Source organism: Monodelphis domestica, chromosome 6 (assembly GCF_027887165.1).
Source record: "Monodelphis domestica isolate mMonDom1 chromosome 6, mMonDom1.pri, whole genome shotgun sequence".
Taxonomy (NCBI): Eukaryota; Metazoa; Chordata; class Mammalia; order Didelphimorphia; family Didelphidae; genus Monodelphis; species Monodelphis domestica.
The window spans coordinates 141,208,531-141,480,078 of NC_077232.1; the positions used below are offsets into that span (position 1 = coordinate 141,208,531).

At 38.6% G+C, this 271,548-nt stretch overlaps 1 protein-coding gene and 1 long non-coding RNA gene across 3 annotated transcripts; both read left to right on the forward strand.

The window, feature by feature from the left end:
• The first annotated feature begins 105,051 nt into the window (after positions 1–105,051).
• Positions 105,052–135,544, forward strand: LOC103101966 (uncharacterized). The gene is made up of 3 exons (XR_008912873.1): positions 105,052–105,166; positions 128,696–128,793; positions 135,424–135,544. It is a non-coding gene; the product is annotated as an uncharacterized LOC103101966 (long non-coding RNA).
• A 9,517-nt stretch (positions 135,545–145,061) lies between these two features.
• Positions 145,062–240,925, forward strand: KIT (KIT proto-oncogene, receptor tyrosine kinase). Of its 2 annotated transcripts, none has more exons than XM_056802625.1 (21): positions 145,062–145,745; positions 192,578–192,847; positions 196,623–196,904; positions 198,370–198,506; positions 203,766–203,928; positions 211,936–212,125; positions 213,517–213,632; positions 223,281–223,395; positions 224,928–225,121; positions 227,640–227,746; positions 227,855–227,981; positions 228,822–228,926; positions 229,009–229,119; positions 230,167–230,317; positions 232,498–232,586; positions 233,414–233,541; positions 234,693–234,815; positions 235,822–235,933; positions 236,050–236,149; positions 236,552–236,657; positions 238,517–240,925. In XM_056802625.1, exons 1-21 carry the CDS (start codon positions 145,682–145,684, stop codon positions 238,640–238,642), a joined length of 2,916 nt encoding a protein of 971 aa, XP_056658603.1. In that variant the 5' UTR covers positions 145,062–145,681; the 3' UTR covers positions 238,643–240,925. The 2 variants fall into 2 exon arrangements, with proteins under 2 accessions (XP_056658603.1, XP_007496511.2); XM_007496449.3 differs by having other exon boundaries at positions 145,220–145,745; positions 224,928–225,109.
• Positions 240,926–271,548: the final 30,623 nt, after the last annotated feature.

Below are 271,548 nucleotides of genomic sequence, written 5' to 3' on the forward strand. Positions count from 1 at the left end.
TTATCTTTTTATTCCCAGAGCCTACCACATTGCCTGACACATAGTAGGTACTTAATAGATGATTGACACTTGACTGATGTTCATAGTGAAGAAAGTATTTGATGTTGTTACAAAATTCCATTGGTAATGGGCCACCATTGCCTTCTCCAATTTAGAGCCAATACAAAGGTAGCCGCAGTAGATTAGAGGGAAGGAGGGAATTTTTTTTAAACTAACACTATGGAGGGCAGTAAGTTGACTCAGCGGATGGAAAGTCAGGGAGATCCTGGGTTCAAATCTGAGTTCAGATACTTCCTACCTCTGTGACACTGGGCAAGTCACTTAACTCCCATTGCCTAGCCTTTACCACTCTTCTGACTTGGAACCAAGACACAGTAATTATTCTAAAATGAAAAGAGTTTTTAAAAAACCTAGCACTGTGTGCAGACTTTTTTGCTCGTAAGAGCTATTAACAGCCATGGGCCATTAGTATTTCCAACCTTCAAAAGGACAATGATTCCCTTCTTTATTTGCTTCTATTTCCAATAATAAAACCTCACATTTGTGCAATAGTCTACACTAGAGTTTCACATTCCTTTAATGGTCATAGCAACCCTACTATGGAGGCAGGACAAGAATTTAATTTTTACTTTACAACCTTTTTTTAGGAATCTACCATGGACAGACCACTTGGTTCCTCTTTAAATAAGCCTATGATACCTACACAGAGTGGAGGGATAAACCACAAATACTTAGAGCATAGGAAATGCAATAAATACAGTGATCCCTGTAAATCTTGAAATTTCTCAGACTTCTGAGTGTTAAAAATTTCCACATTGAGGAATCCTCCATTGGAACAAATTCCCTACTGGGAAACATTTCCCATTTTGATGTGAGAACTCACCAGGATCAGAAATGGGAGGACTTCTACTCCACCTGTACTTAAGCCTGCTTTAGGGGAGAAAAATCCTTGCTATGGGAGGACCTCTACTCCACCCGTACTTAAGACTGCTTTAGGGGAGAAAACTCCTTGCTAAACAATGAAAGTACTTGGACCCATGCTTATAATAAGGCAAGGAGTTCTTTGAACCATGCCTGTTTTTTAGAATTGATACAATGAGATGCTAGGTACCTAAAAGGGTTGGGCAAGTTTTCTCTTAATGAGATTAGTTGACTCAGCTGTGTTTTCACTGGTTCAGACTTACTGAGGAGATTAGTCGACACAGCAGCATTTTTTCTGGCTCAGACTTACTGAGGAGATTAGTCGACTTAGCAAGAATTCAGATGGGCAGTCCTTTGGAAGGTAGATTGTAGAAGGTTTCCTTTGGAAGGAAGATTGATTGGTAGAAGTAAGGACTTAGGGGAGGTGACATAGGAGAAAAAACCCTATATAAGAAAAAGCAGAATCTCTTGAGAAAAAAAATCCTTTTGGAGGATCTCTGATGAGGATCGCTTGGGAAGAATCTCTTGAGAGAGGCTCTGGAGAAGGGAAGCTCTTGGAGGACAATCTCTAAGGAGGTCTCGCTGGAGCTCCTCTGAGGGGACTCTGTCCCTCTGGAGGCTCTGGAGAGAGGCCCTTTGGAACAGTCTCTGGCTGGAAGGCTCTTTAAGGAGGACTCTGGCTGGAAGTCTCTCTGGTGAAGTCAGCTGAGATGGAGCTGGCCTGGTGTCACTAGAATCCTTGCTTAGACAGACCTTGTGGTGAGTGTTAAAAGACTGACTGACTGATCTCTCTCTCTTAAGACTCAGGTCTAGGTCATGTTGGCTTAAGGCCCTTCATACTTATTTCCTTTTTCTCTCTTTCTCTCTTTTCTTTAATTCCACATTTGTATTAATTAAAATCTCTATAAAACCCAGTTGACTTGGGTATTTGAATAATTGGGAATATTTCCTTGGCGACCACCTTATATTTGATTTAAAAACCAAGACACTGTAGTGAAACATATTTTCTGTGGTCAAATTTACTCACCCTCTCTTATATCTATCACAATTTATATCTTCCACCATTTTAACTCACTACAGTTTACAACATCACTCTTTTAACTATTACAGTTTAAGACATTCAACCATTTTAAATCTAACATCCCTCACCTATTGTGGAAGTTACATTCCAGAGACCTCCGTGACAGGTGAAAATCCATGAAGTACAGGCATTATATTTATTTATTTATATATATTTTAAGGCTTTATAAACCCTTCCCACTCTCCTATAAATGTTTTCCACGCTCTTATTAATCTTTCCCACACTCTTATAAACACTGAGCCAATCAGCACCCAGGATACAGAACACAGCTTCCATGGTTGGTTGCCTTTCATTCCATCAGCCAATTATGTGCCATGGCAAACTTGCACAAGCAGTAGTGGCATACTGCATTTCCACTGCATACAGTATGCTGCAAAATCCTGCTATATAGCGAAAACTCTGCGATACAGAATTGGATTTTTTTTTAACCTGTGATAGTGAAACAGCAATATAACAAGGGACAACTGTACATCAAAAAGGTCCAAAACAATATACAAGTTAAGATTGAAAGGTGGCAGAAGATTATACTCAGTTAATTTTTAAAAGCTTACTTAGAAGGGAAAAGGAAATTTTCTTTAAAATTAAGCACTGTTTTTATGTCAAAACAAAACAAACAAAAAAAGGGGGGGCTATAATACTGTGCATACTGTAAAAGAAAAATTGCAAAAGAAGGAAAATTCAAATCCAGCAAGGCAAAGGAACAACCCAAGTGGGAGAAAGGAAAGGAAGACTCAAGATTCCAGGAAGGAACAGAGGAGCTGTCAATTCACTTCTGATCAACCCTCTCCTGGAGTGGAAGATTTGAGAGGAGGACCTCTGAGATGGAGGGTCCCTCTGGACATCAACTACCTTCTAGTGAACCCCTAAATCTCCCTGATTCCAAATGAAGAAAAAAGTAGATTGGGACTTTATAGAAAGCTGTCTACTGAAGAGATTTCTCTTCCCCCTAATTGTCCTGAATTTCAACTCATGGTCAGATTAGTTTAGGAGGAAGGACAAACCCAAAAACTGACCAAAGGAGGGTCAAGCAAACAGCATGAACCTCAGAATTTGGGGGGAGGGAGTCACTTGTTAATTTATAGGGATTCCTATTTCCTACTTTCCTCAATCAAACACTCTCATCCTCCCTTCCCTGTGTGTCCCCAAGAATAAAGTGTTACCTTTCAGATCAGGTCTGCCTGCTTTCTGATATCAAAGAATGAGACTGAAGATTTGGGGGGAATCATACCATTCCCCCAAATGGAGAATAGTTCAAGACCATGACTAAGGAGTGAACTAGGTCTCAAAAAGAAAGATGGCAGTTGGAATATTTTAGAGCACTAACATACTAACATAGGGTAGGAATCAACTAACAATCTTAACATAACTTGGATCAGGGAAAGAGAATAGTCAGGACTGAAAAAAGAAGTTCAAAGCTTAGAAAGCCAGTGGGTAAGAATAGATAGAACTAGCATAATATAGGACACTTAAATATCTTGAATGTTAAAGAAATTATAATAGTTGGAAAAGTTATGAAAATGCAAGATAACATAGGGAGTTATAAAAATATTACCATAGCTATAGATCATTAAGATATTGTTACTAGATCATTAAATTAATACTGTTGCATATTGTTCGAGGACATTGTTAGTCCAAAAGCAGGTTATTTAATTGTATCAACCTTTGTAACAAAGCACACCTACCCTGAGTCTCTTCCCAGAAACCCTATTTTAGCATAGTCTTGGTTAGCCAAGTTAAGCTAAATTAAGTTAAGAGTAAGACATAGTTAAGGGTCAAGAAATTTTTTATTTTGGGAGTGGAATGTAGGATATAGAGTATAGACAGATAGAAATTTAGCACTAAGAAACTAAGGTAAGTAAATTATTCAGTCAGTGCAATTGTCAAGGTGATAAATCTGCACAAGATGAAAAGGGGGAATCTAAGAGAGAAGTTACAAAAGGAGAGAGAAAATCAGATCCAGTAATACAAAGGAACAACCCAAATGGGGGAAGGGCAAGGAACAGAGGATCTGAGAGAATTCAAAACTGCAGGCTACCTCTGGTCAGCTCCCTCCTGGAGTGGATGGTCTGAGAGGAGGACCTCTGAGGCAGAGGATTCCTCTGGACATTGATTACCTTCCAGTGAACCCCGAAATCTCTCTGGTTCAAGCTGAAGACAAAAGTAGACTGGGACTTTATAGGAAGCCATCTACTGAGAAGATATCTCTTCCTCCAAATTGTCCTGAACTTCAACTTATAGCCACATTATCTTAGGAGGAAGGACAAACCATCAACTGACCAAAAGGAGGGTCAAACTGATAGCCTGAACCCCTCAGGATTTGGTGGGGGAAATGTTAGTTACAAATCTATAGGGATTCCTGCTTCCTCCTTTCCTTACTCAATACCCTCACTCTCCCTGCCTTGTGTGTCCTCAAAAATAAAGTGTTACCTTTTAGATTAGGTCTGCCTGCTTTTTGACACCAAAGAAGGGGACTGAAGATTTGGAGAGAACCATCCCTTTCCCCAAAGAGGAGAACTAGCTCAAGGCCAGGGCTGAGGATTGAACTCAGGTCTCAAAGGAGAAAAGTAGCAGTTAGGATATTGGGAGGATCCAGAGGCAGGAATTTACCCTGCCTCTCAACAACAGCTAATATCAAGAAGGGAGGCAATGAGTCATTTCTCTAAGACCTTCTTCTCTAGTCCTTAACCTCCATCTCCCAAACCCAATCTCTGAGGAGACATATTCTGTCCCTCTGGAAGACAAATTGTGCTATCTTCCCCAAGGGGTAGAGAGGGGAGGATCAATTTTTTCCCTCTCTTCATTTCTTCACTTCTTTTACCCTCTCTGTCTAGTTCCCCAGTGTGTGTGTGACCTCCATCTGGTTATATATTAGAGATTGCCACCCCAATTAGCTGGACAAAGAATAAGATCCCATTATCAACAGTTAAACCTGGAAGTTGAAAGAGACTGGGGAGGAGGGGCAACCATCTTGAGCATAGAACCTTGAGCAAACACATACAGAGATTCAAATTGACATCTTAATTTCCTTTGAGGAGAAGATTGAACAAATATCTGAACAAGGGTTAGACATTAAAAGGAACAAAATGTATAAAAAATTAATCTGGACTACTCTAGTGTTAGCATTGTTGGCTCACTGGTACTACTCCATCTTTGGGACAATTACATGTCTACTAATTTCATAGGGACAGCAATGAATATCACAAAGTATTGGGATCAAATTAAACTAGAGATAACAAATCTGTGGCCAACTTTTCTAGCAGTATATGGATCTGTCATGATGGTTTGGCAATTTTGTACAACAAATTAGGAAAGGACATAAAATAATCTTGGCCAAGGGTGACATCAACAACTTAGATAACAGACTTGACAGAGTAGTCTCACAGATGGTGGCCATTACAGATATGTATCATGATTTCATGGCAAAGATGGAGAAACTGGGAATGGGGAAAGATGCTATGATAGAGACTAACAGTAACAATGGCAAAGACAAGAACAAGGACACTGAGACAATATCAACAATAACTCTGACTGTAGGAATTTGTACTGAAAAGATAATGGTGGACAAACAGACAAACACAGAAGCAATGCAATTTGAGGGAACTGCAGAGGCACAAAAAAATCATGCCTCTTAGAGACTTTGCTAAATTCACACAAGATTCAAGTGTTTTACATATGAAGGTGCATAAATCTTTCACAGCACAAGACTTAGAAACCCTGAAAAAAAGAATGCCCCCATTCTGCACAGAACCTTACACATGTTTGCATGAATTGAAACAGGCATTCAAACTCTTTGAGCAGAGCTTCAAAGACATAGAAATTTTGCTTAGTGAACTTTTTAGCCCCCCAGGAACAGACTCAATTCCTAAGAAAGGCAAGAGAAGATGATCATTTGACCAACTGGCCAGAATTTCATGTGGATGTGGAATTTTCCCAGCCACAGAACCTCATTTATCTAAGAAAAGCTTGCAAGGATCTCCTTGAAGGGATTAAATCCTTCTGCATTTGACTGAATGCATGGGGGAAATTTGAGAGGATTAGACAGGAACAAAAAGAGGATCCTTTCAGTCTACCTGGACAGGTTGACGGAGAATGCAGAAGCAATTTTGGAATACCCACAGGAAAGTGTGGAAGTCATTCCACATGTTAAGAGGCAGTTCCTAAAGGGATGTAATGCTACACTTAGAAACTTCTATAAGCACTTCTGTCCACAATTTGAATCACTATCACTACAGGAATTATGGGATTCAGCCACATATCTGCATGACATATACATAGAACAGCAGAAAGAGAAGGAAAACCTAAAGCAAAAACTAGAAGAGATGAAAGAGACATTGAGACAAAAGGAAATAGAGAAGGTCAAGGATTTAGCAACCATTAGGACTTTCCCACAACAAAGACCCTAATACCAACAAAGAGGGCAAGGGGACACTAGGAAATGCTTTCTGTGCCACAGGATTGGACACATAGTCAAATTTTGTCCAATGAAATCCCTATATGAACAATATAACAACAAGAGACCACAATATAACAACTAGTACAACCAAAAGAGAAATTATAACAGAGAACAAGCATATTATAATCCAGGCAAGCCAAAGTGCTGTGATCATTGTGAATTAAAAAAACCAAAATCTACCAGATCTAAAAACAATGCAAAGAATGATCAGTGAGGGGACAAAGTCCAAGTATTGAGCTGTACTGTCTAAGGGGAATTCCCAATACACCGCATGAAGCCAGAGATGAGCCACATTTAATGCAAAAAAAGTGCAGGGATAGAAAACAAGGGCTCTCACACCAGGGGGGGGGGGGGGATGATAAAAGAATTGTTGGTGGGAAAAATAGAATCTGGAGAGGGAGATAGAGAAAACAAAAACTTAAAACAGAGGGAAATAGAATAGATGGAGAGGGAGTTACAAAAAGATATAGTAGACATGAAGAACAAGATATTTGAATCATGTAGGAACACAGAAGAGAGCACTGGGAAGGATAAGGAGCAAATCAAGAAATACTTTAGAAATTTCCTGATATGCAAATATGGATTGGAAATAAAGAGCACAGCAATTTATAACAAGTCCTTCAGTCAAATACAGCATCACAAAAGAACACTAACAAAAAAGAAACCTTGCAGATTCTCTAAATCCCAAAGAGAAAGAACCAAGCAAAAATCAAAAGACAGTCCAAGAAAAGTTCAGAATTGCAGATTCTAACACACAAAAATCCATAACCCCAAACACTGAAGTCCAAGAACAAACTTCTATACAGAGGGAACCAAAAGAGAGTGGATAAAAGTCCAACTTAGATCCTAGAGCAAAAGATTTCTTTCCCAAAGCAATAGCTGATTCACAACACTCAGATAACAATATAAAATCAAACAATAATCCTAAATCATCACAAGAAATCATTGAGAGGAAGCACTGGAAAGGGGAAAGCATTGTTCAAAATCCATACCATAAGGAAATGCTGTCCCACAGATCAATACATTCCACAAACTCTAAGAAGATGAGTGAGGGAGAAAAGAGACAAGAGCAAACAGCTAGACACTCTCTGAGAAGCTCTGACACTGAACATTCTACAAGCCAAAATGCAGCTCCTGCCTCTCACTAATATTCCATTGCCTGTCACAATCTCTCTAAGACCAACTCCAAGGCTGAAACTTACACTGGGAAATACCAAATCATAAAAACTTCACAAGAAGGGGGTATTGAACCAATATTTAACAGAAGGGGAACCAGATTCACAAACAGGAGACATGGGTCTAAAGCAGATTACAGGGCAAGAGTTAGTTCAAGACTTGGGGAACATAGAATCACTGAACACAATGGTACCAGTTATACAAAGCCATCACAATCAAGAACTTTATGTATGGATAAAAGTTGGGGAACAAGACTACAAAGCTTTTGATTGATACTGGGGCAACAAGATCTGTTCTCAAGTCATTCCCACGGAACAGCACCATAGCTGCAGTTACAAGGGAAATACAAAGAGTTCCAAAACTTGAACCAAAGATGGTAAAGCTAGGTCCTTTATCAATTGATCACACCTTCCTACTAATACCTGGATGCCCCGATAATCTTTTGGGGAGGGACTTTTTATGCAAAATTGGGGCAACTATTCACTGTGAGCAATCAGGGAAATCGATTTGCATCTCCCTAAGCAATCATTGAAACACTATCCACTCCTATTCTTGGGGAAATTAGATGAAACACCTGATCAGCTACACATAGACAAACCAATGTTTGAAATCCCCAAAGACATAGCACAGGGCATATGGGTTACACATGCAAATTATATAGGTAGGATTAAATCAGCTACACCAGTGAAAATTGAGGTGAAAGAAGGAATACCACCCCAAATCCCTCAATATAAACAGAGTAAATAAGCCACAGAGGGCATTGCTCTGATCATAGAGAGTTTATTGGAACAAGGTATATTAAAACCTACAATCTCAGAATACAATAGCCCAATTCTAGTAATCAAAAAGAACAACACAACAGATGATGGAAAATCCAGCTGGAGATTCATGCAGGATTTGAGGGTGATCAATAATTTTATAAAAAGGACTCACAATCACTCCATCCCTGAGTACCATTATATCAGAGATCCCCAGTTCAGCTAAGTGGTTCACTGTGATAGACTTAGCAAATGCCTATTTTTGGGTCCCATTAGACCCCAAAAGTCAAAACATCTTAGAATTCCAATAAGGGGAACATAAGCTCTGCAGGACCTGATTGGTTCAAGGCTTTGCTGAAAGTGCATCAATATTTTGCCAATTATTGAAAAGAGATCTAGAATCAATAAAATTCAAACACAGCAAAATAGTGCACTATGTGGATGGCCTCCTGCTTGCATCTCTATCTGCTAGAACATGCCTGCAAGATTCAAAAACACTGCTAATAGAACTATACGAGAGAGGGCATAAAGTTTCACAGAAAAAAATTGCAGTGGGTCTTACCCAGAGTAGAATATCTTGGCTTCATCTTAGAGAATGGCACCAGAAAGATTTCCACCAAAAGAATAGCAGACATTCAAAAGCTAGGAATACCAAGAACAAAGAAATAGCTAAAGGTGTTTCTAGGGATTTGTGGATTTTCAAGGCAGGGGGTGATTAGGTGTTCTAACATCTCCAAGTGTCTGACTGAGTTAACTAAGAATGAAGTGGAAGAACCCCTAAATCGCACAAAAGAACACTTGAATGCTCTCTCACAACTGAAGCAAGCAATTTTGACAGCTTCAGCATTGGGAATTCCAGATTACACTAAGGAATTTCATTTGTTTGTCCATGAAGCAAAGGGGATAGCTTCTGGAGTCCAATCCCAGAACTTTGTACTGCAAATGAGACCAATTGCATATTGCTGTACCATGCTGGACCGTGTAGCTTAAGAAATGGTTCATTGCCTGGGGTGTATGGGGTGCTCAGGGAGGAGTAATATCTTTGGTATGGAGGGCTTGTGGTGCCCTCCTAGGGCAGCTCTCCAGCCTCTGACCCTCACCTGACACCCAGCTCTCATTTGTGGCTCCTAGTAGCTGCTAGCATGCGGCAGTGGCCACACCCCGGGGCAATGGCTTTGACAGGCCGGCTAAACCTTGTGAGGGTAGCCATCGGGTCATCGTGGATCCCTGGTGAACTAGGGCTTTGCTCACCCAGCATGTGAAGACTGCTTCAGCCGAACAGACGGAAGAAACCAATAAGAAGGTTCAACGGCTGAGATGGTGAGACGGCAAGGCACTGTGGAGTGCTTAGGGCGTGTTGGAGCACAAAAGACAACACGGTCATCCAATGCAGCTGAGGAAGTCTCCAGATGTAACGACTTTTCGTGCCACTGGACCCAGGCTTCCAATGCCGAGAGAATGGGACTGTCTCTGTGCATCGACTTTTCCACTTAAATCTTCATGCACAAGTGTCTTTGTGCACAAAAACACACAAAGACAATAGTCATCCTTGGTTACCGAGAGACTACTACTACTACTACTATAGCGCAGCCACTCTAATGGTGAAAAAAGTCAATAACTTCGTTCTGGGATGCAGATTGCATGTATATTCTGCTCATCAAATACAGAAAATACAAAAAGGCAAACATTTACATCTGCCAGATTATCCCAGTATAAAGTCATCTTGCTAGGCAATGAAAACCTGTCTTTATATCAATGTGCACCATTAAATCCAGCAACTCTTATCCCTAAATTGCCACTACAGGCGAGTCACTGCATGACTGTGCACAAACAATAGATCTAGTGCAGAAGTCCAGGCAGGATTTAAAAGATACTCCACTCATAATTCCTGACCTGGAGATGTTTTCTGATGGATCTTCTTACATACACCAAAATAAAAGAGTCACCAGTACATCTGTAGTCACCCAAAATGACACGCTCTGGCATGCCTCTCTGCCTAGCCATGTCAGTGCTGAGGGAGCAGAACTCAGGGAGCTCTTATCAGAGCTGTCATCTTAGGAAAAAGACAAAAGACAAAAGAATGAACATTTATTGTGACACGAATGATTCTTTCTCAGTTTTGCATGGGACAGGGTATATATGGAAGAATAGAGGGTTCATTACACCAGCTGGGAAACATGTAGCTTATGGGGAAATTATATCGCAACTCTTAGATGCAGTACTGTTGCCAAAAGAAGTAGCTGTAATACACTGCAAGGCTCATTCTTGTGGCAAAGATAAGATATCCCAAGGAAATAAAAGGGATGACATAACAGCAAAATTTGCAGCCAGATTTGGTCCCATACATGTGCTGAACTTCAAAGGAGAGATTCAGTCATGGAAACAACAATTGGGAGCAAAACTAGTGAATGGGATTTGGATAGCAGAAGGAGGGAAACCCATTTTGTCCAAGATATTGTACTACCATCTCTGCAATGTCATACATTCCAAAGGACATTATGGCACTCTGGCATTATTAGATGAAATTAAGAGATTTTGGGCAGCTCCAGGGATATCTACGTATGCCAGGCATGTGATCTCTGCAGGCGATACAACCAATCTCTTCCCTCTCTCCATTTCTTCAGTTCTTTCACCTTCTCTCTCCAGTTCCCTAGTGTGTGAGCATGTGACCTCCATCTGGTCATATATTACAATACCCTTTGATCTAGTAAGACTACTGCTAGGTCTGTACATGCCAAAGAGATCCAGAAAAGGGGGAAAGAACCTACTTATACAAAAATATTTACAGCTGCTCTTTTTTGTGGTGGCAAAGAATTGGAAATTGAGGGTTATCCATCAATTGGGTAATGGCTGACAAATTGTGACATTTGATAGTGATGGAATACTATTGAGCTAAAAGAAATGATGAACAAGATGATTTCAGAAAGAGCTGGAAAAGACTTCATGAACTGATACAGAGTGAAATAAGCAGAACCAGGAGATTGTTGTACACAGTAACAGAAACATTGTAGGAAGATCAAATGCTATAGACTTAGCTACTCTCAGCAATACTCTCTGAGCAATTATTATCTGTATTATTATTTGTATTATCTCTGAGATAATACAAATTATCTCAGGACAATTTTGAGAAATTTATGACAAAGAATAGTATCCATCTCCAGAGAAAGAACAGTTGGAGTCAGAATGCAGATCAAAGGATATAATATTTCACTTTAGTTTTTTATGGTTTTATTTTGGGGTTTTGGTTTTATATAAGTATTCTCTTAAAACAATGAACAATATAGAAATATGTTTTGAATGATAATACATGTATAACCCAAATCAAATTGCTTACTATCTCTGGGACGGGCGAGGGTAAGGAGGGAGGGAGACAATTTGGGTCTTATATTTTTAGAAACCTTTTATAGAAAAATGTTATTACATATAATTGATAAAATAAAATATCTTTAAAAATAAATTAAATTAGGCTTAGTTTTCTAGAAGAAGAAAACTGGGCACAATAAAAGTGAGCCCAAACACTAAATCAGGTTTGACTCAGGCTCATTAACTAATCAGCTGTAGAACAAAATAAGAGGTATCGATGTTGATTCTCAACCTTGCTTATAAACCCTATGCAGTTTCTCCCAATAACTTCTTCCCCAGAGAGCTCATGAGAATTTGCATATGAGAAGAAAATGGTGCCACACAGAATGAATTACAATATTTTTAAAACAAGAGAGAACAAGGACTCATTTTGGAGCTGGCTAGCTAAGTCAATTAACAGGCCCATGTTTCCCATCTGCCCTTCAGTTATCTGTAGATATAGCTCAAAATGTGTTTGAATTAAAGGGTAACAATTCTGCAGGCCTGCCAAAAAAAACCCAAAAATTCACACTTTCTTTGCTGCTTTGTTTGTTCCCCTAAAAGCCTCCATCCTATTTATTTCTGGTCAGCATCTATGTAATTTTATTGTTGTAACATTTATTTCTTCTAAATTCACACTTGGGGAATTTTTCTTTCTTGGACTTCTAGTACATTGTAAAGAGTTTGAGGTCAAGGATATTTGCTTTTTTTTTTCCAATTTGGAACCCCCAGTTCTCCATAATTAGCAGAGAACAGGGTGGTAGGTACCTAATAAATAAAATATTGAATTGTTATGTTGAAAGATTCACCACAACTGGCAGACCCAAAATGTTGAGATGTTCCAGCCTTCTTCATGCCATGCTTCTGCCTCCAATCAGGCACTTCAGTTCTGCCCTGGGCCCCCAATTGGTAAAGGTTTGCCACAACTAGCTTCACCCAGATTCACTATGTAACCCTCAGCACCCCAATCTCCAATTTTTTACTTCTTATTATTAGAAAAATAATCCAATCAACACAGTGATTCTCAGAAAGGACAAAGGACATATTAATCAATAATCTCGTTTTTTTTTTGAGATGAAGAAACTAGAGAACTGAGGGGGACTTATTCATGGGTTCAAAGCTAATCATTCTCAGGAATTCAGGAAATTTGGATTCAGGTATTCCTGACTAAAAGTCCTTCCACTATGCCAAAGGGCCCCTACCTGCTGTACCAAGGGGCTACCTTAGGTTCTGAGGATACAAAGAAAACAAAACTGTCCAGATGCAAGCCTGTAGGGAAGACTGGAAAAGGCTCAGAATTACTTAACTATGTACTTGAACCATCTTCCTTGGAGTGTATTCATAAACCTAAGAGTAATCACAGGTAGAGATCTGGATCTGGGAAGAAATCAAGGTCATAAAGTCATTTTACAGAAGAGAAAATAAAGATTAAAAAACCAATTTAAGTGTCTCATCCATCTGGGTCACAAAGCCAGGAGGCAGGATTTGAACCAGGTCCTCCTACCCCCCCCCCCAATAAAGAGTGCGAGAGTTTCTCCCTTCAATAGTCTTAGCCAACCCTGATCACATGTTCTTCCTGGCTTAGAGGGATAGGGATGTGGTCTGAGAATCAGGTCTACTGTTTCTGCATTTGGCATCTGGCCCCTAGAATTTAACTTGAGATACCACCAAATGCTCATCTGTTCCCTGGGACATCTTCCTCCAGTGGAATAGTTCCCATGGGGTATGGGGGCGTATGGAGGAGGGGAAGCATGTGATGTTTGGTCATTGGCACAGTAGTTTACCACCACTGAGAACCAGAGGAAGAAAACCTCACTCCATTCCATAATGACTTGCCGACTGATGGGACCATGAGACTTGAAATTCTCACATGACTTTGAACAAGAATAAAACTAACATGTAGAAAGGCTCTGTGGTCATCAGTGATTCTCAGACAGTCTTTGGTTACTCTGCAGGTTCTAGAGTGTGAGTCTCCCCAGCGGAGGGCTCATCCAGGGCTACTCCTGGGAGATATGGGGAGAGAGAGGCTATTTCATAGAATGGGGACTTTTTACAGATAAGGAAGGTGAATCCTACATAGGCAAAGTGAGGTTTCAAGGTCACACAGAGAATAAATTAGCAAAGTCAGGATTGGAAACCAGATTCTTTAGCTCCATTGTTTCCACTCCATGGTGCTATGTTTGCTCCTTCTCTTTGTAAGGTCAATAGCTAACTAATGACTAAGCAGGTGATTTAGAATCCAGGTCTCTCGACTCTCCCTTTTCACTATCCTACGCTGCCTTAGAGGCATACCAGGTGTGATGAGTGGAGCCTCAAAGTCAAGAATACTTTGGCTGAGTGCTCTTGGGTGAATCACCCCACCTCCGGGCTCCAGGTAATTCAAATTGCAGAGCAGGTGCACATGCCTGCCTGGGGCTAGAAAGGGGGGGATTCTCTCTGGGACAGAAATGAAATCCAACACAAACAATTCTACCTCCCGATTTGCAAATCGATTTCAAAACAAATAAACAAATTTCCGGGATCCATCGAGGTCTTTCGGTCTCTCCCTCGTCCTCTTTCTCCCTTCTGGGGAGAGAAAGTTAGAGACAGAACCAGGCGAGATCCCTTTAGGAAATTTCCATCCGGATGCAACATTTTGAAGATAATGGCATTCTTCCCGCTTTTTGTTCCCACATGCACTAAGTGTTCAGGGGCTGAGTGGCTGTGACCCGTGCGCGCGTCTGATCCAAGTAAAAAAGTGGTCAGGCACAAGCGTTTCTCATTGTGAGCAGAGATGTAAAAATATTTGGAAGAACTTCATTAAGGCCAACCTGTAGATCTCGAAAAATCAAACAGGAAAGCCCTCTGGGGCCCCAGCACCAGATAAACAGCGTCCCGCTCCCTGGCTCCTTGCTGGGAAGGCTAATCCTCAGGCGCGCACCACAGCGTCTGCCTTTGTCTAAACTCTTCATTTCGAACAACAGTTGGCAAACCTGGATTGGAAACCCGGCGCTATCTTCCCAGCGCAGTTCCTCGGCGCCAGCATCCAGCCGTTTGCAGCTTGGGTCACCTCCCCCTTTTTCCCTTCCCTCCCCGCTGTCTCTCACCTAGGTGCCCCCGGGGCCCTCCTGCCAGTTCCAGAGTAAACTCTGTTGGCAGAAAAGCAAACGCCTCATGCAAAGCAGCCAAAGGCACAAAGACTTCGGTGGTGCCCGTAAGGGCGGTTTGCGCTGGAGACCGGGAGGGTGCTCCTGGGGGAGGGGGAAACTGGAGGTGCTTGGCCCCAAAGCCTTCGCTTTCTAGATTAGAGTACAACCGTTTCTCAGAAAGAATGCCTTAACCAAAGGTGGGGCTGGTCCGGACTGGCGGCTGCCCTTCTCACCTGTTGAATCCAAGTATTTGCATAGCCTGGATTCTGAGGAAACACCCAGATCCACCTTTGGGACTCTGGGCCTGAGATCTATGCAAAACACCTTTCTTGGCCTTTGGAGGAGGGCGGCGCTGAGCGCTCTAAATGAGAAACAATTGCTGGGTGGAATCCAAGCTCCCAGAGAGGCATCCGCGGTGGAAGGAAGGATGCTTGGAAGTTCAGCAAGTTTCGTGTTTATAGAGTTGTTTTCATCTCAGCGGGGACAAACGGAGGAGAACTAAAACTGCTAGTTTTGGCCAGGAGCCCGGGATGCGGGGGGCTGGGGGTAGGGATTGGGGGTTGCCCCTCCTTGTATGACAATGGCTTAGCCTGAGGAGACTCTGGGGTGGAGGCCGGAGTCTTCCTTCTCTTCCTTTGCCTTGGAATCTCGGGCATTCTATATCCGAATACCACTCGTGCCACAGAATGCAAGCTCTTCAGGCCCTGCCTATTGCCCAGGGATACAGCTCTTCACTGCCCCCAAGCTAGGACTTGGCCTGGAGCAGAGTCTCTGACGCTAAGTGGTCCGCTGGACCAGAACCTTAGGAACCCGACCTCTCACCTGCACCCGCATGCCACCCAAGCTTTAGGCATAAGGAATCACACTCTCCACCTCCTGATTTCCCCTTCCAGAGACCCTCCCTCTGCTGCTAGCACTTCACAGCTTCCCTTTTGAGGTCCAGAATGAGTCAATGCTTAGTAAATATAGACCAATTGAGGGACCCCTTGGTGCTTTGGTCGCCCCTTCTCCGGAAATTCACGTCCTGGTATCTTCTCTTCTCTTCTCTAACCCCCTCATCATGCTTTGTGAAGATAAAATGAGATAAATATAACGATCTACATTAATACAGCTGCTCTTCTTGTTGTCATTTTTCAGTTGTGTCTGACTCTTCTTGACCCTATTTGGGGTTTTCTTGGCAAAGATACTAGAATGGTTTGCCATTTCTTTCTCCAGTTCATTACACAGGTGAGGAAATTGAGGTAAAGAGAGTTAAGTGACTTGTCCAGGGTCACATAGCTAGTAAGCATCTGAGGCCAAATTTAAACTCGGAGAGTTGAGTGTTCCTGTCTCCTAGTCCTACACTTTATCCCCTGAACTACCAGTAATAATATAGCCATTGTTATTCATTATACTTTGATAGGTCTTTAAAACTTCCAGTTTATCAGGTCTCCTGTCCTTTGTCCATTATACTCAGGAATGGGCATATCCTTAACACTGACTCTTAGCTATTCACCTGTGATCTAGAACTCTGAAAATCCTTTCTTCGATCACAGTTTCCCACCCTTCCACCTTTCCCTCAGTCTTATTTCTTCTAAGTGTATTTTTTCCTCCCTATGGTCACTCCATGCCTCCTGACTCAGACTTAATTTGCCTCTCATTGTAGTCTTGCCTCTCTAGTGAACCAATCTGGGATAATGTCTTCTCTCCTTTATGCTTTGAGGAAACAGCAGTCCTGGGCTAAGCCCATCAAGTTACCTTTTCTGTTCCTATTTCAAGGGCTACTGAGTCCCATTATGGGAAGCCACACATCTGCCCTGACTGGGTCCACTACAGGTTTGTTATCTAATTTCAATTGGGACCTCATTGCTGCTGGGCAATCCTTTAATTACCTCTTGCCTGGACTATTATAAAAGCCTTCTAATTGTTCTTCCAGTCTCTAGCCTCCCATCATCCCAATCCATCTTCCTTATTGCTGCCAAATGATTTCCTTAAAGCACAGGTCTCGTGTCAACCTTGTACTCAATAAATTCCAGGGGCTCCTTTATTTCTCATCTAAACTTCACACCCTGGCCCCTTTCTGCCTTTCCAGGTTTCTTAGGCATGACACCCCTTGACTCACACTTGAATCTAGTCATAACATTTGATTTACTATTCCTCATACCCAGTGCCACCTCCATGCCTTTGCAGTAGCCATCTCCCACTCCAAAGATCCACTCCCCTTCCTCAGCGTCACTCCTTAGAATCCTTAGTTTCCTTCAAGACTTACCACCAGGGCCATTTTCCTTACGAGGTCTTTCCTGATCCATCTAGCTGCTTGAATCTTTCCTTCCAAATTGATATTCCATTTTCTCTGTATGCATATTCCATGTACATGTATGTGTATATGTAGAGAGATTCATTATTTCCACCATTAAAATATAAGCTTCATGAAACCAGGGATTATTTTTGTTTTTGTATGTATGTTTCTAGTGCATAGTATATACAATATCTGCAATTGCTGTGGTTCAGTTGTTTCATTTGTGCCTGACTCTTTGTGACCCCATTTGGGGTTTTCTTGGCAAAGATGCTGAAGTGGTTTGCCATTTCCTTCTCTACCTTATTTTTACAGATAGGGAAACTGAGGCCACCAAGGTTAAACCACTTGCCCAGGGTCACCCAGCTAGGAAGTTTATGGGGTCTTAGGTCTTCCTGACTTTAGTCTCAACCCTCAATCTACTACTCCAATATCTGGCTTTTTAAATGTTTAATAAATGTTCTTCCCTAATCAATTCTCTACATATTCTCCATTTCCTTCCCCAAACTTTTCTGACAATCTAATAAGGAATTTGGTTCACTATTGAGAAAACAGACATCCAACAAGAACTCCCTCTTCTCCCCTTTGAGATTTAACATCCTACCTAACTAATACCCTCTCTTTAACTTCCATCTGCTCTCTCTACTATGTATTTTCCTCCATCTTAGAATCAATACTATGTATTGGTTCTATGGCAGAAGAGTGGTAAGGGCTAGGCAATTGGGGTTAAGTGACTTGCCCAAAGTCACACAGTCAAGAACTGTCTGATGTCAGATCTGGACCCAGCTCCTCCTGTCTCCATCTCCTATATATATTTTAATATGTTTCTTTAATGGTCATTTCTTTCCTTTTTTTTTCTTTTGTTTGCATCATTCTTAACCACCTCCTCTATTCTCCTCACAATTTTACCTCCCCCAAAATAAAGCCCTTCTCTTGTTAAAAAAAAAAAAACCCACCCCAAAGAGATAATAAGGAAAAAGACATGTACAAGAACATTCATAGCTGCGCTCTTTGTGGTGGCCAAAAATTGGAAAACGAGGGAATGCCCTTCAATTGGGGAATGGCTGAACAAATTGTGGTATATGTTGGTGATGGAATACTATTGTGCCCAAAGGAATAATAAAGTGGAGGAATTCCATGGAGACTGGAACAACCTCCAGGAAGTGATGCAGTGTGAGAGAAGCAGAACCAGGAAAACATTATACACAGAGACTGATACACTGTGGTGCAATCGAAGGTAATGGACTTCTCCATTAGTGTCAATGCAGTGTCCCTAAACAATCTGCAGGGATCTAAGAGAAAAAACACTATCCACAAGCAGAGGACAAACTGTGGGAGTAAAAACACAGAAGAAAAACAATTGCTTGATCACATGAGTTAATGGGGATATGATTGGGGATGTAGACTCTATATGATAAACCTAGTTCAAATAACAACATGGAAATGGGTTCTGATCAAGGACACATGTAATATCCAGTGGAATTGCGTGTAGGCTACGGGAGGGGTGGGGGGAAGGGAGGGAGGAATAGAAAATGATGTTTCTAACCAAGGAATAATGTTTGAAATTGACCAAATAAAAAAAAATAATGTTTTTAAAAAAAGAAGCAAAAAAAAAACCAAACCCTAAGTATAATTAAGCAAAATATATTCACCCTTTGGTGGCCCATTTGCCACAGTGTTTGTGGCCACATCTGCACGGCACAATCTATGTTTGCACTTCATTACCTCTCTTCCAAAAGATGGGAGGTACTTTATAATGACTCTATTAGAGTTTAAATGGATTATCACATGGATCATTGGATATGTGAATTTCCCTCCTCAGGGTAGGGGGCAGGGAAAGCATAAGCATTTATAGAGTACCCACTAGATGCCAGGGCAGCCAGCTGACACAGTTGATAGAGCTTTGGGACTGGAGTCAGGAGGACTCATCTTCCTGAGCTCAAATCCAGCCTCAGACACTTTCGAGGTGAATGATTCTGAACACTTAACACCCCTGGCCTCAGTTTCCTTATCTGTAAAGTGAGCCGGAAAAGTAAATGGCAAACCAGTCCAGCATCAAGAAAATTCCAAATGGGATCATGAAGAGTTGGACATAATTGAAAACGACTGGACAAAACTAAGACTTTCAGGCGCTGTGCCAAGTACCTTGCAAATATTTTCTCATCTGACCCTCACAAAAACTTTGTGATGTAGGCGCTCTTATTATCCCCATTTTGTAATTGAGGCAAACAGGGTTAAGTGACTTGCCAAGGATCACACAGCTACTAACTGAGGTTGGATCTTCCTGACTCCAGGACCAGCACTCTATCCACTGTGCTACCTACCTACCTCTTTTAAGTAAATTTACTATAATTTATTAAGTATTTATAACCATTCATATGTATTATATTATTGTTATGTTGCATATTATGTTATATTGTATTATATACTATTATTTTATAAAAACTAAAATAAAGGGTAACTATGTATACTTTATATATATATATACACACACACATACATACATTGTTTTAAGGGCAGTGGAGTCTCAGTAGAGTCAGACTGAAGATGAGAGGTCCTGGGTTCAAATCTGACCTCAGATATTTCTTAGCTGTGTAACCCTGGGCAAATCTGTACCCTCAATTGCCTAGCTCTTACCATTCTTCTACTTTGGAACTTATACTTAGCACTGCTTATAAAATAGAATTTGAGGATTTAAAAAAAATATATACTGTTTCCCTCACACAGGAATAACACTGGAAAAGGAGTCCCAAATACTGACCACCTTGTTCTAGAATGAGTTTCTTAACCTTGAATCCTTAGAATTCATAATTTCAGGGTCTTCATGAATTTTTATGGGGAAAAGTTGTGATTTTATTTTATAAGGGGTTTATTTAAAGGTTGGGTTGGATATATTTTAAAATAGGGTCACCAGGAATTTATATTAATTCCAAAGAGATTTATTTACAATTTATTTACAAAATATAGAGTGAAGTAAGAAAATCAGAGAGAGGTTAGGGTAAGATATCTAGCTTAAGCACTAAGTAATTTACTCCCCGCCCCTGGCACAGCCCAGGCAGGGAAAGTTAGTCCTTAGCTGGCTTTGGCAAAGCCAAAGACCTGGGGAAGTCTCTCTCAAGAGGTAGATCTCTCCTGAGGCTAGTTTTTTTTTTTTTTCCCAGAAAATCCAGCAGTTAAGAGTCAGCTTTTCACTCACCCATTCCAAAGGACTGTCAGTCCAGAGGAAGAGATTTTAGAACAGCCTCACCAGGAACAGAGTCTCGGGTCCAGTCAGTAGATTCTCCACCAGCCTCCACTCCAAAAAATGAATAACTCTCAGTAGAACTCAACTCAGAAAATTGTCACTCCCTTTTAAAGACACTTTCTTTTGAGTCACTTCCTGTGTCTTCCTCCACTTTTTACATGGACAAATCATAGTCTAAAGTCTTGCTTAGGGCTGCCCAGGAGGCAGTCAGTCAGCCAATTCTGATTTGTCACCCATTATTGCATATGTGGGTCACAGACCTCCCACTTAATCATTAAGTGGGATGTTTACACTTTTGTCGATTAGATCTAAAAATCAGATCTCCCCACCCAACTTTTTTTTTTTAAACCCTTACCTTCCATCTTGGAGTCAATACTGTGTATTGGCTCCAAGGCAGAAGAGTGGTAAGGGCTAGGCAATGGGGGTCAAGTGACTTGCCCAGGGTCACACAGCTAGGAAGTGGCTGAGGCCGGATTTGAACCTAGGACCTCCCGCCTCTAGGCCTGGTTCTCAATCCACTGAGCTACCCAGCTGCCCCCTCCCCACCCAACTTTTAAGTAGAGTGTTTACACTTTTGATGATTAAATCTAAAAATGGGCAGGGGTTACAATTTAATATTCACAGTCAGGGGAGAGTTAAATTTAATCTTCACAATTTCAATATAATTGATTTCCTTTTAATAGGTCTTGATCAATGATACATGTAAAACCCAATGGAATTGTGCATTGGCTGTAGGGTGGGAGGGTAGAGGAGGGGAGGGAAAGAATATCAATCATGTAACCATGGAAAAATATTCTAAATTAATTAATTAAATGAAAAATAATAATTATTTCCTTTGCAATACAAAATACGTATTTTATTTTATGCATTTAAAAACATTATTCTTAGAAGGAGTCAGTAGGGTCCAAGTTGGGTCCACACACAAAATGATAAATAACCATGAGTAGGAAGTCTGGGCTATTGAGCTGGGCTCGGGGTTTCTTTGCTGACATTCCTAGGTTGACCCCTTATAGTTGATGGCAAAATCAGTGGTCCTCAGATTAGGGAGAAAGAGCAAGACTTCTTCACTGCAGTGCCACGGGTGGCTTTCCCCAGGTGTCTTTGTTCCCTTTTGCTATGGGTATATCCCAGGGAAGTCTTTTGTGACAACCGGTGCTGATCAAGGTCTTATACACCAAGAACTATGGAGAGTTTTATGATCATGAATCCACATGAAAAGAACAATAGCCGTGCCGCATACCCTTCATGATGTTCATCTGGAGGAGCAGGACTTCATCAGAAGCCCCAGTGCCCTAATATACAAGAGATGGCAGATTTTTCCTGTTATGGAACACAAACAAATGGAAAATTGCCTTCTATAAAGAATCCAGTCAGGCAAGGGACCATATGGTACACTAGAAGAAGGTGGCACTCAGCAGTGAGTGTGCCCATGCAGCAGTTCTTCAGGGTAAATTCACGGTCTCCCTACCCCAGGAAGTCAACTAGGTATGCTCTGAGTACTCAAAAAGCACCCTCCCATGAATGATGGCAATGGGCCAGCCTGGAGCGCCTTCTGCGGCTGCTTCTCAGCAGTCAGTACCCACCTTCTGTGTAGTCTGTGATTTGAGAGATGCCAAAGGGCTTCTGTGACCAAAAATATCTCTCCCCCACTGGCCTCCCTGAAATTCCCAGCAACAGCTGGATTCCTTAAGCATCTTCTTAATTAATCCAGAATTGTATCTGAGTTAAAGCATTATCTTCTCTGGGAGGAATATATATTGACTAGGATTAGATTGTCTAAAAAAGTCATTACATCCATTATCAAAGAGCAGGGAAATTCCCTGAGAAATGGGACAGAGGAGGGGTAAGTTTTGATGAAAGGAAGAAACCAAGAACATGGCAGATTACCCAAGGTAGAAAGAATATGAAAATAGGAAGATCCTGGGAAATCAAGAGACGTGTGAGAACAAGGACTACCCTGAAGGAGAGATGTGTTAAAAATAGAGTAAAAAAGGAGAACAAAACTGGGGTACTGGGGTGCTGGACAGTCTAATTTGCTATTGCTTAGTGCTTATCCTGCAAAATCCTAAAGCTCAAAGGATCATAGATTTAGTGCTGGAGGCTGGCTATTCCAGTCTCCCAGAGAGGAAAATGACTTACCTTGAATTGCCCAAGTTCACACAATTAATCAGTTTTGTGGGTAAGATTTGAACTCGGGTCCTCTGATTTTTAAAGCCAAGGATCTTTCCACTTCCAAGTGGCATGGTTCAATGTATTATATTTTCTTGAGTCCCTAAAAGCATTTTCCTGTCCCTTGTGATACAGAAGTTGTTTGGAAGTGCTACTGGGGTCCATTTTTGGAATATATCTAGCCAAGCCCAGCTGTATAACTGCTATATCTAAGAACTTCATTTCTAGTGCATTATCAGAATTAATACAGCCTACAGGAGGGGGGGGGGGAAGAAGGGAGGGAAAGAACATGAATCTTGTAACCATAGAAAAATATTCTAAATTAATTAATTAAATAACACTTTTCAAATTAAAAAAAAGAATTAATGCAGCCTAATGTTAAATATTTAGATAATAATGGTGAAACTGGTTTTAAAAGGTGAAAGGGGGGGGGGGCAGCTGGGTATCTCAGTGGATCGAGAGCCAGGCCTAGAGATGGGAGGTCCTAGGTTCAAATCTGACCTCAGACACTTCCCATCTATGTGACCCTGGGCAAGTCACTTGACCCCCATTGCCTAGCTTTTATCACTCTTCTGCCTTGGAGCCAATACACAGTAAAAAAAAAAAAAAGCAAAAGTGAAGTTTTATGACAATTGAGACTCACCCAGTGGAATGGAAAGTTATGGCTTATTCATGCCTCTGAGCTTCCTTCAAGGTTCAACTCATACAGGAAGCCTTTCCTGATCCCCTGTTAATTAGCATTCTTTCCTTCCTCAAATTATCTGGTCTATTATTAGATTTCCAGGCTGTACTTACTTAGTAGAATATAATCTCCTGGAGGGCAGGCACTATTGTCTTTTCCTTTTCCCTTGTAGCTAGTAAGTGCTTTATGTTAGTGGAATTCAATTAGATTGTGTCAATGCTCTCCACACCTACAATAAACACAGGAATTTATTGCCCCCTGATTTTTACTCTCTACTTCGGCCTATCCACTCTGGTTCACTCTATCCAAGAGCTAGGGTGTTATATCTCTCCTTCCTTCCCCTCCCCCTGTCCTCAACTTGAGGTTCCCCCGGTTTCTGGAGAGGTTTTGAGTATCTCTTGTCTAATGCAATAATAGCTTTACTCCCAACCAGCTATGTTCCCCCTTCTCCCAGGATTGGGGGAAATCTTTTGAATTTAAAAAAAATTTTTTTATTAAATTTAAATTTTAAAAAAATTTTTAAATGAAAAAAATCTTTACTCTCAAGATGTAGTGAAAACAATAATACAAACAGTTGTCCCCAACACTTCAGGGGTACGCCCTCTCCTGTCCTTGGTTTCTGGGTAAAGTAAGCTTATATTTAGGTCAGTTCCTATGAGGCACTGGGTCCACCAAGTTCATGTCCAACTGAGACGTGGCTTCCAGATAATCCTTATCTCTACTATCACTTGGCTGGGTTCCAGAGGTCACTCCCTGTACCTCAGGGTTTTGAGCTTAGTTGGCTGCATATCCCAGACTCTGGAACCTCAGGATGCTGAATGCCCTCCTAACTTCCCACAAGATCAACAGCCAATCCCTTCACCTAGAAGAGAAAACCACCAAACACCCAGGCAAAGAACCAAAGTCAGTTTCTTGGGCTATATAGCCTCAGAGGAGAGAAAATCCCTATTCTTTCACCTTTGTTTTCCACCATAGTCAAACCCACCAAAGAGCAGCCCAACAGAATGAGGTTAAAAGACTGGGCTGAGGCTGATTTCAGCCTTTTTGGAGGTGCCCTCTAGGGTCTGTCTAGGCAGTCAATAAAAAAAAAAAGTGGAGGCAGGATCTTCCTAATTACCTGAATAGCAGACTGAAGAAACCAGTTACAGAAGGTCTACCCATGCTCCATCTTCTAGCTCTCCCAGGCATTTTCTTCCATTCCCCATCACCAAGCCCCTCCTAGAAGCAGACCCCCTGCCTCTCCCATATGGGACTTGGCATCAGCCAAGCACACTGCCCACTGTGCGCAGCCCAGTCCCATAATTACCTTCCTTCCAGCGTTCCAAAGGACACATTTACCTTGTTAATTTGGCCATTTCTGATTCTAAAAAATAATAATTAGGCATTAGCATAGAACTTTATCATTTACAAAATCACTTTCACATATGATGTCATCTCTTTTGATCTTTGTAATTACTCTATGAGGTGGTCAAAGAAGGTACCTTTGGCCTCATTTTACAGTTGAGGAAGCTGAGGCCTAAAGTCACATAGGTGGGAAGGAAACACTCTTGGATCGGAACATGGGCCTTCCAGGTTCTAAACCTAGAGTTTTTTCTACTCTTCCACAAGGAGTATATAAATATTGCAGTCCCAGAAAATGTGTTTGATGCCTCTGAATTTAGCATAAATTAATACTAGAATTAAAACAACAAAAACTATCAGTTGGTTTAAATTTAGACTGGGTAGATATATATAAAATATAAAATTATAAAAATAGATAAAATTCCTTGTACAAGAATTATAGGATGTCCCAAAAGTCTTAGTGAAGTTTTAAACTCTAGAAGACTTTTGGATCCCCCGGTGTTCGTGGATCGTTTGTCAGGCAATAATTTTCAATGGAATTTTCGATGCAACACCCGATCATATTTTATCATTGGCATGTGCTTCTGAAAAAAGGCCCTAAGATCAGGAAGAGAAGACCTGAGACATCATTAAATAACCAAAACCATAGGCATCTTCAGACTTTATATAGAGAAGAAAAATAAGGCAAAAAAATTTTTTTAATTTATTAAGCACCTACTATGTCCTAGGAACTGTGCCAAGTTCTTGGATGAGGAAAGGGAGAATGGGGGGTGTGAATTTTAAAAGTCTCCATCTTGGTCTAGCACCCAAAAATTGTGCACACCCACACTACACGGGCATGTGCTAGTCAATGACAAATCAGAAATAACTAACTGCCCACCTGGGCTGTCCTAAGCCAAGCTAGAGCCAACCATTGGATTTTGTGAGACACAGGAAGTGAGGTAGGGAACAGCCTCTGGAATTCGCGCACTTCCTGTGGGGAGAGGGAGACGCCAGTTGGTGTTAGGAAGAGTTGGTGTTAGGAGCTTGGAGAGGGAGGACGCCCACAGACAGCTTTCCTTCAGATTGGTCACGTGAGTTAAGGACTGACTCTTTCCACCTGGGCTTTTGGGCCTAAAACTCTCTCTGCCTTGGTCAGAGGTTGAGTAGCCCCTTTCCCTTTTTCTCTTCTCTCCTTCTCTCCCTATCCTTTTCCCTACTCCCAGTGTGATTAAACCTCCATAAACTTCATTCTGACTTGAGTGTTTCATTTTTAGGAATTTCATAAGTAAATTCCTTGGCGGCCATTGTTTAATATTACATAAATCCTGTAGCCACATTTTAGCCATTACAATATTATAAACCTCTCCCATCTCCCCTAAATTTCCACCATTACAGTTTTGGCGTAACCACTACGGGAAAAAGAACCTTATCAGTCTTCTGATCTCCTTACTATCACCTGGGAGAAATCCCACCCCGGCTACCCCCTCTGGCTCTTGGCCCTGCCTTAGTGCTTGGAAGGTTTCTAGAACCTCAATAAATTTCCTGAATTTTCTTGCCTTTTCAACCCACTTATTGCTCCGTCAGTCCTTTTACCAAATACCTTAGCTTAAAGACACAGCTGCCAGAACAGGTGAGTATAAAACACCTTTTCTCTGAGACCCATTTAAAATGGCCTGAAATTCTCCCTCTGGCCCTATTTTATCTTAGAAGCAGGCCTAGAGGAGACTTACATATCTCACCATTTGAGATGCTTTTTGGACATCCGCCTATACAGGCTAAGCCTTTCTCCCCGGCTTATACATCGCTATTAGGGGGAGATACTACTATTGCTTCCTATTTACAGGAATTACAGCACAAACTGCGTGAGCTACATGAATCCGGAGCTGCAGTACAAGCTGGACCACTAGACTTCTCACTTCACAACCTGAACCCAGGAGACAACGTGTATATTAAGAATTTCAAGCGTACTGGAGCAACTGAACCTTCATGGGAAGGACCATTCCAAATATTGTTAACTACTCCAACATCTATAAAGGTTGGAGAAAAGGACTCTTGGATTCACTGTTCTCATGTAAAGAGAGCATCTTCTGTTGAGACTGATTGACTGTATCCTATACATGCATTGGAGATAACTACCCATTGACAAGTGGAACTGTTTTAATTCTGCTTTTGACACATTGAATTTCTAAATTTAATTTTTTTTCCCTTTTTTCCTTTTTTTCTCTTTTCCTTATTTTATTATTATTATTATTTTTACATTATTTTATTTTTTTCCCTTTTTCTCATTTCTATGTACTTTAGGTACATATGATCAATATTAATTTTTATTCTACAATATTATTTTAAATATATACTTGCTGTTATTATTAATACGCACCCAAACAGCTTTAGACTATGGGAACCTGCCATTTATTGATAATTGTTGTGGGACTATGATTAGTGTTTGTGTCTGATTCTAGGAACGAGATCAAACAAGGAGCACAGAGATAACCTGGATAATGCCAAAAGAGCTCAAGGTCTAAAAATCAAAGACCAATCCAGGAAGACTTAATGCATTTCTAAGCCAATACTAAGGACTTGAACCTAGTGTGAGACTCGGGGTTGCGACACTTGACAGACGTTAAGATGTAGGCCTTCCCTGTATCCACACTCTTCGTGAAAATACCTACAGACAAGTACCTAAGGTTGGCTACCATCCTGACTCCATCCATCCCTGAGAACGAAGGTAAAATCAGACGAGGGAATAACACTTCCCTAGATATAGAATAAGAATCTGGTCCTCTTTTTTCTCTCCTATAGTATGGCAACTTCCTGTAGCCTTGGCTGCAAATGGGGAAGTAAAATATACTGCATTCTGTCCTACAGACTTGTGGGATTAGAAATTACTTAACTGGACCCTAATACAGGGGCCTGTGGAAAAAAAAAATTTTTTTATTGCTTTCTCAAAATTTGTATACATAGGTTTTTTTGCTTTTTGATACTGATTTTGAATTCTCTAATATAAATATGCATATATAAAGGGTTTATATTTTTTTCCCTTAATTTTTTCCCTTTTTCTTCTTTTGATTTTGATTTTTGATTTTATTTTCATATTGTTTTGTTTTTATTTTGAATTAACTCACACACCCCCACAACTGAAACTTGAATCCTCAGCTGGACTCAGTGTTTTTTCAACACTTTCTTCAGGGGGGATTGTATTTCATCAAATCCAAGATTTAAATTTTGTTCGAGATAAATCTTCAGAGAAGAAGCTTGCTAACTAACTGAATCCAGAGAATGAACTGTTTGCAGAAAGATATCTAAACCTTTTCACTACAGGAAGATCCAGAATGAACCTTGGGGTGTGGTTGATTGAACATTTTTTGAATGTACACTCTTATGCCAAAGGGGACTGCCCCCTAATTGGCTTTTGTCAATGCGCCCAGCAAAACATTGGTTTGCTGTCTTTCTCTCTCGTCCATTTCCCATATTTACAACTATTATAATTTTCCTCTTAGTGGAAAAAAATTTTGTATATACTTACAGTTAGAAATTTTTGGGGTACAGTATGCTTATGTTTAGTGATCAATTGGGGAGACTAGTCTCCCAATCATCATCAGGGGGGATTGTGAATTTTAAAAGTCTCCATCTTGGTCTAGCACCCAAAAATTGTGCACACCCACACTACACGGGCATGTGCTAGTCAATGACAAATCAGAAATAACTAACTGCCCACCTGGGCTGTCCTAAGCCAAGCTAGAGCCAACCATTGGATTTTGTGAGACACAGGAAGTGAGGTAGGGAACAGCCTCTGGAATTCGCGCACTTCCTGTGGGGAGAGGGAGACGCCAGTTGGTGTTAGGAAGAGTTGGTGTTAGGAGCTTGGAGAGGGAGGATGCCCGCAGACAGCTTTCCTTCAGATTGGTCACGTGAGTTAAGGACTGACTCTTTCCACCTGGGCTTTTGGGCCTAAAACTCTCTCTGCCTTGGTCAGAGGTTGAGTAGCCCCTTTCCCTTTTTCTCTTCTCTCCTTCTCTCCCTATCCTTTTCCCTACTCCCAGTGTGATTAAACCTCCATAAACTTCATTCTGACTTGAGTGTTTCATTTTTAGGAATTTCATAAGTAAATTCCTTGGCGGCCATTGTTTAATATTACATAAATCCTGTAGCCACATTTTAGCCATTACAATATTATAAACCTCTCCCATCTCCCCTAAATTTCCACCATTACAGGGGTCTAGTCTTTTTCTTGAATCTAAACCAAGGCCTTAGTGACATGAAGAAAACAAATACCACATTCTGAACTGCTTGGATTGACATCTCCTCCAGAGGCTGCCCCAGACCCAGTCTAATTTTAAACCAACTGATAGTTTTTGTTGTTTTCATTCTAGTATTAATTCGTGCTATAATTCAGAGACATCAGGCACATTTTCTGGGCTAGCAACACTCCAGAGAGGAACCTTAATCAGATTAAAATGTAATTGGAATATTTAACAAAATAAATAAAAATATAATAGAACACAGATAATGTTAACATGTGGTTTTCTAAGTCAATATACAGGCTGTAAAGATCTTTATGCAGAGTGTAGTAGCTCACTTTCTATTTGAGTTTGATACCTTTGCTATAATTAACTGGTTTGTAAGATGTGTGACGGTCATTTGTCTATTGATTCACACTCTTTGCATAGTACTAGGGCAACATTTATATTGGGGATCCGATCCTTCTTCACAAGCCCTGTCACCCATCTTGGCTGTGGGGTCATGGGTGAGAAGCAGGTTCTTGCCAGCATAAGTAATGCCAACCTGCTACACCAGTGGTGGCTGCCTGGCACAAGATGGAAGCACACCACCAGCCACAGCAACTTGGCATAAAAAAGGACAAGCCTTTGATATTTATACAAACACATGAATTTTAAAATGAATCCTCCCTCCCTGCTCCTTCTGAAAGGCATCCAAAAACTCTGTTGGAACTGAAAACACTCTATATTTATGTATCACCATTTATTCAGGGAACGCAAAGTGCTCGCCAAATATTATCTCATTAGTTCTCACAACAACCCTGAGGGAAGGAAGGAACTGGCAAGAATTCTTGGCCTCATGTAACAGGTAAAGAAACTGAGGCACAAAAAAGCTAACTCGATCATGCCAGAGTCACTCCATGAGTACTTGGGGAAAAAAGGGGTTACTTCAAGAGAAACTAAAATGTAAAAAAGTTCTTAATTTCTCTTTCTTTAAGATAGAGCCTTCTAACCATCTAACAGTATCAAGGTAAGGACTTGCAATTCTCTTCATTTTTAAAAAAATATGTATACATATATTAACATAAATTATATGTATATTATATTCTTTCATGTAATAAGTAATAGAGGAATCCTCTAGTTTTTACTTCATTTTCTTTTGCCCAGAGAAATTTAGATTGATTACTCTTTATTTTGTAAACATATGGTTAGACATTTATAAAACCAGAATATAGAATGAAAGCTTTGTGTGGTTTTCTTGATGATGTGTTCATGAACAGGTGACTTCTGCACAGTTTATTGTCTTGACTACCTCACCTAATAAACCTCAGGGGAGGGAGGGTCAGCTAGATCCGTGGAATAAGGAAAAATTTAAATCAGTCTGCATTTTTTTCATGAATTGCTAGAGAATGGACAGAAACCAAGAGGAATCCATAGAAAAAGAGGATTTTTTCAAAAATTCTTAGCATCAGAAACTATAAGTAAATTAGGTGAACACAGAATAGTATATTTGTCAGATCTATGGGAAAGAAAAGATTTTAAGACCAAGCAAGAGACAGAGAATATTACAAAATGTAAAATGAATAATTTTGATTATATTAAATTAAATAGGGTTTGTGCAAACAAAACAAATACAACAAAAATTAGAAGGGAAGCAACAAACTGGGGAAAATATTTATAATGAAAACCTCTGACAAAGGTCTAATTACTCAAAATTTATAAGGAGCTAAATCAATTGTACAAAAAAATCAAGTCATTCCCCAATTGATAAATGGGCAAGGGACATAAAAAGGCCATTTTCAGATAAAGAAATCAAAACTATTAATAAGCACATGAAAAAGTGTTCTAAATCTCTTATAATCAGAGAGATGCAAATCAAAACAACTCTGAGGTATCACCTCACACCTAGCAGATTGGCTAACATGACAGCAAAGGAAAGTAATGAATGTTGGAGGGGATGTGACAAAGTCAGGACATTAATTCTTTGCTGGTGGAGTTGTGAATTGATCCAAGCATTCTGGGAGGCAATTTGGAACTATGCTCAAAGGGCGCTAAAAGACTGTCTGCCCTTTGATCCAGCCATAGCACTGCTGGGTTTGTACCCCAAAGAGATAATAAGGAAAAAGACTTGTACAAGAATATTCATAGCTGCACACTTTGAAGTGGCAAAAAATTGGAAAATGAGGGGATGCCCTTCAATTGGGGAATGGCTGAACAAATTGTGGTATATGTTGGTGATGGAATACTATTGGTCTCAAAAGAATAATAAATTGGAGGAATTCCATGGGAACTGGAATGACCTCCAGGAAATGATGCAGAGTGAGAGGGGCAGAACCAGGAAAACATTGTACACAGTGACTGATACACTCTGGTACAATCGAATGTAATAGACTTTTCTACCAGCAGTAATGCAATGATCCAGGACAATTCTGAGGGACTTAAGAGAAAGAACAATATCCACATCCAGAGAAAGAGCTGTGGAAGTAGAAACAGAAGAAAAACAAATGCTTGATTACATGGGTGGAGGGGGATATGATTGGGGATATAGACACTAAAGGAACATCCTAGTGCAAACATCAACAGAATAAGTATAAAGGAGCAGAACCAGGAAAACCTTATACACAGAGACAGATACACTGTGACACAAACAATTGTGATGGACTTCTCTACTGGCAGCAATGCAATTATCCAAAACATTTCTGAGGGACTTATGAGAAAAAACGCCATCCACATCCAAAGAAAGAACTGTGGGAGCAGAAACGCAGAAGAAAAACAACTGCTTGATCACATGGGTCAGTGGGGCTTTGACTGGGAAAGTAGACTCTAAATGACCACCCTAGTGCAAATATTAATAATATGGAAATAGGTCTGGATCAAAGACACATGTAAAACCCAGTGGAATTGCTCCTTGGCTATGGGAGGGGTGTGGGAGGAGGAGAGGGAAAGAACATGATTCATGTAACTATGGAAAATATTCTAAATTAGTTAATTTAATTAATAATCTTTTTAAAAAATTCTTAGCACCCTTAGGTTGTTAGAAATTTATCTATAGGGGGCACCTGGGTAGCTCAGTGGATTGAGAGTCAGGCCTAGAGATGGGAGGTCCTGGGTTGAAATCTGGCCTCAGACACTTCCCAGTTATGTGATCCTGGGCAAGTCATTTAATCCCCATTGCCTAGCCCTTACCATCATTCTGCCTTGGAACCAATACACAATATTGATTCTAAGGCAGAAGGTAAAGGTTTAAAAAAAAAAAAGAATTGATCTATAACAACCAACATATTCTTTGATATCCCTGCAAGGTCAGAAGAACTAGAGAAAGGTCCATTGGAAGTTGAGTGAACCTATCATATTTTTTTACCACTTTGGATGAATAGGAAGGAGGACCTGAACAAGAATCACAGAGTGAAAAGGTATGGATGGGTGCTATAGGAGGTAGTACCCAAATAGATGAGATTAACAGCTTTATCAAAGTGTCAAGGAAAGAAATAACTCAAAGGACTTACTTTTTGTCCTTTATGACTAAAGCCCAACTAATACCATCAAAATGGAGCTTGCTAGCTGAATCCAGATGCAATTCCTTAGTGAGCTAACCTCTGGTTTAGAACTATCTCCCACATCTATTCCATTCACACTTCCTAAACCCTTCTCTATACTGAAGAGAGGAAAAAGGAGAAGCTTAGAGTAGTTTGCCTGCTCTCCAAAAATAGGGCTGATAAATATTTTGTTGACTTACTGAACAAATCTTAGGTGTAGATAAAATGTAATGTAACAGTCTAATTATTTTTGGACATGGACAAAATGAGAATTTGTTTTGCTTGACTATACATGTTTGTAGCAAGGTTTTGGTTTTCTTGCTTTCTCAATTAGAGGGTGAGGATGGGAGAAAAAGAAGACAAATCTTTATAAAAATTAAAATAAAATTTAATTTTACAAAAACCAAAAATTTATAATAAGATATACATGTTTAGTACTTATATATTTGGTTGTGTTTCATGAGTGATATGGATAGATATGACCCACCTCTGGAGAGACTTTAGATTGGAGAAGAGGAAACAAGGTCCAGAACCACTAAGGATGAGTGAGCAATCTCCTTAAGAAGTATCAACAGTGATGTGCTAGTAAATTTTTTAAAACCAGCTCTCTGAAACAACAACAAAAATGTACACGTAAAATACTTTATTTTTAATCTGCATTATTTAACAATCTCTCCATAATTTTCTTAAGTTCAGACAATCAATAAAACAATAACTCAAGCCCTGGTTTATAGGGTTTGCCCATTCCCAAAATATAAAAGTTCACACTGAAAATTTAATAATTGATTCTCAGGAGCCAATTCGAGTTGGCTCCAGCCTATACTTACCAGGCTATATATATAGTATACACCTATACTTACAAGGCTAGAGTTATATCTAATTGCCATCTCTCAATTATTTCTAGCTTAAGGGTATAGTTTAAGAGTTCTGAAGGAAAACCACTTCCCTGAAAGCTCTCTTTCTCCATGGGTTCCTCTTAAACCTCTCACCAAAGTCTCTGCAAAACAGTGAAGTAAGCCCCTTAGGCTATTGGCATCTTTATGCTTGGCATTCTCTCAGCCAATCAGGAGTCATGATTTCCTCTGTGTATACAGTACCAGACTGTCCCTCTGAAAAAAAAATGCCCTAGACTTGGTCAGAAGCAAGGCTACAATTAGTTAGCTAGGCCTTTACTCTGTAAATGTATAATTTGATCACTAAACTAGGCATTTAAAGACCCAAAGTCCTAGTTGAAGGCTCATTGGGATGTGCCATGTAGCCTTTGGAAGTTTCTCATTCTCCCTACATGTCTTATTCTTCCCATCAGAAAGGGAGACTAACTTTTTTGTTAAAATGAACCAACACAAGTGATTATAAAGTATTTTGCCTTGGAAAATATGTCATGCTGCATGAATTTTTACTAACAATTGAACTTCAGCAAATTTGTAACCTCCTTGGAGTGGATGTTGTCTCTACCAATGCAGAGTAAAACTCCTTCAAATCTTATTATATTATAGTCTCGGTGGGTCACTGCTATTCCAAAACACTGGGGGCCAACCTCCTGAAAATGAGCTTTTCCAGAGTTTATTAGATTAGCTCTCAGGTATCAGACACACAGACTCTGGGAATGCTTATAGATTGTTCTCCATGCTTGGAAATCTCTTCCTCCTCATCAACACCTCTTGGCTTTCTTGGTTTCCTTCAAATCCCAGATAAAATCCCAATGTCTTTAGAAAGCCTTTCCTAGCCCTTTTTATTTCTAGTGCCTTTTTTCTTTTAATTATCTCCTGTTTATTCTGTCTCTATCTTGTTTGTAGATAGCTGGGTTCATATTGTCTCCCCCGTTAGATAGTGAGTTCCTCTTGAAGGGCAAAGACTAGCTTCTGCCTTTCTTTCCATCCCTGGTAATTAGCAAAGTCGTTGGCACACAGTAGGTTCTTTTTTTTTTTTTTTTTTTTTTTTTTTTTTTTTAATTTTAATATTATTTTATTTGGTCGTTTTCATACATTATTCACTGGAAACAAAGATCGTTTTCTTTTCCTCCCCTCCCCCCCCCCCCCCCCCCGCCTTTCCCTCTCCCATATCCGACGCATGATTCCACTGGTTATCACATGTGTTCTTGACTCGAACCCATTTCCCTGTTGTTGGAGTTTGCATTATAGTGTTCATTTAGAGTCTCTCCTCAGTCTTATCTCCTCCAACCCTGTGGTCAAGCAGTTGCTTTTCAGCGGTGTTTTTACTCCCACAGTTTATCCTCTGCTTGTGGGTAGTATTTTTTTTTTAGATCCCTGCAGATTGTTCAGGGAAATTGCATTGATACTTATGGAGAAGTCCATCACCTTCGATTGTACCACAATGTATCAGTCTCTGTGTATAATGTTTTCCTGGTTCTGCTCCTTTCGCTCTGCATCACTTCCTGGAGGTTGTTCCAGTTCACATGGAATTCCTCCACTTTATTATTCCTTTTAGCACAATAGTATTCCATCACCAACATATACCACAATTTGTTCAGCCATTCCCCAATTGAAGGGCATCCCCTCATTTTCCAATTTTTGGCCACCACAAAGAGCGCAGCTATGAATATTTTTGTACAAGTCTTTTTGTCCATTATCTCTTTGGGGTACAAGCCCAGCAGTGCTATGGCTGGATCAAAGGGCAGACAGTCTTTTATCGCCCTTTGGGCATAGTTCCAAATTGCCCTCCAGAATGGTTGGATCAATTCACAACTCCACCAGCAATGAATTAATGTCCCCACTTTGCCACATCCCCTCCAGCATTCATTACTTTGCATAGCTGTCATGTTAGCCAATCTGCTAGGTGTGAGATGATACCTCAGAGTTGTTTTGATTTGCATCTCTCTGATTATAAGAGATGTAGAGCACTTTTTCATGTGCTTATTAATAGTTTTGATTTCTTTGGCTGAGAATTGCCTGTTCATGTCCCTTGCCCATTTGTCAATTGGAGAATGGCTTGATTTTTTGTACAATTGATTTAGTTCTTTATAAATTTTAGTAATTAAACCCTTGTCAGAGGTTTTTATGAAGATTGTTTCCCAATTTGTTGCTACCCTTCTGATTTTGGTTACATTGGTTTTGTTTGTACAAAAACTTTTTAATTTGATGTAATCCAGATTATTTATTTTGCATTTTGTAATTCTTTCTAATTCTTGCTTGGTTTTGAAGTATTTCCCTTCCCAAAGGTCTGACACACACAGTAGGTTCTTAGTAAATGTGTATGAATTGACTGGCTCCATCTCGAGACCCCAGCTTAAATATTTTCAGCTTGGTAGGTAGGACCTGCCAGGGCTTGCTTTGAGCTGGTACAGCCTCTGAGAACTCAGGGTCACCTTCATCCATGATGAGGCATCAGACTAGGACTTCTGTGGAAGAATACTAAGTGAAGGACTAATAAGTAACTAGTATTAATTGCCCACAGTGTCAGGCTTACTTAATCTCTGATTCTGATTTTACATTAGATAAGAGTATATAATACATTGTCAACACTAGGGCCTTGGGTAAAATTACCCCTCAATGTATACAACAGCTTTGGGTCTGTCTATAAAGTGAAATTTTGTTGATAAAACCCAATTTTCAGTTGATTACATCATATAATTGTCTTGGCCACTCTACCAAAATCCAGAGGTCCTGCCTAATTCTGGGAATACAAAAAGGGAAAAGAAGAGGAGGCAGATAGAGGTCTGGAGGGATTATCCAAACTCTGTTGTTCTCAGATCAGTCAATCTGCCCCAAAGAAAATTCATAAATATGAGTGACTGCCACAAATTGTACTGCCATGTAAGAGGTGCCTGTGCACAACTGAAAGATCTATGCCTTCCTCTTTCAACTCCACAAAGCACTTTCACCCAGGGGATCTCTTTGTTGTTGGATTGTATCCAACTCTTCATGACCCCATTTGGAGATCTCTTGGCAGAGATACAGGAGTGATTCGCCATTTCCTTCTTCAGTTCATTTTACAGATGAAGAAGTGAGGCAAATAGGGTTAAATGACTTTCTCAGAGTCACACAGCTAGTAAGTGTCTGAGATCAGATTTGAATTCACAAAGATGAGTCTTCCTGACTACAAACCCTGCAATGTATCCACTGAACCATCTAATTGCCCATGCAAAGCAAAAAACAAACAAGGAACTAAATGGTTCACCTCATTCATGCCCAAGTTCTCTCTGACCCCAGTTCCTTGCCTCTTCCTCCTTGATCTGACTAATTGCCACCCTAGAAAGCCCTCCATCTACATTGGTGACCCCTTCTCCTAAGAAGAATCTTCTCTATATTTCACTCCACTCATGCCTGAGCTTTTTCCCTCAGATTTCTCCTTCCCTTGCCTGCCCCATTGTCCTTCCTCTTCCCCTCTCCTTATGCTGTCTGCCCACAAGAGAATTTCCATTCCATAATGGCAGACACTGTCTCTATTGCTTGTATTTGTACCCCCAGCACTTAGTATAGGGTCTATAACAAAGTAAGCACCTAATATATGTTTTCTCTCTATATCCAACGGGGAGTCAAAGAATAGTTCCTGAGAGGTGATTTCTGCCATATTCTCCATCCACAGAGGAAGGAGCATTTTTCATTTTTTATATTCCCAGTCAGTTTTGTTGGGCCCCATTGACTTGATATACTTCTTTTGGCTATGCCATATTTGCCTATCATCTTCAGGAATTGCACACATCCACTTGGTAGAAAATAAAATAATGCTGCAACCCCCAGGCTTCTGGGCATTAACCCATGGGGAGCCTCCATGAAGGATTCAGCTCTGGGCTCTAGCCTCCCAGGCAACAGTCACAATGAACCCCCTCCTGAAAGTCCTGGGGCCAATTTCCCCTTATTTGTGAACTTGAAGCAGTTAAGATAAATAAACCAGCTTCTACTTACTGTGTCATAAACAAAAGGAACAGATGGCTGGGAGAGATTGAGTGACATCTCCAAAGTCTGTTACAAACACCCTTCACCCCTTTCGGGGGGCAGTGCCCTGTGGCACCCTGTCTAAGGGAGGATGTCAGCATTGTTTTACTCTCCATTTCCAGGAATTCCAGAAACTTCTTTTCTTCGGCTCGAGTTGCCACCGACAGGATGTGATTTGTCCAGTGAGTTCTTTCCACCATGACTCCTTTGAAGTCAGAGCAAATAAGGATCACGATCTAAGGAGCAAGTTCATGGGATCAAGGAGCAGTATCATGGGATAACTTCGCACTGCATGGGGAGGGGATGGTGTCCCTCGCCTTGAACACCAAAGCAGGTCAGGGATGGCATGTGGGACACCATCCTGTGTGGAATGAGATTCCACTAGAGTCCTCATGTGATCTCGCCAAACAGAAGGACAGAGAGAACTGAATGTCCAAGTGTGCAGCTCATTTCTTCTCATGATACTTGTCCAAAGCAGGATCCCAAATCCTCCCTTAATCTGCAGAAATGGCAGTTTGATATTTTAAAAAAAAGAAGAAACTGACATGGAAACAGGGTGTCCCCAAAGTCTTAGTGCATACCCTGTAGAGTACTTTAAGATTTGCCCTTAAGCTCTTTACATGCATTCTCATAGCTGAGCCTCACAGCAATGCTGATGTGTGCTATCTATGTTGCTGTTCAGTCATATTTAGGTGAGTCCAACTCCTTGTGACCCCACTTGGGGGTTTCTTGGCAAAACTATTAGAGTGCTTTGTTGTTTCTGACTCATTTTACAAATGAGAAACTAAGGTCAACAGGATTAAGAGGCTTTTCCAGGGTCACACAGCTAAGAGTCTGAGGCCAAATTTGAACTCAGAATCTTGAGCCTCCCTGACTCCAAGACTGGCACTCCATCCACTGTACCAACTAATTGCCTGTGATAAGTGCTATTTGTTTCCCCGTTTTACAAATGAAGAGCCTGAGGCTCAGAGGTAAAGTGCCTTGTCTCCCAGCTAATGGGGGCCATCAGAAGTGGCAGAGGAGAGACAAACACTGAATCTTGCCCTCGTGACTCTTCTAAGATGGGTTTGGATGGATCTGTAGCCTTCCAGCATCTCTAATATTGGTTTAGGGATAAAGCAGAAATATGGCTACTTAGGAGAAATATCCTTGAGACCCAAGATGCCTCCTAGCCCAGAGGAACCATCATGGGGAAGGACAGGTCAGTGCCAAGACCTCTGAGAATTCTATCCACTGGACGTAAGACATTATTCTAACCCCTGGAGGTAAGACCTTCTTTAGAGTAGCCTATAATCTCCTCAAAGCCCTAGAACCAAGCTAAACCTCTCCTAGAAACCTTTTGAAACTCTAGGACTCATCTTGGTTTGTTCTGACAGCCTCCCAGGGTGGGATGGGGTGGAGGATTCAGTTCTAGGATGACCCTCAGGATAAATGGGCAATAAAATGCTTATGGTGAGATGGCTCAGCTTTCACTTCAGGGTAGCAAGTGCCAAACAATCAAACAGCAATAAAAATAAAAATAGATTTTTTAAAAGATTTTTTTTTGCTGGCTCAGGAACCAGAAGCTAAACTCAAAGGCTAACCAACATCCTAAGGTCCCTCTCAGGTTAATGATTCTATGACTCTTATCTCTTTACCAAATTTATTTTGGAGTCACATTTTATATGACTAGCAGTCTGCATTTTAGGGAGTTCTGACTTATTATTATTGCTTTCTGTTATATGGCATTGACATAGTGCTTTATTTTTTTTAAACCCTTCCTTTCTGTCTTAGAATCATTACTATATATTGGTTCCAAGGCAGAAGAGCAGGAAAGGCTAGGCAATGGAGGTTAACTGACTTGCCCAGGGTCACATAGCTAAGAAGTATCTGAGACCACATTTGAACCCAGAACCCCTCACCTCTAGGCCTGACTTTCAATCCACTGAGTCACCCAGCTGCCCCCAACATAGTGGAAGATGGTTGCTTTGATCTATGATCAGACTCACAGTTCCCTTCTTTGGATAGCTGTGGATAGCATTTTTTGTCATGATTCCCTTATGGATATTCTGGGAACTTGCTTGGCCGATAATGGTTTAGTCCTTCACAGTTGATTATAGTATAATATTTCTGTTACTGTATACACTGTTCTCCTGGTTCTGCTCACTTCACTTTACATCAGTTCATGTAAGTCTTTCCAGCTTTTTCTGACTTCTTCCTGTTCATCATTTCTTATGGCACAAAAGGATTCCATTACAACCATATACCACAACTTGCCCAGACATTCCTCAAGAGATGGACAACCCCTCAATTTCTAGTTCTTAGCCACTACAACAATTGCTGTTAAAAGTATCTTTGTGACTTCCGGTCAAGATGGCGGCTTAGAAGCTGCGAAAGTTCAGACCTCAGAAACCCTTCCTTACAGATTGCAAACTGAGAGCTCCTAGGACACCGAAATTCAAGCTGAACAACAGGATAGACCCAGGGAACCCTCCTCCAGGACCTGGATCAAAAGGTACAGCCCCCCAAAAGCCAAAACCCTAGATCACTCAGATCTAAAGGGCAGGCAGAAGGAAGGTCCCAGGACCCATCCCCCCCAACCCAGAGTGCTGAGCCCACAGCAGCAGCGGGAACTTCAGGGTTGGCAAAAGGGCCCCAGGGCTGGCTATTTTGAAGGACTCACCTTGAAACCACCTGAGCCAGTCTCCGGGAGGCCCAACACAGACATCAGGGAAACATTGAAAGAAGGGGGAAGCCTGTAGACCCCTGGCTGTGTCCTTCCAACTGAGTCTCAAGGGAGGTCCCAGCTTTAGGGCACCAGCTGATCCTAATCCCATCAGGAGCCCTCAGAGCTTCTGAAAGAACAGAAACTGGGCCAGTGAAGGACTTACCTTGAAAGCAACCTGGTCCAGTCTCTGGGCATTCAACACTGATTGTGGAGAAGGAGGTTTTTTGCTTTAGGGCTCATTCAGTACAAACAAGCTGAACCTAATCCCATCAGGAGCCCTCAGAGCCCAGGGAGGCCATGACCCCTCCCCCCTTAGAGAGCAGAGTCTTCTGAAAGAACCAGCTGAATCTAATCCCATCAAAAGTCTCCAGAACTCAGGGAAGCCCAGGCTCCCCACCCATCCTCATTGACTGCTGGACTTTAAGCCAATCAAAAGCTTCCAGAGGACAGGGAAGCTCAAACCCCCAACAACCCTCCCCCAGAGACTACACCAAGAGATCTTCTGTTAAAGCTCCAAGAGGGGAGACTGATAGGAGTCCCCCAAAAACAAAGAAATGAGAGGAATAAGAGCAAAGACAAATACGGGGAGTAAAGAAGGGGTGAATTTGAGCAAACAACAGAAAAAGAAGAAAGAAACTACAATAGACAGCTATGGAACAGAGGGGGAGAGATCAGCAAACGATAAACCAGAAATCCCAGCGAATTGGATACAGGCTCTGGAAGAACTCAAAACACAACTAAGAGAGGCTGAAGACAATTGGGAAAAGAACTTAAAAATTAAGATAAGTCATCTGGAAACAGAGGCACTTGAACTAAAACAAGAAAATAGTGTCTTGAAAGCCAAAATCAATCAGCTGGAAAATGAGGCAAAGGAGATGAAAGACAATCTTCAAAGAAAATCAGACCAGAAGGAAAAAGACGACCAAAAAGACAGAGATGAAATCCAATCTTTAAGAACCAGAATACAACAACTAGACTCAAGTGACCTCACAAGGCAGCAGGACACTATAAAACAAAACAAAAAGAATGAAAAATTTGAGGAAAATGTAAATCATCTCATTCACAAAACAGACGATTTAGAAAATCTTTCAAGAAGAGACAATTTAAGAATAATTGGACTACCAGAAGACCACGACAAAAGAAAAAGCCTGGACATAATACTAGAGGAAATTATCCAGGAAAACTGTCCTGAGATCCTAGAACAAGAGGGGAAAGTGGAGATTGAAAGAATCCACAGATCACCCCCTGTATTTAATCCCCAACTGACAACACCAATAAATGTTATAGGCAAATTCAAAAACAATCAGATGAAAGAAAAGATATTACAAGCTGCCAAGAAGAAGCCATTCAGATACCATGGAAACACGGTGAGGTTAACACAGGATCTGGCTGCATCCACACTGAAGGACCAAAAGGCATGGAATACGATATTCCGGAAAGCAAGGGAACTAGGTCTACAACCAAAAATAAAATACCCATCAAAACTGACTATATTCTTACAGGGGAAAGTATGGTCATTCAACACAACAGAAGAGTTCCAAGCATTCATAAATAAAAGACCAGACCTGAACAGAAAATTTGATGTCTAAGCACAGAACTCAAGAGAATCATCAAAAGGTAATTAAAAAAGAGGGGGAAAAAACAAACAAAACAACAACAAAAATTTTATAAGAGACTCAATAAGTTAAATTGATATGTATCCCTATAAGAAAAGAGGTCATTGGTAACTCTTAAAAACTGTTGCTATCACCTGAGCAGCTAGAAGAATTACACTCAGAGGGAACAGTGACAAACTGTATAGGATGAAAGGACAAGACATAAATAGGTATATAGATATATGCATACATAAATACATATACATGTGTATGTATATATATATACATATATATATACATGACTAGAGCTAAAAAAGAAAAGACATTATGACTAAAAGAAATGGGAAAAGAAACAAATGGGGGTAAATTTATATGTCACAAAGAATCTCATGGTGGGAGCGGGGAGAACATCGATACACTGGAAGGGTAAAGAGGTTGGAGACAGGAAATATTCAACTCCTACGTACTTTGAAACTGACCCAAAGAGGGAAGAACAACCCAATCCATTGGGGAAGAGAATAGATCTGCGCCCTATAGGGGAGTAGAAGGGTAAAAAACGGACTGCTGGGGAGGGAGGCAGTACAAGGGAGGGAGAGGGTGTGGGGGGGGGGATTTTAAAAAGACTACAGGGGAAAATAAGAGAGGGAATAAGAAGGAAGGGGGTAGAAAGGGAAGTAAAATAAGGGAGGGAAGGGGGGGGCTGACTATAAACAAACATTGGTATAGAAGGAAATAGTAAAAGAAGAAAAGGCAGGACCAGGAGTAGATATCAAAATGCTGGGAAATACACAGCTAGTAATCACAACTCTGAATGTGAATGGAATGAACTCACCCATAAAACGCAAGCGAATAGCAGAGTGGATTAGAATCCAAAACCCTACCATATGCTGTCTGCAAGAAACACACATGAGGAAAATAGATACGCATAGGGTGAAAGTAAGAGGATGGAGCCAAACTTATTGGGCATCAAATGATAAAAAGAAGGCAGGAGTAGCAATCATGATATTGGACAAAGCCAAAGTAAAAATAAATCTAGTTAAAAGAGATAGGGAAGGTAATTACATCCTGATAAAAGGCAGTATAGACAACGAGGAAATATCTGTACCCAATATGTATGCACCAAATGGCAGAGCATCCAAATTTTTAAAGGAGAAACTAGAGGAGCTCAAGGATGAAATAGATAGAAAAACTATACTAGTGGGAGATCTGAACCTTCCCCTATCCGAACTAGATAAATCAAATCAAAAAATAAATAAGAAAGAGGTGAGAGAAGCAAATGAAATCTTAGAAAAATTAGAGTTAGTAGACATATGGAGAAAAATAAATAGGGACAAAAAGGAATACACCTTCTTTTCAGCAGTACATGGTACATTCACAAAAATTGACCATGTACTAGGGCACAAAATCATTGCAAACAACTGCAAAAGGGCAGAAATAATAAATGCAACCTTCTCAGACCACAGTACAATAAAAATAATAATTAGTAAGGGTACATTGATAGATAAATCAAAAATTAATTGGAAATTAAACAATATGATTCTCCAAAACCAGCTAGTTAAAGAACAAATCATAGAAACAATTAATAACTTCATTGAAGAAAATGACAATGGTGAGACATCCTTTCAAAACCTATGGGATGCAGCCAAAGCAGTACTCAGGGGGAAATTTATATCCTTGAGTTCATATATTAACAAATTAAGAAGGGCAGAGGTCAATGAATTGGGCATGCAAATTAAAAAACTAGAAAGTGAACAAATTAAAAATCCTCAGATGAAGACTAAATTAGAGATCCTAAAAATCAAAGGAGAAATTAATAAAATTGAAAGTCAAAGAACTATTGATTTAATAAATAAGACTAGAAGCTGGTACTTTGAAAAAATAAATGAAATTAACAAAGTACTAGTCAGTCTAATTAAAAAAAGGAAAGAAAAAACCTCACCTCTAATGAAGAGGAAATCAAGGCAATCATTAAAAACTACTATGCCCAATTATATGGCAATCTAAGTGATATGGATGAATACTTACAAAAATATAAATTGCCTAGACTAAAAGAAGAAGAAATAAATTACCTAAACAACCCCATATCAGAAAAAGAAATTGAACAAGCCATCAAAGAACTCCCTAAGAAAAAATCCCCAGGTCCAGATGGATTCACAAATGAATTCTATCAAACATTTAAAGAACAGCTAACCCCAATACTATATGAACTATTTGACAGAATAAGCCAAGAAGGGGTTCTACCAAATTCTTTTTACAACACAAACATGGTACTGATCCCAAAGCCAGGTAGGTTAAAAACAGAGAAAGAAAACTATAGGCCAATCTCCCTAATGAATATAGATGCAAAAATCTTAAATAGGATACTAGCAAAAAGACTCCAGCAAGTCATCACAAGGGTTATCCACTACGATCAGGGAGGATTCATTCCAGGAATGCAAGGATGATTCAATATTAGGAAAACCATCCACATAATTGACCATATAAACAAGCAAACTGACAAAAATCACATGATTATTTCAATAGATGCAGAAAAAGCCTTTGACAAAATACAACACCCATTCCTATTGAAAAAACTAGAAAGTATAGGAATAGAAGGGCCTTTCCTAAAAATAATAAACAGTTTATATCTAAAACCATCAGCAAACATCATCTGCAATGGGGAAAAACTCAAAGCCTTCCCAATAAGATCAGGAGTCAAACAAGGATGCCCATTATCACCTCTACTATTTGACATTGTACTAGAAACACTAGCAGTAGCAATTAGAGAAGAAAAAGAAATTGAAGGTATTAAAATTGGCAATGAGGAGACCAAGCTGTCACTCTTTGCGGATGATATGATGATTTACTTAAAGAATCCCAGGGAATCGACCAAAAAGCTAATCGAAATTATCAACAACTTTAGCAAAGTTGCAGGATACAAAATAAACCCACATAAGTCATCAGCATTTCTATATATCTCCAACCCAGTTCAGCAGCAAGAATTAGAAAGAGAAATTCCACTTAAAGTCACCTGAGACAATATAAAATATTTAGGAATCTATTTGCCGAGACAAACACAGGAACTATATAAACACAACTACAAAACACTCTCCACACAATTAAAACTAGATCTAAACAATTGGAAAAACATTGATTGCTCATGGGTGGGATGAGCTAACATAATAAAAATGACCATCCTACCCAAACTTATCTATCTATTTAGTGCCATACCCATTGAACTACCAAAAAACTATTTTACTGAATTAGAGAAAACCATAACAAAGTTCATTTGGAAGAATAAAGGATCAAGGATATCCAGGGAAATAATGAAAAAAAAAATACAAAGGAAGGGGGCCTTGGAGTCCCAGATCTCAAACTATATTACAAAGCAGCGGTCATCAAAACAATTTGGTACTGGCTAAGAGACAGAAAGGAGGATCAGAAGAATAGACTTGGGGTAAATGACCTCAGTAAGACAGTCTTTGACAAACCCAAAGATCCCAGTTTTGGGGACCAAAACCCACTATTTGATAAAAACTGCTGGGAAAATTTGACGACAGTGTGGGAGAGATTAGGTTTGTATTAACACCTAACACACTACACCAAGATAAACTCAGAATGGGTGAATGATTTGAACATAATGAAGGAAACTATAAGTAAATTAGGTGAACACAGAATAGTATACATGTCAGACCTTTGGGAAGGGAAAGATTTTAAAACCAAGCAAGACTTATAAAGAGTTACAAAATGTAAAATAAACAACTTTGATTACATCAAATTAAAAAGGTTTTGTACAAACAAAGCCAATGTAACCAAAATTAGAAGGAAAGCCACAAATTGGGAAACAATCTTCATAACAAAAACCTCTGACAAAGGCCTAATTACTCAAATTTATAAAGAGCTAAACCAGTTGTACAAAAAAAAATTAAGCCATTCTCCAATTGAAAAATGGGCAAGGGACTTGAATAAGCAATTTTCAGTTAAAGAAATCAAGACTATTAATAAGCACATGAAAAAGTGTTCTAGATTTCTTATAATCAGAGAAATGCAAATCAAAACAACTCTGAGGTATCACCTCACACCTCGCAGATTGTTCAACATGACAGCAAAGGAAAGTAATGAATGCTGGAGGGGATGTGGCAAAGTAGGGACATTAATGCATTGCTGGTGGAGTTGTGAACTGATCCAACCATTCTGGAGGGCAATTTGGAACTATGCCCAAAGGGTGATGAAAGACTGTCTGCCCTTTGATCCAGCTATAGCACTGCTGGGTTTGGACCCCAAAGAGATAATAAGGAAAAAGACTTGTACAAGAATATTCATAGCTGCGCTCTTTGTGGTAGCCAAAAATTGGAAAATGAGGGGATGCCCTTCAATTGGGGAATGGCTGAGCAAATTGTGGTATATGTTGGTGATGGAATACTATTGTGCTCAAAGGAATAATAAAGTGGAGGAATTCCATGGAGACTGGAACAACCTCCAGGAAGTGATGCAGAGTGAGAGGAGCAGAACCAGGAAAACATTGTACACAGAGACTGACAAATTGTGGTACAAGAGAATGTAATGGACTTCTCCAGTAATGGCTTTATAATGTCCCTGAACAACCTGCAGCGATCTACGAGAAAAAAAAAAAACTAAACTAAACTATCCTCAAGCAGAGGACAAACTGAGGGAGTAAAAACACCAAGGAAAAGCAACTGCTTGACTACAGAGGTTGAGGGGACATGATCTAGGAGAGACGCTAAATGAGCACCCTAATGCAAATACCAACAATAAGGAAATGGGTTCAGAGCAAGGACACATGTGATACCCAGACGAATGGCGTGTCGGCTAGGGAAGGGATGGGTGGGGTGGGGGGGAGGAAAAGAAAATGATCTGTTTCCAATGAACAATGTATGAAAATGACCAAATAAAATAATGCTTAAAAAATAAATAAATAAATAAAAAATAAAATAGTGTGCTTGTGTCTGCAAAGAACATGAGGAGTATTTCAGGAAAATTCCGTGTAAACGAGTTGTCAGTACTGTTTCCAGTTGTATTTTTCAAATAATAAAACAAAAACTTTTTACATCAAAAAAAAAAAAGTATCTTCATACACATAGGTCCTTTTCCCTTTTCTCTGATCTCTTTGGGATGCAGACCCAGTAGTGGCATCCTGAAATGACTTTTCAAGGTGGCCAAAGAAGTTATTATTCCCATTATGCAATTAAAGAAATTGGAACACATTGACAAAGTGATATTCCCAAACTCATGTGGCCTATCAATGGTAGAGCCTGAATTAGAATTCACTTCTTCTAGTTCAATGATCTTTCTACTTTCCAGAAAAAAAAAAAAAAACTTGATATTTTTCCTACCTCTACTCCTTTGCTCATGCCATATCCTCTTCAGGGAATCTCTCTCCATCTTTATCTACTGAGATTTTATTCCTTCTTCCAGGTTTAGCTCAGATGTCACCTCCTACATGATGACATTCCTTCCTCTTTTATATATTACTCATACAGCTTATACGATCTTTATCACATGCTGCATTAAACTATAGATTCTTGTTAGGTCCATATTAGAAAGGATGCTCCTTGGTGGCTGAGATGTGTATTAATTAGGCTTTACAGACATTATCTACCCAACCACATCGTTTTACAAAATAGAAAACAGACCTACCTAGAAAAAATAACTTGGGCAAATCCAATGTGAGAGCCCAGATCATTTCCAAATCTACAAGTCTTTCCCCTGCGCAAACCTGCTTCTTGTATTTCGCTGTATCCAGAATAAAGGGAACAGATTCAGGAGAACAATTTCTATAATGATGACAACATGGTTACGAAAAACACCTTTGAAAGCCTTGAGAATTCTCATCAATGCCCTACTGACCAATCATAATTCTTTTTCTTTTTTAAACCCTTACCTTCCATCTTGAAATCAATACTCTGTATTGGCTCCAAGGTATAAGAGTGGTAAGGGCTAGGCAATGGGGGTCAAGTGACTTGCCCAGGGTCACACAGCTGGGAAGTGTCTGAGGCCAGATTTACCCATCATAATTCAAAAAGATTATAGATTAAAGCTGGGAGTCTCTGAGGTCATTTGGTCCAACCTCTTCATTTTACACATGAACTTACCTGATTTGCCTAACGTCACAGAAGTGGTCATCAGAAGGGCCAAGATTCAAATTCAAGACCTCTGACTCTAGATGAAACATGCATCTGTACTACTGTACTACCAGGTTGGAAATTGTCCACAGAGATAGAAAACATACCAATGACTTCCTGATAGAGGTAGAGGCATACTTTTTGGATATAGCTAATGTGCAGGTTTATTTTGCTTGGCTACGCTTTTTGATTATAAGATAGCAAAGGGTTGCTTGCTATCCTCCCTGTATGTTCATTGTGGAAACTGGTTCTAAGTTGGAAAGAGGTCAGCCTTGAATATAGAGTTTGAGGTCCTGCTTCCCCCCCAAAAGAATGACAAAGCAATTTATGGAAATTAGAGGCAGACTGTCTTGTGGGCTACCATATTCTCAAAGCTAAGCTCTCTCCCTTCCTCTTGACCACCTTCTCAGTTCTGTGAATTTGGGGTTGTTATATAAAATAATTTAGAAATTTCCATCTCAAGACTGAGCCCAATATATTTAGATGGTTCCCTTCTGGGTACTCTGGTGCTCCAGATTGAAATCTGCTTGCTTCAAATTATTTTTTTATTACTAATTTAGTAGTTTTGATATGTCTGTAAGTATAAATATACTTCTAGCCTAGTATCCCCTCTCTCTGAAGAGAGCAGGGTAGCCTCTGGCCCCAGTTTCCTGATTCCCCTCCTGAAAGGAATGAAAGTCTCCCTTGGTGAAGGGTAGGAGAAGAAGAAGCCAGAGATGTCTCTTCTTCCTCCCTCCTGCCACAACCCCCTTGCCACATGTGGAGCCTCTCTTCACAAATGGAGCACCACTCTTCTTACCTACACCAGGGAGCCCTCTGAGGCTGTCAGGCTGGCTACTGGTGGTATTTAAAATATTTGTAGATGATGAAGAGACATTTATGAGCCTAAAAGAGTAAGAGATTTGGGATGATGCTAGAGACAAGGCCAAAAAGCATATTTTTTCCCATTTTTCCTCAGGTTTATCTGCACTCCTATGTTAGGGTATTCCTGAAAATGGTCCTAGGCTCAGAAAAGAAGCCTTATTGTTCTTGACTGAGCATTTACAACATGACAAGGGCAGGGGAAGGGAGGGAGGGAGATGACGATTTTCTTCTGCCAGACAAAATGGGGAGTATATGAAGGTGGGGGAAGGAAGGAAAGGAGAGTTGGGGGACAGCAGAGGGAGACCATCCCAACTTGGGGGAGGTAAAAAGATTCGCCATCCCAAAAAGCTTTGGGAAATAACTTCATTATTACAAAGTAGACAAAACAGGCCCAAGACTCCTCATGATTGATCAATCTATCTTAATACTCTCATTGACTTGGAAATAAATCTGATTCATTGTAATACCCACCCATAGGATTAAGAAAATATTGAGACTCAGTTCAGTTCTATTTTGTAAGATGTTTGTCATCATGGAGAATCACTAGTAATTTTAATCATCATGAAGTTTGGGCAGTTTTGAGTTAGTTACCAGTGACTGGACCCCGATAATCCATTAAGCCCCCAATAACCTGGATCAAAGCACCCAAAATGGCTTCTCTTCCACTGTGATTTAGCTATTCCTGATTTTTTTAAACTAAGTATCTTCATTGTTACAATCAGGAAATAGCTAAATCCAATCCCCCCTGGTACAGGCCAGTCAGGAGAAATCCTATATCCTCTTCTCTCTCTTCTTAAATTCCCTCCTTCTATATTAATTAAATTACCATAAATTTCCAGACTGACTTGGGTATTTTATTTGGGATTTTTCCAGGCGACCAATTAACTCTAGATTTTAAATCACAACCCTAAAATTATCTTTACACCACTTTGGTGGAAACAAACACCAACTGTGTTTTTCTGCCTTTATAGTCTGAGTTTTAATATGTCTAGCTAAGGACAGGGGATCTTTTCATTTTGTCTACCAGAGTCCCTCTGTGGCTCTTCTGAAAATTCATTTGTTCTGTGCCTGTGGGTCAGTTGCTCTGGGGCTGTGTAATCCTCTAGACCTCCAATGGCCCCTCTGAGGCTAAGCTGTAGAAAGAATGGCTGTGTTCATCTATGAAATTTAGTCATGTGTTTTAAAAAAATGCCAGGAAAAAAATGCCAGAAGGACTTCTTCCAATGAGCTGGAGGAGTAGAAGAACTTAGGAAGGCATTATTTGTGTGTGTCCCCCGGTAGATTTGGCTTCAGAGGATCTGAGTTCAGATTTCAGCAGTGCCACTCACTCTCTGAGTGGCTTTGGAACAGTCACTGTTGTTCTTGATGCTAGCTTCCTCGTTGACAGAGAGGAGGTTGGATTAGATGCCCATATTGTTCCTGTCTAGTTCTCAATCTCTGATGTGATGAGCTTTTAAACTTCACATGAAAATGGCCTAGAAGCATCCTTCACAAACTTTCATCTCTTGCAGGGCTGGAAAAAAGGACTTTTTTCAGAGGATCCATTTCCTCCTGGAAAATGAATTTGTTGCTTTTTGCCTCCCCTACTGCACACCTGAATCCCAGCAGAATGCCTTTACTACCTAGACAAAGACAGGAGAGTCCAGAAAACTCAACGGTCACCCCCTCCTTCTTCCCTCCCCTACTTGTCATCCATTAACAAACAATAACTCCATTGCCATTTGCAAACCTCCAAGCTCCCACTCTCCGCCTACAGCAATTAAATCCCTGCCAGTTAAAAGGCCAGAGAGAACAGGTGTTGCTGACCGGGTTTCTTTCATGAAAGGTGCCAGGCTGACAGTCCCACAGACCGCAGACTTCTTTGTTCACTTCTCAGCATGCCCATTTCTAGCCTGCATGGAGGAGCTCTCCCCCTCTCCACCTCCTAGCCTTCTTGATGGCATATGCATTGCCCTTCTGCTTGGCCTCCTGGGTGATCCTGGGGGCTGGGCAGCCTCATCCTCCCTGTGGATTCCTTCATTAGCCCCAAGCCTTGGAGGACAGAGCATATACCCAAGTAGGATTTCCTTAGGGTACAGTCCACCAAAGGATGTCAAGTTAATTCTTCATGTCTGGATAATGAACTCCCCTAGGCTCTGAGGCACTTTTCTACCTTCTAGGTCCCTGCATGAAGCACCCCAACCCTTTCTGAGGATTCCTGTCCATGTGTCTTGACCTTCAGAGCCCAATGTGCCATGTTGGCCCTTGGCCACCCAGGGCTTGTTACTATCAACTGATAATCATGATTACTTATACTTGTTAGTGACTTCATTTGTTTTCCCCCTTAAAACCTTTGCCTTCTGTCTTAGAATCATTACTAAATATTCATTCCAAGGCAGAAGAGTGGTAAGGGCTAGGCAATTGGGGTTAAGTGACTGGCCCAGGATCACACAGCTAGTGAGTATCTGCAGCTACCTCTCATCTCCAGTCCTGGTTCTCCATCCACTGAGCCACCTAGCTGCCCTACTCTTTTTTTTTTTAAACCCTTACCTTCTGTCTTGGAGCAGAAGAGTGGTAAGGGCTAGGCAATGGGGGTCAAGTGACTTGCCCAGGGTCACACAGGTGGGAAGTGTCTGAGGCCAGATTTGAACCTAGGACCTCCAGTCTCTAGGGCTAGCTCTCAATCCACTGAGCTACCCAGCTGCCCCCTTAGCTGCCCTACTCTTGATCTTCAAAATATCCCCTGGTCATTTCTCCCCATGCAATCTCTTCCTCTATAACTCTAGTCTATGTCAAAATGACTGGTCATGGTTCAGGATGCAAGGGAGGACCTTGTCTTCTTGGATGTCTAAGCAAATTCTAAGCACTCCTCAGGACCCCCTTCCACCATCTTCATGACCATTGGAACAAATTGTTCTCATCTTCCCTTTCTGCTGGGAAAAGTCTTCTCTGCTAATGACAAAGGACTCTGATTAGATTTTTTTAGGATGAATGAGCCATTAATAAGCATGATAGAAAGTCAAGTAATAGCTAATAATAAGAGCTTCCACCACCACCCAGGAATTTCGAATAATTCTGACCTTCAGAAACAAAAGCCCCCTCCCCCCCCCCCCCATTGTGCCTGGTAGGCACAGTGAGGATGGACCAAACACAGTGGAATTTACTCTTTGGATCAATCCAAACTTGATCCACTGTCCCTTATTTAAAGATTGGGGAGGGCAATGGGGGCTAGTGGAAAGACAGAGGGCATTTATGGTGAGCAAATTGGAGAGACATTTGATGGCAAATGAAGCCTTCTGTTGATTGAAACTACATTATGTAGGCTCTGGTCCTGGGTAGGGTTGACACAAGATAGACCTTAACCTCCATTACTTAACATTAACTTAATATCCTAGTTGGCAGAGTGGTATACAATAGAAGGAGCTTTGGCTCTGGAATTTGGAAACCTGGGTTCAATTCCTGCTTGTGATGTTAACTACATATGTAGTGAGGCACTTAATCTTCCTGGGACTCAGTTTCCTCATGTAGAAAATGAGGAAGTTGAAGTAGATTAATTCTGGAATGTACCTCTCTGGAAATGGGGTCCTATATCAGTGTGTCCATAGATGCCAAGAGTATCAAAGGCATGGAAAGAAAGGTCCTCACTGCTCATTCCAGTTTATAGTGCTTGCTCACTAAGAAGTCCCTGCCGGTGTTCATCAAAAAAGACATTTAGCCAATTCTACCTCAAGGGATTGAAATGGAGCCTCTAGAGCCTTACTTGACCAGCATTGAGCCAGGGAATGTAACTTCCTTATAGTTTCAGTCTTATTGGCCCACTCTGGCCATGTAGAATTTCTCCTAAACAAAAGGAAATGGCAAAGCTCAGAAAAAAGCTAGGAAGTAGCCCTACTAGATGGGAAAAATAAATCACCCCCAAAGGAGGAGACCAGCTTGTGAGCAGACTATCACACTGCCTGGTAGGCACAGTGAGGATGGACCAAACACAGTGGAATTTACTCATTGGATCAATCCAAACTTGATCCACTGTCCCTTATTTAAAGGTGGGGGAGGGCAATGGGGGCTAGTGGAAAGAGGGACAGATTGGAGTCAGTTCAGCAAACATACATCAAGTCCCTCCAGAATTCAAAGCTGTTGGGAGCTGGGAATACAAACAAAAAACTCAATCAGTCCCTGTCCTCAAAGGGCTTAGGCTTGACTGGCAGGAGTAAAATATGGACACAGAAAAGTAAAATTCAAAGCAGGGGCAAAGGAGAAATTCAGGTGAAGGGCTCTAGGAACATTGGAGAAGGGAGATACACTTTCATGGGGGCGGGAGTTGGGAGGGAAGACAAGGGAGGAAGTGGGCATGAAGGCTACATGATATTCCATATTCATTCATGAGATCATAGATAGGATCTCATGGATTCAGGAATTCATTCCAATGATGAAGAAAGTAATCCATCATGTCCTGAGTATTTCTTATCCTTGTTCTCCTAAAAACTCATCACAGAGGACCCCCTATGGTTGAACCTTGAAGGAAAATAGGGATTCTGAGATGCAGAAGATGAGGAAGTACATTCCAGGCATGGGAGGGCAGAGCCACAACCTGTGCAAAGACAAAGAGGTAGGAGATGGCTTGTCAAGTTAAACAGCAAGTGATCTAATTGACTAGAACATGAGTATAAAAAAGGAAATAATGGGAAATAAGGCTAGAAAGATAGATTGATTATCAAACAATTAAGGGATGTAAAAAACAGGCTAAGACATTTGTATTTTATCCCAGAGGTAAACAGGAAAGGGGTCAGAGAGGAAGTGACCAGGTCAGATCTGCGCCTTATTTCTGTAGCTATATTGTGTTCATTACAGAAGGGAGGAACTGTAATCCCACTGCAGGAGAAAAGACAGTTTGCATAGGAGTTAGTTTTGCCTAATTTTCACAAGTTAGAACTTGAAGAAAGTCAAAAAGAAATCAGTGATGATACTGACACCTCAATGAGCTAGGGATTCCAAAGTTATAAATATATATATATATGTATATATATATATATTTAATTTTATTTAGTCAATTTAGAACATTATTCCTTGGTTATAAGAATCATATTTTTTCCCTCCTTTCCCTCCCTCCACCTTTCCTGTAGCTGATGTGCAATTCCACAAAGTTATAAATATATTAATTACACTTATAAGGTGGACCAGTATAATTCTTGAACCCCCCAAAACAAATTAGGAAAATCAGAATATGCAGCCTGAAAGTTGAATATGAACTAAAATTTCCTACAGCAGCTACAAAATTTCTATTTGTGACAAAAATGAGTACAAATGGAAAGATGATTCCAATGGAATGGTGGGTGCGTGGAGTGGACCAGCATTAATCAAATGCTCACATCCTTCTACCTCTACAAGCTCTTGATGGTATTTCAAGAGTTAGCTCACTAGAGAAAGCATTTATTTTTTTAAAATCTTACTTTCTATCTCAGTATCAATTCTAAGAGAGAAGGACAAGAGCTGGACAAACAATCTAAAGAATAACTAGAAAGTATCTAAAACTAGATTTGAACCTGCATCCTCCCAACTCCAAGCACGGCATTCTCTCCATTGTGTCCACTAGCTGTCCCTAGAGAAAGCATTTAGTAAGCACTTAAGATGCTCCATTCAACTAATAAATAAATATTTATTGAGTGCCTCTTATGTATCAAGTACTGTGGTAAGTTCTGAGAATACAAAGCCCCCTATTTTCTAACTAAGGTGATACATGGGGGGCAGCTAGTGCCTCAGGGGATAGAACATTGGGCTTGGAATCAGGAAAAATCATCTTCATGAGTTCAAATCCAGCCTCAGATACTTATCTGGCTACAAGACTGTGCAAGTCATTCTACCCTGTTGGCCTCAGTTTCCTCATCTGTCAAATGAGCTGGAGAAGGAAATGGCAAACCATTCCAGTATCTTCACTAAGAAAACCTCAAATGGGGTCAGAAAGAGTCAAATATGACTGAACAACAACAACAAAATTGCTAAGTGCCAGAAATATTAAGCAAAAAGAAAGGATTCAAAAAACTTTTATCCTAATGGGGGAAGCTGCACCTTTAAAGAAAGTAGGAAAGTGGTCACAAATGAGAGTGGAAGAGAAGATGGAGAAGTCGTAAGGGGAGCTCTGGACTGAGATGGATTTGAAGTAACCATGGCTGGTACAGCAACTTCCTCAAATGGTGATTCCAGAGAGGGACTCACTCACCCATCAGGAGGAGGCTGTAAGGATAGACAAGATGCCATCATGAGGATCATTGAGTGGACGAAGAGAAGTCATTTGGGAAGTCATAGACTGGACCATGTTTGACCTAAGCTGTAGTGTTTGATGATCTTCAAAAAAAAAAAATCACAAAATTTGCATAGCCTTCAGAAAGACAAAAATAATGCAGTGATTTTTAATATATCTCAAACTTATCCCTAAATCAAGACCCTTCCTCTTGAATTAGTGTCATGATTAAACCTCAGAATTTGTAAAATTCCCATATTAAAGTAATTCTAGTTCAAAGATATGACCTGGATATTTGCAAGAATACATTTACTATATGAATACCCATTATATTTTCCAGGCACAATGGGAGGAAAAAATTAGCATCATTTTTCTGTAATGAAAGCACAATCGTTTAAGAATAAATTTGGAATAGCCTCAAATGGAATTCAGGTTTTATAACCTAACATGACAGGAAGTGTCAGGAATATATATTTTATGCAGGAAAATATATTTTAGAAAACTAATTTCTGAAGAATGAAAACTACAAATGGTGTGCTTTATCCGTCTTTCTCCGTGAAAGAGCTGCAATTTAAGTCGTTTAAAATAGCAGGTACAATGAATACTGTTGCTAATTTCCTTTAATTTTTGAAGAGGTGTGCATGACAACTGCTAGCAGTATCAAAAAAGTATATTTGGAATTGTTTTGATACCTGAATTTATCAAAAAGGAATGAGAAGGGATTCTCTTTTTGTAACCCTTACCTTTTGTCTCAGAATTGATTCCAAGTGTCAGCTCAAAGGCAGAAGAATGCAAGGATTAGGCAATTGGATTAAGTGATTTTCCCCAGGGTCACACAACTAGAATCATCTGAGGTCATATTTGAACCCAGGACCCCCCCATCTCCAGACCTGGCTCTCTATCCACCGAGCTATCTAGCTGCCCTGGGAATTTCTCTTTAAAGCATTTTCTGTGTTACATGTAACAATCATGGTGAATTATGTGCTTATATACAGGCTTTGCCTTGAGACACTGGATTTAGATAGAAATGAAAACTAAAAAAGAGATGACCGTATGGTTATATGATTCTGAATTTAAAGTTAATCTTAAAATGTAAATATGATGTGGATATCAAAAAAGATTAATGGAAAGCAGGATTACTGTAGTCCTTGAGACTATTGGGAGAGAGCCATGTCTGTGTCTGTAAGTAGGATGGTCATAGAAGTGGAGAGGAGACAAATACAAGAGATATGTTAGAGGTACAAGTTAAAGACTTAAGCAAATGATTGGTATTAGAATGAAAAAGATGAAAGGATTAAGGATGACTTGGAGATTTTTTGACCTTACTAGTTGTGTTACCCTGGACAAGTCATTGAATCCTGGTTGCCTCAGTTTCCTCATCTGTAAAATGAGCTGGAGAAGGAAATGGCATACCAATACAGGATTTTTGCCAAGAAAATCCCAAATGAGGTGATCTTGAATGTGAAGATTTGATGTCCCCAACACTAAGCTCATAGGAGGTAATAAATAAGTTTGCTGGAGGAAGGAGATTAAATTCAATTGTAGACATTTTAAGTTTGAAGCATTCCATGGAATATCTAAGGGGAGATTTCTGATATCGGGTAGGGATGCAGATAGAAGACTGGAATACAAGGGAGAAGTTAAGGCTGGCTATTTAGATCTGGGTTTCATTTGTGTAGCAGGAATGAGAAAGCCCATTGTGGTAGATGAGACAACTAAGGGAGAGAAAGGAGAAGAGGACCCAGTTCTGAGAGAGATTCTTACAGGACCGGAGGTGAATGATGAGCCAACAAAGGAGACTGAGAGAATTGCCAGCTAGGTAGAAGGAAAACCACAAGAGAACAATGGCATGGAAGCCAAGGTGTTAATGCTGAGATCCTGGAGGGAGCAGACAGCTGTTTGTGCAGCTGACTGAATTACTTAATTACTCCTCCCAGAGGGTCAATATTTCTTCCCTTTGATGTTGGTAACCCAGTATGGCTTGGCATGGCAGCAAAGGTCCGGCTCCCTGTGGGAGGGTGTGGGTGATGGAACATGGAATGGTGATTGCGTGAGTGAAGTAGGATGGGTTGTGGATCAGGAGAGTGTCTGAGGAGATGAAGTAAAATAACCAAAAGGACACTGAGAGGGTGGAAGGGGCCTAGACTGCAGACCCTCTTTTTTGATTCTACGTGAACATGAGTCTCTAGAGCTAGGGACCCACAGTGGTCTCCTGCTTATGTAGCTCTGCTGGTGCTGATCGACATGGAACTACACTAGCATCTGGGGAGCTGCGACAACTAATCCCTGGAAAATCAGAGTAGCAGACCATTTAATTGGGAATTTAGACTTGGCTTCTTAACTTTTGCACTTCCACCATGACCTTAGAAAAAGCATTCACCCTCTCAGGCTTTCAATTTCTTCATCTGTCATGTGAGGGGATAGAACTAGAGGACCCCTAAGTTCCCTTCCAGATCAAAAATAATCCTATTAATTCTTGGAGAAAGGGTATGGGAAGGGAGGGAGCTAAAGACTCCATTTTCCACCTACCTTTCAGATGTTCTCCAGAATATCCCAATAGCATCTTTTTGAAACAACTCTTACTGTCTTAATATCAATCCTGTGTATTGGTTCCAAGGCAGAAGAACAGTAAGGGGTAGGCAATGGGTGTTAAGGGTCACACTGCTAGGAAGTATCTGAGGCCAGATTGAACCCAGGTCAATCAACTGAGTCACTTAGCTGCTCCCTATGCTAAGTACTTTAGAAATATCTCATTGGGGACTTATGAGAAAGAACACTATCCACATCCAGAGAAAGAACTGTGGGAGCGGAAACACAGAAGAAAAACAACTGCTTGATCACATGGGTTGATGGGGATCTGATTGGGGATGTAGAGTCTAAAGGATCACCCTAGGGCAAATATCAATAATATGGAAATAGGTCTTGATCAATGACACATGTAAAACCCAGTGGAATTACCCATGGGGTACAGGAGGGGGGTTGGGAGGAGGGGAGGAAAAAATACGAATCATGTAACCATGGAAATTTTTCTTAATTAATCAATAAAATAAAGTGAAAAATAAATATCTCATTGATTTTTCTTTAAAATTCTGGGAGATAGATACTCTAATTATCCCCATATTGCACTTGAGGAAATTGAGGCAAAGAAAGGCTAATATGACTTGCCCAGGATCACACAGCTAGAAAGAATCTGAGACTGGATTTGAACTCAGGAAGAGGATTATATAGCAAAGGTTATGTAACAAAGTCTAGATTTGGATCCAGTCCCCCCAACTCTATGCCTCCTCAAGGCTTAAAGTCTTTTATAGCATGCAACAGGTTCTATTCATTCAGAAGACTGGGATTCAACTCCTGATTCTGCCATTTGGCTGGGTGACCTTGTTACTTCTCTTTGGGTCTCCACTTTTTTCTCTAAAAAAATGAGGGACTTGAAGGAGATCTTTGGCCACTGGCTTTTGTGCCATTACTGAGTAGTAATGTCCTGAGAAAAGGAGTGACACCCATCACCTAACACTGCGCAGCCATACTTGATAAATGACTGTCACTGTCATTGGAATAATACTAAACACCCAAGAGAAGACATCGAATGTGCCAGCTGCCTTAGGCTTCATTGTTTTGCCCTGGCCCAATATTATTTCTGTTCATCTGTGCAAACATGCATAAACTATTGGGAAAGGCATCTCTCATGCTCTTCTTGACCACCGAGACATTTATTTACATGCTCATAGACTGCAACTGACCATAAAACATTGGTGTATACCATTCCTACCTCTTCAGAAAGGAGAGAAATTAGGGAAGCAGACTATCACAACCTACATGATATTGGTTCCAAGGCAGAAGGTAAGGCAGGGATCCCCAAACCTTTTACACAGGGAGCCAGTTCACTGTCCCTCAGACCATTGGAGGGCCAGACTATAAAAACCTAACCCTAACCGGGCAGCAGTATACACAGTGCAGAATCCCCTCCCCCAGATCACTGCTCACCATGATGACATCTTCCATTGTGCAGCCACATAATCCTTTGCATGGTGCCTCCTTCTAAGGCATCATGCAAAGGATTATGTCACCGGAAGTAGTACTATATGTAAGTGATGCCACGTTTTGCAGTGCCACCACATACAGTGCTCCTCTCACTGACCACCAATGAAAGAGGTGCCCTTTCCAGAAGTGCAGTGGGGGCCAGGTACATGGCCTCAGGGGCTGCATGTGGCCTGTGGGCCATAGTTTGGGGACCCCTGATTAAGGGTTTAAAAATTAAAATTAAAATTAAAAGCAGCAATACAAGGGCAACTGGGTAGCTCAATAGATTGAGAGCCAAGCCCAGAGATGGGAAATCTTAGGTTCAAGTCTGGCTTCAGACACTTCCTATCTGTGTGATCCTGGGTAAGTCACTTAACCCCCATTGCCTGGCCCTTACCAGTGCTCTGCCTTGGAACCATCCGCAGTGTGGATTCTAAGACAGAAGATAAGAGTTAAAAATAAAATAAAAATAAATAAATAAAAAGCAGCCATAAAAACTTTGAAAGAAAAGCATGAAAGTAAAAAGCCAAGAGTGCATGGTCCTGGGATGCATAAGTAAGAGTATGCAGGAACCTGGAGATAATCCTTCCATTTTACTGAGCACACTGCTCAGACTCTTACTAGACTATTGTGTTTGAGCTCTGTAATTAAAGGGACAAGCAGAAAGCACAGGGAGGTTCAAAGGAGAGAAGAACAAGGATATGAAAGGGCTTGAGAAATAAGATTTGTGAAGAAAGGCTAAATGAACTGGGATTAGTTAGCCTGAAGGACAGGAGGTCAAGGAGCAGTTTAATAACCGCCTTCACACAGAAGCAAAACCCTCTCTCCTTCCAGGGCTGACGCCCAGCTCATCACCTAACCACCGAGTTCCAGCCTTTTACGGTACGGAGATGTCAGGTTTGGGGACAGGATTTGATCAAATTCTGGTCATGATAAACCCTTATTTGCTCTCCCAAAGCAATAACCAAAAGCTGTTTCGGATGATTCTCCCTTTTTGCTATCACATGTCCCAGGTTAAGACATTCATTCTCTCTTCATTTGTGTGTGATCAGAGGGATTGGAGGAAATCCTGCTGTGACTCTGTGGTGTCTGTCCTTTGCTGCAGCCCCCATCCTTTAGCAAGAGGGGAATGGATTCCCTGTGTCCAGCCGCGTCTCCCTTCTTCCCTAGCTTTTTGCTTTTTTTTCCTAGTCTTTTTCTTTCTCATTTTCTTTCTTCCTCCTCATTTCTTCTAACCTACTTTGGCTTAATTTGTTTGATTACTGAGCCCCTCCCTTTACCCATTTCTTTCCAAGTCAGTATAATTGTTTTGTGTTTTGTTGTTGTTGTTGTTGTTTTTCTAAAGGCACGCTTCCTTTGGTCTCCTTCCATTGGGCTCTGCCATTATTAACCTCCAACCTTTGCAACCTTCTAATAACTTAGGACATGAAAAAGGAGAAATAATCGCCCTTAAGTGTCAGGGTTAGGGCATCTGCCCTATGAGGTTATCCCAGACAATAAGTATTCACTCTGCTGACCCTATAACCAGCCTTGACCGGAATGAACAAATCTTGAGGTCATTTATGGCATACTGGAGGCTATTTCTTTGATGCCCTCAATATAGCCTGCTGTTTTCCATGCCTTTTGTAAGGATTCAGTCATAAAGAATGATGGGCTATTTTTAAGTGGCTACAACGCTGCATGTGACTACAAAACAACCATGCCAGTTAGAGTCATTCATTGCTTGAAACCATTAGTAAAAACAAATCTACTGGGAACACAATTCTTGGAGAGTTTGAGTGGAACAGCTTTAGAGTTCTTCCCACTCGTTTGGATGCCAATAATATACCCCAGTGCTTCTAAACCTTTATGGGGCTATAACATTGCTAATTTGCTTTTTATACCCCCTTCCCACCAACTCTTTATTTTCTCTCCCCTGATAGCTTTTGTTCAATTATTTGCATATTCGTTGTCTTGGGTCAAAGGATTGTTGCAAAATTTGTAAAGCAACCAAGTACCAAGGACTTTTCAGAGGATATGACAAAGTTCTGTTTCTGAGCAAATTCTGAGCAAGAATCATTGGAATGATGCATCGTTATATTCATAGAATTGAGCAATTTTAACCCCAAATTCTAAGTGAACCAGTTCAGAAAGGATAGTCTAAAAACCAAAAACAAAAACACAGTCTACAAGTAATATACATTCCTATTACAGAGAATAAGTGCATTGTCTTTTCTGGAACCCACTTTGAGGGAAGAGTAATTAATTAGCAATGATCCTAAAAATACTCCTGGAGGTGATTGGAAAACATCTGAGTATACAGGGAAAGTATCTGCTTCCAATAATGGTGGTGGGCATGGCTAGGAAATGGAGTACAAGCAAAACTTTTCTGAACTCTACAGTTGATCGGGTCAGGTTCTCTACTGTGATCACTTCTGGACACCCCGGACTACCGGGAAAAATGTGTGGAGGAAAATGTTGATCAAACATTCAATCTCAGAAATTGGTTCCCATTTGTGAAGTAATCTATTAGTAATAAAATAGTTGTGCAGACTACAGTTCCAAGGCAGAAGAGCAGTAAGGGGTAGGCAGTGGAGGATTTGAACCAGACCCCCATCTCTAGACCTGGCCATCAATGCATTGAACCCTCTCGTTGCCCCCTGACTTGATAAATTTTTGATGGATAATTCCCTGGGGACTCTGTCTAAATTGGATTATGGCCACTAACACATTGGTTCTAAGTGAGGGGAATCTGATTGATATGCTCAAATTAGAGCTAATTAAGCTGACTTGGGCATTCTAAGATTATTTAGAGTTGCTTTTAATTATCTTACACTGTTTTCTTACTCATCATTAAGTTGAATTTTAATGTGAAGACTTTATATTCATAGGATAGGTATTCTATTATCTCTCACATGTAGCAAGACAGCCCCATATATATGAGAAATAGGAAATAGGGCAGCCTGGTGGCTCAGTAAATATAGAGTCATGTCTAGAGATGGGAGGTCCTGGATTCAAATCTGGCATCAGACACCTCCTAATTGTGTGATCCTGGGCAAATCCAATTGCCTATCCCTTACCATTTCCTGCCTTGGAACCAGTATGTAGTATCTATTCTAAGACAGAAGGTAAAGGAGGAAAAGGAGAAGGAGGAAGAGACAAGGATGGCATCTTGAAATATGAGGACCAAAAAGGCTACTCCAGTAGATTTATTCCTCAGACTATTAAAAAGCAAGGCTCTATAACTAGGGTTTAGTCATCATTCATTGACTCCAGTCACTCCATAATGGAAATCCCTGCAATAGAGCTCACCTCTGAATAGTTTTTCAGACCTCAAGATTACTGGTAAACAAACAGTTAATCAGATGAATAAAATCATAGCTAAATCACAAAAAATTAGATATGTTGGAGAATACAACATTATAAGCACTTTCTAGCTTCCCATTCCAAAGCAAGCCCTATCTTTCAGGTTGGAATCAGTTTTCATTCTTTTCTGATTCCCAAGAATGGAAAAGCCAGTCCAGAAGACCAGTATCTTATCACAAACCCTTCCATCTCCCACCAGAGTGAGTACAAGATAACCACCATAGTGTCTGAGCCATAGTAGGTGCTTACTAAATAATCATTGACTGACCTACCGCAGGTTGCCACACAGAAGCTCAATTATGCTGTTTATATTTTTGGGAAATTTCTTAACTGCACGGGCAAATGGAAATCAGGATCATAATTGGAAAGGAGGATCCCTGGCTTGGGAACTCCTGGATCCTTGAAATGCCATCTGTCTGGTCATGCATCTGTCTATCCCTGAAACCCCACCATTGAAAAGGAATGTTTCTCCAATAACCCAAGGCTAATACCCCACAGAGCACCACCTGACTGTCAATCTAATACCAACAAGCAGAAGGGAAAGAAACCTGGTGATGTTCTGGTTCTAACCTTCTTTTTCAGGCTCCACATGGCACTCCTCCCTTTTCACCTACAAGTCAAATCAATCTGGGCAGAAGTCAACCAGAAAATATTCAAATATTGGCAACTCTTGTGGAAACACTCTCCATTCAATTTTTGAACTATATCCCCAAAGACATTCCCACATCAATTGGAAAGTAAGAACTTAATTTCATTTGAGACTTTAGTTACCTGTTGAGATTAATTGGAAATCTTCAGGGATGAAGCTGGGAATCATTTTCTTCTATTAAATAAAGTAATTTAGATAGATGACCTTCCAAGAGAGGGGTTCTTCACCTTTTGGGAGGTTGAGGACCCCTTTGACAATTTGGTTCTTCACCTTTTTTGGGTTGAGGATCCCTTTCACAATAGTGAATGCCTAGCAGACTTTACATATGTTGTCTTAGATTGGCTCAACATCCTAAGGAGATGGATACTATTATTATCACTCTTTACATAAGAGAAAACTGAGGCTGTGGGGGTTAAGTGATTTATCCACCTTCACAAAGTCAGCGTCAGAGGCAGGATTCAGATTTAGGGTCCCTGACTCCAAATCTAGCATTGTCTACTAATACTACCTAGTACTTCAAAGCTAACCTCCTAATCCTTTAAAAGAAAAAAAAACACAAAACACCTAAGAACATTTCCCAAAAATAGTTAAGCATAATTGACAAATTATGTACAAATCACTTTCTGCTTTTGCAGTTAACTACTTGTTATTGTTGACTATTATTATCTAATTGTTCCCTTCTCATCTTTATTGGCTCTTCCTGTAAAAAGAACAGAATAGCATATTTTAACATTGACAGTCTAGGACCCCAACATTGGATTTGGCATAGAGTGTTGTCTTTATTTATATAGTTGTAGTCATTCTGTCTGTAATTCTTTTTGGACTCTATGGTTTCATTGTCAGGACAATATTTTTCTCAGGAATTTAGGATGGTGCCTTCTTTCTCTATTTTCATCAATAGTTTATATAATATTGGTATTATTTGTTCTTTAAATATTTGATAGGATTCCCTTGCAAACTCATTTGGACTTGGATTTTTTTTCCCTTGAGAGGTGATTTATGGCTTGCTTATTTTCTTGTTCTGAGGTTGTGTTCTTAAAATTCTCTATTTCCTGTTTTGATCATTTAAGTATTTTGTGATTCTTTAAATATTTATCCATTTCATTTGTTGCCATTTGTTGTTGGCAAATAATCAGGTGTAATAATTCTATTTCCCCCCCATTATTTGCTCTCTACTTAGTGCAGCTTTTTTCTTTATTTTTTCTTTTGGAAATTTGGTTTTCCTCTCTCACTTTTTTGGGGGGTCAAATTAACTCATAGCTTTGAAAAAACAGCTCTTTACTTTATTTATAGTCTTTTGTTTTCACTTTTTTCTCTTCCTTGACTTTCAAAGTTTTTACTTGTATGATGATTTTGGAATTAATTTTCTGATTTTTTACCTTTTAATTGCATATTAAATTCTTTAATCTTCTATTTCTCCTTCTTAAAAAAGTATTCAAGGAAATCCTTGAAGGGATTTCTAACTAGCTGCATCCCATAACTTTTGGGATGTTCTCTCACAAAGATTATTCTTTTTCATATGACTATTATTTCTATGATTTATACTTTGACATATTCTTTATTTAGGATAACAATATTGAGTATCCATTTATTTCTTTTGTTCATGTTTTCTACATGAAATTCAGCTCCCCTCTAATTCCAGCTCAGACTCAGATCATTTAATCTTACTTAAAAAAAAAAATCATCTCTTCTTGACTATGACTTATTTAATTTGATCTAATCTGCTTCCTATCTCTATCCTTAGTGGTATCTACATCTGTTTTCCCTCTGTTGTTCAATCTAACTCCAAATCACTTTATTCTATTTCAAGAAATGCTGTCAATTCATTACCCTATACTCTCCTCTAAGATGCTTATTTCTGATTATCTAAATCCATAACTATATATCTTTGTGCTCTCAATGATCCACAGACAAACTGGGACTTACCAGGCACAATAATTTGTGACCTCTTTCTAGAATATAAATTCTAAGTCATAACCCAATGCTATAATGCCAATTGGACCAATTTACCTCTCTTACATTTCTTTTGCTCCCTGAATATGCCTTTCAAAATTTTTTTTCAACTCTGGTTTTATCAAAAGGAATTCTTAGAAGCCATTAGTTCAATTAAAACCATCTTTTCCCTAGTAAAAATATGCTAAGCTTTGCAAGGTACACTTTCCTCAGACCTAAGTCTTTTTCCTTTGCTTTTCAATATATCACATTCCAGTATTTTCTTTCATTTCTTAAAATCAACAAATAGTTCTACAAAATGACTATAATTTCATCTCATTTTCTGAAAATTGGCAATGATGACTGACAGAAATAGACAAACCAAGAAACAGTTAATATTTGATGTTTTATTAGAAGATTGGCTCCATTGTTGTTGGAGCTATGAATTGGTGTGACCATTCTGAGCATCAATTTATAATTGTGTGAGAAAAGTGACAGAATCTCTTTAACCTAAAGATTTTGGGTATATACCCAAGGAAACCAAAGACAGGAACAAAAGTCTAACACTTACCAAAATATTCATTAGTGAAACTCTTCCTGGTAGCAGAGAACTAGAAATAAAATGAGTATCCATCTAAGCTAGAGTGACTGAAAAAATAATAAGAATGTTGAGAAAGCAGTGTGTTATAGTAATCATATATAATGAGATCTGGCTTTGGAGCCAAGAAGTTTTGGAATCAAGTCTCACCTCTAAAATATACAGTTATAATGCAATGATCCAGGACAATTCTGAGGGACTCATGAGAAAGAACACTACCCAGATCCAGAGGAAGAACTGGAAGAACTGTGGGAGTAGAAATGAAGAAGAAAAACAAGTGCTTGATAACATGGTTTGATAGGGGACATAATTGGGGATGTAGACTCTAAATGATCACCCTAGTGCAAATATCAATAATATGGAAATAGGTCTTGATCAATGACACATGTAAAGCCCAGTGGAATTGCATTGGATGGGGGTGAGGGGAGGGGAGGGAAGGAGCATGATTCTTGTAACCAGGGGGAAATGTTCTAAATTGACTAATTAAATGAAAATTTTTAAAAATAATCTAAATTAACTAATTAAACAAAATCCCCCCCCCAAAAGATTCACTGATCATAATCATAATGTTCAATGGGGATATGATTGGGGATGTTGACTTTAAATGATCTCTCTATTACAAATATTAATAATATGGAAATAGGTTTTGAACAGTGATACATGTAAAACCCAATGGAATTGCTCATTGGCTCTGGGAGGTGGGAGGGAGGAGGGGAGGGAAAGAATACAAATCATGTAATCATGGAAAAATATTCTAAAATTAATAAAGAATTTTTTAAAGAAATAAAATATACAACTGTGTAAGTCCAACCAAATAAGTTAACCTCTGAGTGCCCTAAGCCTCTTTCTAAAACTATTAAGTTACAGAAAAAGTCCTGATCTTCATTTCTAAAAGGGAATTCTTCATTAGGCTTAACTATTCTAAAGAAACCACAAGTTCAATCCCTAAGCCTTCTTTTGTATTAATGTAGTGGAATATTATTCTGCCATAAGACAAGATGAATGATAAGGATTTCAGAAAACTGGAAAATCATATGAAAAATAAACAGAACCCAAAGAACAACATAGACAATAACTATAACAATGTAAATAAAAAGATCCCTAAAAGGAAGCCAGAATTCAGAGTACTAAAAAAATTAATGATGGTCCTGGAGGACAAAAATAAAACATACATTCCTTTTCACAGCAGAGAGGTGAGGGATGACTAGGGCAGAATGTTGTCTAATGTGATCCATGCATCATGTGTTTTAGCTGATTAGTTTTTTAGAGAGAGGTCCCATATTCCCCTAAATCTTATCTGTTCTACATGAAACCCAGTTCCTTTAATGGATCTTTACATGCTTTGCCTTTGAATCCCCTCTTCATTTTGGTTTTCCTCCTCTAGACACTGTGGCCAGTGAAAGATGAAGTGATTTCATCTTATACTTGCCTCAACACATTAATGTCTCTACTAAAATGTGGTCCCCACAACTAAACACAATAGTCCTGAGTGATGCTCTGTCCAGTGGGGCAAACCCCTTCTCTAATTTGAACACTACATTTCTTTCTATTCAGTCTAAGAGAGTGTGAGCTTTTTGGGTCATCAGATCACTTTGATGACTTAGCTGAGTTTGTAATCACCTAAAAACCACTAGGGGTTCTCCACATGGTTCAAGGTGAATTCATTTCTCTTCCTTGATGTACTGCTGTTTGATTTTTTTTTTTTTCTGATTCATCCATCTCTACTAAATTCCATCTTCTTAGCTTTAGTCTGTCATTCCTGCCCGTCAATATATTTTTGGATCATGATTTCATTATCTAATGTTGATCCAAAATCAACTCTAAGATTCGTTAATTTGATGATCACTAATAGGCCATCATGTGGGAATTTGGTACTAATAAGGCTCCAGAAATAGTTATAGGCTCCATCCAAATATAAGCAACTGGAGGCTAGAGAAATTTCTATCTGGAATTGAGAAAATGAGGTAACATTTCCAAATATCTAATGAACAAAGCATAATGGACTAGTGCTATCATTCCAGATTTTCTAATAAGAGAAAAGAAATCTAGAAAAGTTTTATTTTAAATTCAGATAAAAATAGAAGACTCAGTGGGAACAGATGAATCCTCATTCATTGCTATTTGACTGTTATCCAAATTGTTCTCAGTGAATAAATGTGGTTATTCTCAATTTTTAAAATCACTGTCCTTTTTTGAAAAGAAAAAAAATTAGATCCACTGATTTCTGGCTTTAGTAAAATACTCCCAGTTAGAAATGAGAACAATTTCTTAAGAGTTTCTGCTCTACTCTTCCCCCCAAGTCCCTTTTAAAAAAGTCATATGATTCTGACACACAGGAGGAAGCAACTCAGTCTTCCTTTGGGAAAGGACATGTTTTGCCACAGGGCTTCTAACCAGGTTTCAGAGGGTTCTGTTTCTGGGTTGCAGCTGCCACTTACATCCCTCCCGGGCCTATCAGAGCCTCACCTGCCTTCCAGAGCCAGAGCTACAGGTTATCCTTCACCTCCTGAAGGCTAGAAGGACAAGAGTGATGGAGATGACAAACCAAGGCAGTGGGAAACAGCAGGAAAGTAATGGAGCTTCCCATTCTCAGAGCTCCTGAGTGTCTGCTTTCCCTCTCTGAGTTAGGAACGTGGGACCCAATTTTCAAGGGTCCCATTTTCTAGCTGAGTCTCTGGCAAGCCTTTAGAGCCAAAAGGTAGAGGTGTCACCGCTGACTGGAATAAAAGTAAATGACACGGAGCCAAGTGCTGTCAGAGCCTGGGACAGAAGAGAGAAAGCAAATAGAAATGCCACAGGGATGATTGCCCAGATTAAAAGAGTCAGTGCATTCTTTAAATCTTTAGAGGAAAGTCATAAAGATCATTTAATGCTAATAAATAAAATAGGGTACATTTGGAAGTGACAACATACCCACCCTGAAGCAGAAAAGCACAATATAATTAATTTGTTTTAGTCCAAATTTTGAGCCAAGGGGGAGATTTTCTTTGTCTTTGTCAACCCTGAAAACATTAAGGCGAGATTAATAGCCTCAGTGCTAAATGAAACCATCAACAAATTGCTAAAACGTACCCATATCCTAGATCCACTCATAGTCACCTAAAGATGGAAAAGATTGAATTAGATAAACTCAGACTGATGATGAATAAACACAATACTCTAAATGGGACACTACTCATCAATGAAGACATTAAGAAAACTTTAACTAGCTCTTAGCATTTCCAGTCACCCCAGGCTATTAAAGACTCCCCTTCATTTCTTTCCTGATTACCGTATTTAGTTTAAAAACCAAGTGGGCAGGAGTCCTGTATCTGATCCCTGGATGGCTTGGACTGGGAAGACAGACTAGGGAATATGTGCCAGAGAATTGTGGGCACTTTTATCAAAGAGAGGGGTTCTAATTTTTTCTGAGTTATGGACTGGCAAAGTATATGCAATATTCCTTCCCAGAATAATCTATTAAGATCAAATTGAAGGTATTATTAAATTGTTAAATCCTTAAATTGAAGGAAATGTTAAATTCAGAGGTTAATACATTTAAAATAAAATGTAATTGTTTTCTCATCCAAATTCATGAACTCCCTGAAATCTGTTTTATAGATCTCTTGCAGGTCCATGGGATCCCTGGGTAAGAATGCCTAGTCTAAAAGATAAATGTCCTCTATGGTCATTTTTTACATTTAGACTATTGATGGCAAATATGAGGTATGGAGAGTGGTCTTTTAGATTTTCCCATTAAGGGCAATTAATAACTTTTGCCAAGAGAGGTAGAATTTGTGCTTAAATGAGAGAGGAGATAAATAAATAAATGAAAGGGAGAAGGAGTGAGTAAGAAAGAGAAAGAGAAGAATAAACCTATAAATCTCAACACAGACTTCAGTCTTCCTTCTCCTTACTTCTTACAATCTCTCTGATTGAAACTAGCATTCCTCAATTCCACATATACCCATAAAGCTGTTCATTTATAACTTCATTTCCCCTTCAAGGCAACCCCTAATGAAAAGAATAACAACGAGCAGAAATACAAAAACAAGGATGTCTTGCCTTCAAGGAGTTAACATTGGAGCCACTCTCTATGCCCTCCCAAAGTTATATACAGATAGTATACATATGCATATAAAATATACAAATACAAATATACAAGTTAAATACAAGATCATTTTGTGGAAGTAGGCACTGGTCCAGGGAGTAAGAAAGACCTTCTGTGGAAGATGGTGTTTGAGCTGATCTTTGAAGGAAACTTGGGGTTTTACTAGGCTAAAGTATGCAAAGAAACTTGGGGTTTTACTAAGCTAACGTGTGCAAAGAAAGGTAAGAAGGTGGAAGGTATAATGGCTTATTTGGGGAATAACAAGCAGAGCAGCTTGAGGGAAGAGAGTTAAGGGGGATGATATAGAGTATGGTGGTTGATTTGTTTTAAAGATTTTCTTTTTTTTCTGAACTAAAATGCCAAATAAAATGAACTTTCCCACATATATTGTAGAACAGAAAAAGATCATACATGAAACTGAATTTGTTACCTATAGGTCTTTTCTTCTTTTCTTCTTAAATATATAATAATTCCAACATTTAGTTTTCAATATTGTCCTGCTTGTCCATGCTTCTTTCTGGCCTTAAGAAGACTGGTTTGGTTGAACATAAGAGGGAATAAAGATGAATAATGTAGAATTATAAGAAGGCTGGAAAGCCTTGAATCCTGCTTGTTGGATGGTTCTAAATGCACAGGATCCCAGTGGCAATGGAGACCCTCTGGAATTGACTAAGAGACATGACTAAGACATGGTCAGACTTGTTCTTTTTAGGAAGATACTCTAACAGCTGCTTAGAGAGAAGAGGCTTGAGGTGGAAGATTACTGCCCTTGTCCAGGTGAGATGGAGACAGCCTAAGAACCTGAACATGGGCACAAGATGGGAGAGACATTTCTGAGGGCCGATCATGAAGATTTGGCAACTGATGGTTTTAATTCATGTTTCATTTCACCTAGAGAAAAAAAATTAGAAAAGGAGGATGGACATAGTTTAATTGGACTGACATTGTATTCTCCTGACTCATTAGAGAAATAAGCAATCAAATCTAGAATTATATGATTGTCTAATGTGAGACCTGGAAGGGACCTGTTGTAGTTCAACTTTGTGATGTTACAGATGAACAAACTGAAGACCAGAAAGGTTTAATGGGACTTGTCCCAGGTTAGATAGTAAAGAAAATAAATGGTGTAGCCATAATTCAGACCCATGGCTTTTGACTACCAAAAAAAATCCAACATTCTTTTTTTTTCTATTTTTATTTATTTATTTTTAATCCAACATTCTTGATAATTGTCTAGGCTGCCTCTTCTCCATCGCTCCTCCTGTATCTAGGAAGAATGATTGGATATTAATCATAGATGAGTATGAATTATACCTAGAATAAGAGGCCCTTCTTGGGTTTGAATTCTGTCTCTTCTCTTTATTATGCTTTTTTACAAGTCACTTAACCCCTCTAAAGCCACTTCTCATGTATAAAATAAGGATGTTGGATTAGATGTTCTCTGAAGTCTCATTTCTAAACCCTACAGAACCTACTCAATATTACTTCGTGGAGAACAGATTGACCCCAGAGAGGCTGGAGTCAGGATCCTACAATCTACTTGACAAATTTCAACAAGCCAGTAGCCTATGGTAGATGGGTTCCAGCTTTGTCATCTGCCCTACCATTGCTTCTTAAAGTCCTCGAGGCATGGCTATCTGCCTTGAAGCTGAACCTTCCTTTATATGGCATCTTCCCCAGTTAGAATATGAGTGAAAAGGGAAGGAATAGCCTGCTTTTCTATTTATATCACCTGGATTTAGCACAATGCTTGGCACATCATCAATGTTTAATAACTTCCTTTTCATTCTATTACATCGGATGTATTCCTCATACTGTGTCTCAGTTCCTACAACTGAGATATACCCTGGACCTAATCCCTAAGGGGTCAAAGGCCCTAATCCAACCCACCCCCAAATGTAGGATTTAAATTAAATAGGAATACTTAGATTTTCCTGAGTCCTTGGCAGAACTATATAACTAAACTCTTTCTGGGTTTTTACTTAATTATTCCTCCTTTTTAATTTATTGCCTAATTCCTAAGGCCAATAGCATCTGCAAATGCTTTTAGCTGAATAATTAAGGGTTAAATAAATAACTCTCAAGAACAGCACTGGATAATGACAATAAAAGTTATATACTACTTGAACAATTGGAAAAACATTAACTGCTCATGGGTAGGATGAGCCAATATAATAAAAATGACCATCCTACCCAAACTCATCTATCTATTTAGTGCCATACCCATGGAACTTCCAAAAAATTTTTTTACTGATTTAGAAAAAACCATAACAAAGTTCATTTGGAATAACAAAGGATCAAGGATATCCAGGGAAATAATAAAAAAAAATACAAAGGAAGGGGGCCTTGCAGTCCCAGATCTCAGATTATATTATAAAGCAGCAGTCATCAAAACAATCTGGTACTGGCTAAGAGACAGAAAGAAGGATCAGTGGAATAGACTCAGGGTAAGTGACCTCAGCAAGACAGTATATGACAAACCCAAAGATCTCAGCTTTTGGGACAAAAATCCACTATTTCATAAAAACTGCTGGGAAAATTGGAGGACAGTGTGGGAAAGATTAGGTTTAGATCAACACCTCACACCCTACACCAAGATAAATTCAAAATGGGTGAATGACTTGAACATAAAGAAGGAAACTATAAGAAAATTGGGCGAACACAGAATAGTATACATGTCAGACCTTTGGGAAGGGAAAGACTTTAAAACCAAGCAAGACTTAGAAAGAGTCACAAAATGCAAAATAAATAATTTGGAATACATCAAATTAAAAAGTTTTTGTACAAACAAAACCGATGTAACTAAAATCAGAAGGGAAGCAACAAATTGGGAAACAATCTTCATAAAAACCTCTGACAAAGGTTTAATTACTCAAATTTACAAAGAGCTAAATCAATTGTACAAAAAATCAAGCCATTCTCCAATTGATAAATGGGCAAGGGACATGAACAGGCAGTTCTCAGCCAAAGAAATCAAAACTATTAATAAGCACATGAAGAAGTGCTCTACATCTCTTATAATCAGAGAGTTGCAAATCAAAACAACTCTGAGGTATCACCTCACACCTAGCAGATTGGCTAACATGACAGCTATGGAAAATAATGAATGCTGGAGGGGATGTGGCAAAGTGGGGACACTAATTCATTGCTGGTGGAGTTGTGAATTGATCCAACCATTCTGGAGGGCAATTTGGAACTATGCCCAAAGGGTGATGAAAGACTGTCTGCCCTTTGATTCAGCTATAGCACTGTTGGGTTTGTACTCCAAAGAGATAATAAGGAAAAAGACTTGTACAAGAATATTCATAGCTGCACTCTTTGTGGTGGCCAAAAATTGGAAAACGAGGGGATGCCCCTCAATTGGGGAATGGCTAAGCAAATTGTGGTATATGTTGGTGATGGAATACTATTGTGCTAAAAGGAATAATAAAGTAGAGGAATTCCATGGAGACTGGAACAACCTCCAAGAAGTGATGCAGAGCGAGAGGAGCAGAACCAGGAAAACATTGTACACAGAGACTGATACATTGTGGTACAATCGAAGGTGATGGACTTCTCCATTAGTGTCAATGCAATGTCCCTGAACAATCTGCAGGGATCTAAAAAATACTATCCACAAGCAGAGGATAAACTGTGGGAGTAAAAACACAGATGAAAAGCAACTGCTTGACTACAGGGGTGGAGGTGATATGACTGAGGAGAGACTCTAAATGAACACTCTAATGCAAATACCAACAACATGGAAATGGGTTAGAAACAGGAACACATGTGATAACCAGTGGAATCGTGTGTTGGCTATGGGAGAGGGAAAGGTGGTAGGAGGGGTGGGGGAGGAAAAGAAAATGATCTTTGTTTCCAGTGAATAATGTTTGGAAATGACCAAATAAAATAATGTTTAAAAAAAAGTTATATACTACTTATTCTGTATCAGGCACTGTTAAGTACTTTATAGTTATTTATTTATTATACAATTATTTATTCCTCACAACAACCCTGGGAAGTTACAGTGCTGTTTTTTGGCCATCAACTCAGAGTTATCCTTAAAGTATAAGCTTCTTATGATGAGAGATGTTTCATTCTTTGCCATTGTATCCTGATTCCCTAATACAATGACCGGATCATGTTCTTGTTTTTGCTATTGTTCACTGTTTCAGTCCTGTCTGATTCTTCCTGACCCCATTTAGGATTTTCTTTTTTTTTTCCTAACTTTTAAGTTTATTTATTTAATTAATTAATTTAGAATATTTTTCCATGGTTACATGAATTATGTTCTTTCCCTCCATTTGGGGTTTTCTTGGCAAAGATATTGGAGTGGTTTGCTATTTTCTTCTTCAGCTCATTTTATAGATGAGGTTACTGAGGCCAACAAGGTTAATTGATTTACCCAGGAGCAGATAGCTAGTAAGAGCCAGAGGCCAGATTTGAACTCAGTAAAATGAGGCTCTGTGAGTCTAGGCTGAGTACTCTAGCTACTGAACCACCTGACTTTCTTGAATGGAGCATGGTAGGTACTTAATAAATACTTGTTGATCAACCACACAGAACTTCTCTTTTCCCAAATTTGAAACCAGCAAATGGGTCTACAAATCCCTAATGATGAACCTATTCATACACTATCAGTCTTAAAGAGCTCTCAATCTTGGATATGGGCTTGGTGTCAAATTTTCAACTTCCTCTTTCAAAATATGATACTTTTTGGTTTTCATCACAATAATTTTCATATATGCCCCTTTGTTCTCAACCTCCAACTCCAATGAATCTTCTTTTTTAAACCCTTACCTTCTATTTTCAAATAGATGTTAAGTATTGATTCCATGACAGAAGAATGGTAAAGGGCTAGACATGTGGGGTCAAGTGATTTGCCCAGTGTCACCCCATTAGCAAGTATATGAGGCCAAATTTGAACTCAGGACTCCTGTCTCCAGGCCTGGCTCCCTATCCACTGAACAACCAAGCTGCCCTGGAAAACAAAAATAAAATAAACATAACCAACCAGTCTACCATATGCAGCATTCCTCACTCATGGCTTCTTGCCTTTTCATAAAGGGGCATGGTTTATTTCTTCCTCTCTTCATTAAGTTCCCCCTCAATTTCAGTGCAGACCAACAAAGACATTAAGAACCAACTATATGCAAGGAATTTTATCTTATTAATTTGGAAGTTTTGAAGCTTCTTTGCAGATCTGATTGCTAAGCCATTTTCAAATATCTGCTGATATTTGAAAGATCATCTAAAACAGGAGAGGAACCAAAAGATAAGAAAAAGCCAAATGTTATTCCAATTCTTTTTTTTTTTTTAAGAAGAGAACAGAATCTGCAAACTAGAGGCTAGTGAGCTCTATTCTGATTCCTAAGGAAATTTTAGAACAGGTCATTAACCAGATTGGTAAGTGAGCATAAAAAAGGAAGCAGCGATTACAAAGAGCCAACATGGCTTCATCAAGAACAGGTCATGCCAGGGTAGCCTAGTTTTCTTATTTGACAGGATCAATAAATTGTTAGATAAGGAGGGGCAGCTGGGTGGTTCAGTGGGTTGATAGTCAGACCCAGAGATGGGAGGTCCTGGGTTCAAATCTTAGCCCCAGACACTTCCTAGCTGTGTGACTCTGGGCAAGGCACTTAACCCCCATTGCCTCATCCTGACTGCTCTTCTTAGAACCAATACATAGTATTCATTCTAAGAGAGAAGGTTAGGGTTAAAAAAAAAGGAAGAAGATGGCAAACCTAGTCTAGTCTCTATGACAAAAAAAATAGGTTCTTGAAGAATTTGACATGACTGAAACAACTGAACAACAGCAACAAAGCTAGAGAACATCTAGAGAAAGGTAACCAAGACAGGAAAGGACTCTGAGTCCATGTCATATGAGGATAGAGTGAAGGAACTGGGGATGATTAGCCTAGAGAAGAGAAGACTCGTCAAGGAAGCAATATCTGGGTTTAAGTATTTGAAGGACTGTCAAGTATCAGAAGAAATGGGTGGAAGTTCAAAAGAGGTAAATTTAGACTTGATGTCAGAAGAAATTTCCTAACAATTAGAGCTATCTAAAAGGAGAATTCACTATCTTAAGAAATGCTGGATATCCCCCTTTTTTTTAACCAATATTCAAGTAAAGACTAGATGACCACTTGGTGTCTATTGTATTGGGAATGCTATTTCGGACATGAGTTGGACTAGATGGCCACTGACGTTCTCTCTCATTTAAAATTTTGAGATTTGGTGAATAGTATTTTAGGCACTCAAACCACTGAAGGAGGGCAGTGAGTAATGGGAGTGGGATGGTAAGGAAGGCAAACTTTACTTTGTCATAATTTTGTCCCATAAGCCTCCAGATTGAAAGGTGCCTGGGATATGCAGGCTTCCAGGATTTGGGAACCAGATTATGAGCAGACATGTAAATTGGTGCTGTTTTAATGGCAGTAGAATGATATTCCACATAAAATCTACTCCAAATAATGAGCACTGAGCAGAATTGAAGGTTAGAGGTATTTGGGCATAGGCACAGGGACTTAGAAATCATTTTCTATATCAAATTTTCCTTCAGGGTATGCTAAAGGAGCAAGCAGCCACAATGCACTCCATGCAAGAGCCTAGGACCATCTGCAGTCCCTCTGATGAGGGATTTCCTGGGGTGACTCTTCCATCCAGTACCTATGCCACTTGGCAATTGTTCATTTGGAGACAGCTGTGATTGTTCCAGATGGGGCATAATTATCCCTCCCTTCTACCCAAGAGAGGCAGTGCTGAATAGTATAAAATACAACTTACAATCAGAAGATCTAGGTCAATGTCCTGCTTCTGATGTCACAAATTTAGGTCAATCTTTTATTTTTTTTATTTTTTAAACCCTTACCTTCCATCTTAGAATCAATCCAAGGCAGAAGAGAGATAAGGGATTAGCAGTGGGGTTAAGGAAGTGTCTGAGATCAAATTTGAACCCAGGAACTCTGGTCTCCAGGTTTCATTCTCTAATCACTAGGTCAACCCTTTTACAAAGTCCCATAAATTCTCCAGGAGGTTTAAGATCTGAGGCCACATCAATGTGGTTTTTACTGGGCATTTTAGTTACCAAATGACATTTAAATAAACATGATAGCAAGATAAACAACAAGAACAATTTCCCTCTATACATGCAGGAGTAAATTTTCAGTGGAACAGGACACATTCAATGAACTTGTGACCAGGGAACACACTTGGTAGGATAGCAGGGAAGACATGTGGCTTTGGGGCCATAGAGCTTGTGCTGGGGATATCATCAGGGGACCTGATTTAGTTATTGGGCTTCCTTCTCTACCACCCCTGACCTCCACTGCTACTGCTGCTGTATTCTGCTCTTCAGCTACTAGATAGTCTTGAGGGTGGGATCTCCCTGCTCTTTAATTTGATAGCCAAAGAAGCCATTTTTAGCTCTTTGGTGATGAAAACCTGTATGACCGGCTGTTAACATCCAGAGAGTTAGAGAAAGTCTTAGCCTGGGTCCAGCCTGCTTTCTGAACTTGCCCAGCCCAGGGTACCTCAGTCTAAACTCTCATCTGGGTTATGGGTTCAAAATACTTTTTAAATCAGAGCTTAGCCCTCAGTCACTAACAGGAGACCTCCTCAAATAACTCAAAGGATCCCACTTGACCAAATCATAAAGGCACTAGAAGGAGCTGTGATGAAGGGATTCCTTTCAATCCCCTGATTGCCTTTAGGTGCAAAGCAAATCACCTGAGAGCTTGATTGAAAAGGGGGAGTGGATGTTGTTGACTATGGTTTTGGCGCCCTTTTTGTCTTTACCAGTACTGAAATCATTGCTTTCCTGCATAAAGATTAACACTATATTAATATATTATTATATCATTTAAAAGACATACTATACTATACTATAATATAATGTAATATAAATACATTAATGCATATGAAAGTCCTTTTTGACTATAACAGGTTGAAGAAATAAAATTTCTGTTGATATTTAATAATTGAAATATTCTATCATTATTACCATAAGAACATGGTCAGGGCACATATCTCACTAACACAGGCTCACATTCCTCTTCTTGGAATCATTCTAAAATCTTGTATAAGAGATGTGGGAAAAGGTAGCCAGATGGCATGGTAGAGAGAAGGCTGGACTTAGAACCAGGAAGACCTGAGTTGGATGTGATCACAGGCAAATCACTTACCTTTTTAAGTCTCCATTTTCTCAACTGTAAATTGGGGATAATAGTAGCACCAACTTCATTTTTGTTGTGGAGATGAGAAGACATAAATATGGAAAGGGCTTTGAAGCTTTAAAATGCTATATAAATTTTAGCTATGGGGGGCAGCTGGGTAGCTCAGTGGATTAAGAGTCAGCCCTAGAGACAGGAGGTCCTAGGTTCAAATCTGGCCTCACGACAAAAGAATATCTACCCTTTGACCCAGCCATAGCACTGCTGGGTCTGTACCCCAAAGAGATAATGGACAAAAAGACTTGTACAAGAATATTCATAGCTGCGCTCTTTGTGGTGGCAAAAAATTGGAAAATGAGGGGATGCCCTTCAATTGGGGAATGGCTGAACAAATTGTTGTATATGTTGGTGATGGAATACTATTGTGCTCAAAGGAATAATAAAGTAGAGGAATTCCATGGAGACTGGAACAACCTCCAGGAAGTGATGCAGAGCGAGAGGAGCAGAACCAGAAGAACATTGTACACAGAGACTAATACACTGTGGTATAATCGAACGTAATGGACTTCTCCATTAGTGGCGGTGTAATGTCCCTGAACAACTTGCAGGGATCCAGGAGAAAAAAACACCATTCATAAGCAAAGGATAAACTATGGGAGTGGAAACACCGAGGAAAAGCAACTGCCTGAATACAGAGGTTGAGGGGACATGACAGAGGATAGACTCTAAATGAACACTCTAGTGCAAATACTATCAACAAAGCAATGGGTTCAAATCAAGAAAACATCTAATGCCCAGTGGACTTACACGTCGGCTATGGGGGGTGGGGGGGAGGAAAAGAAAATGATCTTTAACGAATAATGCTTGGAAATGATCAAATAAAATATATTTAAAAAAAAAAATCTGGCCTCAGCCACTTCCTAGCTGTGTGACCCTGGGCAAGTCACTTGACCCCCATTGCCTAGCCCTTACCACTCTTCTGCCTTGGAGCCAATACACAGTATTGATTCTAAGATGGAAGGTAAGGGTTTAAAAAAAAAAATTTTAGCTATGATTACTTTCCTTCTCTTCCCATTGATGATACTGTATATGTATTTGTAAGGATTATTCTCAATGATTATTTTTTTTGAGAGGGAGGTTGTTTTACTCTAATATATTCTTACTATTCTAGTTTAGTGAATTCTTTTGATTTGGGATAATTTTTTATTCTATTTGGCTACTGAAAGGTAAAAATAAAAAATAAAATAAAATAAAATCTTGTATAAGACTTTCTAATACCTAAAGCATCTGAGATTCCTTCTCCATGCTTGCTCCCTCCTACCACACCTTGACCCAGGACCCCTCTTTGACTTAGGTTCATAGGTTTAAAGATTTAGAGCTGGAAGGGACTTTGGAGATCATCCAGTCCCTCGTAGGCGAAGCCATGACACTCATGCACAGCCTGCATTTGGGGAGCTGCTCTGTTCCCCCTCTTCCCAGCACTGAGGACATTTTTGCAAGCCCCACCCCTCTGTCCAGTCACCCAAAGCTAACACTTTCTCCCTCAGTTCTTTCCAATAATGGGGGGGGGGCCCACAGACACCTTAAATTTGCCCTGTGGGTACTCAAACTGAGAAAAGGTTCCTCAACCATGATCTAGTCCAACCTCTAGATTTTTATTGATGAAGAACCTGAAGCCTCGAGGAATTAAGTGATTTTTCTCATTAGCCACTAGCCAGTAGAGCCAGGCTTGGAACCTAAAACTCATCTGACTGCTTCATGAATTGCTGGGGACACCAAAAAGGAAGCACCCAGAGCCAGCTGGTGATGAGTTTCTCCAGCTAATTGAGATTCGGTCCTTATCCTCCAACCAATAGTCAAAGCATTTGCAATTTAGCTGGATTTGCCAAAACTCACATTCTCCTAGCATAGCCTTTGAGAAGTCATGAAACCCCTCAACATGAGACATGGAAATAGGATTTTAGAAGAGATGACCTCTCTACTCTGTCAAAGACCTGCGATTTCCATGGCGGGCACGCTGACATACCTGAAGGCACAGGACCCTCTCTCCTATTACTTAGTAGATAAACCAGCCTTGTTGGCGAACCTTTTCCAAGGCTGAGTGCCCTGAGGGCAAATTCAAAGGGTCTGAGAGCCCCCAGATTACAGGAGAGAGTTGAGGGAGAAAGTGCTTGCTTTGGGTGGCTAGACAGAGAGATGGAGCATGCAAAAAAAATGTCCTCAGCAGCTGGGAAGAGTCCAGCTCCCCAGTACTGGCTCTGTTGGTGTGCCACTGGCTCACAAGTTGCCCTGGAGGATTGCCTAAGGCTGACAGATCGTCACCGGCTGTCCCCACTGCCTGAAATGTTCTTCCTTCTCTCATCTTGGACTTTTGGCTTCCTTTAAAGTCCTTCCTTAGTTAAAGTCTCACGTTCTGCAAGAAATTTTTCCTGATTCTTCTGAATGCTAATGCCTTCCCTCTATTGATTATCCTCCAATTTATCCTGCATATCTCATTTGTACAGAGTGGTCCTTAGAAGGTTGACTATGAGCTCCTTGAAAATGCTTATTTTTTGCCTGTCTGTGTCCCCAGAGGAGAATACTTCCTACCTCCATCAGGAACCCTTTCCTAATCCCCCTCAATGATAGCACCTTCCCTCTGCTGATTATCTCCCTTTTAGCCTGGGTATGTTTTTTTGTATATATCTACATGTTGTCTCCCTCCTAGATTGGGAACTCCTTGAGGGCAAGGTGGGGCTGTCTTTTGCCTCTTTTTGATACCCCTTCACTTAGCACAGTATCTGCAGACATGCTTATTGATCCACTGGTTGCTTAATTAATGCTTGTTGACTGACAGCTAGTAAATATTGGAGGTAGGATTTCAACCCAGATCTCCCTGACTCCATAGCCACCCTTTATGAACTACAGCAAACTGCCTTTCTTAGTGGAAACCAACTCACGTTTCTATTCTACATAATCTCATTGGATGCTCATAGCAAGATTCCCGCCATTTTACAGATAAAGAAACAAAGGTGAAGAGAGGGACTTGACCAGTATTACATCATTCTGTAAAGAGAAGGAGCTAGGATCAAGTTCTTGTCACTCTGAACCCAATGTTCTTTCCATTACCCTAGACTCCATCTGTGAAAAATTACTGTTAAAATTTAAATAGTATTTGTTAAGTGTGGGGCCCTCTCAGAAAAAATTAGTTAATTGACCCCATTGAAGTACACAGGGACCTGGTTGAGAGGGACAGTTGTGAGTCAGTGGGAGGGGAACAGAGACATCCTTTAAGTGGGAAAATTAATTTCTTCTTCTTCATAAATTTGCCTGAGGACAGTAGTGTTCAAAGTTGTTTGCGGGAAAGGGCCACTACTAATAATAGTTGGCATTTACATAGGTCTTTTGGTTTGCAGAGTGCTTTACAAACATAATCTCATTTGATTCTTGAAACCCTCAAATACTACCATCCCCATTTTATACAGAGCTAACTCAAGTGGGACCTACTCTGGTTTAAAAGGACTTGGGTTCAGTCCTGAAGGTAGTTTCACCCCAGAAAGAGGGAAATCAGGATCCCCCACTCCCTGATTCATTACACTCCCATCCCAGAGTTCTAAAAGAAAAAAAATTATTTACTTTTAATTTTTAATTTTATTGTAAAATTTTTCCATAGTTACATGATTTATATGTTATCTCCCTCCCTTCTTCCAGAGTTGACAAGCAATTCTATTGGGTTATACCTATGTTATCACTCAAAAACTATTTCCTTATTATTCATTTTTGTAATAGAGTAATCTTTTTTAAAAATTTGATTAAACAATGGTTAGGAATGGCTCATGTCTAGGATCTCCCCAAAAGGGATTAACTGGGATCCTCCTAGAAATGTATATTCATTGTACAAAGTACTAGATACATGTATAAGACAATTATTTATTTTCTCCACCACAAAAGAAATGCTTAAAACACAAAAGATTCAGAAGTATGCAGTAATAAATTCTTCAAACATGAACAGATAATCTATTACCTCTATCATACTCTTTAGAGAAATAAAGAATCCCTGGAGACTTGTGAAACTTCAGAATAAATAGTTCTCATTTTCAGATCTATACTATCTAAGCAATTTATTATGTTCTGATCCAGCCAGTCAGGCAGGGCTTTGTTTTTCTCCATAGTTCAGTTGTAGCATCCTCCTGGCAGAGGTCGTTTTCTCTAAGAGGAACATGGTTGCAAAAAGCATCTCCCATTGGGCAATTAGCCTGACTCAGAAACTCTGGGCCTTTTAAACTAGTCACTGCTGATGCTAGAAACAACCATGTCTCAGAAATACTATTTAGTGACAGGGTTAGGGAAAGAAACACAAGCAGAAGAAGCAACCAAGGAACTGACTCCAGCTGGACTGGGAAAGCATATGTTTTTGTTTCTACACTGACTTTATTTTTTTTTTCTGGATTATACATGTATTATTATGCAAAACATATTTCCATAGTGTTCATTTTTTAAGTGAATAATCTTATAAAACCAAAACCCCAAAACACAAACCCAAATAAACAAGTGAAAAATCATATGTTTTCATTTGCCTTCCAACTCTAACAATTCTTTCTCTGGAGGTGAATAGCATTCTTTGTCCTAAGTTCCTCAGAATTGTCCTGGCTCAATGTATTGCCAAAAATAGCTAAGTCTCTCCCAGCTGATCATCCCACAATATTGCTGTTATTGTGTATAATGTTCTTCTGGTTCTGCTTATTTCACTCCGCATCAATCCATGAAATCATCCTGTTCACCATTCCTTAGGCATTCCAGCACCATTCCATCACCATCACATACAACCATGTGTTCAGTCATTCCCCAGTTGATGGACATCCCTTTAGTTTAGAAAAGCATATGTTGATTGCTTTGGGGATGTACTTGCTGAAGCTCCTGGGGAAGAAGAGACAGACATCTTCTCTGTTCTCTCTCCCCCTTTTCTGGAAGTCTAGGACAGAGCTAGCCAACCAAGTCCCCAAAGAGGACCAGCTAAAGAGGAGTCAGGACTTTTCCATAGTTCTTACTGTCTCTTTAGAGGCTGCCCTTCGTGGCTCAGTCACCCATGATCTTTGACACATCCCAGGAGGCCCAGGGAGGCAGAAGGCCAATCAGGACCCAATGGGTCACACATGTCCTTTATGAAGAAGCCAGAGACAGGGACATTCCCAAACAGGTTCTGTGGAATATCCCCTTCTCCAAACAGATGAGAACTGAGAGAAGCCCTGAGGGATGACTTGACTTGTTCACCATTACCCAGCTTGTAGGGGTCTGAACTCTAGGGTCCTTTCAACTGCACCATCCTGCCTGGCTAAGAACAACTCTCCAAACTTATTTGTGTATGAAGAATTGAGTAAGAAAAGCAGTTAAGTGCCTGTTCTCCCATCTCTGAGCTCCCCAGCCTAAAGGGAAAGGGAGAGCTCCCTGTATTTAGCTCCAGAACCCCAGATCAAGTTAGGAGGAGCCTTTTCCTAAAGGGGCAGGAGGTTTTCAAGAGGGTATAATGAGAAGATGCAAATTCCTGCTCCCAAGGCAGTTTGGGCCTGCAGGCAGTTTCTGAGGCTATGCAATAGAAGTTTTCAAATAGAAAATGATCCCTTTGGATCTTCCCCAGTATAATGAGATCAAAATTCCAGGAGTCAGAAGCATATAGCAGCAGAGGGGGAAAAAATAGCACTTAGGGAGGGCTCATAAATCTCATTTGCATTGGATTTAAGAATCCCAAACAGCCCACTGCTTGCACTGTGCAAATCAAAAGAGATTTCCCCTGAGTTTTGTTTTATTTGGACGTTTAATAGTATATCATATGAGAACAACTATTGCCAGCGAATAAGAGTTAGCAATGGGCTTTTTTGTCTTATAGGTAGAAAAATAAACTTTTTTGGAAGATGTCTGGGAACTTCGCTGGATTCCTATAGGAGGAGCCTCAGGACTAACAACCCAATTCTCTCCTTTGGGTTTGGATGGGCATCAAAGGCCTTGTGGATTATAAACTCTACTCCTAGAGGGGATGACAAGGGATTATTTGTATTCTACCCATAGTGCCTAGCACAATGCTAAACATAATTTTTGTTGTTCAGGTCATTTTCTTTTCTTTTCTTTTTTTTAGTTTGTTTTTATTTTTTTTTTTCAATTACATGTGGAAATAATTTTGACTATTCATTTTCGGACATTTTATAATTCAAATTCTCTCCCTTTTTCCACCATGGTGGCAAAAAATATGATATAGGTTATATCAGTACTTTCATGCAATACCTATTTCTATATTGTTCATACCATGACAGAAGACACTTATCATACATACATAAAAAATTCACGGGACAGCTTAGGTGGTTCAATGATACAGAGTCAGGCCTAGAGATGGGAGGTCCAGTGTTCAAATCTGGCCTCAGATAATTCCTAGCTATCCCTTATCCCTAATTATCTAACCCTTCCTGTTCTTTTTGCCTTGGAACCAATACATAATATTTGAATTTTTGTGTTTCCTTTTCCATTTGACAAATTAAAGAATAATCTCTTTAAAGAATTTTCTTCATTTTTTTTGGCATCTATTTCCATTTGATCTATTCTAGTCTATAGAGGGTTGTTTTCTTAAGTGTATTTTTGTGCCTCCATGTCCTTTTGGCCTATTCTAGTTTTTAGGGTGTTTATTCAAATTTTTTGCAAGTTGTTGAGTCTGTCAAAATTCTCTTATTTTTTGATTTTTTAAAAACTTTTTCTCACATTCTTCTAGGGATTCTTTTGGGGCCTCGCCATTCTTTTGCACTTTCCATTGAGGATTCACATGTTTCCTTTTTGGCATTACTATCCTTTTCTGAGTTTGTATTTTGATCTTCCCTGTTACTAAAATAACTTTTTTTTTTTTAATTTGATTTTATTTTTAAAATATTTTTCCATGGTTGCATGGTTCATGTTCTCTCCTCTTCTCTCCCTCCTCTCAGAGCTGACAAGCAATTCCACTGGGTTATATCATCATTATCACTCAAAAGCTATTTCCACATTATTCATAAAATAACTTTCAAAGATCAGGTTTTTTCTTTGTTTTTTGCTCATTTTTCTAGTTATTTTTTCTTCCTGCTACCTTATATCTAAGTTGAGGTTCTTCTCTATTCCTGGGTAAAGGGAGGAATATTCCAAATTTGAGGTGGGCCCGCTACCTTTATTTCCTGTAGTGTGTCTATTGAGGGAATGGCCCTTTTGGCTTGCTATGGGAAGGCTTTCAGTTTTTGTTTTTGTTTTTATTTAAACTCTTACCTTCTGTCTTGTAGTCAATACTGGGTATTGGTTCCAAGGCAAAAGAGAGGTAAGGGCTAGGCAATAGGGGTCAAGTGACTTGCCCAGGGTCACACAGCTGAGAAGTGTCTGAGGCCACATTTGAACTTAGGACCTCCCATCTCTAGGCCTGGCTCTCAATCCACTGAGATACCCAGCTGCCCCCTCAGTTTTTTGGTCCAGCTAGATACCATTCCCCATGTTACAAGTTCCCTTATTGTCTGATGGTCTGGACTGGTTCTTGCCCTGTTACTTTACTACTCTTGCCAAGTGACTTGGGTTGGACCAGTCTCCTGCTCTTCTGCTTTGTTACCTTAGGCACTCCACCATTTTGCTACCTCAGACCATGTAGGAGTGCATTGGTTTTCTGCCTGTCTGCCTTCCCTACCCATGCTAAGTGGCTTAGACTGAGCCAGTCCCCAGCTTTGCTCTTTGCTACCTCATGTGGTCTGTTGCCATGTAGAAGTGCATTGTTCTTGTGTCCATTCTGCCATCTCTACCTTTTCTGATTGTCTTAGGCTGGTCCATTCCCCAACTCTGCCTCTTTATTGCCCCCGGCCATGTAGCAGCATGTTGGGTTGGTCTGTGTTCTGATATTTCTTGCAGATGCTGTGATCTCTGGGTTACTCTCTTCTTATCCGGGACATGTTCCTCCTATTTTCCTTTTTTTGAAGTGATTGATTCTGTGTGTGTGTGTGTGTGTGTGTGTGTGTGTGTGTGTGTGTGTGTATGTGTATGTGTGTAGAATTTGGGCAAGAGGAACATCCTCTATTTTGTCATCTTGTCTCCCAGCATACCTGTTTAGCTATTTTCAGTTATGTTCAAGTCTTTGTGACCCTATTTGGATTTTCTTGGCAAAGATACTAGAATGGTTTGCCATTTCCTTCACCAGCTCATTTTATAGATGAAAAAAACTAACTAAAGAAGGATTAAGTGACTTGCCTGTCATTACATAACCCATCAGTATCTGAGGCCAGATTTGAACTAGGGAAGATGAGTCTTCCTAATCCCAAACCCAGTGCTCTATCCATTTGGCCACAGAGCTAACCCTAAATGTTTAGTAGACACTCTATAAAAAATCCACTCATTGTGCCCCATCGTGCTCAGAGAGGCCAGACAGACATGCACATCATAGGTGGACTTTTTAAAATGCTTGATATTCAAGGACACCAAATAGTTAAAACTGGTAGATTCTTTTGAATGACCTCCCAGAATTTTAATCTTATCACCTTGCTGCTAACACAAACCTTGGATATATCATCTCCTTCAGCCTCCTCACCCCTCTGATTGATTGGAGAGCTGGAGAATGGAGTACCAAATTTCTTCTATGGCCTTCTTCTACAGAGGATCAAAATTGAACTTCTAGTTCACTTTACTTTGCATCTGCAGCCTTGCCTGGTTTCAACTCTAGGAAACAAGATGTCCTCCCCCTCTCCTTTCCATATTCCTTTTGTGTGTTGTTTTCCCCCATTAAATTTTAGAGTCTTTGAGGACTGTCTCTCTTTTTCTTATTTGCATCCCCATAGGTTTGCATAGTTCCCAGCACATAATAAGTATTTAATAAATGTTTTATTGTATGGTATTATTATTGTTATTTGTCCTTTGTCCTTTTTGAAGAGGACCAATGACATCATGAGTGATATTGACTCCCCCATCAATCAGATTTAAGTGAGGCAGTTGCACAAAATCATCAGCCTCACTCTTTTTTAGAGTCATCATAATCCAGAGGTAAAACAAGAATCAGGACAACTGGCAACAGCCCAGGATGCAATGGATGATCCAAGCTCTGAGTGGTCCACAGGGTTGCTATAAACCACCTTCATGCCTGTTGGAACATCTGCCCGTTCTGCCAAGTTTTCACATATTTCAGAAAGACATCCCCCCCAATTAACCAATGGGTTTGAGGCCCATGAGCTACCCTTAATCTGGTTTAGCCTGTCTGCTGAGGCAGTGTCATTGGACTTTGGCCACTGCACATGCATTAGCTTCTTGGAGCCACAGACGAGAGTTGAGTGAAAGGTAGACAGCAAAGAGGAATGAGCAACCTTGAAAAGGCTCAACAAGACCTCATACCTAATCCTCCCTGAACATCCCATATACTCCTATTATCCTCCTGGAAGCAGATTGTGTCAAAAACTATTTTACCCCATCTCTGAAGGGGCTAACGAGAGAATATGGCTGCCCTTTCTCCCACCCAGGCAAGAATTCCTGTTGCCACCTGACATCTAAAGCAGGGGGACTCAGCTAGGTCATCTTGAGCCCGGAGGCCCTGATTGCCTTTCCATTTGGGAATCTTTCCTGAGGATAGGTGACTCCACAGCAATCACCAAGATGAATATGTTCAGTCATGGTAGCAACCTTACGAGTTCAAGACATTTTGAATTCTTCTGGCACAATAGTATTCCATCACAATTGTATGCCACAAATTGGAATTCAGGCATCCTCCCTTGATCCTTGGTCAGGCTGAACTCTGGGAGGATACCCCTGCCACTATTCTGGTATTCTTGGAAAAGATGACCACTAGTCAGAGGAAGAGGCAAACTCCTGGCATGACTGGTCATAAGACATGGGAAAAAAGTAAAAAGAGATTTAGAATGTAAAATGTCTATTCAGCAGGCCCACAAATTGCTTTATGTTCTAAGATTTACGTCTAAACCTCCCAGGAGAATATAACAGTAGTTATTATCACTGCTTGTTTAAATCTCTGCCAATGCACCTTTGGGAGATTTTTTTGCGTCTAACATTTACTTGTGTAGAGGAAATAAATACCTGTTCCATGACTTATTTTCTGTGTACAGTATTTTGAATGCCTTTCTCCTCCTTGCTTTTGAGAGACTCCAGAACTGAGCCAAACCAAAGCCTTAGGTAATTTTTCCCTAAGGCACTATGTAGGGGTGTAATGAGACAAAGAGTACAAGAAAAAGAATCTAACTCTCTTAGATGATGAGGTTCACCTGGGACTGAACCTGGTTAGACTGCATGCATGAGTTCAGAGCATAGCACCCCCTTTTTGGAAAAGAAAAAGAGTACCTCAGCCCATGGCACCCAGAAACAATTTATAGACTAGGGAAAGAGACAGAAGGAACCAATGAGTTTTCTTCTGATCCTTGGAATTTCCCTAAGTGGTAGTCATGATGGCAGAAAGGCAGCAAAGAACCCAAAGTTAGGTCATTAGTGTGCCTAGGGAACAAAATTTTCAAACTATGTGATCTTGGATGATATACTTTATCTCAGTGCCTTTGTTTGGAATACAGGGTAGGGGAGTAATTAAATGAAATTATTTCTTGGGCCCTTCTAACGTTTAACCTATAATCCTATGATCAGTGATTTCTTGAAGGATAATGCTGAGGGTCTATGGGATGACCCATAATGGGAAGCTTAAACTGTATATAATGAAGCATATAAGTATATGAATTTGGATCTGGTAGGAATTTAGAGGATAAGTGAGCTTCAAGAGCTGGGGAAGTTTAGGGAGGTGATTCCATAGAATTTGACCAATACCCAAAACAGTCTTATTAAAAATTTTAAAAAAAAAAGTTAAATTATCCCCATAGATGTAGCACACAAAGGGGAGTGTTCAGTAGGAAACTGGCTATCAACCTCCAGTCCATGAGCCCCCATTTCTACTTAATACCTTCTGAGCTATTGAGAATAAAAAACAAAAAATATGTAGAGTAATGGACATTTATTTAAAACAGCATTCAAGTAAATTTATTGTTATTCAGTCTTCTTTTCAATTGTGTCTAATTTTCCATGATTCCTATATAAGTTTTTTTGACAAAGACACTAGAAGGATTTGCCATTTCCTTCTCCGGATCATTTTACAAATAGATGAGGAAACTAAGGCAAACAGGGTTAAGTGATTTGCCCAGGGTCACACAACTAGTAAACAACAAAGAATAAAATTAAACAATAAATGCTCTCATCATCTTTTCCAAAGATTATCACCTCTATCTATCAGAAGATAGTAGGGAATTACTTTGTGCCTCTTGGAAGCTCTGAATTTCTCATTACACTGTTGATGACCATGGAGACCTAGGACATAGTTATTTCTTATGATTTCCCATATGTCTGCTCTTCATCTATAAAATGAAGAGATTTGGATTTTATGGCCTCTAGGGTTCCTACTCTCTCTAATTTCCAATCCAATGATCACAGTACTCACTCCCGGACACCCATGTATCTATCTGCCCTGCTCAGCCACCAGGCTCTGGGGTCTTGCCTTACTACTTCTGTGACTCTTCTATTCTGTTTATATCCAAAAATTTACCAGCCCCCATGAATCCAGTGTCATCTGGCAGGTGTAATACAAGCCCCCAGAGACTATATTATATATATATTTATATATATATGAAGGAAAATTTTGAAGAGAAAGAGCATTAAAAGCTGGAGGGAGCTCGGTCCCTGGAGGAGGTAGAGTCTGAACTGAACTTTAAAGATAAGCAAGGATTTTCAGAGGCAAAGATGAGAAGAAAGAAAATTCTAGGTATAATGACAGACTGAACCAATGAGGACAAGACTTGAAGCAGATGTATCTATTTCCTGCCTAGTAGTAATCTTTAAAGCATGTACCAAATAAAAAATTTTTAAAAGCATGCACCAATATTCTCTGCTTCTAATCTAATTGTGGAATATAACTAGAACTATGATATGAATTCATAACCTATGTCTAGCCATAAGTGACTCAGGAAATGTACCAAGTGATGATAATGAATCTGCTGGTTTTCAGAGGAGCTAGAAGAATTGATCATTCATGAGAAGCTAATTGGAAAATGACCATAGGTACAAAAGAAATAAATTGCCTCTCCATCATCCCTTCTGTTCTTTTCCATCCTAGTAGCAAATGAGGCAAGAATTATTCTGAGTTCATGGATGAGAGAGTGGCAATGAGTTAATTCTCCTACCTGGCTACCATATGCCTATTGGCACATGGAACCACCATTTCTTTTGTGTTTGCTCTTCCTTGATCTTAGATAAACAAGGATCCAGAGACAGAATCAGCTAGTTTACAACCTTCTGAACATTAAGAGGACAGGAGAGACATCAGAGAATCTCTTGGTCAATGTACTAAGAAACAAATCTACTGGAGCATTAACGGTACCTAACAACAGAAATCCATTTGCCCATGGATACTGGTTGTTTCAAGGAGTATGACAAAGAATGCTATCCACCTCCAGAGAAAGAACTGCTGGAATCTGAATGCATATCATAGTAAACTATTTTTTTACGTTATTTGTGTGTGTTTTTATTTGGGGGTTTTGGTTTTATATGAGTATTCTCTGACAACATGATCGATACAGATGTTTTACATGATCATACATGTATAACCTTTATCTCTGGAAGAGGGAAGGGAAGGGAGGGAGACAGTTTGGATCTTATAATTTCAGAAAATGTAAGTTTAAAATGTTTATTACATATAATTTAAAAACTAAAACATAACAAACAAAACAAAACAAGATATCTACAAGGTAAATAGCCAAGAGGGAAAGCGCCAGAATTAAGTGACACCTGGAGAAACTTCCTATAGAAGGCAGGATTTTCTATTTGAAAAATGAAGCCTCATTCAAAGAAATTTGCTATAGAATTTTTTCCCAGTTGTTTCCTTTCTAATTTTAGTTGCATTGGTTTGTTTCACAAACCTTATTAAGTATAATCAAAATTATTCATTTTACATCTCATAATATGTTCATGGAAATTTAATACTAGGCTGTACCCCTTTTTTGTTACCACAAAGCAACCTTTGGATTTTGAAGCAAAAATGCTTATTTCTGAACCTCTGAACTGTATCTCTCTAAGGCAAGGAGAGAAGTCCTCCCCTACAATGCTGGGCGATGTAGTACCAGTGCTGTATGGCCATTCTAAGGATTGTAGAGTAATTTCTGGCACCCAGAAGATCTCCCTCTTATCTGGCCTAATGAGGTCAGAGCCCTCCAAATCAGAGGGGCTTGGGAAAGGGAAACATAAAATGAAAGAGGAGGAAGTAGTTCTTGCCTTGGAATTGCAGAGAAAGGAGGTGGCTAAGAGAGCCCTGGTACGTCCATGATGGTCAGTTGGCTTTGGGAGGATGGAGACATGGTTAGGAAAGTGCCAGTTCAAGTTGTCTGGCTCAGGTTTGGCTAGGGGAATACCAATATCCTTGGGCAGGGTTGGCTATGGAGCTGGTATAACCAGCTTGGAAGGAGTCTGCTAAGAGAATAGCCAGTCACACCTGGTTGATGCCTTTTCTTTCTCTGGCCTACTTTTTAAAATTATTTAATAATTCTAAATTAGGATTATCTCCAGAGAATTTTAATTATAACATTCTCTATCTCTAATTTGGGCATAAATTCTTCTTTTATCCATAGATCTGACTGGTAAGCTATTTCATGTCCTCCTAATTTGATCATGGTATCACCCTTTATGTCTCCAACATTACCCATGTTGGCCTTATCTTGGCACATGGTGTGGGATGTTGGTCTATGCCTAGTTTCTGAGATAGCTCATTTTGTATAGAGTTATTTACATAGTCTCTCCCATTCCAAGGTGTGGCCCTTTGGTGGGACCACCTTTTGTCTTTCTTTGTATACCCAACACTTAGCACAATGTCTAGAGCATAGTAGGTGCTTGATAAATATTTGTCTACTGACTGAGATGGTCTCATTCTTCCAGATAAAATAGGAAGTAACATCAAAAGTGAAGGGGTGCAGGGACAGTTGGTGTTTTAAGATAAAAAATGTTTGGGAAACCTTTTGCCAGGAATGCATTAGAAAGAAAAAGAATAGGAAGACAAATAGCATTGCCCTTTAACCATGAGATCCACTAAGGATCAGAAGGATCCAGTCCACATGACTTCATGCTCTTCCCCCAAGTCTCTGAGTTTATACTCCTAGGGTTAAAAGCTGAGGTTACCCAGAGCTGAGAATTAAAAGCGCAGGCATTGTGGAAAGTCAAGAGGCTAGAAGTCAAGGGTACAAGAAAGAGATGCCTACAAAGTCTTTACATGGGGAGGGTTATTTCAGTGAGTCCTTAATTTTTTAATATTAGTGATTAGACTAATTATAAAAATCATAAGAAATGAACTTGAAAATGCTTTATCATTTCCAAAACGTTGACAGTTTGCCTCTGTCCTCGTTTTGTGTCTTGGTCTGTCCTTCCCCCTAGGTATGAAGCAGAGCCCAGACTTTGATTACTTGTTAAGGATCAGCAGCATCTTGAGGGTAAGGGAAGGGGGAAGGGAGAAGTTAAGGAAGAGAAGCCACAAACCCTGCTCTCACCTTCTTAAATATATATAAAGAGGTTTTGGAATATTCTGCCTCTGTAACATTTGTGATCATTTATTTCACCAAGTTTTCTCCAGTGTCTGACTGCTTATGAATACAAATAACCAATTTAAAATCTTATCTCTTAAACAGTGTCCTCAAATATGCCATCTAATCTGAGTTGATGGCAAAGTAGAGCATGGTCACATTTTATTCTCATATAGCAACTTTTGCCAAAGAAATGCAAAGTATTTTTATAGTTTTGTTCATTAACATGCAATATAACATATATACATATATAAAAAATTCCCATTTGGCAGATGGGAAAACTAAGATCATAGATGATGAATTTACTTCCCTACTGTTTATAAAGAAAGCTAAGACACCCTGAATCCTACCTCTGTAATCTTTTCGTTCATTTATTAATGGAGTGACCACTTTGGACATAGAGCTAACTTTATTTGGGGAGACTAGGAAAACATAAAAAGAAATGCACCCATTCTCAGATAATTTAAGTCAAATCGAGGAAAAAGTAACATTTAAATAAGAATACAAAATGTTATAAAAACGTTAAGTAGAGATAATAAGTTTTTTAGGGGTTCAGAATAGGGAGAAATCAAGGTACACTGTAAAAGGAAGGGTTCACGGAGGAGGAAATATACTTTGAAAGAGGTATAAGCTATGGATAGATAAAAAGGAAAGGGGAAGGCATACCTAGCAAGGAAAACACAGGCAAAGACATGATGGTGGTCATGAATATACGGTCAGTTTAGAGGACAGCAGAGAGTGTGGTCTTGCTCTATTGTAGGATCTTTTTGAAGTGGGTTTAGGAGATAAACTTGAAGAGAGACTATGGGAAGGGGGAAATGAATCCCAGGATAAAGAATCTGTTATTTTTTTCCTTTAGATACCAGGGAACTATTGAAGGTTTGGGAACATGGTAATGACAGGATGAAAGTAATGTTCTAGAATGTTAGTGTGTCCAGAAAGGGTTAGGGAGAGAGAGGTGAGATGGAGATAGTCTAACAGGAGGAATGGAAGAAAAGAGAGATGCAAGCAGGGCCAGGAGCACATTGGACATCACCACCATCAGAAGATACTGACAGAAGACATTTCCTTCCCTTTCAAGACACTTACTTTCCAGGTTGTCAGAAAGACACCAAGCAATTGTTGGAAGGTTTGGTAGTGTCTGCTGCTGCTCAGACATTTTTCAGAGCAGGTTCATGCTAGTTGTCCTCAGACCTTTGCTAGAGTCATCTTATGAATGAACTAGAAGAAAGGGAGAAAAAAAGGACCCATCTAGCGTGTTCCACTGTCTCTCTATGCTCTATCTCTGGTAAGCAGGGAAGTCAATAACTATCAAGACAACCAGTGATAGTTTAAGAATCAATTAAGGTGGCGCTGGTAGGTAGCTCAGTGGTTAGAAAACCAGTTTTGGAGATAGAAAGTCCTGAATTAAAATATGACCTCAGATACTTCCTAGCTGTATGACCCTGGGCAAGTCACTTAACCTCCATACCACTGTTCTGCCTTGGAACCAATACATAATATTAACTCTAAGATGGAAGGTAAAGGTTTAAAAACAATAACCAATTCAGCTCTTTCCCATCTATTAATCATGTTAGGTCTCTTCAAGGCTCTCCCTGGGACTTCCTTTGAAGGGGAATGGGGAGTTATTTTTCATTTTCTCTCCTGCCAGTAAAAGTCCATATTCATTTAGGTGAACCTGAGCCTGCTTTCTCAAGATCCCAGCTGCCTTTTATATTTTGTTTTGCTTTCCCCATGCACGGGTGACCAAGCAATGATTGAGATGGGTAGTCCTACCCTTGGCAACAATTTTGTGAATTTGGGAAGTAGGGAGCTTTGTCTTAACACTGGACTTCTATGACTGAAAGAAAAAGTGAGGCTGAAGACTTTGTGTAACTCTGTCTTATTCAGATTCAATTTATAGATGAGTTAAGACATGTCATTAGTCCTCTTCAAAAAGAAAGAACAAGCAAAAACAATACCATACCATACCATAGTGTTATGAGGGTGTTGTATGTGTGTATATAACAAAAACACAGGCCAAAATGAAGAATGATCCAACCTTAATTTTTGTGCTTGTTCAGATTTATTTGAATGGCTCAAAGATCTGAGAAAAACAAAAAACAAAAATAAGAAAAAAGGGTGCCCAGAGAGCACTTTTTTTATTTGTTTGAAGACTGCTCCTAATATGATGTGAGAAGAATGACGCTTGGCAATTAGGAATTAACAGGAGTTTCAAGATTCTTAACCTTGAGTCAGACAAAGATTTGGAATAAAGGTTTTGCATCTGTCAGAAGGAGGAACTTAGTTTTGTTATTTTATTTAATTAATAAATTCAGAATATTTTCCCATGGTTACATGATTCATGTTCTTTCCCTCCTATGAATTTTTAAACTACTCCACCCTACTCAGGCCATACTTTAGAAGATCTGATTTAGCTTTTTCCTTATTAGTAACAATGGAGATACTTGGGTTAACAGAATCAAGTCTTGGGAACTATACAATTCTCCACCCTACTTAGTTTAACAAGATCAGGAATGCTTGCATCATTCTCAAAGATTTAATTGTCTGAGGAAATGGCCTTCAACAAACATGTGCAGAAAAAGCGGACAGACCCCTGGGCTGTCCTAAGTCAAGCTAAGCTATCATTGGTACAGATGAGATGCAGGAAAGTGATGTAAAACTATATAAGGCACGTCACTTGCTCTCTCTCCCTCTTTCCCCAGAGAGGCGACTCTGCTGGCATGGTGCTAAGCTTTACGACATCTTGCTAAGCTTTACGACATCTTGCTATGGTGGCAGCTATTTGTCTGGGTTTGGCGGCGAGTTTGCCCTTGAGTTGATTCAAGCTCAGACATCTTGACTGAGCCCTTTGAGTTCAGGCTGATTACTTCCTCCTTACTTTCTAGAGCCTCTGGTCTTCTTTCTGGCACTAACCAGACAGGAGAAATCCTACTCCCTTTTCTTCCTTCTTCCTTCTTCTAAATCTCTTTCCACTATATCAATTAAATCACCAAAAATTTCCAGCTGACTTGGGTATTTTATTATTTGGGATTTTCCCTGGCGACCAATTCAATTTAGATTTTAAATCACAACGCTAAAATGATCTTTACACTCCCCTTCTCCCTCCCCACTCCCATAGCCAATGAGCAATTCCATTGGGTTTTACATATATCATTGATCAAGACCTATTTCCATTGATATTTGCCCTAGGGTGATCTCTTAGAATCTACATCCTCAATCATGTCCCCATCCACCCATGTGATAAAACAATTGTTTTTCTTCTGTGTTTCTGCTCCCAGTTCTTTCTCTGAATGTGGATAGTGTTCTTTCTCATAAGTCCCTCAGAATTGTCCTGGATCATTGCATTGCTGCTAGTAGAGAAGTCCATTGCATTCGATTGTACCACAGTGTATCAGTCTCTGTGTATAATATTCTCCTAGTTCTACTCCCCTCACTCTGCATCAATTCCTGGAGATTGTTCCAGTCTCAATGGAATTCCTCCACTTTATTATTCCTTTGAGCACAATAGTATTCCATCACCAACATTTACCACAATTTCTTCAGCCATTCCCCAATTGAAGGGCATCCCCTCGTTTTCCAATTTTTTGCCATCATAAAGAGTGCAGCTATGAATATTCTTGTACAAGTCTTTTTCCACATTATCTCTTTGGATAATGTGGAAATGGTATGACTGGATCAAAGGGCAGGTAGTCTTTTAAAGCCCTTTGGGCATAGAGGAATTTAGTTCTAAGAAAGGCTAAATGCCTGAGGACTCTACCCTGCTGATTAGTCTATATTTCAAAAGATCTTGGCATATTGGAGGTAAGGATTTGGGATGCTGATAGATTCCTCTTTTCTAAACATAAAGATACTGAAATTTCTTTGTCATAGTCCAACAACTCGGTGTGTGCTTTTCTAAAAGATCTAAAACACAGACTCTGGGAGCTAAGGTAAAAGAGAGGAGGGCAGAGATGACTTGTCCTCTTATGGGGGAACAAATCAGCTGAGGATTCAATCTTGGCTAAGGAAAGAGGTGAAGAGTAGCCTAGGTTTGATTCCTTCTGGAATGCTGCTGTGGAGGTGTAACATCCACCATCAGTACCAGAAACAAGAAGGGCTCATCTGATTATGGGCAGGCTCACCAAAGAATAGGCTCGATGAGTTCACCAGTAGAAAATCTGTCTTAACCAGATAAACCACAGACCATCTTTATAAGAATCAATATAATTTAGAAGAAAAAGAACTAGTCTCAGAATTAGGGAGACCCAATTTCAGGTTCTACCTTTTACATATTACTATGTGACTCTGGATAAGTCACTTAAACTTTCCATTCCTCAAATTCATCTCTAATAACAATTGAAGATCTGCCTCCCTAGGGAGGAATTTTTTCCAAGAGGAGTTTCCTACATTTAGGAATGAAGGATCTAGTTCCCCCAGCTCTCCACCCTAATCTTCAGGGATAGCTTTGTTCTACTCAATATGGTAATTTTATCTATATTTATGAGAAAAGGAGTTTGCAAAGAAAATGAAGGCCTTTAGAAGCCAACATTTTCATTCAATGAATGTGCTAATTACCATTCTTATTTGTGAAAGCACTTAACAAGTTCCTTGAAGGCAAACAGCCATCTCTTCTCTTTCCAGTTCAATTCTTCAGCAACTTGAAAATAAATAACTATACTGTTTAATACTTTTTAAAAAAAAATCAAATCATTTAAAAATAATTTTATTGAATTTAATGCACTTTTAAACAATATCCACATATAAAAAATAAGGGATAACCCCCCCAAATCTATATAATCAGAACAATTTATATTTTAATATTCTGTTACTCAGACTTCTCATTAATTCCAAATGATTCCTGCACTCTGCCCCTGGGGCAAATTAGACAATTATCCATGTTTTGCTTTCTCTAAAAGGCAGCACCTGGAGAGCACAGACAGTAAACAGAGGGTAAGAGTAGGGAGGCAAGGGCAGATTCAGTCTGAGAGGAGAGAAGATGACTGGGAGAGGAAGGAAGGAAGGAAGGGAGGGAGGGAAGAAGGGAAGAAGGAAAGAAGGAAGGAAGGAAAAAGAATGAAAGAAGGAGGGAAGAGAAAGAAGGAAGGAAAAAGAGAAAAGGGAAAGAAGAAAGGAAAGAGAGGAAGGGAAGGAAACATGTAATGATTTGGGGAGTGGGGGAGGAAGAGAGAGGCAAGTTATCCAGGAAACACAAAGAGGAAAGAGAATAGAGTAGGACTATAGAAGAAAGCAACAGGTCTAAAGAGAGCTGGGCTGGGTAGCTTTATTAATCAAATTAAAATGTGGAGGATCAGAAGCAATTTTTAAATATTCTTTTCCTTGAAGACTTCAGTGAGAAGTGAATGCAGTAATAGGGAGAGAGTATCTGGATGGAGAAATGGCAAGGAGGTCAAACAAGAGAGTGTTAAAGACAAAATTTAATTATATTAGTGTTTTGCCTAAAGGCTGACCTTGCTTAGTACTGTATAACAACAATATCTCATCTTTATATAGTACATCACAGTTTGTAAAGTGGCACAGATAATTGTTTTTGGGGGGATCAAGATCCGTGATTTTACTCATGTAGTGACTTTTCTCATGTGGAAATTTGCTTCAATGATACAGATCAGTAATAGAACAATAGGCTTGGAATCAGGAAGACCTAGATCCAAATCCTACCTCTTCATACTTGCATTATGACCTTGGACAAGGAACCTAATCTTTCTTACCTCACTTTCCTCATCTGTAAAATGAGGATAATAATCACCCATCATACAAGGTTGTTATGAGGATCAAAGAAGATAATATAGGTAAAGTGCTTTGCAAACCCTAATTTGTTTAGTCATTCTCAGTCATGTCTGAGTCTTCATGACCCCATTTGGGGCTTTCTTGGCAGAGATCCTGGAGTGGATTTCCATTCCCTTCTCCAAATCTTGCAAACCTTAAAACACTATATGTTAGCCATCACTCACTACTACAGACTCTGCCAGATAGATAAGTAAATGCATAGGTAAGTAAATACTTTTTATGGATGAAAAAACTAAGATTCACAAGCCTCTGACCCAAGCCTAACCTAAGGTAAACAAGCAAAGCTTTGTTCCCAGGGCACCTAAATTATTGAGTATCAGCCACAGAAACAACTGAACTGAGCACTTAGTAAGCAAGAATAGCTAGTTAAAATAAATCACTGGATAATTCTAACTCACTATCAAAGAACTGAGATCGTGACATGGGCACTGTACCCCCAGAAACCCAGGCGAACTATTATCAGGGAAACTCATTGCCCTTGCATCCTTGTGACTCTTAACCTAGAAACACCCAATGACCCCACCCAGGGTCCTGAGATGTTTACCCTCTTTTGTCATCTAGATTTTAGGTGGACAAAGAAATGAATCTCTATGCCTCCAGGCAGATGACCACCCCACCAAATGCCTAAGAGATTAACATTCTGGTCACACCTGGACATAGGTCCACACCAGGACATAGCTTCTGAAGAGTATATAAACCCCAGAACTGATGTCGTCTGGGGGGCAACCTTTCCATTCATGCTGTCCTCCCAAGGAACTGCTCCCCATCTTGCTGTTCCACCTTGCTATCCCCCTGGCCACTCTCAACATTACTTCCTAAATTAATAAATCTCTTTTTTGTTTTTAAGCTAAGTTTTGGAGTCATTGCATGCTTGCAAAAGGTATCCTTCCCGAACCCCAAGGGTATCCTTCCACACCCATAACAATCTGAACTAACTGGGAGTTGCTGTTTAATACCTAACAAATGGGCAAAGATAGTTTAAGAGCAAGGAAACTCAGTACTTGCAGGGTTGGGGAAGAACTGGTCCATTTTATCCATTGCTGATGGAAAAGTGAAGTTGTACCATTTTTTGTAGGGCAATTTAGCGCTCTATTCTTTTAAGTTCCCTCAAATAATCAAACCTCTTGATTAATTCCATGATTAAATAATCCCATTGTTGGGAATAAACCTTGCAAATGTTATCAAAAACAAAATTTAAAAAGCTATCCATACATAAAATTTTTGTATCAGCATTATAAATAATTGCACACACAAACTGGAAACAACTTAAAATAGCAAACAATAGAAGAATGGCTAAATAAATGATGACACTTTGACATAATTGAATTCTAGATTGCAATCAACACCAACAAATATAAAGTGTAGCATAGTGCTTGGCCTGTAGTAAACTTGGATAATGACTGGAACTGGAAAGGCTCTCCAAAGTTATTTAATCCAACACTCTCATTTTACAGCTAAGGAAAATGAGACTCATTCAATTCCAGTGATTTAGCCCAGCTCAGAGGCAGCAGGAATTACAAGTAGGATTGGAACCAAAGTCCTCTGATTTCAGAATCGGTGCCCTTTATTTTATATCACAAATGGCCATTATTGTTGAAAGAATAATGTAAAAACAAGACACAAGATCATAAAAATGGTCCCTATACTCATGCCAACTACGTAAGAGGAAATATGGGTGACAAAGAGAAATGGAAAAATAATCTTAATGGGGAGTTAGAAGGTATCTCTGTAACCCAGTCTTACCTCACCACCTTGCTGGGACCCAAGAGGTGGCTTCCCAATGTCCAAGGAGTTCTCTGCTTCTTTTGTTGCTTGTTCCTAGTGCTCAAGCTCCTATCATGACTTGCCTCAGGTTCTAGGGCCATCATACTGCCAACTATAAAAACCACAACTATTAAATAGTCATACTCTTTAAATCAAGGGCTACAGGGGTTCAACACTAAAAGACCTGGGTGCTAATAGGCCACAACAACAGAGCTGCTCCCTGCGACTGCGACTGCACAGTCTGGATTAAACTCTGGCTGCTCTGGTCACTGACCCCTGGGAGTGCCACCGACTCAGGATGGACTCTAAGGAACAAAAGAATTTGGGGAACCTAGGGATCCAGGGACTGGGAAAGATAATTGACATCTTTGGGAGCGTTCAAACTACATTGACTGATTACAATCAAACTTGGGAAAGGAATCATAGCTAGAGGCTAGGGTGTAAGAGAAGGGGCTACTTACAATGGATACTAAAGGATCTTTAGCATATGCTGGGTCCCACTCAACTAGGATTGTCATTCTCAGTCTGAAACTGCTAGCCTGAGACTCCCTTAAGGGTAGATTCCCATGGGAAAAGGGAACAAGGACAAGCTTTGAGGTCACCAACCTATAAGCTAGTCCTAAAACTTGGGGTTCAACAGATCCCATTAGGCCACAAGTTTGGGGTTCCTCGATTCCATGTTGACACCCCCTAACCACTCCAAATTAATAAGTGACCCCCAGAAATCTAAAAATTCTACCACCCCTTTCTTTCTGTGAACCCCCAAACCATTCTCCCTGGTGTTGTCCTCAGTGGAAAGGAAAAACAGCTGGTCGCCATCATCGACATAAATATCTTTAATCTCTTGGCAACTCTTAAACTATGCTAGGAGGTTTTTTGCTAATGTCTATCAAGTTTAAAATGGGGACACTGGCTGCTTTGACATTTAGAATTTCATTCTCTCCCTTCACTGCCTGAGAGGCCAGCCCTTGGTCACTGACTCTGAGGGCCTGGCAAAGGCCCCTATCCCTTAGTGAGCCCATTGTTTGCTTCTGGGGATGGATTTCAGAGACAATGAGTACATTTTCATAAGTCATCACATTAGGGGGAATTCATATTCTTGGAGGCAATGTGTGGTGACCTGATAAAATTCAGGCTATGTTTTATGTGTAGGCCTTGAATTCCTTTCAGCTGGGAAAGGGTGACTTGAAGGATTGGCTTAAAAAGACGACTAACTAAGAACTAAAACATGCAAGTCCAACAAACTTTGTGGGGATCCCAGGCTTTGACGTTTTTCTAGTCATTTACTCAACAAACTACATAGGCATCCTCCCAAATTTCTTGCTTGGGTTGGAAAGAAAAGGTCCTGGAGGTTTACAGAAACCACTTTCACCTGTGTAATGCAAATCGACCTTTCAAAAGCTTTGTTTGGAAGAGCCAAAAGTGGGAAACAAACTATTTGCCCAATGACTGTTTGGGGAATGGCTGAATAAATTGTGGCAGGGGAATATAATGGACTATTTTTATGCTATAAAATTGTATGCATATAGAGAATTCAAAGAAATATGCAAAGTGAAGAAAGCGGAGCCCAAAGAACACATACATAAGGATCACAACTATGTAAATGAAGATGACGTTAAAAAGAAACAAAATTCAAATTAAATTCAATGGACAGTTAGTTATTGTCATGGTTAAAGCACCCAGCCTTCCTTAAAAAAAAAAAAACAGTAAAGTAGATTTGTAGCAATTGTTAGCTTTCCTTTTAGTTGTTTATGGAGATTTGGCTGGTCTGGGTGGAGTGACCATTTTGAATTGGAATTTAATTTAATTTGAACAAAACCTATATTTGTTTTGTTATGTACTCCTTGGGCTAGTAATGGTGGAGAATCTTTCTCTGCATTCTCCCGGCCTTTTCTTGAAATGTCTTTGTGTCCTTTGCAGATGGCTTTTGAACTATGGTTTTGCATGGGTCATAGATTCAGAATTAGAAAGAATCTCAAGGACCCATTGGTGGCAGCTAAGTAGCTACGTGGGTAGAGCCCTAAGCCCGAGTTCAAATGTGATCTCAGACAATCCCTAGCTGTGTGCCCCAGGGAAAGTCAATTAACCTCAATTTGCCTTAATCCACTGGGGAAGAAAATGGCAAACCACTCTAGTATCTTCTTCATGAAAATTCCAAATGGGGTCACAGGGATGGACACAATAGAAGAACATCCTATCTAGTCCAATTGCTTCAGGCACTGTCTAGGTGTGTGACTTTAGGCAAATCTCTTAACCTCTCTGGTCCTTGGGGTTCCCATTAGTGAAAAGGTTCAATGACCTCTCAGATCCTTTCTGGCTCTAAATCTGTGAGCTGATTCCTCAATAGAGGAAGAAACAGAGACCCAGAAAGGTTATGTGATTTGTCAAATGTGAGATAATCAAGATTCAGATTCAAATACCAAATTCTCTTCCCCCACCACCACTCATGCCTTCTCCCACCCATAAAGAAGGTTAAAAAATATAATGATCATTATACATGGGAAGTCATATGAAACATATTTTTACATTAGCCAAGTTGCAGGAGAAAAAGCAAACAAAATCAACAAAGTGGAAAAAATAAACTACAATCTGTACTCAGAGTTCATCATTTCTCTAGAGTTGGATAGTATTTTTCATTGTGGGTCCTTTGGAATCCTCATGAATTATTGTATTGATCAGAATATCTTTCTTCTTTTTTTTAAAATCCTTACCTTCTCTCTTAGAATCAATACTAGGTATTAATTCCAAGAGAAAAGAGCAAAAAGGACCAGGTATTTGGGGTCAAATGACTTTCTATAGCCACACAGCTAAGGTCAAGGAGTGTGTAAGGCTGAATTTGATCCCAGATCCTACTGACTCCAGACCTGGAGTCCAATCTACTGTGCCACCTAGCTGCCCTAGGAGCTAAGTCTTTCACAGTTGATCATAATACAGTATTACTATATACTGTATTATATATATTATTATTACTGTACAATGTTCTCGTAGTTCTGCTCTCTTTATTTCACATTGGTTCATATAAGGCTTCCCAAGATTTTCTGAAACTCTTCCCCATAGCATTTCTTGTAACACAATAACCATCACAATCATAAACCACAACTTGTCCAGTGAGACCCCAATTGATGGACATCCCTTCAATTTCCATTTCTTTGCTGCCACAAAAAAGAGCTACTAAAATATATTTTCATACATACTGGTCCTTTTCCTTTTTTTTAATCTCTTTGAATTAGAGACCTAACTAGTGTCAAAGGGCACACACAGTTTCATAGACCTTATGGTATAATTCAAAATTGTTCTCTGGAATGGCCAGACCAATTCACAACTCCATCAACAGTGCATTAGAAAACCCATTTCCCCATTTATTTATTTCAGCATTTGTTATTTTCCTTTTCTGTCATCTTAGCTAATTTGATGTGTGAAGTAGTGCCTTGAGAGTTGTTTTAATTTTCATTTATTTAATGATGAATGATTTAAAGCATTTTTAAAATATGTGTATAGATAAGTTTGGTTTCTTCTTTTGAAAATGCCTATTCATATCCTTTGAAAATTTATCATTTGGAGGAATGGGTCATATTTGGCTCAGTTCCCTATATAATTGAGAAACGAAACTTTTATCAGAGAAACTTGCTATAAAATTTTTTTCCAGTTTCATGTTTTTCTTTTTGTCTGTGCCAAACTTTTAAAATTTAGTGTGCTAAAAGTTATCCATTTTATTTCCTAGGATCCTCTCTATTTCTTTTTTGGCCAGGAAACTTTTTCCTATCCATAGATTTGATAGGTAATTTTTTCCTCAAGCTCCCTTACATTTGCTTGCAAAATCTTTCTTTTGTATCTAAATTATATGCCAATTTTGAGCTTATATGTTGGTCTATGCCTAATTTCTTCCAGAATACTTTCCAGTTTTTCCAGCAGTTTTTGCCAAATAGTGAGATTTTGCCCCAATAGTTTAGATCTTTGGGTTTATGGATCATTTACTTCTGTATATTGTGTGCCTAATCTTATTCCATTGATCAATCACTCTATTTTTTATCTAGTACCAAATTATTTTGATGATTACTGCTTTGAAGTATACTTTGGGATATGGTAATGCTAGATCCCCTCTACCTTATTTTTTTATTCATTTCCTTGATATTCTCAACCTTTTATTCCTCCAGATGAATTTGGTAATTATTTTTTCCAACTCAATAATGCTTGTTCTTGGTTTTAGATAGATACTATTTATCCTTTTAAGAAAGATTCCATTTATTCCTCTGACTACTGGTATTTTTAAACGAATGGATGTTGTATTTTGTCAAAAGCATTTTTTCTGCATCTACTAATACAATCATATGATTTGTGTTGTTTATGTTATTGATATGGTCAGTTATAGTTTTCCTATTATTGAATTAGCCTTGTATTCCAGGTATAAATCCAAACTGGTCATAGTATATGAACTCCTTTCTAGTCACATGGTCTTCTTTCTAGAATCTTATTTAAAAATTTTCGCCTGAACATTCTTTAGGGAAATACGTCTTAGTTTACTGTCTCTGTTTTTTCTCTTCCTGGTTTAGGTATCAAAACTACATTTGTGTGATAGAAGGAATATGGTAATATTTTCTTTACCTAATTTTCCAAACAGTTTATATGATACTTTTGTTATGGGCATGGAAGGATACCCTTTTTGGGGTTCGGGAAGGATGCCTTTTGCAATCATGCAATGACTCCAAAACTTAGCTTAAAAACAAAAAGGGATTTATTAATTTAGAAAGTAATGTTGAGAGTGGCCAGGAGGATAGCAAGGTAGAACAGCAAGGTGGGGAGCAGTTCCCTGGGAGGACAGAATGAAAGGAAAGGCTGTTCCCCCAGATGACATCAGTTCTGGGGATTTTATACATTTTTCACAACAGTTAGTCACTCAGGCATGAGGTGGGGTGATGTCTGCCTGGGGACATAAAGATTCCTTAGTTTTAGGGGGCAAACAGATGTCTGATAGGATCGAGGTGTGGTCTGAAGGTGAAGATAGTCATCTCAGGATCCTAGAGGTGTCATTGGGTGTTTTTAGTCTCAGAATCAGGAAAAAAACAAGGGAGTTCCCCTGATAATAGTTCCCTGGGTTTCTGGGGTACAGTGCCCTTGTCACTTTCACCTACTCATTTTATTAGGATTAGATTAGTTTCTAATTAATTTTTCATCTATGCTTCAAAGACCCTTTACTAATTGTAAGTTTTCTTGCATTATGCTTTGAAAAGGATTAAATATTTATACTATTCTGTTTTAGTTTGTAAGGTTTTCATGCTCTAATACATGGTAAGTTTTTGTGAAGGTATCATTTATAGCTGAGAAGAAGGTATATATATATATCTTTCAATTTCCATTTGCAAGAAAGGATTTCTAGCAGGGTATAGCAAAGCAGGCTGACAGCCTGGGATGTTGCAAAACCAGGATTCCACAGAGCTGACTGGATCAGCATTCTAGGACAGTTGGGAAGCTCTCTTAAACTGGGTGGCAGACTGAGAGGCTGTGTGCCAAAGGGTCTCCCTGAAGAAGCCAATTTAGGAGCTGCCAAGGACTTGGATTATCTTTTAAGATTGAGTGAGTGTTCCCCTTTACTCTGGTGGACAGTTGTGAATGGGTGTGAACTTCTTCCCTTCCTGGACCTTGTGAGGACCCTACATCTTGATCCTGCTGTTTTGACCCAACCAAGGACTCTGGAGTTTGTAAGAATCTGTCCCTGTGGATATTACTAACCCTTGTATCTTCTACTAGGTTAATTAGTTAAGTTAAGGTTTATTTAGAAAATCTAAGAATTAATACCTGAGTGGGTTATTAGTAGTAAGTAATTTCCTGAACCCCTTCAAAATCCCTTATCCCTATTTAGTTAAAGAAACCTCTTTTTATATACTGTTAGTGTGATCCCTTCTGTTTAACCTTCCCATAACCTTCCCTATTACACATTCAATATTCTCCAAAGGTCTATCTAATTTTTCTGAAATTTTATTCATCTCCTTAATTTCTTTCTTGTTTATCTTTAGATTTATCTAGTTTTGAGAGGGACAAATTGAGGTGTCCCCAATAGTATAATTTTACCATCTTTTCCTTACTGTAACTCATTTAATTTTGCCTCCAAGAATTTGGATGTAATGCTAATTGGTGCATGTATATTCATAAATGTGCATATATGTTGATATTACTACATTATCTTGAAATTTTTATCAAAATGTAGTTTCCCTGATTATCTCTTTAAATTTGGTCTATTTTTGCTTTTTCTTTGTCTGAGGTTATGATTGCTATACTTGCCCTTTTTTTTTCAGCTGAAGCATAATAGATTCTGCTCTAGCTCTTTATTTTAATTCTATTTAATGAGTTGCATCCATAGTTATGATTACTACCTGTATATTTCCCTCTATCATATTCTTTTGTATTTATAGGATTTTTTTGGCCCTGTCATCTCAATAAAAAACCTTTTCACTGCCTCTCTTAAGTTACTCTCCCGGTTATCATGAACCCTTTCTCTTATCCTCTTCCCCTACTTCCCTGTTGCTTAAAATAAATTTTTATATTCAGTTGTGTATGTAGACATATTACTTCTTCTTTGAACCAGTTTAGATGTTGTTGTTTTTTTAAAGCCTTACCTTCTGTTTTGGAACCAATTCTATGTATTGGTTCCAAGGCAGAAGAGTGGTAATGGCTAGGCAATGGGGTTAAATGATTTGTCCAGGTCACACAACTAGGAAGTGTCTGAGACCAAGCTCTGGTCTTTTCAACAGGAATACTTGAAAGTCTTCTCTTTTATTAAATATCTATTTTCCCTCTATAAAATTATACTTAGTTTTGTTGGGTAGGTTATTTTTTAAATTATAATCCAAGCTCCATTGCCTGCCAGAATATCATATTCCAAGCCCTCTGTTCATTTATAGTGGTAACTGTTAAATTTTGTGTGATCCTGACTGTAGTATTATTGAATTTCTTCTTTCTGGCTATTTATAGTATTTCCTACCTGATTTGGGAGCACTGTAACTTGGCTATAATTTTCCTGGGGAATCTTTTTTAGGGGGTGATTGGTGAGTTCTTCAAATTTCTACTTTGCCCTCTGATTCTATAATACGTAGGTAGTTTTCCTTTATAATTTTTAAAAAAATATGACATATAGGCTATTTTGAAAAAAATATGGTTTTCAGATAGTCCAATAATTAAATTTACCTGACCTTGATCTTGTTTTCAAGACAATTGTTTTTCTGGTGAAATAGCTCACATCTTCTATTTTTCAGTCTTTTGACTTTCTTTTATTATTTCTTGATGTCTAATGTAGTCATTAGCTTCCATTTGACCAATTGTGATTTTTAGGGAGTTATTTTCCTCAGTGAGAGTTTATACCTTTTTTTTTTTTAACACTTACCTTCTGTCTTAGTATCAATTCTAAAATAGACAAGTGTAAGGTCAGGCAATTGAGGTTAAGTGATTTGCCCAGGGTCACACAGCTAGGAAGTGTCTGAGGCCAGCTTTGAACCCAGGTCCTTCTGACTCCAAGCTTGGTGCTTTATGCACTGCTCTAGCTAGCTACCCTTTACCTCTTTTACCAAGCTGTTGGTTCTCTTTTTATAATTTTCTTGCATTCCTCATTTTTTTCTCAGTATTTCCTTTACTGCTCTTATTTGACTTAAAAAAAAATTTTTTTTTTGCTCTTTTAAAAAAATCTCTTTCTTTAGCACTTTTAGGAATCCTTGTTGGGTGTATGCCCAATCTTCTTTCTTTTAGATTTTACTTGTAGATGTTTCAAGTCATTGTTTTCTTCTAATTTTGTGTCAAACTTCTCTCATATCATAGAACTTTTTTATGGTCATGTTCCTTTTTTATTGTTTACTAATTTTTCCTGCTTATTTATTGACTTTGGACTTTATATTAGAGTTGGGCTCTTTTTGGCCACCTCTGGTAGGAAATGGATAGCCTGAGTTTTTATGGCTGGAGCTGAGTTCTGAATATTTTCAGAGCTTCCAAGGTCATGCAAACCAGAGAGAGATTTTGTCACTGTCTTCCTGGTTTGTGCTCTGAGCTACCTTATCCAGGTAGAATGTCTGCTTCCTGATGACTGCATACTGTAACTGTTCCTTTCTACCCTGGAAATGATACCCAGAATTGAATGATGGTCAAAAGAGCTGCCAAGAAACAACATGAATCATATACCTACAGAAAACTTATGTGGAAATTTGTTATTTACATCAAATAAAGACAAAGTGGCTGCCAAATGGCACTTGGTCCTTTGTCCAGCACTAATACAGGGTTCCACTGTAATATTTTTCTGACCAAGTATTTGGTCCCTTTACCATCCTCAAGCACAAAAACCACCATTGCTATCACTGATGCTGCCATCTCCAAGCTGCTTCTGATAGACATGCTACTGGCCAGTTTCTACCCCACTGCTGAAAGACTTCTCTTTCGTTTGAAGTTGCCCTAGAAAAATGGGTCACTGTGACCTTTTCTTTTTTTGTTAATTTGTTCAAAATTTGACTTGATCCATTTTTTCATAAGTTGTTTAGAGGTCTGGGTAGTGAGAATTCAGGAGAAATGTTCTATTCACTTAGCCATCTTGGCTCTGCCCCCATGGCATTCTTTTCCATTGTCCTATAATACAAGGTAGAGATGATATCCCAGAGATATAACTGCACAAAATTTACCAATTAAAAAAGACAACTCTTAGAATAAAGCAATAGGATAGCCTCTTCTAGAAGAATGCTGCTCTCAAGTGAAAGGTTAAAAAAGGACACTACTCATATATTTTACAGTTAACCATTGTATTATTAGTGAGTAGAGCATTATTTGAATTATTTGCTGATTTGTGTTTGCCTATGCCACTAAAAAAGAGCCCTATGCAAAATTCAGCTTATAAAATGTAAATTGGTGGTGGGAGGTTTCTGTAATTGTTGGGTTTTTTTTTACTTAAATTCTTTTTAATATAAAATTCTTTTTAAAATGTTATTTAATTAATTAAGAAAAATTTCCCATGGTTACATAATTCATGTTCTTTTCCTCCCCTTCTCCCACCCCTTTCCTATAGCCAATTAGCAATTCATCTGGGTTTTACATGTGTCATTGATCAAGACTGTTAAGGTCCGGGATTTCACCCACCACCATGGAAGTCCATGAACAATGCAAACTGGCAGAGAGGAGCCATTTATTGAACTGATATGCACATCAGTGGGAACCTCTATCCTCAGAGTTCCGAGTTGCTTCTGACAGGCTGGGCTTTTTATACTTTTCTGTGGGCATGGTTTTCTAGCCACCTTATCTATTATATACCATCCTTGGAATTTTTCCTGCATGTATGGCTCTTGTCTGCTTCCTACTATTCTTGGAACTTTGGCAATTCTATATTATTGGGGTCTTCCTGGCCTGTTGTTTGACATATTTATTGGGGTCCTCCTGGCCTTTATCTGGTACCTACTGCAGCTGGCGGTTTGGCATGGTTCTGACCAGTTTCTCAAGGCTGACCAGCTCATTAGGCCTTCCTGCTAGGATTTGGCATATTTACGGTTCTGACAGGTCAACTTGTTAGGCCTTCCTGTTTTCTCAAGGTTGGCCATTTTCTGGCCTCCCTCAAGACCTATTTCCATATTATTGATATTTGCACCAGGGTGATCATTTAGAGTCTACATCCCTAATCATATCCCCATTGACCCATGTGATCAAGTAGTTTTTCTTATATGTTTCTACTCCCACATTTCTTCCTCTGGATGTGGATAGCGTTCTTTCTCATCAGTCCCTCAGAATTGTCCTGGATCATTACATTGCTGCTAGTAGAGAAGTCCATTACATTCAATTGCACCACAGTGTATCAGTCTCCATGTACAATGTTTTCCTGGTTCTGCTCCTTTCGCTCTGCATCACTTCCTGGAGGTTGTTCCAGTCTCCATGGAATTCCTCCACTTTATTATTCCTTTGACCACAATAATATTCCATCACCAACAGATACCACAATTTGTTCAGCCATTCCCCAATTGAAGGGCATCCCCTCATTTTCCAATTTTTGGCCACCACAAAGAGCGCAGCTATGAATATTCTTGCACAAGTCTTTTTCCTTATGATCTCTTTGGGGTACAAACCCAGCAGTGCTATGGCTGGATCAAAGGGCAGACAGTCTTTTAGCACCTTTTGGGTATAGGTCGAAATTGCCATCCAGAATGGTTAGATCAATTCACAACTCCACCAGCAATGCATTAATGTCCCAACTTTGCCACATCCCCTCCAACATTTTAAATATCAAATTCTTAGAAGTCTCCTTGGCTTAATGGATAGAGAGCTACTCTGAGACTGAGGGACATGCAGGTCCAATCCTAGTCTAAGACCCTAAGACTGTATGACCCTGGGCAAATCACTTAGGGACTCCCAGCTCAGGGCAACTTTCTAAAACCATAAGGTGCAGAACAGGTGTTGATCTGATTCCTTTAAGGAAATTCTCTCATTGGTAGTTCCCTACATGGAGGAAAAAGAGATATCTGATTAAAATTTTTTTTTAATTATCAAATTCCTCTGGTACATTTGAAATATCATTCAACTTTCAGAAAATCAATTTCCATGCAACTTTCCTTAGGAACACATCTATTGTGTAAAGTGAGGTGCACCTGGGTTAGGGAAGTTACCAGAGGAAATGGATTTCAGGATGAAGAAAGCCTCAGACCTGATTCATAAGGAAAGCATTTGCCTGTGAAGTGACCCATTCAATTGGTAATGAGGTACAGTTATTGCCTGTGGCCTGATTGTTTGGAGCTCTCTGCTGAGAAGCTCAAGGACTGGCAGGTGAGGTGGGGGAAGGGTTCTTTCCGACCAGCCTTTGTGGGTTGGAGTGTTCCCTTTGTTTTCCTTGAGAGAGCTTGGCTCCTGCCTCTTTAACTTGCTGATGGCTTGTTCCTCCACCTTGAGATTCCGACCTTGTAACGGTATTGACATGTCCAACCAGGGGACAGCCCAGTTTGGAGACACAATTTTGTAATTTTTAACTGAGGCTGCATTTCTCCAGATACACACAGCCTTTCTCCCAAAGCACTCTTTCTTCTGGTTGTAATTTTTTTTCAATTATCAAGCTTCCCCCCCCCCCTCCTTCCCACCTCTTCTCCCTTCAAAAAAAAAGGAAAGAAAGAAAAAGAAAACCTTCCCAGGTTTCTTCTTGACCTTATTCTAGGACATTACTTTCTTGGAGATTTATATGTTAGAATATTTGAGTTGGAAAGGTCATGGGCGTTCTGCCCCTTCTATTTTTATAGGAATGGAAGCTTGGAGTGGCAGAGTGACCAGCTCAAGGTCACATAACTAGTTGGTAGCAAAGCTTGGACTTCTAGCTACCTCTATCAACTATGTTGAGGATAAAGGTGTGCTTCACCTCCACTCTTTTATTCCCCCCAGGCAACTGCCTTTCCCATGGCTCTGAGGTCAAATTTCTTTGTGCTCCTGCTCTCAACACTCTTCCTTGGGGAAAAAGAGTTTTGGTATGTTTCACTACATGGCAAGGGTACCCACTGATTTTTGAGTTATGTGGTCCCTGGACTAGGGATCCTGGTGTGTGTAGATGGTGATGGAGAAATATAAGCCAGCATGTAAAAAGGTCATGAAACTTCCCATTCATTCATTGGGAGTGAAGTCCCTAATACAGGAGTTCTTAACCATTTCGTATGTGTCATGGAGCCCCTTTGGCAGTCTCTTGGAGCCTATAAATCCCTTCTCAGAATGATGTTTTTAAAGGCATAAAATAAAGAAATGAGATTACAAAGGAAATCAATTGTTGAAATGCAGATCTCTCTCTCTCTCTCTCTCCACCTATCTATCTTTCTATCTGTCAATCTATATTTCTAACTTTTGTTCTGTCTGTATCTGTCTTTCTATCATCTATCTATCTTTCTGTCTGTCTGTCTATCTGTCTTTCTGTCTATTTTTCTATCTTTCTGTCTCTATATTTCTATCTTTCTGTCTGTCTCTATCTTTCTGTCTGTCTATCTTTCTCTCTCTCTAATTTCTGCCTATCTATCTCTCTATCTGTCTGTCTATCTCTTTATATCTTAAAAACTCATCTTGCATGCCCCAGATTAAGGACCCCTGCCCTAGTGAATTCATTTGGAAACAGAATCTGGGAGTTATGAATTGCAGTTTTTACCTCATCACCTTGAACAAATTGCTTGAAGGTAACTTCACTGAGGCTCTACTTGCTTATGATAATCCCAAATAATCTCCCTGAGTTGTTTTGAGAAATACAAATATATTGATTAAACAAATGGTAATTATAGAACACTAGGCTAAAAGGAATCTGGAAAGGTCACCTAAGTTTGTTTTCCTACCATTTATCTGGTCCTAGAGCCAAGGCTTGGCCCAGTTCTCCGGCCAGTGCTCAGAACTGACTTTTCCAGTTTTCAGGCTGGTGTCTCCTTGGCACTTCCCACAAAATTCAGTGTCTGGAACCTCTGTGGTTCTTACTTCTTTGGATCATCTAAGGTCAGGGACCCACTAGGACCAAAGATAATTTTGCTCTTTTCTCACCTGAACTACTAACTCTTCCCTAGGTAAATGTTAGTATAAAAAAGACCACAGACCTAAGCTGGTAGTGACTGTGGAGGCCTCTAGTCCAACTTCATTTTACAGAGAAGGAACAGGAGATCAGAGAGAGTTTATGATTTGCCTAAACCAGTGGTCTGGGGGATGCTGCTACATTAAATGTTGTTTGTTAACTGTTTGGGAGAGTAGAGTTCAGCTTGTGAGGGCATTTTGTTGTTGGTATGACCTTGGGAAAGTTAAGTGACCCCTTTCTGTCCAAGTTTTCTCATTTATAAAACAGGGTTTTCTGGAGAAGAAACTGCTTTTATAAACCTTACTGTATCATATAAAGCTAGTAACATGACAAAAGACATTTAGAAATATGCCTTTCGGTTAGACTTTTATAGTATTTTAAGAATATAGCAATAAGAAGAGAGCTGTAACTAGGGTCAGGTGTCCAGGTTTTCTCCACCAGGCATCAAAACAGAGAGAGATCTGACAGGACTTGAACTTCTTTTACTCCTGTATGACCCTCTGAGTCTTTAATCTTTCTGGAGATCAGTTTCTTTATCTGTAAAATGAGAGGTAAAATGGGTATATTAAAATAATGGGTAAAACCTATAATTATAACAAATAACAGTTTATTTAAGCTAAGGGAAAGAAGGGAAGGGAATTGGGAAGATCTGATCTTAACCCCCAAAGTCTGAGCACTAAACCCCTCTAACTAATGATTTCACTACCTAGAAGTCTATTTCCTATAACTATTCTAATTAACTCCTTAATTACTCTATTAAATTTAGGGACGGACTTGTAGGTACAGGAACAAGTACCAAAGGTACAGGAACAAGGACTGTACTTGAAGGTACAGTCACAGACTGTTGTCCTCTTGAGTCAGGCAGAAGTCCCAGTAGAAATCAGCAGCAACACACAGGAACAAGAAGGGGAGTAATGGTTTAACCCACACAGTCCACCTGTGAAGTGTTAACCCAACTCAAACACTTCTCAGTAGATGAATTTGCTTGAAGGAAGATCACCCACCCACTGCCCTGTCTCCTCTGGAGAAGCAAACTGACTGTGTCCTCTTGAGAGTTCGGGAATCCTTTCCTTGCCTTCTAGGATTTCCTCCTGCTTTGTGGCAAGAGCTAATCCTATATCCTTACAACAGAGGACTGGATTCATTGACCTTTGACACTCATTCCAACTTTAAATCTGCAACCCTGTGAGCCTTCAGATCCTTGTACAACAGAGAAACAGCCAGTTTAACACCTAGTCAGCTAAAAGAACACTTTAAGATAAGAAGCTCCTCCGGAAGGGCACACCCCATTGAAGCTCCTCCAGCACCCATCTAACCATCCTCTCCACTGGCTGCTCCCCTCACAGCAGCTTCAAAGCCTTCCAGCCTCCCTCAACAACTGAATCTTCCTGTCAGAATCAGGAGTTACGGCTCTGAATAAGTGTGACATTACAACCACAGTAAATAACCCTTTTCATCACAGGGAGAGTCTTCAAGGAGAGACTGTAATTTGGGGATTTTTTTAATAGAAGAGATTTCCATGGTATAGGTGAGGTCTCTGAGGTCCCTTCAAGTTCTGAGGCTGAAGTTTAAGTTATACTATCAGGTGAAAATGAGGCTTGAAATAAGAACAGAGACGGAAGGAATTGGAAGGTAACACAGGAGAAGCTAGAAGATAATTCCCAAAAGGGCAACTAACATTTTCTGGGGTCTTGTGCAATTTTCAAAATAACTTTAGCTCCTTACCTCAAATACTTGAGATCAACCATGAAATACATTCTTTGGAAGGGTGAACGAAAGGTAAGTTGGTAAATGGAGGTTTAATCACAAGGAAAGAAAACATGGTGGTCCTGGCAGGGTCAGAGACACAAGATAATTGTTTTCAAATATTTAAAGGATTATCATGTGCAAGAGAGATTACCCTTATTCTACTTGGGCCCAAAAGTTAGAGGTGGAACCCATGGTTGGAGGTTACAGGGAGACAGATTTTATCCTGACATGTAGAAGAACGATTAGAGCTGTCCCCAAATAGAATAAGCAGTCTCATGATGGTAGTGAATTCTCTTTTGTTAGTACTCGTCCCAACAATAGCTCTGAACACTGGTTGGGTATGCTGGAGAAAGGCTTATACTTTGGGTTATTTTCCAACTAATGATTCTGTGGTTCAGTCAAAAAAATGAGGAATTTCTAAAATAAAAGAGATTGTGGAAAGATCAAGAGTTGAAAGAGAGAGAGAGAAAGAGAAAAGGAGAGGGAGAGGGGGAGAGAGATAGGGAGAGAGAAAGAAAGGAAGAGAGAAAGAGGAGGAGAGATAGGGAGAAAGAAGGAGAAAGAAGGAGGAGGAGAGAGAGAGGGGGAGAAAGAGAGGGAGAGATAGGAAGAGAGAGAAAGGGAGAGAAAGAAAGAGGAGGAGAGATGGGGGAGAGAGAGGGAGAGAGAAGGAGGGAGAGAGGGAGGGAGAAAGAAAGGGAAAGAGGGGAGGAGGAGAGAGAAAGGGGGAAGGGGAGAAAGAGGGAGTGAGGAATAAGAAGAATAAAGGAGGGAGGAAGGGGGATGAGAGGTGGGAGGGAGGGGATAAGGGGAGCAAAAAGAAGAGAGAGGGGGAGAGGGAGGGAGCAAAAGGAGGAGAGAGAGAACAGAGAGGGAGAAGTTAGAGGGGGGAGAGAGAGGGAGAGTGGGAGAAAGTGAGGGAGAGAGAAAAGATGAGGGGAGGGGGGAGAGATTTGTTGACCAGCCTTGGACCTAGGTTTTGTGATTTGATAAGGGACACAAGAGCAGATTTGATCAGCCCCAAAATATAAAAGAATTACTGTGTCTAAAATGTGTTTTGCTGATATAACTGAAAACAGTATAAAGGTTTAACTGAACTTGAACTAAAGTCATTCATTCATTCATCAGTCTTTCAACATTTATTAAGTGCTTATTCTGGTCACTTTAGCTTCTCTGGGCCTCAGCCTCCCCGTTTGTTAAATGAGAAGGCTAGACTAAAAGACCTCCAAGATCCCTCCTAGTTGTAAACCTATACATTCTACAACTGGTCAGAAATGGGAATTCCTCCCTCCCCCCCAAAAAAAGCAAAACCAAAATGGTAATACAATTCACTTTCATTGCAACTATTTCCTTACCTGGAGTTCAGGTTAACTGTGGGATGTAAGATGAAATAAGGAGGACCACCAGGACTGTGATGTCCCTTGGAAAAAAATTACAATTCAAAGGGAGGTACCTGTTTCCTCAGAGTTTATTAAGACATGACACTTGAGCGGCCAATAAGAGTTCTGGCGATTGGCCCAGAAAGGACCCCAGGAAACGGGAGAAAGAGCAGGTCTGAGAAGGTCTTTATCTGAGCCAGTGGGAAGGCAGGAAAAGGGAAGAGAGTCACATATGTGCCCAGCAGTCTCCTCAGTCTGTTTTTGTAATACATGGAGAGAGAGCAGCAGAGCCATTATAGGGTGGGATGCCTGGGACTTAGAAAGAATTCATCCCAGTACCTGGTTATCAAGGATAACTGGTTAAAAGAGGAAACTACCAGATGGCAGACTGAGCTGAGGGTCTCTCCCAGCCTGCCCTGATTCTGCCACTGCCCCTCTCTGGCGGAGCCCAGAAGGTCTAGCCTGTGTCTTTCCATCTTTCCATCTCTTCCCTTCATGGCAGCATCTCCTCCCACCATCACCACCACCCAGCTAGGTGCAAGTTTTATACTTTCCCGGAATTCAATCTGGGGTCCTTGGGACTGAAGGGAATTTGGGGATTTACATCCATCTTTGGAACAATGGTTGCTCAATCAAGGATATATATATATATTTTTTTTCCTTTGCTTGATAAAAACCATATTATATATAATTATTACATATTAATAGAATAGAATAATATTAAATAATATTAGATATATAAAATATTCTGTAATATTGTGGCGGATAGAGAACTGGGTTTCATCTTCTTGAATCCAGCTCTGGACTCAGACATTTACTAGCTGTGTGACATTGGACAAAACCAACGACATGTTTGCAAATAAGGATTTGGACTCAGTAGACGAAGGGATACGCAACATACATTTCTCCAGATTTCCTATCTGGAGCTAGGGGCCAGAAAAGTGAGAACAGTTTCCTAGAGTCACTGGGCTCTTTATGTCATGAAAAACCCTCTGACCCAAGAGATGACACTAAATCAGATGTGGCAGTTTTGGCAGTTTGTCTCGAAGACCTATAAAATGCTTGGAAGTTGAAAGGACCCTGGAATTGTAATCCAAGAATCTGGGTTCAAATCCTGACTCATCAACTTAGTTCCTGCAGTAGAGGCAAATCACTGAACCTCTCTTGGTCTCTATTCCTCCCTCTGATAAATTAAGGAGTTAACTTGATGACTATTTAGGGACCAAAGGTCTCTTTTCAACATTAAATCTATTATCTTCCATAAAACCCTCTTACTCATTTAGTAATTGTTTGTTTTGGTGAGGGGTCAGGGGAAGAGTAGAAGGTCGTGGAGCCTGGGCATCCAGTGTTGGGTTAAATAAATACATCCTCTTTCCCTGAGACCAAAAGAGGCAACTTGACTTTTTCTCAGATCAGGTAAAATAGCCTGTGCTTGTCACAGGTGAGAAATTCATATCATCTGACCTTTCGGTCAGTCTTCAGAAGGAAAGCTTCCAGAACACAACTCCATATCTATAGCCTTTTAGTGGGGCATGCAGTTTTGAATAGCACACTGCAAAAAAGACTTAAAACATCCTAAAATATTGAACTTGATGCTTCTAATTTGACATTTTCTTCTCTGTCAGATGTTCTTTCCTCAGATTTACCACTTTTTCTTTTCAATGTTTCTTAGCTTGGAAAAATTGCACATTGGAAAGATTTCCAAAGACATGAACTGTCAAAACTCAACTTGGATTTATTTTGACAAAGAAACAGCCTCTCTGTAAAGTGTCCAAACAGAAAAGACTCTTCCCCTAATGCCTTTTCTCCTGACTTCTGCCCTATCTCTGTGTCAAGTGGAAAAAAAACAAGGAGTTTATTTTTTATTTTCCCTTTCAAGTGTGGCCAGCTTGCAAACTCAACTTGACAGTATTCCACGGGGCCTAATTTGGCTTAATGCTAATAATAACCAATATTTGCAAAATCTTTAGGGTTAAAGTGTTTTACATACGCTGTCTATTTTGGACTTTTTAATAATCTTGTGAGGCGAATGTTTTTATTTTCCCCATTGTTTAGATGAGAAAACTGAGGCTGGAGAAATTAAGTAACTTGCCCATATGATGCTAGTATAATATATTTTTATAAATAAAATATAAAATTTTATGTTTTATAATAATATAATTGCCCATATAATATTGTCTGAGGCAGGATTTGAATTTAGACTCTCCTACATTCTATCTGCTACATTTTTCTATCTACTATTACTAAACGTCACAGGTTTCCTATCACATAATAATAGCTGACATTTAAATACTACTTTAGAATTTTCATATAAAATATCTCAATGGACCCTCACAACTTGATCAGGTAGGTTGAGAGGCAATGATAATTTATGGATGAGAAAACTGAGGCTCATAGTGATAAAGTGACTTACAATCATAGCTCTTGAACTTGGAAAGGACCTCAGAATTTATCTGGTCCCACCAAGGAAGTTAAGTGACTTGCACAATTTATACAAGCATCAAATGTCACATGGAGAGAAAATGGCAGTCAGGATGCCAATGGAGAATGTCCATTGCTCTTCAAATCCAATCCTTTCCCTCCATATCTCTACACCATCACAGTTAAAAAAAAAACAAAACAAAACATATGCCTCCATATATAAAGAATCAGAGCTATGTTACCACTAGTTTCTAAGCATTCCAATTTTACCAAGCAAGGCATTCATTCATTACCTTGTATGTGCTTGTTGTGATTTTGTACATGTTTCTTTTGCCTCTGTACTGCCAGATTTCCATTAAATAGAAACACAAACACACATGCTCTCTTTCCATGGCGTTTCATTATACTGTCTCTACTTTCTTAGAGCCAAAGAACTCCCTGTAACCCAAGTACCAAGCATTTAGGGAGATATGTAACAGGCAGAATCATGTCCATGATTTTTATCTTTATCCGTTGACATAAAGAATTGTAAGAAGCTCTTGGTAGTTCTTACTTCTAAGGTCAGCAATTTGTGGGTTAGACTCAGTATCTCACCCTAAAATGATGTCACTTGACCAAAGGCACCTAAATGTCTTGGGTACTCCATGAATTCTCTGAAGATGTGATCACTGGTTACAGATTTGAGTTTTTTCTTTTCTTAGTAAAAAAAATTTATTGTTTTTGTTTGTCTGTTACATAAAAATCCCCAATTATCTCCCACCCTCCTCTCCTTGCATTAAAAAGGCACCATTTAACAAAAAATATATATGTGTATATAAAACTATATCTTGGTTGTTTCTATTTATCACTTCTTTCTCTGGAGATGGAAAAGCACAAGTCATTCTTCAAACAATATTTCTGTTGCTGTATATAATGTTCTCTTGGTTCTACTTAATTCACTCTTCATAATTTCATGTAGGTCTATGTTTTTCTAAAATTAACCTGCCCGTCATTTTTTAGAACACAGTAGTATTCCATCACAACCAGGTGCCACAACTTGTTTAACCATTCCCCAATTGTTGGGCAATCTCCTTAATTTCCAGTTCTTGTCATGACAGAGAGTTGCTATAAATATTGTAGAACATGGAGGTTCTTTTCCTTTTTCCCTGATCACCTTAGGAAATCAACTTTAATAGTGGTATTGCTAAGTCAAAAGGTATACACATATTTGCAACTCTGTGCTCTCCAAAATATTTGGGTCATTTCACAGTTCTACCTACAGTGTGTTAGTGTCTCCATTTTTCCACATCTCCTAAACCCTTTTGTCATTTTAGCCTATCTGATATGTGTAAGATATATCTGAGAGTCATTTTGATTTGTCTCTAATCAGTAATGATCTAGAGCATTTTTTCATATAGTTATTTATGGTTTTGATTTCTTCATCCAAAAACTGTCATATCTTTTGACCTTTTATCAATTGGAGAATGGCTTGGATTCTTATAAATCTGATTAACTTATCTCTATATTTTAGATATAAGACCTTTATCCAAGAAATTGTCTATAAAATATCCCCTCCCCACCAATTTCCTTCTAATCCTGGAAATTTTTCTTTTATTTGTAGAAAAACATTTTAGCCTTTCATTTGGCTTCTTTATTCAACAGAAAAGGAAAACCAGTAGTCAAAGTTTACTCTTCCCTTATAGTGCACATTCCCACTCCCCTCCCCACCACACATCCTCCCAATATGCTAAGAATGGATGTTTTAAAACCAATGGTTCCTGGAATGGGCCATTTGAAGGTGTCTAGGACATCTGGAGAGTTCTGGGGAAAAGACCCAGAAAGGAGTGAGGAAGGAGGGTTGAGGGAACATCCTCCATCTTGGGACCATGTCCAGGTGGTGCTGGCATGTGGGCTTGTGGCTCTCTCCTCTCTCTTTCCCCTTTAGCTCTTTCCTTTAGAAAGACCATGAAGATCAACTACTGATTGTTGCTTGGGAGGCATCTGAGGGTGTGGTGGCCATTGTGGTTGCCATGGATGATGGAAATGCTGCTGTGCTGAATGGACCAGGTGTAGTTAGATTATCTCTCAGGGATATTCTCTTTCTTCAATTGAGGGGGAAAGAAGGGGCTATGTTAACTGCTCCCTCTACTGTCTAAGGAGAAAAGCTATGTCCTTTCCTTAGTCGGAGATGCTGGCTGTTGTTAAATCCATAGACCGTTGTTCCTTCTTCTTAAAATTTATTACCTTGGGGGCAGCTGGGTGGCTCAGTGGATTGAGAGTCAGGCCTAGAGACAGGAAGTCCTAGGTTCAAATCTGGCCTCAGAAACTTCCCAGCTGTGTGACCCTGGGCAAGTCACTTGATCCCCATTGCCTAGCCCTTACCACTCTTCTGCCTTGGAGCCAATACACAGTATTGACTCCAAGAGGAAGGTAAGGGTTTAAATAAAAAAATTTATTACCATGACTATATTTTTAAAATATATGTGACCAGTAAAGTTAGTTTTGTCTTTAATGACATGGTGATAGGGGTTGGGAAAATGATATTCTGGATAAAAGTGGAGACATATCCATTTTGATAGTTCAGCTAGATGACTCAGTAGATAGAGCATTGGACCTGAAGTCAGGAAGAACCGAGTTCAAATTGGGGTTCAGACAGCTCAGATAGTCTTACTAGCTATGCAAACCTATGACAAGTCACTTTACCTCTGCCTGTCTGTTCTGTCAACTTTAAAATGGGGATAATAAAACTTACGCCCCAAGGATTAAACTGTAAAATGTTTAGCACAGCAACCAGCACATAGTAGGTGCTTAATAAATTCTTCCTTCCTTCCTTCCTTCCTTCCTTCCTTCCTTCCTTCCTTCCTTCCTTCCTTCCTTCCTTCCTTCCTTCCTTCCTTCCTTCCTTCCTTCCTTCCTTCCTTTCTTCCTTCCTTCCTTCCTTCCTTCCTTCCTTCCTTCCTTCCTTTCTTCCTTCCTTCCTTCCTTCCTTCCTTCCTTCCTTCCTTCCTTCCTTCCTTCCTTCCTTCCTCCCTTCCTCCCTCCCTCCCTCCCTCCTTCCTTTCCTTCCTTCCTTCCTTCCCTCACTCAGTATTTCCCTTATGCTTATTACATGTAATATCCCTATTTATTACATATAGATAATTATTACAAGTAGAATCAAAGAAAATCCCTAAAACATTTAGTTCTAAGTTGAAACCATTAAAAAATTTTGGGAAGAGTACAAATGGTTGGGGTTTTTTGTTTGTTTGTCTTGTGAACTGGTCCATTTAGTTTTATGGAACTGTATTTGGAAGGACCAGTTGTCAGAGTCAGAGATCATCAGGCCTATCCTTTACTTCAATGGAAATCCCTTCTGTAATAGTCATGTTAAATGACCATCTAACTCTAATGGAAGTTTTCCAGGGATAGAAAACCTACTCGCTGCCAAGGCAGCCCCTAGCACTTCAGGAGAGCTCTAATTATTAGGAAATCATTCCTTTATACTAAAGCCAAAATGTGTCACTTTGCAACTTCTTCCATTGCTTCTAATTCCTGCCCTGGGTTCAAGTCAAATAAGTCTTATCCCTCTGCTACAAAAGAGACTTTCAAATATTTGAAGACAGCAATCATGTCTTCCCCAAGTCACCCTTTTTCTTAGCTAAATATCTCCTTTGTCATCATTTGATTCTCATATGGCACAGGTTTTTTTTAATATATTTTATTTGATCATTTCCAAGCATTATTCATTAAAGACAAAGATCATTTTCTTTTCCTCCCCCCACCCCCACCCCCCATAGCCGACGCGTAAGTCCACTGGGCATTAGATGTTTTCTTGATTTGAACCCATTGCTTTGTTGATAGTATTTGCATTAGAGTGTTCATTTAGAGTCTGTCCTCTGTCATGTCCCCTCAACCTCTGTATTCAGGCAGTTGCTTTTTCTCGGTGTTTCCACTCCCATAGTTTATCCTTTGCTTATGAATGGTGTTTTTTTCTCCTGGATCCCTGCAAGTTGTTCAGGGACATTACACCGCCACTAATGGAGAAGTCCATTACATTCGATTATACCACAGTGTATTAGTCTCTGTGTACAATGTTCTCCTGGTTCTGCTCCTCTCGCTCTGCATCACTTCCTGGAGGTTGTTCCAGTCTCCATGGAACTTCTCCACTTTATTATTCCTTTTAGCACAATAGTACTCCATCACCAACATATACCACAGTTTGTTCAGCCATTCCCCAATTGATGGGCATCCCCTCGTTTTCCAGTTTTTGGCCACCACAAAGAGCGCAGCTATGAATATTTTTGTACAAGTCTTTGTGTCCATTATCTCTTTGGGGTACAGACCCAGCAGTGCTATGGCTGGGTCAAAGGGTAGATATTCTTTTGTCGCCCTTTGGGCATAGTTCCAAATTGCCCTCCAGAATGGTTGGATCAATTCACAACTCCACCAGCAATGAATCAATGTCCCTACTTTGCCACATCCCCTCCAGCATTCATTACTTTCCTTTGCTGTTATGTTAGCCAATCTGCTAGGTGTGAGGTGATACCTCAGAGTTGTTTTAAAGCTCCTCCTTTCTCAAACTAGTTTGTCAATATTCTTCCCAAAACATGGAGCCCAGAGTTGGATATAATTTTCAGATACGACCTTTCTGGGGCAAAGTATGGTGGAACTATCAGTTTCTTATTTGGGATATTATCCTTCAATGCAATATAATTTGCTTTTTAGTCTACGCCATCATACGACTGACAATTATCAAGTGTGTAAACTTTTAAGACCACTAGGATTTTTTTTCCCCCCACATGATCAAGGATGTTGCTGGAACTAAAGAAGCTTTGAAGAAAAAACAGAGAAGCTAGTCAATGATGAAAGCATTATGTCTCTTATTTATAGTATTGGAGGAAAGGTCTAAAAGGGAAGTCTATGTGACTTGTCTAGAGACACTTGGGGAAGTTGGAGGATGGGTAGATAATGAGTTCACTTACATGTGTGACCATGTGCAAGTCACTTGAGCTCTATGTGTATGGGATAGGGTGGGGTAGACTAGGTGACCTTCAAGATCCCTCTCAGCTTGAAAATTCTATGATCCTGTGATTTTATAAGATTATTCACTTACAAAAATGAATACTATGGAAATAGGTTTTGTGTGAATTATTATTATTATTATTATTATTCCCCCACCAACTATTAGTCTAGTTTCCTTTCCACATAATACATTCATAACTCAGACTCTGGGAGAGGGGAGAGAAGAAGGAAGGAAGACAAAACAAGTCATATAACTTTGGAAAACTGATGTGGAACTTTGCATTTAAAATAAAATAAAGAAATAAAAAAATAAATAAAAATTCTATAATCTTGGCAGCTAGGTGGCTCAATGGATAGAGAGTCAGGCCTGGAGTCAGGAGAATCTGGGTTTAAATTTGGCCTCAAATCTGATCAAATCAGTTCTCCTAAGCTTTGTGACCTGGAGAAAGTCACCTAACCCCAAATGTCTAGCCTTGACCACTCTTCTGCCCTGGAACTGATCCTTAGTATGGATTCTAAGACAGACGGTAAGAAAAAGAAATCAACCAATAAATCTTATGATCTATGATTCTCTTCCCTTATCCTTTCTGCATCTTCCTTTATCCTCAGGATTTAGGGCAATTAAGCTCACACCTCTCCATACTCCCTGCCCTAAAAGGTGATAGGAAAGAAGAAAAAAAATCCATTCTTGGGTGACTAATCTATGGGTGTTGGGGAGTTTTTGTTCGGTCATATCTGACTTTTTATTATCCCATTTGGGATTTTCTTGGCAGAGATACTGGAATGCCTTTCCTTCTCCAGCTCATTTTACAGATGAGAAAACTGAGGCAAACACTGGCTGGGGTCAGATGTCTACAAAGTGTCTGAGGATAGACTTGAACTCAGGAAGCTGAGTCTTCCTAAGTTCGGAGTCAGCACCCTATCCTCATTGCTACCTACCTGCTCTAAATTATAGGTAGAGTATTGCAAAATATTAAGTGACCACTCCACCCTCTTCTTTCCACTCTCAAGAATATTCCCCTAGTTCAACCCTCCACTCAACTAAGTGACTGGTAGCCTTCTAACAGAGCTCACCCAGTCTCTTCCCTCTTCTCCAATCCATCCCTCAGGCAGCTGCAGAGATAATCTTCCTAAGAAAGTCTACCTGCTCAAATATCCTACAGAGTTTCCCATTACCTACCCAGTAGGTTAAAGCACATTTAAGGAGCAACTATTTATCCTGGCTCTGACTTGCTTTTCCTTTTCATAATATTCCTGTTCTAATAAACCTGACCTATAAGCTGCTTTTAAAATTAGATACTTCATTGCATTTGAATAAGCATCTTCCATACCCCTTCCTTGTTTCTGTCCTCTTCTTTCTTTGAGGCTCAGTGTAGATGCCATGCTCTCCAGATTAGGGCTTTTTAAGATAGCAAAGAATTGAAAACAAAGGGGATGCTCCTCAGTTGGAGTCCGGCTAACCATCTCCCTTGCCCCATCCCTGTCTATCCCCTTCACTAGGAAATGTAAACTCACACAGGGGAAGGTATTGTTTTATTTGTGTTATTTATTTATTCATTCATTCATTATTCTACTTCCATTGCCTAGCATAGAGATGGATAAGAGACACCTCCCTAAATATTTATTGATTTGTGGATCTTATTGCTCAAGTTTTGCCCACATCTTATGTCTTTGGTCACTGCTAATTAGGGTAAAAACATCTAAGACTGTCAAATTTAATTTAACCTGGCAATTAAATACATTTTACAAGTGCTTCTAATTGTCTCTTAAAAATAGCCTGGAATGTTATGAAAATGGATGCCAATCTAAAATTACACATCTATTTTGAAGATCTAATTCATAGCTTCCACTTAAATGTTTACAGATTATAGTAAAAAATAAGGACTATCAAAATTACAAAATGTTTAAGTATAATTTATGAGGAATTTATCATTCATGATTTAATTAAGTAGTACTTCGCAGCTGTTCAGTCTTATTCCTGAATAAAATTATCTCATATCAGCAATACCATAAAAAAAATCCAGAAATTTTTTTTTCACACAACACAGAGGACTTTATTTTAGCCATAGGAAAATAAAACTGGATTTTAATTATAGAATACAAGAAAAGGAAAGAAACAAATTCTATTTATAGAATATAAGGACAAGAGCCATTCTGCAATAGATGAATGGTCAAAGGATATGGATAGGTAATTTTCAAATGAATACATGCAAGCTATTAACATCCAGATGGAAAAATGCTTCACATCACTAATGAGAGAAATGCAAATGAAAAGAACTGAGGTTTCACCTCATACCCATCAGATTGACAAAGATGACAAAAAAAAGAAAGAAAATGGCAATTGTCAGAGGAGTGTAGAAGGATAGACATGCATAATTGGTGGAGTTGTGAATTGATCTGATAATTCTATAAAGCTATTTGGCCTTGTTCTCCTAAAAGAACTATTTGTCTTCTTTATGCTAGTAATACCTCAAAGAGGTAAAAGACTGATGGAAAGTGTATGTGCAATAATATTTATATCAGCACTTTTTGTCATAGCATAAGAACTGGAAAAATAATTGGTTCCCAAGAATTGGGGAATGATTGAGCCAAATGTAGAATATGGGTGTAATGGGATATTATAGGAAATGGCAAACATGTCAGACTCGGAAAAATCTAAGAACATGAGTATGAATGGATGCAGAGTGAAGTGAACAGATCTATGTACACAATGACCACAAGAATGGAAAGGAAAACATCTTTGAAAGACTGCAGAACTGATCAAATGCCATGATTGATCATGACTTCAGAAGGCTGAAGATGAATTGTGCCTCCTGTTTCTTGTTGGAGAGGAGATAGAAATAGACTAGATGCACAGTATGAAACATGTGTTTTTTAAAAACAAAATTGTATTGACCTTTTTTTAACATCACCTAAATTTTCCCATGCCTCCATTTTCCTTTCTTCCCTACTCTGGAGTCATCCTATTTAACAAAATAAAATAAAAACCAAGAAAGGGGAAGAATGGGGGGGAAAAATCAGCTTAACTGCCCAATTCATAAAAAAAAAAATCCAACAGTATATGCAATGTTCCACATTTCTGGACCTCTACAAAGGAGACGGCATAGGTGTTTTCTCATCTCTTCCAGGGAGTCCAAAACTTGTTCTTTGCACCATTCACTTAAAAAAAAGTTTTTATTGTTGTCTTTTTTTTAAATATCACTAACATTTTCCCCAGTATTCTTCCTCCTTCCCTTCCCCCTCTCAGAGAGGCATCCCAAATAACAAATAATACTTTAAGTGACAAAAATAAGCAAATAATTAAAGTGAAAGAGGAAAAACAATAAAAGTGATCAGTATATTGAAAGCACCTGAAAATATGTGCAATATGCTATAAATCGTATTTCCCTCTGTAAAGGGTAAGGTGAGTGTGAATTCTCCTATTTCTTTCTTTGTTATTTTGCAAGATTCATTTTTTTCTTTACACAGTTGTAGTCATTATGGATACTGTTTTCTTGGCTCTTCTTACTATACTCCGCCCCCAAGTTCATGGGTCTCCATATTCATCATATTTGTTGTTTCTTACAGCACAATAATATTCCATTTTATTCATGTACCACAGTTTGTTTAGCCATACTCCAATGGATGGGTATCAACTTTGTTTTTTATTCTTTGCTATCTTAAAAAGTCCTGCTATAGATATTTTAGTGTATATGAAGACTTTCTTTTAATCATTGACTCCTTTGGGCATATGGCTAGCAGCAGACTCTCTGGGTCAAAGGGTATGGCCATTTTAGCCAATTTATTTGCGTGATTCCAAATTGCTTTCCAAAAACTATATTAATTCACAGTGCCACCAACCATGACTATTTTTCCTCAGTCCTTACAACTTTGTGACTTCTTTTTTTTATCATCTTTGCCTGTTTTCTGAGTTTGAGATAAACCCTCAACAATAAATAATATCTTTTTAAACAGAGTCAATACATTGATTTATTTTACTTGACTGTACTTTTTAATTTTAAGGGAGGGCTACTATTTGAGAGAAAGGGAGTTACTATAAAGTGATAATGATACAGAAAAAGAGAAGTAAAGAACTTTTACAAACTATTAAAGTGACAGAAGGGAGCAAAAATACAGATAGAAGTATGGAAGGATAACAGATAAGCAAGACAGTTTTATGATTACCATATTAAATTTAATATGCACTTTAAAAAAGTTAAAAAACCCCCAAAGTTCATGCTTTCATATACCATCTTCTTTTCTTCTTTGTATATTGAATGAAAAAGAATTTGTTAAGTGCTTACTATGTGCCAAATATTAGACCACTAGACTATAAATAGAAAAATTGAGATTGTCCCAGCTCAGAGTAGAGGGGCAGACTGCAGGTCCTCGGGTCTTACCTTGCAGCAGTAGGTCTGATGACTGTGCCAGAAGGGTGTAGGGCGGAGGATAAGGCTGAGGGTACCTTGGGTTCCAGTGTCCTAGAAGATGGCAAAGCCTAGTGATCTTCCATCTTATTTCATGGCCACAGTCAGGGACTCCCCCTCTCATCCACAGGTGAGCACTGGGCTTCCTGAGTGCTGAGTGGGGGAGAGGGGAAACAGGGGGCAGAAGGCAGCCCCAGGAGGGCAACTCTTCTTCCTTGGAGGATCAGCTTGTTGATATTCAATAAGATCACAATTAAGAATAAAAAAGTCAGACAAGTAAAACCCAGTGGAATTGTGAGTCAGCTGGGGGGGGGGGGGGCAGGAGGGGAGGGAAAGAACATGAATCATGTAAACATGGAAAAATATTCTAAATTAATTAATTAAATAAAGATTTGGAAAAAAAAAGAATAAAAAGGTCAGGGAAATAGACAAGTATGCTTTTATTTATTTGTTTGTTTGTTTGTTTATTAAACTCTTACGTTCCAATCTTGGAATCAGTACTGGTCCCCATGGCACCCAGGAGCTTCCAATCACCAGAAAGGGCACCTGGACATGCCCCCAAAGTTCTGGGAGGTGGGAAAGGGTGTCAGATAAGGGAACTGGCCCAGAGCAATTACGTGATTTGTCACCTCTTTCTTAGCCCTGCCTTTCAATAGTCAAATTGGCGCTGGCAATTCACTTCTTCTTGTTTAGTCACAGTCCAATCTTTCTGAGATACTGGAGTGGTTTGCCATTTCCAGCTCATTTTATAGAGGAGGAAACGGAGTCAAACAGGGTTCAATGACTTGCCGAAGATGACACAGGCCCTCTTGACTCCGGGTCTGGTACTCAAACCACCCAGGTGCCCAATGACTTCATTCCTTGTCTATACAATGTGGGTATTGGGCAACCTAAGCGCTCATGTCCCTTCCCAGGCAAAAATGACATCACTGAACTGTGAAATTAACAGGCAGGGGGCCGTGTGGCCAGACTGTGCTAGGCTCAACCCCCGCCCAGAATCCTGGGTCCTTCTGGACCACCCAGGGCAATCTCCCATTGAGTATTCTGGCTGTATTTCGGCATCCTCCTGAATGGACCAGAGGCAACAACAGGGGTTGGTTTCCAACTTCTCCAATGCATCTGTGAAATCCTCCTTTTTTGAGACCACGTGCTTTCTGCCTTCAGTTCAGGCAGTGTTCTTCCAAGGGTAAAGACATGACTAAATGACTAAAAGATAATGAAAATGACACTGCAGGGAGCCCCAAGTTCTTGTACAAATATATGATAATTATTGAATGACGGCTTTGCCTGAATGCAAGGGGCTTTCCTTAGGGGGACTACTTGAAGGATAAGAAATGGAGGGGAATCTCAGAGGTCAGGTTGTCTAATCCCTCATTTTATAAACCAGGGAACTCAGGCCTGGAGAGGCCAAAACAATTTGGGCCCTTAAGATTTCTCAGTGGCAGCTTTGCCTTAAAGTGGGGGAAGCTGGGGGTGCAGAGTTTGCTGGGTCCTTTATTTAAATGGCTTAAATATAGCTTTGAGTAAATTCTTAAGAGGGCATTGAAAGACCTGTTATATTATACTCTCTGTTCATATCTAACACACACTCTTCTGAAACCACTGCAAAATCCCCCTAATCTACAATTTTTTTTTGCAGGTTCTACTCTGCGTCGGGGGCTCATTGGACTTGGACCTGTAAAAAAAAAATGAGACTTATAACTGGAAGTTGTCTTAGAAATCATCTAGTGGGGGCAGGTAGGTGGCTCAGTAGATAGAGCATCAGGTTAGGATCTGGGTTCAAATATGACCTCAGATAGTTCCTTGCTGTGTGACCCTGAATAAGTCACTTAACCCCACTTACCTAGCATGTGTCTTTCTATAGAAGGAAGGAAGGAAGAGAGAGAGAAGGAAAGAAAGAAAGAAAGGAAAGAAAGAAGGAAGAAAGAGAGAGAAAGAAGAAAAAGAAAGAAAGAAAGACAAAGAAAGAAAGAAAGAGAGAGAAGGAAGAAAAAGAAAGAAAGAAAGAAAAAAGGAAAGAAAGAAAAGAGGAAAGAAGAAAGAAAGAAAGAAAAGAAGGAAGGAAGGAAGAGAAAGAGAGAGAAGGAAGAAAGAGAAAGAAGGAAAGAAAGAAGGAAGGAAGAAAAAGAAGGAAGGAAAGAATGAAAGAAAGGAGGAAAGAAAGAAAAAGGAGGAAAGAAAAAATGAAAGAAAGGAGGAAAGAAAAAAGAAAAGAAGGTAGGAAAGAAGGAGGGAAAGAATAAAGAAAGGAGGAAAGAAACAAGAAATAAAGAAGGAAGGAAAGAAAGAAGAAAGGAAGGAAGAAAGAAAAAAGAAAGAAAGAAGGAAGGAAGGGGAAAAGGAAGAAAGAGAAGAGAGAATCTGGTGAAGAAGGGTTCTTAATCTGGGGATCATTGATAGATTTCAGTGGATCCATGAAGTTTTATAGAAAAAAAATTGCACCTTTATTTTCACTAATCTGTTGCTGAAATCAAGCAAATCCTTTGATTATCAATAAGGGCAACAAATATTTTGAGAAGGAATCTATAAGTTTTACCAGCCTGCCAAAGAAGTCTATGACACAAAAAAAGGTTAAGAAATCCTGATCTAGTCTAAAAGATGAAGAAAGTGAGCTGTAAAAAGAACATATATGACTTGCCCAAGGTCACAAAGTTAGTTCATAAACAGAACAGGAATTCAGACTCGGGAGCTCTGACTCCAAAACCAGTCAGAAGACTTTGTTTTCAATCCAGGCACTGACACTTACCAGTTGTGTCAAGCAGTATGGTGGTTTAAAAAGCATCCTAGTTTGGAAGTCAAGAGGCGTGGGTTTGAATCCCAGCCTAACTATGTGAACATGGGCAAGTCATTTTATTGAGTCTGTAAGACCTTTAAAATGGAATAACAAACTCAAAACAAAACAAAATAGAATAATAATATTGAAATTACCTCTCATATTTTTTGTAAAGAAAATGGTTAAATAAATTTTAAACTGCTATATAAATGGAGGTGATTATTTCTTTCCATCTTCAGTTTCTTTCGTTGAAAATGGGATTAATTATACTTAATATACTATATATATATCACAAGGTTTTTACTATGACCAAAGGAGATAATGCCCCTAAGAGGCTTTTGACCCTAAACTCTTCTGTAAATTTAGCCACTTCCCCAGGCAGAAGAAGTTGACATTGATCACTCCTTCTCATTTCTCCTCTTCTGCCCTTGGGTCTTTTCCATCCATTGAATGGCTTTCAGACACAGGAAATGCCACCTCCCACTTCAAAGTCAATTTTAGCTTTTAAAACCAAGTTCTTGTGATTGATTTAAGGGGGGGGAAAGAAGAAAATGCTATTACTAGCAAAACGTCCTTTTTGTAAAGAGCCAAATATGTAAACTCTAAGGTCTAAAAGCATTTTGAATCCAAAGTTGACTTGGAGTTGTTTCTTTCCTAAAAAATGTTTAGAAAAACAAATGAATCCACTGGACTTCTTGCAGTCCCATCCTCCCAGGCATATTATTCAGCCCCTTTGACTCTTGGTTCAGATGAATGGGTAATTGAGAAAGATTTTCTGAGTATGAAAAAAGGGGAAGATTTGGAGCTGGAGGGACCTGGGTTCAAACACCAGCTCCTGCTGCTTACTGTTTGACCCTGGAAAGCTCAGTTACCTTCTCTGGACCTCAGTTTCCCTCATCTGTAATGTGAAAGTAAAGAGACCTACTGACATCATCCGCACTGATGTGAGGGAAGAAGTACTTGAAGTGTCTGAGGTCAGATTTGAACCTAGATCCTCTTCTCATAGGCATTTGGAAAAAGTTTTTTCAATGTAAGTTATGTGTGTTCCATTCATACAATTTAGAGAAGCTTTTTTTTTTTTGACTCAGACTCCTTGAGTAGAAACCACTGATACAGAGCAGCAATTTATCTATAATTTATAGTCTTAAAGGATTGCTTAGACCCCTAAGAAGTTAAAAGACTTGCCCAGAGTCATCTGGAGGCAGGTCTTATTGATCCAAGGTCAGACTTTTTCCTTATGTTTCATGCTGGTGTTAATTAGCAAAATGCATCCAAATCTCAACTATTTAAGAATTTGCAATCCTTTCTGTGGATTTTCTGCCTCCCTTGTTTCCCCTCCAACCCTTTCCTTCTGGTCATCAGTCCAGTTACAGCCGAAAGGAAATACAACTCTAACCTTGATGTGTCAATCAATTTTGCTTCTTGTAGAGAATTTCATTGGGAAGGAGCCTAACAGAAATAATGCAAATAAAAAAATTTTAGAGTGATCCATATTATCCCTCATCTAGCTGTATCCAATATTACTTGGAATGCAAACAATAAACTGTCATCTAAATGTGATTAAAAAACTTCAAAATAGCAAATAAAAATCTGGTTATTAGAAAGAAGTGATAAGCCACTATGAAAGAAAAAAGATAACAATATTAGCTTTTTGGCTATAAGTCCTATTGTGGTTCTTATACATGGATCCTGTTCTATTTTTATGGAAACTAAGTGGTTTTCAATAGCATGAACATATAACAGGTCTTCAGGGACTTTGGGAATGTAAAGGGAAATCCTTGCATATAAAATATACTCTCTCTTGTCAAATTTCTTTTTGCTGTTCGAATCCTTTTTTGGGAAACCCTTACCTTCTCTCCTGGAATCAATACTAAGTATTGGTTCCAAGGCAGAAGAATGGTAAGGACTAGTCAATGGAGGTTAAGTGACTTGCCTGGGTCATACAGTTAGCTAAATCACATTTGAACCCAAGACCTCCCATCTTCAGGTCTCGCTCTCTATCCACTGAGCTACCTAACTGCCTTTTTTTATTCTTCTAATCTTATCAGATTGTTCCAGTGGGAGATTACCTTAAAAGTTAGGATTTTATAAAAATAAGGAGAAGAAAAGATGATTGGACACACTGGGTGCTACTCTGTATATTTTACAAAATTTGGGGCAAATTCTATTCTTAGATGCTCTTGTAAAAAACATCCACCTGGGGGAAGGTACTTGGCTCAGTGAATTAAGAGCCAGAGGGAGGGACAGAAAGTACTGGGTTCAAATTTGACCTCAGACTAGGCAAACCACTTGACTGCTTTTGCTTATTTAGCCCTTACTGTTTTCTGCCTAGGAACCAATACACAGTATTGATGCTAAGATGGAAGGAAATAATTAATTTTTTAAAATTAATTTATTTAGTCAATTTAGAACATTATTCCTCAGTTACAAGAATCATATTCTTTCCCTCCCTCCCCTCCCCCGACCCTTCCCTCAGCAGACACACAATTTCATTGGGTATTACTTGTGTCCTTCATCAGAACCTATTTCCATGTTGTTGATGTTTGTACAAAGATGATCATTTAGTCTACATCCTCAATCATATCCCCTCCACCCATGTAATCAAGCAGTTGTTTTTCTTCGGTGTTTTTATTTCCACAGTTTTTATTCTGGATGTGGATATCATAGATCCTTGCAGATTGTTCAGGGACACTGCATGGCCACTAATGGAGAAGTTCATTACATTCAATTGCACCACAGTGTATCAGTCTCTGTGTATAATGATTTCCTGGTTCTGCTCCTCTCACTCTGCATCACTTCCTGGAAGTTGTTCCAGACTCCATGGAATTCCTCCACTTTATTATTCCTTTGAGCACAATAGTATTCCATCACCAACATATACCACAATTTGTTCAGCCATTCCCCAATTGAAGGGCATCCCCTCATTTTCCAATTTTTTGCCACCACAAGAATGTGGCTATAAATATTCTTTTACATGTATTTTTCCCTATTATCTCTTTGAGGTACAAACCCAGCAGTGCTATGGCTGGATCAAAGGGCAGACAGTCTTTCATCACCCTTTGGGCATAGTTCCAAATTGCCCTCCAGAATGGCTGGATCAATTCACAATTCCACCAGCAATGAATCAATGTCCCTACTTTGCCACATCCCCTCCAGCATTCATTACTTTCTATAGCTGTCATGTTAGCCAATCTGCTATGTGTGAGGTCAGAGTTGTTTTGATTTGCATCTCTCTGATTATAAGAGATTCAGAACACTTTTTCATGTGCTTATTAATAGTTTTGATTTCTTTAACTGAAAATTGCCTATTCATGTCCCTTGCCCATTTATCAATTGGAGAATGGCTTGATTTTTTTGTACAATTGATTTAGTTCTTTGTAAATTTGAATAATTAGACCTTTGTCAGATGTTTTTGTAATGAAGATTGTTTCCCAATTTGTTGCTTCCCTTCTGATTTTGGTTGCATTAGTTTTGTTGTACAAAAATTTTTTAATTTGATGTAATCAAAATTATTGATTTTACATTTTGTGATTTTTTTCTAGCTCTTGCTTGGTTTTAAAGTCTTTCCTTTCCCAAAGATCTGACATGTATACTATTCTGTTCACCTAATTTACTTATAGTTTCCTTCTTTATGTTCAAGTCATTCACCCATTCTGAGTTTATCTTGGTGTAGGGTGTGAGGTGTTGATCCAAACCTAATCTCTCCCACACTGTCTTCCAATTTTCCCAGCAGTTTGTGGGTTTTTGTCCCAAAAGCTGGGATCTTTGGGCTTGTCATAGACTGTCTTGCTGAGATCATTTACCCCAAGTCTATTCCACTGATTCTTTTCTGTCTCTTAGCCAGTACCAAATTGTTTTGATGACCGCTGCTTTATAATATAGATTGAGATCTGGGCCTTCAAGGCTTCCTTCCTTTGAATTTTTTTTTTCATGATATCCCTGGATATCCTTGATCTTTTGTTCTTCCAAATGAACTTTGTTATGTTTTTTTTCTAATTCACTAAAAAGGGTTTTTGGTAGTTCAATGGGTATGGCACTAAATAAGTAAATTACCTTGAGTAGGTTTTTCATTTTTATTATGTTAGTTCATCCTACCCATGAGCAATCGATGTTGTTCCAATTGTTTAGATCTAGTTTTAATTGTATGGAGAATGTTTTGTAGTTGTGTTCATATAGTTGGAAAGAATTAATTTTTTTAAATCCAGCTGAATTGTTTTCTCCCCCCTTTTTTTCTTTCTTATTCCCATAATGCTTTAAGATAGTTATATCATTTAATAAATCTCAAAAACATTGTCAGCAAAGTAACAGAGAGAGGTGAGTAAACTTGCAGAGAAAGGTCATGCATTGGGCTAATAGCAGAGGTGAAATTATAGCCCCTAGTCTCCAAGTTTCCAGTGTGACTCAGTGGTAGAAATTGTTCACTCTGGGGATTCTGATAGGATGCCAGCTAATTATTTAATGGGTCACAAAGATAGCACTTAAGGCAAAGGTAGTATGCAAGACTGAGCAAAGCCCACAAATCATCTAAAAATCTAATTTTAACTCAATTTCAACTTCTCTCATCACCAAACTTTTTTTTTTAATCAGCTTCTAGCAAGAGAAACTTTTGATTAATTGGAGTATTTTCCCTTGACCTTTATGTCAACACTACAGTACAGTGGTTAGTGATTCAACAGAAGAGGGAATAAGACTTGGATAATCCATAAAATGTATAATCAGGTACTAAATATTTGAGTTGACTGAATTGCTAAATCCAAAACTTAAAAAACAAACAAACAACAAAACAAGCAATTAGAAAAAAGGTGAACAAAACATTTTGGTACACCTTGATCTATTCTACATTTTGAATACTGGGCTGATAAATGAGCATTGAAAACATGCTCTACATTTTAAAATGTGTTTTCCAGGAGAAAAGTGATTGAATTCACAATTGAATAATTTATAGACTATTGAATGAGTCCTAGAATGTCACTTCTTTGTATTTCCTCACTGGGACCTCCTTCCTTCTCCCAGCTTCCACTTCCTCCCACACTGAGACTTAGTAACATCTTAAATATTTTGTAATATTAGTTATTATTGAATAGAATGTGGAGAAGAAACAGCCTTTGGATTTTAAGACTTTGTGCAAAGAATTAAAAATTGGGGGGATGTCCATTAATTGGGGAATGACCCAACAAGTTATGGCATATGGCAGTGATGGAATACTATTGTGCTATAAGAAATGACCAGCAGGATGATGTCAGGAAAATCTGGAAAGACTTACGAACTGAAGCAAAGTGAAGTGAGCAGAACCAGAAGAACATTGTATAACAGTGCTAGCAATATTTATTGATTAACAACTGGGAATGACCTAGTTTTTCTCAGTGATGCATTGATCCAAGACAATCCCAGAGATTCTTGATGAAAAATGCTATCTGCCCTTTGAGAAAAAACTAAGAGGAGGCTGAATGCAGACTGAAACATACAATATTTCATTTTCTCTCTTCTTCTTTTCTTTTTTTCATTTGAGATATCTTCCACAAAATGACTAATGTGGAAAAATGTTTTTCATGATTGCACATATAAAACCTATATCATATTGTCTACCCTTTCAGGGAGCAAGAAGAGCAGGGAAGGAGGAAGGAGGAGAGAGAGTCAGAAGAAGGAAGAGGATGTGGAATTCAAAATTTTTTTTTAAGTTGCAAAAATTGTTTTTACATATAATAGGGAAAAATAAAATATTATTTAAAAAATACTTTGCTTGTGTCCTACAATCTCTTTATATTTCTCCTTGCCCATTTTTAGTTGTTATTGTTTAGTCATGTCCAACACTCCATGACCCCATTATTTGGGGTTTTCTTGTCAAAAATACAGGAATAGTTTACCATTTCCTACTCCAGTTCATTTTCCAGATGAGGATCTGAGGCCAACTGAGGGTTAAATGATTTGCCCAGGACACACAGCTGGTAATGATCTAAGGTTGGCTTTGTAGTACCTTGCTTTCTAGTACTATTTCTGGTATTTTGATTTAAAATAAAAAGAAATAAGCAATTTATGAAAGAGTTCTCTTCCCTTGTCCTCCATGGGTAGTATCCTCAAAATTAAACATGTGATTTAAAAAAAAGTCAATTTTGATGGATACCTGTCTATAATGTTTGTAACATTTGTACCTGTGGGCTTGTTCCAAAAACAGTTGAGGATGAAAAATGACATTTGAATTAACAATGAATTTGGACTCTTAGGTCAGGCCTAGAATAATCAAAATATATTTTTACTGCAAAAGCCACCCCAAAAAACTTAAAACATTTTAAAATTATTTACTTATTTAAATTAATTTAGAATATTTTTCCATGGTTACATGATTCATGTTCTTTCCTTCACCTTCTCCCCCTTCCCAGAGCCAACAAGCAATTCCACAGAATTTTAAAAAACATACAAACTTTTAAATTTATAAGCTGATATTACAAAACTTAATCAGGAAGAGATGTCAGATTATTTTTGTACAGGTCTCTCTTTTCCTCCCCTTCTAAATGATCAGTTAATTGTATTTTTTAAAAGTGCTTGAATTTTTATATTTGTATGACAAGGCAATAGTCCATATTTATTATTGTAGCACATTACTATGTGCTAAATGCTGAGGTTTCAAAAAAAAAATCAGCCCTCTTGGTCCTCTAGGAGCCCACGATCCACTGGAGTTGCAATCTAAAGATGAGTGTGTAAATACTTGGTTAATCTCAGTTAGGGAAACCCAAGTCACTTCTTTGACAGATGATGTCTGTGTGATTCTTGGAAGGTCACTTAGCCAGCCAGTGCTCCAGGCAGCTCTCTGACTAAAAATTCAATGGTCAAGGGCTGGCAGGAGGAAATTCCTTCTACTTAGGAAAACTTCAATTCATTCTTTCCTCTTTCCCTCACCAACCGATGCCCAACATAGTAAGCCAAGCAGTCCTCCATCCTATAAGGGACCATAATTCTGTCTAGATGCTGATGGGCATCCTGGCTTCTCCTTCATTAGTTTAGAAGATCTTCAAGAATTGCTATGGCCAAAAAAAAGGGGGGGGGCAGCCCCTCGAAACCAACCTGGCAATGGGTCACTCTAAACTTAGCTGACCCTCCAGACCTCAGGGGACAGCTCTGACCAGGCTCACACACACAAAGCCTTTCCAGCTTGGCAGAGGGATGGTCCAGAAGCCAACACTGGGAGGATGGCAGACTCTTTATTCACGTTTGCTGAATGGAATCAAATCTGAAAATGGCAGAGCTTGGGAAAAGAAAATGGGAACCCCAATACTCTTGTAAAAAGGGGGGTCAGTCTGTTTGGGGACAGCCCGATTCTGCTTTAGAGGGCCAAAGTCAGACAGAATGAACAAAGCTTTCCAGATCTCGACCTCCCTCCCCAACCACTTAAACGGTGTTTAGAATACTGCATGGAGTCATTTACCTTTGGGTTGCCCTCTCCAGGCTCCAGGCTGTCTGGGGAAGAAGACCATTGGCTCCTGGTCAGTGAGGCTGAGGCCAGGGACCCAGTCTTGGATTTTTTGATAACAATAAATGTTTTCTGAATCTTTCCTGTCTGCTGTCCTGTCCTATTCTGGTTCAAAGGGGAATCCCTAGCATTTATAGAGTGCTTTAAGATTTGGGCTGTGTCTTTTGCTTCATTTGAGATTATCCCCATTTTACAGATGAGAAAAAGGGAGAATCAGAGAAATGACGGGACTTATCCAGGATCACACAGCTAGTAAGGGTCTGAGTCTGGATCTGAATCTGGATCTCTCTGCTGTGCTAAAATGGGAGCTACCTATGTTAACATGTTTTGAGTGATAATACAAGTCTAACCAGGAAGGGATAAGGAAAAGGGGAAGGAGACAATATGAATCATGTAACTACAGGAAAAAAAATATTAAAATGGAAACCATCTTGTTCCAGGATGCTGTGACCTTAGGGCAGTTCTCTAGGCAGGGGTAGCCAGGTTTGGATGGAATTCTCGGCAAGGAAGCAGAAAAGTTGCTCTGTGAGTCATGGGAGAGCTTCCATCTTGCTGTATTCTGTAAACAGGAGATGCTTATGAAGATTGGGTGTAAGATTAAAAATTAATCTCCAAATACTTCAAGTATTATATTTTTATAAGAATTTATTAATAACGGGGGCAGCTGGGTAGCTCAATGGATTGAGAGCCAGTCCTAGAGAGGTCCTAGGTTCAAATCTGGCCTCAGACACTTCCCAGCTGTGTGACCCTGGGCAAGTCACTTGACCCCCATTGCCTAGCCCTTACCACTCTTCTGCCTTGGAGCCAATACACAGTATTGATTCCAAGATGGAAGGTAAAGGTTTAAAAAAAAAAAGAATTAATAATAACTTGAAGAAAAAGGAAAATGATAGCCTTAGCAAAGAAAGAGTTGCCCTGACAGCCAAAAACAGGAAGAGAGCCAGGAGGAGAGTGCTGGAAGAAGAATGGGCAAGAGGGCGGAGTTACAAAACTTAGAATTTATCTATACATGTAAGGACATAAGAATGCCAGTGTGGGGACAAAGGGAAAAGGATTCTGGGTGATGAAGTCCAAGGGTTCAAGATTTTTAATTACACATGGGAAATGATACATATAATTTGGGTAGTTCCTGAACCTTCACTTTCAGCTCACTCTCCTGGTTGCTCCACTGCCACATTCCCTTCACCTGCCCTACCCCACCTCCATTCCTTCCACCCCTCTTCCTGCTCTCCTTTCTGTCTCACCTTTCTTTATTAGTTTTAGAATTAAAATAATTATTCTTATTAACTGTGTGACCCTGGGCAAGTCACTTAACCTATGTTCATCTCAACTTCCTCAATTGTAAAATGGCGATAATAATAAATATAATACAAATAATAATTAATAAATACAATAATAAATAGCACCTGCCTCTCAGAGTTGTTATAAGAATCAAATAAGATAATATTTATAAAGCCTTTAGCATAGTTAATAAATGTCCAGGGTCACACAGCTAATAAATGTCTTGGCTCAAATTTGAACTCAGATTTTGAATTTGGAATGTATAAATGGAGATTTCAAACCTTTAACTTCATTCCCCAGAAGTCCTGAGTATTTCCTAAAATTCCCTATAATCTCTCCTGTGTCTCCAGCTTGGCGAGATCACATTATTGGTATTTAACTGGCGGTAACACCTCCCCGACTCTCTTTTTTTGGCATGATGTAGAATCAGCAGTGATGGTGGTAAGTGGGGATTATAAATTTGGCTGATCAGCTACAGGCACGTGGTTTTTATTTTGTATCCTCTTTATTCCTTGATTTCTCGTGATTAACAAACCTCATAAAATAAAATGTTTTTATTATTAAGATATAATCTAAAATTTTTACAGGACTGAATTTGAACTTCCTGACTCCAAGCCCAGAGCTCTGTCCACTGTCCCACCTGGCTGCCTTTCTTAGGAGTGGTAGGATGCCATCTAACCCTGTCTTGTCCTACTCCAAACAGGAACCGCTAGCATTTGTTCTACTACCGTCCTTACAAGGCTGTTGTAAAGAGCCAGAAAAGATAATAGATGTAAAGGCTCTCCAAACCTGAACACACTTTATAAATGACAGTTATTACTGCTTCCCTCCTTGCCCCCACACAGACTTTTGTCCCTCCACCTCACTCTTGCTTCTAATCACTCAGAGGACTCCCTCCTTGCTTTTGCTGACACCTATTTCCATCCATGCTCCATTGGGATGGTCTTCAAGAACCCAAGGTCACCCCCGAACCCCTAGGAAGCTTCTGAATAGGACTGTAGTTGAGGTTTTAAATATGTGCTAGATTCTTTTTTAACCCTTACCTTCTGTCTTAGAATCAATACTATGTATTGGTTCCAAGGCAGAAGAGTAGTAAGGGCTAGGCAATGGGGGTCAAGTGACTTGCCCAGGGTCATACAACTAGGAGGTGTCTGGGGCCAGATTTGAACTCTGGACCTCTACTCTCTAGCCCTGGCTCTCTATCCATTGAGCCACCTAATTGCTCCTAGATTTATCTTTTTTTTTTTTGGGGGGGGGGTTTCCTTCCCTTCTGTCTTAGAATCAATATTGTGTATTGGTTCTAAAACAGAAGAGTGGCAAGGGCTAGGCAACTGGAGTTAAGTGACTTGCCCAGGGTCAGCTAGGAAATGTCTGAGGGCAGATTTGAACTCTGGACCTGTACTCTCTAGCCCTGGCTTTCTAGCCACCTAGCTTTCCTTTTGCTAGATTTGTTAACAAGTGGCAATGCTTTAAATTAGTGGATCTTAATCTGAGATTCACAGATCTTTAACATTTTGAGGATAGATTTTTAGGGGGTCTATATACCTGGATGGGGGAAAAATCTTTTATTTTTTAACCAAAATGTATTATTTCTTCAGTTATTTTAAAACATTCTTCTAAAGAGTCCATAGGTGTCAGCAGACTTCCAGATGAGCAGGAGGATCCGTCACACACAGAGTTCAAGAACCTTAGATGATCCCCTTATTCCAAAGCTGGGTTACTGAAGGCTATTCCAGTGGACCACAGGATGGGCAGGTCAGGCAAGTCAGACTGGTCAGACTGGCTTCAAGTCTGGGCCTCATCATGGCTGACCCTCAGACCAGAGGTCAGTGTTGACAGTCATGTCACCAAAAATCTGGCCACTAGGGATGGGGTTCCTTTGGCCACAGAAGTAGTGCATGAAGATAACTCACTACTAAAACATGGAAGGGGTTGTAGTCCGCCAGTGGAAGGGGAAATGCTGTATTTGGAGTCAGATGTCCTGGATTTGGATCCTTACTTGGCCATTTGGTCCTTGTGTAACTGGACAAAACCTCTGTGCGCTTTGTTTTTTCTCTGTGAAATGGGGGTGGTGGTGGTGGAGGAGGTTGGACTGGGGAACCACTCCAGTTTCATTGAACTCTGTATCGATGCATCTCTGATCATGGCGCCTTGAAGCCAAGAAGTTATTCTTTAAGGCAAATAGTCCTTAATGTAATAAATACCTTGCCCATTGTGGGTGAAAGTCCCTTAGGCTCTCCCACTAAACTGAAGGTGCTTTCCTGGATGACCTCTGAAATCCCTTTTAGGATTCTCTCCGATTCTATCATCTGTGAATCTGTATTTGTTGATGCAACAGCCAGTAGCTCACTAAGTTGACTTCATCAGATGAATTAGACTACAAAGAACCCCTCGATTCATTTGGCTCTGATGAAAATGTACTGAAATGTGATTTCTAAAAATGTGATTTACCACTGGGTAAAGCAAAGAGCCGAAGTTATCTCAAGACTCTTTTGGATCTAAATCTATGATCCTGTTATCTGTGACCAGAATGACTTAGGCTGGAGTGAGGAGAGAGAAGGTAGAATAAAAGTATGACTGGGTAGGAGTGAGGCTGCTGACAGATCGCTCGCCCATGTCAGCTTCATTACTACATAGTCGCAATGTGCCTCTCACCTTAGGTGATCCAGATTTTGTGGTTATTCAGCCACGGCCAATTCTTCGTGACCCCATTTGGGATCTTCTTGGCAAAGATACTGTGGAATGATTTGCTATTTTCTTCTCCGGCTCATTTTACAGACGAGGAAACTTAAAGGCAACAGAGTTAAGTGGCTTGCCCAGGGTCACTCTACTAAGTGTCTGAGGCCAGATTTGAACTCAGAAAAATGAGATTTCCTGACTCCAGGATTGGTACTCTGTCCATTGCATCACCTAGCTGTCCCAGTTATCCAGATTAGATAACCTCCTATATAATTTGAATTTATTTGTCTATTTTTAATTTATTTATTTTTTACCAATTACATGAAATAACAAATTCCCTTATAAGCTTTCTATAGTTATATGATCCAAATTTGAATTCATTTGTAATAGATTAATTCTCTGTGATCCCTCAGGTGATCAGAAGCAAGTAATTTCTTTTAAGCCTCCATTTTCTCCTTCCTAATTTTACTTTACATCATAGTGTTGTCATGAAACTCAAATGAGATAATGGAGGTTTTTGTTTATTTCTTTTTGCTAGTTTGCTAAGGTGCCATATATATGAATATCAGTTTAATTTTTTACTTTTGTGGCTATAGGAGTGGTCAGATACAAATGGCTGCATTATAAAATTATTCAAATCAAATTCAAATGATAAAATTATTCAAATCATTTTTATGATCATTCTATACACAAATAACTCCAGGTTGTTCACTTTTCTGTAGTTTCCCCAGCATTTTAAATTTTGTAAGTCTTATACATATTTGTTTCTCAAGGCATTCTAGCTAATTTCTTGGTGCAAGTGTGTAGAGGCGGCTATAATCTGTTGTGATCATGCCTCAGAAACCCTAACCCAGCTAAGCAGATAAAAAGGACAAATTAAAAGTGAGTCAGACAGGCAGCAGTTCAGCCTTACATAATGCCCACTTTCAGGATATTTTTCTGCTAGAAGGGTCCTGCCAGGAATTTGATTTCAGTCTCTTCTGCTTACTCACTTTCCCTCCAGTATCAGCTGATGGAGAAAGAAAATTGCAACTTATTTCTTCTCAGGCATAATATTGATATTTTAACTTGTATCATTCTTTCTTCTCCCACTCCACCCTGAACCTAAACTTGGAAAATAAATAAAAAATAAATCAAGGTCCCAGAAATTCATGATTGCTTCCAGTCTATCTTAAGGAAGAAAAAAAAAGGTTCAAAACAGAAAAGTTATTTCATTTTTGCTCCTTCTTCAAATGTGGATCCTAGGTATGTCTGCTCATTTACACTTAGGACCTGGGTTAAACTCCTAGCCCTGCTTGGCACATAGTAAAATCTTAATTAATATTGTTGACTGCCTTTGCAACCTTAATCTTTATGGGCAGCAGTTTCTTCATCTAAAAGAAGGGAGGTGGACCAGATCTTTAAAGGATCTTTAAAGACCCTTCCAGCTCTAATCCTGTGATCCTCTAGGAGAAAGCAATTTATTTAATAAGGACCACCCCAAGATAAACTCAGAATGGGTGAATGACCTGAATATAAAGAAGGAAACTAAGCAAATTAGATGAACACAGAATAGTATACTTGTCAGATCTTTGGGAAAGGAAAGACTTTAAAACCAAGCAAGAGCTAGGAAAAAAATCACAAAATGTAAAATCAATAATTTTGATGACATCAAATTAAAAAGTTTTTTTGTACAAACCAAACTAATGCATCCAAAATTAGAAGGGAAGCAACAAATTGGGAAACAATCTTCATAACAAAAACCTCTGACAAAGGTCTAATTACTCAAATTTTTAAAGTGCTAAACCAATTGTACAAAAAATCAAGCCATTCTCCAATTGATAAATGGGCAAGGGACATGAATAGGCAATTTTCAGTTAAAGAAATCAAAACTATTAATAAGCACATGAAAAAGTGTTCTGAATCTCTTATAATCAGAGGGATACAAATCAAAACAACTCTGAGGTATCACCTCACACCTAGCAGATTGGCTAACACCACAGCAAGGGAAAGTAATGAGTGCTGGAGGGGATGTGGCAAAGTTGAGACATTAATTCATTGCTGGTGGAGCTGTGAATTGATCCAACCATTCTGGAGGGCAATTTGGAACTATGCCCAAAGGGCTATAAAAGAATGTCTGCCCTTTGATCCAGCTATAGCACTGCTGGGTTTGTACCCCAAAAAGATCATAAGGAAAAAGACCTGTACAAGAATATTCATAGCTGTGCTCTTTGTGGTGGCCAAAAATTGGAAAATGAGGGGATGCCCTTCAATTGGGGAATGGCTGAACAAATTGTGGTATATGTTGGTGATGGAATACTATTGTGCTCAAAGGAATAATAAAGTGGAGGAATTCCATGGAGTCTGGAACAACCTCCAGGAAGTGATGCAGAGCGAGAGGAGCAGAACCAGGAAAACATTATACACAGAGACTGAAACACTGGTACAATTGAGTGTAATGGACTCCTCCATTGGTGGCAATGCAGGGATCCTGAACAACTTGGAGGAATCTACAAGAAAGACCACTATCCTCATCCAGAGGAAACACTGTGGGAGCAGAAACAGAAGAAAAACAACTGTTTGACTACAGGGATAGAAGGGATATGTTTGAGGATGTAGACTAAATGATCATCCTAGTGCAAGAATCAACATCATGGAAATAGGTTCTGATCAAGGACACATGTAATATCCAATGGAATTGCGTGTTGGCTGCGGGAAGGGTGGGCAGAGGGGAGGGAGGGAAATAATGTGATTACTGTAACCAAGGAATAATGTTCTAAATTGACTAAATAAACTAATTCAAATGGGAAAAAATAAATAAAATAAGGACCATTCTGGTCGAGTAAAAAGACCCCAACAGAAAATGCATGATTTTGGAATCTGGGTGATAAATAGGTAGCCATACATTATACACAGGGATTTCCTTTTTCTTCTGTGCCTGCTAAACTACCAAATATAGGTATGCATATATTTGAATACTAACCCGAGCTCTAAACCTTAACCCAACCCTGACTCTATCTCTGGCATATGGGGGGACCTTTGTAGGAAATTTGTGGGAAGACAAGAATTGAGTGGGAGTGAAGCAGCTGAGATTTGCACCTCCCTAGTGAGAGATCACCAAATCGTTTGAGAATCAGGGTATGCCAACACCTTTCTGGGATGCTCACTCCTACTCACTTGATTGTGGACATAGGACGGGGAAGGTATTGGGGGGGGGTATAGTTTTTACGTAAAACTGTTCGGCCCAGAGCTAGGTAGGTAGTTGCCGGAAGCCCTTCGGTTGCTGGGGGAGGGGGTCACTAGCCCCTTCTGCCTTATGACTATGCTCTTCTACAGTTTCATTCTGGTGGAAGAAAATGCTGAAAAGACCCAAGAAATGGGCACGTGGGCTTGGTGCTCTCTGTGCATTAATATGGTTCAGGGATCAGTGTTAAGAGGTTAAGAAAGAAGAAGGAAAGAGGGGCTTCAGCGTAGCGTGGAGCGGGGACATTTAAAAACATCCACGCTGGCAAAAAAAAAAAATAAATCACTTCTCCCATTACTGTTGGGGAAACGTCGTTCTCTGGATGGAGTGCAGGAGCTTCTTGGGCTATAGAGTTAAGCCCACGAGTTTAGAAGCAAACATTTTCCCTCCAACAATCGCGTTGGCTAAAATTAACGTGAGGGTTTTTTTTTTTTTTAATTTTAAATTGAGCGCCCTGCACTCTAAAACACTGTGCTTGGCTCTGGAAGCGTAGATAAGGCTTGTTGCCCTTCTCCCACCGTGACGGAACTGCCAGAGAACTGAGGACCCGGTTTCGGATCCTGCTTAAGGACTGAGCCCAGAACGGGTCCCTATTCACAGCCTCCCGGACCGCTCGCCCCAGCCCGGGAGGCTAGCAGCCTTTATTGTCTGAGGGAGCACCTGCCAGGTGGAGGCACCCGCCCAGCCAAAGCGGCCGCGGCGACTGCTATTTAGCAGGTGGTGCTGGGCAGGGCGACTGGCTTCACAAAGCGCTGGAGCAGCGCAGTATTAGTCCGGTAAACACCTCCGGCGTCCCGACTACATCCCAGGGGAGGAAAGGTGAAGTCTGCCCACGGGGCACGGGCTGGCAGGGAGAGGAGGCGGTGGCGGACTTGTGACCTCCTCCAGGATCGGGAGGGTGCCCATCTAGGGACAGAGAACGGAGTGGGAGGGTTCGCAGAGGTTAAAGCTAGAAGGGAGCCTGAGGAAGAGAGAGCGAGACCGCGAGTGGAAAAGGGAGAGGGAGGGAGGGAAGGAGGGGAGCCGAGGAGGGGCGTGGCCGGCGTGGCAAGGGGAGGGCGCTGGGAGGAGGGGCTGCTCTCCTTTGCTAGCCTCGCTTCTCACGGCTCCCAGCTCTGGGGGCTTTGGCTTCTTTGCCGCGCTGGGTGTATTTCGATTAGAGGAGGAACGCGGAGCTGAGCTCCAACCCCGGAGCGGCTACAGGATGACCGTGGCTCGTGGCGCCGGGGATCTTCTCTGTCTTCTGATCCTGCTAAGCTTCCAGACAGGTAGGTTAACTGCTACCTACCCACCCTCTTGCCCCTCTTCTTTTTCCTGAGAATGCTAGCAACCTTGCAGAACCTTTGCTCCGGGGGAGGCGCCTGAAGGTCTTTCTAGTCTCGTGCGCCCCCGGTCCGGTGGGTTTTGGAGGAGGAAGGCACACACGGGACTTATGCTTGATTTTCTCTAGCCTTTCACTTGCGCTTAGGAGAGGAGTGCGTACCTGTTCCCTAGTGCAGAAACAAAGCGTTCTGGCCGGGTGGAGCTGGGAGAAAGCAGCTGGGAGTGAGTGGAGAGGAGAGGGGCCTTAGGGGCTAGGTTAGGGGGTATGGGTGCGATTGTGCTTTGGAGTTCTTTTGTGTGGAGCTTGTGGGTGCGGAGGACCTGGGTAAGGGTAGTGAAGCCGGAGCTCTCCACGTTGGAAGGCATTCGGCCGCTTCCTTTTGTTGAAAGTTGTCTGCGGCTGGAGCGCCCGCGGATGAGCAGGTTCAGGGCTCCTAGAAGAGGGAAAGTTTGCCATCCTTGCTTTTCCCTCCTCTACAGCCACCTCCAGCTGCAGTGCAAAGCCTGAGGCACCCTTTGTGCTCGGGGGAGCGCGGGTGTGGATAGATGAGAAACAGAGCTAGACCCCTTTGGTCCCTGCAGTCAAACCCCCCACCCCCCATCCCCAGGTGGACGACGGACAGTTGGGCTCGTTCCTCTCCTCTTGTCTTTGGAAATGACCAGCACGTTCATTTTATGTTTTGCATTGGGAACGCGCAGAGTGCTGGTCAGGAGCTAAACATCCTGCGGCTAGAGGTGTCCATAAGGACAGCCCTACGGTTGCTGTTCCCTTCCAAAGGTTGCAGACTTAAAAAAAAAACCTTGACTGACCTCTTGCCCCTTGACGGGGGTGACTGCGAGGCTCTTTCATCTCGCCCGCCTCTCCTCGCTTCCAGGCGCGGTGGGAGGGGGCGCCCGGGTCTTGCGCTTTGCCTCCCGCGCGGGAGGAGGAAGGGGCTGCGCGATTTAACCGGTGTGTTTCTAACTTAAAGCGGCGCGCGCTCCCAGTGGAAGAATGAGGGACCAGCGCTGGATTTCGGTGGGGACCTGCAGTCTTTGCCTCCTCGGTTCTCTTCATGCTTTGGGAATTTAGGAATTCCTCCAAAGAGAACTGTAGAGAGAAACCGACGCGTCGCTTCTTGAGCAAGTGGGGATAGTGGGAGAAGGAGCAAAAAGCAAATATATATGGCTAAAGCTGGTTCTGTGAAAGTTGAGTTTTAACCCCCCCCTCCCCCCATGAACGGGCAGTTTTTTGGAACTTGGAGCAATCGTTGATCCATTGATGTTGTACATATTTCTTGAGCGTCAGCTAATTTTAACACCTCCCCGTCCCATTTAATGGCTATCTGCAGTATATATTGACCTTTGCACACCAGTCCTTTAAGAATGTCTTTTTTAAAAAAATCGATACCGTTTTTAAAAACATCGTTGTGACTCCCTCTCCCATCATCTAGTCTTCCCACATAACAAAAGAAGGTAACAAACAATATATTTTTCCCTTCCTGACAATAATAAACAAGACATTCGTCACCTGTATTTATTCCACCCCACCTCTATGGAGAGGCAGGAGGTTTTGCTTTCTTTACCTTTCTGCAACCCTGAAAAATAGGGGAGGGGGGAGCAAAACGTGTGCTTTTTTAGTGTGTGAGGGTGAATGGAAAGCTTTGCTGGCCCCTCCGATCCGGCTGAGGTCAGGAAAGGGAATTTAGCAATTCACTCTTGTGGGAATGAATGGAAACACTAGAGGCACTAGGGTCGGAGTTTCCCTGGACGGTGTAAAAGCGAAGTATCCCAGCTCACATGTTTTGTTTTTCGGCATTGTAAAGCTTTTCCTGTGGGGGAGGAGAGGCCTTGCTTTGGACTTCTGTCCTCATCTGGACTCGGATGGTTCCCTGACTCTTTCAGAGCGTCTTAGCATTAAGAGTTCAGTCGGCGGTGGCCCTTGAGAGAGGATAGTTTTACTGACAGCCAGCCAGAACGGTGTCTATTTTGGGTCCTCTGTTCAGTCAATTTCCCTTCCTAGTTAATACCCCGCCTATTCCAATATATTTTTTGCATAGGGGATTTCCCCCCCCACTCTCTTCAGTACCAATGCGTGTTCTCTGATACACCTGACGTTGTATATACCCTGCCCCCCCCCTTTTTTTACCTGCTATCCCCAAACCTCCTACCTAATCCATTCCAACCCTTCTGCCTTGGGGGGCGGGTCTAGACCTGCTCTCCCAGCCCTTTCCCCCTAAGATTCTCTTGCCTCTCTCCCCCCGTCACTTTGTAAGAATCGAGAAGGGTTTGTGTTGTGGATGGGTGCAGCTTTCTCCCTGAATTAAAGTCAGAAGCAGGATGAAACTGCCAGGAGCGTGAATCATAGGTCCCCCTTCTTCCTGCTGCGGGTGTTGGGTTGTGCAAGAGCCATCCAGAGTAAGAGGACAGGGAGATATTCTGGGACTGCTGAGAACATTGGGATGGGCATGGAAAAGGAAGATGGTTCACTCTCTCCCTTCCCACCTATTTTCCTTAGTTTCTTACGCTTTGCAATAGAATGTAAGCTTCTGGAGGTCAAAGGCTTTTTTTCTTTTAATCCCCAGATCTTTGTGTTTCCTGCTCCTTCAAATGCTTGTTGGATTAATTTGGATAGTGGTTTATAATATTTATTGATTTGTTTATTAGCATCTTATTTTAAATATCATGAGGTCCACTTTTGTCTTAAAATTTTCATTTTATTTAATTGTATATTAGTTAAGTAATTCTCACCTAACAGCTAGGGACTTAATAGAAAATGTGAAGAGGATACATTTCTTAGGAGGTTTCCTTGACTTTTAAGCTACAAACACGTTTTTTAGCTAACTTTTGGAGTGTAGATAAAGTAGGTAATTTACATTGCAAAAAGAGCTTCTTGTTTCTGGAGAGGATCCCCTGAAGGCAGTCTCTTAAGGTTTTTTAGGGATTTATAAAGATGGGTGGGGAAAGGCTATTGTCCCCTAAATGAAGCTCAAGTACTCAGAAATGATAATAGAAGCCTCCTAGAGAATGATTCCTGTTTTGTATCCGTACTTTTTGAAAATTTAGGTTGAAAAAAAAAGCCACTTGGGAAGTCCTAGATTCAAGTTTTGCCTCCAATACTGTAGTTCTGTAAGACTTAAGTTTCAGAGAAACTGGCCTAGCAGTATTGGAAAAGAGATTATCCAGGAGCTCCCTATACCAAAGAGAAGTCCACAAGTCCAGTTTGAGGCAGCAAAGTGAGAATGTTGAACTTGGGATCCTTTGGACTTTAGTTCAGATCCTTACCAGCTGTGTAACTAGTCAAATCTGTCAGCCTCAGTTTCCCCATCTCAAAAGTAGGGATTATGACATGAGATAAACCTGTAAGTTGTTTTAAATACCAATAATAGTTATTCATGCTATCCCCTTCCATTTTAAAACTTTTTATTGGTTGTGCTTATCTGAGCTCTTCCATTCTTGTTATGCTTATATACATTTTTTAAGTAAAAGAAAAAAACCCAAGAACTAATAATAGTTGATGCTGCATCACAGGAGAGCTTCACTAGCTACCAGAAGGAAGGTTATTAGATAAGATAGATGGAAAAGGGTTAATGGATGACTGTGGGGGGGTGTCATCATTTGTAGCTTTCCTTCCCTGAAAACTAATTCTCCTGGGAGCTGCTATCATGGATTCTGGGCTTCCCGTCTAAATGTCCATATTCCTACAGATGTTGTTGTGAGGGATTTATTTTTTGTACCTTGCAGTTAAGAAATTTCTTTCAGGATTTTGACTCATTTCCTCAAGTCTCTTCCAGCTGATTAAAGGACACAAGGAAATGAGCTCTGATATCCTGAAAGGAATTCTCACCACTAGCTTCTTAGAACTTAAGTTTCAGTTGTGAAAAATACTACCAAGACAGTTGGCTTCTTTCTTTCTCCTTCTGAGAGGAGGCTAAGCATTCTTCAGCATTCTCCAAAATAATTTCAGTTTAGTTTTTAGGAATTAGTGGATTGAAAATTGGCAACCCTCCTTTTGTAGTTAGAATAACAGATTTATAGAGCTGTCAGAGTCCTCCAAGGCAAACCAATCTAACAACCCCAGTATCCAGAGAGGGAAATTGAGTCTGGGAACTAGTAAATGGGTGACTGACTTCTTGTATTTAGAATAATAGATTGATAGATCTGTCAGGGTCCTCCAAGGCCATCCAGTCCAATATAACCCCATTATCCAAGGGAGGAAACTGAGGCTGAAAAGTATTAGTATCTTTCCAAGGTCATACAGGCACAATGTGGCAAGCCAGGATTTTAATTAGGTCCTTCTGGTTCCAAATTGAGTTAGCACAGTTTTCACTGCTTTAAGATTTTTAACTACTGAAGAAAAATGAGATTTAAAGGAAGAGGGGCTATTTTATCACACAGATCCAGTTCAAATATGTTCTCAAATGATTTAAAAATACACCTTGGTTTAAATGATTTTAATGGCTAATACCAGAAATCTTGGCAGAGAAATGGGAGGGAAAAGCTGAAGAGGGTCTTGAAAGGTAAAGCAAACTTGATTGATAAGGTGAGCTGATTGTCTTCAAACTTTGTTGTGAGTTAACATCGCATTATATTTGAAAAGTACCAGATTTTGAACTGGAACGTTTTATAGATAAGCTGAGACCAAGGATCACATAGTGGAGAGTGGCAGAGCTTCTGCCTTGATTATAGTAAACCCTCTTTCTACTATCCAACTATTTGTAGTTTGTGCAGAAAAAGGAGAGGGTTTCAAGTCTCAAGAAGTTCCAGGTTCAAATCCTGGTGTAGTTTGGGTAAATCACTTAATCCCTCAGGGACTCAGTTTTCATATCTGTAAATTGAGGGAATTGGGCCAAATGACTCCAGATAACTTGTAGAAGACTATCCAGGCTACTTTGGTCAAATCACTTAATCTTTCTAGGGCTGTTTCTTGAACTGGAGAAGGTTGAACTAGATGACCTATAAGGTCCCTTCCAGCTCTAAGTCTCGGATAATGATCAGATTTCTTTTTCATAAAGAGTGGACACTCAAATGGCAACTGGGGTGGTACAGTGGATAGAGCTCCAGGCCTGAAGTCAGGATGATATGAGTTCAGATTTGGCCTCAGATACTTTATTTACCAGCTGTGTGATCCTGGGCAAATCACTTAACTCCTATTTGCCTCAGTTCCTCATCTGTGAAATGGAGATGCATTGGAGAAGTTAATGACAAACCACTTCAGTATCTTAGCCAAGAAAACCCCATGGAAAAGTCTGTGGAGTCATGAACACTCAAACAGGACAGAATAACAAGGCACTCAAAAACTATCTTTTAATTTTGTCCAAAATTTGTTGTATCTTCTAAAAGACCCAAAAGTTGAAAATCTTTGGATTAAGTGTCAAGATATATGGGACACAGATTTGCCATGATCAGATTTTGGTGAATAGAGTGAAGCTGTGTTATCTTTCTTTGTATCTCCCATAGTTTCTTAAAATTTATTAAAAATCCTTACTTTCTGTCTTGGAATTCATATGAAGCAAAAGAGCCATACGCTTGAGGCCAAGATGCTTTCTAAGCAGCTTCTATTTCTGGTGTTGAATCTGATGGAGCATCCCAGTGGCAGGCTGGACCAGAGCCACCATATTTCTACCTTTCCTTCCAGTCCTAACTTCCACCTCTCTAGTTGTTCAAACTCTCATCCCTTTTGCCTCCCAGTTGGGCTTCTTGATTCATCTCTTCCCCACTGAAATCTATCCTCTGTTTCTGGTGTTAAATCTGATGGAGCATCCCAATGACAGGCTGGATGGGAGCCGCCATATTTCTACCTTTCCTTCCAGTCCTAACTTCCACCTCTCTAGTTGTTCAAGCTCTTATCCCTTTTGCCTCCCAATTGGGCTTCTTGATTCATCTTTCCCCTCTGCAAACCATCCACCATATTGACACCAAAATGGCATTCCTACAGGTCTGTTTAATGGCACCCCGTTACTAAAGAAACTTTAATGGCTCCCTATCACCAAGCTCCCTTCTTGTTAGTGTTTTGTTACAACCTGGCTCCAACCTACCTTTCTTCAACCTTCTGATATACACTGGTCCCCTTCCCATGTGGCTTTCTCACTGCTTCCTACATGGGAGATTTCCATTTCTGTCTTGCCCAATCTTTTCTTCCATATCTGGAATATACTTTTAGAATCTCTAGTCTTAAAAGTTTCAGCTCAAAACGAACCTCCTCTTATTTGCCAGTCATGTCTCCTAATCATTCCAGGTTTCACAAACTGGAAATTAACTGATAGTAACTGCCAACTGTCAGTAACTGCCCTGCCTGCCAGCCTCTTGAGGGTTTTGAGAATTAAAGAGTAAAATGATAGACTTTGAGAATGGGTTTATCCCTTTCTCTCCCCCAAGTTTGCCAGCGCCTCCCTGACAAAATTACCTTGTACATAATTTGTTTCCATTTTGTATATCCTTGGACGGAACTCTTTTCTCCCCCGAGAGGACTGGACTACAAGGTTCTTGAAGGCAGGGGATATTTTCCTTTTGTCTTTGTTTCTCTAGAACCCAGCACTGTGGCCAGCAAGTAGAGGGATGCTAAATAAATTAATAAATAAATGTTAAATAATAAAATCAAATAAATGCTAAATAATAAAATAAATAAATATTGATTTATTGAAGTTGGTAAATTTTTTTATTTAGGTTTGAGTCTGTACCATATTAATGGCATAAAATATCTTAACAGGATCTGTCTTTAAAGGGGGAAAATTAGAAAAAGATCTGGGGTAAAGAATTGGTCACGTGTCAATGAGAGGCCAGTGTGATGAAGACCACAGAGCTGGAAGTCACAAGATAAGCAGGATGGGCCAGACAGGTTAATCTATAATCAATAATCAATAAACCAAGTACCTGGGCAAGGGAAACATCTGAAAGTTTCTGAGAAGCAGGAGAAGGACATGGTACTTATTGCATTTAGATTTCCCAGGCAAAGGTGTGAAGAAGGGCACAGGAGGGCATGGAGATAGTAGGGTTAGAAAGACCTGATTGTAGGAGCTGATTTCAATGAGCTCAAAGGATAGTAAGGACTGTCCAAAGTAGCCCAGAGAGGGAAAATGTTTCCTGGAATCTTCAGAACTTGGTAACTCCCAAGTTTTTTGAGTTTTTTGGTCAAGGAGAATTGTGTGAATGGGGAAGTTAGATGGCTCAGTGGATTTGGAATCTGGAAGACTCATCTTTTGGGAGTTCAAATCTGGCTTCAGACACTTTAGCAGCGGTGTCTTTGGGTGAGTCACTTTAACCCTGATTGCCTCAGTTTCCTCATTTGTAAAATGGTATGGAGAAGGAAAATGACAAACCACTCCAGCATCTTTGCCAAAAGTACTAGATCAGGGATCCTTAAGTAGAAGTCTTGTGGGTAGGTGGCAGGAAGAAAAATGGGGGATAAGGGAAAATCTCATCTTCATTTTCACTAACCTTTATCTGAAATTTAGAATCAGAAAAAGTTATTCTGAAAAGAGGCTGGCCAGAGTTCCAAAGGGGAGTGAGTGAAAAGGGGGTTCATGATTTTTTTAGAAAGTTAAGAATCTAGTACTATTGATCTTCTAAAGTTCTATGATTTTATGAATTGCCTGAAAGGCTGAAATGAAAATGTTGGGAATGAATTTGATGTTTCAGATATGTGAAACCTATAGAATAGAAGAACTTTGAAATGAGAAAGATGTAAATAACCTGAAAATTTTAAATTTCATTTAAATTATTTATTATTTATAATTATATATTATATAAATTTAAGTCTAAAATTTAGGAAAAAAGAAAAACTGGAAGTACAGGAAAATGGTGACATAAGGGTTAGAAGAACAAGCTACATTATAGGATCATCTCTTTAGTCCCTAATTGGCTCTGGAATCATTGGAGTGAGGGAACCAGGGAGAATGGATGAGATGATGACCCCTTCAAGTGATTCCCCAAATAATCTCCAAACTATTAGACAGTGACAGTAACCAGCTTTCTTTTCCCATTTATCTTGAGGATCATAAATGGTTTTATGGTGAAGTATTTCTCCTAAAATTTCTCCTAAGCCTCTCACTTTGGCAATAGAGGTAAAGAACACGGAGGGCAGGGTCTTAGGGTCTTGCAATCACAAGCCAGATTCATCTTGGAGCTGGAAGAGAATTTCTTCCTGTCCATTCCCTTCTACTTGGGGGAAAGGAATCAGTTGTTCTTATTTTATATTGAGAGCCTGGAAGCCCAGAAGTTAAAGGACTTGCCCAAAGTTATAAAGTTTACTAGCTGGTAGAAAGGGGGAAAAGATAAAGAGGCTGGAGGGATATAATAATGCATTCATAATTGATAGTTTACTGGGAATAAGAGGAGAGGCAACTGGGGTGTAATGGACAGGAAGGGTACTGGTCGTGAAGGGAGGTGGACGACCTGGGTTTGGGAACTGTGAAATAGTGGATGAAATAAATCATATACAAGTTCTTAGAGCCTTGGGTTCCACAGCTATAAAATGGGAGTCATTTTTTAAACATTTTTCTTTTTTTAATCATGAACTTAATTATCAACTATAAAATGAACATTTCAACATATGACAGATAGGAAAGATTTTCTATAAAACTGAAATTCTTTTTACATTTCTTTTTAAATAAAGTTATGGTAAATTTATTTTTTAATTAAATTAAATTTTTTTTATCAATTACATATAATAACCTTTCCATACAGATTTCCCTGTTATATTATCAAACTTTTCTCCCATCCTGGCAGGCGATTTGATCTGGGTTATTATCAAGCAAAACCTATTTCCGTATTCATTTTTTGGTAAGCGAATAATTTTATTATAATATAATATAATTTATTATTTATATAATTGCTAATTATATAATATTTATTATCATTAAACTGAAAACCCTAAACATATACTCAAATAAACAAGTGAAAAATCATACGCTTTCATCAGCATTCCTACCCCCATCAGTTCTTTCTCTGGAAATGGTTGACATTCTTAGTCCTAACTCCCTCATCACTGTATTGCTGAGAGTAGCAAAGTCTATTCCAGGGGATCATCCCACGATATTGCTGTTACTGTATACAGTGTTTTCCTGGTTCTGCATCAGTCCAGGAAGGTCTTTCCAGCCCTTTCTGAAATCCTGCTGTTCACCATTCCTTACAGCACCACTGTATTCCATCACCAAGGGATCATTATTCTTGCACTACACTGCATACCTTTCCGGGCTGTTGTGGGGGAAAGGGCTTTTATCTTAAGGAGCTATAAAAATGTGAATTAATATTGAGCAGAAAGAGTTTGGGCATATGTAGAACAGCAGGATTTATGGGACCCCCCCCCCCATCCCACCACCTTCTCTCTTCCTTCCCACCTCCAGGGTTTTATAGATCTACCCCACCAGTTCACCAAACATTTATCGAGCTGCTCTTAAAGGCGGGGAACTCCAGTGATACAAATACAAAACATTTTCTGTCCTTGGGGTGCTTCCATTTTATTGGGGGGGGACTGTAATGTGTTCAGATAAAATAGCTACAAAAAATTCCATATGTATTTATCAATATAAAAATAGTAATATTATATACCATAGTATATATAATATAATAATAAAATATAATGTGTATGTAATATAATAATATATTTATTATTATCGCATGTGCTAGGAATTCTGGGGATACATACCTAGCCCTGACACCTGAGAAACTTAGGTTTGGGGGGAAGATTTGGTGGGGGGGGAAGATGGAGAAACAGCCTGTACATAAACAACTAAACACAGGGGATTACAAGATAATTCCAAGAGTGGGATGGAGGTGGTGTAGCATTTGCTTTATTCTCTGAAGAAAGCTTAGGGACATTGTGCGATGGTGAGGAAGGAGGGCATTTCAGACATCTAAGAGATGGAATGATGCATCGGGGAGGCAGCTTGCAAGTGGAGCAGTTTGGGTGGAAATCATCCTGGAAAGAGATGGAAGAAGGGCCATAAACGCCCCACGAGGTGTCCTAGAGGCAGAGGGGAGACGACGAGGCTGGGACCACTTAGGGTCAAATCTCAGGTCCTGCCGGAGGAAAATGAGCAAGTTGGACTAGAGGGCACGAATGTCCCTTCCAGCCTAGAATGGATGGTCCTTGAGTGGGGAAGGGACTTGGTTAGATGGGTGGATTTGAGGAGCACCACTGTAATGGTGGCTGAAGGGAGAGGGGGAAGGACTGGAGGCAGCGGGAGGATGAGAAGGAAAAACCAACATTGGAGAGATTTTCTGGGGAAGCCAGCTAGCTGTCCTCTATTACCTGGAGAGGGAGAGCAGGGGCTCCAGGGTGAAGGGCATTTTGTGGTTCCTTCAAGGGGGGAGGGTCCAAAGGAAGATAAGAGCAGGGCAGACACTCCAGGTGGCTAACTGGGAGGGGGAAGCCCGGAAAGGGAGTTTTCTCCTTTCTTCTAATTTTTCTGGAGAGTAAATTCTTACCTTGCCTCCTTACTAGAATCCAGCCCTAGGCTCTAGATTCCAAGTCAATAGTTATCCCTAGAATACCCAGTACTTTTCCCTCATAAATCAGCATCTACTGTGTGCTCCAGGTAGTTTTGATCCCAGACAAGAATAAAGAGAAACAGTTCCTGCCCCTAAGGTGCTTGGCATTCTGCTGGGAGTGGTCCTAGCAGATAACATCTACCCCATTTAAGAAGATACAAAATGCATGCAAAGCCAGCACAAAATACTTGGGTGGGGGGATGAAGATGGACTCCCTGGAGTGGAAGGTGCTGGGGATTCTAGAAGGCTGGAGGAATAAGCCCTGTGGCAATCCTGAAAACAGCCCAAAGGGAAATACCATACTGGGAGCCCCTGCTAGGAGTTTCTAATTAGGAGAAACCTAGCCTCAAAACAGACCCCCAAAAATGATTCTGGTCCAGAATCCAAAAATCTGACCCTTGTATGTGAGCAGAAAGGGGCCAGCCTGCAAGGCAGTGCAGTCCAGACTGTTCACCCGCTGATTCAGGGCTGAGTTACTCTGTTTAGGACTCGTGCAGGTGCCTGGAAATTCTCTCTCATGTTCTATTTTACACATCTCTGCTTTTTCTTGTTCATTGAGCTCAGAGGCATCAGATGCAACACTATCCCCCCAGAGTTCACAGAAGAGAAACTCCCTTCTCCATTCAGGTTCAGTCTTAGGTTGGGTCTCTGTGATATGCTGAACGATTTGATACTTTCTCCCAGAATGTACTTCAGGGCTTCAGGAGGTCTCTGACCCTTACTTAAGCTGCGGTTGTTCTGCCTGTCCTCCCTGCAGTTCAGACTTGACCTCAAGCCTTTGCCTGACATAGGGATGACCCTGGCCCGGGGAGACGGTGACCGCTGCTGCTGAAGCTTCAGTTCTGCTGGGCTCAGAGGGGGATAGGGAAAGCCCACAACACTTGCTAGCCTTGGGATGACCCTGGGCACATCATTTAACCCTTCTCAGCCGCAGGTTCCCCGTCTGGAAGATGGCACGCACTTCAAGGTTGTCTTGGGAGAGTCAAACCAGAGCGGTTTGTGCAAAGCGCTTTGTGAGAATTTAAAAAGCTCCAGGGAAAGGTTAGCTGCTATTCCAGTCTCCGTCCTTTCAGCTCAGATGACAGACGGCCCCCTCACCAGTAGGTTGCCACTTGTCACTGATTAAGCACCTACAGTGTGCTCCATACTGTGCTAAGTGCCGAAATTTTAAAGAAAAGCCAAAAACAGTCCTTTTGGGATATTGGAGCCCCAGAAGCCAGTGCAAAACAAAGGACTAGATGATAGGAGTTAAATTAGCAGGTACATTACTAACCCTACAGGGTACCACTTAAGGACTGTGAGGAAAATAAGAAATAGTCTGCAGAGAGACAGACAGACAGACAGACAGACAGACAGACAGACAGACAGATGAGCAGCCAGCCAGAAGGAAAGATGGAAAGGTGGATGGATAGAGAGATAGATAGACAGACAGAGGGATGAGCAGCTAGCCAGAAGGAAAGATGGAAAGGTGGATGGGGGGAGAGAGAGAGAGAGAGAGAGAGAGAGAGAGATGGAAAGATGGAAAGATGGATGGATAGATTGACAGATGGACAAATAGATGGAAAGATAGATGATGGATAGACAGATTGACAGGCGAGACAGAGATGGAAAGATGGATGGGAAAATAGATGGACAGATAGAAGGAAAGATAGAAAGATGAATGGATAGATAGATTGGCAGACAGATAGAAGGAAAGAGATGGAAAGATGGATGGATAAATAGAAGGATAAATAGAAGGAAAGATGGAAAGATAGATAATGGATAGATGGACAGACAGATGAATGGACAGGCAGAAGATGGATGGGTAGATATATGGACAGATAGATAGGAGGAAAGATAGAAAGATGGATGATAGATGGACAGATAGAAGGAAAGATGGATGGATGGATAAATGGATAGAAGGAAAGATAGATGATAGATAGATAGACAGATGGGTGAATGGACAGATAGAAGGAAAGATGGAAAGATAGATGGATAGATGAAAAGATAGATGGATGGGTAGTTAGATGGACAGATAGAAGGAAAGATGGATGGATAGATAGAAGGAAAGATGGAAAGTTAGATGGATAAATAAATGAATAAATAAAAATACAAGTGAATGAATAAATAAAGAAAAAGACCCATGATTTGTCATCTATAAAATGAATTAGACTAGATAATAATCTCCTAGGTAATTTTAAATTTAATTTAAATTTAGAAATTCTGATTTAAATAAAAAAACAATTTTTCTTATAGAAGACATGTCACAAGGAGGTGCACTTATTTCTTCAACAATTAAGTGATTTGTGGAATAATAGAGAGTGCTGCACTTGGAGCTCAAATATGAACTTTTCTGAGTTCTGCTTATGAGCTATTGTGACCTTGGGTAAATAGCTTGCTCTCTCCTTGCTTTTTTCCTCAGCTATTACAGTAGAGATCTACTACCTCCCCATCACCCCATCTTAGAGATTTATTTGTGAAGGAAGCACATTGTGAACTTTGTGAAGCACTATTAAAAATGTGAGCACTTATTAATTACCTGTGTTTTACAGTATATTGTGCTAGGCACTGGGGGAGGTCCCTGATCCCTGCTCTCAGGGAATTCATAACTTCAATGTGCACAGGTAAAATAATGCTAAAAATTAAAATGCCTGTGAGAGGAATCGAGAGCTGTGAACTCTCAGCTGAGTTGACAATTGGGGGCCAGAAGCAATGGATGAAATTTGCAAAAAAAAACCCTAATTTTTTTGGACAAGCTTTTATTGAGTGCCTGAGAGGCACAGTGAACTCTGCTGTGCACAGGCATGGAGTCCTTCCCCTCAGAGAGCTTACTTATGATCTAAGAGGGGAATTGCTGTTCACATCAAGAGCTATATATAGCACAAGTTAGACCCTTAGTGAGAAGGAAAGATTAAACAAAGTAGCCTGAGGCATTCAAAGAGGAATTTTAGTTGTGGGGGGGGACTAGGGCCATCTCATGGTAGCCAAGATAGAGAACAGGCAAGCTCTTTAGAAAGAAGAAATTGTTAATAGACTTATCCCCTAGTGGAATGGACTGCTGGGGGAGAAGTTGCCGGTTTTCCTCCCTCAATGACGATTTTCCAGCTGATCCAGGCTGGACACTGGCCCTCTGTATTCTAGAGGGAATTCTTGTTCTGCTGAGGCTTGGATTAGATCAGGGATTCTTAATCTAGGATCCATGGCAGCCTATGTGAAGAGATTTCTGACACTATGAATTTGGAGGGGGAAAAAGAAATTGTATCCATTTCAACCTAATTGGTTTCCTATGTAATTTTAAGTAGTTTCTGCTGGAAAAAAGCATTATTTTGAGAAGAGATCCTTAGCCTTCACTTAATTATCAAAAGGGATCCATGATGAAAAAAAAAGTTCAAGAACTGTAGGCTAGGTGGTCCCTGAGATTCCTTCTGATGCTGAGATGCTGTCATTTGATGAGATTAGGGAAGAAGACTTCATGGTGGGCAAGGAGAGTGGCGTAATAGAAGAGCTGGCTTTGGGTGAAGGGAAGGGGTGTCAGTAGATGGTGATGGAGAGGATGGAGAGGGCAGAGATGAGGAAGGGAACTGTATTCTAGATGTGGGGGAACAGGGTGATGAGCTAAGGTCCAGAAAGCAGCAGAACTATTTAGAGGATGGCAATGGATAGTGTAGATCTGGAGTTGGAAAGATTCGCCTTCCTGAGTTCAGACATGTGACTCTGGGCAAGTCACTTAATCCTGTTTTCCTCAGTTTCCTCATCTGTAAAATGAGCCGGAGAAGGAAATGGCAAACTACTGCAGTGTCTTTGCCAAGAAAACCCCAAACGGGGACAGGGAAAAAGCCAGATGCAACTGAAACAACCCAACAACAAAAACTAGTTGCTATTGAATGAGTCATATTGAGAATTAGAAGAGGAAGAGACTGGAATGATGATTTAAGAATTAATGGAAAAGGTGTCATTGGAGCTGAATCTTGAGGAATTTAGATAGAAAACAGTGGGAGAAGAGGGCATATAACAGATAGCATGAACATTTTCTTAGAGCTAGATGGGACAGTAAAGACCAGGATTAAGCAATTGTATTGGAGATTGGTGAGGAATCAAGTTTATTAGTAGAGTGGAGTCAAAAATCCTAGAGAACTTTGCTTAAAAATAGTTGATATGTTTTCATGTTAAATCTTACTCATTTCCAAATTTATTTTTCTAACCCGCAGCTTTTAACACTTTAATTAAAAAATAAGAAGTATAGAAAAATCAATTTAGAAAAATCATCCATCAATCACATCAGATAGCATGAGATATACAATAAACACCTCCCATAGTCTGTCACCTCTGGAATGAAGGGAAGGAGAATACATTTTCCGGAGACTCTTCCCAGGTGCTAGGCTTGATCATGATTAAACCAGTGCTCTCTTGCATTTATAGTTCTTTCCATTTACATTGTTGTTTTCTTTCCTACATGTTGCTTTCCTGGTTTCTGCTTGATTCACTGTATCAGTTTATATAAATCTTCCTATGCTTCTCTGAGTTTTTAAATATTTGTTGTTTGTTAGGCATAGTAATAAATTTTAATTTTTAAATTATGTTCAATAATTCCTTTACATCCATATACCACAATTTGTTTAGCTAATTCTGCAATTGATGGGTACCTGCTTTGAACCCAATTCCTCCATTACTTTAAAAATGTTGCTATGAATATTTTTGGACAGATGGGATTTCTATTTCTGTATTTAACCTTGGGATGACTAGGAGTAGGACCCCTGGGTCAAAAGATAGGGACATTTTAGATACTTTAAGAAGCATAATTCCAAATTGTTTTTAAAATGTTGGACTGCTTCAAATTCTCTTATTATACTATTGTGTCTGACTTCTTGCAAGCCCTATCAACATTGGCTTTTCCTGTCTTTTATCACCTTTGTCAGTTTTCTGAGTTCAGGGTGAAGCCTTAGAGATGTTTGGATTTGCATTTCATATATTATTAATCGGGTTAGATTCCTTTTACATAAGCTTGTTAATAGATTGCATTTCTTTATAAAACTATTCTTTAATCTCAGTGCTTGAAACTCACTGAGGAATTGGGCCCTAGACTTAGACATTTGTGTTAATTTCCTACATATTTTAGATCCAAGTCCTTATTAGATGTTTTATAGAAATAATTTTTCCCAATTAACATTTTCCTTTGCTATGCTAGATGCATTGACTTTGTGCCAAAGCTTTTCAATTTCATGTAATTAAAATGGACTCTTTATTTGTGATCTCCTTCTAACTCTTGTTTGGTTAGAAGGTCTCCCTCTGGTTGTGAAAGGTAACTCACTGATATTGGGTCTTTTCTTATTTTTTACAATGTAATCTTCTATATTCAGACCATTTATCCATTCGGAACTTCGTGTGGAACATGGTATAAGATGCTGGTTTAAATTTATTTTTAGACACACTGCTTTCCAGATTTATCAGCAGATCTTATCAAGGAAGGAATTATATCCCAAGTAGTTCATATTCATTCTTAGGCTTATGAAACACTGGGTTATTGAGAGAACCTTTATTTCTCTCCCACAATAACTTCAGTTTTTTAAAAAAATTGTTCAGTGTGTCTAATGAGACTTTTAGGTGTGAATTTGAGTCGGAACAGATTAAAGAAATGCAATAGGGACACCTTGGCTTCGTGGATGTTACATTTGTCTATTGTTGAGTGCATAAAGTCCCTTAATAGAATCTGAGGCTTACCATATCCTCAGCTATCAGAGGTTGCTGTAGATCCTTGGATATACAAAATAAATGGTTGTTGAATGAATGAATGAATGAACAAACATGTATGACTTGATCCACTTCGTGAATTATTTTTGACACTTGGAAAATTGTTTAAGTAGCTTTATGGCACACAACATAAGTAATGTAGGGATCAGCATCCACTGAGAACTATAGAACATGAACTCAGTGACTTTATGATTTTTTTATGTTATAGCAGTTTTATCTATAAATATTTAATTCTATTTTTATATAGTATTAGAGTTGCTATTTTAAGAACTTAAGTACTTGTGGTTCTTTTTCACTTCGCCTTATCCTATTTCTGTTTGTTCTTCATATTTGTCATTCTTGACGCCAGTTGCATTAGCAGATTTTGGCACATTATTTTGATCTTAGCCAAGCTCTCCGCCAGCTACCAGTTCACTCCTGTGGGGACGTCCACTGACATGGTGCTGGAAGCTTACAAACTCATTTTAATACCATTCTGGGTAGAGTATAATTAAGAAGGAAGGGAAATTGGGCTTTGAAGTACATTAATTTTTTCCCTACAGAACAGCTAATGATTTTTAAGAATTCTCTTTTGGATCATTCATGTTACTACTCAGTGGTTAGCTAGCATGGATAGCTGGTGATGTCTTTAGTGCCTTGAATGAGCATTTCATTCATATGATACTCAGCGGTGATTTGGATCTGCTGCTAGAGTGCTGCACTGACCTTGATTCTTCTCTCAAAGGAGGGATTTGCAGTCTTAAGCAAAATGATAACCCAGTTAGTACACCTCATCATGAAAAAGAGATTTTAATTATTTTTAGTTTAATTTCTTCGAATGAGTAAAAATCTTATTTTCTCCTCCCCCACTGACAAAAGAAGGGGAAAAAAGTCCCTTTGTAACAAATATTCATTATCAAGTAAAACCGCCGACCACATTGGTCAGAAGATGTCTCATTCTACGTCAGGTGTCTGTCACTGTAGTTTATCATCAGTTCTCTAAAATTCAGGCTTTCATTGTGATCAACATTCTTGAGTCTCTTTAAAGTTGTTTGTGAAAGGAATTTTTCAAGATGCGTTCAAACTGTAAACTGTAAATTAAAATTATATCTCAATAGTAAAAATTATAGTTTATGAGGTTTATTAAGGATCATTAGAAATCAAAGAATAAAGAGGATACAAAATAAAAACCATTTGCCCATGGCTGGTTAGCCCATTAAAAATCTCCACATTTAGCTTACCACCACACTTGCTGCATCATCCCAAGGAAAGAGAAGCATGAGAGGAGTTACCGCCAGTTAAATACCAATAACATGATCCCGCCAACATGGAGACGCAGGAGAGATTATAGAGAATTCTGGGAAATACCAAGGACTTCTGGGAATGAAGTCAAAGGTTCAAAATCTCCATTTATGCATTCCCCTCTGAGACTCACAGAAGACTAGTCTCTCCAGTGGGTCTTGTAAACATACCAGCTATGAAATTACAATAATTTGAGGATATTGAAATCATGGTCTAAGAACCTTGATCAGTGTTCCAAGTAGCTGCATTGGGGTTCTTGACCTACAACTGCCTCTTTTGTCCCAGTGATGTAGCCTCCTGGGTCCTTTCTCCTTCTGAAAGGGAGAATTCAATTCAATTTAATTTGATAAACATTTATTAAGGACCTACTATGTGCTGGTCATTCTGCTGAAGATACAAATAAGAAAAAAGAGTCTCCTTCTAAAAGGCAGAATTCATGCTTGCCAACTCTGGGAGGGGGGAGTTAAGAGGTGAGGGAGATAGCAAGAATCATGTAACCATGGAAAAATTAGTAAATAATTAAAAAAAGGAAAAAGAAAAGGCAGAATTTAATTTGATTCAGTAAATATTTTATTAAGTGCCTACTATGTGGTGAGGATACAAATAAGAAAAGAAAGCCAGTCTCTGCCCTCTAGGAGCTTACAATGTAATGGAGGAGGACCCTGAAAAGGGCAGGGGCTGGATACCAGGATCTCTCCATAACTTGAGCATCTTCTTTCATGGTGTTAAGATCAAACATTGGCGCAGATGCAAAGTGGAGCAAGCTTGGAAGAATTGGTCCCCAGGTTGATCTCAAGGGGGCTGAGAGAGATTGAATGACATTCCTTTAAAAGAAATTTGGGCAATTAGACTCTTGTGGTAACAGGACATGGCAGAGCCTCAAAGAATGGGGAGGAGAGAATGAAAAAAAGATGCTACTCTTTAAACCACTGAGCACCTGCCCTTCTGTGATGACTCATGAGGGACACTGGCCCAGAAGAGGAAGACAAAGTGAAACCCAGATGTGGCTTGTTATATTCAAGTGCCTCCAGGCATCAGGGTGTGGCAGAATTCTCAGGTCTGATGAAAATGCATTTACTTTGCTTTATAAAAGATATTTTCTGGACCCGGAGGAATAGATGGGGGGGGGGGGGGCGGCAGCCCCTGAAATTGTGAACCCAGGAGAATAATCCTTTGGAGAAGTCTGGGATCATGAGTGGTCTTAGGTAAAAGACATATTCTGCTCTGCAGAACTTCAGGAACAGGAGAGGCAACCTCCAAAAACTTACCTATCCCAAGTTATAAACAAGATAAATTGGAAATAGCAAACTGAGGGAAGACATAGAATTAAGAAAAGGCTTCTTCTAGAATATATTAGGAAAGGTTTCTTCGAAAAAGTAGGGATTTGGGACTTGAATGAAGTCAGGGAAATTGGGAGGCAGAAATGAAAGGATTCTATCATGGGGGACAGCCAGTAAAAATGCCCCCAAACGGAAGGGGGCGGGGATCTTGTTTGAGGAATAGTAAGGAGGGCCATTGTCACTGTTTGGAAGACTGGAGGGTGGAGGGGAAGGGCATAGGGTATAAGGAGTCAGCTTTGATACTGTTAATTTGGTTTTCTTCTTTCTTTTTTTAAATTAGATTGAGCAGCACTTTGTCTATTTTGTTCGTTTTTTCAAAGTACCAAATTCTAGTCTTATTTATTAATTCAATAGTTCTTATACTTTCAATTTTATTAATTTCTCCTTTAATTTTTAGGATCTAATTTAGTTTTCATCTGGGGATTTTTAATTTGTTCACTTTCTAGAGGAGTCAGAAGACAAAATCTGGTGAGTGGGGCAGAGGATGAAGGGTTGTGAACATCAAATAGAGGAATTTATGTTTGATCATGGTGGTGATGAGGAGCCATTGGATTTTATTGAAAGAGAAAGGTAAGGGAAGCAGATGGAGTCTATTGAGTGTGTGACATGGTCAGATCTGGGGCTTTGAATGATGACTTTTGACAGTTGAATCAAGGACTGAATACTTCCTTGGGTCCAAATGATCCCATGGCAAATGAGTCCCGTGTTTGTTATGCATTAAATGTCTCTAGCACCAGGATGTTGAATGCCAGTCCATTTGTCAGCCTCCTGCTGGCCAGTTCCTTTCAGATGACCCAACTGGCTTCTTAGATTGAACAGTCCCTCAAGTAGAACTGGTTATTTTTCCCTTTTAGCTTATCCAAACTTACCAGTTTTCATTGAGGGTGCCATTATTCTTTCCATACTTACCAGTTTTCATTGAGGGTGCCATTATCCTCCATACTTACCAGTTTTCATTGAGGGTGCCATTATTCTTTCCATACTTACCAGTTTTCATTGAGGGTGCCATTATCCTCATCCTCCCAGCCACTTAGGTTCATGTTCATCCTGGAAGTCTCATTCATCCTCTGTACCTAGGTAGTTGCCAGATTCTCTTGATTCTATCCTGCCAAAAACAAACAAACAACAAACCCCCTTTGATTAATCTACAAAGCTTCTACCACAGTTCACACTCATTACCATTCTTCTAGACTATTAGAATCACTTAATTGCTTTTCTCGACTCCGATCAGGCTACCTGGACTGTTTTAGTCATAATCTCCCCACTGGTCTCCCTGACCCTCGCATCTCTCTTAACCAAGAATCCAATCCTCTACAACTTTCCAAAATAGCCATCCTAAAGCTCAGGTCAAATAGCTAGACTTCCTTGCCTAACCAAGAACTTTCAGATTGCTTCTCAGATAAAATGCAAACTTTTCTGGTCTGTTTACTTAATGCCTTCCATCATCTGCTTCCAATCTGTCTTTCTAGTCTTCCTTACTTCTCCTGACTCCATTCACTCTATATTCCAGCCACCTGGACTTCTTGCATCTCAGCACCTCCTCAATGGGCTGGTTTTCTGTTCTTGCAGTCTACTTCTTTCTCATCTTTTGCCTCAGAATTCCAGCCTTCAAGGCTCAGCACAGGTGATACTTGGTACAGAAAATTTTACCTAATTTCTCTAAATCATTGATGACACATTAATGTTATATTTTTTTGTGGACTTCTTCCCAATCTCTCCTTTCTCTTCCACATAAGCTCTTTGAGGGCAGAAACTCATTTTCTTTTCCCAGTATCCCTAACATAGAGGAAATCCTGAATGAATGTTTTGCCTTGAACAGGAAAGGATTTTAACAGGCAGAGGTGGAGGTTTTGAGTTCCAGGCACTGACTAGATGGAATTAAAATTCACAAGGAGATCTACAAGTTGGTTTTTGTTTTTTAATTAAATATTTAATTCCTGATTATGTGTAAAAGCATTTTTTTTGCTATTTTTTAAAAAATTTGAGTTCCAAATACTCTTTCCTTCTCCTTCCCCTTGCTCCTCCCAGAGACAATATTTGATATCGGTTATACATATAGTTAGTAGTCGTTTGGTACTTTAAAAATTGACTTTTGTGTGAAGAATTGGAAGGGTTGAAGTCATAGAAATAGAATTGGAAAGGTGGACCCACAACATCATAGATTTAGAGCTGAGAGGGCCGTTAAAGGTCATTTAACCCAGTAATTTAATTTTACAGATTAAGAAACCCAGAGGTAAGGGACTTGCCCAAAGGTGGCAGGGCTGAGATTTGAACCAGACTGGCAAGGTAAATGTAGCTCTTTGGCTTTGTATCTAGCGCCATGTTTGAAGCCTGAGTGTGTACAGTGCCTTCAGGGCCTGTAGGGAACCCCTGGCAGTTTTTGAGCACGCAGATGGGGTGGGAAGGGGAAGGAAAGAGAATCTAAAATGATACACTTTCTTAATCTAAATGACCAGGAAGATGGTTCTGTCAGTGCCATAAACAAGGAAGATAAGAAGGGTAATTAAAAATTTTTTTTTTCTTTTTGAGGGAAGAGACTAATTTTTGGTTTGAACATGTTGAGTTAAGAGCTACTAGGAGAGAACAATGTCCAGGCCTGCGGCTGCCTAGCAGGGAGTTGGAATTGTAACCCTTGAGAAGAGATATGGAATTGGAGCTAGAGATTTTGGGATCATCTGTCTAGAAATGATCATTGATGCCTTGGGAGTGAAAGAAACACCAAAAAGGTAGAGTCTAATGGAAGAAAAGATAGTCAAGGGCTTTGGAGAAAGAAATCTAGGCAGAGGTGGCTGAAGATGAGTCCATAAAAGAGACCTGAGGAGTCATTAGCCTGGAGAGACTCAAGAAAGAAGTAGTGTCTAATATTGTCAAATGTTGTAGGAAGATCAGAGGATGACGATTGAGAAAAGTCCACTGGATTGGTATTTTACATTATTGCCTTGGAAGAGAGCTCTCTTCACCCCCTGGTTTATACTTTAAAAAATAAAAATTAAACTGTTACCTTCTGTCTTAGCATCTGTAGAAGATGTGGTAGAAGAGTGATAAGGGGCTATGTGATGGGAGTTAAGTGACTTGTGCAAGGTCAAGGCAGAGTTGAACCCAAGACCTGATTCTTTATCCACTGACCCACCTAGCTTCCCTTATATTTTAATAGGACATTCCTCTATTAATCCCAACTTTAATTTTTAACAAAAAACATTTATTGATCATTTTTCTCCATTAAGAAGCATTTATTTTTTCTCCTACCTTCTATCCCCAACCCCACTGAAAAACAATACCAACAAAACCCATGTTACAAAGACTCATAGTCAAAGAAGATTTCCCAACTGGCCATGTCCAAAAATTTATAATCTCTACAGCATGAGTCCACCTCTCTGCTTCATCAGGTCTTTGGAATCATGGTTGGTCATCAAACTCTTGCCAGAGTTGCTTGTCTTTACAGCGTTGTTATTGTGACAACTGCCTTGGTTCTGCCCATTTCATTCTGCTTCAGTTCAGATAAGTCTTCCCTAGGTCTCCCTGAACCACCCCCTTCTTCACTTCTTACAGTGCAATAACATTTTATTACACTCCTATGCAATAATTTATTTCGTTTTTATTTAGTTGAGTAGTATTCACCTAATGCTGCTCTGGCCAGATGGTCTAGATCTAGGACTATAGTAAGTTATGCTTTCCTGGTCTTGGGAGACAAATCTGATTTATAGAGGGTTGAGATCATCTTATTTTGGTGGCATGCTGCCTCCCTAGATCCATCTCCGACCTACAGTGTCCTTGCTTTATGGTCAACTTGTCTCTGACCAATACTTTCCTTCTCCTCTACCACCCTGCCCCCAGTCCAAAGATAGTTATTTTTTATTGGAAACGAGTACTTAGGATCAGAAAATATTCTTTCTCCGTCTGTGCTCTAAGGAGGACTCTTGGTCAATGAGGTGGACATAACTATGTGACCCTCTCCCTTCTTTGCTGAAGCAGAGGGAGGACAGATCTTCAAACAAAAGTGGGACCATAGGATTTTGAACTAAATAAAAACCTAAGAGATTAATCTACCCATATTATAATTGTGTAATTTGAAGTTTAGGGAGGTGAAGGTCTACACAGTAAGTGGCAAAACCAGTAATTTGGCCAGATGCCTTCCATCCAGTGATCTTTCCAACAGATCATCTCCCCTCTTCCATCCCCATTAGTCTATACTTTCTTTTAATCCAGACATTTTTTGTGTCTGGGACTCCTTTGATCAGTCTGGAAAAGCCTATCGATGGACCTCAGGATTTTTGTTTTGCTTTCTAAAATGTATTTTTAATTTTTTACCAATTACATGTAAAACCATTTTCAGCTATATAAGTTAAGTTATATGACCAAACTCTTCTCCCTTCCTCCGTTCCCTTTCCCTTCCTGGTGCTAGAATGTTTTTAGATTCATAAAACAAAATACATAAGATTCCAAGGAAAGCAAGTATCAAAATAAAAAAAATACTAAAGATCCTAGGTTTAAAAGTTCTGTTCTTACCCATACCTTGGTTTCTTTTAGTAATATATCTGAGATAGTAAAAATGAAGGTTAACAGTAGAAGGACTAGAAGTTAAGAGTACCTTGTTGATTCAAATTGCATCAATTGAATCAGCATCAGAGAGTATGTGTGTACATATATATATATTTTTATATATATGGATATATATTTATCTACAAGGCAAAGAAAAAAGTGAATGAAATTTTAAATTCAAAAGTAAAATCATAACTTCTTTGTGTCCGTTGATGATCCTACTGCTTCCCAGATATTAAATACATAAAGAAGTAATTAAATACATAAAGAAGTAGTTTCAGGGTTCCGTCAACTGTAGATCTCATTGGAGAAAAAGGAAAGACTCATTTGAAAACAAAGGCACCTAGAATTTAGAGCTGGAAGAAGGCCCTTGGTGGCATCCCTAACCTAAACCTTTCATTTTATAGATAAGAAAAGAAGATCTAAATAGGTGAAAGAGATTGATGCATCTCACAACTAATGTACAAAAGAACTGAGATTCAGCTCTAGATCTCCTGACTTCAAATGGATTATTTCAAGATGGCAGCCAGTCCCAATTATATAAATGGAGTTGAAGGAAGTGGCTTGATAATAAGTGTGCTAAATTGGCTTAAAAGTCTTCAATGCTTCCAAAACTTAATCCAGTTTGTATATTAGACTGAACTGTAAAAGACATTATAGAGAGATATTCCTTTTTATTTTATATTTGAGGCAAGGAGGTAGCTCTAAGGTACTTACTGCAAGGTCACATAGCTGAACAATCTGGATATAGTCCAGACCAGCTCTCTGATGCAAGGCACCATCTTGAAAACTAGATCAGTGGTTTTTGTTATTTAGTCATTTCAGTTGTGTCTGACTTTTTATGGCCCCATTTGGGGTTTTCTTGGCAAAGATACTGGAGTCTTTTGTCATTTCCTTCTCTAACTCATTTTGCAGAGGGGGAAACTGAGGCAAACAGGGTGAAGTGACTTGCCCAAGGGTGCACAGACAGTAAGTGTCTGAGGCCAGATTTGAGCTCAGGACCTCCCTTCTCAAGCCACTGAGCCACCTAACTTGCTTCCTACATACTCTAAAAAAGCCATTTATCTATCTATCTATCTATCTATCTATCTATCTATCTATCTAATCTGTCTATCCATCTATCCATCCATCTATATCTATCTATCCATCCATCCATCCATTCATCCATATATTTATCTTATCTATCCATATATCCATCTCTCTATCCATGTATCCATCCATCCATCCATCTATATCTATTGATCTATCTGTATCCATCCATCTATGGGCTTTTATAGATAAAATATGTTATTTTATTATATACATATTATACATATAATTAGAGATTATATATAATTAGAGATAATAATGTATGCAATTATGTATACAATTATATAAAATTAATTATTAGAATTTATAGAGAGAGCGGTCCCAGCTTGTCCTTTCTAAGATGTTGTTTATTACTCCCCCAATAGGGTTGCTTCCTTATCTGGAATCCTCTCTTGGGTCACCTCCATCTTTGGGGGAACCCTCATCCCTACCCCCATCCCCACCCCCAAGACCATTTTGCTCCAAAGACCTTTCTGGATTCTGGAACCCTCCCTCCATGTTTTTGTATATATTTTGTGTACCTTCTGTGTTGACTTATCTGTGACCACATTGTATGTCCCTAGTAAAGGATATTTGACTTTTGTATTTGTAGCTACAGGGTCTGGTGCATAATGGGGGCTTAGTGCAGAATTGTCAGGCTTTAGATGCTTACCATCCCTGTGACTTTGGACCTCAGTTTTCCTATCTTAGGATGGGGATCATAATGGTGCTTACTTCATAGAGTTACTGTAAGGAATTCTTTTTGTAGGTTTCAAAGAGTCATTATTATTATTATTATTATTATTGAAAAATAGTTATTGCTTGATCTAGACACCAGAAAGGACATGTGGAACTAGTTGCTCCCCTAAAGAGATTTCAGAATGATTAAGCTGCCGTGAGTATCAGTTTAGAATAATGCTTCCTAAGTTCTGTTAAAGATAATATTTTCTTGATTTAAAAGTATTGAACCACATGTATGTTTTTAATATTGCCTAACAAGGATAATATCATTACTCAATTAGGTGCTTTTTTCCTCTCCCTTGGCTTTTGTCAGGGAGAAAAATTTGCATATCTCTAATTATAGTCATTTGATAAAAATCCTGCCAGGGCTTGACATAATATTAATTCAGATTTCCAAAAATACTAAATTTCCTTCCTCAATTGAGTCTCCTCCAACTGGTCATTGGTTTAAATTATATAGTAAAAGGCTACAATTTTAGAATGGGCCTTTTTTCCCTCTCTTAGGAATGCCCATTATTCTAAAGCAATACAAGGAAAAAGCAGAGCTTTCTTGAGGAATAGATTGGAAACATTTTTATCTGTGAAATAGAGGATGATAATAGAGTGCTTACAGAAATGATTTATTTTTGTTTTCTACAAAGAGATTGAGAAGAAACAGCTTCAAACCTGTGATGATGATCATTAATGATTAGATTTTTTTAAATGGAAGCAGGTTTAACCTGGGTTTGTTGGGTGTTTTTTTTTTTGAATGATTGTCACCAAAGAAAAATTTAAGAGAAAAGTGGAAACCTATTAAGCAAATTGACCAGCAAAGGTTCTGATGATACAAATTTGAATAAGCTAATTTTGTCCATTAGTGTGCTTTTAAACCAATTTAATTGTTTTGCTCCAATTATTTTTTATTTTGTTTATTCAAATGGAGAATGATTACAAAATGAATTATGAGAGCTTTATTCTCTGGCTAGTTGTTTAGAAAACTGGTAAAAACAAAAACGAATGTATCAGACTAGTTTTAAGTAATTTGAGATGGTTATTTGGCAAGTGTCAATGCAGAGAGAAATATATTGGATTTGTAGCTTTCATGAGTGTGCCTTCTAAGAAAGAAGCATTGATTGTCAGAGTTTTAGATCATGGGATGTATCTAAGCAGATTTTGTTCAGATGTGCTTGAGAAGTTTCATTTGTAATCCAGTGTCACTGATAGAATCTCTGTAGCTATGGCTGGTGAATGCTGCAAAATTTTACACTTTTGAAAGCCTGGGGAATTGAGAAGTCTGTGCCCGTGTGTGTAGTTGCCAGAGTTTGTCAGGGAGATCCAGTGTTAGGCCAAATTCTAGGTGTAAAAGCCAGGCAGATTTGCTCACTAACGAAAATCTGTTTTTGCAGGTTTGCATTAACTTCCAGGATACAGAATTTTGGCAAAGTTTGTGCTGTATTCTTGATTATTTCCTCATTAGGCTTCCTTTCAGTAGATACCTCACTCTTGTAGGCAAGGGGCATTCATTGGTCAGTGGGAGGTCTAGAATATTACATTGACTGGATTATAGATTGAGAGGTAAACTGGACCTTAGAGAGGTCATGAGTCCATTTTACAAATGACTTTCAGAGAGGTGAAGTGAATTACCCAAGGAAATTCCTGATCCAGTGCCCTTTTCACAGATTCAGGTTTAGAACTCAGGCCCCCAATTCCAGATCCAGTGCCCTTTTCTCTCCATTATAGAGTCTGCTTGTGGTGGGCCTCGATTTTAATTGTTTTTAAAACAAAAAACAAAGTTGCCCTACCAGATTCTGAGTTAGGTGGCTAATAACCTTGATGTTAGTTGCGTGCAATTTACAATAATTCTGTAATGCATTTTGCAATACAGATGTGTCCATCTGAGTGACCAAGCTTAAGACCATTAGGTTTTCTTAAGAACTCTTAACTGAATCAAAGTTCCTTTGACCATTAGAAGGTATGTTGTACTTTTGAAAATTCCAAAAATATGGTCTCCCTCCCTATATAGTAATAGGATGGTTTCAAGTGGGGAGTGAGAGGAGAGTATCTTGGGGTAAGAGTTTGTCTTCATATGATCTCATGAATGTTTTCTTTGAGTTATCTATTCTTGTTTCACTCCTGGCTTATTGCTTTGTGAAAAAACCTTCAGAGCCTTTTCTCCTAAAACTTGTATAAGTATAATTTAATTGCCTAATGTATAATGCTAACAATTTTTAATTGTCTTTTGAACAATGCTAAAAGTCTCTGGCTCTTAATTGGCTTTCTGAATTCTGGCCCCTGATTCTCTCTGCCATGGAGTGTTTGTCTTGTTGCCTTATTCTAGCATCTATTTCCTCTTGCTTTTCATCCTCCTGCTGGGACTTCTAGGATTCTGGGTTTTATTTAAGAAAGAGAAAATATTGTACTGAAATATTGAGAATAGGATTGCTGCTTATATTTGGAAGAACATTTCACAGATTCTACCTAATTTAGAATGGACAGACCTTAAACTTAGCAATTCAGTTTTACAAACATTTCTATTTTTAAAATCTTGCTGATGCCTTTTGTCTGCACATCACAGTCATTTTAAGGGACCTGCCTTGGGAGAGAGAGTATCTGAGCTTGAATCCTGGTTCTGCCAATTTCCCAACTGGATAATCTTAACTACTTTGGGACTCTTGTTCTCTTATTATATGAATTAGGTTAGACTAAATGCCCTCTAGTGCTTTGATCTTATGTTCACTTTCCTTCTTTCTTCCTCCACCCCACCTTTCTCATCCTTTGGACAAAGTTTTATTTTTTAAACTTTTATTTTCTATCTTATTATTAGTTCTAAGACAGAAGATCAACAAGGGCTAGGCAATGGGATTAGGTGACTTGCTCAGGATCACACAACTAGAAAGTGCTTGAGGCCAGATTTAAACCCAAGTCCTCCAATTTCAGGCCTGGCAGGTACTCTCTGTCCACTCTGCTACCTAACTGGACAAATGTTAAATACTAAATGACTTGATTTAAAACTGGGATTACACAGATGAAAAAGAAACCACCCCTGCCCTCAAAGAACTTAAATTCTGCTGGGGCTGAGGTGTGGGCAGAAAAGATACAACATATACTCCTAAATGGAAATACAAAGTACATACTTTGTAATTTCAGGAGGGAGGGAAAAATTAATGATGGAGAGAAAAGGAACAGAAGGAGAAATCAGGAAATTCCCTTATGTAGAAGGTGATTCATGGGGGAAAAAACCCAAAATATTTTGATTTTATTAAATTAAAGGAAAAAAGTTTTTAAGGGAAAATCTATCTTCTCTTCCTCCCCACTTCCCTTCTCTTTACCCCTAATTTTCCTTAATGGGCAAGCAAGAAAAACAAAGCCAATGTTACAAGAATGTATAGACAAGTAAATTCTCACTATGGCAACTCTAAAAACAAGTCACTCAAGTCTGAGTTGTGTCAGGAAATAGGTATCCTGTTTCATCTTTAGTCTTCTAGCATTGTGACTACTGGTCATTGTGTTGTTCAGAATTTCTAAGCCTTTCAAAGTCATTTGTCTTTATAGTACAGTAGCTATTATATCAGAAAGTCATTCATCTAGTTCTCATTTTACTCTGGATCATTCAGTTCAGAGGAATCTTCCAGGGTTTCTCTGAAACTATCCCCTTCATCATAATGCATCATCCCCTTTCTATGTCATAACTTGTTCAGTCATTTCCCTAGTGGATGGCTAGACCCTCAGTTCTAAATTCTTTGCCCTCACCAAAAAATAAATTCATTAAAAAAGCCAATATGGCTACTTATTAAGGACCTTTTCCTTTTCCTTTAATCTCTTTGGGATATAGATCCAATAGTGGTATTGCTAGGTCAAAAGGGACTCACAGTTAATAGCTTTTTTGGGTATAAATTGCTTTCCAGAATGGGCAGACCAGTTTACAGCTACAGTACATTAATGTACCTGTTTTCCCACAGTCCTTCCAATGTCATTTTCCTTTTTCCTCAACTTTGCCTGTCTAATGGGCATGAGGTGGCATCTCAGCTATTTTAATGCACATTTCTCTAGTTATTAGAGATAAATAAAATTTTTTTTCCAGGCTGCTATAAAAAATTTAGATTACTTGGAAAAGTATCTTTTGATCATTTATTGGTTGGGGATTGTCTGTCATTTTTATTAATTTTAATCAATTCTCTATATTTGAGATATAAAATTATCAGAGAAATTCATTGCAAAGATTTTTCTCTCCCATTTTCTACTAATCTTCTAATTTTAGTTGTGTTGATTTTTGTTAGTGAAAACTTTTAATTTTATACAATCAACATTTTCTGTTTCACCTCCTGTGTACTTTTTGTGTTTGCTCTTGTACTCTTTCCCTTTCCATAGATCTAACATAATTTCCTTGTTTGTTTCATTTATTTATGATGTTCTGGTGGGCAGCTTATTTTGGTGTATCATAAGATCTTGGTCTAGACCTGAGGTGGAGATATGGAAGAAAATGCATTCTAGAAATGGTGTGGGGAAAAGGGGAGTTGACCAGGAACAACAGCAAGAGACAGAATGAAGAGGAAGGGGAGAACAGATAAATTAAATTAGAAAACGGGTAAAGTAAGACTGTAGAGATTAGAAGCAAGATTAAGATGGAAGACATGTGTCAGCCTAAGGATTTATACTAAAGATAATAGTATGGGCTTAACATACTTATTTTTATTGTGCAAAACACATTTTTGTAAGAATAATCATATAAATCCAAATCCCCTAATAAAAACCAAGTAAACTAAAGTGAAAAATTGTATGCCTTAATCTGCATTCTGACTCCAACAATTCTTTCTCTGGAGGTGGAGAGCATTCTTCGTCCTAAGTCCCTCAGAATTGTCTTGGATCATTGTACTGCTCAGAGTGGCAAAGTCTTCCGCAGTTGATCATCTGTGCCATATTGCTGTTACTATGTACAATGTTCTGATTCTGCTTATTTCTCTCTGCATCAGTCTATTTAGGTCTTCCCAGCTTTTTCTGAAATCATGCTGTTGATCATTCCTTATAGCACAATAGTATACCATCATCACATACCACAATTTTTTCAGCCATTCCCCAATTAATGGACTTCTTTTTAGTTTCTAATTCTTTGCTACCACTTAAATTAATAAATGTTTATTGATTGATTACTGATATATTGATTTGGCAGCTGTTTGGAGGCAAGACTGGAGAGGAGAGAGATTGGAAACCAGTTTAGGGTCTTGAAATAAGAACCTTCACCATGATTAGAAGGGAAAAAACAAATGAAGAGAAGAATTTTATAACAAATTTTCCTAATTTATAAATAATCATTTCTCAAGTCTATAGAGAACTATGTCAAATTTATATGACTACAAGCCATTCCTCAACTGGCAAATCAAAGGACATGAACAAGCAATGTTCAGGTGAAGAAATCAAAGGTATCAATAATCATATAAAAATGCTCTAAATCCCTCTTGATAAGAGAAATGCAAATTAAAACAAATTATTTAAAATTAAAACAATACTGAGGTATCATTTCACAACAAATTGGGTAAGATGACAATAAAGGAAAGTGATACATGTTGGAGAGGATGTGACAAAATTGGAACACTAATACATTGTTGGAGGAGTTGTGAGCTGATCCAACCATTCTGGAGGGCAATTTGGAACTATATCCAAAAGGGCTACAAATCTGTGCACATCCTTTGATCTTATAATGCCACTACTGGGTCTGTATTCCAAAGAGATAAAAAAAAAGGGTAAAGGACTTATTTGTAGAAAAATATTTAGAGCAGCTTTTTTTGTGATGGCAAAGAATTGGAAATTGAAGGGGTGTCCATTGATTGGGGAATGACTGAACAAATTGTGGTATATGATGGTGGTGGAATACTATTGTGCTGTAAGGGATGATGAACTGGGGGATTTCAGAAAGAGCTGAAAGGATCTACGAGAGCTGAAAGGATCTACGAGAACTGATGCAGAGAGAAAGGAACAGGACCAGACCATTGCACACAGTAATAGCAATATTGTGGAATGGATCCACTGTGAAAGATGTAATTACTCTGAGCAATACAACCATCCAGGATGATTCTCAGGGACAAAGAATGAGATTCACCTCCAGAGAAAGAAGTGTTAGAATCAGAATGCAAATCAAATCATACAGTTTTCCACTTTGGTTTATTTGGATTTTGGTTTTTAGACGAGTATTTTCTTACCACAATGAACAATATGGGAATATGTTTTACATGCACATACATGTATAAACCAGATCAAATTGTCTGAATCCTAAAGACTTTTTATTTCTGGCTGGCTTTTTGTGGCTTACTCAAAATTCCTTCTTTTATGGGTTAGGACTAACTTGATGACTTCCAATCCTTCTGCCCAAAATGGGGGTGGAAGGGAAAGGGTAGATGTCTCTTAAAGAGAGCCCTTTCATTGTCCTGTGATGAGATTTTGGCTTTCCCAGTCTAGGTAATGGGCATTCTATAGGAAGATGATGATGATGATAAAAACTAGCTAGCAGTTTTATAGCTCCTTGAAATTTGCAAAGCACTTTATATATGTTAATTCATTTAGTCCTGGGTGCCTGGAACCAGTTTTAAGGGTGCTTTCTCCAACCATTAGCTGTTCCTGCCACCAGGAGTTGGCAACTGATGCCATGATTGCTTAAAGTTGGCACTGGGCTGGATTTTCAGTGGCATGTTGGCTAGTTATCACCATTATACCCCTTGCCATATTCTTGTGATAGTGTCTGTCTACTGTGATCTGAGACTGTGCCATACGTAGATATATGCAAAGGATTGGGGGTGTTTAGCCAAGAGAAGCTTCAGTTTGGGGGGGGGCAGAGGGAGAGACATCTAAGACCGTCATATACAAGAGGGATTCGATTGGTTTAGATTAGTCCAGACAGGCAGATAGAATTAGGAATAATGGGTAGAAATGGCAAAGGGGCAGATTTAGGGTTTCCTATGGATTAGAGCTATTGTCAAATGGAAGGAGCTGCTTTGGAGCAGGTAGAGTGACTTTTCTGTCATTGAAGATTTCTCAAAGCCAAGAATTTGTTGTTAAATTGTACCGGACATTATTTTGGGAGGATGGGTTAGATTAAATGGTTCCTCCCACTCTGAAATTTTGTTACTGTTAAAAGATGCCCCTTGGATCTTCCTCCCCCAAATCTCTTAGGAATTGTCCATGTTACCCCCATTGTTTGGAGCTCATGAGGAGGAAGGGAAGGGAAGAAAAGAAGTTGTGAGCTGAAGGAGATCAAAAGCAATTCCAGACTGGGTGAACCTGGAGGAACCTTTGTAAAGAATCATCCTATATAAGTGGCAGACTGGTTTTTGAACCCCCTCCCCATAATTCTGCCCTGTATTGGTTGAGGGAGGGAGGGGACTGGACTGGGGCCATCACTCTACCTTTTCTCACCAAAACACCCATCATACAAAAGGATGGCAACCCCTGCCCTAGTGGAAATGTCAAAAATCAAGATTTGGAAAGGGACGTAGAGCTCCTGTCAATAGATGTCCTCATTTTATGGCTGAGAAAATAGGTCCAGGAAGGAGAACTGGCTTTTGATCTGTCACACAGATAAGTCAGCTTTCTTCCCATTGTGCCACACAGTGTCCCAATGGCCCAGGCTGTCATCCAGCTCTCCTAGATGCAGAGAGAAAAAAAGTCTGGTCTCTCCAGTGAGGATGTTGGATCAAATTCTGGTGAATTCTATGTGGTGTTGAGTAAAGTTTATGCAGTGTTCTCAAAAGCAATTTTTATAAATTTTGTAGCACCCCCATCATAAGCAGAATTTCTCTTTCCCCCTCAGTCAAAATTTTTTTCTATTACTAATAATCCCAAAGGAATAAAGGTATTTTTAAAAAATCATTACATTTAAAACTGTCCATGGAAGAACAATCCTCCAGTATTGTTCAAGATCTCTCACACACAGGGCAGTTTCCCAGAATGTTTCTAGCAGTGCCCCTAAAGTTCAGCTGCTTCATCTTTGCACCTTCCCCACCCAACTAAAATTTGAATTCTGGAATTCAGTTTACATATGATCTCTCCTCCCTGTAACAGGCATCACACATATAAACTGCCTTCTGGGAACTTATCTCTGATTTGAATTTTTTTGAGGCAGGAGAGAGAGAGAGAGAGAGAGAGAGAGAGAGAGAGAGAGAGAGAGAGAGAGAGAGAGAGAGAGAGAGAGAGAGAGAGAGCGCTAGTATTTACCTTTCCTCTATCTCCATAGATATAGATATTTATATAGAGAGAGAAAGAGGAAGAGAGATAGAGACAGAGAAACGAGTGCCAATGAATGGGAAGTCAGAAATCCCAGAGTGGAATCTAGCTGCTACCTGGTGGATGGCTTTAGCCATCACTGGACCTCACCAGACTTTTTTTTTTTTAAATACTATAAAATGAAGCCTTTGGAATGTATGACCTCTAGGGGACTCCTTCGGTTCTAAATTGTTTCATACAATGCCAAAACTTGAGTAAAGGGGCTTATTTTATTTTATTTTGTTTTTTGGTCTTCAACACTTAAGAATCTTCTTTGTGTAAATAGACCTTTGCTCCTAAGTGTAATACCTTATTTAATTGTTGATGTAACCTGGGAAGTGAAGCAGGCACAGCAGATAAAACAGCATCCTCTTCCACTAGCTGGGCTTGCTATAGTGGGGGTTTGGAGGCGTAGTTGAGAAGAATGTGGGGGTGAGAGCAGCTGTTTACAACTTAGAAGCTACCTGCACTTCCCTAACCTCCCCAATAAAACAAGCTTCTCTGCTTTTCTTTATGTTTTCCTTGTGAAACAGCTGCATTATTACTGCAAAAACTGTGTCATTTTGAAAATGACATAGAATGGAAAAAATGTACTGTCTGCCCAAAAAATAAGAGATAGGGAAAATAACTATTTTCCTAATCTGTCAGGCCCATTTAAGGCCTGGAGTTTTGAAGGGTTTTCACCATTGAAATACACTGGCTTGACCATTAAGGTGGAAGATAACACAGATAAGTACCCAAGCTAAATATAAATTCTAGCGGCTATTTTTGCAGGGAAGTCAAGAGAGTCTTTATTTATTTTGGGGAAGGGTGGGAGCCTCTGAAGGTTTTCTGGTCACTTCCAAAATGCTGATCATTAGGTTCTGTAATAAAAGTGAGCTGTAAAAGTTGTTTTTTATTGGTTTTAGTAAGTACTTAAGTCTATAGAGATTTTAAGCTGGAAGTGGCAAACTCATGGCCCAAATCAGATTAAGATGTAATTGGAAAATGTTTAACATAAAAAAACCAATAAAACATAGATTTAATTTGTGGTTTTCTAAGTCAATATGCAGTTTACAGGCAGTCTTATGTAAGCTTTAGCAGCCCTATTTTTTTTTTAAACCTTTACCTTCTGTCCTAGAATCAATACCAAGTATTGGTTCCAAGGCAGAAGAGTGGCATGGGCTAGGCAATTAGAATGAAGTGATTTTTCTCAAAGAGGCTGAGTTCAAATTTGAACCCAAGACTTCCAATCTTCAGACCTGGCTCTATTCATTGAACCACCTAATTTTTTCTATCTAGTTTTGATATCCCTGTTGCAAGATGAATCCAAATATTTTGACATCAGTAAACAAAATTTGAATTGGACAGTTTAATATGGAGGGAGGGGGTGGGAGGAATGCAGTGTTTAGGAAAGTTCTATTCTCTCCAGTCAAAGAAACTTCAGGCCCCTGAGTCCTTGAGAATCCACATTTTGCTTTTGCTTCAGATTCTCTATTTGCCTCTGAGAGAAAACAGGCCTGGTGGTCGGTTAATTTACAAATGCTCTCCTCCCATGATTTGCTTCCCAATGAGTGCCACATGTGCTCTGGAAAATGCCAGCAAGAAAGCAGTTTATGTTCACTGGGTCCGATTGCAGGATCTTGCTGAAATCCATCTGTTCCTGGAAAGAAGCAGCCAAAGAGATGCTCTACGAGGCACGCAGGCTTCGGGGACCTAATGAGAACAGGCACATCCATAAATGGGCCTCTTGTTTGTATTTCTGGGTCTGGACAAAATTGGTGTCACCCCTTTTGTGTTAGGAGGTAACCCCGCCACAGCCTTTCCCACAGCTGTTCTGTAGGTGCCTTAAATGGGTTTTTAACTTCCCTTGGAGAAATAGGCAAGGGAATTAACATTTAAAGAGAAGTCAGGAACCTATTATCCTGTCAGCTTCCCAGAAGGAGAGGACTTTGTTCAATAAACCTCAGAACCCAGAGTCATCCTCTCTTATCTCATCCTATTTTGATTTCAATAGGAGCTTTCCAGATACTTAAAAAAAACAAGCCACAAAAATATAAATATTTACAGTTGTAGCCCCAGGGGGACTGTTGGAAGAAAAAACCAGAGAAATGAGGAAACTTGCATTTCCAAGTCTAGGGCTGGATGCCTGCTGCCACATTGAGAGTCTGCCATGGTATTCAGGTGAATTTTATTTCATGACTATAAATGCACCTTTTCTGAAACTTGAAAGACCAGCCTCATAATGTCAGTGAAAGTTTTCTCACCCTATCTTCCTCTGAGATCAGAACTCTGAAAGGGGAAGTCCTACTTCCTTTTAAACACTGGCACTTTTCCCCTCTTTTCTCTTTTTTCCCTTCCCCCTCCTTTTTTCCATGCTAGACAGGGAACCTCTGAAATTCTAAGGAAACTTATCCCTCAAGTGATGCCTGTGCAGCTAGAAGACACACAAAAAACAAGCTTTTCATCTTTCAACTTCGATTCTGAACTGCATCTTCCCTTATGTAGAGAACTTTATAGAAACTGATTTTTATTTATTTTTTTATTTAAGTATTTTCCCTTGGTTACATGATTCATGTGTTTCCCTCCCCCTCCCAGAGCTGACAAGTAATTCCACTGAGTTATACATGTAAACCTATTTCCTCAATACCTATTTCCATATAATTCATTTTTGCAATAATCTTTTAAAAACCAAAAACCACACATCCAATACCCATATAAACAAGTGAAAATCAAATGTTTTCCTTCTGTGTAGAAACTGATTTTTAAATCTTGCTTGCATTGTTTTTTAGTTGCCCTGTTAAAGAAGTCACTCCTTGCCTGAGTGGCAAAATATCATTCTTCCAGGTTTTGGGGGACCCGAACATCCCCTCATCATGAGTCTTTGTGGCCAAAGGCGGGGTGGGAAGGCCTTGTTGGTAGTTTAGCAGTCAGAATCCTCATTCGGAGTAGGGGGTCACAATTCAATTAGAAACGAATACATTTCCACTTTTATAAACAAATGAAAAGACTTCTTTCAAAGTTTAGGCTGTGCTTGTCTCTGTCTTCACTCTCAAGTGATGGACTTTATAGCTGAGCCATTATAAAACATCTGTCCCCAAAGCAGGCTCTACTTAAAGTTTTTGTATCCATCCACTCTTGAATTTGAGCAGAGAAGATGTAATTAAAGTGTAACAATCAAATCTGACAAACCACAAGCATTTAAGTGCCTATTCTGTGCTGGAGACAGACAAAAATTCGAGTCCCTGCCCTCTGGAAGCTTGATTTTATTGGGAGATACAATGTAAGTCCTTGCAAGATAAAAGCAAAGTAGTTTTTATGGGAAACTGAGGGGAGAAGATGGAACAAGGCTTATGCAGAGGCCATGAGCTGAAAGACGGGTAGCCTGGGTGGCCATGACACATCCTGCCCATCCTTGTATTCTTGCGTTGGGGCTTCTGGGCTCTGAGAGGTGACTCATTCAGTTTCCTAAGCCATTCCCCAACCAATGGGCATCTACTGGGTTTCTCATTTTTCTCTCTAGACAAATGGGTTACTCTAAACATTCTGGCTTTGTTTTTATCACTCACCACCTTACATATGCCTAAAGTGGAATTCCTGGATGAAAGGGTACAGACATTAAATGTTTTTCTTTATATAATTCCATATATGTTATTATATTATTATAATTATAATTTATATAATTTCAGAATGTTTTGGCCATTATTTTATGCTCTGCCACTAGTGCATGTGTGTCTGTCTTTCTAGTCCATCCCTTGGAGAGCTTACATTCTGTAAGATGAGAATGCTGAGGCCAGAGAATTCAACAAGCTTTTATTATGTGCTTCCTAGGTTCCAGGCACTAGGTGTTTTCGATACAAAGACATAAATTAAACAGATTTCTCTTGTTGGGACCCCTATATGTGGTCCCCACTGGGTTTTGTGGATAGATTTCAGGTCTGTGAACTTGCATGGGGAAAAAATGATATTTCTTTTTCAACTAAAGATCAATGATTTAAAAAACTTTATTTTGAGAAGAGATCTATAGGCTAGACACCAAAAGGGTGTCTGATTAAAATCCTCTGGAAATTGTATCTTAATGTACAGTTATTTATTAAATAATAGAAAATCAGGCCAGAGAAAGAAAAGGCACCTGTAGTTTTCTTAGCATCCTCTTCTGTCCTTCTGTCTGTGATTCCAAGGCAAGAAGACTACTTCTTCCCCCTACTCCAGCTGATGCTCCTTGTGATATCAGTCCATTTCCTGAGCCCCCTGATATGGAGGACTCTCACATTCTATTGTTTATTTTTGAAAGTGAATAATCTTATAAAACCCAAACCCCAAACATAAACCCCAATATGCTTTCCTCTGCATTCTGACTCCAGCAATTCTCTCTCTGGGGGTGGATAGCAAAGAACTCTCACCTAGGGCCAGACAAGAGGTGGGTCTTCTGGACGCCAGCAGTCACCACTCACTTGGTCTTTAAGAATGAACCGTACAGTGCTGGTACAGCATCTCCTAGCATGGTAGACCAGAAGACGGAGGATTCTATCCATTGCTTCAGAGAGATATTTTTCAGAGGTTCAGAAATTTGGGTTTTTGTTGTTGTTGTGTTTGGTTTTGGGGGGAGGGGGCTTTAAAATCAAAAAATTTCCTCAGAGTACCAAAAAAAGGTACAGATTACTGTTAAATTTTCTACAAGGATCCAGAACTTTTTTTTAATTTATATTCTTTATTTTTGAAAAATTTTACTTAATTTTCTATTATTTTAGGATATTTTTAATTAATTAATTTAGGATATTTTCCCATGGTTACATGATTCATGTAGAACTTTTTAAAAAAGATTTTAAAATTTTATTTTTTAAAATTTTATTTAATTAGATGATTTAGAATAATTTTCCATGGTTACAAGACTCACGTTCCCACTCCCCCCACCCCCCATATATGACACACAATTCTACTGGGTTTAACATGTGCCATCGATCAAGACCCATTCCTTATTATTAGTATTTGCACTAGGGTGATCTTTTAGAGTCCACTTTCCCAGTCATAGCCCCACTGATCCATGTGATCCAATGGTTGGTTGTTTTTCTTTTCCCACAGTTCTTTGGATGTGGATAGTGTTCTTTCTCATATGTCCCTCCCAATAGTTCTGAATCATTGCATTGCTGCTGGTAGAGAAGTCCATTACATTCGATTGTACCACAGTGTATCAGGCTCTGTATACAATGTTCTCCTGGTTCTGCTCCTCTCACTCCACATCAATTCTTAGAGGTTGTTCCAGTCCCCATGGAATTCCTCCACTTTATTTAGCATAATAGTATTCCATCACCAACATATACCACAATTTGTTCAGCCATTCCCCAATTGGAATCATGGAGAACTTTTGGGGGAAAAAAGGCTATTTGTTTAAATCGGTCTCACTTTTATATTTATGTGCCTAGGACCTAGTTAGTGCCCTCCCCATCGTAGGTCCTTAATAAATGCTTCTTAGGTTGGATCATTCCTTTACATTTTTGTTTTCCAAGGAGTAACATGTGGTGATTGGTCCATTTTCTCCCTTCTCCTTCTCCCATCTCAATCTACAAACCCATTGGTTGGGGAATGAGTTATCAACAAGTTGTGGCCCCAGAATGTGTCTTATCTGCTTGACATATGTTGGCTCCATAGGACGTTCATCTTTCATCTTCATGGTCTATCTTTTATGATCTTTTAAGTTCTATTGTTTTGTAGCGAGAAGACATTCGCCAAGCGTAGAACAGCTGGCGTGTGATTTCCTAAAGCGTAGAGGCAATGATAGAAGAAGCAGCATGCTAAAAATGGCGGCCGGGCTCTGAGATCAAAGGAGGACCAGATAGTCTTTCTTGCCTGGTAAATGGATGCAAACACTCTTGCCACGATTCTCTTTGGATAAACTTGGTTCTCTGATTCATGTTTGCTTTGGGATGCGTGGGGAACAGTACTGAATAAAGAGGATTTTTTTTTTCTCATATGAAAAAAAATGAATGACTCCCTAAATAAGATTAAGAAGAAGGTGAGATAGCATCAGTCTCGCAGTCTTCCATTTATTACCGGCCTCATCTCACGAGCTTGCGTGCGTTTTAATGATGTTGTGTTGGGACCAGATAAGGACTTTAATCTGTATAATGAAGGTTCTGTCATATGCTGTTTGGCCCAGAAATTTCTATTTGCAGCAGCATGGAATTCAGAACTGCTTAGGTATAGCAGAACTATCCAACCAACCCCTCCGGATTAGAAGAATATTAGCTTAAGTTTCTGTTTTACAGTTTTGCAAAACTTTCTTCGAAAGATGCCCAAGTTAGATAGTGAAAGTATTATTAAGGGCCTACTCTGTGCTTATTAGATGATGGGGATACAAATGAGACCAATCCTTATTTTCTAGTTGTGAAGACCCCACTATGGGTAGAGAGCTCTGTCCTAGGTGCTGGGTTCCAAAGACAATATAGAAATCGTTCTGAAGGACCTTAGTGACAAGAAGGGAGAAACCAAAATAAAAACTTTCAATTAATTTTTTTTAAACCCTTACCTTCCATCTTGGAGTCAATACTGTGTATTGGCTCCAAGGCAGAAGAGTGGTAAGGGCTAGGCAATGAGGGTCAAGTGACTTGCCCAGGGTCACACAGCTGGGAAGTGTCTGAGGCCAGATTTGAACCTAGGACCTCCCATCTCTAGGTCTGGCTCTCAATCCACTGAGCTACCCAGCTGCCCCCAAAACTTTCAATTAATTTAAAAAAAAAAAGAAGAAAAGAAGGGAGAAACCTATACATGCATGTCAATAGAAAAAATATATTAAAAGGTACAAAATGACTTATGGAGTACGCTAGGGGGAGGTAGTATTAGAGAGTTGGAGAAGAGGAGGGTCAAGAAAGACCTTGTGAAGGAAGGAGTGAAAGCTGAGCTTGAAAGAGAAGCAGAGGTTTCAAGAGCTTGAGATTTGGACCGAGATCATTCCAGGTATAGGGGATGGTTTTACCAGGACATGGAAGCTTAGGAAATGGAATTCCAAAGTCTAGGAATAGGAAATAGGATCCCTAGAGACCTCAGCTTGGCTAGTAAATGTCTAAGGTTGGATTTGAACTCAGGCTTTCCTGACTCCAAGACCTACCCACTGCACTATCTTTCTGCCCTTAGAATCTAATTTGGCTTATTTATGATCTTTTTTTGCTGCTATTGCTTTTGTGGACCCTTTTACTGATAGGCTTTTTTCCCATTCAAATGACTAAAACAAAACTTTGTTCATTAAAAAAAACTTTTTTTTTTAAAAAACAGGAAAGTTGGGAATACCTTCCATATTAGAATCAGTCCTGTGTATTAGTTCCAAGGCAGAAGAGTGGTAAGAACTAGGCAATGGGATTTAAGTGACTTGTCTAGGATCCCACAGTTAGGAAGTATCTGAGACCGGTCTTGATCAATGACACATGTAAAACCCAGTGGAATTGCTCGTAGGTTACAGGAGGGGGGTGGGAGGAGGGGAAGGAAAGAACATGAATCATGTAACCATGGAAAAATACCCCAAACCAATTAATTAATTAATTAATTAAAGATTTCAGGTAAAAATAATTTAAAAAGAAACTCATGTGAGTTGTCATTAATCTTTATTTATTTTCATTTCTTTATTTTAAAATTTATTAATAAATTAATTTTAAAAATTTCCAACTTGATTTTTGTTTCATTCCTCTGGGAATATGAAGTATAGCCAAAATTTCATGTAGGACAACATACGCTTTTTAATTTGTGCTGTGGTGTAAGGGCAACAATATGGGAACTGAAAGGAACTAGAGACCTTAAACATCAAGCTGGTTCCCTTAATAACACTAACGAATCTAATTCAGTTCTTCATTCTTCACTTCTCCAAATTACAAGAGTTGCTTCTATGTAGGTTTTTTCCTCATTATTGTACATCGTTCTTTCTCCATATAAACTGTTTCTCCATTTAAATTAGATGTTTGTAGAATACTTGCTTTTACTGGGATGAAGATATTTTTTAAGTGGAAAGTTTGAATTGAGGTACTGTGAAAAAGCCCCAAATACCATGTAGTTTAGCAATTTGAACCCACCACCTCGGCTAATCCCAACTTGACTGGCATTTATTTATCCAAAGAATCAACTTCAGCTGTCAGTTTAACCTGGGTAAAGCCAGTTGCATTACCCAATTCCTACTCTTTTTACATAAAACCAGAGTTGTCAGGGTACCTTCTTTGGGTCTCCCCTGTTAGACACAACAAAGGAACAAAAAGAAATACTGTGATTTCTGCTTTCAAAGGATATGCCTCATCATGATCCATTGATCATCAGGCTTTGTGTTTGAAAAATACAATATTCATACAAAAATAAATAAATGTGGAAATAAGTTTTGAGTGATAGCACATGTATAATCCAGTGGAACTGTCACCTCCAGGAGGGGAGAGGAAAGAAGGGAGGGAGACAACATGAGTCATTTAACTTTGGAAAATTTATGTGGAAATTTGTTATTGGAATAAAATAAAGATAACGTTTAAGAAAAACAGCAAGGAGAATGAATGATATGGAAATACGTATAGAGTGATAATACATGTATAACCCAGTAGAATTGCTTGTCAACTTTGGGAGTGGAGAGGGAAGAAGAGAGGGAGACAAACATGAATCATGTAACCACGGGGGGAAAAAGCCAACCAAACAAATAAATGGAAAAAAGAAAAATACAATATTCAACTACTATCATGAAGAAATTTAAATTTTAATATAGAAGGGAGATAACAAAGAAAGAATTTAGTGATGAGATAAAAATGTTAAAACATACTTTATTTTTATTTTTAAATTTCTAAAAATTCTTTTATTTATTTAATTTAGGGTATTTTTCCATGGTTACATCATTCATGTTCTTTTCCTCCCCTCCTTCCTCCCCATTCTTGTAGCCAATGAGCAATTCCATTGGGTTTTACATATATCATTGTTCAAAACCTATTTCCATACTAAAACATTCTTTAAAGTTTGTTTCAAGATCAATAGCCCTTCAGATCTCATCAAACTCCTATTTTAGCCTCATTTTTTCATGTACATAAAGTATTATGTGCAAAAATGAGTTAAGCAAAACAAGACAACCCAGAACAAAAAAATCAGATTACTAAACAAAAAAAAACTGAGGGAGGAATCTGTTAAAAGGAAGGAAAAAACATTTTGTTGAACTTTGATAAATTGGTATCATTGATTAGACTATGAACTTGTTTGTTGCCCTTCATAAAGTTGTCTTCATTTATATAGTTATTGTTAGCCTGATTCTTGTGGTTCTGCTTTTTTCACTGTTAAAAGGAAAAAAAAACAGAAACAAAAGTTGAAGATCAGAGAGAGCGACTGAGTTCCCTGGGATGGGTGAGATCCTTCCGCCATATGCAGGTCAATTTTTCATCAAATCATATTTGCTAGACCCTCCTTTCAAGTTTCACAGATTTCATTGCTGTAAATTTCATTAAATCTGAGATCCGAAGGGAACCTTAGAGAACTTGAGCAGGACAAAAGACAGGACATGTTGGGGATATGTGAGATCTAGGAACTGCCCTATATCCTTAAAGAGTTCCATCAATCAATACCTTAGAAAGCTTCCTATGACTCAATTATCGATTAGCATGGATAATTGAGAATTGACTCTAGATGATTTATTTTCCCAAACAAAACCAGTCATTTTAATTGCCCAGCATAGGAACTAGCTGCCAGGAAGACCACCTTTTTATTCTGTAGTGGTCTCTGAGCAGGTTTCATCATGTAGTCATTCTATGTTTTCATTTTCTTTCTAGTCCAGCAGTTTCAAGTGCCTGTGATTATTCATGGAATATTCATATTATTCTGGTGATAGGTCACCAATAATAATAAGCAGCTAGCATTTAGAGGCCTTTTCTTTCTGCCCTTTCTCATTATTTATTCATTAAACAAGGATTTTTCGAGCACCTGCTATTTGGGATGGATCACTGTCCTCACACTGGGGTCCCCGGCGTAGGGTGACCCCTGATTTTTGCCTTTGGGTATCTTACAGCTGATAAGATGAGGCACAGGTGCAGTAGTCCAGTAGCAAAGATTAGCCGAGTGAGAGCGTTGATTAAGTGCTAAATGAATCCTATGGATGATGAGTGTTGAAGAGTCTGGACCATAAGGAGTGGCGGACAGGGGGTGGGGAAGAAGGAGAGGAGACTACTGCCCTGGAGCCATGGTTGGAAGGAAAGGTTCACAGATGGAATCATTCCTCATCTGAGCCTTGCCGATAGGATTGGTATAGGTGTGAAGGGCATTCATTGCTGGTTGGGGAAATAAAAAACATGGCGGCTTGTCAAAGATGCTCATTGGAGTACCATGAGATGATACCATAGAACTATGTCACAGAGTCATGTGTTTGGAACTGGAAAGGCCTGGGAAATCATCTAGGTCAGCTCCATTATTTTATAATTAAGGAAACTCAGTCCAGGCAGAGGAAGTCCCTCTGTTTAGGGTTTAGGAAATAGAGTTTAGGAAGCAGATTTGGGATTCCAGCTCAGGACCTCTGAGATTTTTGGGGGGGGGGGTAGATTAATACCTCTCTGATCAATCTGGAAAGAACCAGATAGAAGAAGCCCTTGAATATCAGGCCAAATCAGTAGGTTTTTATTCTGAAATGGATGGGGGCCAAAGAAAATTTTTTGTCAGGGAAGTGATATCATGAAATTGGAAAATTAATTTTGTGGCAATGTTCGGGATGGGTTAGGGGTAGGACAAGGTAAAAATTTTCTAGGGAATGGGACAGGAAAACCAGCCAGAAAGTAGCCTAGGCATGAGGTGGACTCTGGATGGGGGTAGAGGACTTAGATTTGGAAAGAAAGATAGAGCAATAGACTTGTAGGGGATATTGACTAGATGGGGGAACAAGGGGAAGTGACTAGGAAAATAATTGATGGCAGCCCCCATTAATGAAAGAATGATGTTGAATTTTCTATCAGATGTGCTAACTTTTTGATTTGAGGCTTCTCAGTAACAGACACATTTACCTGACTGAATCTTAATGTATTTATGTACTTTTAAATGTCTCTCAGCAAAGCGGTAATTGAATTACCTGGGATATGTAGCAGCTCAAGCTATTAGAAGAGTCCCTATATTGAATTTAGCCCAATCCACTTCAATGGCCATGTTCCCCATACAAGGGACTTTTTTTTTTCCTAAAGAGGAAAGGATAAATTGAATCATTGTTATTTATTTACTATCCACCTTTATTTTCCTTAATGCCCTGTGATTTTCTAAATAGAATCCCAATAGCTCTGTTTAGGTATTTTGGCTATCAAATTTAGATGGTGTCTAAAATTAACGCGTTTCTGAATGACTTTCTTTTTTAACTGTTTTGTCTATTCTTTTTGTTGTTGTTGTTGTTGTTTCTTTCCAGTGACTTATATTTTTGTAGCTTTCTATTTTTATTTTTATTGCTTGTGTTTTATATTTTTTTAGCTCTCCCCATCCCCTGGTAAAAACTCATTTCTTTATAACAAGAGCCTACTGATCCATTTCTTTAAAAGTATGCCCCAGTCTACTCTCATCTTCATTTGCTTCTCTACTAAGAGACTGGGAGACTATGCTTCTTTCAAGTTGTCTCCCTTTTCTAAAGTCATAATTAATTTTAATTCTGGTATCATTCAATGTTGGTTTTGCTTTCCTTTATATCAGTCTTGCTTACTTCAGTCCATGTCTGAATACCATATTTCTGGGAATATTTTTTTTATTTGCATTTTGCTTTAGATCTTAGAATTAGGATTTGATGTTGTACTTGAAAGTTTACCTAGGATGATGCAAGCTGGGATACATATTGGCAACTTTTCTCCTCCCCCCAATATTCTGTTTTGATTGGTTACCTTTCTACTTGGAATGGTACTACTCTTCTCTACGTGCTCATTCTTTTCTACCTTTAAACATGGGTCAATCTATCTCTGGGTAAAAACAAGGATTGCAATGCTGTGTCCTCTACACTATTAGAGCAGGTTATTGTTATTTTGCCATCTCTGGTTAATGATTACCAACCCCACATTATATTTATATATTTATATATATATATATATATATATATATATATATATATACACACACATATATATAAATTAAATATAGCTTATATAACTATATAATATATTAACATTTGTTAATATTTTGTTTGATTAATATCAACATTATAGATGAATATTATAATAATATAATTGATATATATTATTCTGTATGGATATTATAATATTAATATACTGGCATTATATTAATAACGATAACATCAATATCCAGGTACCTAAACCCTTCAGACCCCCAAGCTGCCAAAACGAGTACCCTTCTTTTCCCTCCTCCCTTATCTCTACTTAGATGAGATGAGGGTCATTCTAATGAAATGGGGGACCACCAGCCCTTCTTTTCTGCTCAGTCACTATATCCTAAAGACTTTCTGGTCCATATACCCTTCAGCCTCACCAAATACCCCCAAATACATACACAACCATCAGCTTTGCTGATGCCTCATAAGCCACACTTGTCCTGACATTTTCTCTTCTTCTGCCAGACCTTTCCATCTGCCTTGCTGCTGAGCTCTCTGTCATTTTCCTCAAGGAAGCTTCTTGAGGGTATGGACCATGTCAGATTCTCTCTTTGTTTTCCTAGCTCTCAACATAGTGCTTTGGGAAATACTAAGCAAATAATAAATGCCTTTTAAAAAATCATTTGCAATGTATGGATTAAATGGGATACACACTGTTTTCTCTATGTATCTGTCTTTATTAGTTCATTTGGTCTTTACCAGAACTCAATCTTAAAAACATTTTACAGATAAAAAACTGAAATTCGAAGTAACTTTCCCAAAATTGAATGAGTACTAAGTACTGGAGATAGAATTCAAACCTGGAAATATTCCACAATTTAAATTAGATATTTATGGGATCTTTGCTTTTCTTTGGATTAAAATATTTTTAAAGTAAAACATTTAAATTAATAGGTACTATGAAAAAGACAAAATACTGTGTGTTTGAGCAAAGTTGAACCCACCCCTATGTCCTGGTTTAGCCTCAACATGTCAGTTACTCAGTGATGGCATATAACCAAAGAGTCAACTTTCTCTGTGTGTGTAACCTGGGGAAAGCCATAGCATTTGGCAAGCCCAGACCTGTATTTTATCTGACCATCTTTTAATGATTTTTGCAGAAGAGAGTGCTTTTGGGGGATGTCCTTCATTAGCAATTTTAGATAAAACTATTTAATGGCAGACCAATAAGATAATTTTCCTCTTTGTTTTCTGAGGGCAGATCTACAATGGGAATCAGGAATGTATAAAAAACTCCATTTGACCATGTAAAAATGTCAGTGACTATGTGATCTCTCTCTCTCTCCTCTCCATCTACCCATCCATCCATTCATTCTTTCATTCATTTATTTTCTCTTTGCAGGTTATCTTCAGCCCACTAGTAGCCCAGCTGATTCTTCACCATCCATCATTCCAGCCGTATCACAATTAATAGTGAGTTCTGGAAGTGAGATTAAGTTGTCATGCTTTGATCATGGCTCGGTGAAGTGGACTTTTGAGAATGCTCTTCAGTTTGAACTGAGCAGAAATACAGAAACGTGGCTCACAACCAGTGCCAATGCTCATGATACAGGCAAATATACGTGTACCAACAAAGAAGGCTTGAGCACTTCCATTTATGTCTTCGTTAAAGGTAAATGTGTTAACTTTTTGTATTCTAGATCTTTGGGCTCAAGTTTTGGAGGGAGTACAGAAATCTTGAACTCTGGGTGAAATAAATGGTCTTTGACTTCAAGAAGGCACACTTAATTGGGTCACGTTCTTTCCTTCCTTTTCTCCTTTGTTCTACTCATGGCTAGAACCCTATGGAGCAGCATATCTTATCTTAACTATCTAGGAATATTACCTTGTTTCTTAATATACATAAAGCACTTTGCAGCCCTTAGAATGGTGTATGAATGTCAGCAGTTGTTACTAATGAAACAAGAAGATATTCTTGTATGTTTAATTAAACTTTCCCATCATCTGATTACACCTCTTGGAGTATAAATTAGTCAGATTCTTTTGGGAAAAACACTTACCCTTTAAATGCTCTTTTTCTAAAAATAAAAAAAATTGTAAATAGTCTTTTTCTTAGAAAATTACTACTTTATAAGTGTGCCAGAGATTGCTTTTGTGAGAAGCAGTAGTTTTATTTCATTTTTCATTTCATATTCATTTACAAAGTATGAACAATTTCTTCTCAAAACTGATAGAATTGGAGGTTAGCTAGCCATCGACTGGCCAAGAATGGCAATGTCCTGTGATGCTTTTCATATCATTAAAAAAAAAAACTTTTCAAGTTTTTTTTTAACATTATAAAGATATCTTGCATGAACAATTACACATCATAACAAATTTCCAGCTAAGTTTTCCAAAATTATGATTCCAATCATTTCCCTCCCTATATTCTCAAAGTTGGCAAGTAATTCAAGCTGGATTTTACATGTATTATCATGCCAAACATTTTTTTCCATAGGGTTCCTTTTTATAAAAGAATAATCCTATAAAACCAAAACTATAAAATAAAACCCCAAATAAACTAAAGTGAAAAATCGCATGCTTTGATCTGCATTCCAACCCCAGCAGTTCTTTCTCCGGAGGTGGACAGAATTCTTTGTCCTAAGTCCCTCAGAACTGTCCTGGATCCTTGCCTGTAGAGCAGCCGTTTTCACACACTCCCATAACATCAGTGGATTCTTTTCATCTTCTGATCAAGGTAAACATCTCAGGACATCCACCTGCATGGTGCTCTACAAGACTAGCTAAATCTAAGACTTGGAAGACTTTAGTCCTTCTGGAAACCTAACATGATTCTGATTTGCCCAAAACTCATAAAAATGTTCCTGTTTAGGAAAGTCGGTGCTTCCTAGTCGGCAGAACAGGTGGAGGAAAATTGTGGTTTCTTAATAACTTGTTTCTTGCAGTCTTAAGGGCTGAATGAATGTTTGATTTGCTCAGGAATTTTGGCCCCCAGAAATAAGTACTCTAATTGGCATTTATGTTCCTCACACTTCATGAAGCACTCAAATGTTTCACAAGTTGTCCCAGAATATGTACAATATTTGACAGGCTAACTGCTTTGTCAGTGTTGAAATGAGGGGTAAAGAGGACTAAAAGGCAAATCCAGAGGCAGGTCTACACTCCCTTGGGTCTCTGGGATGTTGTATTGACAGTGGGGCATTGATCCTTGATTGCATGGATTGAACCCACCTGTTGTCTTGTGTTACCTGTGTCCCAGCTGACCTAGTGCTGTGACAGGCTAGCACTAAAGAAAAAGTGCCAGGCTGAAGAGTGTGTGAAATTGATCCCCTTGGTGGGGGAGGAGCCCCAAGGGATTGGAATCTTGTGGAGGAGAAGACTCTGACTGGTGGGTCTCAGTCTTGAGAAGCCAAAGACAAAAGTGGGTAATCCTCAGGAGAAAGTCTTTTTCTTCCTTCTCTCTTCAGCTTCTTAAGACTGAGAGACCAACTCCTCTCCCAGCCAGAGTCTTCTCCTCCACAAGAGTCCAATCCCTTGGGGCCCTTCCCCATCGAGGTGATCAATTTCCCAAAGTCTTCAGCCTGGCACTTTTTCTTTAGTGCCAGCCTCTGATGAAATTAAATAGAAATTAATGGAATTACTCTTCTCTATTTTCCTTGAATTAGCAAAGATTTATTTATACACCTGACAGTGGGAATAATTGTTTTTTAAGCTCATCTACTATAATAAGACTATGTCTTCTCGTAAAACATAATTAAAATCTTATAGGAGACAATAGTTTCCATATAAACTATATTTGACTAGAAAGTGGAAAGAATGGTTATTGCAAAAAACATTTCTTACGTAAACCATATTTGACTAGAAGGTGGAAAGAATGGTTGTTGCAGAAGTCATTTCTTTCCCAAAGTTTTCAGTGGGACCTCTTTCCTAATAAAGTTTTTTTTTTCTTTGCAAAGTTTGGTAAATCAGAAAATTTTAATTATTTGAATGGAAGAAAGGAGCACAAAAACATGCTTTCAGATCTAGGGTGTTAATTTGAACAAAGAGATCTTTTTGCTAAGAAATTCTTTAAGCTAACTTCCTGAATCGTTTTCCTATTCTAATTGGGATGATTTCAAAGGATATGCCCTTTGGTTAGGAAAAAATTATTAAAATCACCACAATTTGGAATAATTTCAATTTTCTATGACATTTACATCTTCTTCAGAAATGTTTTTGTCAGATTCGTGTATGACATGATGTGGGATGTCGAGGGAATTAGGAGCAATCTGTGTCCTTGAGGATCTGACAGGCTAGAGGCATCTCATTTGATAAGACTTTTTCTAAGTGTTCGTTATCAGATAAGCTTCTTTCTTAATTTGTGCTATGACTTTTATCAGGAAAATATAGAAATGACTGTATTTGGTTCGATTTAATCTCTTTTTGGTGTTATATCAATGGACTTCTTAAGACCAAAGAATCCTAGAATTATGCAGAAATGTTTTAATAGAGGACATTCTGATGAAAAAAAGGGCCTTTTGCTTTTTTTTTTTCCGGACCATTTGTTGCTTGTTTCAGATTTGCTATTACTATCTTTTCATCTATCGGTCCATAGATAATTTCATGTAAAACAGATACAAAACCATACCAAACTGGCTAATATTTAATATTTAATTCATTGACTCAGTCTCATTATAGGGTATAAAAATATGTGGATGATATAGAGAAGGAACTGATTTAACTAGCTGATATGTAAGGGTTTTCTTTTTTTTTTTAAGGGTCCAATATTGGGGGGGGGGATGATTATTTCTCTTGTCAAGTTCTTCTGGGCAGAGAAAGTCTGACTTCTTTTGGAAGGGCAACATCTCAGCATTTCCTCCAACCTGATCTAGCATTAGGGATTGGAGTAAAGAGAGGTAAAACTCTGAATGTAGTTCCATCACTAAGCAGGGAAGCTCTGAGAGACTGGAGAAGCTGCAAGAGATGGTCAGGGAAGAAGGTGGTTCTGGAAAACCTTCCCTCATGAGACTAGAACTCTTCCACATCCCTTCTTTTTTAGGAGTGAGGAAATCCGAGAAAAAAAGAACCCAACACATCTGCCCTACAGGGATGAAACAAGGGGGAGAAACAGGAAACAAATGATTGTACAATGGAAAATCTCATCTGGATGGGCTCATTTTTTCTTAACACCTTAGTTTTGGGAATAGGGTGTAATGGAAATAGTAAGTCAACACATCTTCTACTGCCTTAAAAGAAAGAATCAAGATGCTTTATGTATTGGGCTTGGAGGCTGGAACAGAATACCTGCATTCCAATGCTGTTTCCAAAACTTATTACCTATTGGGAAACTCGGTTTGCCCATCTCTAAAACAAGGGGTTGGGACTAGATGACCCTCCCAGAAGGAACATTAAAAATAGATCCTCTCTGTCTCTCTTGAGCCCTTTTCTTGCCTCTCTTGATTTTTCAGATCCCCAAAATCTCTTCCTTTTGGATCCTCTTCTTTATGGGAAAGAAGGCAGTGATGCTTTTGTGAAATGTTCTGTGACAGACCCAGAAGTATCTAATTTTACCTTGAAATTATGTAATGGAAAGCCGCTTCCCAAGGACCTGACACTTATTCCTGACATCCAGAAAGGAATCACCATCAAAAATGTGAAGAGAACTCACAACAAGATCTGCTTCCAGTGTGCTGCCTACCTCGATGGACAGTGGAGGCTGTCTGAAAGGGTGACCCTGAAAGTGAGGCCAGGTAGGTCCATTTGGGAGCTGGAGAATGGACCAGTCCTAGTCTGACCAAGCAAACAGTTGGCCATTAGCCAAAGAATTTACGATCTGACCAGTACCCTCATCTCTACGGCTCCCATTTTCCCTAGTTCCCCTTTGGTCCTTTTCTTTATGTTTTCTATAGACAGACTTGGAGGTGTGAATTAGAGATACCTAAAAGGTGTGAATTATAGTGAATCTTATAGGTAGGGGTGTGTGTATGTGTATTATATATATTCATATTTCTTTTATATATATAAAATAAATGGAATTATAGGTGTGTATGTATATACACACAACTAAAAGATACCCCTATAATTCACACATACAAGTTTTATTATATTTATTTTACATATACATATAGAAAAGAAATATAATAAAACTTCATTATATTAAGGAATTACGGTCATTATATTAAAGAATAAGGTCCAAGTCACTTAATCACCTTGAAGTACACTAGGTGGTTTTATTTTTACCATTTGAAAAGAGGAAGAAGGGTAAACACAGAAACTTGGTTATAATACACTTGATTAAGGGGGTGATGGGGTGAAATGTTTCATCAGCAATAGGGAAGTCATTTATCATTTAATGGAGTAAATGGGCCAAGATTTATTTAAGCAGTTTAATGTTTAAACATGTTCAAGCTTAAAAAGATTTTTAAAAAGAGTATAGTTTATTTATAGGTTTGTTGGGTGGAATTTTACATTCTTATTCAGGGTTTAGAAAGCAGTGAAATTTGAAGGCTGTGGACCCCTTCTGTGGCATTCATCCCAATGATCCTGGGAGGGAACAAATAAATGAGGAGGCACAAATGAATTGTGTCTCTTTTCCTAAAAAACTCTATAAGAAATGCCTTACAGGACCCCAGGAATCTGGGTATACTACTTGAAAAGCATATCTTTAGAGGATAAAAAGTTAAAAGCAAGAGGCAAAAAAAGGACACGGCTGCTTGGAGGTCCAGAACTGTGCGACAAGAACCCTCTTGTCACTTACAGTGTGAAAGAGGCAAAGCTTTGTTCTGAGAAGGCATGTGGGGAGGAAAAGGGGGGGAATGTCTTCTACTTGATTAAATGAGCTTAATCATGCCAGTTCCATAACAGTTATCTGGGGCTAAAGATTAGGTCTTTCCCAAACTTAAGTTGACTCCTAACCATGTTTTAAAAAGAGTATTTCCAGATGCATTCCTAGACTTTATTCATTTGTTTTCATTTTATTCTTTATTCATATATTTCCAAATCAATATTAATGAAACAATTTGACATTTTAATTATTGAAACCTTAAGGAAAGACTTGATAAATAGATGATACAGCTTTAACCTGATTTAGCTTGTATTTTATCAAATGGTGGTCAAAATTAAAATGGAAATGTGTTGTCTGAATGTAGGAATTTTACCTGAAGAGTCGACCCTTTTCTTGATTGCTAATGGAAACATTGTACTTTTTCCTTATAGCTCCCCAAAGTGTACCTGAAGTCAGATTGCCCAAAGTGAACTACCTTCTCCGGGAGGGGGAGACCTTTGAGGTCGTGTGCACGATTAAAGATGTGGCTAGTTCAGTGCAGTCCATGTGGATAAAGGACAATAATAAGGTACTTCCTTGGTTGTCTTAAGCTTCTGGATCATCTTGTTTCTTTTTAAGGAGATTTAAAAATAAAGACTTTTACCCCAAAGTCTGGGGTTTCTTCCTGTTCATTCTTAGACTTCTAAAAGAAACTCTTAAACAGCAAAGATTTTTCCGATGATGTCACAACCACTCTGTCTGCCTACAAGTTTTTAGCTGATTAGGCAAAATAAATGGAAAAGAATGTGAAATTATTTTGTTAAGTTGAACATTTCCTCCTTACCTTCTTCTAAAGAATAAAAATTTACAAGTTTATAAGCCTTGCTAAATTTTTCTTTTTTTTCCCCCCTAAGTTAGTCTTGCATTCTTGTAAAGGGTACCTGTCCCGAACCCCAGCAGGGGGTTCACCTTAGATCTCACTCCCCCATACATCTTTTTTTTTAAAACATTATTTTATTTGGTCATTTCCAAACATTATTCATTGGAAACAAAGATCATTTTCTTTTCTTCCCTCCCCACCCTCCCACCACCTCTCCCATAGCCCATGTGCGATTCCACTTGGTATCACATGTGTTCTTGATTCAAACCCATTTCCATGTTGTTGGTATTTGCATTAGAGTGTTCATTTAGAGTCTCTCCTCAGTCATATCCCCTCCACCTCTGTAGTCAAGCAGTTGCTTTTCCTCGGTGTTTTACTCCCACAGTTTATCCTCTGCTTGTGGATAGTGTTTTTTAGATCCCTGCAGATTGTTCAGGGACGTTGCATTGCCACTAATGGAGAAGTCCATTACCTTCGATTGCACCACAATGTATCAGTCTCTGTGTACAATGTTTTCCTGGTTCTGCTCCTCTCACTCTGCATCACTTCCTGGAGGTCATTCCAGTCTCCATGGAATTCCTCCACTTTATTATTCCTTTGAGCATAATAGTATTCCATCACCAACATATACCACAATTTGTTCAGCCATTCCCCAATTGAAGGGCATCCCCTCATTATGGCCACCACAAAGAGCGCAGCTATGAATATTCTTGTACAAGTCTTTTTCCTTATTATCTCTTTGGGATACAAACCCAGCAGTGCTATGGCTGGATCAAAGGGCAGACAGTTTTTTATCGTCCTTTGGGCATAGTTCCAAATTGCCCTCCAGAATGGTTGGATAAATTCACAATTCCACCAGCAATGAATTCCAAATCACTATTAACTAACCTTTTAGATGACTTAATTCCTATAATAAAATGGTCAGTTACCTTTCCCTTTTTAGGAATCTTTTCTCATCCTTTGGTCACCTAGATCTCTTTTTAGGGAGGCATAGGAACTCCAACTCATTGTATATGATCATAATTCCTTGAAAATCTCCTTTGGCTTTAAAATACATTTCCTTGAAAGTTGCTGCAAAAATCATCTTGAAAATTTTGAGAGTAATGTCATGCTTACTGTTTTAAACTGTAGGAACTGATTCTGTTCATGGGCCAAGTAATCATTCTAAGAAATTAAGGAGGGAGGGAGAGGGGGAGAGAGAATGAAGGAGAGGAAGAAGAGAGATGGAGGAAGGTGGGAGGGAGAGGAGGGAAAAAGAAGAAGGGAGAGAGATGGAGGGAAAGGGGGAGAGAAGAAGAGGGATGTAGGGATGGAGGAGAGAAAGGAGTGAGATGGAGGGAGAAGAGGGGAAGGGAAAGAGGGAAGGAGAGAGGAGGGAGAAGGGAGAAAGAAGAGTGAGATGGAGGGGGGGTAGAGAGGAGGGAAAGAAAGGGAGAGGGAGAGAGATGGAAGGAGGGAGGAGTGAAGAGAGATGGAGGGAAAGGGGGAGAGAAGGAGGGAGAAAGAAGAGAGATGGAGGGAGAGAGAAAGAAGAATAAGATGGAGGAAGAGAGAAGAGAGAAAAAGAAGGAGGGAGTGAGAACAGAGGGGAGGAGAGAGAGAGAGAGAGAGAGAGAGAGAGAGAGAGAGAGAATGAGAACAAGAACACTCCCTTACCTCCCTTCCCCCCTCCTCATGCCCTATATGCTTTAGGGTATTTCTCACTTGTTTTAAGAACTCTTTACCAGACAGGTAACCATGGTGATTAACACAATACAAAGTCATTATAATAGTATTCATGTAGTCTTGTAATGATACCTTGCTAAATGAAGGCTGCTATTGACCAAGAAGATGGTTTGAACCCTAGCCTATGGCATTGGTTTGAATTAGCAGGGGAAGCAAATTTAGTTCCCATATCATATAATTTAATAAAGCAAAAGCATATCTATGGATTGTCTACTAATCTTACGGAATACAATCCCATATTAATTGGCTTTCTATAATCCCTTGCTTCAGCTGGGAAAAATTGAAATTATATGTGTATTTTAGCCTTTGTGTATAGAGAAAATTATCCATTTTGAGATGTTCAAATCAAATTGCCTTGGGCAAATTTGTTCTGAATGCTGTTTCCCCAGAGCCCTGCATGCCATTCTCAATTAATCCACTGGTGCTGGTTGATAAGCACTTAGCAGTGGGAGCTCTTTGGGGAAATCCCAATCTGTAGCAGCAAGGGTTAAGGAAAAACTGAATCATATGCAAACAGTATGTGACTTGCAGATGGGGCTTCTGGCTTGGAGCCAGGGTCATCTATAAATCATTTATTAGCTTCATTTTGCATAATTGTGGCTCCTTAATTGAGAGTGACCACATTTGGGAATGATCTGAACATTCTTTTTTATCTCTAGTTATTATATCTATTTTATCTATATTTATTATTTATGTTAATTACATTTATTTATATTTTTTAACTCTAAGAAAGATTTTTGAATTTTTTAAAAATACAAAATATATTTTATAAACTTTTAAAACAACTTGGATTCCAATTGGTCTGTCTATATTTCAAGTCGAATATTGCTTTTTAACCAGAAAAGTCAGTAAATCCTGATTAGTTCTGACCCTGGAAGACCACATTTTTTATTCTCATTTTTCCATTTAGTTACTTTTGACAGGGCCCTCAACAATAATGTGACTTTGGTTCTGGTAGTCATTTTAACATCCTCTATAGAGAGGAATCATTTTATTTCTAGCAGTGACTTCTTGAATATCCCTTGAATGACTTAAATTCCCTCTCATGGAAATGGTTGGGGTGGCACATTGTAGGAAATAGAAACTAGATATCAGACCCAAGCCCCGGCGTTGAGTCTGTTCTTTGCTCTGTGACATTAACTCAGCCACAGGAAATGTCTTTAAAACACTGAACTGGATAAAGGCTAATGTGAATGTCACTTGACCTTCCTATCTCTGCTTGCAAACCTTGTTTTGAAGGCCCCAGTTCTCAGTAGTTGATTACTGCCCACGATTTAAACCTTACCCCTCGAAAGGGCACAGGCTGATTTCACAGAACCTTGGGGCCGAAAGGATACCTTAGGGGTCATCTAACCCAACTTGTTCATTTTACAGATAAGAAAAGTGAGGCTGGCACAGGGAATGTGACTCCTCTCTGTGGTCCCTGGTCATTAGCAGCAGGACAAAAGTCTCTTCATTTGGAAAAGGCGATAGTAGCCACTCTTAGCTCCTTTATTTGTAACTGGGCCGATCCTCTTCTCAACGTGACTCTCATTAAATTGACCCCCCCCCCCCCCAATCATTTATTTATTTAATTTAGAATATTTTTTAAAATTGAATTCAAAAATTTTTTAAATTAAATTTTGAATGGTTTCAAGGAGTTTGATTTCTTTTTCCAGAAATGCGATAGTAGTGAGCATTAATATTTTTGAAAATAGGGAATCTTAAAAACAAAACAATAAGGAATCATGAAAAAAAAAATAGGGAATCTTAAAATCAAAACAAAAACAAACCAGGAAAAGGACCTTTCCAATGCCCTCTTATCCAGGCAGAGATAAAAAGACAAAAGATAGAGATCTTTCCACTCCAACTTTCAAATAATTTGGGATATTGCTTCAGAGTAATTTCCAGAACTGATTGTAGCTAGCATCAATTTTTTTAAAAATAAGGAATCTTAAAAACAATAACAACAAAAATAAGAACTCTTTCTAATGCCCTTTTATCTAGGCAAAGTTAAAAAAAAGGCTGAAGATATAGTTTTTTCCACTCCAACTTTTCAAATAATTTGAGATGTTGCCTCAAAATAATTTCCAGAAATGTGATTTTAACTAGCATCCTTTTTTTTTTTTAAACCCTTACCTTCCATCTTGGAGTCAATACTGTGTATTGGCTCCAAGGCAGAAGGAGCGGTAAGGGCTAGGCAATGGGGGTCAAGTCACTTGCCCATGGTCACACAGCTGGGAAGTGTCTGAGGCTAGATTTGAACCTAGGATCTCCCATCTCTAGGCCTGGCTCTCAATCCACTGAGCCACTGTAGCATCCATTAAAAAAAAAGGAATCTTAAAAACAAAAATGAGGAATCTTAAAAGAAATAAGGACTCTTTCCAATGCCCTCTTATCCAGGCAAAGATAAAAAGACAGAAGATACAGTTCTTTCCACTCCAACTTTCAAATAATTTGGGATATTGCCTCAGAATAATTTCCACAGGGCTTCACAGTTCACAGAGTATTTTTCTCACAACAGTGCCCCAAAAATAATAGAGTGGAAAGTACCGCTACCACTTTAGTGAGAAGTCAAGCCATGGCTGCCCAAGCCTAGTAGATGTCTAAGGTAGGAGTCAACCCCAAATCTCTTGACTCCTCTAAGTCCCAAACCCTCCTATAATGGGATTCAGAATTCTGCTGAGAGTTATTCAGGGAAGATATAAACTCCACTTACTGTCTTATGAAAGCTAAAGGCATTGAAAGCACAGCAGCATCCCTTTATAGCAGCACTGTATGACTTTTATTTGGGTGTGCCATCTATCAAATGACATCCTATCTCATCCCGTATAATTTTGGGGCTCTCCCAGAGTTAACCTATCAATCAAGCAGTCCTCGGTGCTTAAAAATACAAATATAAATTGCCACATTCTGTTGGAGAAAACAGATACACATCCATTTTATAGGATCGATTCACTTTCCTAAAGGTTATAAATTTGATCTTGGGGGGGTATTTTGAGTTTTAGATATCATATTTATCTGAATAAAGTGTATTCATAGGCATTCTCCTTCCTCCTCTATAATGACATACTTTCAATATGGTATTGTAATAGAAAGAGAAGTTCCATTGACAGATTTGGCATTATTCTGCTTAAGCAACATAGGACATGAATATTAATATGATGAAGCTAATTGCTGCTATTTTTAATTTATCTAAGAAAGATTTTGCATCTATTTAGATGTTAGTCTTTAATTTTTTCCCCCTCCTCTTGTAACCCATAGATTGACACCCAAACTCAAAGCTGGCATTCTGGTGATTATATTTATGAACGCCAAGAAGTATTGAAAATCAAGTCGGCAAGAGTGAATGATTCCGGAATCTTCATGTGTTTTGCCAATAATACTTTTGGACCAGCAAACGTCACAGCCACCTTAGAAGTAGTAGGTGAGCGTCTCATATGGGAATATAGAAATTATTGTCGGTGGTTGGGGAAAAAATTGTGGGGTTGGTACCCCACCCCCCCACTCCACCCCCAATGGAATGTGGAGCCTTTTTCTTTGAAATAGACCATTGTGGGCACGCCATGTTTTTATTCCTACTGGAACAGCAGGGACCAAACTATACCAATTAACATTTTCTTAAAGGGTGTGTGTAGACATAAATAAGGTTGTTTCAGTTGAGACCTGTGGGTTTTGTGGGAAGATTGTGTTTTTTTTTCCCCTTATATGAGTATCGATCGAGTTTGCCAATGTAAACTTAGGTTTCAGATTTAGAAAAAAAAAATTATTTTTTTTTGGGTGCTCATTTTGTGACTCTACTTTAGAAAACTAGAGAATATTTCTCTGCTACAAAACCTAACTCTAATATTTTGAGACAGTCACACTGACCGTTTCTGTTCCCTGACTCTCGCCATAGTCAACAAGTATTTACTAAATGTGGACAACTAAGCGGTGCCGGATCTGGAGTCAAGAACACTCACTTTCATGAGTTCAAATCTGACTTCAGACACTATAGCTCTGTGACCTTGGGCAAGTCATTTCTCCCTGTTTGCCCCAATTTCCTCATCTATAAAATGAGCTGGAAAAGGAAATGACAAACCATTCTAATATCTTTACCAAGAAAACCTTAGATCCAAAGAGTTGGATATGACAAAAAAACAATGGAAACATTAAATGCATTTCATTTTTAACATAAAGGCTATAGCTGTAGTTTGCCTCCTGAATTCCCAGGAAGACTTTGATACTCTAGACCAAAAGTTGGTTGGAAAAATGTTTCTGAAAACAAACAAAATAGAGTTAAATATAGAAAATGTTAATGTGTGGTTTTCTAAATATTTGACACTGCTGTGGCAGCCTTAATCTTTCTAGGAGACTTACTGAGTTTTGAAGGGGATAGAAAAATATTTCTGAGGGTCTTAAATTGAAATTTGATTGTCTTTTGGTAAGTGAGGGTGAAGGACTGGATTCAGGGGGAATCTGGACTTGTGATTTTGTGACTGTGGAGGGGAAAGAAACTATGCACGCAGACGGGCAGCTCATTTCCAACTCACATTAGAGAGATTTCCCCAGGACACCGAGAAGTCAAGTGATTCACTAACCATCGTCAGAGAAAGGACTTCCTGACCATCGTCTTAGCCTCCGTCCACTCAGCCTTGCTGCCACTCTTCCTATTGTCTATACGGTATCGTTACGTTTTCTCTCTGACCTTTTAACAACAGTCTCTGGACTGTGGCTGGATTTACATGACCATTCTCTGCCCTACAGAATGTAAGCTGTAACTTAGATAATTTAATTAACCTTACTTAATTTGAGTTATTTATTTTTTAGACTTAATTTGGAAAAAATCATTACATTTCCTAAACTTAAAAAAAGTGCCATACACAGTAAATATATCACTGGGTCTTGAGTCAGGAAGACTCATCTTTGTGAGTTCAAATTTTCCTGATACTTACTAGCTGTGTGAACCTGAGCAATTTTCTTAACCCCGCTGGCCTCAGTTTCCCCATCTATAAAATGAACTGGAGAACGAAATGGCAAACCACTCCAGTATCTTTGCCAAGAAAATCCCAAATGGGGTCATAAAGATTCAGATAAAACTGAAAAATGACTGAAAATATAAGTCGTATAAGCTGGTTTTACCTCTTTACTAATGAAACTGAGACACTTAAGTGACTTAATAAATTATAATTATAATAATTAATAATTAAGTTACTTAAATTTGGAAAATAGCAAAGTTGGGATATCTACCCAACAACCTAGACTGGTTTTGTTACTGATATTCTGCCATGTGGCCTGCCTAAGCAGTTGTAGCATATAGGAATGCATTTAAAGACTTAAAATAGAGAGAAATAAATGTAGTAGCTTTTCAAAAATGACTTAGGTGGTGAGATTGGCTTTCTAGCTTCCTTCATCATAAACTTATTCAGCTTCCATTTATTTCTTGTGTCCTCTAGTGGAAAGACAGTAGGTTTTTGGAGAAGTGGGGAATTGGGTTCTTATTTCCATTTCTGCCACTAACCAGCTTAGGTGACTTGGACAATCTCTGCATCTCAGTCTCCTCTTCCATAAAACCTGGATGCTCTGTTTAAGATACTCTTCTAGGGGACTGACTAAACAAATTGTAGTATAGAATTGTGATGGAATACTACACTCCACAAAAAATAAGTAGACTAATTAAAAAAAAAACTACACAAAATAATGAAGAGCAAAATGAGTAGAACCAAGAGAACATTTATATATAGCTACAGAATTAATATTTAAAGAATGACTTATAAACGTCAACCTCTAGAGAAAGAACTGATTTAAAGAAACACAAAAGACATAATTTATAAATACGTATCTTTTTGTCAGGTGATACCTTAAGTGGTGTGAGGAGGGGAGAGAGGGGTTGAGATACATACCTGAGAATAAATTTTATTGAAAAAAATTTTTTATTTTCTAAATAAGATCTCTTTTTAGCTCTAGATACCCTTCTTTTGCTTAATTGCCTTCTCCCTAACCTACTCTTTTAAACAAGATCACTTCCACTTTGGACACTTAGGGTCTAAACTTCTACATTACACTTATTCTCACCTGCCCCCCAATTTTTTAAATTAAATAAGGGAAAAGGGCCCAGACTTTTCTCTGTGATATTTAGTAACAGAGACAACAAGGCAGAATAGAAAGAGAATTTTTCTCGGGGACAAGAAGACTCTTCGTTAGTCCCTCAGGGTTTTAGGCAATTCTTTTTTTTTTACATCTTTTTTTTTTATTTTTATTTGGTCACTTCCAAACACTATTCATTGGAAACAAGGATCATTTTCTTTTCTTCCCTCCCCCCTCTCACCACCTCTCCCATAACCCACGCGCGATTCCATTGGGTATCACATGTATCCTTGATTCCTACCCATTTCCCTGTTGTTGTTATTTGCATTCGAGTGTTCATTTAGAGTCTCTCCTCAGTCATATCCCCTCAACCCCTGTAGTCAAGCAGTTGCTTTTCATTGGTATTTTTACTCCCACAGTTTATCCTCTGCTTGTGGATAGTGTTTTTTAGATCCCTGCAGATGTTTTAGGCAATTCTTGAAAACTATAAATGGCAGAGAAAACAGTCAATATCAACAGAGGAAAATTTAAAAAATTTCTAAATAAGATCTCCTTTTAGCTCTAGGATACTCAAGCCTTTTGCTTATCTGCCTTCCCCCAAACCCCTTACTCTCTTAAACTAGATCACTTCCACTTTGGACTCTCAGAGTCTAAACTTGTCCATTACACTTATTCCCCCACCCCACCCAATTTTTTTTTAAAATAGGGGGAAAAGGGCCCAGAATTTTCTCTATGATATTTAGCATCAGAGAAAACAAAGCAGAGCGGAAAGAGAACTTTTCTTGGAGCCAAAAAGACCCTTCATCAGTCCCTTGGGGTTCTAGGCAATTTTCAAAGACTATAAATTGCAGAAAAATAATAATCAACATCAGCAGAGGGGATTTCCTCTTTGGTGACATCCTCAATCGCCATGAAATTACAGGTCCAGACCCCATCCCTATGTAATATCAGGTATGTTTCAGAATCCCTCCCAGAATCTCAATGCATGCCCTCCATCATCATGGATGGGTAGCCCAGAAAATGGTCGTAACCTGTTGGGATGCGATACTTTGTTTTATTTCTGTTTTCACTTCTAAGTTTGTTCAATAAATGTTTTATATGGCAGAGTTAGAGGTTTGTGGCACACTAGTTCAATTGCTATTTTATAATTTGGCCTCTCTTCCATTGTCCTAATGGAAAATACTTCATCAGTTTGCACATGGAAGAGATACTTTGCTAACAATTACGGTGCCAGGATCCAGAGATGGGAGACTCTTTTGGCCCCCAACGTGATTGTAAGCCCTTTTATTAATTTGAATAGAAGGCCATGCTTTTTAAATATTAAACTCCATAAGTGCTAATTAGCTAAGTTGATTAGGGAGCATGTTGGTATGATATCAGCCTCAGAAAGCAATTAGTAAAACTGTTATAAGCGCATCTTGGTATGTAATCGGATTTTTTTCCCCCTAATCCATTCATCCGTTTCCAAGAATATAATGATGCCTACTGGAAGAGCATGCCGCTTTGAAACCTGACCCTGGCTTTATATGTTTTGTGGATGGGTTTTGGTAGGGTGTGGATGGGCCGAGGGACTTTTGGATGGGGAAAGGGGGAGGAAAGGCATTGATCATTTCATTAGCATGGGCACGAAAATATCAACCAATTCCTAGTGTTGGAGATCCCAGGGTGGATACATCTTTCAAACAGCAACCTGTAAGGAATCGTGGAATTCTGTTCATATTTTCATTTCCTGGTTAAGAAATGGGATGCAGCTACTGGAGGAAAAATTACCCTGAGAATGGGAAAGAAGATAGCAGGCGAGAAAAACCACAGGGGATTTAAGATAAGGCTGTTACAGAGAGAACCTGAGAGAAATCTTTTAAATGCAAATATTTTTGGCAAACTCTTGTGGACATTTTGCCAAATAGCACTTTGAGTTATGAGCTTGAGAACCTGAGGAATTATCCATTTTCAAGAGAGTATTGTTACCTTAGAAATTAGCCCAAGTTAATTTAGAAATAGTCATTGTCCGGTGGATGACCACAATGTTTTGTTTTGTAGCTTCCATGATAGTTTATGATGAAAACTGGAAAGGAAAGGGAAGCTTTTAGGTGATTTACTAAGAGCTGCTTCACTGAAGGCAATTTATACTCTTCCTGAAAGATCTGTTTTTTTTTTTTTTTACTATTCTTTAATCTCTATGAAGTTGAAATGGGTGAAGGAGTTGGCTATATTAGGAAAGAGGCTGAGACAGTTTCCCATGGAATTTTGCTTTTTATCTTAGAAATGTTCATTGATAACATTTGCTTTTATGTCACTTTCATTTCCTACTATATAAAAGAACCAATTTAAAGAATTTTTTTAAAGGGGGAGAGGAAAGTAATTCAGCAAAACTAATCAATACACTTACAACAGTTTGATTTTTTTAATAGGGTAGAGCCAAAGCTAATGACCACTTAAAAACAAATTTTACTGTGAACTCCTGGAAGTCCATATTTATTGAACTTCACATCCCTACATAAATAAAGAAGACTACTTGAAGAATGGGAATAGAGACTTAATAGTCTCTGGACTTCCATTTTCCAAATCTTTTATTTGCTAACAACATGTTAAAAACCTTTTTTTTTTAAAGCCCCTCACCTTATATCTTAGAATTGATGCTGTTTATTGGTTCCAAAGCAGAAGAGCAAATAGGGGGTTAGTACTTTGACTTGCCTGTGGTCACCCAGCTAAGAAATGTCTTTCAAGGTCCAATTTGTACTCGTCTCTAGGCCTAGCTCTCAATCCACCCAGCTGCCTCCATGTGTAAAATAAAAGTTTATTTTTTTTTATTTTATTTTTTTTTATTTTTTTAATATATTTTATTTGATCATTTCCAAGCATTATTCATTAAAGACATAGATCATTTTCTTTTCCTCCCCCCACCCCCCATAGCCGACGCGTAAGTCCACTGGGCATTAGATGTTTTCTTGATTTGAACCCATTGCTTTGTTGATAGTATAAAATAAAAGTTTAAAGAAGTATTCAGTTCCAAATTTCCTTCCTCATTCCTGATCTCCCTTATAGAAAAGGCAGACAAGTTGATATAGGCTATATATGTGCAGTCATGCAAAACATAGCCATTCCTAAACTGATTTTAGTAGCAAATTAAAAGTACAGCAAGTTTCCCCCCCTTTTTGCTATATATACTTGACAACTCCTAGTATAGAAAAATACTTGAAAAAATTTTAAAATTGCTTGCATATGGAACTCTAAATCTAGTTAGTTTGTTTTTCAGAATGTGTACATGGTTTTAAAAATAATAACCTTTAGCTTTTGTCTTAATTCTAAGACAGAAGAATGTCTTGGACTAGGTAATTTGGGGTTAAATGACTTGCCCAAGGTCACATAGCTAGGAAGTGCCTGAAGCTAGATTTGACCCATTTCCTCCCATGTACATTACCTTTATTTATTGAATAATTTTAATTTTCTATTACTTTGAACCTAATAGACACAAATAGGTATGAACATTTCTATTCAAAGAACATAACAATAGGATTGCCTTTAAAACTAGAAATCTATTATATACAGCTTTTAAAAGTTTATAATAAAATAATTTCACAGCTATCCTGCTGATCCAGTTCTCTCTTTTTTTAATTTCTTTTATCTCCTATGTACTTTATTTTTATTCGGCTCCTTCCTCCTCTCCCCATTCCATAGAAAGCACCATTCAGCCAACAGATATAGATGGATAGAAAGATAGATAAAGATTATGTCTTTCCTGTTTCCACTTCTCAGTCTTATCCAATTTTCTCTTTTTTGATCTTCCTTTATCTTCTATCTACTTTATTAATTTTTATTCAGCCTCTTCCTCCTCTCCTCATTCCATAGAAAACATCTTTAGGCCAACAGATATAGATGGATGAAAAGATAGAGAGATAGAGATTATGTCTTTCATGTTTCCTCTTCTCAGTCTTATCCAATTCTCTCTTTTTTGAACATCCTTTATCTTCTGTGTACTTTATTAATTTTTATTCAGCCTCTTCCTCCTCTCCTCATTCCATAGAAAGCATCATTCAGCCAACAAATATGGATGGATGGATAGATGGATAGAAAGATAGATATAGATTATGTCTTTTATGTTTCTCAGTTCATTCTCTGGAGGTGAACGTTCAAAAGTTATTCTTCAAATATTAAATCTGTAGCTGTATTCAATGTTCTCTTGATTCTACTTATTTCACTGTTCATTATTCCATGTAGTTATTTCCAAGTTTTCAAAAAAAATTAGCTTTCTCATTGTTTTTTGCAGCACAGAAGTATTAATTCCATCACAATCATATAGCATAATTTGTTTAGCCATTCCCCAATGGAGGGATGCCCTCTTAATCTCTAGTTCTTTGCCACCACATAAAGAGCTGCTATAAATATTTTGGAATATTCTTTTCCCTTTTCCCTTTTTCTTTGGGAAATAGACCCAGCAATGGTACAGGTGGACCTATAACTCTGGGTATAATTCTGAATTGCTCTAAAATGCTTTCATCAATTCACAGTTCCCCCAATAGTGTAGTGATGTCCCCATTTCTCCACATCCCCTTTAACATTTGTCATTTCTAGCCAATCCAATGCCTGTGGTGAGATACCATGGAATTGTTTTGGCTTGCATTTCCCTAATCACTAAGGATTTAAAGCATTTCCCCCATGTATGTTATTTTTGACAGGAAAAATTTCCATGTCTCCTTCTAAACTTTTCTCCTTATGTATTTCTTCGGACTTTGGGGGTGGTATATATGGTGACTTACATAGTTGTAGTTGGCATTTTCAGGTTCTTTTCCTAGTACTGCTGCTCAGGTAAATTAGCTAGCTATTTTTCTTGGTAGTCCAAAGATTATGTGGTTTTTTTTGGTCAGATGATACTGAGAAAGTTCCTTTGTGAATTATGATCCTATAAAAATTTGTGTGGGTTTGTCTTCTTTCTCCTTTCTAGACTGCAGTTGCCATGATTGCAGTTATTGTGGCTTAACGAAACAAGTCTATACCAAGCATCTTATATTTTATATAATATCTTGTACAAAATAGACTTATTTTATTTTTAAAAAAAACTTTAAAACCCTTACCTTCTGTCTCAGAATCAATACTAAGTATCGGTTCTAAGGCAGATGAGTGGTAAGGGTTTAAGCAGTGGGGTTCTTTCTCTATCCACTGAGCCATCTACCTGCCCCCCAAAAATTAGATTTCTACTTTGGAAGATAAATGAATGAAATGGTGTAAAGAAATTTATTTCCCTCCTGAAGAGGAATTCACTCTGTCGTGGCTTGGCTTAATTTATATGGTGTAAGATTTTCTCTGATGAATAAAGATTTTGGGAAATGTCTTGGTTAACTTTTCCCCCTTATATTCTTGTTCTCTTTAGAAAAAGGATTCATAAACATTTTTCCCATGATGAATACGACGATATTTATAAATGATGGTGAAAACATAGACTTAGTGGTCGAATATGAAGCATTTCCTAAACCTGAGAAGCTTGAGTGGATATATATGAATGAAACAGTAACTGACAAGTGGGATGATTATACCAAACCTGAAAGTGAGAGCAATATCAGGTAAAAAAAAATAATTTAAGAAATACCCAGTCCTGGGGATTTGAAACATTTGAGACAAATCTTGTAATCTATTTTTGTCCTTACAGGATATATGCATGTATCTATATTTGTAATAAAATGTAATAAAATTGCCACTTACTCAAAAGATGTACAAGCAAGGCACAATGTTTTCCGTCAAAGAGGTAAAGGATGGAGTGGGGGGAGCTAACAGGTATATATAGATCTTCTGCCTTGACTATTAAAGGATCCTAAGAAAAGCTGAGAATTCTTGAGTGTCTTCTAGCTAGATGAACTTTCTGTATAACTAACAGTAAAGCAGAATGCCCTTTTAAATAAAATTTTTTTATATAAAACTTTTTTCTTAAATAAATAATTTTTATTTTTAAATAATAATAAAAAATTTAATAGTAATTTTAATAAATTGTTGATTTCTTTCCCTAAATGACCTATTTATTTTTTTATATATATTTTAAATTTTAATTTTTTGGTAAGTATTTTTTTGGGAATGATACCTCAAATTTTCATAATAATGAAGAGAGATCAGACCTCAAAGACCTTAAAAGTTTGATTCTGAACTTTGAGAAAATACAGGACATTGGACTGAATGATGACTTGACTTTAAATGAAAGGCTAGAAGCTATGTGTCCATTTGTGTACTTTAAAAAAACAGACTTTCTCTCTCAATACCTGCTTTATTTATTTTCCTTCTTTCCTCAGAAAGGGGTACAGAAAAGAAATTAGTTGAAGACAACAGACTTCTAATGAGTACATTACTCATGTTATCAGTAAATGTGAATCAGCATATTTATAGGAAATAGAATTTTTGTAAATTAGTTTTTTTCTCTTGCCTTACATTATCATTTTAGGATTTTTTTTTCTACTTGATGATAATTCAATGGGAATTGGTTCAAAATACTTTCATTAAATTGTAAATGGATACTCTAAGAGAACCAGAAAATCTTATTTTAGATAACATGTCAACTGTCTACCTTGTTAGATTGTGTTTTTATGTATATGTGTGTATATATAATATAATTTAGCAAATCATTATTTTTTATGCCTTGTTTCTCCATATATATCCATATGTATATATGGGGGGGGGGGAATATATAGTTTTCAAAGTTTCTTCTAGTCATGCCCTATAATTTGATTTAACTACAATTTATACAAAATTGTCTTTCCCAAGATTTTGTTTGGTTTCAAGATCAGAAGTGTAAAATTCCAAAAGATGATGGAAATCAAGCCCCCTAGAGTGATAGAATTTCCCATTGGGAAGTGTTTCTAAACATTTTGAGTGTTTTCTTCATGATTAATATATTTCCAGTTGGAGATAATAAAAAAAATGCATGATTCTACAGGTCTGTGATCACTTGTTTTTATTTTCTTTTAAGGTATATAAGTGAACTTCACCTTAACAGATTAAAGGGAACCGAAGGAGGCCCTTATATCTTTTCAGTGTCTAATTCGGACGTCAATGCCTCTGTAACATTTAATGTTTATGTAAAAAGTAAGTAAAGCTCAATGGTTCTTTGTCACTTTTTTCCCTGAGTGACTAGTGTTTGTAACAGCTGCAGAATAGAATATGTGCTCTGTAAATATGGTTTATGGTAATTGTGACCTTAAGAAAAAGAATGCGTATTGGTGGTGAGAACATAGCTCCTGGGACTTCATTTCTTGGCACTGCTGTTTATTGCTAGATGACCCTGGAGATGTTCTTCCCATTCAGTTTGCTTCCCCCCCCTTTTCTTCAGATAACCTTAGGTGTTGTAGAAATTAAAAAAAACAAAACAGAAGAAACCCCATGTATTTCTTTTTGTTATTTAAAATGGAAATTCAGAGGTTGGGAAAGAAGTTTTAATATAATTTCTTTGCCTTTTAATTAGTGTCTATTTCAGTGTGAACAGTTTGCTATGCATCATATCCTTCAATATGGCAAATAGGATAGTTGGAAGAAGGGTTGCCTTGGAGAAAGTCATTCAGGACTTATTTCAAATCCTGCCTCTTACATGTAACTGACACTGTGACCTCTGAAGTGTCCACTCTGAGGGATAGTAAGTTACTGCAGGGTGGAGGGAATTTCTGCCATCTAACCTGCCCCTCTCCCCCCGCCCCCCTCAACATGATTTTAATTTCTATCTAGCTCCCTCTCTCTCTTCCCCCATTCTCCAGAGAGCCAATGCTCTGTAAAATCTAAGAATGAGAAAAATCTGTTCAACCAAACCTTCTTTAGTTTATTGGTGTTATTTCCATTTGCATTGTAGACCATGTAGGCATTGATTACATTCTGCTTTCTTTACTTTGCAGGGTTTCACATAAGACTTCTTTTCTCTTCTCCACCAAACTTTATTTACCCATTTCCCAATGGATCACCATCTCCTTGCTTTTCATTTATTCCTTAAAACAAAAGAAACTCTGAAACTGGTAATGCTGTAATTATTATAGGCCAAGGTTGGCCAGGATGCATTTCTCTCCCCCTTTGCTATTCTAAAAAGAGAAGCCAACTTTTAAAATGGTGGTGATTAAATGGCAGCAATTATGTTGAATTCTAAACTTCCTAATATTTGACATTTGGTGCCTATTTGTATGGATAGATATTCCTATAAGAAAAATAGTGGTGAAAATATGATTTGGATCCTACAAAATCCAATTCACATCTGGGAAGCCATGCGTAAGTTGGTTTCTAATCACTGAGCAACTTGGAAAAATCCCTTATTGGTATTAAACCAAATCCCCTTTTTTTGTTCTTTGGCTTCCCCATTTATAAAGTGAGAGAGTTTTACTGGATGGACCTTAGTTGACCCTTCAAGCTCAAAGTTTAGGCTCTAGAGTCTAAAAAGTCCAAAATAGGGAGTTTGCTTAGTTTTTATTAGCATACATTGGAAACCCTCCAGCTAAAGTTTGATTAGTAAGTCTTTGTTAGGTAACTGACAGCAATTCAGACCTGATTCCAAGATCCAAACACAGTGAACTATAACATTGCTTTTCAAAATAACTGATAACAGAAGACTTTAAGGCTTGAAGTAATTATTTTCATTTATTTTGGAACTGGGCTTCACAGTGATGACCATGGTATACCCAATGTCCCTAACTCGATAATGATCTGAGGGCTCTGATCTTTTTCTGACTCTTACGTTCCAGTGGCTATTTTTACTGTACCTCAATTAGCTGGTAATATCTAGGAGCTGCTGTGATTTGGGAGGAAAAAAAATCTTTTTTAGACTTGGCTAATAAGCCAGAATGTCCTAGGCTGATTCTCAGAAACCATGGCTGAGCTGAAGCTTTTCTAATTTGGTAGATCCTGCCAAGGACTTGTGCCCCGCTGACATAACCTCGCATCACCTGGGCTCACCTGTAATTTCGTGATAAGGGCTAATAAACTGAAGAAAAAGTAGGCTCTTGTTTTCTTCCCAGGTACTATTCTTGAGCAGTTTGACTCTATTTGTATCTCTTTTTATAGGCAAGAAAAAGTGATCCTTAGGTGAATTAACATCTTCTCTAAGATTCTCAAGGTAGATTGCAGCAAGCCTCAATGAAAAGACATTTCCTGATTTGCTTCTATAGAAAAGCAAATTTTTCTTCTTGGAATGAAAAATGTGCCCAGCATAATTTTGATCTAGGGCTGAGAATAGAATGAAAGGCTCATTTCAGCCTTTTCTTAATTTGATCAGTCATAGTATTTTAATGCTGCCTCAATAAAATAGTTTTAGATTTTTATCTTTACTCATTTGAACGTGGACATTTGAATCACTTATACACTTGGATTTTTTAAAAATTAAATTAATTTAAAATTCATTGATCATTTACCTATAGGATGTGAAATCTCCTTTAGAAGAGGGATTTTCAATAATTTTTGTGTTGTGGGCTCCTAATTGGCTCTCTGGTGAAGCCTTTGGACCTCTTCTCAGAATTTAAAAATATAATTGGGGCAAATGCTAAGTTTCTGTTAGAAATTAGTGAAAATAAAGCCATATTTTTTTTTTCATCCAGATTCATGGGCTCTTTAAGCCTATACATAGAACCCAGGGTAAGAACTTTTGCTTTATTTAAAAAACAAAGCAAAACAAAACTGAGTAAGATTTGGGACAAGAGCTCATAAACTCAGAAATCTCAGGTCCTCTGGCACTTAGAAACTCTTTCACCTTAGTTGAGTTAACCTTTGGCTTATACTATAAAGTAGAATATTGTAATAACCCTTATATTATCTACTTCACAAGATCACACACAGTGAAGAAACATTCTATATAACACTTAAGGATTTTTAATGTTTTATATTTATTTTAAATGTCCTATAACTTTTAAGGATTATGTAAATGAAATGGGAGTTTTGAAATGGTACCCTTTTTTGTTACAACTTGATGGCATTTTGAAGTCACAGTTCATCTCAGGTTTAAAAGAATTAATTAAATTATATGGGGTAAATTAATAGCTTAAATTATTTTGAAGTCATAAATAAATTTCTCTCCAGTTTTGGAGGTTCTTCCCTCTCCCTCCATACTCAACTCTTTAATAGTGGATATAGGGCAGGATGTTGAAGAGATTGAGAACTAATGAGCCAGGCACTCGTCCTTGGGGTCACAAGACATATTATAAATGTTGAGTTAGATTGAATTCCAAAATGGTACTAAATTAACTCTTCCCAAATCCACTGATTTCACTCCCGTTCATGGCTAGCTGTTAGAGACCCGCGAAACAATTTGAGGAAATGCTAAATAATGTATTATTTCTGAATCAGTACACCATATAATTAACATCCTGTCTGGTGTTAGTGATTATTTATAGATCATAAAGTATACTGAAGCAGCCAAAGCGATAAATTACCCAGAATGAGACTATTTGATGAAAAAAATTTCCCATGCCCCTCAAACCCCACACAAAACCAGGTCTGATTTGACTTATTTTTGCCAAAGGTAAATCATGGTTTTAAATTATTTTAGGGAGAAGTCACTGAAGTTAAAAGTTGTTTCCCTTTCCTAGCCAATACCACCCCAAGAATTGTTTAAAAGCATAGGTCAAGAGATCTTAACCTTTTCTGCGTTAGAGACCCCTTTGACAGTCTGGTAAAGCCAATGGATCCCTTCTTAATAGAATGTTTTCAAATTCATAAAAGTAAAATATATAGAATTATTAAGTAAACCCAATTACACTGTAATAATTATTAAAATATTTTTTTAAAAATTCAAATTCATGGACTCCCCTTTCCCCTAAGCCCTAGGTTAAAAATCCCAAATGGATGTGGCCAGTTGTGTGCTAGCCATGATCTGTTGACTTGTAAGTAAAATATTCCTATCTATCTATCTATCTGTCTGTCTGTCTCTCTGTCTGTCTGTCTGTCTATCTATCTATCTATCTATCTATCTTGTCTGTCTGTCTGTGTCTGTCTGTCTGTCTATCTATCTATCTATCTATCTATCTATCTATCTATCTATCTATCTATCTATCTCTAAGCCTAGTCAATGCCCTTTACTTTTCATTAGAGATTTCTAGATTTATTTCCCTCTCCCCTTCTCTCCAAATAGAATCCTCCCTTTTAACAACAACAACAAAAAAATCCTTTAGCAAAAAACATTGGATATAGTGACTAAATCTGATAATCTATATAATTTCCTGACTTATTTCTCTGCTGAGAGAAAGCTGTTGTGATACATTATCTGTTCTTGGATTCCCTTTTCAGTTCATTTACATAAGAGTTTGCTTCCCTTCTAGTCCTCTTGTGATCTTTTCCCTCTTAGTAATTGTGTATAATGTTCTTCAGTTTCTGCTTATTTCATCCTGCATCAGTTCAGATCACTCTTCCCAAATTCTTCTCCATTCCTCATTCAAAATTTACTTCATAACAGCATTCCATTTCTTCCATCTACCTATTTATTCAGCTTTTCCTCCAATTGTCACTACTCTTTTTCCAGTTATTTGAGCCTCAGAAAAGTCATGTATAAGATTTCAGTTCTTCCACCAGCCTTGCCTTCCATCCCTTGGGCAGAAGAATCTGAGATTGTGGTGCAGATCTGGGAATGTTTGGATAATCTGAATATTGAGACTGAAAGTGGCGAGCAACACTTGCAATTACTTTATCAGAAAAACGACTGGGAGAATAAAGGAGCATTTAAGAAGTGGTTAGCCTTCACCAGAGTTTTAGTGTGAGAAGTGACTGTAGGAATGAACTCTTCCTACACCCCCCTCCCCATTTTTACAATTGGGTAAACTGAGGTCCACAAATAGGAATAGACTTGTATGGCATCCCATTGCTTGTTACTGCCATAGTTTTTATATATACTGATATTCTTTACATTATGTAACACGTCTAGAGAATGCCTTTTATCACATTAGAACATTTCTTAATTTAATAGTAATAGTTTATTTCATAGAGCTTTGTCATTTACACTTTGTCTGCATATCTCTTTGGATCCTTGCACAACAAACTTGTTAGGTAGATGATAAATCTCAGAGCTGGAGAGCAACTGTAAGAGTCAGTTAATAAGATTACCGTAGACTTCTAACTAGCCCCTAGTTAGCAATTCTCTCCAAAAAAGATCTAGAGTTGATAGTCAACCTCCTTCTGAGATACAGTGAAGGGGAATCCACAATGCTGGGCTATGAGATTCAAGAAAAAAAAAATGCTTTTTTAAAAATTGAGTTCAAAATGAGTTCCAAATTTTTTAAAATTGAGTTTAAATTGAATTTCAAAAAATTATGGAAAGATAGCACATTTGTGGACATATGAGATAAATCTATACAGAATATATACAAAATAAATGAAAGTTACTTAATAGGGAAGGATCATAATAGGTAGTTTCTTAGCTTTTTCTGGAAGGAAGTTAGGGGTTCTGTGAGGCAGAATTGAAGAAAGGAGTACTTGCTTAGTGTAGGGATATGTAGATGACTCGTCTAGCCACATCTTAGAGATTATCTGGTACAAAACTGGCTCTCAGAGCCTTTCCATCTGACTTAAAATCTTCTCTCTGTGTGGTTGCCCTCCTTATTAGAGTATGTGTTCCTTTCTGTTTGGGTGCCCAGCACTTAACACACACTGTACATTGGGCTTAGTCAGCACTTTATAAATTTCATTTATTGGTGTGTCAAGGCTAGAATCAAAGCTCAGAATTTTTGTTTTGACTCAAAACTCCTTCATCACCATTTATAGAGTTGTCTGGTTCAACCCTAACATTTTGGCTAAGCTCACCCTGAGGGTGTAATAGACCTCTAGTTTTGAGTATTTCATATAAAACTCTTCCCCAACCCCATTTCCTGAAGGGGAGGGGGGGACCGCTAGCTAATGACTTTTTCAGCACAAGTTCATGCTCATCAGCTACAAGAGTTAATTGCACGATCTTTCTGTGCATCGGAAACTTACCAGTGTGTGCCCAGGTCAGCTCCTTGGGTACCGCAGAGACCTCACCACAGTCACTGCGGCTCTCTGAGGACGGCTTGTCCTGTCCCAGGTAACCACATCCATCTTCCATTTCACCTGGGGAGGAGAGGAACTTCTTCAGTTCCTATTAGAACAGTCACCTCAATTAGGAGATGGTGGTGGTGGTTGGGGTTTAATGACCTGCATTCTGGGAAGCACCCCTACTTGTCAGGAAATGAGCTAAGGTTTTTGAGGTAGGTTGTATGAGTTTTGAAGTGTCATTTACTGGAATTTGAAGGCAAATGATCAATTCTATTTACAGTGTTTGAAAGAATGCCTCCTTGAGTAATTCTTAAGAAAATGTTATTTTTTTAATACGTTTGTAGTCATCTAATAATAATTTTACTAATTAAGGGAATTGAGGTTTAAAAGTAACAAAGACATATTTTTCCTTAATCCATGAGCAAAGGAGTATTTATTATTTGGAGACTGGAGTCAAGGGGACTGAGTTTTGAATCGCTCTATATTCTCTTGGGTAAAATCATTTTGCCTTTTTTGGCTTCAGATTGTTTTTCTATGGACCAGAGTATGAGACCTCTGAGATTTATACCTATTTGATTCCTTCCTTCCTCTGATTCTGTTCTCTGCACCCTCTTTTTATAAAGTATCTTTCAAGATAGGAATGTATGACAGGATTGGCTAAGACAAGAATGGCACTCAGGAGCTCTGGCTAAAAGAAGGTGGTTGTGTATATGTACATGTGTAATAATGATGATCTTTGTGGTAGTGGTCTAAAGGTCTTCCAGATTCTCCAGGGACCCCTTAGTTGATTTGCTCTAATTTAATAATTTTATAAGACCATCATTTCAAAATGTGTCCCTCTTTTATCCCACCTCTCAACCACTATCTAGCCACTCTTTATTACAAAATTTAAAAGACTGAGGAATTAGTGGTTTGGAAAAATTTATCAACACATCAATCAGACCTAATAGTGAATACAATATTCCACATTCACAGTCTTCCCTCTCTGCACAAAAAAGGAAAGAGATGTATTTTTTTTTAAATCTCCCAGACCATGCTTGGTTATTGTCATTACACAACGTGTGGGGATTTTTGTACTTTATGTTGCATGTTGTATTCAGTGCTTATTGTATTCTTGGTTCAGCTTACTTTATACTTCATCATTTGATACAAGTTTTCCTGTGCTTCTCTGAATTCATATTGCTTCTTCTAGCACAACGATTTTCTATTATTTGCATGCCATAATCTGATCAGTCAACTTTGACAAGAGATGGAAACCAAGTCAGAGACTTCATAAAAGATCTCAGAATCACAGAAATATTCATGGCAGAATTTTTTGTTGTAGGAAAGAATTGGAAACTAAAGCAGATGCCTCCCAATTAATTCTCTTTGATTTGCATTTATCTAATTATTAGTGAATTTGGAGTTGCCTTTCAACAGTTTAGAACTGTTTATTCTATCCTTTGAACCCTTAGCCACTGGAGCTCCAAATTTGATATTAAATATTTTCTTGGTTTTTGGTTTCTGTGTACATTAATCAGAATCTCTTCTTAGTTAACAGGAATGTTTGTAGTATCACCAGTCTTTATATGTACATAATTATATGGTCGTTTTTGTGGTTTAGGGAAGGATTTATCAATAGATATTAGATTTATCGATAGGTAATTAGAGATTAGATTTATCAATAGATAATAGAAGGAATATTGAAAACTGCCTGTCACTGTTGATCAGTGAGTGTTGGTGGTGATGGGGGTCACTTGGTCTTTCGATGCTAAGGAGCCATTTTTATCTCTATATGAAATAATATCAATGAATAAGCAGTTAGGAAATGCCTCCTCTGGGTCAGGAACTGTGCTAGGTGCTGGGAAACAAAAGACAAAAATTGAAATATCCCCAGAGCTACTTAAAACTACCTTGTCTACATCTCCAACTTCGTTTCTTATCCTTGTAAGAATAAAAGTGGCCCTTTGTCCCCCTGAACATTATAGAATATCTAGGAAATCACATCTCATTTGTTCTCAGCAGTCTTTCAAATGTTCATCATGTCTTTAAAAAAGAAATGCATATTTAATGTATTATAGTACATGGAGAGAAGATTTAAAAGTCTGTAGGGAAACTTTAATTTTTGTTTTTTAAGATATACTTAGCTCATTCTGAATATCATGTGAGACATTTTTATACAATAGTTTTTTTCCACCCACAATCCAACCCATTCCCAGTACACTTGTATATCCTAGAGACTAACCATCATGGTGGCCTTTGTTTGAGAACTTCCTCACAGTGATGTTCTTTGGGGACTTGAGTGAATATTGTTCCTCTTGATGAGGCTTAAGACAGACCACCGGCCACATACCACACCACCTGCAGGGAATGGTGTTTTCACCAGGTTCCAGTGTGTTAGCACTATGCCCTAGTTTCAGCTCAATTACATTGTTGGCTGTGATAATTAAATGAAACTTGCCAGATGGATGCACGTATGGTATGATGTGTCTTTGTCTTCTTGCTCTATTTGTGAAACCTGGCATTCAGCACTTGAGTGTGTGTACCTTCTGATTGCTTGAGATTACAATGTGTGTGTGTGTGTGTGTGTGTGTGTGTGTGTGTGTGTGTGTGTGTGTGTGTGTTTCACTTCACCGGCTGCCTACCAGTAGCATCAGGCTTGATGTGCCAAGACATATTGCCTTGGGGAAGGCGTGTTGCTGGAGGAATCCTACAAAAGAAATTATCATTTTCTTGGTGTGTCCACCCTTTGGGGAAATATACTTCCAAAGATTAAAATCTCAATCTTTTTTCCTCTCATTCACACACTTTCCCTCCTTTGACTGTCCAGAATATGCTGTTTGTTTTAATATTGCAATGGCTATCCGTAATGTGTGGAACTGCAATGACATACTGGTCCTCTTTTAGAATAACAGCTTTCAGATTCTAAAATGTACTATTTCTAGCCTTACAAGAAATGGCCAACTTAGTGGATGTAGGAGGGTTCTGTTAAATAGGGAACTTCTACTTATCATCATCATTAGCACTAGTTTGACTAAAAATATTGTTTTAAGATCTATAAAGTGCTTATTTTAATACTGTGGATTAAATTTTGTCATTACTGTTTTATTTTGGATTTATTTGTAGTTTTTTTTTTTTGACTGATGGGGGCAACTTTTATATCTGAAAAACAATAATGTTAGTACAAATATCCATCGAGAGTCCACAAGACATAGTGGATAAAAGAGTAGTCAGGAAGTCTTCGGTTTTTGTTCTTCTTTTACCAAGGGCAAGGTAATACCCTCAGGCAATCCTGTGAAACAAAATTTCCAGTTTATTAGAATTTGCAGATTTGGGGGTGTCATCTAATCCAACTGATACTGGGAAGGAATCTCTGTATTTGGTAAGAGGGTGTATCCATCCTTTTCCTGAGGACCCTAGTGGAAGGGTAGCCCGCCAGGTCCATTATTATAACTTTAGAACTCTAACGATAATGGTTCGTGTTTATATGGTGCTACTTTTTTTACTTCTCTCTCAGTAAATGCTTAATGATACAGTCATCCCCATTGTAGAGGTGAAGAAATTGAGACCCAGAGAGGCATGTATGTGTAATATGTATTCTAGAATAATAATCTATTATTCACATAGCTATAATATATCCTAGCTCTGGTCTTCTGACCCTGTTCTATCATCCACCTAGTTTCTCCTCGTACCTTTCTAGCTCCGAGAATGTATGATAAAAAAGGGGAGGACTTGAGCAAGTGAACATTTGAAGTAGCTTGAATTGTGGCAATTTTTCTTCTCTTGCAGCAAAGCCAGAGATTCTTACTTCTGACAGACTCATGAATGGTCTGCTCCAGTGTGTGGCAGCAGGATTTCCCAAACCTACAATAGATTGGTATTTTTGTCCAGGAACTGAGCAGAGGTGAGATGATTTATTTCTGACATTACTTAAAATTCAAAAGGAATGATTTCTGTTCAGTTGAATTCTGAGTATATTTACCTTAAAAAATTAAAAAAAAACATCCAAACCTTTGGGCTTTCTCCTTTTTATTGGCGTAGCTTTTTGATTGGAGTGGAGGAGGGGGGATAATTGTTATGTTTTCCTTGGTAGATACTAATTTTGCAATTTTGTTTCCAGAAAAATGATTACTGAATGACTTCTCTATTTTGGTGGTTATCTTTTTGGATTTATCATGCAATTTCTAGCCCGCAGGTAGATAAAGCAATTTTCCAGGACACAGAGTAATTAGATTTCCATTTTATACACAGGAGGTACTATGTGAGGGAAATGTGGCTAGAGTGATCATGAGAAAATTACCTCAGAAGTTAATTACCAAGTTGCCAAAAAGTAATGATCATGCAATTACAAGTACATATACAGTATTTCTAAGCTGGGTATTTAAAAGACTCTCCTCAACTTGATTGGCTACACAGTACACTCACCAAGCATATACTGTATGGGGAGTTCCTGTTTGCCTCATTCCACACCTTAAATTGGCTTTTCTTATTATTTGAAGGCTAACAAATGAGTTATTTCTATCTTATTCAATGCTAGTTAGGTTCAAAGAACAGCTGGACATAATTGGAGTCAGAGTAAAAATTATGATTTTTATAAATTAATAAAATAAAAATTTCAGAGTTGAAACGGATGTGGGTATTCTATTAGCTAGTCTAACCATATTATTTTAGGAAACTGAACCTGAGAAAGGTAATGACCCCAAGATAAATAGATCAGCAAATATGAGATCTTTTATATTTGTGTGTGTGTGTGTAGAAATTCTTTATTTTCAAAATACATACAGAATAATTTTAGAATGTTTACTTTTAGATTATTTAGATGAAGTGACCTGGCAGAAGTTTTTTTTTCCTCTGAAGAAATCTATAGTATTTTGAATAAAACTATTTTCACATGGAAGATACCTTTATCGTAAAGTTGTCTCCTGTTGATTTCTTGAGATATCTCTTAATTATGACTCCATACTGTATTTTGAGAGCTTTCTCTTTCTCTTTCTCTTATTCTCATTTCCCTCATTTTCTCACCTGAATATTTTTTCCATGGGCAGTAATGGATGGTTTGGCAATTTTAAGACCCTCACTCGATCATCCCATGAAGGGGGGAAGGAAGGGGTGAGGTGTTACCTTGAGTGATCCCTTTTGAAGCAGTGTTAAAAGTTAGGTCAGACCCCAAGGTGGCCAAACCCATCAGCCTTGAGTATTAAAGACCTAATAAAGAATACTCCTAGCAGATACCCCATGAACAGATCTTCCTCATCACACAATCCCTTTGTGGAATAAATGCTCATTTCAGAATTGCAATTGGAAGAAAGATAGGGAAGAAAGCTTACATGAAGGGATTCTATCACCTAGTAGAGATTAGAACCATTCTTTAAGGAGAGATGGATGCTAGATCTTTTTTTTTTTATGCAGTAAAAACCATTTGTCAATTGTTTCTAGGTGTTCAACATCTGTTCTGCCAGTGGATGTGAAGATAAATTCATCTATGCTATCACCCTTTGGAAAAATAGTGATTGAAAGCACCATTGATTCCAGTGCCTTTAAAAACAATGGCACTGTTGAGTGTAAGGCTTCCAATGATGTTGGCAAGAGTTCAGCCTTTTTTAACTTTGCTATTAAAGGTAACATTAAAGGTATATTTCTTTTTAATGCAATTTAAGGGGATATTTAGTCTCTTCCACCATGTACATCATGATTTAAGCACATTTCATCATATGTTGTTAATTTTTGGTCATATCACACTATGTGATCTGAACAATATTAAAGTTCATTTCCTATCAGTTTTATCTCATTCTGTGTATTTCATCCAACGTTCCATCATGCCATTGGGAATAACTCCAATTGATTTAACATTGCCTATTTTCACTTCTGCACATTGGGAGTTAAATTGTATTTTGTTCCCCTGCCTACCTACATTTTTAGTGGAGGGAGGAGAGACTAGAGAACTGTTGTGTGGTCACCAAATTATTGTCTATCCCAAGTAATAATAGCTATGGAAACACGAATAGCTCCTTAATAATGGTCTGTTCTTTTTCATTTACAACAAACATTTATTGAGTACCTGATGTGTGCAGAGTCCTTTTAGGTGCTGGGAGAGAGATAAAGATGAAAAAAGATACAGGGGGGAAAGATAAGGCCCCTGTTTCCATGGAACTTACATTTTTATAGGAGGATATATGGTGCAAATATGTAAAATAAACGAGGTCACACATGCAAATCCAATGCCATATTAGGAGAAAGGATTGTAACTGACAAGGGGTGGGAGTGATGGGAGAGGATTACACAACAGGCAGTATTTTAGCTCGAGACCTTCCAGCATAAGCAAACTTTCAACAAATAGCAGTGGTTGTGGGAGGACTGATGTGTTCTAAGCACAGGGAAATTGAGACTAGGTAATAGTTCTGTGCATTTTAAGCATTAGATTGTGTCAAAACAGTTCCAATTTTTTTTTCCATCATGTCCCATTTGCCACTTTTAACAAAATATAAAATGAGGTTCGTGCAGTGTCTTTTTCTGTATCTGAAACGACCGGGCATCTCAGGAGTGATAACTAATTAGAAAGGAGACCTGAAAATGTTTTCCATCCCAGTTCCTTGTTTGCTAAGTTGGCAAAGACTAGTGTATCACTTCTCTCCTCCCTGATTTTTTTTTTAAGTTTTCAGTCTTTGAGTAATGAGAGGGAAGTCTTTTATTGTTCTGCATCACTGATTCTTGATCAAAACCTTGAAAAACTTGACTGCAATGAAACATACATTTCTTGATGAAGCCTTAGAGCCCAAACTTCATGCAAGTGTGCTTTCTTTAAAAAAAAACAATAATGTAGAAAAATAATCAAGGGTGTCACTGTCTTCATGCTGGAGTAGTAGGAGAACTTTTCTTTCCCAATTGTTTTGTTTACAGACCTTTTTAAAGTGTAGAAAGGGGAACTTTGGGCAATTACTAACAACAGATTTGGGATGAGTGACTGGTTCTTGATAGAGGAAATCATGAAAACATGCAACTTTATGCTAACTCCAACGGCATCTCCCCATCACCTCCGACATCTTTTTCCTCAACTCTTTTTGACCATTCCATTTCCAACATCTGCCACTCTGAAGCTTTCTCTTCAGGACTCTAACTCTTGCCCTTCCCTGCCTAATAACTTTGTCTCCTAGGATGTAAGGGCCTCTCTAAGACACTCTTTGAATAGGGATTAGATGGAGGCCAATGATGGACAGAATCGGATCTCAGTGTTCTTGTCATTGCTTCCTCCGCACTGGTGTGTGCTTTGTGAGGGGCATTAGCAACCAAATTATCAACTGAGAAAGATGCCCATTAAGTGAGGTGACTCTAGGGCAGAGACTCTTAACCTGGGGCTATGAATTTAAAGGTCCCATGGCTATTCCTTGGGATACCCTGGAATTTCCACATCTTCCCCACCTTGCCACCTACTCATAATGGCCATAAATTATTATTTTCTATAAGGGCCTTCACATTGGTATTTGTTATGTATGGAAGGAAAGTCTGGTTCCATACCAATCTCTTGATAGCCTTTTGACTGTTTACCAGATAAAAGAAGCCTTTTCCTACCCCAAATTATGGCACTAAAAATCTTTAACATCTGGGTCCAATACCCTTTTCCATCCTTGCCCACCATATTGGAGTTACTCCCTCACTGCCATCCTTGTCTTGCCCTTTGTCCTCTCAGCTTTTATTTCAGCTGTCTTCTATACCTTGAATTTGATAGTCACCTCCTCTCTTTCATCTCATCTTGTTGAAGGCCCCCCCTTTTCAAGGACCAACTCTAATGCCACCCCTCCACAGCTACAATATCTGAAAGGGCTCTCAAACTTCATAGTGCTTTGGCTCTACCTTTCTTATTACAGTTAGCTATTGTCTCCTATGGTCTTCCATGGTCTCCAGTTCTTAGTGATTGCCTCCCTCAAGATGGCGGGCGCCTTGAGAGGAAATTCTGTGTTCCGTTTGTCTTTGTCTCCCAGCACCTAGTTTAGTGCCTTGCTCACAGCAATAAATGTTTGTTGAATTGATTGAAGTAGGGCCTGCCAGAGTGAGCTTTAGATCCTGTTGTCACTTGCAGTAATCCATGGGGGAAGAAGAAATTTGATGATTGTTTCTGGGCTGCAATTCCACTGTGTTCTCTCTCCTTTTTAGAACAAATCACCCCGCACACACTATTCACACCTTTACTGATTGGCTTTGTGATAGCAGCGGGACTGATGTGCATCGTCGTAATAATTCTAACCTACAAGTATTTTCAGGTAACTTTTAGCTCTTTCATATTTGGAGGATAATGGTTGAAGTCCTAACTTCCGAGGGGGATGTTTCTCTCTTTGGGTAATGCTTTCCTCTTCTTTCTTCCCCAACAGAAACCCATGTACGAAGTTCAGTGGAAAGTCGTGGAAGAGATAAATGGAAACAACTATGTTTACATAGACCCAACACAACTTCCTTATGATCATAAATGGGAGTTTCCCAGAAACAGGCTGAGTTTTGGTCAGTGAGAAATGGGGGCTTTCCATGTAACCTTTCTGTGGACTCTTAAATATGAATTTGGGGAAATCATTCTAACAACTTCCTTTGTTTTATTCTACCTGAAATCTTGGCTGAGTTTTTTTCCCCCCTCAAATTTTATGACCATAAGAAGAGTGATTTGAAATGAATGTGGTATGGGGGTGGGGTGGGATTGTAAAGAAAATTTCTCTCTCTTCTTTTTTTTCTTTTCTTTTCTTTCTTTCTTTCTTTCTTTCTTTCTTTCTTTCTTTCTTTCTTTCTTTCTTTCTTTCTTTCTTTCTTTCTTTCTTTCTTTCTTTCTTTCTTTCTTTCTTTCTTTCTTTCTTTCTTTCTTTCTTTCTTTCTTTCTTTCTTTCTTTCTTTCTTTCTTTCTTTCTTTCTTTCTTTCTTTCTTTCTTTCTTTCTTTCTTTCTTTCTTCCTTCCTTCCTTCCTTCCTTCCTTCCTTCCTTCCTTCCTTCCTTCCTTCCTTCCTCCCTCCCTCCCCCCCCCTCTCTCTCTTTCTTTCTTTCTTTCTTTCTTTCTTTCTTTCTTTCTTTCTTTCTTTCTTTCTTTCTTTCTTTCTTTCTTTCTTTCTTTCTTTCTTTCTTTCTTTCTTTCTTTCTTTCTTTCTTTCTTTCTTTCTTTCTTTCTTTCTTTCTTTCTTTCTTTCTTTCTTCTCTCTCTTCCTCTATTCCTTTCTCTCTCTTTTTCTTTCTCCCTTCCTTCCTTCCTTCCTTCCTTCCTTGCTTGCTTTCTTTTTTCCTTCCTTCCATCCATCACTTTAAAGACATACATTATGCATCTGAAAGTAAGGGCATCTCCTTTTATTGGGTTTGTTACAGGCAAAACACTTGGTGCAGGAGCTTTTGGGAAAGTGGTTGAGGCTACTGCCTATGGCTTGTTTAAATCGGATGCTGCAATGACTGTCGCTGTGAAGATGTTGAAACGTAAGTGTCCTGGGGACTGGATGAATAGCAGCAACATCCCTCTAAACATGTAACTTGCTAAATAAGATGTTTCTAATTCCAGCAAGTGCCCATTTAACGGAACGAGAAGCTCTAATGTCTGAACTAAAGGTCCTGAGTTACCTCGGTAACCACATGAATATAGTGAATCTTCTTGGAGCATGCACTATTGGAGGTAACCTTTAGAAACTCATTGCCTAATTATGAAAGGGAGGGGAGCTTTGTGACCATAGTATTTGATGACCATTCCTTGTGAGACAATAAACTTAAACTTTTTATCTCATTAAAGAGGTGTTTTTTGCTATGGAGAATTGCAAAATAATCAATTTTTTAAAAGAATTTTACCCTGTTGGGTTTATAAGTAGTTTGGGATAGTCTCTTTATTCTGACACTGAATTCCAGGGTTGGAAAAGACCTTGCACCAGTAGAGTCCAGTCTACACAGTTTAGAAAATACACATTGTCTAGCCAATAAGAACAAACCCTATTTTGGGTGAGTGGACTCTGGACAGATTCATAGAGAAGTGATTACTTTTTTTTTTAAACAGCAAAATGAATTGTTGATAAATACATTTTAATTATAGCTCATTGATTTAGAGCAAAAGCCACATTCGGAAAATTGAAATACCTTTTTTAACCAGAAACAGTGTCCCAGCATTCATTCCTCACTTCCCCATTTCCAGATTTCCATCCTACTTCCTAAAATTCCATAGAACTTGAGTCTTGTCACAGCAGGCTGTTCCACGTGAGTGGCTTTTGTTATTACACCACAGAGGATGTGCCCTTCATCATTTCCATCACATTACTGAGAGAGTGTGACACTCTGCGGTAAACAGAAGTGAATCAAAGGGATTAATGTTGGAAGCCTGTTAATACTATAACATTTGAAAGAAATAACTTCCGCCAGGATGGGAGCAAAACCAACCAGATGCATTGGGCACCAGGCATGAACTTATCCCATAGAAAAGCCCAGGAAAAAAAAGACCCACTTGTTTTATCTGGTGGTGCTCCTGAAAGAGAACTGCTAACGGATGCTATTTTATTTGGAGGGGAGGCACTAAAAGTCACATTGTTGGTAGCTGGAGGTTTGATCCTTCGATTTCCTACTCTGTAACCTGATTGACTTAGTTGAGTATTTGGAGTAAAATCTCACCACCCCCCCCCCCCCCCCCACACACACACACACACACTACTCCCTTCTAATTCTTTCTCTCTGCCCATAGGACCCACATTGGTCATTACAGAATATTGTTGCTATGGTGATCTTTTGAATTTTTTGAGAAGAAAGCGGGATTCATTTATTTGCTCAAAGCATGAAGATCATGCAGAAACAACGCTTTATAAGAACCTTCTGCAGTCAAAGGACTCTTCATGGTAAGGCTGATTTTACATAAAAAGGGAGGAGGAAACATACAGGATCAGTATGTGTGTGTATATATATACACATAATAATACATAACTATGAACACATGTAATACATAAAATACTATAACTATACACACACAATACATATAACACACAATAATACATATAACCATATACACATAATAATATAATCATATGCACACACAATACATACCTACACATATAATAATACATATAATAACATGTACACATATAATGCATATAACTATATGCACACATATATATATAACTATGCATATATAATACATATACCTATATATATCTCATATTTGTGTAATATAAATATATAAATCATATTTTATGTATTATATGCATATTTTATATAATATGAACTTAAAATATGAATAAAAATATTTTATACACATACACATCTATCTTGAGCATTTCCCCCCCTGAATCCTTGGTTATTCTAAATTTTAGACTGTCTAAATGAATTTAAGTTTCCTCTTACACTAGTTTCTTTCCATAATGTCTCTGCTCCCATGAATTTCTTTATCAATAATTTAGGATAGACAAAGGATCTACAATCATGAGATCGTATCAGTTGTCATAATAAATTCCTTAAAATCTTTTGTCAGAACAATAAAAGATTGGGTTTTCTGTCCTGAAAGTGCCTTTCTCTATTCTTTGGCTTTTTTCCCCTCTACTACCCTGAAATTTATGATTTTTTAAATATATATACTTTCCCTTTCTTACTTAGATACTATATAAATACACCTATTTTTCTCACATACCTACCTTGAAAATGACTATGCTACTTGATTTCCCTTTCTATGATACTTAGACCATTCGGGGAGACAGTTCAGAGGTCTATAAATGTCAGTTATGACCCTTAATATCATATAAGACTAGTTCAGTTTGTCCTAGTCATTCCTTTATATTCGTAGTAATGAGCTTCCATCCCTCTTGAGGGAAGTTCCATATGCCTGGCCACCATAATAAACTTCCTTCTTGGCACCTCATATCTTTTTTTCCCTGCCATCATGCCTCTTAATAATTCCACTTAGCACACACATGAAATTTTTCTTGACTTAACCCAGACTGGCTTCAGTTATTCCAGAGGTTCTAGTTGTCTATCCACAGGAATGTGTCAACCTTAATAGTGGTCATGATTTATTTGGATAGTTGTTCCATGAAGTAAGAATCATTCTCCTAATTCTTTGGTAACTTCATTCAGTTTAGTCCAAGACACATTTATTACAACAATAGGCACTCTGTTGATTAAAAAAAAGAAAAACCCAATGAGCTTACTTTCTGTGGTGCCTATTTGTCCAAAGTTTCCCCCTTGGTGTGTTGCTTTCTGCCCCTAATGAACCTTCTTCCAATGTCTGTTGACATTTTATTTGGTTTTTAAGGCATCTAAGAAATGGATACCCCCATAAAATTGCTTCACACTAAAGTTTTTGACATCCAGTATTTCAGTCCATGTGAAATTTCCTTTAACAAAATACAATGATGAGCCCCCAAGAGGCAATAAAAGTAGAGTGAAAACTTAGCTTTTGACCATGTTTCTAGAGTACAAGTTAGTTTGTGTGAAAGGGTGAACATTTGCTAATTTCTGAAACCTGAATTTTTTAAAGTTGAGGGATAGAGAGATTCTAATATGCCAGCTTAATTTTTTTTTTTGCTCCTTTCTAAAGTACTTTGTGCTTTGGGATCCCATATGGGACTGGAAGCACCAGAATATTGTGCAGAAGACTGTTGTCATGGTGTTTCCATGCAAATCAGAAGCAGGAAGTACTAGAAATCTTGAAGAGTCTCCAGCCAAATGTTGCAGATTGAAGAGGTCCAGATGGTTCAGAAAATCATCCAAATTATTGGTGTTTATCTAAACCCAACTCAATTTTTAGGCTCTTCCATCAATATCTGTATGTTAGCAATCTATATTTCCTCATTAGAGTTGATAAACTCCTATTCTTTTTTTCTCCCTCTGATAATGTGGTTTAATCTAACTAGTTTTTTTAAACACATATAATCTAGAAAAGAAATGCCTCTAAGTTTAGCTCTATATTATTGAAAATATATACTGAAACCACCTTCTAAGAAAAAGAAGACCTCAGTCACGCACTCTATGAACCACATGTCTTTTGTAAAGTTAAGAGATGTTAACTCTGCTTTTCTGCACACAGTGATGGTGCTAATGAATATATGGACATGAAACCAGGTGTTTCTTATGTTGTCCCAACCAAAGCTGACAAGAGGAGATCTGCAAGAATAGGTGGGTATAAATATCCAGCAGTTGGAATTTCTTAGGAAGGAGAGCTGGAAAGAATCTTTTGAGAACTTCTACCCTGAACACCCTCATTTTATATTTGAGGAAACTCCAGATCTAAATAAGTTAAATGGCTTGTCCAAGGCCACACAAATAGTTAGGAGGCAGAGAAGGTCTTTTAACCTTAAATCCAGAGTATTTTCTGCCCCACAAGGCATGTCACCAGTCAAAAAACTTGTTGGAAAAGCAGTTTTTATAAACCCCATATGTGCTCTATTGAATTATATCTCTGCCAGGGAATAATCCTCACTGATGATGGGAGTGGGTTAGGAGGGTTATCAAATTTAGGTGAGCCCTGCAAAGGTAGATTAAAGTATCTATGCATATTTCTCTAATAACTTATTTTTCCATGATTTTTAGGGTTATGCCTATCTGTGTTAGCCCAAGATATTGAAAGTGAACTCTCTTCTTAGAGAATATAAATAATACATTGGATTTTTGCGACATTAAAGATATTTATCTTGCTTAAAACTAACAATTAATGAGAATATTTAGAAGGGTTACTCATTGGATCTCCCCACTTACCCTCTCCCCTAAGCAAAATTTTGGGTCCTCAATCTGTAGGCAACTGCTGACTTTTTTGATTCTTACTCTGTCTTCTAACATTCAACATATCAATAGTGAGATTTTTAGGAGGTTAAATAAAATCACCAGGTTTCATTCAAAGAACAGTGTCAAGGTTAGATGGGTCTCCTTTGTTGTCCTTCTCTTGAGTTTTAGCTATTTAGGTTTTGAGGCAATTTTGAAAATTCTTCCACTTTCTAATTGAATAGGGTCATACATAGAGAGAGATGTGACAACTGCCATCATGGATGATGATGAACTGGCTTTGGACATCGAAGACCTATTGAGCTTTTCTTACCAGGTTGCAAAGGGCATGAGTTTCCTTGCTTCTAAGAATGTAAGTGGAAATAAGCAGTCAGTAGCAAAGGCAGACTTTAAACTCAGGTGCTTCTATTTCAATTTTGACAATTTTCCCCCTTGGGCTATGTTAGAGTAGTGCTGGCATATGAAACAATGCATAATAGGAAGATTTGTTTTCTTTTCTTTTTTTTTAACCGTTACCTTCTGTCTTACGAATCAATACTAAATATTGTTTTCTAAGGAGAAGAAAGGTAAGGGCTAGACTATTGGGGTTAAGTGAGTTGCCCAGGGTCACACACCCACCTAACTGCCCCATAATAGAAATTTTAAGTGGAACAGATATTTGACGATTGACATTCTGATCAGGCTTACCCAATAATATATTGAACTTGAAAGAAAATTCTTCCTGGAAATTGTCGAATTTTCACATGTGCCCAGGGACCTCTCTTTGAATTGTATTTGTCAAAACTAGGTATCTATCCTTATTAGGTGTGCCATACTGAGATTATTTGGAAGTCAAAGTTAGTTTAAAGATTAATGGTTGGTTAATGAGAAGATTCAGAATTAAAAGCATCTATAAGTCTATGTCTCTTGGACCCCTAATTTGCATCTCATCATGGAAACAGTCATGTCTAACATATTTTAATTTATAGTTAGGTATGTTTGGGCGTCCTGTCCTAAATCATCATCTGTGACATTTACAATTAGCAGACTAAAATGAGGACTCAAGATGGTTCAAAGAAAGGAATATTTTTCTTAGATCCTCATACTCACCAGATTTTAAAAATTAACGTTACTGACTAAGCTCTTCCTTTAGGATTTTATAACAAACATTTTAAGGATATATAGACCATTTGGTCTTCAGTTTTGATTAAAAAAAAATTTTTAAAGTAACTTGCATTGTGTCTTCCTCTTTTATAAAACTGAATGAGAAAAGCCCTGTTGGAAAAATAGGCACTTATTATTCATTTTGAGGAGAAAATGTTGTCTAGTAATTAGGGATCTTAATGTGAATATCACTCAAGGCATTATCAGTGCAAAGTAAGAAAAATATTAATGATTGGCTTTTGTGTGATACACTTCTTCAACATACGAAAAGAAAGAATTCTTACTTCCTTTGTTGTTAAAGATGTAGGAACTAAAATGCTTGATATTATTTTTTTCCCTCTTCCTCTTTTGACTTAATAGTGTATTCATAGAGACTTGGCAGCCAGAAATATTCTACTTACTCATGGTCGAATAACAAAAATCTGTGATTTTGGCCTGGCCAGAGACATCAAGAATGACTCTAATTATGTGGTCAAAGGAAATGTGAGTATATGACCTCTTTTTGAGAGCCAGTTGAAATACTTAAGATTATCAGGTGATAACAAAAAGTTTTGGGGAAATGAATCCTTCTGGGGTCTATTGTACTATTTAGCAGTCAAAATAAGTAGTTTTGCATGGTATGGTGAGCATTACTAGAACTAACATTCCGATAATAGAATTCCTAATGCTAATTGTGTAATTATGGGGCTCATGAAGGAAACAGAAATAGGCTTAATTTTCATTGTAGACCAAGAATAGCAAAGAATTTGATTTTGCTGGAGTGTAACAAATATCGACCTGAAGGTCACCATGGGAGATGCTTTTTCCTTTTGAGTTGAAAATGTGGAAGATAATCCCCAAATCCAGAATATGATAATGATAGAATTTTAGAGATCCTATTTTAATCAAAAAAGAAATGATGTTAATAGTTGCAGAGCACACATGTCAAAGCACTTTCATGTCGGTGCTTTCATAATCTCAATAGACTCCTGAAGTACAGGTGAGTTAAAATGAGTGTTAGGAATGTTTTGGAAGATTTGACATTATTCTAAGAGGAAGAGCTTGGTAGGATTCAGGACCAAACCTGTCTTCTCTTCTCCCTTCCTCCTACTGTTTGCAGCTGTAACAGTCATTTTCAGCTCTTTTTGGGGGAGTTTTTCTTCCTTCCTTCCTTCCTTCCTTCCTTCCTTCCTTCCTTCCGTTCTTTCTTCCCCAATCCCCCTCCTGTAGCCAACACATTGGGTTTTAAGTGTGTCATTGATCAAGACCTATTTCCATATTATTGATATTTGCACTAGGGTGATCATTTAGTGTCTGAATATTGGGGGGAGGGATTCTTTTTTTTTTTAAACCCGTACCTTCTGTCTTAGAATTAGTTCTAAGGCAGAAGAATGGTAAGGGCTAGGTAATTGGGGGTTAAGTGACTTGCCCAGGGTCATACAGGTAGAAAGTGTCTGAGGCTTGGGGGGAGTTTCTGAAAGAATTATCCTTGTTGTTCTCCCTCCCATAGGCCCGACTACCTGTGAAATGGATGGCACCTGAAAGTATTTTCAACTGTGTTTACACTTTTGAAAGTGACGTCTGGTCCTATGGCATCTTTCTGTGGGAGCTCTTCTCTCTAGGTAATCCCATTGAATCGACTTGTCATGTTTTTGTTTGTCCTTATCATGTTATCAACCTGTCAGATGAATTCTTACTTGGGTCATGTTGTACTTTATTTTTCGTGTTTGTACTTTAGGAAGTAGTCCATACCCTGGAATGCCTGTTGATTCCAAGTTCTACAAGATGATTAAAGAAGGCTTCCGAATGCTCAGTCCGGAATGCGCACCTCCTGAAATGTGAGACTCTTGGTCGTCATCCTGGCTCTTTAACCAGGGAAAATATAGCGGGGAGGTTTTGGGATTGCGCACGCCTTACCCAGGGTACCCAGTTCCATGTTATTACAGTTGGCCAAATACCATTTGTTGCCCATTTTCCAAAGATGAGACAAGTTCCTTAGACATACAAAATGTAGAGCATGTCTAACTTTAGATGGACAGGATCTAATTTGTTTTACTTTTTAAATTAGCATACTAATAAGTCCATCAATTATTATTAATTATTTTAATTATTACTATTATTATTAATCATCTTACATGGCAGACATGCATAGGGGTAAACTCAGGGGGATGTACCAAGAGGAGGGATGTGTTACACACATCTGAAGATGAATTTGAGTTGCTTATTCGATGTCTCTGCAGGTATGACATCATGAAGAGCTGCTGGAACGCGGATCCTTTGCAGAGACCCACCTTCAAGCAAATTGTACAACTCATTGAGCAGCAGCTCTTGGATAGTACTAACCATGTGAGTATATTCTGACCAATCACCCAGTTCTTATTTTTTCTCCTTTGTCTAAGATATTATCCACTCAGACTTTAGGCTTGAAGCCATGGATTGTTCTTCCTTCTTAATTATTATTATTATATTATAATATGTTAATTTTATACTATTTTATTGTGTTACTAATTCTATTAATATATATCATGATATATAATATTAACAAAAATTATGTCATAGAAATATTAGCCCTGAAAGGGACCTAGAAATCCTTGAGCCCAATTTCCTTATTTTATAGCTCTAGAAACTGAGGCCCAGAACTCAAAGCCACAGCCACTGCATAAATAAATGGTAGACAGACAAGTCCCAGGTTTTCTAAGACCTAACTGAATGCCTTGTAAGTTTTTGAGTAATGAGATTGTCCTGGCCCTTGGAAAAATGTAAAAAGATTCTATGTAAAACTTTTACTTTAAGACTGAAGTTCTTTTTTTTTTAATTAAATTTTATTACTTTTTAAAATTAATATGGAGAAACCATTTTTTACTTTTCTGGGACAGTTTTCAATTTAATTTCTCTCCTACCTTTCTTCAAGGTGGCCTAAATCAGAAACTCGTCTTCACCAATAGGAGGTATTTTGTCATGGAAGTTTCCATGCACTAGTGAAATCTTAGGTCCTACCTTCCCTTCCCATCTTTGTCATTTCAAACAACCAAGCCAGGTTTTTGCATCTAGGCTGCTCTTAAGAGGTTAATTTCTGGATTGTGAAGTTTGCAGAATTTTTATATAGATTTTTGTTTATTTTCCCCAAAAAATTCATCTATCAGAAGATTCAGGCTTGAAACATCCACACACAGGCCCCCTTCCCCCCCTTTTTTTTTTGCCCTGGGGTTCCTAATAATTCAAGAAACATAAGGAAGCTCTTGAAGGTTGGCTGAAAGTATTACAGTAACTTTTCCTGAGATAATTGAATGTTTAAATTCTTTTATTTCATGAGGTATTTTTCTAGTGTGGTACCTTCATTTTATCTTATGGATTCAGCTTCATTTCCTTTGTATTTGTGTGTGTGTGTGTGTGTGTGTTCAGCTTGGAAAGGTTTGTGGAAAACAATTGCTCTACCATCTTGTTGATCATGTGACATGAAGAAAAACAGTGGCTCTACCAACTTGGTGATTATGTGATCTCAAAGCAATGGCTTCTTCCATCTTGGTGATCATGTGACCTCAACTTGTTACTGACCATTATATATTGGCTCAAAAACCTTTAAGCTTTTCTCAAAAAATTTACAATATTTTTATTTTTACATTCATGATCAACTCTTTAAAACCAAAAGATGACATCATGTTTTGTTTTCTTTTTTAATCTTGAGATGATTTATGCTTTGATAACCTTTATAATACAGGCATCAGAGATTTCTGAACTTGAAGTTTAAAAGCCCTAGGTTCAGATACCATCCCTGGCTCTCATGGTGTAATGTTAGAGAAATTATGACACCCCTTTGAATTTAAGGAACAACTCTAGAATTGATTTAGGCATAGGCAGGTTTCCCACATCAAGAGTCCTGTCCTGTCCTGGGTTCTCCCCTCTCCCCCTACACACACACTGACATAATCAGGATCTATAGAAACTTAGGACCAAGATGTTTTGGGGTTTTGTTTGGTTTTGTTTTTTCATTTTTTTCAAGATGTATTTTAAAAAGAATTCCCCCAAGATGTATTTTTCCCTTTTTCCTGATATATTTAAATTTCTGTGGTGTATATTTATTTTCAAAAAAAATTTTCCCAAGATTTTTTTATAATTTTTTTTTTACAGTCCCAGATAACTAGGCCTATCAGTTGTGTATCTAGGATCCTAATGATTTTGTTTGCGTTGGCTTTTGCTCTCCTTAGGTTTACTCCAATATTACAACCAGCAGCCCCAACCAAGAGAGTCCTGTTGACCATTCTGTGAGGATCAATTCCGTAGGCAGCAGCGCATCATCCACTCAACCTCTGCTTGTACATGAAGATGCCTGAAGTAGATGGTGTCTGGCCTAGAGGAGTTTTGGCCTATTCTGCTGGTTTCTGTGACTTTCTTTTGTTCATCTACTTGCCAGCCACTCTAGCCCAGTGGGTGTGTTGTTATAATTCTGTCCCCTGTGAATACACCATCATAGCTTGAATGGACTCACTTATCCCAGATACAGGGGTGGAAGCTTTTCATCTTCTCAGTAAGGAGTTAACTCGGGGAAAACCGATAGAAGGCCTGACTCCTAGGAGAGGAACGTTGAATGGCATCCCCTTCTAGGTCTGGCCCACAAAGAAGGTTGCTACTTGATTTTTAGTTTTAATTTTCTTTGTTAGATAATAAATAGACATATTTGATCACGTTTGGCCTTTTTAGTCACATTTGCAGTTGGGATATAAGAGTGGTGTCCCTCGTTGGAGGTGTCCCTCGTTGGAGGTGTCCCCCTTTCTCTGCTCCTCAGAGACATCACAGCCCATTGTTTCTGTTCAAAATATGTCAGGTTATATAAGAAGAGGAGACAGGAAAGGAGGGAGGGCAGGAAAACTATACTAAAGTAATTCTCCCTAACTCCTACTTGCTGGTACAGAAACGAGATTTTTCAAGTTGGGGAAGTTCATGGGCCCTGGGATAAGCGGTTGCAAACTTCCCATGTAAGACAAGAAGAAAGGCGTCCCATGCACATCAGAAGATTTCTCTTGTGTCCTCAGAGCCTGTTTCAGTGGTGCCAGCTTAGACAAGGTGGATCAACTGTGTGTGGGTCTGGCTAGCATTTATATGGGTTCCTAAAGATGTTGCCTGTATATATTAGGGGGAGAATTTCACACACTCACTTTCATGTCCAACCCTGGAGCCCTCCCTAAGGGATAGGGCTCTCTGTTATAGAGTAGAAACCATATAAACAGTTAGTTGTCATCTTTTTTTTTCTTTTTCTAAAAGGAAAAAAGCACAGTCCTATGAGTCTCTTTTTAAAAACCTGTTGACTTGCTGTACAGATTTCCCATAAATAGCCTGCGAATCCTAGAATGGCCTTGTAACTGATGCATTGGCCGCCATTTGCAATATCTACTTTGCCCACCTCTATTGCATGATGTCTGCGGGCATGAGAAAGCGAGCTATTTCATAAGGATCCTTAATGTAGCAGGAAAACAAATTTAGATTCAGCCTCATTTACAGGCATGCCCTGGACCTCGGGCCAGTATATATTATATATAAAGATGTATGTGTGTATGTGTATGTATAGATAATCTATTTTGAGGATAACCCAGCCCTGAGTCCAAGATGGTACTCAGGTGTTTCCCCAAAGCAGCCTTTGCTTCCCTCCAAAGTACTGCCTTTGCTCTTGCTTCATCCATCTGTTCACAATGGATTACCCAAAGCAGGGAGAGAAGAGAACCTAAAGTACCCATTTACAATCCGCATTCACTTGAGACGCCCTATCATTGATATACCCAACCTACCGTAGCAGTCTTGGAGGCCTTGGCCTCCTTTTCTGCTCTGGGTCCCACTGAACTGGTGAGAATTGTATTTACATTTTACCATTTCATCTCTAGCATGGTTATTGGATTTTTCTATAGTGCCCAGTTCTAGAAACTCCATACTTGTCCAGATAAAATAGCTATTAAATGAATATATAACAGGTTTTAAGCGAGAATTCCCATTGGTCTCCATTGTATTCCTTCTCCTTCTCAGACCCCATGCCTTTGATTACACTTATTGGCAGATCTCTGGTCACTGAGAGGAAAATAACCATTTGCACTGGACTTGTCCATGCTGTTTCTAAAAGCTGGCAAGTTCTTTGGGGGTGATTGTTATGCAGACAGATAGTCTTGGACCTTATTTTCATCATCAGAACCTTCCTATAGCATTGGCTTTTATTATATTAGTTATGGTAGAAAAAAACAGTTGCTTATTGTAGATATCTAGGTACTTCAGGGACACTTCTTTGAAAGTTTTGTCTCGGATATCCACAAAAGGTTATATTTTTATAATTTTTTTTTAATTTTTAAATAAAATGTTACTTTGCAGTGGCTGGATGTTTAAAATTGTTTTGTGGTGTTTTATGTAAATATTGAGATGTAGCAATAATGTCTTTTGAATATTCCCAAATCCTTAAGTCCTTGAAAATATTTTTTTATATATATATAAAATACAGTAACTTTATGTATAAATATGTAAGTGGTGCAAGTTTAAAAGGATATTGTTCTATGTTTTTGTTTTTGTTTTGTTTTGGTTATGTTGCCCAATTGTTGACAGTTCAGAAGAATTCTAATAAAAATATGTAAATATACAAATCAGTAAACTCTGCTTTTTAAAAAATTTTAATTTAATTTTTTTGGTTACCTGTATATTTTCAACACAATCAAAGAATTAAGAGGCCAGAAAAGGTTACCGAGATGCCCACATACACTGTAATTATGTAACTGAGGATGTCATAAAAAGCCTAAAATCTCAAAGCTGGCAAAAACTTTGGAGGTCATCTTGTCTGAACTAGACTAGACCATGAATTCCTTTGATATTATCCTCAAGAAATGATCAGGCAGCATTTGCATTATAGTGAGGCAGATGCCTACTGCCACTTTCCATTGTAGCCTGTTCCATTTTTGGACAGTGAGAGTTTTTCCTTCCATTTAGCTAAAATTTGTCACTCTGCCAGTTCTCCCCATTGTTCCTATCCTACCCAGTGGGGCTAAGCACAACCTTCTACCTGATAGCCTTTCAGATAGTTTGAAGGCAGATGACCCAAACCCAGCTAAGCTTTCTCCAAGCTAGGCATCCTTCCCCTTTTCCTTCACATGTTTCTCCTATGAAATGAGAATGGAAAGCAATGTTTCTCAAAGTGTACTCTTTGGAACCCTGGGAGTCACAACACTTTCCATCATAATACTAAGAACGTCACTTGCCTATTAAAGTACTTCTCCATTTTCTAACTATATCTCTGTTAGGCCAGACTTTCTTCATATACTTTAGCCAAGACAATATCCCAACGGATTGGATGCAGAAAGAAATGCCAGAATCCAGCTGCTTTCTATTAGGCCAGATATTAAAAAGATTTCTCCAAATACCTAAAACAATTGCCTCTTACCCGCTAATTTTTTGTTACTAAAACAGGTTATTCATAAAAATAGATTGTTAGCATGTCATGGGATTATTTTTTTTTAATGAGTAATTTTAAATTTTGTGAGTTCATTTCTGAGATGGTAAATAAACACAAACAAAAGCTCTTTGGTATTCTCAATTTTTAAGAGTTGTAAAGGGGTTTGATGACAAGTTTGAGAAGGATCTTACTTGAAATCATTGGATAATCTCTAGGTTGCCAATGTCTTCCTGTCCTTCCTAAATAAGAAGGATGCTGATGGCACTCTCATTGATACCAATATCCTTAACCAGAGAGGACCTGTTCATGGGCTGTAAGGAGAATTTGTCTGCGAAATTACCATAGCCATGTAAAAATAAACTCAATCCAAGACTTCAATCCCCAGAAATCCTTGTTCCACTTCCCCAGAATGCCCTCTAATCTCACTGAATTCTCACCTGGGCAGAGAGCAAGATGGGATATTTAAACCTGGTTGTGAATAGGCTTGCCTCTTTTTTTATACTTCCACTTCGGAGCACACACGGCTCTCCACCTAGCAGGCAAGATGTGAGTGGTTGTGTCTAGGCCTCTCTGGCCTAGACACGTGCTTTTCTTACTTGTATATTCTTAGGTTCTCTATCTTAAACCTCTAAAAAGAAATAATACTCCTTGCAGAGAGAAACTAATTTCTACCTGCCTCAGTCTCCCCTAAATTTTAATCTTTACAGTCATCAAGTTGAAATGAAGATTCCCTATTAGTGATCTCAGAATACAGAAACCTTCCATGGAGTAGCTGAGTGAAAGCTGACTTGATCTTGATTTTCAGTACAAATGGCGACCATGAAGGCATGAGAGGTTCTGACTTTTAGGGCTGACATAAAAGTGCTAATGACATTAACATGGGGATAGATAGTGACTTGTGGTGGCCAAACCAAGTCCTTGTAGAGATCTGTTAATCTCCTTTTCATGGCTTCCATCCTTCCTGTTCCTTTTTCCTAGCATTCACCAAGCACTGGTTGTTCCCTCATTCATAGGGAAGAATGATCTGGGTTTAGACTTTGAAAACATTTGTTTTTATTATACTTTATATTTCCCTCACTTATAGGGACAATGATCTGGGTTTAGACTTTGGAAATATTTGTTTTTATTATACTTATTTTTCCCTCACATATAGGGACAAAAGGGTTTAGACTTTGAAAACATTTGTTTTTATTGTACTTATTTTTTCCCTCACATATAGGGACAATGATCTGGGTTTAGACTTTGGAAATATTTGTTTTTATTATACTTATTTTTCCCTCACTTATAGGGACAATGATCTGGGTTTAGACCTTGGAAATATTTGTTTTTATTATACTTATTTTCCCCTCACTTATAGGAACAATGATCTGGGTTTAGACTTTGAAAACATTTGTTTTTATTATACTTATTTTTTCCCTCACATATAGGGACAATGATCTGGATTTAGACTTTGGAAATATTTATTTTTTTAATTTCTATTTATTTGGGTGGGGGTTGGCCTAGGAAGATGATAGAGTACCAGCTAGCTCAGGGATGGTGGGTCCAGGTGATTTGAAATAAATAAATGAAAAACAGTTGATCTAGTCCAACCTCCTTATCTTTCAGAAGAGGGAACAGGTGAGTTTCTTTGTCATTAAATAAGTAGCAAGTAGGGTTAGGTTTCGGGGTCAGGCCCCAGAGTTTTATGGCAGTTTTCCATGAGCAAGAAAATTATTCAAAAAGCTGGATATTTGGAATATGGTGGGGTAAGTTTCTACCATTGGTTCTTTGGTGACTTGAAAATTATATTTTTCCTTTTAACATTAATATTTTCATTCTCTTCTCTGTTGATTCATCTTACCATTTAAATGTATTAAGTCTTCCAATTAGCCTAGAGTTTCAGGCTGTTATGGCTGTTATTTCCTCACTATTTTGTGGCTATGACATCCTGTGACTAACTTATTCTCCAAGCAATTGGAGTTGATGTGTTTGAATATTTTCTGCAAAACTCCAACTATGAGTCTTACTTAACCTTGTCAGTCCTGTTATGAACTTGTTAAACACATAAAGTACCAGTAATTACTAACTTATTTTTATTGGTCTGGAAAGTGTTAAAGGAATAGATAGGGTGAGTGTGAATGCTGATACCAGCTAGGGGGTGAGGGAGGAAATCTCTTGTTTCTCAATATCTCACCTCCCCAAGAGAAAGAAAATCCATTCAATCAGTTTCAAAGTCTTGTGGCTTCTGCCTCCATGATTCTGCTGGTATCCATCACCTCCCCCCACCCACAGCCACCATCCTAGGTCAAGGTCTCATCACTTCTCCCTTGAACCTTTGCAAAAAGTGTCATAATTGGACTTACCGTTTGAGTCTGCCTTCTCTCCCATCTTCCATAGTGGCCAAAATTAGATTCTAAAAGCACAAGTCTCCCCAGATCACTCTAACTTCATTTATATTCCAGGATCAAATACACTTTTCTTTAGCATTTAACCACTTCTGCAATGGGGATCCTACAAGCTTTTTTTCCCCTCCCAAACCCAGGCCTTTTATTTTAGGATGAGTTCTAATTGGAATTTATTCTAATTCTATCTTTTCTATTTATTCTAATTTACAATCAGAATTGGTTCCAAGGTAGAAAAGTGGTCAGGGCAAGCTAATGGGGGTTAAATGGCTTGCCCATGAAGCCAGGTTTGATCCCAGGAACTCCCATCTTCACTGAGGCACCTAACTGCCACCTTACATGCTTTTTTTTTTTAAACCCTTACCTTCCATCTTGGAGTCAATACTGTGTATTGGCTCCAAGGCAGAAGAGTGGTAAGGGCTAGGCAATGGGGGTCAAGTGACTTGCCCAGGGTCACACAGCTGGGAAAGTGTCTGAATCCAGATTTGAACCTAGGACCTCCAGTCTCTAGGCCTGCTTCTCAATCCACTGAGCTACCCAGCTGCCCCCACCCTACATGCTTTTAAGCCAAATGAAACCTTGGACTATTAAGGATTGCACACAAGTTTTGGTCATTCTAATTGGCAGCACTTTTCTAGTCAGAGCCAGCTCAATCAGCTAGCTACCTGTTGTTTACTTAATATGAGGAGTGTTCATGTCCTCCCTCAATTCTGGGCACAAAGTACCTTTTATTTTGGGACATGGGTGCTTGAAACTCTTACTACTTGAGATAAATCTAGGGGGGGAAAGGAAAAAAATTTAAAAGATTTTTTTAAAGCGAGGTAACTTTCTAACCTTTTCTAGAATAATCAGAAATATAGATTAGTATGTAAATGGAAATAAAAATTATAAGATGGGGCTCAATTAAAGATGAATCTAGAGCCATAGAATTTTTAATGATAATGTTAATTATCAATTAAACCTTAATAGATTATTATTTGATTAGAATAATTAATCCTCTTGTCTATGCACATTTTATTTCATGCTTACATTAAGCAGTCTCTAAAGAGCTAATTAGATTATGTGACTGTTAATACTAATCTACCAAATAACACCATTTCAATAAATATGACAAGCTTGTCCCTCACATTTTTGATTTAGAGCCTTCAACAAACTTTTACCCGTCTGAAATCTTTCCTCTCTACCTCACACACACACATGCCTCACCATCATCTCCCCAAATTGAATTCTTACTATATTTTATAGTGCTTTTAAACTTTACACTATTCTTTCCTTACAATAATCCTGTGACAAGCAAATAGTACAAATATAATCTCCATTTCACAAATTCTGGAAAGTTAAGTCGTTTGCCTGTGGTAAAATAGCTGATAAGTATCTAAATCCGAGCTAAACCCAGATAACCTTTCAGAGTCTTAGCTACTTCTTAATGCTACTGTAGCACCCTACTGGTCTTCCCTCCACTAATGCTTGCACTCTAGCTTTGGGATCCCCATAGAGATATTCCGGCTACATGTTCTCTCAGAATTCTAATACAAGGCAACCTTGAAGCCCTAGTTTTCTAGAACTGTCACTGTCAACTGTCAGATAAGCCCCCATCAGTTGTTTTTCAGTAATAATCAGATTGGGCTTTTAACCAATAAAACTTTTAAGAAAGGTATATTTAAGATATGGTAAAAATAGTTGGTACAAAATTTTTTCTTCTCCCCCAAAGCCTAAAACACATTTAATACACACAGATACATGGGGGAAATGTGTTCAAATTTGGAGTACAGTAATAGAAAGGTACAAGTATAAGATGTGTGTGTTGAAGGAATAATTCATGAATCCTAGTGTGTTGTATCTTGAAGTTCTTCATGGGTAACATTCTTTGGTGAAAGGAGTCAAGCTTCAGAAATAGTTGTCCTCCTTGGCCGTCTCTAAATTATCCTCAGTGTGTCACTGTGCTCCTATTTGTACTACTGGTCCAGTCTCTGATCCTAGTTGGGTGCAATGTCCATCACTGGTCCAGTCTCTGATCTTAGCTGGATGCATTGTCCACTTCTAGTCCAGTCTCTCTGGTCCTAACTGGATGCAATGTTCACTTCTGGTCCAGTCCCTCTGATCCTAGCTGGTTGCTGTGTCCACTACTGATTCAGTCTCTCTGAGGTCAATTGATGAGGAGGGAAAGTAATAGAAAAATCTTTTCTCTCAAGACTGATTCTTTTGTGGGGATTTGGATCCAACTCTGGAAATGAAATTCTCAGTTTACAAACTTGTATTCCTCCATTGTTGACTGGTCCACATTTTGATTGGTTTTCACCATTAGATTGACTGCTGTCTTCATATTTAGGTCCAGAAGTATGATTCTTTCAGGTAATCATGAGGTATTTCCTATCTAGCATCATCTACTTTTCTCTAATGGTGAAAGTACCATAATCCTTTAAAATTAATTAATATCATCTTGTGATGATATAAGAAAATTTCTTCATACCTAATTCATTCTAGTGATGGATTCAATTGAAATGTCTGACCTATAATTGTATTAATTGAAGTGGGGTTAGAACTACTAACTCCTAAACATTCAATTTGCTAATCATTTCCCAGCCTATAGCGAGCATCATATTTCCTTCCCTCAATTTTCTTTACCCTCAAAATTATGAATTATATATGTAATATAAATAATACATACATAATAATTATAAAAAAATACTATCCAGGGGTAGTTAGGTAGCCCAGTGAGTGCCAGGCCTGGAGTTGGGAGGACCCAGGTTCAGATTTGGCTACAGACACTTCCTAAATGTGTGACCTTAGGAAAGTCACTTAACCCTTCATTGCTTAGCTTTTACCCCTCTTCTGCCTTGGAACCAATACTTAGTATTGACTCTAGGAGAGAAGGTATGGTTGTTTTTTTAAAGTACTATCTAGTCTTTTTAAATTTAAATAAAGGTACTATTTAGTCTTTTTTAATTAAAAAAAAAGGACTATCTAGTCTTTTTTTTAATAATAAAAATTTTTATTGATTAGATGGACAAATCTCCATTTCTCTGGAAAATAAAAATGTCCAGAATGATTTATTCCTTGAGTGTTCCAGAAAGTCAAGTTTTATTGTACATTGAACTCCCCCAAACTCCTCAAGTCAATACCAACTCTAGGTAATCCAATTCTCCAATTCAGCATTCAAATCACTTTACCGGATGATTCTCTAATGGATTCTTAATTGCTTTCTGTAATAAACAAATTAACTGAGATTTAATGTGTTACCACTAAAAGATGAATCCTATCTTGAGGAACAAGGAAGATGAATTTATGAGTTCAGCCATGAATCACTAATGATGCAAGAGATTTCTAACTAGACGTGTCTCAGAGAAGCATTCATGCCTGCTAAACAGGGGTGCAATATAATCATTTGGGAAGTTGGGAGAGAGACCTACACTTGGTGTCTCTGCCTGTCTTTAGGGTTTGGTCATTTTTGCTCTTTCAACGAGGCTGATTTGAGGCAAGACCCAAAGTTTGTTAAGGAGATGCCTAAACAACAGCTTCTTTGGACTCATCTTAGTGAATCTAATGTGGTCTTACAGGCTAGGTGCTGATAATCAATAACAGCTGAGATGCCAAGATAGTTGCTGATCACAGGTCAAATGCTCATAAAGCCAAAGAAATGTTTTAAGAGTTAACAGAAATAGAACTTCAAAAAGCATAGATGACAATGAGAATCCATTATAAAAAGTCTTACTCAAATGCATCAGTTTGGCGTGTAGATGAAAGGAGTTAGCAAAGACTTCTAGTGGAACCCAGACTTCGGTAAATCCTACCAATCCAGAAAGACCGCGTATAAGCCTGGCAATAGACTATTCCTAGTATGCAAGAACCAGCCTTGCTACATTTAGTATCCCATTTAATAAATCATTTTATTTCTAATCCATCCTACTGTCTTCCATTTTATGGGTGGATTCAACGCACTCTTGTTAGTATTTATGATCATCAATTATATACATTCTCTATCCTATTTTCCTGTTCTTTTTTTCATTTTGACATACTTCCCCCATTTACAAATAAGAAAAGTGTTGAAAGATAAGTATAGTGAACTCTGCCTGATATAATCTATTTATATCCCTTGCCCCTGCTTTCTTTCCCTCATGCTAACACCTGTCATTAGTTTTTATCTTTTTCCTTTTAAAACTCCCTTCATAAACTCACTATTTGACAAAAACTGCTGGGAAAATTGTAAAACAATGTGGCTAAAATTAGGTTTAGATCAATATCTCACATCTTATACCAAGATAAGGACAAAATAGATATGATTTAGACATAAAGAGTGATATTTTAAGTAAACAAGGGGAACACAGAATAGTTTACCTGTCAGATCTATGGAGATAGGAAGAATTTATGACCAAACAAGAGATAGAGAGTATTATTAGATATTGAATGAATAATTTTGATTATGTTAAATTTAAAAGGGGTTGTACAAATAAAACCAATGCAACCAGGGGGCAATTGGGTAGCTCAGTAGATTGAGAGCCAGACCTAGAGATGGGAGGTTCTAGGTTCAAATCTGGCCTCAGATACTTCCAGCTGTGTGACCCTGGGCAAGTCACTTGACCCTCATTGCCTAGCCCTTACCACTCTTCTGCCTTGGAACCAATACACAGTATTGATTCCAAGATGGAAGATAAGGGTTTTAATTAAAACAAGATAAAATAAAATAATATAAAAACCCAATGCAACCAGAATTAGAAAGGAACCAAAAAACTGGGGGGGGGGTATTTTATAATTTCTCTGATAAAGGTTTCATTTCTCAAAATATATTAAGAACGAAGTCAAATTTACAAGAATCCAAGTCATTCCCCAATTGACAAATGGTTAAATGACTTGAATAGGCAGTTTTCAGATAAAGGAATCAAAGCTATCAGTAATCATATTAAAATGTTCTAAGTCACTCTTGATTAGAGAAATGCAAATTAAAACTGAGGTATTACCTCACACCTATCAGATTGGCCAATATGACAATAAAGTGATAAATGTTGGAGGGGATGTGGCAAAATTGGTACATTCATGTGGTGTTGTCAACTGATCCAATTGTTCTGGAGGGTAATTTGGAATTATGCGCTAGAAAACATTGCATACCCTTTGATCCAGTAATACCACTACCAGGTCTGTATCCCAAAGAGATTTTTTAAAAATGGGAAAGGACCTGTTTGTACAAAAATATTTATAGGTTCTCTTTTTGTGATGGCAAAGAATTGGAAACTAAAGGGAAGTCCGTTAATTGGGGAATGGCTGAACAAATTGTGGTATATGATGGTGAGGGAATACTATTGTCCTGTAAGTAATGATGAACAGGATGATTTCAGAAAGATATGGAAAGACCTACATGAACTGATGCAGAGTGAAATAAGCAGAACCAGGAAAACATTGTACACAATAAACTTCAATATTGTGGAATGATCAATTGTGATAAGACTTAGTTATTATTGGCAGTCCAATGATCCAGGGCAATTCTGAGGGACTTATGATAAAGAACATTATTTATCTCCAGAGAATACTGTTAGAGTTGGACTGCAGATAAAGGCATGCATTTTTCACTTGTTTATTTGAGTATACATTTTGGGGTTTTGTTTTCATAAGATTACTCCCCCAAACGGACAATATGAAAATGTTTTGTATGATAATACATATATAACCCAGATTTGAATTTCTTATCAGTTCCAGGAGGAGGGGAGGGAAGAAGGGAGACAATTTGTATCATATAACTTCTTTAAACTTGTGGAAATTTGTTGTTACACGTGTAATTGGTAAAAATAAATAAAACTACTAAAAAATTCAACTCCCTTCATGATCCATTCTCCAAAGCTAGGTTTGCTCTGCTTATACCTAATCACTTCCTAAGTTTCTCTTCCCCAAACTGCTCTCCTACTTGCCTATTCAGATAAATATATTTCTACGCCCAATCGAATAGGTGTTCTATTCCTCTTCGACCAGTTCACAATGAAGGTGTAAGGGATGCTCACAAACCCTACCGCTTTCTCCTTGTTTGTATGTGCACACCTAGATTATGTGTATTACTTATTCTCTTGGACTTTGATTGCCCAACATCCCACAGCTAGTCGTGAGTAGTGAGAGAAGCAAGAGTAAACCCAGGTCTTCTCTTTCCACTGTGCCACAATAATTCAATTTTTTTAAATAAGCATATCATCAATTGGCAGGATATTGCAACCTATTACCCCACCATGCATGTCTTTTTTCCATTGTCAGCTAAGTCACCTATAATTTTTTTTTCTCATTCAATTATATGTTTATTTCCTTAATTGGTATTACACTTTTGATGACTGTTTCTATTTCGATGGGACCATAAATGCATTTTTATGGTGTCCCTTCCGTCAATTAGATGTTAGGAGACAAGTCCCATCCCCTATACTTTTTTAAAAAAATCTTTATCATCTATCTTAGAACCAATACTGTGAATTGGCTCTAAGACAGAAGAGTGGTAAGGGCTCAATAATTGGGGTTAAGTGACCTGCCCAGTGGCACACAGCTAGGAAGTGTTTGATGTCCAATTTGAACCCAGATCTTCCAGGCTCTCCATCCACCATGCCACCTAACTGCCCCACTCCTCTATTTATGATCTTTTCAGATCAGGACATTATGTGATTCACAGTCATGGAATGAGACCACTCGCCTTTTCATCACTCTGGTGCAGGTCCTCCTCGCCTCCTGCCTTGATTCCTGTCAAAGTCTGCTGGTGGGTCTGCCGGCCCCATGGCTCTCCCCACTCTAACCCATTCTCTACAAGTCACTACAGTGATTTTCTTAAAGCTGAAGTGCAGTCCCTTCTTCCCTCCTCATCTCCCCCATGCACACTGAGCTCCAGTATCACCTCCTCCTCTGTGTGTAGCCTTCACACTCCCTACTCACAGCCATGTACCCTTCGGTCCAGTGACACCAACCTCTTGGCTGTTCTACCCACAAGACCATCCGTCTCTCTGCAGTGGGCATTTTCTCCAACTGTTCCCCCATACTGGAAGCCTCAACAGCTGCATCCTAGCTTTCTTGACATCCTTTAAGTCCCAACTAAAACTCTCTTCATTGTAGTGCCTTCCTTCTCTTAATTCTATTTATCCTGTCTATAGCTTGCTTGTTGTCTCCTCCATGATATTGCAAGCTCCTCCTGGGCAGGAACTGCCTTTGACTTCTCTCTGTGTCTCCAGGGCTTATCATCAGTGTCCGGCACACAGTAGGTGTTTCATAAATGCTGGTTCATCCATTGATTATTACAGAAAAATGTTGATGTTAAGAGATGGGTTTTTCCAACAGAGGGAAGCTTGGGATCATTGAAAGTACTGGACAATCCTTCATTCGATCTGGCTCACTTTGCTTCTCCAATTTAATTGTGAGCTTGGTTCATTTTCCAGTGTAAAACCTATCCATCCACTGCTAATCAACGGACAGTGTGATTATATGTTGTCATCTGAGCAATATACAATTGTAATTTACTTTGCTTTTTACATGTTGGTGATAGAAAGAATCATTAGTGACTCTCCTATTTACCAGTTATATGACCTTTTATTTGACTAGTCACTGACTGCTCAGCCTCAATTTTTTCACCTGTAAAATGGGAATAATAGAAACTACTTACCTCACAGGGCTGTTGTAAATGATATTTTGTAAATCTTATAGCACTGCACCAATATAAGTGAGTTACTAAGGTTACTTAGGACGAAGGCTTTTTAATGAGACAAAATGACCTGAAGAAAATGAAAGAGAAATGGAAAAAAAAGTATACAAACAGGAAGATGGATTCCAGGAAAGTAATGATGTATGGCAAATCCAATTGGGGTCCAAAGCAATTAGAATAATGACATCTACAAGCAGGAACATTGGGAGAATATGCCCCTAACAGGGACACTAGGGAGAAATGAGTTGAAGGCCTAGGGGCTAAGTTCTCTGTTGTAGGGGTAAGGAAGTCCTGGCTACAACTAATTGAGAAGCTTAGTGGTGGTTGTGGAGGGGAGATTGAACCATTGAACCAGAAGACATGAGAGAGGGTTCAAGGGGCTTGTATCATAGACTCCTTGCTACTGACCTCATGGAGTAGAAGCTATGGAATTACCCAAATTAGAAGTTTCAGAGCCATTCTTTGCCTCCTCCATTCCATTTCTAATCATTCCACCTTTCCAAAGTTCCCTCCCAACACAAGCTTGGCATTTTGTAATAACATCAGCAGAACATTATGAGCTAACTAAAAAGTAACGTCATCGCATAATCATTTGGCCTATTGTCCATTTATGACATTCCCAAGGAACTAACTGCCTCTGCTAACATTGTTTCATCTTCCATTATGTTTTCAAAAAACAGTTCAGAATACTAGCTGAGATCTATCTGTAATGGTAGCATGTTTTCACTTCTCTTTTCTGTAACTGCATTTTATTCAGGTTATCAATGCTTACCTAAGCCAGTCTCCTAAGTACTGGGGAGACAAAGGCTAAAATGTCTCTTACCCTTAAAGAGCTCATATTCCAATGGGGTAGACTACTTGCAAACCATTGTGTGTTTATGTGTGTATTTATGAACTCTACCAAGGAGATGAAATTTAATCTCAGGAAATCTTCTTCAAAAGGCAGGATTTCAGCTGAGTTGTAGGAAGTAGGTAGATATGAGGAGGATCTCAAGAAGGTAAGTACTGTTAGATCATAACATAGATGGAGGAGACAAAGTGTAAGAACACTGGAATATAGGAAGAAGTTTGGTTGTGAAGGGCTTTGAAAGCCAAGCCAAACATTTATACTTGATCTTTGAGGTGATTAGGAACCACTAGAGTTTAATGAGTAGAGGGCAACATGATCCCACCTACAATTTATTTTCTTTTTAAAAACAAGAATTTTATGCCTTTAATTTTTTTCCAGGTTATGTCAGTACACCTTTCAATAATCATTTTCTGGAATTTTGTGATCCACATTCTTTCCTTCCCTCCCAACACTCCCCATTCCCCAAGATGGCAGGTAATATGAAATAGGTTGTATATGTGGAAATTTTTTTTCACAAAGGAGTGAGGAATGAACTGGAGAGAGGAGAGTTTTCAAGTAGGAAAACCATTCAGATAGCTTATTACAATAGTTCAGAGGTGATACAATGAGTACCTACTTTAGATGTGGGTGGAGAAAAGAAAAATATATGAGATATGAGTGTAGAATGGACAAGACTTGACAGCAGATAGTATTTGTGGAGTGAATATGAGAGAGGAGTTGAGGATGACACCAAGGACTCAAATCATGGGAGGATGATGATGCTCCTGACAATAAGAGTGAAGTTCCAGAGAAGGGAGAGTTTTGGGGGGGAAAGATGATGAGTTTCATTTTGGACATGTTGCACTTGAGAGGTCTATAGGACATCTAGTTCATCATGTCCAATTGGCAGTTAGTGATTTGAGATTGAAAATTAGGAGCAAGGTTAGAAGTGGATTGATCTAAAGTTATGAGAATCATCTGGATAAAGATGACAATTGAACCCATGGGAGCTGAAGAAATAGTCAAGAAAAATTTCAGAATAAGAAAGACAGAAATAATGTAAATTATATTGGTTATGGTTGATTTTTTAATACATATGATCCAGTTGGTAGAAAATGTAATTCTTTTGCTTCTCTCTTTGCCAACCTTTTGGCCATTTCATTCTATTCTTAAGTCTTTTATTTCCAATTCATCCTCCACATTGCTGTCAAAGTAATTTTTCTAAAGCAAAGACATGACCAGTCATTCCCTTCCTCAATAAGCCATTTAGGCTTCCTGTTGCCCCTAGGTCAAGAACTGGATTCTTTCTCTAGCAGAAAGGTCAAGCATGGGCAAGCTAACCTTCCCACGTGGCCTCTCATGGCAGGCTTAGACCTCCTACAGAGGGCTAATATAATCAATTTGCCTTTTTGGATAGGTTTTAACTGACCCAAACCTTATAAAGGTGACATTTTGATTGTGTAGGACACAAGGAAAGAAAAGATTTTCTCCTTCACATCATTTCCCAGGGGAAAGCATGCTTTTGTACAAACTATATAACAGATAAGAAAATGGTATGTTCCATACTTTTTTACAAGTGGAGGGGAGGGGAAAGAATTTAACTGAAAGCCAACAGTCTGGGTTCTTGACCACTGGGGTGTTTGCCATCAATTAGGGATCTTTCCTTGGGTATTTCAGTGCAATTGCCTCCTTTCCCCCATCTTTAAAATGGGAAGATTTAACCAGATAATCTCTAAGGTCCTTTTCAGCTCTAACACCCTAAAACTCAGTTGACATAGCCCAAATGTATCAGTTGACATAGCCCAAATGGTTGTGAAACGTCTTCTTATTATAATCTTCTCTTTATTAGGTACCCTGCTTTAACATCTCAACTTTCTAGCTTTTTCATTTTGGGCAAGTCCCAACCTCTTGGAAACTTAGTTTTCTCCATTGTAAAATTCAATTTAATTCAACCAGTAGTTATTTTAAAACTACATACAAAGGAATATGCTAAACTTTGGAAATAGAAAGACAAAAATTGAAAGCCTGGCAGACAACTTCAGTTATTCCTTGAGAGACTATGCTTTGGTCTTGAATAGATCAAAAGACAACAGAATATAGTGGATAGAGAGAGTGCCTCAGGGAAGCCTAGTTTTGAGTTTTACTGCTGAGATATAATGGTTTGTGACCCTGAGTAAGTCACTGAAGCTCTCAATGCTCCCTGCAAATCTCTAAGCCTATACACTATAGAGAAAGGTACAAATCTGTTCAGGAGAAGGGGTTTCCTCACTGGGGACTCTCTCTCTCTCCCCTCTCTCCTTCTCCTCTCTCCCTCTCTGACTTTCTCTTTCTGAAGGAGGTCTGAGAGGTGGATGCTCTCAGGAGGTCTGAGAGGAAAGAGGTCCTGGAGGGAGAGCTCCTGGAGAGGTCTTGAAGGAGGCTGTGGAAGGAGAACTCAGGAGGAGTCAGGAGGAGAATTCTCTGGAAACATTTCTTGAAAGGAGGCTCTCTTGAAGGTGGAGCTTGAGGTTGGCATGAGAAGCCTTACCTAGAGAGATCTTGGGTGAGTGATAAAACCAACTGACTGATTTATCTCTTAGGACTGAGGTCTAGGCCTTATTGGCTTGAGGCCCTTCTTTCTTATTCCTTTCTTACTTTCTCTCTTTTTCTATTGATTAATCAGTGTATTATAAATTAAATTTCTCTATAAAACCCAGTTGGCTTGGGCATATTCATAAATTGGGAATATATTCCCTGGTGACCATATTATATTTATATAGAACCAAGACACAGTAGAAACATATTTCAGCGGTCATAATTGTTATATATTTCCCTTGCTCCCAAACATTTTAATTATCACATTTTATGGCTCCCACTCTCTTATCTAAAACTATTTAATGCTCAAAACTATTTTAAATCTAACATCTTTCTCTTTTCCTCACTTTCTTAATTTATTTCCTTTTGCCCCATCTCCCTCATTCTCATGTTTTCCTCTCTCTCTTTTCTTTCTTCATTCTTTCCCTTTCTCTCCTTAGCCTACCCCCTTTCCTCTCCTCAATTTTCTCTTCTCTCTTTTCCTTCTTCAAACGTTGACCTCTCCTTCTTGATTTTCCTCTCTTCCTTTTTCTCTTCTGTTCACTTCTTCCTTCTCTTCCTTTTGTCTCTATCTCACTTTTGTCTCTTCCTCTTCTCCCCTTCTTCTTTCTCTTTCTCCTATCCTTCTACTCCTCCTGTTTCTGTCTGGCATAATTGACATCACCAATGGGACTGATTGCAAAGACCCCAAGAATCCACACATAGTCCTGGATAGCCTAGCTTCCCTATCCATCAACCCTTACCTAATGTTCTGGAGTCAGAAGTACACACAAGCCCATGTTTTGGCCTTACCCAGCAAGTGCTCTCTTCTTCAGTTGGCATTTTAAAAAATTGGTGTTGTATGTAACTTTTAGGGTTGTGCATTCATATTGGCAAAGCCTTTGCTTCAGCAGGCAGTGTAGAAAAAAAAAACACAGCCAAATAGCTTCCCCTGCTGAGATATTGGGTGGATAAAGCTCAAATACCCAGAAAAGAATCACTGACTTGCTGAAATGAGAGATTAATAGCTAGCTAAGTCATTAAGAGAAGTCCTACCTGGGGACTAAAGGAAATCAGGACAGTCTTCATGGAAACCAGGCAGAAGACACTGTGAAATCAGATAGCAATTCTTCCCAATCCCTTCTCACCTGATTTTCTCAGTACTCTGTGTCAAGGAGAGAAGACAAGATGCATTGACTATAGCAATGTTTGCGTTTCCTGAAATCTATTCCTGTGTAGAGGGGAGGAAGGGTTGGGGAACCCTTGAATTTCTGAAGTTCTGTCTATATCACACATTGGCATGTGGCCATATTGCTCAGTTCAAAAAAGATTTATAAAATAAGCATTTGTCAAATTTGTATGGAATTATAGGATTTAAAAAATGACATGGGTCATCTCCCCAATAAAGATGTTCCTAAACTCTTCCCACCATCTTGCCACCAGCCAGATATCATTTGGTAGTCATGAAATCTTGGGCAAGTCACTTAACTATTCCAAGTTTTACATTTTTCATTTGTATTATGGTGATAATGCTTTTCTCCAGGAAAATACTTTCAGTGTAAAGATTTATTCTGTGGCTGCTCTCTCTTCCCCACTTAAACTAGTAGGTTGGGGATTGTGACGATTGTTTTTTAGAGCTCGGCTACTACTTGTCCTCTTGGAGTTTAGGGGTAGCTTTAAGAGGTTGGGAGCACCTTTGTAATGCTATTGCATAGGGCCTCCCACCACTGTGCTTCCTCCCTTCACTATCAATGATATCATTAGTCAGTCAGACTTAATTAGCTTTTAGGAAGGAGATATTTTCAGTGGCATAGTAAAAACAGTTGATTCAGAACATCCCCTCTCTTGCAAAGTCATGCTTTCTCATCAATACATACAGAGCCCAGGGTAAAATTAGTTCAAGTTTAGAGAACACACATGAAAAAGGGATAAGTCTCAGCTCCTGATACTGCTAGTACTTTTCTTCCTTTCTTGGAAATACTCATTGAGGTTCTTCTTTTACATAATGTGGCTATTCTCCTAGACTTATTGTAGAACTTTAAATCTACCTTTCCTCATCATGTCTGGTCCATTTTCACTTCTGATGGAAATACTGCCATAAGTTGGTCAAGGGATGATACTAGGAGGCTGATGGGAAAATGAAAAGTCCCAAATCCTCCAGACCCTTCTAAGCATGGTCAAGAAGGGTTGGGAGGGAGATTCGGGTTTTCTCATCTCATCTCTCAGACAACTCCTCAGGGATCTGGTGAGAATGGCTCCCACACTAAGTTGCTGAGTACTCTAATCTACTAAATTGCTACTTAATATTCGTGGGCTCTGAAATGGTCTGATATAACCATCTCTACAAAGTTCACAGAAATTTTGTGCAGGCCAAGACACAGGTCAAAACTTTTTAGCCCATACCAATAGATTTCACATGTGGCATCATTTCACTTCAATCACTGACCTTCCTTCCTTCCACATAGCCTACAATCCAAGGACATTGGCCTTCTGGCTATTCCACCTTTTAAAATGACTAAGGAAATTTTATACCTGGTTTAAAGCCTGTGGTTGACTGATAGATTCAATAGAAATCTTTAAGTCTTATTTATACTTCCAATTTATTGAATTTAAGTCAAAGGTATCCTTACTTGATAAAGATATCAGGATTAAGTGAAGTGGGGGTGATTTACTGATTGTTTCAGTTAATAATACACCCCTTGAAAGTTTAATATAAATATGTTAATTCTTCAAATGATTCACAGTCACTGTGGTACCAAGGAAAGTTGAGTCAAGTCAATAAGCATTTTTTAAAAAAACCTTACCCTCTGTCTTAGAATCAGTATATTTTATTTGGATTTTTTTTTGATGTTTTTGATTTCTCCTGCCAACTGACTCACACACCTCATAACTCAGCCATGCATTTCTAAGTGATCCCTGTGTTTTTCAGCACTCTCTTCAGGGGGGAATGTATTCTTATTCTAAAATGCAAAGTTTAATTTGTTTTTTGAGAGTAACTTTAGGTTAAGAAACATGATACCTCTCCAAATCCAGAAAGTGAACTGTTTGGAGAAGGTACCATGAAGATGTCTCCACAGACCACATATTGCACCAGAAGATCCAGAGTAAACTTTGGGACGTGGTGATTTGAACTGTGTGGGGTTGAATGCAGTTGTTTTGTATGTATAGTCTTATGTCAAAGGGAACTGCCCCTTAACTGGCTTTTTGTGAATGTGCCTAGTAATCATTGGTTTGTTCTCTTTTCCTTTTATCCCCAAATTATTGTAATTTAAAGGTTGGTTATGTTTACAACTTCCATTGAAGAGACCAGTCTTCCACAGATCTCAAGGGGGAAATGAATAATTGAAAATCTGTTACGCTAAAAAAGAACTACATTTCCCGGGAGCCTACTGATTTCCTGTCATTTGGTACTTCCTGTAGACAGGGGATATTAGGCGGGGACATGAAGGGTCCTGCCCTTTTGGATGTGATGACAGCATGCTTGGTGGTGGTAAAGCAGGCATTTGAACTGGCTGATCAGCCATGGGCACATGGCCTTTATTTTGTATCCTTTTTATTCCTTTAGTTCTAATTGATCATTAATAAATCCCTTAAAATATTATATTTTCATTATTGACATTAATTTTAATTTTTCCATCATGTTGTCTCTGTCCCCTTTTTCCTCCCCTACTTCCATAGTTGACAAGCAATTCCACTGGATTTTACATGTATTATCATTCAAAACCTATTTCCATATTATTCATTTTTTTAATAGAGCAGTCTTTTAAAACCAAAACCCCAAATCACATACCCATGTAAACAAGTGATAAATCATATGTTTTTCTTCTGGATTTCTACTCCCATAGTTCTTTCTTTAGATGTGGATACCATTCTTTTCATAAATCTCTCAGAATTGTTCTGGATCATTATATTGCTATTAAAAGCAAAGTATTACATTTGATTATCCCACATTATTTCAGTTACTGTGTATAATGTTCTGTTTCTGCTTATTTCACTCTGCATCAGTTCATGGAGGTCTTTTTAGTTTTTACAGAAATCAAGCAGTTCACTATTCCTTATAGCACAATATTATTCCATCACCATCATATATCACAATTTGTTCAGCCATTCAGCCATTCCCCAATCAAGGGACACCTCCTTAGTTTCCAATTTTTTGCTAACACAAAAGCACAACTATAAATATTTTTTTTGTACAAACAGGTCCTTCCCTATTATAGGAACAGCATTCTATAGAAGATGTGTGAGACCTGAAGGAAACCAAGGAAGTTAAGAGGTGGAGACAAGGAAGGAAAACATTCCTGGCATGGGAATAGCCCATGAAAATGTCTGGTATCAAAAGACAGCATGCCAAGTGCAAGACCAGCAAGGAAATTGTAGAATTTGTGTGAGGTTGGGGTGGGGAGCAAGGTATAGAAAGTTGGAAAGGTGGTAAGGGATCAGGCTTTGAATACTAAGCAGAGTATTTTATATACAATCCTGAAGATAATAGTGTGTCATGGGGAGTTTACTGAATGAGAAAAATAATGACACGGACTAACTTGCACTCTAGGCAGATTACTTTGATAACTGAGTGGAAGATGGATTGGAGTGGGAGGAGGCAGTTAGACCAACCAACAGGCTATATAGTCCAGATGTGAAGTGATGAGGAACTGTAACCTGGTGATGGCAGCATTGAAAGAGGGAAAGGGATATGTAAGAGATGTTATAAAAGTAGAATTGGTAGATTCCCCAATTGACAAATATTCAAAGGATATGAAGAAATCAAAACTATCAGTAATCACATGAAAAAGTGTTCTAAATCTCTCCTGATTAGAAATGCAAATCAAAACAACTAACAGATTGGCCAATATAAAAGTAAAGGAAAATAATTTTAAAAATAATAAATAATAAATGTTGGAGGGCATGAGGCAAAATTGGGACATTAATGCATTGCTGGTGGAATTGTGGAATTGATCTAACCATTCTGGAAGGCAATTTGGAATTGTGCCCAAAGGGCGATAAAAGACTGTTTGCCCTTTGATCCATCAATACCACTACTAGGTTTGTACCCCAAGGAGATAATACTTGTACAAAAATATTTATAGCTGCATGCTTTGTGGTAGCTAAAAACTGAAAAATTAGGGGGTGTCCATTGATCAGGGAATGGCTAAACAAATTGTGGTATATGATGGTGATGGAATATTATTGTGCTGAAAGGAACAATAAACTGCTTGATTTCCAGAGGAGCTGGAAAGACCTCCATGAACTGATGGGGAATGAAATGAACAGAACCAGGAGAACATAGTACACAGAGACTGAAATATGGTGGGATGATCAAATGTAATCAAATTTGCTACTGATAGCAATGCATTGATCTAGGACAATTCTGTGGGACTTATGAGAAGGAATGCTATTCACTTTGAGAGAAAGAACTGTAGGAATAGAAATGCAGAAGGAAAACATTTGATTTTTCACTTGTTTACATGGGCATTAGATGCAGAGTTTTGGTTTTTAAAGTATTATTACAAAAATGATTAATATGGAAATAGGTATCAAGTGATAATATATGTATAACCCAGTGGAATTGCTTGTAGGCTCTGGGAGGGAGAAGGGGAAAAGGGGAGGGAAACACATGAATCATGGAATCATGGAAAAATACTTGAATAAAAATTAAAACAAACAAACAAAAAGTGGAATTGGCAGGACTTGGAAACAGATTGGATATGGAGGGTGAGGAAAAGAAAGAAATTGAGAATATCCCCTTTGTTGGCAGTGTTCTGCCACCACTGGAAAGATGATGGTGATCTTCACTGTAACAGGAAAGTTAAAAGGAAGTTGGGAGTGAGAAGAGGTAATGAACTCTTTTGCGCATGTAGAGTTTGAGATATCTATGGCACATATAATTTGAGAAGTCTAAGGAGTGGTTGGAGGTGCAAGATTGGAGGTCAAAGAGTCAAGGCTAGATAAGTAGATCAGAGAATCATCTTCATAGAGAAAATCATTGAATCCATGGAAGTTAATGAGATCACTAAGCAGAATAATATAAAAGGAGAAGAGAAAAAAAGCATAGGACAAAGCCTCAAGGATAACTATAGTTAGAGGCTGTGACCTGAAGCACAGCAAAGGAGGCTGAGATAAGCAGGAGGAGAAGCAGGAGAAAGCAGTTTTTTGAAAATCTGGAAAGATGAGAATATCAAAAAGAGGATGAACAAAAGCATCCAAGGCTGCAGAAAAGTCAAGAAGGATGATGACCAAGGAAAGATTTGGTGATTAAGAGATCAGTCAATATGGAGTTAATCAGTAATTAATCAGTAATATCAGTTAAATGATGAGGTCAGAAGCCAAAATGAATAGAATTAAGGAGTAGGGGGTAGAAAAGGGCAGAGAGAGAGAGAGAGAGAGAGAGAAAGAGAGAGAGAGAGAGAGAGGAAGGGAGGAGTAGGGGCACTGATTGCAGATGGCTTCAAGAAGTTTAGCTACAAAAAGGAAAACTATGATAATAGATCAAGTGAAGTTTTTTTCAGGATAGGAGAGACATTGGTAGGCATTGGTTCTAGAACAGGACAGTTTAGATTCAAATGCTCCCAATGCTTCTTGCTCTCTGTGTGACCTTGTGCAAGGTACTTGTTCTCAATTTCAAAATCTGTAAAACAAAGAGGTTGGACTAGATGGCCCCTGAAGATCCATATGGCTTTAGAACTATGATCTTCATGTACTATCATCTCATACTGCTTCCCATAGCCTATCCACACCCATTCATCCTATGAAACTCTCAACCATGTCCTTTCAAAAATCTATTATGGATCAACCCAACATGAGAGGAGTCTTTTTCTTGACCTTTTAACATTTCAAGAGAACCTTGCAGCATTCAAGCTGTCCATCAGTTATTCCTTGATCTTATTTTTATAACTAGTTCACTCTCTGTTCATATCATACAAAATCTTTTTTTGTTCTTTATCTTGCATGCAAGTAAACATTGGTAGAATGCTGCAGCCCACTTCCCTGCCCCCTCTCCTCTTCAACCCTTCCCTCCCCCATCTCTATATGCCTGCTTGGGTCACTTGCAATTGGGAATCTTTAGAGATTGTGGATTTGCAGCCTGATAGTATCAGGAGGGGAACATTGGTATTAAAAAGATAATACTTTTGTTTCAGGGAGCTGCTTGAGGTCACAGAAAATAAAGCATAATTTTCTGAATGCAATCGTTTTCTCTCTCTCTCATCACCAGGCTAGAGGTTTTTTTCTTCTCATTTTAAACTTACACACACAAAAGATTATTTCATACACAGAATAGAAGACAAAAAGAGGACTTTATATGAATCTATTTCATACCAATTGCTTTAAAAATAATTAATTCTATATGCTATTCTAAACCTGTCCTGCTTGTCTCTGTTTCCTTCTAAACTTTCTTCTGGTCTGTTCTAGGTATTTAAAAAAAAGAAAGGAAGAGAGAGAGAGAGAGAGAGAGAGAGAGAGAGAGAGAGAGAGAGAGAGAGAGAGAGAGAGAGAGAGAGAGAGAGAGAAGATCTTATCAAATATAGTCATGAGAAAAAGACCCCACAGTGGCCATGCCCCAAAAAGTATTTCTCATTCTGCACCTTGCATTCATCACTTCTCTCTCAGGAGTTGGGTAAGCTGCTTCATCATAGTCCTCTGGAGACATGGTTAGTCATTGCATTGATCTGAATACCTGAGTTTTTCTTTACAATGTTGCTATCCTTGTATAAACAATTTTCTTACTTCTGCTCTCTCCACTCTTCTTCAATTCATATTTCCCAGAATTTTCTGAAATAATTTTTTATTCTCAGAGTAAAATAATATTCTATACTTAATATATAAAATATATCTCTATTACATGTAGTATTATAAAATAATTCTCCAATTGTCTAAGAGGCAATCTGAGGTCTCTCCCTTTATATTTTAGTTTTTTTTTCTTTTAAATTTCTCTTATTTAATTTTAAGGAATGAGGGTTTTGCCAGAGAGGATGAACACTGTTACAACTCACTGTCAGACATCCTACAAGTACCTTTGGCTTGGGGAAGATATATGTCTTTTACTCACATATGTAGATCCTAAACCCCAACTTGTGTGCTTTGCATTCAAGCAAATGGGGGGGGGGGAATCATCTAGAAGAACTAAAGGTTGGGAATCTCAACGGTAATAACGAAGAAAAGAGGTATAAAGCAAGGTCTACAAATATAAGATCTCAAAGTATAGTGCAAAGCAATATTCATTGAAAACAACTTAGTACTAGTTTAAAAAAGAGATGTTGATTTGTGTAACAGATTAGGTACATTACATACAGAAGCAAACAAATGCCAATAGCACAGTATTTGATAAAACTGGAAGAACCCAGTTACAGTGAGAAAGGGCTCAGTATTAAAAATAAACTGCTGGAAAAATTGGACTGCAGTCTGGCAAAAATTAGGCTTAAATGAATATTCCTCATACCATATTCCAAGATAAGTTCCAATTGGATATATGACTTAAATAGAAAAATTCACATCATAAACAAATTAGAGAAGCAAGGAGGAAATTACCTTTGGATCAATAGATGGGAGAAAAATATATGACTAAACAAGTTAATAGAGAGGTAAAAGGAAAACAGATAACTAGGGGGAAATCTTTGTGGTAAGTATTTCAGATAAAATGTCATTTCCAATATATATGAGGAGCTAATTCAAGAGTCATTCTGCAATCTATAAATCAGTCAGTGAATATTTATTAAGCACCTACTATGTATGAGGCATGATACTAAGCACTAGGAATACAAAAAGAAGCAAAGGATAGTCTCTGCCCTCAAGAAGCTGACGGTCTCATGGGAAAGACAACAAGCAAATAAATATGTGCAATCAAGCTATATACTGGGTAAGCAGGAAATCATTAACAAAGGAAGACCCAAGAATTACGAGGGATTGGACAAGACTTCCTGTAGAAGATAGGATTTTAGTTGGTACTTAAAGAAAGTCAGGGAAGCCAGTAGGCAGAGATGAGGAAGACTATTCCAGGAAGGGGAGAATAACCAGAAAAAAGGTACACTACCAAGAAATGGAAATCAAAGGATATGAACAAGCATTTTTCAGAGGAAGCTATGAACGATCATATGAAAAAATATTCTGTCACGAGTCATAGAGGTAAACAAAAGTGATTCTGGGGTTCCACCATAAAGCAGGACTCTGAGACTTAGGAAACTAGAAAAACTAAGAGACTAAAAAAGATGATGATAAAAGTGAGGTTCAAATCTGGCCTTGGACGCTTCCTAACTATGTGACTTTGGGCAAGTCACTTAGTCCTGATTGCCTGTCTTGGCATTGTCTTCTGTCTTGGAATTGATTACGTAGTATTGGTTCTAAGAAAGAAGGGATGGGTTTTTTTAAAATGATAAAAGAAGAAATTTCTGGCAAATGTTAGAAGGGCCATGGGAAAACAGATATACTAGAGCTCTGTTGGTGTAACAAATTGGTCCAGCCAATCTGGAAAACAATTTGAAAGTATGCTCAGAAAGTTACCCAATTGAATATAACCTTTGATTGAGACTTACTACTCTTGGGCCTATACCCCAAAGAAATCAGGAAAGTATATATACAAAGTCATTTATTATAATTTTTTGTGGTAATTGAAAATTGGATACTAAAGGGATGTCCTGCTATTGGGGAATGGCTAAACAAATTGTGACATATGATTGTAAAGTTTTTTGTGCAATAAGAAATTATGAAATAGATAATTTCTGAGGAAAGTCTGAAGATCTGTATGAACTATAACAGAGTGAAGTGATCAAAACTAGGAAAACAATTTTTATAATAACCACATTTTAGAGAAAAAAACAAGATCGAAAGAATTTAGAAGCTTGGTCAACAAAGTGATAGACCTCAAGTCCCAAAACAAAAATGATCAACTTAAGATGTACAAAAATATGGCCAATGTGAGGATTATTATTGCTCTACTATGTGGATATGGATTGATGGATTTGCTTTAGAGTTTGTTGCTTTTTGATTTCCATAATGGGGTGGTATTGGAGAGAGGACAGACAAATTTCAAAAATAGATATTACTTAAGAAAATAAATGTGCCCAGTGGAATCACGCGTCGGCTACGGGGGGTGGGGGGAGGAAAAGAAAATGATCTTTGTCTTTAATGAATAATGCATGGAAATGATCAAATAAAATATTATAAAATTAAAAAAAGAAAACCATGAACTCTCAAAAAAAGAAAATAAATGTGATAATATAAAAGAAAAATGAGTTCTTTGAAATCAGTTTACTGTTAGTTCATAAACAAGAAATTAGTGTATCATTAGTTTTTAAATAAGGAACATTTACTTAATGGATGCAAAATCAATAATAATACCACCACAGTTTCTCAAAATAAAGTGAGGGCAAGTATGAGCAGAACATTTTTGTTAGCTCTTAGTTACTAAATGTAGTTTAATTTGCTTTCTTTTCATTCCCTTAATAATCAACAAGATAATTCTCTGATGGAAAATGATATCTATTATTGACTGAACAAAAACAAAAAAGAAATAGAGAGAAAGAACCTTAGTGTTTTTTCCAGCATTATCCAGCTAGTATATGTCTGAGTCAGTATTTAAACTCAAATCTTGTTAACTCCAATTCTCCATCCACTACTCAGCTAGCTTCCATATTTAATACATGCTTCTTGATAGATTGACCCAATGGATTGTTACTAACCACCTGAAAAATTATTCAGAATAGATCACAATCAGAGAAACAATAACTCCAATGTATGATTTTATACATATTAAATAGACAAAATTTTAAAATAAAAATGCTGGCAATAGAATGGACAAAGAAGCATCCCCCACATTTCTGATGAAGCTGTGGATTGAGGTAAAAGGGGAAAAAAACTTCTTGGTGAGATCTGCTTCTTCTTAGTTCTTGGGTCACTTTGATACTTTATTTCTTCTACCCATGTTATCCTTCAGTTTCATCTTATTCTGTCCCTCGGGGAGACTGCTCTATTGATTATTCCTTATCTTTCCTTTTAAATCTCTCATTATCTAATTGATACTTCCCTTCTGCTGTCTGTTTTAGGTCTATGCCATCCTTCAAAAGATCTTATTTAATCTTGTTGTTCCATCATTATTCAATCATGTCCAACACTTCATAACTGCATTTAAAGTTTCCTTGGTAAAGTGGTGCTTTGCTATTTCTGTCTCCAGCTCATTTAAAAGGAATCTTCAAACAGAGGAAACTGAGGCAAACAGGGTTAAGTAACTTGCCTGCGATCACACATCTAGGAAATGTTTGAGGCTAGGTTTGAACTCTGGTCTTCCTGATTCCAGGTGCAGCACTCTGTTTCCTGGAGCACCACTTCATCTTACCATCCCCTTAAACTATTATCCCATATCTATTCTCTCTTTTAACACAAACTAATTTGACATATTGGGTGCTACTTCTTTTTCACCACACACTTCTCATCCTTGGAATCTGATTTCTGTACTGGAACTGCCCTCCTTAATTTTGCCTCATGTATCTTGAGTGACCATTTCTGAATTGTTCCCTAACTCTCTGCTCTTACCTTACTGACCAATCCTTTCTCCTCCTTCTGGACATTTTTTTCTTTTTTGTCTTCAGTAATACTATTCTCTCTTGGTTCTCCTTGCACAGGCATGATCATGCCTTTGAAGTCTCCATTACTGGATCAACATTCATACCTCCATCCCTTGAACATCAATGTTCTCCAAAGTTCTGTCCTGGTCTCCCCCTTTACTTATCTCTTTCAATCTCAACTCAAGAACTCAATCAAGAGTTCTTATCTGTTTTTATGAGTGTCATTTTTTACACAAATGATTTCTCAGTTTATGTGTCTTATTCTAATCTCTCTCCTAATCTCCAAAAGCCTGCTTTGATTTCTCCATTGGATTATCCAGTTTTCACCAAAACTCAACCAGCAAAAAATGGAACTCATCACCTTCCCTTCTAAGCCAGCCCCTCTTCAATACTTCTCTGTCTTTATTGACTGAACTCCCACCATGCTCCCAACTGAAGTTATCCATGACATGTCTCTGCCAATCTCATCTCCAACAAACTGCTAATTTCTGCCAGGTCAACCTGCCCAACATCTTTTGCATCTGTCATCTTCTATTTATTGGGAAAGCTGCTACTCTTCTTGATCAAGCCCTCTAGTCCATTTGATATGACTATAACTTACTGATTGATTTCTCTGTCTTCATTCTTTTCTTTTTTCAAATCCATTCTCTACAAAAATGCCATAATAATCCCCCTCAGGCTCACATTCTGTGGTTCAAATTCTTCAATGCTTTTCTATTTTCTATAGCTGCAGTTCTCAAACTTTTTGTTGTTGTTGTACCCACTTTCACTCTTAAAAATTATTGAAGACCCTGAAGAGATTCTATTTATGTGGGTTATATCTATATATATTGACCATATTAGAAAATAGAAAATAGAAAAAAGACCTTCAGCAGTCTGGTTCCAATCTATTTTTCTAACTTTGTCTTTTGTTATTTGACTTTTTGTACTTTGAATTCCAACTAAAGTGGACTAGTTGTTGTTCCTAGTACTTCTGTCTCTATTATTATGATTATTAATAACAATAGTTAGAAAAAAGAAAAGAAAATTTAAAAATAACAATAGCATTTATATAGCGCTTTTAGCATTACAAAATGTTTTACAAATATTATCTCATTTTTTCTTTGTAACAACCCCTGGAGAGAGATGCTATTATTATTTCCACTTTACAGTTGAGAAAATTAAGGCAGATGGTGGTTAAGTGACTCACCAGTATCATATAACTAGTAAACATTTGAGACTGGAGTTGAAGTCAGTTCTTCCTGCAGTCCAGGACCAATGTTCTCTCCATTGCACCACCTTGCTTTATTATGGTTATTAGAAAACCTTTGATTTTATTATTATAGGGAGCTCTGGGTGAAGAGCTTCTTTTACCAATGAAGAAATTTAAAATCTTGAGACAGTTCCCCGCTTTTCTCTACCTCCTCACTCCACAGAATTTAGATTTCTCCAGGGTAAAGATTTTCATTTTTTTTTTGTCTCTGTGGCCTCAGAATTTTGTACAATTGCATAGACAATGTCAGCACAACATAATATAATACTTTGTGTTTATATGATCATTTTAGTTTCATATCCATTAGATCGAAACATCTCCTATCTCTTAGATGAATACTCCAAAGAGAGAAAGGAGGAAAAGGACCATTTGTATAAAAATACTGGTGGATACTGAGTCAAACTCCCTTATTCTCCAGATGAAGAAACTCAGATATAGAGCAGGTAAATGACTTGCCCCAGGTCATATAGATAGTAAATATACAAAGTAAGCTTCCAGTTCATATTTCCTGATTCCAAGTCTAATGCCCCATTACGCAATTTTTAGTTTGATGATAAAGAGAATTAATGAATGAAGATAAGGGGTTTTTTTAATGTTCACATAATTTCACTTACTTTTTTAAAAAAAAGATCCGTTTTTCTGGATACCCCTCTATACCTCCCTAACCCCAAACATATTACAGAAACTATTGAGTTGGAGAATTGATACACTGGAACTCCTTTATGCATTTTCCCATTTTTAATGATCTATTACAAATATCTCATAGGATTTAGAGTCAGAAGGGGCCTTGGAAATCAGCTAATCCAATACCGCCATTTGCCAGATGAGGCAAATGAAACTCAAGTTGTGACTTCCCCAAGGTCACACAAGTGGTGGGTTAGCAGAAACCCAGATCTTCTGATTCTAAATCAAGGGTTCCTTCTCTGATTGTTCATTGTCCTCTTCCAAGGAAGCTTATGCAAGTTTAAGTAATGGTCAAACCAAATATTGATTGCTCAATAAATTGTTCATAATTACATATTGTACATTTGGTAAAGAGGCCCCTTGAAACATGTTTCACTGGGCAAATGGATAATCAGGGTCTTTTATCTAAGTATACTCTATCCATTCAGAGTAAACTATTAAAGATTACTAACCACTAAGTGGCACAGTGGATAGAATACTGGACGTGGAGTCAAGAAGACTCATTTTCCCCAAGTTCAAACCTGACCTTGAACCCTTTCTAACTGTATGATCCTGGGTGAGTCAATTAACTCTATTTGCTTCATCTATAAATGAGCTGGAAAAGGAAATGGCAAACCACTCCATGATCTGCCAAGAAAACCCCCAATAGGGTCCCACATTCCCAAAGAGACTGAAACAACAACTGTACAACAACAACAAAATTACTATCGTTATCTCAGCTTCCTCCGTCCCTTTGATGCGGCTTGGCAGTTCTCCTTACACTCAAGAAGATTAGGAAAGAGGAAAAGATGAAACCAGTTATTTCCTGGGTAGATGGGGTGGGAGGACGGCTTTCAGATTCAAGGTAGAACCTTTGAAAGAGCGGTAGCTTTCCTGGAATGAGTGGCAGCAGTGAAGTTTGGCGATTGGCTGGGCTGCCTACTGTCAGCCACACACTTTGAACGCCTTTTGAAAACCCCAGTGCCCTGTGCAGTAACATCATTTTCTAAATAAATTGCTGTTGAGCTCACAGTGGGAACAGACCACCAACCTGGGCAATATCTGCTTCAGCACATTTTTCTCTGGGCAAGACACAGAGTTTTTCATATTTCAGTTCCAAGAATCTGTTTCCAGGTTGAGTCCAAGAACAGGCGATACATTTTTTTTTTTAATTTTGGCTCCCACGTTGAGAAGAGTCTTTGTAAAGAAATGAGAAGGTGAACTTGGCTCTCCTCGGAGAGATGCTGACATTGCTCTCTCTACATTCTCATCAGAGAAGAAAGAGTCCATTTTCAGACACCAAGGGTAGGCTCTGGCAAGAGTCGAGCATCCCTGCATGCCTTGGGGATTTGGACAGGGTTTACTTGCTTTGTGTTAACCACTCTCGATTTTCCCAGCATTTGAAACTTTTAACTCCTAGCTGGACGCCCCAGATAGATTTTCTCTGGCCCACTAGGAAGTTTCTCAACATACTCAAACTCCCACAATGGAGTAAACCAAAGGCTGGAGATGTCTTGTCAACCTTGTAACATCAAGGGCCTCTCAAATCCTCAGTCTTAGCAATAAGTGACTTTTATGGAAATAGAGTAAAGGGGACTGGATCTGTGATGTAATTGGTATAAAGAATTCCCAGATGAGCACCTTTCCTTTACCAATGCCAGGCAGTGCTCTTCTGTAATTTAGAGAGCTTCTTGCACATTGAGAAGTAAAGTGCCTAGCTAAAAATGGCACAGCCAGGTGGGCCAGCTAGGTGGCCCAGTGGATGAGAGCCAGGCCCAGAGATGGGAGGTCCTGGGTTCAAATTTGATCTCAGACACTTCTTAGCTGTGTGACCCTGGGCAAGTCACTTAACCTCCATTACTTAGCCCTTACTGCTCCTCTGCCTTAGAACCAATACACAGAATTTATTCTAAGACCAAAGGTAAGGGTTAAAAAAATGACATAGCCAGTATGTATCAGAGATGGAAACTGAACCCACATATTCCTAATTATGAGGCCAATTACTTATCCACACATTTTCCTCAACTGACATTTTATAATACCTTAAACTTCAAATGTTTTTAATTAAATTTTTATTTTTTTTAATAAGTGAAAATCCACCTTTTCTTTTCCCCTCTGCTGGTTTCACCCTAAATGAAAATGAATTGAGAATGCTATGATCATGTATAATCAAACAAGACAAATTTCTCTGTTGGTCATATCCCAAAAATGTATGTCTCAGTCTGCACTGAGTGAATCACCTCTTTATCAGGAGGTGGGTAGCATGTTTCATCATTGTTGGTCATTGAATTGACCAGAGCTGTTTATTTTTACAAAATGTTATTATTGTATACATTTTTCTACTGGTTCTCCTCATTTCACTCTTCCTCAGTTCATAAAAGTTTTTTCTAAATTTCTCTGAAAACATACCCTTCATCCTTTCTTATAGCACATTTTATCACATTCATAGGCAATAACTTGTTTAAGTATTCTTCACTGGTGGGTACCACTTCAATGTCCAATTTTTTGCCACCACAAAAAGGTCTAATATAAGTATTTTTTTAATGAGTTCTTTTCCTCTTTTATCTCTTTGGAGTCTAGATCTCATATTGTTATCATTGGGTTGAAAGGTATGACTAGATTAAGAGCATTTGGGGCATAGTTTCAAAGTGCTTTCCAGAATGACTAGATCACGTCACATTTCTACCAACAGAGCATTTACATGCCTATTTTCCCATGCCTCTCCAACAATAATCATTTTGCTTTTTGGGGATCCTTTGACAATCAAATGGGTGTGAGATGGAATGTCAATATTTTTTGATTTGCATTTAAAATCTAATTAAATTAAATTTAAATTTAAAATCTAATTAAAATTTAAAATTTTGTTAGCATTTAAAAAATTAGTGATTTAGATACTTTTATTGATAGCTTGTATTTTTTTGCCTACAAAAAGTTCATATCAT

What these genes read in the sequence shown, in the direction of transcription:
- KIT (XM_056802625.1), top strand. Translation starts at nt 145,682, where the DNA reads ATGACCGTGGCTCGTGGCGCCGGGGATCTTCTCTGTCTTCTGATCCTG. An exon ending in AGCCACCTTAGAAGTAGTAG is followed by an intron (nt 203,929 to 211,935) that starts GTGAGCGTCTCA and finishes TGTTCTCTTTAG; the next exon opens with AAAAAGGATTCATAAACATT. An exon ending in ATTTAATGTTTATGTAAAAA is followed by an intron (nt 213,633 to 223,280) that starts GTAAGTAAAGCT and finishes CTTCTCTTGCAG; the next exon opens with CAAAGCCAGAGATTCTTACT.